The 243,793-nt window shown below is 52.8% G+C and overlaps 21 protein-coding genes and 3 long non-coding RNA genes across 45 annotated transcripts; 14 read left to right on the top strand and 10 right to left on the bottom strand.

The window, feature by feature from the left end:
• Positions 1-1,180: 1,180 nt before the first annotated feature.
• Positions 1,181-3,818, bottom strand: LOC125337051. The gene is made up of 2 exons (XR_007207929.1): positions 3,352-3,818; positions 1,181-2,090 (listed from the first exon to the last, which is right to left on the bottom strand). It is a non-coding gene; the product is annotated as an uncharacterized LOC125337051 (long non-coding RNA).
• Positions 3,819-11,212: 7,394 nt separating this feature from the next.
• Positions 11,213-35,857, top strand: LOC125337170 (EF-hand domain-containing protein D2-like). 6 transcript variants are annotated; one of them, XM_048326547.1, is made up of 28 exons: positions 11,213-11,645; positions 11,851-12,057; positions 13,546-13,810; positions 14,869-14,960; positions 15,205-15,429; positions 15,942-16,065; positions 16,448-16,578; positions 18,024-18,089; positions 18,499-18,591; positions 19,001-19,108; positions 19,518-19,601; positions 19,948-20,100; positions 20,440-20,635; positions 20,963-21,033; positions 21,320-21,457; positions 22,282-22,389; positions 22,585-22,674; positions 22,859-23,084; positions 23,560-23,641; positions 24,035-24,150; positions 24,809-24,968; positions 25,294-25,402; positions 26,657-26,792; positions 27,073-27,200; positions 27,551-27,646; positions 28,250-28,470; positions 28,877-29,042; positions 29,309-29,690. In XM_048326547.1, exons 1-28 carry the CDS (start codon positions 11,550-11,552, stop codon positions 29,390-29,392), a joined length of 3,771 nt encoding a protein of 1,256 aa, XP_048182504.1. In that variant the 5' UTR covers positions 11,213-11,549; the 3' UTR covers positions 29,393-29,690. The 6 variants fall into 6 exon arrangements, with proteins under 6 accessions (XP_048182504.1, XP_048182505.1, XP_048182503.1 ...); XM_048326548.1 differs by lacking the exon at positions 29,309-29,690 and adding an exon at positions 34,318-34,440 and having other exon boundaries at positions 11,573-12,057; XM_048326546.1 differs by having other exon boundaries at positions 11,573-12,057.
• An 89-nt stretch (positions 35,858-35,946) lies between these two features.
• LOC125337087 (chymotrypsin-C-like) lies at positions 35,947-38,109 on the top strand. Of its 2 annotated transcripts, XM_048326392.1 has the most exons (8): positions 35,947-36,600; positions 36,717-36,808; positions 36,886-36,983; positions 37,068-37,193; positions 37,276-37,412; positions 37,499-37,644; positions 37,797-37,949; positions 38,038-38,109. In XM_048326392.1, the coding sequence occupies exons 1-8, from the start codon at positions 36,249-36,251 to the stop codon at positions 38,053-38,055; spliced, it is 1,122 nt and encodes a 373-aa protein (XP_048182349.1). In that variant the 5' UTR covers positions 35,947-36,248; the 3' UTR covers positions 38,056-38,109. The 2 variants fall into 2 exon arrangements, with proteins under 2 accessions (XP_048182349.1, XP_048182348.1); XM_048326391.1 differs by having other exon boundaries at positions 37,797-38,109.
• A 5,889-nt stretch (positions 38,110-43,998) lies between these two features.
• Positions 43,999-47,286, top strand: LOC125337088 (chymotrypsin-C-like). Of its 3 annotated transcripts, XR_007207947.1 has the most exons (9): positions 43,999-44,078; positions 44,195-44,286; positions 44,364-44,461; positions 44,546-44,671; positions 44,796-44,932; positions 45,019-45,164; positions 45,317-45,469; positions 45,558-46,668; positions 47,251-47,286. XR_007207947.1 is itself a non-coding variant. In XM_048326394.1 (8 exons), the coding sequence occupies exons 1-8, from the start codon at positions 44,039-44,041 to the stop codon at positions 45,573-45,575; spliced, it is 810 nt and encodes a 269-aa protein (XP_048182351.1). In that variant the 5' UTR covers positions 43,999-44,038; the 3' UTR covers positions 45,576-47,236. The 3 variants fall into 3 exon arrangements, 2 of the variants coding, with proteins under 2 accessions (XP_048182351.1, XP_048182350.1); XM_048326394.1 differs by lacking the exon at positions 47,251-47,286 and having other exon boundaries at positions 45,558-47,236; XM_048326393.1 differs by lacking the exons at positions 45,558-46,668; positions 47,251-47,286 and having other exon boundaries at positions 45,317-45,551.
• Positions 47,287-48,685: 1,399 nt separating this feature from the next.
• On the bottom strand, positions 48,686-51,494 carry LOC125337089. Its single transcript, XR_007207948.1, has 2 exons — positions 51,383-51,494; positions 48,686-48,713 (listed from the first exon to the last, which is right to left on the bottom strand). It is a non-coding gene; the product is annotated as an uncharacterized LOC125337089 (long non-coding RNA).
• Positions 51,495-54,942: 3,448 nt separating this feature from the next.
• On the bottom strand, positions 54,943-66,918 carry CASP9 (caspase 9). Of its 5 annotated transcripts, none has more exons than XR_007207945.1 (11): positions 66,204-66,918; positions 65,062-65,281; positions 64,616-64,696; positions 63,732-63,763; positions 63,017-63,193; positions 62,245-62,334; positions 61,433-61,580; positions 60,897-61,076; positions 60,609-60,718; positions 59,269-59,413; positions 54,943-55,052 (listed from the first exon to the last, which is right to left on the bottom strand). XR_007207945.1 is itself a non-coding variant. In XM_048326390.1 (10 exons), the coding sequence occupies exons 1-10, from the start codon at positions 66,333-66,335 to the stop codon at positions 59,378-59,380; spliced, it is 1,206 nt and encodes a 401-aa protein (XP_048182347.1). In that variant the 5' UTR covers positions 66,336-66,918; the 3' UTR covers positions 57,830-59,377. The 5 variants fall into 5 exon arrangements, 3 of the variants coding, with proteins under 3 accessions (XP_048182347.1, XP_048182346.1, XP_048182345.1); XR_007207944.1 differs by lacking the exon at positions 54,943-55,052 and adding an exon at positions 57,830-58,004; XM_048326390.1 differs by lacking the exon at positions 54,943-55,052 and having other exon boundaries at positions 57,830-59,413.
• On the top strand, positions 56,457-57,391 carry LOC125336911 (chymotrypsin-C-like). The gene is made up of 5 exons (XM_048326015.1): positions 56,457-56,496; positions 56,613-56,704; positions 56,782-56,879; positions 56,964-57,089; positions 57,172-57,391. The coding sequence occupies exons 1-5, from the start codon at positions 56,457-56,459 to the stop codon at positions 57,380-57,382; spliced, it is 567 nt and encodes a 188-aa protein (XP_048181972.1). The 3' UTR covers positions 57,383-57,391.
• A 2,014-nt stretch (positions 66,919-68,932) lies between the features above and the next one.
• On the top strand, positions 68,933-80,638 carry DNAJC16 (DnaJ heat shock protein family (Hsp40) member C16). The gene is made up of 14 exons (XM_048326125.1): positions 68,933-69,126; positions 70,399-70,465; positions 71,338-71,668; positions 71,915-72,099; positions 73,246-73,350; positions 73,942-74,100; positions 74,455-74,585; positions 74,819-75,002; positions 75,176-75,358; positions 75,579-75,655; positions 75,895-75,975; positions 76,062-76,160; positions 76,601-76,771; positions 77,181-80,638. Exons 1-14 carry the CDS (start codon positions 68,966-68,968, stop codon positions 77,575-77,577), a joined length of 2,331 nt encoding a protein of 776 aa, XP_048182082.1. The 5' UTR covers positions 68,933-68,965; the 3' UTR covers positions 77,578-80,638.
• Positions 80,639-81,029: 391 nt separating this feature from the next.
• Positions 81,030-85,261, bottom strand: AGMAT (agmatinase). The gene is made up of 7 exons (XM_048326126.1): positions 83,637-85,261; positions 83,323-83,525; positions 82,528-82,576; positions 82,205-82,400; positions 81,688-81,867; positions 81,343-81,427; positions 81,030-81,232 (listed from the first exon to the last, which is right to left on the bottom strand). The coding sequence occupies exons 1-7, from the start codon at positions 84,047-84,049 to the stop codon at positions 81,159-81,161; spliced, it is 1,200 nt and encodes a 399-aa protein (XP_048182083.1). The 5' UTR covers positions 84,050-85,261; the 3' UTR covers positions 81,030-81,158.
• Positions 85,262-85,350: 89 nt separating this feature from the next.
• PINK1 (PTEN induced kinase 1) lies at positions 85,351-95,027 on the bottom strand. The gene is made up of 9 exons (XM_048326017.1): positions 94,981-95,027; positions 94,674-94,863; positions 92,394-92,693; positions 91,360-91,463; positions 89,528-89,710; positions 88,994-89,157; positions 87,886-88,013; positions 86,898-87,134; positions 85,351-86,521 (listed from the first exon to the last, which is right to left on the bottom strand). The coding sequence occupies exons 1-9, from the start codon at positions 95,025-95,027 to the stop codon at positions 86,261-86,263; spliced, it is 1,614 nt and encodes a 537-aa protein (XP_048181974.1). The 3' UTR covers positions 85,351-86,260.
• Positions 95,028-97,179: 2,152 nt separating this feature from the next.
• On the bottom strand, positions 97,180-99,877 carry CDA (cytidine deaminase). The gene is made up of 4 exons (XM_048326508.1): positions 99,325-99,877; positions 98,935-99,046; positions 98,616-98,673; positions 97,180-97,931 (listed from the first exon to the last, which is right to left on the bottom strand). Exons 1-4 carry the CDS (start codon positions 99,497-99,499, stop codon positions 97,818-97,820), a joined length of 459 nt encoding a protein of 152 aa, XP_048182465.1. The 5' UTR covers positions 99,500-99,877; the 3' UTR covers positions 97,180-97,817.
• Positions 99,878-101,730: 1,853 nt separating this feature from the next.
• On the top strand, positions 101,731-103,354 carry FAM43B (family with sequence similarity 43 member B). The gene has a single exon (XM_048326507.1). It carries the CDS (start codon positions 102,235-102,237, stop codon positions 103,123-103,125), a length of 891 nt encoding a protein of 296 aa, XP_048182464.1. The 5' UTR covers positions 101,731-102,234; the 3' UTR covers positions 103,126-103,354.
• A 1,217-nt stretch (positions 103,355-104,571) lies between these two features.
• On the top strand, positions 104,572-107,582 carry MUL1 (mitochondrial E3 ubiquitin protein ligase 1). Its single transcript, XM_048326506.1, has 4 exons — positions 104,572-104,723; positions 104,823-104,910; positions 105,430-105,550; positions 106,239-107,582. The coding sequence occupies exons 1-4, from the start codon at positions 104,604-104,606 to the stop codon at positions 106,957-106,959; spliced, it is 1,050 nt and encodes a 349-aa protein (XP_048182463.1). The 5' UTR covers positions 104,572-104,603; the 3' UTR covers positions 106,960-107,582.
• A 2,331-nt stretch (positions 107,583-109,913) lies between these two features.
• CAMK2N1 (calcium/calmodulin dependent protein kinase II inhibitor 1) lies at positions 109,914-112,328 on the top strand. The gene is made up of 2 exons (XM_048326560.1): positions 109,914-110,131; positions 110,955-112,328. Exons 1-2 carry the CDS (start codon positions 109,972-109,974, stop codon positions 111,023-111,025), a joined length of 231 nt encoding a protein of 76 aa, XP_048182517.1. The 5' UTR covers positions 109,914-109,971; the 3' UTR covers positions 111,026-112,328.
• A 10,362-nt stretch (positions 112,329-122,690) lies between these two features.
• VWA5B1 (von Willebrand factor A domain containing 5B1) lies at positions 122,691-152,276 on the bottom strand. Of its 3 annotated transcripts, XM_048326509.1 has the most exons (25): positions 152,047-152,276; positions 150,103-151,898; positions 149,744-149,890; positions 149,527-149,585; positions 144,496-144,666; positions 144,077-144,238; positions 143,497-143,719; positions 143,177-143,319; positions 142,808-142,939; positions 142,420-142,544; positions 139,306-139,482; positions 136,356-136,466; positions 135,700-135,902; positions 133,836-133,950; positions 132,115-132,300; positions 131,687-131,882; positions 130,545-130,732; positions 128,295-128,514; positions 127,796-128,113; positions 127,042-127,179; positions 126,345-126,473; positions 125,801-125,875; positions 125,374-125,443; positions 125,033-125,156; positions 122,691-124,815 (listed from the first exon to the last, which is right to left on the bottom strand). In XM_048326509.1, the coding sequence occupies exons 2-25, from the start codon at positions 150,312-150,314 to the stop codon at positions 124,093-124,095; spliced, it is 4,347 nt and encodes a 1,448-aa protein (XP_048182466.1). In that variant the 5' UTR covers positions 150,315-151,898; positions 152,047-152,276; the 3' UTR covers positions 122,691-124,092. The 3 variants fall into 3 exon arrangements, with proteins under 3 accessions (XP_048182466.1, XP_048182468.1, XP_048182467.1); XM_048326511.1 differs by lacking the exons at positions 149,527-149,585; positions 150,103-151,898; positions 152,047-152,276 and having other exon boundaries at positions 149,744-149,831; XM_048326510.1 differs by lacking the exons at positions 149,527-149,585; positions 149,744-149,890; positions 150,103-151,898; positions 152,047-152,276 and adding an exon at positions 145,544-146,688.
• Positions 152,277-155,204: 2,928 nt separating this feature from the next.
• On the top strand, positions 155,205-166,520 carry LOC125337052 (ATP-dependent RNA helicase DDX19B). 2 transcript variants are annotated; one of them, XM_048326320.1, is made up of 12 exons: positions 155,205-155,317; positions 156,272-156,320; positions 156,692-156,745; positions 157,617-157,752; positions 159,554-159,646; positions 160,234-160,336; positions 160,882-160,996; positions 161,153-161,330; positions 161,719-161,956; positions 163,325-163,487; positions 164,081-164,272; positions 164,689-166,520. In XM_048326320.1, exons 1-12 carry the CDS (start codon positions 155,261-155,263, stop codon positions 164,748-164,750), a joined length of 1,440 nt encoding a protein of 479 aa, XP_048182277.1. In that variant the 5' UTR covers positions 155,205-155,260; the 3' UTR covers positions 164,751-166,520. The 2 variants fall into 2 exon arrangements, with proteins under 2 accessions (XP_048182277.1, XP_048182278.1); XM_048326321.1 differs by lacking the exons at positions 155,205-155,317; positions 156,272-156,320; positions 156,692-156,745 and adding an exon at positions 156,911-157,089.
• On the bottom strand, positions 165,397-172,335 carry UBXN10 (UBX domain protein 10). The gene is made up of 2 exons (XM_048326322.1): positions 172,287-172,335; positions 165,397-169,524 (listed from the first exon to the last, which is right to left on the bottom strand). Exon 2 carries the CDS (start codon positions 169,517-169,519, stop codon positions 168,665-168,667), a length of 855 nt encoding a protein of 284 aa, XP_048182279.1. The 5' UTR covers positions 169,520-169,524; positions 172,287-172,335; the 3' UTR covers positions 165,397-168,664.
• A 4,314-nt stretch (positions 172,336-176,649) lies between these two features.
• Positions 176,650-178,575, top strand: LOC125337231 (phospholipase A2, membrane associated-like). Its single transcript, XM_048326684.1, has 4 exons — positions 176,650-176,742; positions 177,452-177,596; positions 177,829-177,935; positions 178,182-178,575. The coding sequence occupies exons 1-4, from the start codon at positions 176,706-176,708 to the stop codon at positions 178,325-178,327; spliced, it is 435 nt and encodes a 144-aa protein (XP_048182641.1). The 5' UTR covers positions 176,650-176,705; the 3' UTR covers positions 178,328-178,575.
• A 1,638-nt stretch (positions 178,576-180,213) lies between these two features.
• LOC125337230 (basic phospholipase A2 sphenotoxin subunit B-like) lies at positions 180,214-183,906 on the top strand. 4 transcript variants are annotated; one of them, XM_048326682.1, is made up of 9 exons: positions 180,214-180,315; positions 180,726-180,778; positions 181,047-181,191; positions 181,302-181,408; positions 181,489-182,021; positions 182,442-182,498; positions 182,660-182,786; positions 183,212-183,321; positions 183,435-183,906. In XM_048326682.1, the coding sequence occupies exons 2-5, from the start codon at positions 180,739-180,741 to the stop codon at positions 181,611-181,613; spliced, it is 417 nt and encodes a 138-aa protein (XP_048182639.1). In that variant the 5' UTR covers positions 180,214-180,315; positions 180,726-180,738; the 3' UTR covers positions 181,614-182,021; positions 182,442-182,498; positions 182,660-182,786; positions 183,212-183,321; positions 183,435-183,906. The 4 variants fall into 4 exon arrangements, with proteins under 4 accessions (XP_048182639.1, XP_048182637.1, XP_048182638.1 ...); XM_048326680.1 differs by lacking the exons at positions 180,214-180,315; positions 180,726-180,778; positions 181,047-181,191; positions 181,302-181,408 and having other exon boundaries at positions 181,617-182,021; positions 182,366-182,498; positions 183,212-183,906; XM_048326681.1 differs by lacking the exons at positions 180,214-180,315; positions 180,726-180,778; positions 181,047-181,191; positions 181,302-181,408 and having other exon boundaries at positions 181,617-182,021; positions 182,385-182,498; positions 183,212-183,906.
• A 248-nt stretch (positions 183,907-184,154) lies between these two features.
• On the top strand, positions 184,155-187,929 carry LOC125337232 (acidic phospholipase A2 PLA-1-like). Its single transcript, XM_048326685.1, has 4 exons — positions 184,155-186,370; positions 186,517-186,664; positions 186,893-186,999; positions 187,563-187,929. The coding sequence occupies exons 1-4, from the start codon at positions 186,343-186,345 to the stop codon at positions 187,703-187,705; spliced, it is 426 nt and encodes a 141-aa protein (XP_048182642.1). The 5' UTR covers positions 184,155-186,342; the 3' UTR covers positions 187,706-187,929.
• Positions 187,930-190,094: 2,165 nt separating this feature from the next.
• Positions 190,095-199,501, bottom strand: OTUD3 (OTU deubiquitinase 3). The gene is made up of 8 exons (XM_048326677.1): positions 199,293-199,501; positions 198,443-198,591; positions 197,571-197,683; positions 193,913-194,035; positions 193,128-193,253; positions 192,496-192,592; positions 192,074-192,255; positions 190,095-191,742 (listed from the first exon to the last, which is right to left on the bottom strand). The coding sequence occupies exons 1-8, from the start codon at positions 199,463-199,465 to the stop codon at positions 191,569-191,571; spliced, it is 1,137 nt and encodes a 378-aa protein (XP_048182634.1). The 5' UTR covers positions 199,466-199,501; the 3' UTR covers positions 190,095-191,568.
• A 256-nt stretch (positions 199,502-199,757) lies between these two features.
• On the top strand, positions 199,758-243,557 carry TMCO4 (transmembrane and coiled-coil domains 4). Of its 4 annotated transcripts, none has more exons than XM_048326671.1 (14): positions 199,758-200,195; positions 209,594-209,778; positions 210,178-210,352; positions 214,243-214,270; positions 216,132-216,264; positions 219,922-220,019; positions 220,541-220,684; positions 221,178-221,297; positions 222,628-222,792; positions 223,277-223,413; positions 224,884-224,968; positions 228,561-228,678; positions 231,539-231,656; positions 242,848-243,557. In XM_048326671.1, the coding sequence occupies exons 2-14, from the start codon at positions 209,600-209,602 to the stop codon at positions 243,178-243,180; spliced, it is 1,833 nt and encodes a 610-aa protein (XP_048182628.1). In that variant the 5' UTR covers positions 199,758-200,195; positions 209,594-209,599; the 3' UTR covers positions 243,181-243,557. The 4 variants fall into 4 exon arrangements, with proteins under 4 accessions (XP_048182628.1, XP_048182630.1, XP_048182632.1 ...); XM_048326673.1 differs by lacking the exon at positions 199,758-200,195 and adding an exon at positions 204,996-205,043; XM_048326675.1 differs by lacking the exon at positions 199,758-200,195 and adding an exon at positions 206,693-206,855.
• On the bottom strand, positions 201,021-206,618 carry LOC125337233. The gene is made up of 2 exons (XR_007207997.1): positions 205,956-206,618; positions 201,021-202,318 (listed from the first exon to the last, which is right to left on the bottom strand). It is a non-coding gene; the product is annotated as an uncharacterized LOC125337233 (long non-coding RNA).
• On the top strand, positions 202,312-204,920 carry RNF186 (ring finger protein 186). Its single transcript, XM_048326678.1, has one exon. It carries the CDS (start codon positions 203,194-203,196, stop codon positions 204,112-204,114), a length of 921 nt encoding a protein of 306 aa, XP_048182635.1. The 5' UTR covers positions 202,312-203,193; the 3' UTR covers positions 204,115-204,920.
• Positions 243,558-243,793: the final 236 nt, after the last annotated feature.

Below are 243,793 nucleotides of genomic sequence, written 5' to 3' on the forward strand. Positions count from 1 at the left end.
AAATTTGTGCTGCTCAGTGGGGGCACTGTTATGCTATCAGAAGGACCCTATAAATTGGAGCGAATTCTCCCAAATATTTAAAACAGACAACACAGAAAATTATACAGTCATGTTCCTTGTGCTTTTTCCCTTTTAAAACAATGTTAGTCCTTCAAAGGAGCACAAATGTACAGAATAACAGATTTGGGCATAAACGTGGGCAAGTCCTAAACTCCAAAATTACACTAAAACTGTCCTGGGTCAGCACATAAAAGCCTGTACTTGCTTAAAACCTGATTATAGAACTGCACATCTGGGCATTCCAGGGCATTGGATGAGACTTCAGAACCAAGGCCAGGGCAGCTGGAGCAGTCAACAGAATGGATGTAAGGAATCCTCTTCTACACCCTCACAGCCGTCCTGTCAAATGAAATTGGAGTTCACACATTTAATGTTACTTTTCTAACATCAGTTCTGGATTTAGGCACCAGAGTCCTGGGATCAGGGTGCAGTTTTGGAGCACTGACAGTCTTGTAGAACCTGGTGGCTGAGTTGAGGGCCCAAAATATAAGAAATGGAGATAATAATCCAAGAGTAGGAGGGAAAAATTTTAAATCTTTGATACAGGCTTGTGTTCCTTACAGGGGCCTGGGGGGGGCTCAGCCTGGAGCAAAGGAGGCTCAGGGGGGACCTTGTGGCTCTGCACAAGTCCCTGACAGGAGGGGGCAGCCGGGGGAGGGTCGGGCTCTGCTCCCAGGGAACAGGGACAGGAGAGAGGGAACGGCCTCAGGCTGGGCCAGGGGAGGCTCAGGTTGGACACCAGCAGGAATTTCCTCATGGAAAGGGTGCTCAGGCCTTGGCAGGGGCTGCCCAGGGAGGTTTGGAGTGCCCATCCCTGGAGGTGTCCAAGGAAGGCCTGGACGTGGCACTCAGTGCTCTGGGCTGGTGCCAAGGTGGGGATCAGGCACAGCTGGGACTCGATGATCCCTGAGGGCTTTTCCAACTTCAGTGATTCTGGGATTTTGTGACCACAAATTGGTTTAATTTCAGGACATTATTAAATGACACCTTTTATTCAGGGAAGCCCCAGACATGAAACACTTCATATGGGGAAAAAGCAAGTAGGCAAGAAGAGTATCCTAAAACAAAACCCACCCCAAAACCCAGCAATAACGTAAACAAAACAAAAAAAAAACCCAAATTATTCCTAGTTTTTATTTCCTATACAGCATATAAACATGGGCACATCCTTTCTTCACAATCTTGCCACCGAGAAATAACACAACAGGCAGTGCTTTCATTTCAGTGTGATTCCAGCACTGCAGTTTGGAATTCCTTCCTCCTACAGGGAGTTTAAAGAACCTCAGTATACAACCAGGGAAGAACTCCTGTGCTCCTCTACACCCATTGCCTAAATCAACAACAATCAGGAACAGTCTGATTTCTGGCTGTCAGAGTGCTCCTAAACACCAGGAATTTGTCTCAAGTTATTTGTTGCAGTTCTGCTACAAACTCAGAGGTGTCACCTGCAGACAGGGAGAAGGGAAAGGGATCCAACACACTGGGAATGAGGGCTGGGAAAGGGGATAACCCAGTGCTGCTGTTGTGTGTAGGGGAGGCCAAATCACAGGCAGATATTAAGTATTAAATTTTAATTATTAGACAGCAAATATTAGCTATTAAATATTAGCTATTAAATACTAGCTATTAAAAGGCTGCAGGAGATGCTGAGCTTGTTCAAACCCAGGCAAAACAGTGGGAAATGAAACCCAGGGCATTTCCATTCCAGTGCCACCCAGCTCCTGCAGCACTGAACTTCCCAGAGCAGTCACAGCCTCCTTGCTGGCAGATCTGCTCTGCTGGTGGCACCTGATCCAGGTGCTGCAGGACTGCAGGGATGTCCCCACGAGCTGGCAGCTCCAGTTTGGCTGCAGTGGGAGATGGAGCCCAGAAATACTGATTGGTGAAAGTACATGATCTCGCCACAGGAATGCACAAACTTCCCAGCTGGACACATCTTCTGTGGGGTTTTCCATCTTCACTCAGAAGCAGCCAGTGCAGGCAGTGTTGGCACAGATCTCACACAGGTCATCCTCGGCAGCCAGGCCTGTCTGGGAGAAAGGAGGGATTCAGGCAGATGCCAGGAGGGCAGAGCCACCTGTCAGAGCATTTGGACGCTCATTTCCACTCCTGTTTTATTATTTTAAAGTTCCTTGAAGGTACTACTGCTCTAAGTAAAATTAGCTCATGCTAAAACTGGCTTAAGGAATGAAATCAAACCTGAATTCATCGGGATGGGAATATCTGGAGGCAAGAGGACAGGGGAGCATTTCTTCCTAAAGTCCCTTTTAGTGGACAGTAGATAAATGCAATATAATAACATAAAAAGCAAACACTGCAGCAGCAGCAGCCCATGGCAGAGGGATTTTGGACAAGGGGGAATGTCTTAAGCTGAAGGAGGGTAGATTTAGATGGGATATTGGGAGGAAGTTCCTCCCTGTGAGGGTGGTGAGGCCCTGGCACAGGGTGCCCAGAACAGCTCCCAAAAACTGCTTTGAAGTGCATAAAAACTTACACCTACAAAAAGGTGCCAGGCACACGGGAGTTAAAGGTGCTTCAGGCTCAGGTTCCCTGAACCGCAGGGAAACTGTCCCGAGCCTGGCTTTGGGCTGCTCTCCGTGCACACTGTGGCCTCCACACCAGCCATCCTGCGGGACACCAGGGCTTTTGGAGCCCCTCTGGGATGCCAGCCCCAGTGCCAGCGAGCAATGACACTTGTCAGCGCCTGCAGCCCTCACCCCAGTTCGTGTCACTCAGTGGGTGGCTCCTGATGTGGTACCTGGGGACATGGGTCAGGGGTGGCCTCGCCAGTGCTGGGGCAGCAGCTGGACCCGATGGTCTCAAAGGGCTTTTCCAACCCCAGGGATTCTGTGGGACACTCGGGGACTGTCCCAGCTGCACAGACAGGCACTGGAAGAGGATTATATTGCCATGAGCCAGAGCACTTCAGGGCATCATTAAGAGAGTGCAGAGAGCAGGAAAGAAATACCCAGTCACACCTTTTATCCTGCTCTGTGGTTTGCAAGTGGGGCATGAACACCACTTCGTTCTCATCTCGGCAGCCCCAAGGACAGTAACTATTAAGGTGACGCTAAAGATGCCACTTGTCCGACACTCCTGCCCCAGAACCACAGCCCTGTGGCAATCTGAACTATTTGTGTCATTCAGAAGCTGCACGCCCCTAAAACACAAAGTTTCTCACGTGCCTTTTATAGTGCAAGTTGTGTTTCCAGCACATTCCAAGACGGTTTAAACCAGAATGAGGTGACTTGGTGACCGCACAGCATTAGACCAGGCACATCAGGGACTCACCAGACAACATTCACTATGGGCTCGCCATTCCCATCCCTCCATCCGCAGCATCCTCGTTTCCCACACACACCCAGTTCTGCTTCCAGGACTCCCGTTAGGAAATGGATCCCGCTGTGCCCTGGGTGCAGTACCGCCTTTGGCCTGCAGGTGCCACCACCGAGGGGCAGGAGATGGAGCCCCGCCGCTGCTTGTCACCGCCCGCCCTGACCCACCACCCTCCTCCCCACACCGGGAAGCCCCGTGGCGAGGTCGCGCTCCGAGCTGGGGGTCGGGCCCCGGTGGGAAGACGCCTTTATGAGGAGAGAGGTTCTACCGCGGCGACATTTTTGGTCCTTCCCCACAGCGCATGCGCAGCCCGCCGCCATCTTGGGAAGGACAGCTCGACTCGTGCGCCCGGGCCGCCATCTTGAGAGTGGTGCGGCGTCATTTCCTGTACACTGTCACCATCTTGAGTGTGGCGCCGCGAGTTTCCCCCGGCCCGCCATCTTGGGTGTTCTGACACGTGACTTCCTGTCACTGCCGCCATCTTGAGAGTGGAATGACGCCAGTTCCTGGCTCTGCCGCCATCTTGAGTGTGTGGTCACGTGACTTCCCGCAGCCGCAGCCCAATGCCAGCTGGCGACCGCCCCGCTCCTCCGCGGGCTCCCTGCGAGCCTCGCCCGCCACCGCCACCACAGCCGGGACCCGCGCCGGGTGCTCCCACGCTGCTCCCGGGCACCGCGCGTGCGCTAGGGCCGCTGGGAGGCGGCGGGAGGCGGCGGCGGCCCTGGGGCAGGTCACTGCGCCTGCGCACGTTTGTTAGTTGCAGCACCGCATTTTATCTGCGGGTGGGGCCAGCGAGCCGTTCGTGTCACTGCGCATGCGCCAGTCCCTGCGTGCAGTACCGCTCCTGGCCTGCGGGTGGCGCCGCCGAGCCACCGCGCACATGCGCAGTACCCGCGCTCGGCGCCAGGCGGCAGCAGCGCTGCGAGGCCCGGCCGAGCTCGGCGTTGGTGCTCCCGCGGCGCGCAAAACCCTCCCGAGCGCCCCGAGCTGTGGCTGCTGCCTTCGCAGAGGTCATGTTGTCTCCCCTTTTCAGGCCCTTTATTGTTTAATTTATATATACAAAGGTTATATCTGTATTTTCAAACCTTGTATGTCCGTACTTAGGATTTCTTATGCTCTAAGATGCTGCGTGTAAGAGAGTAGACACAGGGTTGTATTTGGAAATCAATTCTTATATTTTTTTTTCTACGTATCTGTAGAGAGATAACAAAAGTTACAGTTTTTGATGTTTTTTGCACACAACACAACACAAGCACACGTAGACACACACGCTGCACACAGACAAAACAAACTGTGTGACCCAGAGACGTAAGGTGAGGACAGGAGCAGAGATGTCATCAGGAGCCCAGCAGGATCAGGGGCCATCTCCTGGTCCCCGCTGTGCACCACCCCCTGCCCAGTGCAACGGCAGGGCGAAGGCGGCCAGGAAGGGTTTATTTCGTCACACACATGAAAAGTTCCTACAGCAAGTCTGTCACGGGACACTGACACTGCCCCTGCCCCCAGGACACCTCCGCAGGAGGAGCAGGAGGAGCCGGAGGAGGAGGAGGAGAAGGAGGAGGAGGAGGAGAAGGAGAGGGAGGAGGAGGAGGAGGAGGAGAAGAAAGAGAAGGAGAAGGAGAAGGAGAAGGAGAAGGAGAAGGAGAAGGAGAAAAGGAGAAGGAGGAGAAGGAGGAGAGGGGGAGGAGGAGAAGGAGAGGGAGGAGGAGGAGGAGGAGGAGAAGAAGGAGAAGGAGAAGGAGAAGGAGAAGGAGAAAAGGAAAAGGAGGAGAAGGAGGAGAGGGGGAGAAGGAGAAGGAGGAGAGGGGGAGGAGGAGAAGGAGAAGGAGGAGAAGGAGGAGAGGGGGAGGAGGAGGAGGAGAAGGAGGAGAGGGGGAGGAGGAGAAGGAGAAGGAGGAGAGGGGGGAGGAGGAGGAGAAGGAGGAGGAAGAGAAGGAGGAGGAGGAGAAGGAAGAGGGCAGCTTGGTGAGAAGGTGCAGTGAGACAGCACAGGGCTGGGAATGGGACAGAGAAAGGCAGAAAAGACCGGGACAAGAAAAAGGAGCGAGGAACAGCGGGGGAGGGGAGGGGAAGGGAGGAGGAGACAGGTAAAGAACCAGAGAATCGTTTAGGTTGGAAAGGAAGTCTTAAGATGATCCGAGTCCAACCATTGACCCAGCACTGCCAAGTCCACCACCAGGCCATGTCACCTGAAGGCAGCACCACCTGCCCCACCTGGGGAATTGTGGCTGGAAGCACAGGAGAGAGAGGACAGGCAGAAAGAGGGAGTGGGAGCAGCACAGGGAAAGGAAAATAAGGCCAGGGTGCCAGGATGGAGATGAAGAAAACAAAATGAATGGGCAGCACAACAGAGAGGGATTAATAATAGGGGCAGGGAACAGGACAGAAAGATACTGCGAGAAATGATGGTACAGAGAGCAGGACAGAGCAACAGAGAATAAAAAGGAATGAGGGATCCTGAGAGAGGCATGGAGGACAGGTAAAAGGACAGAGCAGATAAGGACAGACAGATAAAAGGACAGAGCAACAGGGAAGGAGTGTCAGGAAGGAGGACACTGAGCCAGAAGGAGAACAGGAGGGGCAGTGGGCAGGACACAGTGGTAAACACACGCTGGTTTTATTTCCTTCATCTAGATCATCTTTTACATTTTCAAACCTTTTATTATTTAAATTATATAGAGAAAAGTTGTATTTGTATTTCCAAACCCTACCAATTTATAATGATAATTTCTTATATCCTAAAATCTTGTATATAATAGATATATTTTTATTTTGAAATCGATTTCTATATAAATTAATATTATTTTTATCTATGTACAAAAACGAGAGACTTTACAGTTTTTAATGCCTAGATTAATATGAGCAGAAAATCCATATTTATTTAGGGTCTGATGATGTCCACAGTTACACAAGCGTAGTGACAGGAGTAATGTTAGTATCTATATTTAATACTAGGATACTCTGAGTGCCATATATAACAAACCAAGTGTGTCTCTCAATCTGCTCTTCAAAGAAGACTAACAAGAAGCTTACAACATGCAGCTTGGGATCTGTCTGTAATTAGCATTGAACTCCTACTTAAATTGCAGCTCCTGACTCTAAAAGCCCTGATAAATCACAACCTTAATCGATTGTTCCTCAGGCCAAAATCACTGTGACAACATAATGTCATTCACATTAAAAATTATGTTCTTGCAGATATATAACACGGAACTTTCTCAAATACCAAAATGTATTGAAAATCTGTTTAGTCTGGTTTTATGTCTTCTGTGAATACAGCAAATTACCATCGTGCGCTGGTGCTAAAATATCATTTTAATGTGTCCAGTCTCGAGAGAATATAAATGGGACAAGAACAAATATTTGCAAAGGTCTGGATTCACTTCTGACCTCTTCCAAACAGCTGTCTCTGCTCAACAGCCTCTATTTCACTATTTTGAAGTACTCATGCAAAAGTACATTTTTATTTGTACCTGCAGTTGACTTCCTTCAATAAAATATAAAAAAACCTTGCTTGTAATTCCTCAGAAAAAGGATTTTGTGAAGAACAGCTGTATTAATTTTCGTATGGTAACGTACAGTTCAAGTGGTTACGGAAGAATTTATTTCACACACAGAGATGTTTCTTTGGCACATGCTTTTCCACAGGATGCTTTTTCGATAGTTGTAAATATGTCTGTAATTCAGCACCGAAGAAACTTAGAGGCAACACCTGCGAAATTTTCAGGACACACATGGCTGTTTTCAAGTCTCATCGTTGTAAAACACAAAGCGTCCTACAGCTTCAAAAAGCAACAGATTAAACGTATTCATTCCTTGTCTCTAAAAATGCAGCACCTAAAAACTCTGAGGGTCAATGTGATGATTTGCACTGCAAGCGCTGTTTGCATTCCTTTTTTTTTGGTGTTGAGAGATACAGAAAAAAACAAAAAGGGAGCAGAAGCAGCCCTAGGACATTGGTAAATGCACTGCAGTGCACACAGAGAGCTGTACTGCGACAAGGCAACACAAACCATGCCTCTGCTTCATGGCAAAAAACGTCACACAGCTGCACGTGGGCAGCACCATGGGGCCTCCGCTGGTTTCTTTTAAAATAACAAAGCAAAGAGTTTCACTTAAGATGTTTCTAAGTGTTTTTGTGAGCACAGTGGTTGCAGAATGCCGGAGCACACGAGACGAATGTAGTAAAGCAGTGTCCAGAATAACTGTTTATTTTTAAAAAAGATCAGCACTTCAAACTATGATGACACGTTATTCTTTAATGTGGTCACTGTTAAAAAAAAAAAAAGGAAAAGAAAAAACCAAATGAAACAAACAAAAAAAGCCAAACCAAAACCAAACCAAACAAAACAAAGCAACCCTTATATGAAAATGTTTGCTTTAGACCAAAATGCTGTTGAGTTTCAAAAATCAGTCTTTATTGTAGACTGCACAGATGCAAAAAAATACATTGATACCTAAAAGATGTCTTCTTTTAGGGCAGAAAAGTGTGCTTGAAAATGCAAATATAATTGTGTTTTATTTAACTGGTCCACTTTCTATATTGGCAAAGACCTAAATTATGATTTAAACTCTTCTAAGGAGAGCTTGGCTTTTTTTTCCAAGGCTGCAGTTCATAGTGGCAGAGATGGCATTGGGCAGGAGGTGCACTGAGACAGAATAAACACTGCTGAACTCAGGTGGGTACTTGGAGTATGGCAGACTGTCCCAGGAGTGAAAGGATTTTTTGGGGATTTTTGTTGGCTTGGGGGTTTTGGGGGGGTTGGGTTTTTTTTGTCTGGACAAAAACATCAAAGCAGACCAGCAGTGTGTGGTATCACTGAGACTACAGGGAAGAAAGCAGTGCGAAACCAAGCTGTGCCCATCAGGGTGTGAAGTGTGGTGCCTGGAGCAGTGGACGGATGTTTTTATCTTCCTTGAAGTGCTCAGAGTGGTACCTGATATTCCCAGCTTTGAGAAATTACCTCGGCCCTGCAGTGAAAGAACATTCTGAATTTTGGATAAACTGAGTCGGGATGTGAGAGAAGGTGAAATACACAAAAATGTCGCCAAGGTGCTTGAGGGACTGAAGCATCTGACATGCAAGAGGCTGAGGAGATACCTGAGATGGTTTAGCCCTGGGAAGAGGTGGCATCGTAACCACTGTGCATAAATACCCGATGGGAGAGGGTAAAACATTCAGGGTCACACTGTGCTGGGTGGTGTCCAGTGAAAAAAGAGGGAATAGGCACAAATTAAAATACCACAAATTGCACACAGACATGAGAAAGAACTTTCCCTACCATGAGGATGGTCAAACACTGGAAAAGGCTGCCCACAATGGTGCTGGACTGTCAATCCTTGGAGAGACTCAAAGCATTACTGGGAGGGCCCTGAGCAATCTGCTCAGGTTTGAGCAAGGGGTTGGACTGAGGATCTCCAAAGGTCCCTTCCAACGTCAATGATTCCGTGCTCCAAGTCTGTATTGGCCTCTCTGACATCAAATCCTGGCAGGGAACCTCAGCCCCCACCTTTGAAACAAGTGAAAAGCATGGAACTGTTCTCATTTATTTAGGGCAATTCTTTGTATTTATTTAGGGAGTGCCCACAATGTTGGAAGTAGATGCTGGCTTTAATTCTCTTTTCTTAGTCACCCCCAGAATTCTTGTGAAGCACCTGTAATTTGTTCTGACAGCACCCTCTATTTCAGGAAATAAAGACTCATTACTCTTTGAAAGGAAATCTAGCATAAATATGTTATTGAAAGTTATTGAACTGCCAGTTTCAGTTCATCAGTAATCGTTATGCAGAAGGAATTCACCTCACCCTGTTCCTAAGTGCAGCCTATTTTGTAAGGAACAGAGCTTTGGCAAGGATATCTTTTCCATATCTCCACAGTTTTTCACACAAGGTGATGTAGTAGCTAGTCAAGCAGCTAATTGCACCTTCAGCTTCTTTAGTTTATTTTCCACTTCCTCCCTCTTCTGAAGAGCAAGTTGTTTGCCCACATCTGCAATATTAGCACATTATTTTGTTTCTCCTGCCTCTTTTTCCTATGCATCACAGGCCTGGGAGAAAGATCTCCAGAATACAAGAAATAATTATTTTTTTAATTAACAACAGAAAAGCAAATTCAAAGGCTTTAAAGATGCAGATAATCTCTAATTTCAGACATAACAATGCATTTACTGTCAATTTAAAGCTTCTCCCTACTTACCCTACCTTCTAATTAACAACTCTCCTTGTTTGTCTTAATGTAATTTTTAGGAATGTCGCTGTTACTTGTCTGAAGTCAGAAGCCTTTTTGGAGTTCTATAAATGGAACACATTTTAAATCTTAAATTCATAATTTAATTATGAGAGACATCAAAAACTATCAAATTTTAGTACAGCTACTTGGCTGCTCTTGTCACAGAGAGAGCAGTGTGAGGGGAAGGAAAGGACTGCAAATGATTTGAGGGATGGGACACCTCTACTGTAGGGGAGGATGAGAAAGTTGTGCCTGTTTAGCCTGGAGAAGGCTCCAGAACTTCTCACTGTGGCCTTTCAGTACCTGATGAGGCTATGAGAGAGTTGGAGAAGGGCTTCTTACAAGGGCAGGTAGTGATAGAACACAGGAAATGGCTTTAGGATGGAAGAGGTTTTGTTTCCATTAGATACCAGGAAGAAATCCTTACTGTGATAGTGGTGAGGCACTGGCACAGGTTGCCCAGGGAAGCTGTGACAGAAGAAGCCCTGGGAGTGTCCAAGGCCAGGCTGGACGGGGCTTGGAGCAACCTGGGACAGTGGGAGGTGTCCCTGCCCGTGGCAGGGAGGGAGGGGTTAGAAATAGATGATACTTAAGGTCCCTTCCAACCCAGGGATTCAGGGATTCTCTGAGCCTCTGACTGCTGGGATGGTCAGACCCTGTGCAGGTGCACTACACAGCTGCAGCTGGGGGCAAGCCTCTACTTCTGTATGCGTGCTTATAGTTTGGAAAAGGTACAAGATGGAATATCTGAGATGGGGAGAAGAGAGACAGAAAAGAGAGACAAGAAAGTAAGAGGTAAGAAGAGACAAAAGACAAGAGAGATTAAAAGGGGCAAAGCAAAGAGGAAAGAGAGAAGAAGAAAAGAGAGAGAGGTGAAGAGGAGAGAGGGGGGGACAAAGATGGCCAAGAGAGGGGGAGAGAGATTGAGAGGCACACAGTGGGGGAGAAAGTGAGAGAGAGACAGAGAGACAGGGACAGACCCAGACCCAGACAACACAGAACACAAACAAAAAAGAGCAAATCACACCATAGAAAGAGGGAACAAAAAAAAAATCTTTATTACAACTTCATTGAATTACTTATTTTCAGTTACACTTCCTCAGATACACTTCTGTGCGGCTTAGTCGTTTGAGAGTAAAATTTGACATCAGTTTCAATACAGATTAATACGAGAGCACGGAGTGACAGGACAAGAGGGAATGGCTCCAAACTGGTAGAAGTTGGCAGAGAAGCTCTAATTTGCCAAATGTGCTGCTTCTGCCTCAAACAGAAGCACAACGAAATCTTGCAGGACTGGTGAGGGCAAACTGGGGGGTGTCGGTGGCAAGTGTGGGGTTTTTCCTTTTTATTTTTTTCTGTTGAAAAAGGGTGTGTGACAGCCTAGGACCAAGGGATATTGATGGAGAAGCGCTGATGCGTGACACCACCCACCTGACAGCAACGTTTATCCCCTTGCCTGAGGTTGCAAGACCCATTTGTGTGTGTGCGTAATATTAAATAAAAAATAAGCAAAATGAGGACTAAAGGTTCTTTGGCAGCCCTGGCAGGTGGCAGGGCCCCTGTGAGGTTTGTGATACGCATTCCCACGTGTGTCCCCAGCTGGCACAGGATCGCTGCGGCCACGCCGGCGCGGAGCTGTGTTGTGCTGCCGGGCCAGTTGCTTGGGAAAAGGGGAAGGAAAAAAAAACTAAACAAATCAAAGAGGAAAAACTCACCCAGGCAGGCAGCAGCAGGCTCCAGCATAGCCGAGGTTTCCAAGGCTACTGCAGCCACACTGCCAGCTGGGACAGAGCTGCTTTTGGGGTCATTTTGTACAATTTTAAGTGTTTGAGTTGGTTGAGCTGCTCAGGTTGAGTGTTGGGGGGGAAGCTGCTGACAGAACCTGTTGGTTCGGTGCAAGCCTGGCAAGTGAGGGGGTTGGGCAATGCGAGCTTTCCTAAAGGGCTCGGAGGGATGTTTCCAGCTGAAATCCTACACCACGACCATCGGGAGCCACAGAGGGGCCGACATCGTCCTGCAGGTAGGGCCGAGGCAGCTGAGCATCCTGAAACGAGCCGTGGTTTGGACGGAGGGGAGGGAGGAGGATGTGCTGGAGTCCTCCGCGCTAAGTGCAGAGGTACCAGTTTATGCTGGGATTGACGACCAGAAAAGGGGCTTGGCAAAGCAGGGACAGACCTGGAGCCACCTCCAGCAGCGTTCCCTGCCTGTCCCTTGCCTGCTCCCAGTCCGCAGGTGTGGCAGATCGTCATGCAGCCCTGGAATTCTCCGCCTCAGACAACAGCTTCGTCCTTCAGGACTTCAACTCCCCCCACGGCACCTTTGTCAACAGCTGCCAGGTCCAAAACGCGGCCGTCAGGGTGAGGCCGGGGGACATCCTGAGCTTCGGCACCGCGGGAGCATCCTTCGAGCTGGTGCTGGATGAGGCTGCCCAGGTAGGGTGGGGCTGCCCGGGCAAGGGTGGATGGGGATGTCCGGGGAAGGTGCCCGGGCAAGGGTGGGTGCGTTCTGCTGCCCAGGGAAAGGTGCCCAGGGAAGGATGGATGCTGTGGCCCATGGAAGGATGCCCGGGCAAGGGTGGATGAGGATGTCCAGGGAGAGGTGCCCTGGAAAGGTGGGTGGGTGTTGCTGCCCAGGGAAGGCTCCAGAAGCAGGAACTCGCTCCCGTCTCGTCTGGGAGATCCTGAGGAAAGGTGCCAAAGGCAGGGAGGAGGAAATTAGAAGCTGGAGCTCCCTCTGCTGAAGAAACTCGGGCAGTTCGGTAGGGAAAAGGAAAAGCACGGGACATTAGCATTAGCAGAGGTAGATCTGGGAAATGTCCTTTCCCTCTATTTGCATTTCATGTTTCCTCCTATGCCACTTAGTAAGAGAGAAGCTTCAAATAAAACCTAGGACAGCTGATAAGTCCCAGTAATATTTTTATTATTTTGGCTCTTGAAGAATCCAAGGTGCTGCCTAGATAAAGCTAGATCCTGCTGGAGCGATGAGCAGCTGAATTCCCAAAGGCAGGATGCACACAGAATCGGCTCTGCACAGCGATGCAGAGCCGGTCCACGCGGTGCCTTTTCCTCGCTCTGTGATCCTCCTTTGGAGGAGCAGCTTTGAAGCCTGACCCTGCTGCCTGCAGGGAGGGAAGCACCTCGGCTGTGAAGTGTCTAACAAGGGGAGGGATGGCTCCTCTCGAGTCTCAGAGGAACGTGTTGTACAGAGGAGCAGCACCCGGCTGGGAACCGCATCCTGCCGTGCCCAGACAGGGCCAGTGTGAGGTTTTTGTGCAATCCCGCAGTGAGCCAGCGCCGTGGGCAGCAGCACGAGCAAAAGCAGCAGGGCTGGGATATGCCCCGGGAGAGGGGAAGGTGCTGGACTCACAGGGAGGCTGCGCTGGGGTCTGGGGCTCCGTTAACAGCCGGGTGTGGAAGGATCCACACCCAGATCCGACCCCACGCTGGCAGATGTTTAGTGCAGCCCTTGTAACTGAGACCTGGGTGGTGGCTTATCCCCAGTGTCCTGGAGAGCTCTGCTCGTCCAGAGAACAGCAGGAAGTGCCCGAATTCCCAGTCTGAATGGGAAGGCAGAAGGGCAACGGGAGGCTTTGACTCACTGGAGTGAAGGGGAGAAACGATGGGGCAGGACCTTGTGTGAGCCAGGAGAGCTGTGCAGGGAGCGCTGCTGGACCGTGCGCATGATGGGCAGAATTAGGGCAGTCAGATGGAGAGGGGAAAGCCCAAAAAGCAGCAAACCCCAATATTTTCCTTTTGCTTGAGCAAAGAGTCTGGATGTCCTGATTAATATCTGACCCTTGAGTAACGGAAATGGGAAAGGACTAAAACTGTGCCTGGGTTTTGCACAACATGGTGCACGTGAATCCAGGGCTAAAATCTTTCCTAAAATCTTGCAGATAACATGCTGTTTTCCCACTGTAGATGTCCTGTCCCCCCTTGAAACATCACGTAGGGTGGACAGGGCAGCTCCAGGTGGTTGCTGAGCCCAAACCCACGACTCCTGCATCTCGCCTGCCCTCGCTGCAGTGGCAGCTTCCCTCTGACTCCCCGGGCAGTGGGGCCCCCAGAGCCCCTGGCCAAGTGCCCCATCTGGTGCTGCCGAGGCGGCCTGCAAGTGCCCGGGACAGGAGCACGGCCAGTGCCGCCTCTCTGGACACCTTCAGCAGGACCTCTGCGGTGAGGCCAGGTACTCCATGATGCCAAACCAGCCATTTGTGTCCTGGTGTCTTCACAGAGCAACTCGGTGTTGAGTGGAGTTGATTGGAGCAGAAAAGGGATGAGTGTTGAGCAAGTGGGTGCGAGTCCTTGTCCAGTGGAGCTGATCAAAATCCGTGTGTGGTCCTGGGTGGCGTTCGGGTCAGGGAAGAAATGAGCTGTGACATCCCAGGGGGAATGCTGTTGCCCTTGCAGAGGGACATTTCCTCTTCCTTTTTCCTGGTGTGGGACCCAGAAGGGCCATGACTGATTTATCTGCACCACTGACTCATGTGCCTGTTCCCGACTCCTGTTTGAAGGGGTGTTTTTTCCTCCTTTGAAGTGGCTGCCTTGAGTGAAGGCACTTTAAACTGGATCCATACGTGACACACCTCTGAAAATGAAGTATGTGATAGAGCAGGGCAGAGGTGAGGGTTTGGGGGAGTAGCACAGCTGGAGAACATGACATTTGCCATGAATTTTGTGGTCTGGGGCTCGATGCTGCGGATTTCCTGCTGTGGGGTTGGGTTTTTTGAGCAGTCATAAGCCGCACAAAGTCAACAGTGAGGTGCCGAAGTGCAGAATGGAGGCAGCACCGTGCAGTCCCGGTGCTGAACTGGAAACCACAGCGAGGGCGAAGGGAGGGACACACACAGCCAGGGTAGCACGAACTCCTGTGCTGGGGAACAGCCCAAAGGATCCCCGTGCCCTAAGGGCAGCGAGCAGAGCTGTTCCCATGTGGGAAGACAAAAAAGCTCAGCTTTCTGAGGGGCTGGGCAGTGCTGGAAAATAAGGGCAGCCTCTCTCTGCTGTGTCTCTGCTGCTTGGAGGCTGCTTTGGTTCCCAGAGGTGAATTACTCTCTCTGCTGTGCAGATTGTTTGCACTCTAAGAGTCTTTATTTTGGTTTCTCTGCTGGTTGTGAAGTGAGCTCATGCCCTGAATAGTGGCCACTGCCTTGGAGTAGTTGTGGGACGAGGGAAAAGGATGCTGCAGGGAGCATTTCTGCTGCCTGCAACCACCTCTCATGGTGATAATTTGCTGTCTTCCAGTCTCAACCAGCGTCTCAGGGAATGGTGCAAGCGCTGTGAGAGGACCCCCTTCCCTGGGGACTCACGAGGTGGATCTCCTCCTGCGGGAGAAGGTAATGCTGGGGAGCGAGGGAGGGAGGAATGCCATCCCTGTCCTTGGCAGAGCAGCTGAATCCTGCCAAATGGCTGTGTCCCACCGGGAGTCCCAGCAGGGTGTGGGGACAGTGGGTGGCTGGAGGATGTGGGAAGCTGGGGACAGCAGGACCCTTGCTGATGGCCATGAGATGGTAGCCCTGGGCAGGGGGTCTGGAGTCTCTGTGGCTGCAGACTGGCAGTGGCACCTGAATCTGCCCACAGGGTGAGAAGCTGCTGGAGAAGGAAATGGGTCACCTCTCTGGTTTGGAAACAGAGTCAAAGGGAAAAAATGTGGTGATAAGAGACCTGCAGGAGGAGATCGCAGCCATGGCAAAGAAACTGGCCCAGGCAGCAGTGAGGAATGAGGTTGAGCTGACCCAGAAGCTGCTCACCTTCAACCAAGAGCTGGGAGCCCAAACTGAGGAGATCAAAGCCCTGAGGGAACAGGTACTGGAGGCTTCAATAGGCACTGAGCATGGAAAACACCTCTGGTACAGGTGTGTTTGTAGAGTGACACCCAGGTTTGGGCAGGGGGCATTTGTGTGTCTGCAATCAAGGGAAATGATGGAGGGAGGTTTTTTCCTTCCCACCCTCCCTCCCTCCTTTCTTTCCTTCCTTCCTTCCTTCCTTCCTTCCTTCCTTCCTTCCGAATTCCTTCCGAATTCCTTCCGAATTCCTTCCTTCCGAATTCCTTCCTTCCTTCCGAATTCCTTCCGAATTCCTTCCTTCCGAATTCCTTCCTTCCGAATTCCTTCCTTCCTTCCTCCCTCCCTTCCTTTTCAAATTCCTCTGGCATTAGGATTTCAGCAGGAACAGTCTGAGCACATTTAAGGCGGTATTTGAAGATGTTAAAGAGCAATCCCACCAAACCAGAAGCGCCAGATGTCCCTCTCTGAAGGGGCTGTAGCAGAGTCAGTGAATGATCTGGTCAGGAACACAGGTGAATCTGTGTTTTGCAGATCAATGACCTGCAGAGAGGCTCAAGCCAGGTTTTCAGCCATTCCCTCCGTGAAAGAGACCTGGAGATCGGGAAGCTGCAGAGAGAAAGTGAGAAGTTGAAGAGGAACCAGGCTTTGACTGCAGGTATTGTGTCCCTGGAGCTCTGGGTCAGGGCATGAAGCAGTTTGGGACTGGCTCTGGATAAGGAGCAAGCACTGGCCAAACTGTACAGGTAACGAATTACTCCCAGTGGCTTGTAGAAATCATCAAATCCCAGAATGGTTTGGGTGGGAAGGGACCCTAAAGACCACCTCATTCCACCCCCTGCTCTGGGCAGGGACACCTTCCACTCTCCCAGGCTGCTCCAAGCCCCAGCCTGGCCTTGGTCACTTCCAGGGATCCGGGGGCAGCCACAGCTGCTCTGGGCACCCTGTGCCAGGGCCTGCCCACCCTCACAGGGAAGAATCCCAATATCCCATCTAAATGTCACATCTGGGTGACCTCTGACCAGAGTTGTTTTCCTCAGGTCTGGTGAGCAGCTTGCAAAGGGAACTCCTGCAAAAGGACCAGAAAACCCAGCAGCTCCAGCAAGAGATTGAAAAACTGAAGAAGGAAAACCGAGAAAAGGACAATCAGCTGGCCGTGGTTTCAGCCAAGGTTGGCAGCACTAACAAGGGGCTCCGTAGTTTATGGTCTGACATGGGGATTAAGGTGGGACAGCAGGTGAGAAGGGTTGTGCTTCCCTCTGGTGGGGATGGTAGCAGTTGTATGGCTGGGATATAGTGGTGATGGTCCCATGGCCATGGCCGGGTGTGCCACGATGCCTACGGATCCTTCCCCAGCTGGATCTCCCTCCTTGCTCTGCATCAGGTCCCACGTGCCCTGGATTCCTGTGAGCGCAGTAGTTGTTTGTACACACAAAATATTCCTGCCAAGATCCTCCCGAGGAGCTGTGGAAACCCTGTCACCCCTGTGCCGTGGGGCTCCCTGTGGCCCGGCCTGGATTTTTCCTTAAGGAAAGTGGCATGTGCAGCAGCTTGTTCCTCTGCATGTGCAGCTCCTCCTCAACGGGCAGAGCTGCGCCGGCAGCATGATAAGGGCAGAGGCTCTGTTGGCTGCAGTGTGCCAGGAGAGCACAGGGACTGACAGGGAATCCTAGAATCGATGAGGTTGGAAACTGAATTACCAAAATATGGGTATGGATCTAGTATTGACACCCAAATGAGACGGACGAAGACTCCCTAACAGTTTAGAGTTAGAAAGTGTATGTTTATTCCAGCGCCGGGCAGCTGCGCAGGATAATTCCCTGATACACAGTGCAAACGTACAAGCTAATACAGAGTCTGTTTATCTACAAGAGTTCTGAATATTCAAAATACAGATGCTTATGTATAACATTAACACCTCCCATTCTCCGCTTCGCATGGAAATGAGCTTAAATGTCATTAAGCATGTGTAGTGTGTGCTCTGAATTGAGTCGGTGGTCTCAAAGATGAAGTAAAAGTAGTCTTCCTCGATTTGACCTTTCTGCCTTCCTGGGTTTTGACAATACAGATTACTTTTGGTGACCTTCCAGTTCCTCTTTGCGTGACTGTTGAATAGATTCTCAGATGGGGAGAAAATTGACAATTGTTTACGTTCCCTAAATCTATTTATCAATGTTTCTGTTTCTCATTCTAAGCACAACTAAACCAACATAAAAGTGACAGGTAATCAGTTATTTAGTAATCAGTTACTCACATCTTGAAAACTCATTTCAGGTCCAGCTCTTCTTAACTAACTATTAACCTTTAATTGATTCTAACCAGGCCTAAACTCTATTCTATTTTAACTAAATTCAGCGCAGCTAACCGTCTAACTAAATCTTTGTGTTTCTTTGAAAATTCTGTGTTTCAAAATGACCTCTAAGATCACTGAGTCCAACCATTACCCCAGCACTGCCAAGGCCACCACTAAACCATGTCCCCAAGTGTCTTTTAAATCCCTGCAGGGATGGTGACTCAACCACTGCCCTGGGCAGCCTGTGCCAGTGTCCCATTCACAGCAGGAGCAATGGTATCACTGCCCTGATGGTTATTTTCCTTGGTTGCCATTCCTTCTAGTGCTCAAGAATTAAAGAAGAAACAAAGCGCGAACTCGGAGAGCAGGAACTAATCTCCTGCAGAAAGGTGAGTCGGAAGTCATTTGGGGTAAGCAGTTGGCTGCAGGAGTGCATCAGTGAGGGAATAATTAACTGGGCATTGTAAGGGAGTTGTTTGGAATTCAGCTCCTGTCCTGAAAGGCACATAATGGGCATAAGGACCTGGGGAAGTGTAAAATCTGTTGGATTTGTAATGCTGAGTTACAGTGTGAAGGGGAGGGCGGGGGAGAGGGGGCTTGGGGGGGTTGTGATCAGAAATCAGATTGGAATTCCACTTGTAAGCTGATATAACCACAGTAAACATAGGCTAGAAGAGAATTCCAGGGTAAACAAAGTGAGTTAGATGGGGAGAAAATCTTGCTTATCGGTGGAGGTGATCCAGAGGGGCAATGCCCAGCTGCCCTGGTGAGACCCCCGCCCTCCCCGGGCTCTTGCAGCGCATCGAGGAGCTGGAGCGGGACCTGGAGGGGCTGCAGGGGGAGATCCGGAAGCATGAGAGTGTCCAAAAGCAACTGGCTGAGAAAGCCAAGGTACGCAGCTGGCTGCACGGGACACACAGAGGGGGCAGGTCCCATCATCCCAGAGGGGTGGGGCGAGGACCAGCAATCCCTGGGAGCTCAGGCTGGATGGGCAGGACGTCCAGCTGTCCTGAGCTCTGCCGTGGACCCTGAGGGAAGAAGGAAAATAACTCAGATAGCAGAGTGCCCTGTGTGGGTGTTGGGTGAGGAAGTCAAGGATGGTCAATATCCCAGGGACCAAACCCAGGCAAAATGCCGGGAGGGGTCGATGCTGCAACCCCACTCCCTGCTACAGGATTGCTGCCTGCCTCCTGGTACTCCAAAGCTGGAGCTGTCTGATGGGAACAGTGGATAGTTAGGGTTGAAATGCCCGTGGCAGGGTTTTGGATGTCACTCTGAGATGCCAAAGCTCTCGTTGCAGGCAGAGGAGGAGCTGAAGGCAGCCTGGTCCCAGCAGGCGGGGCAGCTGCGGGAGATGGGGCGCAGGGAGCGCCTGCTGCGATCTGACCTGCAGCGAGCCGGGGAGCAGGTAGGGAATGGCAGGGATGGGAACATCACCACTGGGGCCATGGGCAGCACAGGGATGCGGCTTCCCACGGGGAAGGACATGCTGTGGAAATGGAAACCCAGAGTCCTAAGCACCAAACCCTAGCACGGGACTTACCTTGTCATTGGGTGAAGTATAAAAGGCTTATCCACAGGATTTGTGTGGGCAGCATGGACAACGGAGCAGTTTAATAGGATACAGAAAAGGAATCTGTGATCTTAGTTACGCTGTCTGGGAACCACACAAACCCTCCTCAGTGCCTGCATAATGCTGCCCTGGGCAGGGACAGCCCTTGCAGATAACATCTTGCTAGATATTGATCATCAGTGATCAGCAGAGCAGCTATCAATGATCGGTGATGTTTGTTTCCATGTGCTGATCCCTGCTGCAGCTGGAGACCTTCAAGACCCGAGTGATGCAAGTCTGTTCTCCATCAGCAGCAGGCAGCGCAGGGGAATGTGTGACAGAGCAGCAGGTGAGTTTGGGCATCAGTTCACAGAGATGTTCGATGCCTCCAACACCCAGAGTGGCTCAAGGCGGCCGCGGCAGAGTGGCCGTGGGACGTGCTCCATGTGCAGTGAGGCCAGAGCATCCAAGCTTCTTCAGAGGAGGAGTTGTGCTGTGGCTGTCCCAGGTTAATGACATGAAGGGAACACAGTCCTTTTTGTCTCCCAAAGCTTGGAGGGAGTCAGTCAGACACGCCCAGGAGCCTGATGTGACTGCCAGTGTGCAGCAAGTCTCAGTTGTTGCTCTCTGAGACCATCCTCAGCTGGAAAACAGGATGAGCCTTATCCTCATCTTTCTTCACCCACTTTTTCCAGGTGATAGAGAAGGTCAGGCAGATCTCTGATGAGAACCAGCAAAGTCATGAGAGAGAGAAGAGTCTGCAGAAGGAATTAAGCTCCAGGCTCGCACAGGAGAAGGAGGTGTCTGCAAACATCGAGGTGTTCAAGAACTCCCTGCAGAAGCTCCAGGTCAGCCTTTTAAATACTGAGGACCAAGTGGTAGCTGGGAGATTGTGGCACAGGGTGTTTTGTTGGCCTGAGGATAGGTCAGAGTAAAGATACAATCCTGAAGCAAGGCATCATCCCAAAGTGTTCATGTAGTTGTTCCCAGGAGTTTGTCAGATTCTCCATAAAGTCCATCCCATTCCAGCCCCTGCCATGGGCAGGGACACCTTCCACTGGACCAGGTTGCTCCAAGCCTTGTCCAACCTGGCCTGAGATGTTCAGAGATGTTGTGTCATTTGCCAGTCCCTGAAGGCCACTGGCAGTGGAGACTGGCTTGTTCCCCTCTGGTTCCATTTGTTCCAGGCTTGCCTGAGGACCCCCTGCAGCAGCGCCAGCCTGCGAGGGGAGCTGGGGCAGCTGGAGGTGTTGTGCCTGGATCCCTCTGTCTCAGCCATCAGGGCAGCAGTGGTGGACATGGCACGTGGTCCCCTGTCCTGGCTGGAGGGTGTGGAGCAGCTCCTGGACAGCGCAGGGATGGACCTGAGCACCTCTGGCAAAGGTCTGTGTCCTGCTGGGCATCCCTGCTGGGAATGTGGGATGTCCTAGCAAGCCAGCTGTAGAGGAGAAAGTCCAGCATGAGCCACTCCTTGGGGAGAAAACCACAGAATCATGGAAATTTTTAGGCTGGAAAATACCTCCAAGGTCACTGAGTCCAGCCATTAAGCCAGCACTGTTCCCACATGCCACAGCCTCACACTTTTTGAACACTTCAGGGCTGGTGGCCTGTTCCAGTGCCTGACCATCCTTTTCATGAAGAAGGTTTCCCTGATATCCATAATATGGTGTGTGAGCACCCCACAGAACGAGGCTCCGTTCACTTTTGCAGGGCTGTTGGCTGCTCTCGGGAGCTTGTCAGAAAAGAGTCAGGAGATGGCACAGAGGAATCAGATGTTGCAGGTACAGAAATATTTATGCACATAAACCAGGTGGATTTGGAATCTTTCTCTGGGTAGATATGATGGCAGTCCCAAGCAAGCCAGTGTGGCACCTGGACTGGGGATGTGCAGTAGCTGAGATCCCTGAACCTACAGAGCCCACTGTTGGTGTGTCCATATCCATAATGCAGAAAGGATGGAGAGGAGATCTCTTTTGTGATTTTTTTTGTGAGTTAATGTACACAGGAGGTTTATTTCTTGCCCTGCTGCTAACACACTTCCTTTAATACCTCGGTGTCTCCCTGTAGGAGCAATTAGAGAAGCTCCAGGAGCTGCAGGCAGAGCTGCTGCAGGAGCACACAAAGGAGCTGGAAGCAAAACACGAGCAAGATTTACAGATAAAAATCCAGCAAATTATCCTGGAAAAGGACAAGGAGAGCAAAGAGGTACAGTGACATGGTTGGTGTTTCAGAAAAGGAACGTTATGCAGGAAAGATGGGTGTCTGTAGGAATGCTGGCTAGCAAGAGGAGGAACCTCTAGCTCCAAACTGAGTGCAGTCCCAAGGGCCCAATAGGATCCCAGGTGGACATTGGATATCCTCCAATATGGATCCAGGTGATGTAAACTCCCAAAAGTATCCATGGTGGAACTGGGAAGCACCTGCAGGTGGCATCAGGATGCACGGCTGCCAGTCAGTCACTGGGAGAAGGGAGAGCAGGGAGCGTCGTGATCCATGAGCTCAGGGAAACATTGCCTTGCTTCCTCTCAAGCCTTCTCTCCCTCCCTCCCCATGCTGGACTCCCGCTGGCTCCTTTTTGGCTGGCAAAGGATATCCCTGTGGAGCAGGGGGGCAGCAGTCCCCCTCAGTCCCAGGGAAGCCCAGGCCATTGCACCAGTGGCTCTGGTGTGGGATGCAGTGTCAGTCAGGGTGTGAATGGGTGTTTTGCCGTGTGTGTGTTGGCATCATGGTGGCCTTGTAGGACAGTTTCTAGTCTGCTTCTCTGTCTGGCACCTTGGGAATGGTGGTTTCCTGGTGTTGAGTTTTCCAATGATTCAGGCAAGGAGCAGCCAAGCAGCTCCTACCCAGTCTCTCAGCTGTACTTTCCCCAGGTGCTCCCATCCTCTCTTTCACTGAGTCACCTCGTGTCCTGCCAAGCTTTTCTCCCATCACCTGCCCCTGCTCCAGAGCAATAACCCTCCCTGCTGCTTTCCTCCTTGGAGCTGAGGTCTTTTTTTCCTGAAGTGAATCTGTGGGCTGGTGATTCACAGATTCTGGAAAGCGCTGTCACTGAGGAGAAGGACAAGTGCAAGAAATCTGTGGAAGAAAAACAGAAGAAGATCCAGGAGTTGGAAAGCCAGCTAAGAAGCATGGCTGAAGTGAGTATGGGAGGTGAAGCAGGACAGCTCACTCTTGGAATGAAGAAAAGGGAAGGTGTGCTGTAGTGTGGTGCTCCGGGGGCTCAAATCAGTGGACGAAAGGGTTTTTTCCCCCCTAAATGCACAGAGATGCAGCTCTGCAGAAAGAAAGGTGGATTCCTGGCTAACCTAATTACTGCTAATTTCTTCCCATAGGCAACAGCAAAGAAGGCAGAGGAGCAGGAGCTGACAGAGGGAAAACTGGGAAAAGCTTTGCACGAGCTGAAGGAAATCGCTGCACGAGAGGTACTTGCACTGACCCGTGCAGGTGGAGGATGCAGTGCTGGAGACGAAGACTTCCCCATCCCTGAAACCCTTCCCTTCCCTCCCCTCCCTTCTTCCAACTGCCATCCAGGGGAGAGGATGGCAATGGTGATCCCAAAAGAAACCCCCAGAGCTTCCAACCGAGCTCCCACGTCTTGTTTCCCAGGCGGTGCTACAGCAGCAGGTGCTTCAGCAGGACGAACAGCTCAGGGCTGTCCAGGAGGAAAATGAGCTACGGAGGCAGAAACTGCACGAAGAAGTAGCAGGATATAGGGAGCAAAGCAAGCAGCATTCCCTGACCATCTTGGCTTTAGAGGACAGGCTGCTAGAGGCCGCTGAGCAGCAGAAGATGCTGGAGGAGGAAAAGGCAGCACTTGTGGGAAAAATGGAAGGTAGGTAAGGGTTGTATGGGATGCACCTGATCCAGGAGCTGGCTGGGTTAACGTGGAATGCGTGTGGAGATGGAATGGTGAATTTGCTGCTACAGAAAGCATTGGGAAGATGTTGAATGGAGGACCTGCAGGACAAGCTCTGTGAGGCCCTGCAGAAGGAGTTTCCTTGTTTGGTGGTTTTGGAGACTGTCAACAGAGCTTTGCCTTCAAAAATGGGGAGAAGGACTCTTTGCCCTCTAAAATGAGAAGACTGGGATGCTTTGGGCTGCTCCCAGACAGAAGCAATCCCAAGCAAGGCTGGATGTCAGGAATTGTCCGTTTGGCCTTGGAACTGCGCTCTCAGGGACATGAGTTTCCCAAAGAGACAGTCCTCAGCCCTCAGAGCTGCTGTGAAGGAAATGATTTGTGTAGCAGAAGCAACAAGTGTGTAAGTGTTACAAAGAAGTAATTGGCCTTTTTTTCTTGTGTCCTGTAGGACTTCAGTGTGATGCCCACAGGTCAGCATCGGGAGCTTGGCTGGGGATCTGTCCTGCCATGGAGTCACATGTTTGTCTGAGGTGAGCAGCACTCACTGATGGTGATCAGAGAGGCTTGGAGAAAGGCGGGGACCACTTGGGAGAGCCTAAGGAAGTCCAACGCAACTTGTTCCAAGATCTTTTTAGTCTGGGATAGGACTGGAGTCCCTTTGCTAGGCTGAAGTGATTCTACGGGTGTAGAGCATCAAAGGGATGCCAAATAGCACATGCAGATCTGCCATCCCATCTGGATGGATCCAGGTAAGGGCAAGGGTTGTGGCCAATCCCACACCACAGGGTGACCCCAGGGGACCAAAAGGCAGGTAGAAAAGGAATGTGTGAGCATTAATCAGGAGATGCAGCACAGGCTGTGTGCATGGGCTCCCTGAAATGAGGCTTCCCAATGACTGTGGGATTTGCACTGATCTTTCCCAGGAAACTGCAGGAGGAGCTGACAGTGGCACAGGGCATGCTCCTGGAAAAGAAGGCATTAATCAGCAGGCTCACCAGGGAGCTGTCAGAAACCAAAGCCAGGATGTCAGACATGAGAGGTGGGTGACGTGCACTGTGTGGCTGCCATCGTCCCCGTCCTTCTGCAAGCAGTGACCGTGTAGTGGGCACACACAGATCATGGAAATTGATGTCACCATCCCCAGGCAATGCTTTGTCCTGCTGGGAGCAAAGCAGGCGGTCTGTTCCCTTTGGGAAGGTGAATTTCTCCCCATCCTCGGCTAAGTAGCAGCAGTGACAATGAGAGAGCAGAGTAATCAGGGGGAGAGCATTTAGACAAAACTGAGCTCAGAATCACACTGGTGAACTTCTTGGAGCTGAAGATGTTCCAAGCCAGTGGACTGGGAGAGCCTTGCCTGGGATTCCCCCATGGGCAGGGCTGTGAACATGGGGATAGAGCCCATGAGGAACATGTGGAGTCAAAAGATGCAAGTCAGAAAATGCTGGTGAACTGTCCTCCTTCAATCTGGAGGAAAATTGCCACAGCCAGGAATTCCCCTGGGCTATACCTCCACAAAGAGACCGGGATGTCCTGTTGGCATGGCCCAGGATCTGAGGGCAGCTGTCAAGGGCAGGGCAGGGCTCTGCAGGGACGAGCCCCATTGTTGCTGCCAGCTTCCATGAGGGTCCACCAGCTGCAGATCCCCCAGGACTGGGTGGTGAGTCAGCCAGCATCCCACGAGGCTGTTCTGTGCTTAGGGGAGCTGAGTGAAGAGCAGAAGGTGGAGCTGGAGCACAGCCAGAGGCAGCTGAAACACCGGGAGTGGGAACTGAACCAGCTCAGAGGGAAGCTATCCGAGATGTCCAGCCTTGTGGAGGAGAAGGATCAGGCCCTGAAAGCAGCAGCTGAAGAGTTAAGGTACACCCTGACATCACCCGAGGCTTCGCAGATGCCACTCTGTGTGTCCCCAGCAGCTGATGGTGTTCAGGGTTCTCCCCAGAGCAAAAGGCACGTGTGAGAGTATCCGGATGGAGCTCAGCTCTGAATCCATGACACAGGAACTGAAATGGGGGGGTTTAGTGGAGCTCATGCCAGTGGATGTGTAACTCAGGCACTTGTAACTGAGTGTTCCCACCCACACCGTGGTAGTCATCGCTGGGTGCCCAGGGTGCTGCTCTCCACAAGCTGTTCGGGTTACCTCCATCCATCAGGGGGTCCCACAACATCGTGTCTCTCCACACAGCCAAGCCCAAACCCACTGCCAGGTGCTGAGGGATGCTTCCCAACAAACAGTGGAGAACCCAGAGGATGCTCCCAGGACACCAGTGCAGGCAGCTGAAGCCTCCCAGGGGGTGAGTCCTCATGGAGAGCACCGAGGTGTGGGTTTGCCAGGAGCATGGATGGCACACGGCATTCCTCGGCATCACGGTTAGAGCCAAGCCTGGAGCTGCTCCACGCTGGCCGGAGGGCAGGATGGCCGGGCACCCTTTCCCGACCCAGGGCTGTCTGTGCCGCCCCTGGTCCGGGGTACCCGCAGCCCCCACCAGGCTGTGGCTGGTTAATGAGCTGATGTTTGCACAGCACTTTGGAGCTTCTAAGCGCTGTGTGTGCTAATGGCTTCGTTAATTGCCAATTAGAGGCAATAGCGACATGCAAGCGTTCCCTCCTTTTTCCAACTTGCCAGCCGTGGATGCTGGCTGTGCAGGTAATGCAGAACCAGTTCTAGGGCTGTGTGTGCAGGAGTAGGGGCAGCTTATTGCACAGGACAGGAAGAAACGCTCCTCATTCTCCTGCGCCAAATTCCTGTTTGATTTCCCCGAGGCTGGAAAAGGGAAGAACTCGCAGGTGGTGGCAGCAGCAGATGGAGGGACTGTAGGAATTGTACATTCTGTACAGTGACGGTGGCAGCCAGCAGCGTGCCAGCGAGGCCGGCTGGCTGCGGGGGCCGGCCGGTGACTCACAGCCAGCTGATGAGCGGGTGGGAGGTATTGCCCGTCCTGTTCCACATTCTGGGATGCGGAGGGGAAGATCCAAGTGCTGAGGGTGCCATCTGGGAGCAGGATGGGCAGAGCCGAGGGGTGACAGCAGCCAGACCGAGCTGGGGGCCTGCAGCCGTCATTAGCTGTGCACAGGGCACGCTGATGGGCCCTAGCCCCATCACAGATTTTTGGATGTTTGTCATAATGCAGGGATCTGGATGGGGCTGGGAGAGGGCAGTGCACGTGTAGACAATAAAATGTCCCAGTTCGTGTCGGGACAGAGTCTGTGAAGTGCATTGGTGTCTGTGTGTAGATGGTAAATGCTTTGTGGTCATGCAAAGGACAAGGGAAAAACACCAACATGGCTGTTCAGAGCCGTGCACCATCCCTCTCCCGCCTCTCCAGAGCATTTGCAGGGTTCATATCCTGGCTACTACACAGCAGAACAGGAAAGAGGTCTCTGGCAAGTCTCTTATAGCCCCCCAAATCCATGGAGATGCTCCCCAGGCTTTGTTCTTGGCGTGTGCCAAGTGCCCAGTGTCTGGCAGCGAGGCTGTGTTTACGTTGAGCTTGTGCTGCGCCAGATGCAGACTGGGCAAGAACCAGCCTTCTGCTTGCTTCTTCCAGGAGCCACCATCAGACTTGGCTGAGCTTGGTGCAAAATGCCGAGGCCTCAGGCACGAGGAAACGATCCAGCGCCAAAAAGAAGGTTTGGCCGAGCTCCGGGAGAGAGTAAAGATGCTGGAGAAGAGGCAGTGCTCAGGTGAGCAGGGCTCTCCTAGAATCATGCAATGTTTTGGGTTGGAAAGGACATTAAAGACCATCTTGTTCCACCCCCTGCCATGGGACACCTTCCACTATCCCAGGGTGCTCCAAGCCCTGTCCAGCCAGGCCTTGGACACTTCCAGGGGTGAGGCAGCCACAGCTTCTCTGGGCAACCTGTGCCAGGGCCTCAGCACCCTCAGAGGGAGGCTGGGAAAGCTGTCTAGCCTCCAACTTGTGTGGAGAGTGGAACAGTTTGGCAGCTGCTTGTTTGCCTCCAGGTGCTGTGAAGAGCTATTCAGAGCAACTGGTGGCCAGGATGAAAGACTTAGCAGAGAAAATAGTCCAACAAAGAGGTCTTGAGATGGAACCTGCACCTGTGTTGGGAGAAAAACTGAGGGCCGGCAAGGTAGGGAGGCGGTGCATGGTTTGTAATGCCTGTAGCTTTGTTTGGAAAGTACGCCCTGGAACACGGAGAAATAGGTTTTCAGAGATGCTACGTAAGAAGTCAGGGTGGGAGATGCAGCCTGGTGGATGGCAGGCAGTGCTCCTGCAGAGGGTGGCAGCTCCACCACAACCAGCACGTTGCCTGGTGCTGTTGGAATAGCACCAGGGATGCCACGGGCTGAGTGGGGTGGGAGGCTTGGGACCACAGCGATACTGGGGTGGTTTTCTCATGAGGTAAAAGGGAGGCTCGAGGCCACTTGACCAAGATCCAGGCCCAAAGTGGGCTCCACCGGTCTTTCCCTGTCTGTGCAGGTTCCTGACCATGTTCCTAATGGGGGCTTGTTCAGGATCACCAACAGCACAGCGAGCTTGGAGATGGCTGAGGCAACAGTCTTCGGTGAGAAGATGGTACGCCAGGGATAGATGTGTAAATCATGTCTAGAGTGTGTGTAGATGCCCAGTGTGTGTAGAGTTTAGATGGTTTTTGAACACGTTTCGGAGGTATGTGACATCAGGATGCTGCAGGAATGTTGAGGATGAACGGCTCTCTGGTCCGGTTGAAGACATCCCTGTCCATGGCAGGCGGGTTGGATTAGATGACCTTTAAATTTCCTTTCCAACCTAAACTATTGTATGATTCTACGGCCCAGAGCACACTGTGTGTCTGCCTGGACATCCTGGGACCCCAAAACATGCCATGGTGCATCAGAGAGGCTGGGGAGCAATGGAGGGAGCTGCCAGGGGAGGGGTCCACGGGTAGCACAGCTGGTGGGTTGGGCAAGGAGGTCTCTTACCTCCAAAATGGGTAGGGAAACATCCAGCCAGGAAAACTCATCTTAGAGAAGGAAGCAATCCAATCCCAGTAAGCTGTGCAGCTGGGAATGAAATGCAAACCTACTTTCCTTGGGACACTGTCATCTCCTCAGGAAAGCAGACAGAAAGCAGATGGCTGAGCAGCGTGACGGAATGCAGCAGACCTGGTAAATAATGCATTCCCTCTTCTTCCCACAGTACCTTGATGTAATCGGTGCTCTGGGAAGCCTGATGGAGATGAAGGAGCTGTCAGGAATGCAGCCTCTGCAGCACCTTCCTCAGGAGAAGAGGGCCGAAGTGGGACTGCAGAGACAGAAGGCCCTGGAGCTGTTGTACAAAAAGATCAGGAACCTCCAGATTCGCCTGGAAAGGAAAGAAGAAATGCTGAAAGGTTGTGAGGGAAGTGTGGAGCAGCTCAGGTATGGAAAGGCAAGGTCATGGTTCTGAACAAGACCTGGTCCTTGGATACCAAGTGATGGGGAGCCTGCGGCAAGGAGTGATGCAACACTGCTGGGTCCTGTGTCTGTCTGGGACCAGTCACAGTATGGCCACAGTACAAAAACCAAATGTCAGGAGGAGTGGGGAAAGGTCCTCTCAGTTTTCTGCAGTGGTACCTTCTGCAGCCTCACATGGTTGAGCAGTGTCAGAGACATCCCAGACAGGTTCCCTTGTCTGGGATGGCTAGAGCCTGGGACAGCAGCAGCATTGGCTGGGCAGAGGGACGGTGTCAGTAGGACCAAGGCAGGCATGGGAGAGCCCAGCTGAGGGTCAGGGAGTTGATAAGGGCAAAAGACCAACAGAATCCTCCCCTCCTGTTTTGCACAGGCAGAACCAAGCGTCCCTGCGAAGGTGCCAGGAGGAGATGTCCAACCTGGAAGATGAAGCCCACAGGGTGGCAGAAGAGAAGGCTCTGCTGCGAGAGGCTCTGGAGAGGACACAGCTCCAGCTGGAGCAGGAGAAGAGGCTGCGACGAGCGGCCAAGCGGCGCAAGGTGAGAAGGCAATACCCAACTCCTGCTTTGTCCAACAGCCAGCTCCGTCTGTTGGGAACCATCCACGGAGGGGTCGGTTGGACCATCCCGAGGGGCTGGAGGTTCCGGGCTCCCAGCGCCCAGCCGTGGCAGCATCGCTTGATGAAGTTGGAGGTGGTGCAGGCACCTGTAGCGATGGGTTTGCGCCATATACAAGGGCGAGGGAGAAGAGCAGGCCATGCTGAGCTCTCGTGGTCAGCGCTGTGTCTGATGTCTCTGCTCTGCAGCCTGGAGCCACAAAGCCTCTCTGCTCGGGCAAGCCGAAGGCCAAGGAGCACGTGGCAGATGCTGTCAAATCAGGAAGGTCCTAGGAGAGACACCACGGGGACCTTCACTAGGTGGTGGTCTGCAGTAGAAATAGGCCATCGCTGTGGACTCTGTGGGGGTGGACGTGGCATGAGGTGTGGGTGCATTTTGAGGAGCTCCTGTTTGTGTCCCATAGCTCCTGGGTGCAACTGTACAGTGTAGGACCTTGTTTTCCCACAGTCCATGTCCCATAGAGCGTGGTGGGATTTATGGCAGTGGAAAACGTGGTGAGGATATCGTGCAGCATACACATGTGGGTGTATATTTGTGTGTGTGAATACAGCCCAGTGACCTGTGAAGTCACTTGTGGGGGGTGTGTCCTGTCCTTGCTGAAGTGGCCTTGAGCACATGAGGCTGACATGGCTTGAAAAATCCCTTGAAGCTCTCGTGTCCTCTAGTCCCCATTGTGTCACGAGGGGACTGGAACATAAGGCACGATGTAGTATGGAATTCTGGAATTCTTGGAACCCCGCAGGAATGCTGGACGTGCCACCTGGGAAGGGGGAAGAAGAGAACCTATGTGAGCCACACCAATACAGCAGCAGCATGAGGAGAAGCTGGGGAGATGAGAGCGACGTGCTGGGTTGGGACAGGGTGATGGCACAGGGTCACTTACTGATTCTTGGCATTAGCAAGATTTTGGGGAGCAGCAGTGTTTTGGGGAGGGGGGGTCCCTGCAGGCAACAGGCAGCTCCAGCACATCATCCCTGCAGCCGCTCCGCCTCGGCATCGCTCGGAGCAGCCCGTGTGCCGAGTCCTCTGCAGACCTCTTCAGCCGAGGATAATTTGGATGTGAGCAAAGCCCCACTGGGGATTTTTGGTCTTTATTTTTTAATAGGATCAAAAAGGTCTGGAAGCAGTACGGAGGGCTGCAGCGGGCTGGTGCAGGGCTGCATCATCTCTGGGCATGCGAAGCACCCACGTGTGCACAGTGGCCGATCCCTAATGGCAATAGCAGTGCTGTGGGGCTCTGCTAATTGGTGTGGCTAATTGGTTTTCCTGCTCCCTGTGCCGGGAGAAGCTGGATGCTTCCCCGTCTGAATGCCTGGGTTTACTTTGGGGCAAGGCATGACCTTGTATACCTGTGTAGGTTAAAGATGCTGCCGCCGTGGGCATCCTCTGCAGGTGTATCTGGAGGTGTTGGGCTGCTCCGTGACTCTGTGTCCTCCCCATGCCACATTTGGCAAACTCTGGGTCAGGAATGGATGGAGATGGCAATAGCACAGGTGGCTGTGAGTGCACCAGACTCCCCTTACCCTCCTTCGAGCCTATGGATTAATGAAATCATGGGTTGGTTTGGGTTGAAAGGGACCCTAAAGATGGTCCAGAGGGGATCCCATCAGGCTATGGGACACACTGGTGATGCCGGACCCTAAGGATCATCCCGGGTTGATCCCACCGGGGGATGGATGAGACCTGCCGGCGTTGCCGGTGGAGGGGAGGGGGTCTGAAGGGACGGTGATGCCTGATGGAGGGCGGCGGGGAGGGGACCCCTCCGGTGTCGGTGCGGGAGCCGGGCTGGCGCGGTCGGGCCGGCGGGGCGGTCCGAGGGGACGGCGATGCGCCGACGGGGGCGGGCAGCCAGAGCCCCCCGGGGCGGGCACGGGAGCCGGGGGGCCGCAGCCCGGCCCCGGGGCGGAGCGGGGCGGAGCGGCGCGGCCATCCGGGCACCGCACCATGGCGGCGGCGGCGGAGGAGCCGGAGGGGCGGCGGGGCCGGGGACCGCGGCCGGGACCGGCGCCGGGCAGCCCCGCGGGGCGGGCGGTGGGCGAGGGCTCGCCCGGGGGCGGCGGCCGCCGCGTCTTCAGCCCCGCTGGGGAGTTCCGCGAGTTCTCCCGGCGGCAGCTCCGCGACATGGAACGGCTCTTCCGACAGTGAGTGTGGGGCGCAGGGAGAGGGGGGTCCCCGGGTGGCAGCGCCGGGGCGGACGGGGGACCCCGGGCATCCCGCACCCACGACATCCCGGTTCCTGTACCCCCGGCATCCCGGCTTCTGGCAGGGCAGATGCCTCAGCGCCTGCCGCCCCGTGCCTGGGGGCGGGACCCCCCTATTCCTTGCGAGAGGGACCCCCATGCACCCCAGCCTCTTGCAGGCTGGATCCTCCGGCTCCTTGTCGGAGACTCCCCCGCCCCAGCTGAGTGCAGCAGGGATGTCAGGGCACCTCCAATTCCTTGCAGGAGGGATCCCCCTCCTACCCCTCTCAGGAGGGATGCCAGGGACACTCCTCTCCTCCCAAAACCCCTCACAAGATTGGTGCCGGGGACACCTTCCCCCAGCTCCTTGCAGGAGACGTTCCTGTGCGCCCCTAAATTCTTGCAGAAAGAACCTCCTGTCCCCCATGAGAGGGTACCCTGGTGCTGAGGCCAGAGACAGGGGGCTGAAAGAGGGGACCGGGGACCCCCACATTCCCTCTGCCGCATCACCGAGGGATCCCACACCCCTGCAGCCCCCGGGGCCTTAGAGGCCAGGCTGGCGTGTCCTCAGCATCCCTGCCCTCGCTGCGTGCCACCACGCGTGGCGGAGCGTGACTCGGAGCACGAGCTCGGCCCCCGGCCCCTGGGAACGGGGGGAGCTGGCAGCGAGCCTCCAGCCCTGGAAATTTCCAGGGGGAGCCAGAAATCGGGGTGACTCCAAGCGTGGTCACGCTGGAATGCGCGGGAGTAGCCAGGGGCAAACGGGACAGCCCGGAGCATCCCGCGGCGCGCTGGCTGCTTTGTGCGGGAGGCGTGGAGACAGTGGGACTCCGGAAAGCGCGGAGATGTGGTACAGGCGAAAGAAGGCTTGGCTGCGACATGCCAGTGCCCCTCATCCCGTCCGGCACCGAGGGGCGGATCCGCGTCGGCGTCCTGGGTGGTCTCGCTCGGACACGAGCGGGGGGTGGAGGAAGCGAGGAGCTGGAGGCAGTGACCGCCAAACACGAGGCTGGGGGGCTGCGTAGGGTGCAGGCACACCCTGTCAGCAGCCCTGGCGGTGCATGGAGCCTCCCTGTTCCCCGTGCCTTGCTGGGGGGCTGTCACCCACCGCCAGCACATGGCAGAGAGCCAGGCGCGCAGGTTGCTGCGAGCCGGGCACTGCAGCAGAAGGGAGCCTGCGGCGGGGACAGCGTGCTCGGGGTCCGCGGGGGGACAGTGGCAGGTCCCGGTGCCGGAGGCGATGGGTGGCCGTGCCGTGGGTGCTCCGGGCGCAGATGGCGGGGCGGGTGTCGGCGCCGCGCAGGCGAGGGAGCGGCGTGCGGAGCAGACGTGTTTGCCCTGACAGCTGCGGCGTCTCGCTGCAGCGAAAGGAGCAGCGCCGGGGCTGCGGGCCGCTGGGGAGGTTTGGGAGCCGGGGGGTCTCCCAAGGGAAGGATGCTCTGGAGCAGAGCCCTGCCGCACTGTCCTCGGGATGTGACAATCCAGCGGTAGAGGATAAAGCGATGCGTGGAAGGGTTTTGGGTCTGCACAGGGGAGATGGTGCCCCTTGGGAGATGCAGGATGCTGGCATCCCAAAAAAACAGAGGAGAGAATTGAGAGCAAGGAAGTGCCCTGCATCTGGGGAGGTGGCTTGCATGGGATGAAGTGGGAAAGCCAGGCTGGGCAACTCACCCCTTGCAGGGAAGGTTTGTGTGATGCAGGATGGAGAAGGACTTTGGAGAAGGGCATGGAGTGACAGGACAGGAGGGAAAGTCTTCAAAAGTGACAGAGGGCAGGGTTAGTTTGGAGACTGGGAGGAAGTTCATCCCTGTGAGAGTGGTAAGGCCCTGGCACAGGGTGCACAGAGAATCTGTGGCTGCCTCATCCCTGGAAGTGTTCCAGACCAGGTTGGACAGGGCTTGGAGTAACCTGGGATAGTGGAAGGTGTCTCTGCCGATGGCAGGGGGTGGAACAAGATGGTCTTTAAAGTCTCTTCTAACCCAAACCATTCCATGATTCTATGATCCTGTGCTCCAAGAGGGGTATTGGAGGCAAAAATCATGTGTGGTCCGTGTCCACAGCCCCACTTTGAGGGTGATGGCAGCAGTAGGCAGGGGTGAGCAGGACCATTTTGGGGTCCCTGGCAGATCAGGAAGGTGCTGCTGGAGACACAGAGCAGAGAGCAGCACAGAAGGTACAGATGAGTCACGGACCTGCAGCATGGGGAGCCAGGGCTCTGCGTGGCTGCTGCAGTGACAAGATAGAAAAAAAAAACCTCTGTCACAACGGGTGCAGCATGTAGCTGCCCACCTACAACGTGTGGAGCCGTACAAAGCGTGGCTCCGTGCTGGCTCCCCATGGAGATCCTGCTGTGCCACGCCAGCGTGCCGCCGGCACAGCCCACGGTGCGCTGGCAGTGGGCAGGGGAGCAGGCAGCGGGGTGGCTGCGGGGAAGCTGGAGGGGACTGTGGCACAGCCACAGGCAGGAGTCTGAGGAAGGGCATTCCTGAGAGGTCCGTAGGTAGCATCAGTGAGCAGAGCTGTGCCCAGAGCTCTCAGCCAAGCCCAGGCACCTGGCCAGGGCTGGAGCATGGATGGCACAGGCTCTGGGCAGTGAGGGTGGGTCACCTGGAGGTGTCATAGTGAGGAGGAGGTGGTGACATGGGGAGCAGTGCCTGGTGGGCTTAGCCCCATGGCCTGTTGTCCCATGCCGCAGCCAAGGGGAGCGTGTGCTCAGGCTCCTGGCAGAGAGAGCTGGCAGCAGGCTTGGCAGCATCCTGGCAGCTTCTCCTGCCAAGTGCCACACGGAAACGGGTATGACCCTGGAGAATGCTCCGGGGGGTTGTTAGTGGTTCAGCAGCAGCTTCCCTGTGGTCTGGAAAGCTGCCGGACACCATCAGTGCCCAAGGCCTTGCTGATCCCTCTGCTTCTCAGCCAGTGTGAGAGCACTCAGGGGTCTGCTGCTGCGGGTCAGTGTGGGGGCTGTGTGGGCTCTGCACCCCACGGTGATGTGTCAGGACCGTGCCTCCATCCTGCAGGTACGACGCAGGGAAAGATGGCTTCATTGACCTGATGGAGCTGAAGCTGATGATGGAGAAGCTGGGGGCTCCACAGACACACCTGGGACTGAAGAACATGATTAAGGAGGTGGATGAAGACCTGGACAGCAAGCTCAGCTTTCGAGAGGTGAGGGGTAAGGGGCTAGGAGGCTCCACGCTGGCAGGGAGATGTCCCCAGCCACTGTTGGTGCTGGTGAGAAGGTGGGCAGTGGCTGTGGTGGCTCTAGGGTCTTCAGGGAGCCAATGCAACCATCTCCCCCCGCAGTTCCTGCTGATTTTCCGGAAGGCAGCAGCGGGTGAGCTGCAGGAGGACAGTGGGCTGCACGCCCTGGCCCGGCTCTCCGAGATCGATGTCTCCACAGAGGGAGTGAAAGGTGCCAAGAACTTCTTTGAGGCCAAGGTGAGGCAGCGCTCAGGAGGTTCCACTGCAGGATGGCGATGCACGAGGGCAGTTTGGTGCTGGGTGGGCAGGAGGTGGAGATGTTGGGGTGGGCAGGAGAGCTTGGCAGAGGTCACAGCTGGATATTTCCATGCTCAGGCACAAGCCATCAACGAAGCCAGCAGGTTTGAGGAGGAGATCAAGGCAGAGCAGGAGGAGAAGAAGAAGCAGGCAGAGGAGCTGAAGCAGAGGAAGGCGGCCTTCAAGGAGCTGCAGTCCACCTTCACGCAGTGACGGGGCCAGGCAGGACTGGTCAGCGGTGCCCAGGCTGGCAGTGCTGCCTGTACCACGTGCCAGCCGCGCTGGGAGCGATGCCCGAGCCATGTGCCACCTGGGCTGCCGGCAGGATCCCGGCGTGGGCTCGGCACAGCACCCACCTTGCTGGCACAGCCTGCTCAGCCCCAGCTCCCCCCTCCCCTCTTGCTGTGGTGTCTGTAGGTGTTGTTCGTGCCCCCCACCTCCCCAGCGTGCCCCCCACCCTGTTCCCTGCCCGCAGCTGCACTGGGGGTGGCTGCTGCTGAGTCCCAGGGGAGCCACGTCCAGAATGCCTGTCCCTGGGACACCTGTGCCTGGTTTGTTGTGTGTTGTGAGTGCACTGGGAGGTTTGCAGGGTGGGGGCTTGCCCAGGTGGCTGTGATGGGTGTCGTGGTGGCCATGCTGGCTCGGTGTCTGTTGGTATTGCTATGTGTGACACCAGTGATAAAAGCCATGGCAAGGACCGGGTGCTGGTAGAGGGGCTCTGTGTGTGAGTGTGTGTGTGTGGTGCTGGGGGGTGGGTGCCCACTCACCCACCCCGCTGGCATGGAGCCCCCCAGGAGCTGTGTCTCTCTTTATTTTAGTCAAAGACGTACAGAAAGGCAGCTGCTGGCTCATGGGGCTGTATTATGTTTCTTCATGTTGTGTTCAGCCTGGCAGGATGAGCATGGTGGCCACGAGTGGTTGCCGTTGGTCACTGAGGCTCTCCTGTTTGTGGGTGGCTGTAAAGACCCACATCTGTCCCACAGTGTCCCCCAAGTGGCGGTATAGGGGGTGTGTTATGTTTTTTTTAATTTAATCCCAAATAAATATTATATTTCTTAAGTGCTGGTTGCTGGGGTGCAGTTGTGGGATGGGCATGTCTGTGGCGGGGGCTTGGGTGGGGGGAAGGAATCTGGGGAGTGGGGTGTGACCGTGGGCACCCGGTTGCCACCACAGATGGTGGCACTGAACAGGGATGAGCCGTGGCTCATTGGCGTGGGAAGCAGCAGAGACCTGATCGGAGTGTGGGGGCTCTCCAAAGCCATCGGCAGTGCTGCTGACACCTGCGCCTGTCCCACCCTGTGGCACCCGTGGGGTTTTGGCTGGTCTTGGCCACGTCAAGAGTGAGATAAGGGGACCTTGTGCCTGGGAGTGTGGTGATGTGAGGGGGGCAGTGTCCTGGGGCAGTTGGTGCTCAGGGTTGGGGGCAGCAGAGCTGCCCAGCACCTCACTGATGGCATCGTGGGTGGGGGGCTGCCCACCAGCTCTGCGCCAGGAGGGACCTTGCCCATTTCCAGAGCAGGGCCAGGTGTCCCCGCCATGTCCCAGCACGGTGCCAGCACACAACGGGCAGATGTGGCCGTTCCCAGGTGGGACGCTGAGTGCGATAAGATGGGGCAATGAGGAGCTGAGGAGCCCCTGTGGCCCCAGCGTGGGACAGTCCCCACATGTCAGTGGCAGGCGGGGCCACTCCAAGGTCCCTGGCAGTCCGGACACCATAAGAGGGGTGAGCAGCCCCACCGCAGCACCTTTGGTCAGCACAACCATGCTGGGAGCCGTCTGTCTCGTCGTGCTGCTGGGCTACGGTGGGTGCAGGGGATGGGGAGGGCTCGGGGCAGCGGGGACAAGACCGTGGGGCCTGCCGTGGCCCTGGGCACGGGCACAGGCAGCCTCTGATGTCCCTTTGCCGGGTGCCACACAGCCTACGGATGCGGCCAGCCGGCCGTGCCGCCACAGCTGGGCGCCCGCGTGGTGGGCGGTGAAGACGCCGTAGCCCACAGCTGGCCATGGCAGGTAAGGGGGCACAGGGACGGGCATGGGGACAGGGAGGGGGACATTCCTGCTCTGACCCTGTGCCTCTGCCCTCGCAGATCTCGCTGCAGTACAGCCGCTCTGGGTCTTGGTACCACACTTGTGGCGGGACCCTGATTGCCCCTCAGTGGGTGCTGACGGCTGCCCACTGCATCAGGTGGGTGTTGGGGTGCTGGGGGGGATCTGTGCCATGGAGGTAAGATATCTGTGGGGTCTCTCATACCCTCTCTCTCCCTGGCAGCTCTTCCATGACCTACCGTGTGGTGCTGGGCAAGCAGGACCTGAGTGAGGATGACGAGCCCGGTTCTGTGGCCGTGGGTGTGGAGAAGATGATCGTCCATGAGAAATGGAACTCCTTCCTCATCATGTACGGGATGGGATGTGTCCAAGAGTGGGTGGGGGGCAACAAAGCTGGGGACCACATCCTCATGGTCTGTGTCCCCCTGTAGCAACGACATTGCCCTGATCAAGCTGGCAGAGGAGGTGCAGGAGAGTGACACCATCCGTGCCGCCTGCCTGCCGGACGCTGGCAAGATCCTGCCCAACAACTACCCCTGCTACGTCACCGGCTGGGGACGCATCAGGAGTAAGCCAGGGTCCCCAGGAGGGTGCCCAGGGGGTCCCCAGGAAGGGGGTGTGTGTGCAGGGTGTGAGGTGTGACTGTCCTTGCAGCCAACGGGCCCCTGGCTGACGTCCTGCAGCAGGCTCTGCTGCCCGTGGTGGACTATGAGACCTGCTCCCAGAGGGACTGGTGGGGCAGCAACGTGCGCACCACCATGGTGTGCGCCGGCGGTGACGGCGTCGTCTCTGGATGCAACGTGAGTGTCACCACTGCGGCGTGGTGGGTGTATAAGTGGTGCGGAACCGTGGGCCCTCGGAGGAGAGGGATGGAGCCGTGGTGGTGGAGGCCCAGGAGGGATGAGGGGTGTGCTGGCCCAGGAGCAGTGGTACAGAGCATCTCTCCATGCAGGGCGATTCCGGCGGCCCCCTGAACTGCCAGCGCGACGATGGCATCTGGGAGGTGGAGGGCATCGTCAGCTTCGGCTCCGGCCTGAGCTGCAACATGATCAGGAAGCCGACGGTCTTCACCCGGGTGTCCGCCTACATCGACTGGATCAACGAGGTGGGTGCCCCTTCCTCTGCCCCCACACAGGGGCTGTTCTTGCCCCACTGAGGGCCTTATCATGACCCCCCCCGTGTCTCGTTGGCAGAAAATGAGTGCGAACTGAGGACGCAGCACGTGGAGATACAATTGTTGAGCAAGATAAAAGCGGAAGTGCTGAGCTGGCCTCACTGGTTCTTTTTGGGGGGGATGTGGTGGGGCTGGGGATGCACATGCAGGGCTGGGTCTGGTGATGCCAACGTTCTGCTTGTGTGCTGGGGAAGGTTTCTTTGTTGTGCAGTGGGGTTGGGCAGGGCTCTGGGGAGGTACATCCTGCAAGATGCTTCTGGTCCTCATGCCGTGGCTGAGCCAAGGGGCTCGAGGTTTGATGGGAGAGGGGCTGGGGTCTATCCAGGTTGTTCAGGGGAGCTCCAGGGAACCCAGCTGGCCCTTGGGGACAATCTAGAACACTTGATAGCTCCCAGGATGCTTTAGGGAACCTCACTGGCACCGCCTAGATGAGGGCAGCTGACTTTCAGTGGGGGTCTTGAGGGAACCAGGTTGGATTTGGAGGACTTGAAACTCGAGTCTGACTGGTTTGGGAGAGGTCGGGGTGCCTGCAGGAATTCCGTTGGAGACTGAGCCCTTGCGACCTGTATGGCACTGCCAGCTCCATCTCCAGGACCTGTGACGTGGCCCAGGAGTGGAGCATCATGCCACAGATCTCCTTCTGTGGTGGCTGGAGGAACAAGGTGGGCGGTGGGCAGCTGACAGGACCCCCAGCTGTGGGGTTCCCAGGAGGAGCCAGGGCTGCCCTGGGGGAGACAGGGAAACTTTTCAGGAAGAAGGCAGCGTGTGGGTGGGAGCAGGTGTGAAGGGGCTGGCCAGGAGGTGGGGGTGGATGCTGCACCGTGAACCCCCGAGCAGAACCATCCACCACACCGTCATCCCAGCTGGGATCCTCACGGAGTGAGGAGGAGGAGAAGGAGCAGGAACGGACGGCAGCACCTCAAGCTCGGTGGGGGACGTGATGGACGGTGCCTGGTTTAGGAGCTGTGGTGCCACTGGAGTGCTGAGCAGCACCGTCACCAGCCCAGAGAGCAACACTGGCACCTGCACCGGGCCTGGGAGTGCCAGCACGAGCCCTGGCACTGTGTGAGCCACATGGGGACTCTCCAGGGACCCTCTGGCACTCATCAGCCTGACCAAAGATTTAGCAGGTGAAGAGGGGTACGGGGAGGGAAATGGTTTGGATGGACAGGAAATGTGCTATGGCAAAGGAACTGTAGGGATCACCCCAAAGGCTATTAAAGGCCTGCCAGTCAGATGATGTGTGGAGGTGGCTGCTCTGCACAGCAGGATGGGGCCAGGTGCTCGGGACATTGGCATAGGATTGGCAGCAGGATCTGCTCTCTTGGATGGAGAGTTCCAGGCTGTCCATGGGAAGCTGGGCAATGTGGGGTGCCCCTGTCCCCTCTGCATGTACACACGTCCCATGGGGAGGGTTGTTGGGGCTGGGAGTGCAGAACCCTGGTGTCACAGCCTGTTGTATGTGTGCCTGTGCATTGTGTCCCATCCTCAGAGGGGGTTTGGTGGACACAAGAGCCCTGGGCAAGGCCCCAGAGTGCCACAAGCCCCTGTGCTGGGGCATCAGCCCTGCCCCACCCAGCCAGCCATGGGCACTCCCCTGCAGTGGGTGTCACCCCAACAACCAGTGTCCCCTTGCCCAGGAGGAGGTGGAGAGTTGTGGTCCCTCTGGGTGAAGAACCTTTTTCTAACATCCAGTCTTTCCTTGGACACAGCTCCAGCCGCTCCCCCGGGTGCTGTCCCTGTCACAGAGAGCAGAGATCGGAGCTGCCCTTCGAGAGGAGCTGCAGCCTCCAGTGAGGTCTGATCACAGCCTCCTCCATCTGAACAAACCAAGTGACTTCAGCCTCGACTTTTAATCTCTAAGGCTGCATAGAGTTTAATGCGTATTTGTTATACTTACATGTTAATTGTCAATTATTGTTATATTCTGTTCATACGCTTTATAACTGACACATTAAATCTACAAGTTAACCTAGGGAAGTGTAAGCTTTATTTTTGTTAAATGTGTAACACCTTATATACACTTTATAGGATGTGTCCATTATTAAGTATTTAACAATACGGGAGAATAAGGGGAAGTTTAAAAGAATACAGCAAAACTTTGTGAAGTTCATCACTTTTACTTCCCTGTTGAAATATCAGTACTCATACAATCACTTACATAAAAATTACATCTTAAAAGTGGTCTTTACCCACTCCTGGAAATGAGAGCTCGGGGCACCTGCGAGACATGAACAAACTCCCCTGACACTGAGCAGCATCCTGATGCTGATGGCACAGAGCCATAGGGAAGCACGGCCCTGGCACATGGTGCCAGTCCACATCCCGGGCTCTCCTCAGGGACATCCAGCACTGAAACACAAGGAGGAGGGAGATGAGCAGTGGGGCCCACGGAGTAACCCCAAAAGAGCATTCCCCCTTCTCTCCCTGAGCCCCCACTGTCCTCCAGCTCCGCCACACGCCCCAACACCACACCCGTGCCACTGCAGTGCTCCTGCTCTGCTCTGGCCTCCACCAGGGATGTCCCAGGAAGGGACAAGCCACTGCAGTCCATGTCATGGAAGAAGGAAAAGGACAAGACTGAGCCATCTCTGCACAAAGCCAAGCCCCAGCTCCCGGTTGGGGTCCCTCCCCTGCCGTGTAGCCCTGGGAGAGGGGCCCTGAGGGCACAGACACGGGGTTTCCCTGCCCCTGCTCAGCCTCGTTCCCATTGGTTGGTTTGTGTTCCCTGCGCGGGCAGAAGGACCCTTGGTCCCGTGACTGGAACAGTTCCTCGGCAGAGCTCCGGCCATGCGGCTGGAGAAATAAACATCTCTGAAACAGCTATCAAGAATCTGTCTGTCCATATATATTTCTTTTCCACGGGACTCCTAGTTTGATACATGCATGTTACAGTAATCCCCGCTGTAACAAATGGTGGAGAATTGAGAGCAGAATGATCCCCGATCCCTAAGCGACTGATTCGTGTGAGTAAACCCTAGAAACTTTGGGTGCCTCTTCTTGGTTTTGTTTTGCTATTCCATATCTAAACTATGGAGGAACTGTGGGAAGACTCTTGGCTCTCAGAGCCGCATATGGACATTTATCTTAAAATGATTCTTGAACAACGATTTGTAAATTTTAGCTTGATTCAAGCTCAAAAAGAACTGAAACACTTCCTGGCATGGTTGTTTAAGAATTTTTTCTATGTTTCTTGGGATTTAATTCTTACCAAGGACTTTTGGAACACCATTTGGACACAGTTAATTTTTGAGTCAAACTATATGCTGATGGAAGAATATTTTCATGAATATTATTTAATTACCAAGACTGTTGAGCAATGTCAGCTGTGTCCTGGCGAAGGGAAGCCTGGCGCAGGGACCGTGCGGCCCAGGCCACGTGCACCGAGCGCTCTGCGAGCAGCAGCGAGGCAGTTCCCGCGCGCGGGCGGAGCCACGCGAGCCGCAGTGTCGGTGGCGGAGCGGGGAGCGGCGGGACCCGGCGGTGCCTGCCCGGTCCTGTGCAGCGCGTGGTGGAGCGAGCCCCGTGAACGCCCGACCGAGAGGGGCGGCGCGCGGGCGGCGGCTGGCGGCGGTGGCGGTGGAGCGGAGCCGCACCCAGCCGAGACGCGTGCTGGAGCAGGGCGCGGGGGAGTCGTTGCTCGGGGGCCCAGCCGAGATGTGGGTACAGCGCCTGGCATCGGCAGCGAAGCTGAGAGCAGAGGAGGCGACGCACGGAGAACGGAGCGGCGTGGCCCGGCCTGGCCCGCGCAGCCCCAAATGCGACCCCAGGAAGAGCGCGCAGGCACCAGCAGCTCCAGCAGCCCCAGCAGTCCCGACAATTCCAACACGGGAGCGACCGAAAGAGAGAGCAAAGACACAGCGAGACAGAAAACAGCAGCCACTCGGAAAAAGGAAAAGATCATAGTAGCTAAGATCTTAGGGATAGTAAAATGGTATAATGTTAAGCAAAACTATGATTTTATAACAAGGTGTGACAACCAGCAAGACATATTCGTGCATAGAACTGCTATTAAAAAGAATAACCCTGAAAAATGCATCCCAAGCTTGGGAGATGGAGAGGTGGTGGAATTCAAAATTATACGAGGTAGAAAAGGGTTACAAGCATCGCAGGTCACTGGGCCTGATGGTGTTCCTGTAAAAGGCAGTATATATGCTAAAAATCATAGTCATGTTAGACAATATCTCCATTGTAAACCCCCCCTACAGTCTCCCTTTCCTAATCCCACCTTTCCCTTTTACCCTATGTCCTATTACCCCCAGTGTATTCCCAATCCGCTTTTTCATCCATGGTTTCCCTCACAAAACCATACCTTTGCAAATTGTTTCCCCAAAAATCCCTTTCCAACGCCGAGTGGGGGATGAAAAGGGGGAGGGAAGAAGTTAAACCCTCTCCTGCCTCAGTTTCCCCACAAAGCATGCTCAGAGAGTTCTGTCTCCCTTCTGTCAGCCCTAAGATGTTCCACAGAATCTGTTTGGACATTTAAAGACTCAGGAGGGTGCCTTGTTTTGTTTTGAAACTGTTCTTGTTATGTTTATCCAGTTGTTTTCATTCTCCTTTTATTAAAATAAAACGGGTGGGGTGTTGGGGTCCCTCCCCTGCCATGGAGCCCTGGGAGAGGGGCCCTGAGGGCACAGACACGGGGTTTCCCTGCCCCTGCTCAGCCTCGTTCCCGTTGGTTGGTTTGTGTTCCCTGCGCGGGCAGAAGGACCCTTGATCCCGTGACTGGAACAGTTCCTCGGCAGAGCCCCGGCCGTGCGGCTGGAGAAATAAACATGTCTCTGAAACATCTACCATGAATCTGTCCATATATATTTCTTTTCCTCGGGACTCCTGGTTTGAAATATGCATGTTACAGTAATCCCCGCTGTAACAGCTCCCTGCACCCCCATCCCAGCCAGGGTGCCCACGAGACACCTCAGTCCCAATGCTCCCTTAGTGAGAGAACTGGGGAAATAAACAAGGGGAAGAGTGCAAGGTCACTATTCCTAAAGAAGAATAGGTCAAGGAGAGACGGGATCAGCCTCAGGATCACCCATACACCCAGGTACTCTGTGCAAAAGTAGCCAACACAGGACAGGGCAACCCGGAATCTCACACCACAGGGGGATGGGGAAGGGGCCACATGTGCCACTGAGCTCTTGCAAAACCCTGGGCAGAGGCAAGGCCATTCCAGCCACATCCCGGCTCCTGCTGGACCCTCTTGGGGTGCTTGGGTGGCCCTGGCTCCCTCTGGTAGAAGTAGCCGCACACGTCCAGGTGCTCTTCTCCAGCCACAGACGGGCATTGGCCCCCACCACTGCCCTGGGGCACCCACCACCAGCCAGATACAAAAAAAACCCCTAAAATAAACCTCTGCAGCTTCAAACCATAAACACAACAGTCTAAAATGACAACATAAGGCAAAGCAAAGCCCTCCAAATCCTCACACATGCACCTCATAGTCGTACATGGCACAGCCATACACACCCCCAGGCTCTCCCGAGTACAGAAGGTACCACCGGCATCCAAGATGATGCCACAGCCAAGGCAGCGGCCAGGAACATGCACCCAAACATGCCAAGGATGGGTACACAAGGTGAACAAACACTGACAGGGACTCACCCAGTGATGAGCACTTCAGGAAAGGAAGCACCTTGTCCCTGGGGGAGTGACGGGCTGGGGCAGGGAGGGTCCTGGGGCAGTTGGTGCTCAGGGTTGGGGCCAGCACCTCACTGATGGCATCGTGGGTGGGGGGCTGCCCACCAGCCGTGCCCCAGGAGGTATTCCAAGAGCAGGGCCAGGTGTCCCCGCCATGTCCCAGCACGGTGCCAGCACACAACGGGCAGATGTGGCCGTTCCCAGGTGGGACGCTGAGTGCGATAAGATGGGGCAATGAGGAGCTGAGGAGCCCCTGTGGCCCCAGCGTGGGACAGTCCCCACATGTCAGTGGCAGGCGGGGCCACTCCAAGGTCCCTGGCAGTCCGGATACCATAAGAGGGGTGAGCAGCCCCACCGCAGCACCTTTGGTCAGCACAACCATGCTGGGAGCCGTCTGTCTCGTCGTGCTGCTGGGCTACGGTGGGTGCAGGGGATGGGGAGGGCTCGGGGCAGCGGGGACAAGACCGTGGGGCCTGCCGTGGCCCTGGGCACGGGCACAGGCAGCCTCTGATGTCCCTTTGCCGGGTGCCACACAGCCTACGGATGCGGCCAGCCGGCCGTGCCGCCACAGCTGCGCTCCCGCGTGGTGGGCGGTGAAGACGCCGTAGCACACAGCTGGCCATGGCAGGTAAGGGGGCACAGGGACGGGCATGGGGACAGGGAGGGGGACATTCCTGCTCTGACCCTGTGCCTCTGCCCTCGCAGATCTCGCTGCAGTACAGCCGCTCTGGGTCTTGGTACCACACTTGTGGCGGGACCCTGATTGCCCCTCAGTGGGTGCTGACGGCTGCCCACTGCATCAGGTGGGTGTTGGGGTGCTGGGGGGGATCTGTGCCATGGAGGTAAGATATCTGTGGGGTCTCTCATACCCTCTCTCTCCCTGGCAGCTCTTCCATGACCTACCGTGTGGTGCTGGGCAAGCAGGACCTGAGTGAGGATGACGAGCCCGGTTCTGTGGCCGTGGGTGTGGAGAAGATGATCATCCATGAGAAATGGAACTCCTTCCTCATCATGTACGGGATGGGATGCACCAGGGATGGGTCGTGGGTGGCATGGCCACAAACCCCTGTCCCCATGGCCAGGGACCCTGTTCTCATGGCCAGGGACCACATCCTCATGGTCTGTGTCTCCCTGTAGCAACGACATTGCCCTGATCAAGCTGGCAGAGGAGGTGCAGGAGAGTGACACCATCCGTGCCGCCTGCCTGCCGGACGCTGGCAAGATCCTGCCCAACAACTACCCCTGCTACGTCACCGGCTGGGGACGCATCAGGAGTAAGCCAGGGTCCCCAGGAGGGTGCCCAGGGGGTCCCCAGGAAGGGGGTGTGTGTGCAGGGTGTGAGGTGTGACTGTCCTTGCAGCCAACGGGCCCCTGGCTGACGTCCTGCAGCAGGCTCTGCTGCCCGTGGTGGACTATGAGACCTGCTCCCAGAGGGACTGGTGGGGCAGCAATGTGGACACCACCATGGTGTGCGCCGGCGGTGACGGCGTCGTCTCTGGATGCAACGTGAGTGTCACCACTGCGGCGTGGTGGGTGTATAAGTGGTGCGGAACCGTGGGCCCTCGGAGGAGAGGGATGGAGCCGTGGTGGTGGAGGCCCAGGAGGGATGAGGGGTGTGCTGGCCCAGGAGCAGTGGTACAGAGCATCTCTCCATGCAGGGCGATTCCGGCGGCCCCCTGAACTGCCAGCGTGATGATGGCATCTGGGAGGTGGAGGGCATCGTCAGCTTCGGCTCCGGCCTGAGCTGCAACATGATCAGGAAGCCGACGGTCTTCACCCGGGTGTCCGCCTACATCGACTGGATCAACGAGGTGGGTGCCCCTTCCTCTGCCCCCACACAGGGGCTGTTCTTGCCCCACTGAGGGCCTTATCATGACCCCCCCCGTGTCTCGTTGGCAGAAAATGAGTGCGAACTGAGGACGCAGCACGTGGAGATACAACTGTTGAGCAAGATAAAAGCGGAAGTGCTGAGCTGGCCTCACTGGTTCTTTTTGGGGGGGATGTGGTGGGGCTGGGGATGCACATGCAGGGCTGGGTCTGGTGATGCCAACGTTCTGCTTGTGTGCTGGGGAAGGTTTCTTTGTTGTGCAGTGGGGTTGGGCAGGGCTCTGGGGAGGTACATCCTGCAAGATGCTTCTGGTCCTCATGCCGTGGCTGAGCCAAGGGGCTCGAGGTTTGATGGGAGAGGGGCTGGGGTCTATCCAGGTTGTTCAGGGGAGCTCCAGGGAACCCAGCTGGCCCTTGGGGACAATCTAGAACACTTGATAGCTCCCAGGGTGCTTTAGGGAACCTCACTGGCACCGCCTAGATGAGGGCAGCTGACTTTCAGTGGGGGTCTTGAGGGAACCAGGTTGGATTTGGAGGACTTGAAACTCGAGTCTGACTGGTTTGGGAGAGGTCGGGGTGCCTGCAGGAATTCCGTTGGAGACTGAGCCCTTGCGACCTGTATGGCACTGCCAGCTCCATCTCCAGGACCTGTGACGTGGCCCAGGAGTGGAGCATCATGCCACGGATCTCCTTCTGTGGTGGCTGGAGGAACAAGGTGGGCGGTGGGCAGCTGACAGGACCCCCAGCTGTGGGGTTCCCAGGAGGAGCCAGGGCTGCCCTGGGGGAGACAGGGAAACTTTTCAGGAAGAAGGCAGCGTGTGGGTGGGAGCAGGTGTGAAGGGGCTGGCCAGGAGGTGGGGGTGGATGCTGCACCGTGAACCCCCGAGCAGAACCATCCACCACACCGTCATCCCAGCTGGGATCCTCACGGAGTGAGGAGGAGGAGAAGGAGCAGGAACGGACGGCAGCACCTCAAGCTCGGTGGGGGACGTGATGGACGGTGCCTGGTTTAGGAGCTGTGGTGCCACTGGAGTGCTGAGCAGCACCGTCACCAGCCCAGAGAGCAACACTGGCACCTGCACCGGGCCTGGGAGTGCCAGCACGAGCCCTGGCACTGTGTGAGCCACATGGGGACTCTCCAGGGACCCTCTGGCACTCATCAGCCTGACCAAAGATTTAGCAGGTGAAGAGGGGTACGGGGAGGGAAATGGTTTGGATGGACAGGAAATGTGCTATGGCAAAGGAACTGTAGGGATCACCCCAAAGGCTATTAAAGGCCTGCCAGTCAGATGATGTGTGGAGGTGGCTGCTCTGCACAGCAGGATGGGGCCAGGTGCTCGGGACATTGGCATAGGATTGGCAGCAGGATCTGCTCTCTTGGATGGAGAGTTCCAGGCTGTCCATGGGAAGCTGGGCAATGTGGGGTGCCCCTGTCCCCTCTGCATGTACACACGTCCCATGGGGAGGGTTGTTGGGGCTGGGAGTGCAGAACCCTGGTGTCACAGCCTGTTGTATGTGTGCCTGTGCATTGTGTCCCATCCTCAGAGGGGGTTTGGTGGACACAAGAGCCCTGGGCAAGGCCCCAGAGTGCCACAAGCCCCTGTGCTGGGGCATCAGCCCTGCCCCACCCAGCCAGCCATGGGCACTCCCCTGCAGTGGGTGTCACCCCAACAACCAGTGTCCCCTTGCCCAGGAGGAGGTGGAGAGTTGTGGTCCCTCTGGGTGAAGAACCTTTTTCTAACATCCAGTCTTTCCTTGGACACAGCTCCAGCCGCTCCCCCGGGTGCTGTCCCTGTCACAGAGAGCAGAGATCGGAGCTGCCCCTCGAGAGGAGCTGCAGCCTCCAGTGAGGTCTGATCACAGCCTCCTCCATCTGAACAAACCAAGTGACTTCAGCCTCGACTTTTAATCTCTAAGGCTGCATAGAGTTTAATGCGTATTTGTTATACTTACATGTTAATTGTCAATTATTGTTATATTCTGTTCATACGCTTTATAACTGACACATTAAATCTACAAGTTAACCTAGGGAAGTGTAAGCTTTATTTTTGTTAAATGTGTAACACCTTATATACACTTTATAGGATGTGTCCATTATTAAGTATTTAACAATACGGGAGAATAAGGGGAAGTTTAAAAGAATACAGCAAAACTTTGTGAAGTTCATCACTTTTACTTCCCTGTTGAAATATCAGTACTCATACAATCACTTACATAAAAATTACATCTTAAAAGTGGTCTTTACCCACTCCTGGAAATGAGAGCTCGGGGCACCTGCGAGACATGAACAAACTCCCCTGACACTGAGCAGCATCCTGATGCTGATGGCACAGAGCCATAGGGAAGCACGGCCCTGGCACACGGTGCCAGTCTATTACCGCAGGCCTGGTTCCTACGGTATATCACCGTGTCCCGCAGCTATAGGGAGGAGGAGGAGGAGAAGATCCAGCAGGCAGGAATTGTGCAGCAAGATTGATTTATTTAATTATTTTACAAACTCTTTTATATACTTTTTTCTTCACAGTCTAATTGGACAAAGGACCAGCCACCCCTTGGGGGTGATTGGCCAAAATCCTAAAACATCCATTATCAAAATATTTTCTACTATACCATAAACAAGACTTTCCAAGGTTGCAGGTGGCTTGGTTGTTTACATTCCCTGCTACCTCTTCTGTGAGAGAGAAAAGTCTCTCACGGACTTAGAAAAATAACAAGAAGATCCTCACTAACAGCATTTTTGTACCTACAATTCCCCCTTTTTGTTTTATAAGATAACAACCCTACTATTAATCCTAAATAGAAATCTACATCAGTTATTAATTCTAAATATGTCCTTAAGGCTTTAACTATCTGACTCCATAACAAGAAATTCAAAATTCAGTCTCTGCTTGTGGAAGGACCATCCCAGTCTCTGCTTGTAGAAGGACCATCTGCCTGATGGTTGACATCCTGGTCATCATCAGAAGAGTCATTAGGCTGATGATCTACATTCTGGTCATCATTTGGATGGTTGGTGTTCTGGTCATCATTTGGAGGTTGCCTGTTCTGCCTCTGGTGCCATAGGGCAGGGCGAACGCATTTTGAAGGTAGCCACCGTACTCCAGTATCTGTGGAAACGCAAGCATACCCACGACCCCAAACGATAAGCTCACGCAGGCCTTCCCACTGGTTAGTGAGGAAATTCCGTACCCAGACTTTTGCCCGGGGCAGTTGTATGTCGCCTGCAGACTGCAATGAGAGAAAATGATTCAGAATAACAGGATTATTTGAAGTTTGTGGTACTGTAAGGTGATTAATTGTATACAAAGCTTTTGCTAGTCGGCTCTGTGGGGTTTCTCCATGCATTCCCCTTTTTTGTTTGTCCAAAACACGCTTCAAGGTACCATGAGCGCGTTCGACAATGGCTTGGCCAGTAGGAGAATGTGGGATACCAAAGGTATGGTCTACACCCCATAGGTGTAAGAACTGCCACGTATTCTCCGAGGCGTAGGCAGGACCATTATCGGTTTTCACAGAAGCTGGCACGCCCAGGACTGAGAAAGCCAATTTCCAATGGGCAATGACATCACGGCCCTTCTCTCCAGTGTGAGCAGTAGCCCACACAGCCGAGGAGAAAGTGTCAATAGACACGTGCACATATTTCAGCCGACCAAGTTCTGGGATGTGAGTTACATCCGTTTGCCAAATCTGCAAGGCTTTTAGCCCTCTGGGGTTTACCCCCGCTGGCAAAGGCACAGCGAGTCCGTGACAGTCAGCACAAGCGCTGACAATGTCGCGCGCCTCGGTTGGCGTTATGAAACTGCTTCTGCAGGGTATGTGCACTTTGATGGAAGAAACCGTGCGATGCCTTGGCTTCTGCAATTTTGTCAGGCTGAGGCCCTACCCACGCAGGGTTGGCCAGCATGTCAGCCCTGGCATTGCCTTCTGTTAGAAACCCTGGTAAATTGGTGTGGCTTCGAATGTGCAGAATGTAATACGGATGCACTCGAGCCTGAATTGCAGACCACAAGGTTTGCAACAGCGAAAACAGAGCCGCATTGTTCACCTCCTTCAGAAGTGAACAATCTAAGCGTTGGGTGATATCTGCTACATAAGCAGAGTCAGTAACCAAATTCAAAGGTTCCTGTGAGAATCGCTGAAAAGCCATGGTAACAGCCCTTAATTCAACTAACTGAGCAGAGCCTGACTCGTGTTCCTTCAGCACCTGCCATTCCGATCCCTCCTTCCAGGTAACAATGGCTTTCCCAGTTTTCCCTGAACCATCCGTAAAGACGGTGGGTCCTTGCACCGGCACTCGGCTATTTCTCGGCCGCAAGGAAAGTACGGTCGATTTTGCCAGCTGCAGTAATTTATGGCTGGGCAGATGGTAAGTGATCTGCCCTGAAAAGTTTTGCAGTGCGCTTTGCAAAGGAGCACTATGGATGAGGCTCCACTCAAAGTATTCCTTTGAGATCGGAATGACAATTACTGCAGGATCCGCAGCCATCAGTTGCAAACACCGTTGACGGCATTTGATTATCAGAGAAGCAACCAATTCAAACACTGTGGTCACCGTCCTTTTTGGCTGGTGAGGCAAAAAGACCCATTCTAGGATATGCAAAGGATCAGGCCATTGTGCATTCCACTGGCCAATGATACTTGCAGGATGGAGGTCTGGAATAGTAATGAAAACAGTGATAGCAATGGAGGGATCCACTCGATAAACCTGACGAGCGGAAACAGCCCGTTGGACCTCCTGCAGCGCTTGCCGCGCTTCCGGAGTCAACTCCCGAGGTGAATTCAGACCAGGGTCCCCTTTTAATATATTAAAAAGAGGGGAAAGCTGCTCTGCAGTTAGACCTAAACAAGGTTGTAACCAATTGATGACACCCAACAGCTTTTGAGCATCATTCAAGGTTTTAATCGAATCCGGGAATTGCACCTCTTGGCGTTGGATAATTTGGTCCAAAATTTTCACTCCTAAATATTTCCAAGGAGGATGCTGTTGAACTTTCTCCAGAGCTACCTCTAATCCATAGGCATGCAGAGCAGCGAGCAGCTGAGGCTGTATTCTCAGCAGCTCGTCCCGAGTGGACGCTGCCACCAGGCTATCATCCATGTAGTGGTAGCAGCGTGCATCAGGAAACTGCTTGCGAACTCCGGCTAAAGCTTGGGCGACATACCACTGACAGATAATTGGGCTGTTCCTCATCCCTTGAGGGAGGACCTTCCATTGGTATCTCTTAGCAGGTTCAGCATTGTTAATGGCAGGCACAGTAAAGGCAAGTTTTGGTTTGTCATCAGGATGCAAAGGAATTGTGAAAAAACAATCCTTTAAATCAATGATCAGGATGTCCCACCCCGTAGGAATCATGGTGGGAGAGGGCATGCCAGGCTGCAATGCCCCCATACCTTCCATTACTGCATTAACTTTCCGGAGGTCCTGCAATAACCTCCATTTCCCTGATTTCTTCTTAATTACGAAAACAGGAGTGTTCCAGGGGCTAGTAGAAGGTTCAAGGTGCCCCTGTTGTAACTGTTCCTGAACCAGCTGATGAAGGGCGTCTAACTTCTCTTTTGGTAGGGGCCACTGCGGCTCAAAGACTGGTGTGTTAGTCAACCACCGCAAAGGCAGTGTAGGATGCTGTGCGCCCTTACACACAGTGACCCCTGCTAAAAATTTGTCCCAATCCGTACGCCCCAAGCTGCCAACACATCCCGTCCCCAAAGGTTAAGGGAAGTGGTAGCAACATAAGGCCTGATTGTAGCTGTGTGCCCCTCTGAGTCCTTCACCACCACAGGCCGTTCGCTTAGATAGCTCTGTGTGGATCCTCCTAATCCTGCGATGGCCGATCCCACTGGGGCTAAAGGCCATGAGGGAGGCCACGCAGAGAAGGAGATGATCGTTACATCAGCACCCGTATCAATCAAACCTGGAAGCTGAGTCTGGGGTGGACGGGCGTTCGGCAGGATCAGGGTACATGTCATGTGAGGCCTTTGGTCAGAGATGTCTGCAGTCCAGAAGGCCTGCGGAAGTCCCGTAGATCCACTGCCGTTATCTTCGTGAGTTTGTTGCTCTATCCTGGGGACACAAGACTTAAAAGGCACCAATTTAGCAAGGCAGGTCTTTTCAGGAATAGTTACAGGGGGCTTTTGCGTGGAGACCATAGCGCAAATCTGACCTTTAAAGTCAGCATCAATAACTCCTGAGTGCACTAAGATTCCTTGATGGGCAACATCAGGTTTTCCCACCAGCATCGCACTGGATCCCTGGGCTAAGGGTCCATATGCGTCCAAGGGAACCTTATAAATACCGCTAGAGTCTAAGACGACTGCGGCTGCGGTGTGGACGTCAAACCCGTCTGATCCGTGGGTGCCGTCTGATCCCTGGGTGCCGTCTCTAGGGTGGCTGGGTAGGCCTGTGCCTGTACCTGTGCCACTCTCTGGGGGAGCGACTGCATCGGAGAGCAATTCCCCCTCCTTGCACCCCGGTGGAAGTTTCCCGACAAAGGTTGACCATCGGCATGAGTCCGGGATCTACAGTAGCCCGTGCAATGCCCTGGCCTGCCACACCTCTTGCACTGGGGGATCAGTGTGTTCTCTTTTTGGTTTGGCTTAGGCCGCTTCCGTTTCCGCTTTCCTGTTTTGGTTGCTTTGGTTCACGACCAGAAGATGCGTGAACAGGCTGCAGGAACGCAGCCAAAGCAGACCTTCTCTGGTTCCCAGATCCCACCTTAGCGCAGGCTTCGACCATGTCTGTTACCTCAGGATCCCCTGGTAAGGCATCTATGATTTTTCTGCACTCCTCGTTTGCGTTATCTCTCACTAACTGCCTTAACAACAACTGTCTTAACCCGTCATCTTCAACCTGCTTCTCGAGAGAAGCAGCAACTTTCTCTACAAAAGAAAGGAATGACTCTGATTTCCCTTGAACTATTTCAGTATATCGCTTTCTGGGTGCTGACAACTCTATGGTTTTCAACAGGGCAGCCATGCCGACCTGTTGTGCTTGCTGCAGGATGCTAGAGGACAAGTTACCCTGTAGACTGGGATCAGAGAAGGGACCAGTCCCCATCAAAGCATCCACTCCTGCTGTCTGTCTAGGATCAGCAGCAGGGAGCTGCAAATTTGCTAATGCAGTCTTGTCGGCCAGCTTTCTCCAGGTTGTTTCAAAAACTGTAAATTGTACAGGTTGAAATAGAATTTGACCTAAGTGTCTGATATCAAATGGAGAAAGCAAATCTGTATTTATCACCCTTATTATTTGCATAACCTCAGCAGAACCTAGCCCATATTGTGCCACCTTGGATTGGAGGTCCTGGGCAACTTTCCAAGCAATTACCTCATGCTTGTCATGCTCTCCTGAATCTGGGAGAGCCTTATACACTGGGAAAGCATGGATCTCTTTTGGGGAACCAGTACCATCCTGAACTTCGGGCACAGCCTGCGGATGGAGTGTAACAGCTCCCCGGTTACCCCCTGAATCCTCAGATCTATTTGGCATTCCAAGGATTTCTAATAACCTCCAGTCACCCTCCCCCAATGCTTGCATCTTAAGAGACTCTAGGAAGCGATTATGATGCGTCGGACGCACTGTTACCGTGCAGTCCTGAAAGGTCCAGGGGCGAGACCGGCGCAGCCTTTTTCTTCGCCGCGCGGCTACAGCCGCCTGACGACCTGGGGCCAGAACCTCATCTGCCTCACTGCCTGACGAGGAATCATCAGGCAAAGGCAACTTTGGGGTGCTGGGAGGGAACAGAAATGTACGGGGAGGGGAGGCACTTTGGCTAAGTTCGCCAGAGCCAGAACAGACAGGACAGACTGCAGCTGGCTGCGCGGCAGTTTTTACAGCAGTTTCTTTACGGGAGGCCGTCTCGGCCAGTTCCGACCGAGCCGGTACCGAAGCTGCAGCTGACTCTGAGGCTACGGCCGCGCCCGGCGCCGCGGCCGGCACCACGCTCATCTCCTGCACAGCAGCCGCGTTCGGCGCAGCCGCCGCTTCCGCTGTTGTTTCGCGCTCTCCGGACGTGCTCGGCGCCGCCGTCTCTGCCCGCCGCTCCGCCGCCGCTTCCGGGTTTTCCCGCGGCAGCGCTGTTCCCGGTTTCGCCGCCGGCTGCGCCGTTTCTCGGCTCGGAGCTGCGTCTCCCGCTTCTGGCGGGGGGGCGCGGGCGGCGCGGATGGCACGGCCGGCGCTGGCGCCGCTTGCGGCGCGGGCTCGGGCATTCGCCGCTCTAACAGGCTGAGCAAGTCCTCCATCCTTCGGGATAGGTTTCGCAGCTCTGCCAGAAAGGGCAAATGCTGCATAAAAAGGTCCATGGTTCGGTTCTGCGACTGCGCAGAACAGTCCAGCGCCAGGGAGGGCAGCGGAGCACAGCCAGGCAGTCCCGGGGCGGGCACGCCCGGCGCTACGCCCGCTAAGTTAGATCCAGGTGCATATGGAACCGAACTAGGATGCTCTCTGGGCGTCCAGTTGGCTAAGCCGCTGATCTGCGGCCCTGGATAAGCCGTGGCTGCCGTCCAGCCGAACGGCAAGGCAGGCTGTGCACCCTGCCTCTGCCCTGACCCCCCCGCCTCTGCCGGCGCGGGGTCCCTGGGGGCTGCGGAGTCCTGAGACTGTGCAGGGTGAGCCGGCGCAGGCTCTGCCTGTGGAGCCGGGGGGGTTATTCCGAATCCACCATCACTTGCCCCAGAAGCCCAGTCAGTGGGGCCCCCCTCGGACATTCCTCCGTCACTCATCACCGAGATAGGCGAGCCAGCCCTGCTGTCACAGTCAAGAGCTGTCAGCAGGATAAATAACGACCGCCAGGTTTTGTATAATTCTAACGCTGCCGGCTCCCCAGTCGGGAGCTCGTGTCGGACAGTGCATCCGAGTTCTTGCCATAAGGAAAAGTCCAAGGCACTATCTCTGTCCATGGAAATCCCTTTTAAAGTAGCCCAGTCTAATAATTCCCGAACTGAGTTTTCAGGAATGGAGGTTTGCAATATGCTAAACACACCTTTCCAGACCAGTACGACAGCGTCGTTCTGTGAGCCGCTGTTCGCCATTTCTCAGTTCTGTCGGACCTCCCGGTCCCGGGGGGGGTAAAGGAACAGCGTACCTCTACAGGAATTCGGCTTGGCTCGCAGCATGCAGTACACATCAGAGAGTGCAAATCACGTCGGGCAGCACCAAATATTACCGCAGGCCTGGTTCCTACGGTATATCACCGTGTCCCGCAGCTATAGGGAGGAGGAGGAGGAGAAGATCCAGCAGGCAGGAATTGTGCAGCAAGATTGATTTATTTAATTATTTTACAAACTCTTTTATATACTTTTTTCTTCACAGTCTAATTGGACAAAGGACCAGCCACCCCTTGGGGGTGATTGGCCAAAATCCTAAAACATCCATTATCAAAATATTTTCTACTATACCATAAACAAGACTTTCCAAGGTTGCAGGTGGCTTGGTTGTTTACATTCCCTGCTACCTCTTCTGTGAGAGAGAAAAGTCTCTCACGGACTTAGAAAAATAACAAGAAGATCCTCACTAACAGCATTTTTGTACCTACACCAGTCCACATCCCGGGCTCTCCTCAGGGACATCCAGCACTGAAACACAAGGAGGAGGGAGATGAGCAGTGGGGCCCACGGAGTAACCCCAAAAGAGCATTCCCCCATCTCTCCCTGAGCCCCCACTGTCCTCCAGCTCCGCCACATGCCCCAACACCACACCCGTGCCACTGCAGTGCTCCTGCTCTGCTCTGGCCTCCACCAGGGATGTCCCAGGAAGGGACAAGCCACTGCAGTCCATGTCATGGAAGAAGGAAAAGGACAAGACTGAGCCATCTCTGCACAAAGCCAAGCACCAGCTCCCTGCACCCCCATCCCAGCCAGGGTGCCCACGAGACACCTCAGTCCCAATGCTCCCTTAGTGAGAGAACTGGGGAAATAAACAAGGGGAAGAGTGCAAGGTCACTATTCCTAAAGAAGAATAGGTCAAGGAGAGACGGGATCAGCCTCTGGATCACCCATACACCCAGGTACTCTGTGCAAAAGTAGCCAACACAGGACAGGGCAACCCGGAATCTCACACCACAGGGGGATGGGGAAGGGGCCACATGTGCCACTGAGCTCTTGCAAAACCCTGGGCAGAGGCAAGGCCATTCCAGCCACATCCCGGCTCCTGCTGGACCCTCTTGGGGTGCTTGGGTGGCCCTGGCTCCCTCTGGTAGAAGTAGCCGCACACGTCCAGGTGCTCTTCTCCAGCCACAGACGGGCATTGGCCCCCACCACTGCCCTGGGGCACCCACCACCAGCCAGATACAAAAAAAAACCCTAAAATAAACCTCTGCAGCTTCAAACCATAAACACAACAGTCTAAAATGACAACATAAGGCAAAGCAAAGCCCTCCAAATCCTCACACATGCACCTCATAGTCGTACATGGCACAGCCATACACACCCCCAGGCTCTCCCGAGTACAGAAGGTACCACCGGCATCCAAGATGATGCCACGGCCAAGGCAGCGGCCAGGAACATGCACCCAAACATGCCAAGGATGGGTACACAAGGTGAACAAACACTGACAGGGACTCACCCAGTGATGAGCACTTCAGGAAAGGAAGCACCTTGTCCCTGGGGGAGTGACGGGCTGGGGCAGGGAGGGTCCTGGGGCAGTTGGTGCTCAGGGTTGGGGCCAGCACCTCACTGATGGCATCGTGGGTGGGGGGCTGCCCACCAGCCGTGCCCCAGGAGGTATTCCAAGAGCAGGGCCAGGTGTCCCCGCCATGTCCCAGCACGGTGCCAGCACACAACGGGCAGATGTGGCCGTTCCCAGGTGGGACGCTGAGTGCGATAAGATGGGGCAATGAGGAGCTGAGGAGCCCCTGTGCCCCCAGCGTGGGACAGTCCTCACATGTCAGTGGCAGGCGGGGCCACTCCAAGGTCCCTGGCAGTCCGGACACCATAAGAGGGGTGAGCAGCCCCACCGCAGCACCTTTGGTCAGCACAACCATGCTGGGAGCCGTCTGTCTCATCGTGCTGCTGGGCTACGGTGGGTGCAGGGGATGGGGAGGGCTCGGGGCAGCGGGGACAGGACCGTGGGGCCTGCCGTGGCCCTGGGCACGGGCACAGGCAGCCTCTGATGTCCCTTTGCCGGGTGCCACACAGCCTACGGATGCGGCCAGCCGGCCGTGCCGCCACAGCTGGGCGCCCGTGTGGTGGGCGGTGAAGACGCCGTAGCCCACAGCTGGCCATGGCAGGTAAGGGGGCACAGGGATGGGCATGGGGACAGGGAGGGGGACATTCCTGCTCTGACCCTGTGCCTCTGCCCTCGCAGATCTCGCTGCAGTACAGCCGCTCTGGGTCTTGGTACCACACTTGTGGCGGGACCCTGATTGCCCCTCAGTGGGTGCTGACGGCTGCCCACTGCATCAGGTGGGTGTTGGGGTGCTGGGGGGGATCTGTGCCATGGAGGTAAGATATCTGTGGGGTCTCTCATACCCTCTCTCTCCCTGGCAGCTCTTCCATGACCTACCGTGTGGTGCTGGGCAAGCAGGACCTGAGTGAGGATGACGAGCCCGGTTCTGTGGCCGTGGGTGTGGAGAAGATGATCGTCCATGAGAAATGGAACTCCTTCCTCATCATGTACGGGATGGGATGTGTCCAAGAGTGGGTGGGGGGCAACAAAGCTGGGGACCACATCCTCATGGTCTGTGTCCCCCTGTAGCAACGACATTGCCCTGATCAAGCTGGCAGAGGAGGTGCAGGAGAGTGACACCATCCGTGCCGCCTGCCTGCCGGACGCTGGCAAGATCCTGCCCAACAACTACCCCTGCTACGTCACCGGCTGGGGACGCATCAGGAGTAAGCCAGGGTCCCCAGGAGGGTGCCCAGGGGGTCCCCAGGAAGGGGGTGTGTGTGCAGGGTGTGAGGTGTGACTGTCCTTGCAGCCAATGGGCCCCTGGCTGACGTCCTGCAGCAGGCTCTGCTGCCCGTGGTGGATCACGAGACCTGCTCCAAGTGGGACTGGTGGGGCAGTCTTGTGCACACCACCATGGTGTGCGCCGGCGGTGACGGCGTCGTCTCTGGATGCAATGTGAGTGTCACCACTGCGGCGTGGTACCTGCCCCCCGCCCAGGGTGGGGTTGACACCGGTGCTGGAGCAGTGCAGGGCCACAGGTCCCAGGGGAAGAAGGAGGGGAGGGATGGAGCTGGCGTGGCGGGTGCTGGGTGGGATGTGGGGTTGTCGACGAAGTGCCCAGAAACAATGGCTCAAACTGTCTCTCCACGCAGGGCGATTCCGGCGGCCCCCTGAACTGCCAGCGCGACGATGGCATCTGGGAGGTGGAGGGCATCGTCAGCTTCGGCTCCGGCCTGAGCTGCAACATGATCAAGAAGCCGACGGTCTTCACCCGGGTGTCCGCCTACATCGACTGGATCAACGAGGTGGGTGCCCCTTCCTCTGCCCCCATGCAGGGGGTTGGCCACGCTGCCTCTGCCCTGCCAGGGGTCTCACCATGAGCCTCTCGTGTCTTGTCTTTGGCAGAAAATGAGCGCGAACTGAGGACACAGCATGGAGCACAAGTATTGAGTGTGATAAAGGCAATAGTGCTGAGCTGGTCTCATGTGTTCTTTCAGGGGGATGCCGTGGAGCAGAAACAGGGGGCTGTGTTCTTGTGGTCCTGGGCTTCTGCCTGTGTGCTGGGGAGAGCCCCCACATCGTGCAGTGAGGCTGGGCAGGGTCCTGGGGAGCCCGAGGTGGGCAGAGATCCCACAAGGTGCTCCCAGCTGGGAGAAGAGCCATGGCCATCGCCAAACCAAAGGGTTCAAGGCTTGGTTGGTGGTTTGATGGGAGAGTGGCTGGAATCCAGCCTGGTGGTCCTGGGGGGCTCTAGGGAACTTGGGGGAGGGAGCTATAGGGCCTCTGGCTGACCCCAGGAGGTTTTAGGTGTCTTGGCTGGCCCTGGGATGGATCAGGGGATCTTGCTGGTACTGGGCTACTTGACGGCAGCAGATTTACAGTGGGGGTCTTGAGGGAACTGGGTTGGTCCTGGGGGGTCATCCTGCAGCCCCACCACATTCCCTCCACCACCTGTGCTGCCAGAGTGCTCCCACTCTGCTCTCACCTCTGCCAGGGATGCCCTGGGGAAGGAGCAGCCACTGTAGTCCACATCATGGAAAGAAGGAAAGGGACAAGGCGGAGCCATCTCTGCACAAAGTCACCCCCACCCCAGCCAGGGTGCCCATGGAACACCCCGGTCCCAATGCTCCCTTAGTGAGAGAACTGGGGAAATAAGCAAGGGGAAAAGTGCAGGGTCACCTTTCCCAAAGGAGAACAGATCCAGAGGAGGTGGGATCAGCCCTAGGATCACCTGCACATCCAGGTGCTCTGTACAAAACTGGCCAAGACAGGACAGGGCAACCCAGAACTCCACCCCACAGGGAATGGGGAAGGGGAATGGGGAAGGAGACAACCATGAGCTCTCACAAACCCCTGAGCACAGGCAAGGCCATCACAGCCACACCCCAGCTCCAGCTGGAGCCTCCTTATGGTGCTCCAGGCAGCCCTGGCTCCCTCCTGCAGCACCCTCAAACCACCTGAAATGCTCCCAAAGGAGCATGGAAATACTCAGTGACTGCAGAAGCAGACTGGATATTCCCAGGTTCCCTGGAAATCCCCAAGCACCCCTCAGCACAGACCTACCCTAAGGCCTCTGCACCTCCCAAGGGTAGCTCCAAGGATGCTTTCCCTCCTCAAAATCCAACAGAGATGCTGGATTTCTGACCCACGGCCATCACTGCAGCAGCTCCTCAAGTACTTTACCTCAGCTCTGATATTCCAATGAATCCTCATCAGTTTCCTGCTGGAACTCCATAGGCGGGCACAGCCAGATTAGAAATGACCCAGTAACAGCAGACACGAGTGAAGGTTCCTACTCTTCCCACTTCAGAGGAGCCTTCAGGAGGCACTAAAATGGCAATGAGGAGATGCAACAGACAAGGGAATACAGCTAAAGATTTGCTTTTTAATTGCATTTATTAGAAACACTGACTACAAAACTCATCCCATTTCACTTGAACATCAGATACCATCAATCAGTTACCCGGGAAGCACAGGACACAAACATCATGATCAGCAAAGAAAAACACTCTGAGGCCAAGCGTGGCTGTGTCAGGATAAGGCAGAAGTGCTCTCCTCTGGCTCTGCTCTCCAGGAAAGGGACTTCCCGCTCCATCCACAACATTTCCCATCAGCACAGCACAACCTCCATCTCATCTCTACTCCACGGCAAAGACAGCGCTCGCAGATCACGTTTCTCCAGACAAACATCTGGACACACAGACAAAATCCACGGGGAGCACTGACACCGGGTGGCGGTGGGCACAGATTTCATTCAGCCACAGGAACATCTCCAGCGCTTGGCAGGGGGCTCGGAGCCCACGTGTCAGTCGCATGCGAAGAAGAATTTTTTACGGAGGAAATTGAAACATCCCGGCATCTGCTTGTACCTCCCCTTGGCAGAGACAGCACCTGCCACCTGGGAACAGGAGAGAGGCTGAGGAACAGGGTGCTCTCCCCACCCCTTGAAATCAACAGCTGCCATGCCAAGGCGGCCAAAGAAGCACCACAATGACCGGAAAACAACAACAAGGTGATTCTGTAAGTCCTCTCTCCCTTCACATTGGACTTTTCTCCTATCCATGGAGAACAGAGTAAGTGTCTGGGGCACCTACACTTGTACCCAGCTTTGGCAATATCGAGTCAACAAGGCACACAAAGGAAGACATTGATCAGCCAGACTCGTTCCATAGCCCTGTGCATTGTTCTCCTCCACTCCCAGGACAAGCTTACAGCAGCACCCAAACCCCATCAGCTTGGATAGGACAAGCCATGACATTTTTTAGCAATTTCCTCAGAGGGATTAAAGCCTGTATTGCCAGGACTTCTCCTCACTGGAGGAACCTCCAGTGATTTTTGGCAGATTGAGGCCAGACACTTTCTCTATAATTAAACCTCTCTGCAGGACCTCCAATTAGCCCGTCCCTGAACTCAACGCTCAATATCCTCACTCCTTTTTTGAGTGTAGGCCTCCATGCTCCAACTGATCACGCCCCTGACTATTTCCTTCATCCACAAAAAGCAGGAAAAAAAAGAACATTTACCCTCACTAACATGCCCAGCAGATCTTCTGAATGGGCATATTGCTCCAGCACACTGTCCAGCATTTCCACATACCACGAGCCACTCGACTTCTCCCTCCAGGAGACAAAACCTTCAGAGAAAGAAGGAGAATGTTATGCCAAAACCCACCTGCTGTTCTCATCCCAACGAGTTCCTGCTGCTCCAACAGAGCCATGTTGTCCTGAAGCGCCCCAGATTTTGGCCACAAAGCTCCAACTGTTTTGCTAATTCCCCCATGCCCAGCAAAGGATTTGCACAGGCTGCTTCACCTGGAAAAGTTGAGTAGGAAACCAAGATGTCGCTGGGTGTGGGCAAACAGGCGACGGCATCGGGCTCATCCACGTTATCCGATGGCACCCGAAACGGGGTCGCGTCCGATTCCAAAGAACCCCCAGGAGCTTCCTCTTCAGGCGAATCACAATCCACTACAAAGCCTTGATCTCTTTGTTCTGAAAAAAGCAGCAACAAGACAGCTCCTGACGTTCATCCCACCTAAGCGATTCATGGCTGTACATCCAACGTTAAGAAGAGAGGGGGAAAGAAAAGGACAAAGGCCCTAGAACAAAATAAGGCTCTTTGGCTGTTCGGCTGCACTGGTTGAGTCGAAGTCATTGGCGGTTTATACAAAATTCCTCATTCCGTGAGAAGAGCTGGAGCAGCCTCTCAGCACGTGGGAAGAGAAGAGGCAGCTGGAGTGAGAAGGCAGCTGGAGAGAGGGGCAGGTGACAAACAGAAAGGGAGCCAAAGCCACAGCCTGACCACATCTCCGCAGCCCAACACTACCGGAGCCAACACAAAGATTCACCTCCACCACAGGCCTGGATGAAGAACAGTTTGGGTTTTCCTCTCAAACTCGGGGAATTGGACCCATTGAAATAGTTCACAATCTTTTCTATGGGAATGGGTTTTCCATCCGTTCCGTAAATGCCTCCGGGAAACTGAATATGGCTCGTCTGCAAGAGGAAAATGCAGGACCTAGTGACACGGAAGGCAAGGCCAGTTCTGAGGGAGCCTCTTTCCCATCAGGTGCTTCATGGCCTAAAGGTACCAGAACAAATCCTGGCATTTGTGGGAATCCCTGTGGCCAAGTCAGGGTGAGGGGACACCCAGGAGTCATTTGAAATGCACTAAAACCCAGCAATCCAACTTCTATATCTAACTCATATCCCACTTCCTCCAGCAAAGCAGTTCTTCATCCTCTGGGACAATGGGCACATACCATACACCATTTTCCTAAGAATGCCTCTCCTCATCCTTCAAGAACTGACTTGGAATAAACAAGCTTTGGTGCTAATAGCATCTCACTGTCAGAGCTGGAGAACAGGAAGGACTGAATGACCATAGCATGAGGCTGAGTGTCCTCCCTTCAGTTCAAATTATTAGCCCCAACTTTGAAAATGGGAAACACTTGTCCACTGGCACCACTGGATCAGACTACACCAGAGAGGCTCCTGTTTTCTTTAATCCAGAATAAGGATGTAACTCTTTGAAATGCACTGTGATGGCAGAACAAAGTTTTGACAGACCACTTCCCTCTCACCCTGTGTGAGACCACAGGACAGGGAATTAAGCCCTTCCCACACCTAAGGAACAAAGGGAGAGATGGGACAAACCCACCTGACAGCCATGGGAAAGGATGACCACGATGCAGCAGTCCAAAGCACTGTGGTCCTGCCGTGACAGCTTCTGCAGCTCCAAAACAATTTCCTGTGTGGAAAACATTGCAATGAGAGTTTTTTCAACCATATCTCAGCTACAGGTTACTGCCAGGCCCTGCTCTAATTGTGCTGCCATGTGGAAGGATCTGGTCAATCTCTGCCACAGGATAACATGAGCCCCAAGTACAGCCGGCAAAAGCCATGGCAGAGGGTCAGTATTTCTGTGTCTCTGCCCTTATGTAACACTGGCTGCTTTAATCACACAGATTTCTCACCTCTCTGCACTCCTTACAACACAGCACCATGAACCAAAACACATTTCCACATGATTTATCTGCTGAAATCCGCTGCTGCTGACTGGGAGCTCATGGGTGAGCAGAGAACCACGTTTTACTTTCAGATGATCAAGTTCCCCCAATGCTTCCAGTAACAGCCAAGGATGGCACAGACAGACATCACACAGCTGTCCAAGCTATCCCAAAAACACAGCCTCACCAATTCCCTACAAATCACAACCCAGATTCAACATTCAGGCAGAGGGGTGAAAATGTGCAAGGTCCTCTCTCCTTCTGCAATTGCAGCACAACAATAAGAGGATGCAAGTGGTTCATCGTTTCTCTGGGGGCGGTTTTGGCGTGTTGCCAACACAAGACACATCCCCTAAAGCATTCCCATCGTTTCCAGGGGCTCACCTCTCATCCCTCGTGTCAGCAGGACACAACCAGCCTCACCTGAGCTTTCAGATCCCGCCGCGTCAGGACGGTGAAGCGCAAGGCCTTGAAGCGCCTCTCCAGCTTCTCACAGTCGATGTCGGAGCCTTCTCGGGTCGAGAGACCCGAGTCTCTGGAGAAATTGACGTTATTGAGGATCAGGCAGTGTCCACAGGGATCTGTTTTCATCTCATAAACCTGGCAGGGACACGTCACAATTAAACTCCCTCTTATTCCAAGTGCTTGCTGGCTAATCCAGCAGGATACAATGCCAGTGAGGAATGGGAGTCCTTAAAGTGGCTCATTTCACAGCTTTTTCATTTCTCTACACTTAGGGACGGGTAGGAGCATCCATCCTCCACACACATGTTCTCATCAGCAGCCGGGAACAAAAAACAACCCACTAAACTGGGGAAAACCTTTGTGAGAAACTGGCTGCTGCTTTATCTGTAGCATCTCCCACAGCAAGTTGAAATTTCTGGGAATTTTTTTTAGGCATCATCATTAAACCTCACCACAAGAAGCCAAGAATTTGTGGTATTGCTGCAGTAGTCTTAAGGAGGATCTGGCTAATGACTGACCCACCCCGAGACCTCAGCCCTGTTACAGCCTCGGAGCAATTGCTCGGCTAACACAAAATGAGAACCAGCTCTTCCAGAGATATTTTCTTGAGTCACCTGTGAGGCACAGAGCTTTTGCCTGGTAGGGAACACTTTCAGCCTACTCAAATACTAACCAGGTCACGGCTCCTCTTGTCAACAGCTGAACCTACAACACACAACAGACACAGGATTTAGCTCACCACACTCCACAATGAGACCGCACTCCTAGAGCTCACATCTTTCCCAACACATATTAATTTCCCCTTCCCACCACACTGGTGTAGGAACCCAGAGTGCCGTGAATATTTCTCTGCCTGTTTTTAAGGGTTTTTACCCCCTGAACAACACTGTTTTAACCTCCAACCTTGGAAAAAACTGCCTGCAATCAGACAGGAACTAGAAAATACAATGTTGTGAATTAGGTGATAGACTAGAAAATACAGTGGTGTGAATTAGGTGATAGGCTACTATGTAAGATTGTCACAGGGTGAAAATTTAGAGGTTTTGGGCTTCTCTTTGTAGTAAATAGATAAGAGCAAAAAACATCAAAATGGAGGATTGTTGTTGCTCTCCAAACCTTCTTCTTCTTCTTCTACTACTCCATATTCTGCAGTAAAAGTTGTTTGGGATGATTGGACAAAAAATTCCGCAGTTCCTGGCCATGTTACTGAATAATTGGTAGGAAAGTGAAAATAATATACGTTTTTAGTAACCACTGGTTAACTTATCTTTAAAAGGCTGTGTAAATCTTGATAATGGGACTTTTCTCCAGCATTCTCTGCTCTGCGTTATGCCTGGGTCACGCTAGTGGCTCTGTTTCTCTGATAAGAGTTAATAAATAACTATCCGGCAGCACTGAAACTCCAGGAAGGCCTCAGTTTGTCTCTTGAACTCCTTGCAAGGACTTTAAAACACCCTCTCCCATCAGGAGAGATTTGATTTACAGCACAGTTCAGTGTCAACTGGAAATGAGCTTTTGGCATGCTGTGTCTCTAGAAGAGCCTGGAATGTGGCTTACCCCGGGCTGGCACAGGAGGTATTCGAGGTCTTTCACTCTCAGCTTGGACTGAGATAGACAAATGTTCGTGAGGGGTCACATCTGTAACGACATGGGACAAAACCACAGAGGATGAGTCTGAGCTCAAAAGCTTCCACTGCTGGAGAGCAGGACATACAGACTGCCCCAAGAAGCTGAGGAGGCCCCATCCCTGGCGGTGTTTAAAGCCAGGTTGGACGGGGCTTGGAGTAACCTGGGATAGTGGAAGGTGTCCCTGCCCATGGCAGGGGATGGAATTAGATGAGCTTTAAGGCCCCTTCCAACCCAAACCATTCTGGGATTCCATGATTCTCCCATCAGTCACTTCTACCAGGATAATAAAAATCATGACTTTCCAGACTCTTGCCCACAGCTGCCACCCCCCATGGTGCTGCTTGCCAAAAACACCTCACACACTCAACACTGACTTTTACGCTGTTTTTCTTCCCGCAGCTCCAGCTCCACGGGCCGCAGGTCCGGCAGCTGCGGCAGCACTGGCCGGGATTCGCACTCCTGGATCAGCATCTCAGCGAGGTCACCCTGCCCGGTGTCCCTCAGGATGGAGAGGAAAGCAGGGAAAGCCTGCTTCCCTCGAGTCTCCAGGTCGATGATCAGCTGTCGGGCTTGCTCTCCTCGGCTGCCAGCACTCTGCAGAGGAGAAAAACCCAGAAAAACAAGTGATCATGCAGTGCCTGCGCAGCCCTTCTGACCAATCTGAATGGGGGAATGCGGGATCTGCACCCAGGACATGGACACGGGGTAAACAACAGCAAAACCCAGTGGAAAGAGTCACAGAGACCCTCAGCAGCCACCAGACCCCCAGCCCTGACCTCCCTCCAACAACAACAGTCACCACTGGGACACCCAGCCCACTGCAGGGTCTAGAGGGAAAGGGGGAGAGCGAGCACCCCCAGCCTGGACCCTGGGGACAAACAGGCACCCCATGGCTGTCACCAGTGTGTAAGACGGGGTAAAACACCCCCAGGCCTGGCACCTGTAACCAGGGGGGGAAACGGGAACACCTTAAGGGTGTCACGAGATTGGGATTGGGACACGAACAGAAAGCCCTACACCTGGCACTGCCTGGGGCTGCGGACAAGAAGGGACAAGTGTGGGGGGTTCTCAAACATCTTATCTGCACAAGGACCAACCCCAGGCTTTGCCATCAGAGTGAGGGGACACAGGGCCATCCCTTTGGGCCTGCCACCAGGGCTAAAGGGACATGGAGTTCCCCTATGAGCTTGTCACCAGCGTGAGGGGACCTGGGGTCTCCCTTGGACTTCAGAGGACACAGGACAATCCCTCCTACGTCTGTCACCAGAGTGAGAAGACTTGGGAGGCCACCCCCAGACCCGTCACCGGGGCTCAGGGGATATGGGTTCCCTCTTTGGGCCCAAGAGGACATGGGGGCCTGTCACCAGGGCTCAGGGGACATGGGACGCTTCCTTAGGCCTGTCACCTGGGTTCAGAGGATGCGGGAGCTACCCCGCCACGCCCGTCCCCGGCTCTCAGGGAACACGGACCCTCCCCGGGCCACCCCCGGTGCTCAGTGTCCCGCTCCCTGGCCCACCTGCAGCTCCTCCAGCATGGGCCGGGTGAAGAGCCCGCGCTGCTCCAGCGGGTCCCAGAGCGGCTCCACCCGCAGCGCTGCCACCAGCCGGGCCCGCCCGCGCCGCAGCGCCCGGCGCTGCTGCTCCTCCATGGCCCGGAGCCCTGGGCGCTGCCGGAGCCGCCGCTCAGCCCCGGAACCACCGCCGGTCTCTTCCCGGAGCCGCCGCTCTGCCCCGGAGCCGCTGCCGGTCTCTTCCCGGAGCCGCCGCTCAATCCCCGGAGCCGCTGCCGGTCTGTTCCCGGAGCCGCCGCTCAATCCCCGGAGCCGCTGCCGGTCTCTTCCCGGAGCCGCCGCTCTGCCCCGGAACCACCGCTCGCTGCCCGGAAGCGCCGCCGCCTCAGAGTCTCAGAATCACACAGGGAGCCAGGCTGGAAGAGCCCTGGTGTGGTCCAGAAGGGTCATCCCAGAGCACACGAAACAGGATTCCGTCCTTTTGTGTTTTGGTGTTTTGTTTGTTTGCTTTTAAATACCTCCAGGGATGGGCACTCCACACCCTCTCTGGGCACTGTGTCACCCGCACAGCAAGAAGTTCTTCCTCACGTTCAGATAGAACTTCCTGTGCATCAGTTCCTGCCCGGTGCTCTGGGGCCGCTGCTGGCCCCCGGAGCAGAGCCTGGCCCTGCCCTGAGCCCTCCCTGCAGCCAGGGACACCCAGGGCTGAGGGCCCCTCTCAGCTGGGGCTCCTCTCGAGGCTGAGCAGCCCCAGCTCCCTCAGCCTGTCCTGGGCACGGGGATGCTCCAGGCCCTTCCTCGCCTCCGCTGCCCCGGCTCCAGGAGCTCCCTGGCCCTGCTGTGCTGAGGAGCCCAGGCTGGACACAGCACTCCAGGTGTGTCTCCCAGGGCTGGGCAGAGGGGCAGGGTCGCTCCCTGACCTGCTGCCAATGCTCCTCCCAGTGCACCGCAGGATCCCATTGGCCTCTTGGACCCCAGGACACTCTGCTGGCTCCAGGACAGCTCGTTGGCCACAGGACCCCCAGGTGCTTTTCCGCAGAGCTGCTCCAGCAGGTCACCCCCAGCCTGTGCTGGTACGTGGGGTTGTTCCTCCCCAGGGGCAGGACCTGCATCTGCCCTTGTTGAGCTTCATTAGGTTTCTCTCTGCCCAATTCTCCAGCCTCTCAAAGTCCTGCTGAATGGCAGCACAGCCTTCAAGGTGGATGAGCCACTCCCCCAGGCATGTCACCCAGTCCCCCAAACTTCAGGTGGATCAGCCACTTCCCCAGTTCCATATCATCACCAAACCTGCTGAGGGTACATTCCATAGCTCTGTCCAGGCTGTTGATAAACACGTTGAGTAAGACTGGACCCAGTATTCATCTTTGAGCAAGCCACTGAATGCAGACCTCCAACTGGATCATGGCTCTCTGAGCTCTGCCATCCAGGCAGCCCTTGATCCTCCTCATCACCCATTCGTCCAACCCATATTCCCTAAGCCAACTCTTGTGGGTTTCAGCTGAGCTGGAAATTCAGCACCACGCAGCTTGCTCAACTCCCCCCTTCTCTTCCCCTCCCACCCCAGTGGAATGGGAAGGAGAATCAAGGTAAAACTTGTATGTTGAAAAAAATAACAGTTTAATGATTGAAAATAAAGTAAAATACAGTAGTAATGTAGATTATAACAACAACAATAACAATAACAACAATAATAAAGAGGAAAACAAGTGATGCACGATGCAGTTTGCTCACCACCCACTGACTGATGTCAGACCCCCTTCCTGAACCCAGATCAGCTCCCTCCCAGTAACTCCCCCCAGTTTATACACTGGGCATTCTGTGGTGTGGAATATCCCTCTGGCCAGTTCGGGTCACCTGTCTCATCTGTGCTCCCTCCCAGTTTCCTTTGTGAACCTCCTCACTGTCAGAGCACGAGACAAGCAAAATGTCCTTGACTTTGGATAAACACGACTTAGCAAAAAACCAAAACAGAATCACAGAACGTGCTGAGTTGGAAGGGATCCACAGGGATCGTCGAGTCCAAGTCCCGGTCCTGGACAGGACACCCCAAGAGTCACATCATGTGCCCAAAAGTGTTGTCCAAGTGCTCCTTGAATTCACACAGACTCAGTGCTGTGACCACTGCCCTGAGGAGCCTGTTCAGTGCCTGACCACCCTCTGGAGGAAGAACCTTTTCCTAACATCCAACCTAAACCCCCCGATACAACTTCAGGCCATTCCCTCGGGTCCTGTCACTGTCACCAGGGCAGAGATCAGTGCCTGTCTCTCCTTTTCCCCTCATGAGGAAGTTTTAACTGGGATGAGTCTCCCCTCAGTCTCCTCCAGGCTGAACAGAACAAGTGCCCTCAGCCGCTCCTCTTCCCCTCAAGGCCGTTCACCAACTTCACTGCCCTCCTCTGGACGCTTTCTACCACCTTAATAGCTTTCTTACATTGCGGTGCCCAAACCCACCCTCAGTACCCCGGGTGAGACCGCCCCAGCACAGAGCGGGACAATCCCCTCCCTGGCCCGATGCCCCTCAGGACACGGCTGGCGCTCCCGGCTGCCACCATTCCCATTCCGAACCCAACCCACGGCAGCGCCACAGCTTCTGGGCCGGCACGAACCCTCCGGCAGGGCCTCACCTCCGAGCACCCTCCCGCGGCAGCCCCGCTTTCCCGGAAGGGCTCGGTCTCCATGGGGACGGCGGGCGGGCGCGCCGGAAGCGGCGGCGCTCGGTGCGGGAGGGCGGCCCGTCCGCTCCGTCCGCCCGCGGGCCGCGCCGCGCCATGGAGCCGGGCCGGGCCGGGCGCCTCCTGCTCCTCCTGCTGCTGCCGGCGCTGGGAGCGGCCGCGCTGGGGGAATTCGACCCGTACCGCGTGCTGGGGGTCGGCCGGAGCTCCAGCCAGGCCGACATCAAGAAGGCCTACAAGCGGCTCGCCCGGGAATGGTACGTGCTGCCCTTCCACCCCTCCGCCCGGCCCCGGGAGCGGGTCCCGGCGCCGGTTCGGTGACAGCGGCCGGCCCCGCGGCCGTGGTGGCAGGAGGCGCCTCGCCTGGCTGTGCTTCCTCGCAGGCCGGGAGTCAGCCTGAAACACGTAGATGCTCCGTGCCAGCGATCCGTGCTGTAAAGCCCTCGGGAGTCTGGCTGCGGGGGGGAGAAGTTCGCTCAGAGTCTGCTTACGCGGGGAGAAAGTTCTCCAGAATCAGGCTACAGGGGGAAAAGTTCTCCCACGATCTGGCTGGGGTGGGAGAGTTCTCCCAGAGTCTGCCTATGGGGGGAAGGTTCTCCTGGAATCTGGCTACGGAGGGAAAAGTTCTCCTGGAGTGTGTCTGTAGGGGGAAAATTCTCCCAGAGTCTGGCTACAGGAAAAAAGTTCTTCCGGAGTCTGGTTACAGAGGGAAAAAGTTCTCCCAGAATCAGGCTACAGCGAGAAATGTTCTCCCAGAGTCTGGCTGTGGGGGGAAAAGTTCTGCTGGAGTCTGGCTACAAAGGGAAAAAGTTCTCCCAGAATCAGGCTACAGCGAGAAATGTTCTCCCAGGGTCTGGCTGTGGGGGGAAAAGTTCTGCTGGAGTCTGGCTACAAAGGGAAAAAGTTCTCCCAGAGTCAAGTGACGAGGGGGAAAAGTTCTCTTGGAGTCTGGCTGTGGGGAGAAAAACTTCTACCTGGGAACTTCTAATACACGAGGGTTGAATCTCAGCTTGATACCTCGATGTCCAAGGGCAGTTCAGTCCCTGTGCTGTGGAAGGGAAATGTGTTGGATGCGCAAATGTCACGCCCCTCATGCAGGTGTTGTGTGGCGAGGGGCAGGCTTAAGGCATAGAAATAAAATGAGTAAAATTACCTGGAGCTTTTAGAGCCCACGTTGTTCTGTGTGAGACATCCCCGAGGCCATGGCAGGAGGTGATTTAAGGAAGAACCCGGTAGTTATGTAGGGCAGCAGCCAAGGGAGGCATTGCTGTGAAGCAGACTCGCTCCGTGTCTGGAGCTGGGGATGGGGCAGACAGAGGGACGGGCCCACGGGCACACAGCACACATCCCAGCGCTGCATTTTGGGATGGGGTTTGGGCAGAGACAGCGCGTGCTGGGTATAAATCTGATCTCAGCCTCAGGGATGTCACTGCACGCCCTCACTGCCCATGTCCTCCTCACCTCAAAACAGAGGCCGACAGCTCCCCATGCCCCCCACTGACCCCTTTTCCTCTGGTTCTGCCCCTTAGGCACCCTGACAAAAACAAGGACCCAGGAGCAGAGGACAAATTCATCCAGATCAGCAAGGCCTATGAGGTAACACATGCTTCCTGCAAACTCCTGCTATTGTTAACATTAAGCGATGTTATTTTATACGTGGCTTTTTGCTTTTCCTGTGTGTTTCTGTGTGGGAAAGGAGCTTGGCCCTGTGGAGGTGGACATGACCCACCCAAAAAGTTTGCTCAGCTTTGTTGACAAAGCCACTGGAGTCACCAGCATGGTTTCTGCTGCAAATACTTTGCTATGGGTCTGCCCTGGTTTTGCTAAAAAGCCTCAAGGAGGAAGGAGCGGGTATTCCCCAAGCCCTGCCCAGCTGGGCAGCATCTTGACTGTGTCACACATACATAAAAGCATTTTGGGGTGATGTAAGCAACGTTAATGATCACAGGGCTTTGGTCACTTCAAACTATTCTTAGCAGTAGTTATTTGCCTGTTGTTCTGGAAATTGGTTGCCCCAGTTTGTGGCAGCCAAGCCCATGGAAATCAAAATAAAACCTTATTTCCCTGTTAAAAAATGCAGTTTCTCTGCAGGGCTTTCTGGCTGCTCAGCGAAACTTTTGGCACTTTCTGAACGCTCCAGATTCAAAGAGAGACCAGCAAAAGCCACTCCAGAAAAGATCATTTGTGCTCAGAGCACAGGATGTTTAGACCCAAGGAGCTGTTGGTGACAGAAGAGGGTACAGCAGTCTGGATTTAGGGGCTCCTTTTCTTTGGACTTTGAGGGGTTTTTTACCCTTATTTACCACAGTGACCCTAGAGGGATGTGATGCTTCCTTCTTCCAAAATATTTATCCCTCTGACATGCAGCAAAGGCTGCACGTTCCTTACGTTGTGTACTAAGGGATTACAGTCAGGGCAGTTCCCCCTCATGGTTTCAGGCAATCATTTTTCCATCATTTGCTTTCCAGATTCTCTCCAACGAGGAAAAGAGGGCAAACTTTGATCGCTACGGAGATGCCGGGGAAAGCCAGGGCTTTGCTCAGCAGCATCATCGCCAGTTCCACCGCTTCCATGACGGCTTCTATTTTGATGAGTCCTTCTTCCATTTCCCTTTCAATTCGGAGAAGCGCGACACCTCCGACGAGAAGTATTTGCTCCACTTTTCCCACTACATCAATGAAATCGTGCCGGATAGTTTCAAGAAACCTTACCTCATTAAAATCACCTCAGACTGGTGCTTCAGCTGCATCCACATCGAGCCTGTGTGGAAGGAAGTTGCTCAGGAATTGGAGGCGCTGGGTAAGGATGAGGTTGTTGAGGTTGGGTGTGTGTCTCCCTCGCCCAGTGAGGCTGCAGTGGTTGCCTTCAGGTTTGTGTGACCCAGTTTAAACCCTGTGGATTTCCTCAGGGATTTATGCTAATGGTTTCCCAAACATTCCTAACTCCAAAGTAGGGTGCTGGGCAAAGGAGCAGGTTGTCAGTTTTCCACTGTGCATTTGGCTTGCTGGGGATCTTTCAGGTGAACCCGGTGCTCTCCTTTTCCAGGAGCAGGAATCGGCGTTGTTCACGCGGGGTACGAACGGCGCCTCGCCCATCATCTGGGTGCCCACAGCACTCCGACCCTGCTGGGGCTCATTAACGGGAAAATAACCTTCTTCCACAACGCTGTCGTTCGGGAAAACCTGCGGCAGTTCGTGGAGAACCTTCTGCCAGGGAATCTTGTTGAAAAGGTAGGTTCTAGCAGGGGTGTCAGATGCTGCTTCTCCTCTCTGCCTGGAGATCCCTCTCTCCTTGGCTGTTTTGGTTGCTAATCTGTTTAATTCGGGCTCCAAGCTGATCTGTGTCACAAAGCTCCAAACCCTGGAGCTGTCAGAAGCGTTCCCACCCCACACTTCTCCTTGAAAAGGGCTGATCCTGCTACCACGTGGTCACACCAGTAATTCTAGTGCCAGCTGCCCCCAGCTGTGACACCCACAGCTGGCAGGACTCTACCCAAGCTATCCCTAGGACAGGAACCTGCTGGGTTTCACTTCCCTCCTCCTTTCTCAGCATTTCATCCAGCAGATTAGGGACCACTCACTGCCTCATAGGTCATGTCTGCCAAAACTCACTGACACAGAGTCCAGTTTGTTTTGTCCAGTTTTCTTTCAGACCTTTGAAACTGGAGCTGGCAACATGAGCCCTTTCACAGTCATAAATAAACCTCCTAACTGATAAAATATTCCTGTATTTCAGCCTTCTGGTGATTTTTGGCAGAGTCCTGAAATGCCCACCGCCACTTTCAGTGCAATGGTGCTGGGTCAGCTCCCACAGCACTCTCACCTGCCTGGCCTCTGCTTTTGCCTTGTTCACCTCACCTCACCTCATTTTCCCTTGGGATCTTCACCAGGGGTCACTTTCCCCAACAGGCTCTTGACTCGTCCTCTGGGTATTGGAGTTATTTGACTCCTCTCCCCAAAAACAGGGTCTGTTTCCATTCTACAGTAAATGCAACCATTTATGTCCTTTCTGAGAGGTATTACACCTGAAACAGAGCAGGTTTAATGGAGCTCACAGGTGCCTTTTAACCCTTGGCTTCCCACTTTATGTATAAAGAATATGGTCCCAACAAACAGGAGAAGAACAGTGCCATTGGCATTGACTTGGAATGGCATCGACAGAGGCTGCAATAACTAAGAGGGCTGAGGGAGGTCGAGTGTTGGTTTTAATTCATTCATTAATCAGGAATACCTGGTGGAAAGACCAGCCCACAGTCTACTTCCTTCAACACTGCGACAGCCCTTTCAGGCTCAGTCCTTGTTCAGACACCTCATTGCAGAGCGTTGCCGGTGTCTGACAGCTCAGAGGTTAAAATAACATTCCGGTTCTATCTAAAGATTACAGATAAAAACTACATCCACTTTCTGTCCGACTGGAAGAAGGACAACAAGCCCCACGTGCTGCTGTTCGATCACATGCCAGTTGTGCCCTTGTTATACAAGGTAATGTCACTTCTCTCACTGCGTTTTTGACTTGCTTATAAATCCAGATGTTCCAAAAGAAAACACACCCCTGCTGTGAGCAGAGGTGGACTGATGCCTCCAGACACCACTGACTGGTTCTAGGAGAGGCAGGTGATTTGTGCTGGTTGGAAATGGCACAGCCAGGTGACCACCTTTGTTAGGAGTCTGTTTCTTTGTCCTGACACAGTTACCCTTCATGGGTGTGAAGGTGCAGGTGTGTTTCAGAGGTAGCAGTGACACAGGTGTACAGCCTTTGTTGGGAAAGACAGATGTTTGTGGCGTATCTAATTTGGGTTACTGAAAAGCCCATTTCCTAAGAAGCCCCTGCTACCCTACAACACATCAGGCTGTAAATAAAGCTGTTGATTTGTTGAGGCTCCCGGCACAATGACTAAGAGGACACAGAATGTGGTTCAGTGAGGGAGAGGAAGGGCTTGTACCTCTCACAGCACATCCAATGGCATTCAAACAGCGAGATGTGTTCTTGGAGCAGAGTACACCACAGGCACTCAGGGGAGAAGATGCTCACTCTGTAACATAAACACGTGCTGGGGATTTCCTCCCTCCCAGCTGACGGCCTTTGCCTACCGAGATTACCTGTCCTTTGGGTACGTGTACGTCGGACTCCGAGGCACCGAGGAGTTGTCCAGCCAGTACAACATCAATGTCTACACTCCCACCATGATGATCTTCAAGGAGCACATCGACCGGCCCGCTGATGTTGTGCAGGTATCGCTCAGAGCCCTCTCCAAGAGCTTAGGGAAAATGAGCACGGAGCTTTTCTGACCAAGCTGGCAATGAGAGGTTGGTCAGTGGTGCAGTTTGAAAGAAGAGTGTTTGTTCTCAGCTTAAACTCAGGCTTTGGAGGAGAAGGAGAGCGAGTGTTAGAAAAAGAGAAGCTTGGGGGACTCTAACCTGTTGGGGAGGGGGGACACATGTAACTTCCCAGTCTTGGGGCCTCTGAGCATCTTGGGTGATTGCACGGAGGACCACAAGGGCTGGCAGCCTTCCCCAGGAGCATCCAACAGCTTTCCCCTCCTCTTCCTGCTCAGTTCTGACTTCTGCTCTCTTTGTCCTTGCCAGGCACGAGAAATGAAGAAGCAGCTCATTGATGACTTCCTTTCCCAGAATAAGTTCCTCATGGTGGCCAGACTCACCAACCAGAGGCTGTTCCAGGAGCTGTGTCCTGTGAAGAAGTCTCACCGTCAGCGGAAGTAAGTGACACATCCTCCTCTTTTGTTTCCCAAGGCTCTGGGGCTGCTCCTAGAGTCACTTTTGGTTTGATTCTGAGGGAAAAGAGCAATGACTGCATTGGATCATGCCCAATATCCACACTGTCAGAGAGGTTTCTGGCTCATCAGGATTGTTCTGGCAAGAGGAAAGGGGTTGGTTATTCTCTCTCACCTCCAGACTGGCTCTTAATCCCCCATCTTGTTGTGTCACCCAGGCACTGCGTGGTCTTGCTTACCGGGGAAGGAGAGAAGTTTGCTGAGGCTTATGAGGCCTTTTTGACTTTTGCTGTGGCCAACACAAAAGACACTCTGAGGTTTGTGCACATCTACAGCGATCGGCAGCCGGAATTTGCAGAGGCCTTGCTGATGGATGAGGAGAAGTATCGTGGAAGATCAGCTGTGAGGGTTTCCTTTTATGTTTTTAATCCCTTCTTCTTTTAGCCTGTCATTTAATTGATGCTGTACCTTGATCTGACACCTAATTCTGGGCAGTGGTTTGAAATGAATCATCTGTCTAGAAAATAAAAAAGCCCCTTCCTCTCTGACATCTGCCATGCTCTTGGCTCATCCAGGTGGTCATTCTGGAGAGACGCAATAATGCGGGGAAAATTGCCTACAAAGCCTTGGAGGAGGCCTGGCAGGGCAGCAAAGAGGACAATTTCATCCTCCTGGATCTCCTGGACCAGCTGAGGACAGACCCCGGCCTTCTTTCATGGGAGACCGTCGTGGCAGACCTGAATGATGAGCTCGCTCCTGTAAGTGCACAGCCTTTCCAGATGCCTGACATCTGTGTTACCTTTGTGGACAGTCCCATTAAGGTTGTTCAAAGGCATTATTTATCTTTTAAAATACCAAGGCAAGGCTCTTAGAAGATTTCTTGCTTATGGAAGGACGCTCGTGGCGTGCTCTGAACCTGTTGGGGCTCTTTATAGCAGTTTTGTCATTTGTTTTTTGCTTTTCATTCTTTTCGAGCAGATGTTCCTTGTCCGATGGTTCTACTCCACGCTGGACTACATCTCAGACTGCTGGGACAGTTTGTTTCACAGTAACTGGTACGGACTGGGCATCCATTGTTGGTTTTCACTGCTTCCCTGTCACCTTATTTTAAATCAGATGCAATTTTAGCCTCCTTTTGGACAGCACTCAAAAACTTGATGGTCTTTATGACCCAAGAAACAGGCTGAGTTTCTGGGGAAGGCACGCAGTGTTATCTGAGGTAGGCAGGAACTGAAATTGAGGCAGATAATGTGAACTCCCAGACCTGACTGCTGCTTGCACATCTTCCCCTCAGGCGAGAAATGATGCCACTCCTGTCCTTGCTCTTCTCCGCGCTCTTCATTCTCTTTGGCACCGTTATTGTTCAGGCTTTCAGGTGAGTGCACACCAAAATGCCCTCAGGGATAGCTCCTCAGTCCAACCCAAGGCCTTAAACACACACAAAATCACCTTCTTCTGCAGTGATTCGAGTGATACAAGGGACTCTCCACCCTCGGGGAAAGAAGAAACCGCTGCAAAGATGGAGAAGAACGACGCGAGCTTCAGCAAAGAGAGTAACAGGTTCCCTCTCTAACTTCTCCACAATGTTCTCTGCAGAAGCATTGCTCAGAGAGTACCTGTGCAGGGAGGATTAGTGGCAAGCAGAGAAGTGCTGAAGCTGCACAGACAGAGTGCAGTTGTTGTGTGGGGCAGAACAGGCACAGCAAGGCAGGAGGACCAGTGCACAGCCAGGACCCAGGCAGCAAGGACAGGGGGACACTAATCTGCTTATTAAACAACTCCCACCAAGTTTGCCCAAGACAGCATCCTCAGGGGATGGGTAAAGGTCTGACCCACTCGTTGAGGGAGATGCAAACCAAGCCATTGCACCAGTTACACTGGCTTTGGCTACAGGGCACAGCGATGGCTCGGCGTAACAGGCTGGTGAACACACTCACAGTTTCTCCATCCTCAGTTGCTCCCAGTCCCTTGCTTCCCTTTCACTGGTCTTTTTGTTGCAGCAGGATTCCCAAAAAGGGCTTTGTTGAGGTGACTGAGCTAACGGACATCAACTACACCAGTAACCTGGTGCGCCTGAGGCCGGGGCATATGAACGTCGTCTTGATCCTGTCCAACTCCACCAAAACCCCCCTGCTCCAGAAGTTCGCCCTGGAAGTCTACACGTTCACAGGGTAGGCTGGGCCCTCTCCTGGGTTTCTGTTGCTGTGTTAACCACTTGTATGATGCTGCTCTGCTGACACATGAGGAGCGGGATGAACTCCATTGCCAGGAATGAACGCTTCTGGCGAGCGAAGCGGCCTCTGCCCTCATCAGTGGCAATGAGCTACCAAAAACCGAGAGGCTGTTCCCAGCCAGATTTGGTGATGGTGGCCAGAGGAGTCAGGTGCTGGTGCCACTTTGGCTGTACCTGTGTTTTGACAAATAGAAAGCATGACAGTGCTGCATGCACTGAGCTGAAAAAGGAGCTGCAGGAACACAGCACTGCCCCGACCTTGTTGACAATTCCTTACCTGCCCAGCAGGAATCCAGCCGGGCTCAGGACATGTGCTAATCCCACTGCCTTCTCTGCTCTTCCCCCAGGAGCAGCTCTCTTCACTTCTCCTTCCTCAGCCTGGACAAGCACCGAGAGTGGCTGGAGTATCTGCTGGAGTTTGCGCAGGATGCGGCCCCCATCCCAAACCAGTATGACAAGCATTTCCTCGAGCGTGACTACACGGGCTATGTTCTGGCTCTGAACGGCCACAAGAAGTACTTCTGCCTCTTTAAGCCTCACAGATCAGGGGACGAGGGGGGAACCCTGGGATTGTGCGAGGATTACGATGCTTTACAACACACGGAAGCCAGAGGGAAACCCTCCTGCAGCCCAGGATCTAGATCCATTAAAAACAAATTACACAAATTGTCCTTTTGGATGGAACGCCTTCTAGAGGGTTCCTTACAGAGGTTCTATATCCCCTCGTGGCCAGCGCTAGACTGAGGGATTTTACAGAGGTTCTAAAGGACAAACTTTTTATGAAGATGACAAGGGACAGCTCTTTCCAGGAATACTCAAACAAGCGTGATGAATGGACCTTAGGTTTTAGATGAACTCTCCTGGGGCCGGCACCTAGAACACACCTCCCGCGTCCAGAGCCCAGGAGCGCAGCCAAGTGCACCCATGTGCCCTCCACCGCCCCGCCGTGCGTTTGGACGCCGTGCAACCGAAGAGCCAAGAAGTCTGTTTTGCCCTTCTCGTCCTGCCACATCTGCTTCCCGAGTCGCCCCCGTCCCATCTCTTGTTTTACCTCGGTTGAAGAAAGCCGTGACTTCCCTGGGTCCGGACCAGCCGCGGCCGGTGACGCAGGCCGGGTCACGGTTCTCCCTCCCCGTCCCCGTGTGCTTAGCCCATGGTGCATGGTGTAACTCTGGCAAGACCCTGCAGACCCTCCTCCAGGCCCTGCCCTTCTGAAAGGCCTCCTCTCACCAGGCAGTCGTACTCTCTCAGCTTTCCCCATGGTAAGTGATGCAGAATCCGGTCAGGACCACCTCTCTTGTAGCAAACCTTAGCTGGGACTCCCCCGTGTTGCGGGCTCGTGGGCGATCTGCATGTTTGATGCTCCTCGTGTCATGGTTCCACCTGCAGCTTCACCGGCTGAACCATAACGGGAAGGGAAAGGGCACGGCCGTAAAATACTGTCCAAGTGTTGAGCCATTTAAATGTCACGTTGATTTTTCAGATGCCTTTTCTGCTTCTGTCGATTTTAGACAATGTATCCTAGAGCCATAACTTTACCCGCGTCCTCAGATTGTAGGCGTGAGCTGCTATGAGCCAGTAGAAGTGTAAAAATACGTAGCTGCCAGGGAGTCACTGGGGCTCCTTGCAAACACCCTTCCAGCTGTAGTACAAACCAACCTTCCTTTGTATCGAGGAACCTCATCCTTCAACGATTGTATTCTTGAAATGTTGCCCCAGAAGTGCTGTATCATCAGACCGTTGCGTGCGTGTGAAGCTCCTTTGGTTTAGTCGGGGGATTGAGATGTTGGGTTTCAGCCTCTCACCCGTTTCCTTCTTGCCCCACACCTCCATTTCTCCATGCTCAGGCTGCTCCCGTGGCTTTGCGTTTGTTTGCTTGGGTATTTCTTTTGTCTTTTGGAAGCAGTGGGGGTGTGTGAGGTTAGAACAGCTGCACAGCCCAGGGTTTGGATAATGCTTTGCTGTAGCGGTGCCCCAACGGCCACTTCCAGCACCACAGGGAAAGGGTGGCCCTGGGTAAGGCAGAGGCAGGACAAGCAGCAGCCTCATGGCTGCTGAACGCTCCTCGAGTGACCAAGTGAGGCAGCAGGGCTTCTCTTTGTGCCCAGGACTGAAATCCTGTGAGGTTTGTTCTTCCTTTTTGCTGTTCCGGGGCTGACACTGGCGCCTTCCATGGATCTGGAGCCCCGCAGCACCATCAGACTCCAGCACTGCCAAAGCACAGGGATGGGGGCCAGTGGCCTTCGCCACAGGGCTTGGAACACAGAGCACTCAGCGAGCACATGGTGTTAATGGCAGACTCAGCCCTTGCCACCTTAGTTACCATCTCAGCAGAGCAGCCAGTCAGTAGGAATAACCCCTGAGCTAGCTGCTGATCCCGCACAGAAGCCGGGAATGCTCCAGTCATTGCACTCCCTACATGCTCTAGTTGCTCCCAAAGCCTTGCCTCACCACATTTCCCCATCCTGGGAGCAGCCTGGCATGCTCCAACCCCCGCAGGTACCTCAGACCCCTGTAAAACATGCTTCAAATAAAGGCTGCGATGCTACAAACCGACCAGGTAAACAAACCGTGAGGTTAATTAATTCCAGCCCAGTTGATTCTGGGCTACAGAATGAGGCACTAAAGTAGAGGGAAGGAAGGAAGGTGAGGTCTTCTTCCTGCCCAGGAGCTCCTGTGAAGCTCCTGTGAAGGCGCACAGGCAGCGCTGACAGAGAGCAGAGGGGGAATGAAACACCAGCCTGATGCATCTGGACTTTATTTCCACCTGGCTGGAGCAATCACCACAGCATTCCTGCACTTTTCCCACAGCTTGCCGTGCAGGATGTGGCTGGAATAGGTTTTAGCCCAGCAGAAGGCTCCACATAATGTCTTACACATTTGCAAAAGTAGAAGAATGCTCTCTGTGTCTCTGCTGCCTCTTCAGCTGGGCAGAAACAGGGAGAAAACCCTCGACTCATGATAAAAAGTGCCTATTTATGCTATAGCGAGGGAATTCAGCCCTGCCCTGAGGAAGGGGAGAAGGCTTTATGGCCTTCACATCCCTTGTGTGTGCTGCATGCTGCCAGAATCCTTGGGTTTATTTTCTTTTTAGCACAGGTAGCCTCCCCTTTCAGCTGGAGTTGAGCTGAGGGAGTGCTTGCATCAGTCCACCCATGCCGGCTGCAGCTGGATGGGAGCACAGCTCCTGGATTTTTATGGAAGCTTTTGCCTGGATTGAAGCAAAAGCCAAGCTGCTCTGACCCCTGGGTTAGTTGGCTGTAGTGCCAGCGTGGCACTCCGGGTGTTTTCTGTCTTGAGACCGCGGTCAGAGCTGCTTATCCCAGGATCTGCCCTCTCCCAGCAGCCGTGAGCCGTCACCCCCCATCATTTTCTGAACATTTGCGATTCTGTTCTGTGCGTGGTGGTTCATAATCCAAAGATTGAGGAAATTCGGTCCTAGTGCACTTTCCTAGTGGGATCTGAGCGATGGCACAGTGCTCGCAGCTGAGGCGAAGGGATACAGGCCCCAGAGTGGAGGTTGTTCCCAAACTCCTCCCTGTCTCTGCCCTTCACCCACAGCAAGCAGGAGCCAGGACACGAGCGCAGCCTGACAAGTAGGACTGAAAACTAGGTACCTATTTTGCACTTTTGATACTGGGAGGGGGGGAATTAACTTATTTGGCAAACTTGTCTTTTTTATTTTTGGGTTTTTTTTGTTTGGTTTGGTTTTTGTTTTGTTTTGTTTTTGTATTTGTGAACAGGCACTGATGTCATTTTGTTTTAAGACGATTACGCAACCAAAATAAACTATTTTAATGTGTGACGAGGTGGCTCTGTGTCTCCATGCACAAACTAACCTCGCCTCCATGTCCTCTCAGAAATATCAGGAGCATTAAACTGCTCCTGCCATAGGAAACTCCTGGTTATTCCATCAGCAGGAAATCTAGTCAAGTATGTCCCTACTCTCAGCAGGAGGCCCAGGCCCCCTTCATGCCCTCCTTTCTTCTGCATTCATTGTCCTGCTGCCACATTCTAATGGGACAAACCTTTTATCAGTGACAGTTTTTCCAGAGCCCTGTGAGCCGGGTGAGTCATTCCAGAGGCAAAATGGCATTAGCTATCCCTTTCCCAGACCAACTCCAAAGCTCCAGACCCCAGTTAAATGGGGTGTCTAGCCTGTTCCTTGCACTTGCTCAGTTTAGAAGTACCTTCTCTAGTGGTAAATGGCATTTATTTCGTGCTGCAAAGCCCATGCTGGCTGCAGCCAGCTGAAGGGAAGGGTACATGGAAAGCCTGGCTGAGGACACAGAGTAGCACCGCCCCAGGGCAGGTGGGAACTGCCCTCACAGCGTCTTCACTCCTGGGAGAACACACAGCATCTCAAACAGTAGGTTTGCCCCCAGGAGGGCCGTGTTGCCTAAAAGACAAGACAAAATAAAAGAAAAAAATTTGTGTATATCCAAAGGCTTTCACCCACAGCCGCCTGTGCCAGGCACTTGTCTTGCCCTCAGGCATCTTCAGACTCACCAGAGGCGTCGTACATTGGTGCAACTTCCACAAGGTCACACCCCACTATGTTCAGGCCTCTGCAGCCACGAATAATCTCCAAAGCCTAAGGAAAAATGGATTTGGGATCAAGAAACGCATCTGACCTAGCAGACCCATCAGGGCTCTGCTTTCCCCATACTCCAATAAGGAAACCCAACCTCTACAGAACAAACCATATCAGTTCCACATTTCCCTTCCTCATCACCACAAGGAAACACTTCCTGGCCTCCCTAAACTTCCACGTTGCTGTGCAGGTGAAACGACCTCCTTCAAAGGGAGCAAACCCTTCCCTTCCCCTGGGAAGGACAGCGGTGTCCCCCTCACCTGCGCCGGTGTGAGCCCGGCTATCTCCGGGGTGCCGGTGCCCGGGGCGTACGCGGGGTCCAGCCCATCGATATCGAAGCTGATGTACATTGGCTTGTCCCCCATCTGTGCCCTCACCTCCCTCATCAGTGGCTCCAGGGACTTCATCCAGCACTCCTCAGCCGGGACCACCCGGAAACCCTGCGGGAACACAGAGACACAGGCACCTGCTTAGGGAAAGGGGGGAGATGAGCAGCATCCCCGGCCCTGCTGGGGAATATCTACAGGAACAACCCTCATTCCAAGGCAAAGCTACAGAAGTGTACCTGGAAACACCTTCCACTCCCCACACACACTTTTTTACTCTCCGCTCAGCTGACACTCAGTGAGCCAGGAGTGCTTGTCCAGCAGGACAAGCCACTGGCATGGAACAAGAGGCAGAAAATGCATTAATTTCCCTGCTGAAGCCAAGTAAATATGACTGACGTGGTATTTATGGCAGGGAGAGCACCCAGCGCTCGGCTGCGGATCACTTTACCTGTTCCCGGCAGTACTTGTTGGGATCGGGGTCATAGGAGGAGCCTCGGATGCCGATCTGGACCACGCGGCCGCAGTCCAGCAGCCCTTCCTCCACACAGCGCCGGAACGTGCTCCCGTGGTAGATCTTCTCCCCCAGAGCCGTGTCTCCGGTGTCGGTGTGAGCATCCACGTGCACCAGTGCCACGGGACCGTGCCTGCTCCAGACAGGGTGGCCGTGTTAGTCCTGTCCTGTGCATGGTGGCCCTGCCAACAGCAGGGACAGCGAACCAGGAGCCTTCCTGAGGCTTTCCCAGGTCCTTCATCTCGGGATTAAATACGTACTTTGCTGCCAGGGCCTGCAGGATTGGGTATGTTATGGTGTGATCTCCACCTGCAAGAGGACACAGGGAAGGGGAACACACCACTACAGGAGCAGCTCAGCGCTCATTACTTTTGTTCCCATGTCATTTTTTCCCTCTTTGCATTTATCCTGCACTTATTTATGTAGGGCTTCATTGCGAAAGGAAAATAACACTCCCAGGTGCAGGTTGCTTCCTTTGTCCTCTCTTGGGTCCTCTCTTCTCCTGGCCTTCCTTCTAGGGAGGATCAGATCTGCAGGACTGCCAGCAGGGACAGCCTGTGGAGCAGGACCCTTGATTGGGCTTATAAATAGACATTTGATCAGCTTCTGAGGACACTGTAACTGGTGACTTGCCCCTCGTTACTCCACACACTCACTTCCTTCAGCGATGCCAAGCTGTAACAGCTGCAAACTTGAACGTGCACCCAAATCAGGCCTCGTGCAAAGCCTGGTGCTCGCTCAGCTGAAAGGACACAAGGGACAAAACCTCCTCTTGCTTTGGGTCCTGCTCAACAGGACACCAAAAACACGTCACTGGTTGTATTTACAGACTGACCCATCCTCCTCATTTCTGACCCAAAGCAAGAGGCATCACAGAACATCCTGTTCAGCAGAGAGCCTGTGAATTTACCCACAGTACAGCACAACAGCCCGTGCAGGGGACGGATTCATCGCTCGCCTTCTGCCAAGTCTGGATTGAATGATGGGAGGAGAAGGAGAGGGAGTTTCACGGAGCCAGGACACGGTGGCAGGACAGGGAGAAACAGGCTCCTTACCCAAGGTGAGGGGCACGCAGCCGGAGGCCACGATCCCCTGGTAGGACTCCCGGATGAGGCGGCAGCTGTCGGGCAGGTTGTAGAGGTTCACGTTCACGTCCCCGATGTCGGCCACCCGCAGGGAGTCGAACGGTGCTGCCCCGGTGCTGCCGTTGCACCTCCTCACCATCGCGGACTCGGCGCGGATCTGACGCGGGCCGAACCTGGGCGATGGCGTGGCTGGGAAACGCCGCCAGGCTTCGTTCCCAGCACTCCTCTCCCCACGGGAAGGTGATGGCCAGAGGGAAGCACCAGCTTCCCTGGCTGGCCCTTACCTGGCTCCTGGCCGGTTGGACGTGCCCGTGTCCAGCGGAACGCCGACAAACGCCGCGTCCAGCCCCTCCGCCGATGCCTGCAGGGGAAGCCTCATCATGGAGCAGACCCCCACGGGCCGGGCCACGAGCAGGGCACTGGGGGGCACGTTGAACCGTGAGCTCCAGCGGGTGGGGGCTCTGCTCCCTGGAACCAGGGGCCGGAGGAACGCTGCAAACGCACTGGGTGACGAGCTGGAGGTGGCCAGAGGGGCCGGGGGCCGCAGGCTGTGGTGTGAGGTGGTCACCAGAGTGGTCACCAGAGTGGTCAGAGCTGGCTTGGGAGCGCAGAGCCCAGCTCCCTGGGGCAGCAGCTGGCTGCAGGCAGCCCAGAGCACGGGCCTCATCCTGACCCACTCTCCCACCCTCTGGCCCATAGGGAACGCAGCGAGGGGTGCTGTGGAGCCTGTTCCCAACTCGGGCAGAGCACCAGCCGCCTCTGCCAAGCCTCTCTCTAGGGATCAAAGTGCAGCCGAACACTCCACTGCCCGGGGAAGGGCAGAAATCCAGCCCAGCCTCCACGTTCACCCTCCCAGCCACCCTCTTTCCCAATGGCATAGTCCTGGCAAACACTGGGAACAAACACGGCAGTGAGGGGCAAGAGCCCGGGCAGGGCTTAGCGGGACAGGGCAGGAAGGACGTGCTGGGAGCTGTCCCAGTTTGCTCCCCTCAGGCATTTGCAGGCAGACAGCACGGCAGCATTTGCTGCACTAACACCTTGTACTTTTAACCTGCACTTCACAAAAGCACCCAGAATGCTGAAGAATCATAAAAACGTCTCGTTAGCGGGAGGCAGAAGGGAAAGAAAACAAAAGGAAAGTCTGGCCTCAGCAGAACCATGGGAGGACAAAATGCAAGCACAGGGGAAGCATTAACAGGGATTTAAGGACCAGAGGGACAAGCTGCAGGACAAGCATTTTAGGCCATTTTTGAGGACAGAATTGAAATGGTTTCCAGGGGAAGCAAGTTTCCAACGAGTGGAGTTCTTCAGCACAGATAAAACCTTCGTTGGGCAAGTACAAACACACTTGACATTGAATAGCCCCAGCCCCTAATTCTGCTCCCTACTTGAATAGAGACTGGACCTGGAAGAGAGAGGGAAAGGCAAAGGAATGATGTTCATGGCAGAAAGAGGGCTCAGAGTAGAGATCCACCACACAGCAGCAGCATTTACTCCTCAAAAGGCTCCAGAGAATGTCCAGGGCATGGGACTCACTGCCAGACTCAGGCACACACAAAGCAAAGGCAGCAGAAACACACTGCAAGAACTCAGCAAGAAACAGCAGCACACACTTTGGTTGAGTCAGATCAATGTTACAAAGGTCTTTTTTTGCAACTTTTCCCCTTAAGAGCTCATTTTCCCCGATTCCCCAGGCTCTGTGCTCTTTGCTGCACCAGAACAATGTGGAGAACCCTAAGAGCAGGTTATCCTGTGATGATTAGGGGTATCAGCCACTGTCATCTACCTGGAAACTGCAGGAGCAGCCAGTGACGTACCATGCAGGAGAGTACGAAACATCCCCAAGGCAAGGTCTGTTCCTCCTCCTCGGGGAATTCCACTTGGAATAAAACACCATGTTCCACAGTGAGGACTGGAAAGAGCTGAATTCGCATTTAAGACAGCCCGGAACCAACATTCCACAGCCCAAATTGGATTGAGAGAACCCACACAGCCACAGAGCTTCATCTTCCATTTATTGTGCAACAAACATAAATAACTTTCTCCCCAAGTTCCTCTAAACACAATTATAGCCACGAAATCGAATGATGTTTCACAAACATGGCTGTTGTTATTTAAAGATTGATGTCTCCCATCCTCCCCACCAAAGGATATTATTTCATTGAAGGAAACACAGGCAGGCAAAAGAGCAGAGCATCACACTAAGCTCTTTAAGCAGAGGCTGCTGCCCAGCCTCACTTTGTTTGGAGCATTATCCCTAACTGGAGAGTCTGACTCAGCCTTGGACCCTGGGGCAGCCTCCACCACAGAGCTACAACAGTTAAGAGCAAAGATAAGCGGGATTTGAGGACGATGTGCTTCCACTATCCTGCGTACAACTGCGAGGTTTTTAGTGCTGCTGATGCTCACGTTACCAGGCAGCACCTCACCAGGAAGTTCTCAGGCTGTCATTTCACAGCTCAGAGGAATATGAGTTTCAGACCACCCTGGTTACCCCAAGAACAGATGGCAGGTCCCTTTGTCAGCTTGGATTTCTGTGTGTTGTTTAAATTGTGATGTTTCCATGTAAAATGCAGCCAGACAGTGCCTCCTCCCAGCTACCCCTCTGAAAGGAACCTGCTTCACTCAACACACAACTTACAAACCAACCACGTACCTCTGGACACCTGCAAGGTCCACACACCCTACCCTCCAGAGGGTAAGGAAGCAAGGGCATCTCCTCCAGCAGGGGCAGAAATTAGCAGGGGCGTGGTTAACTCTTGCTAGAGAGAAACTCAAGCTCCTAAACACAGGCCCGCAGCTTGTTCCCTAAAGCACTACAGGACTCCAGACAGACAGAAAGGACGGGTTCCTATGTGCCTTTAGAAAGTGCCATTTATGTGGGATGCTCGTGTTCCAGGTGGTTCCTTCACCCAGAGTGGCTTCTCCAGGCCAGCAACAGGAATATCGCTGCCCAGAGGTCTTCAAACTCAAGGTTTGCCAAGAAGCACATCTTCATTTTGGTTTCTACCTGGCTCTTCTCCGCCAGCCTGTTGGTGAGCAGGGTGGCTGCAGACTGGCAGAGCAGCCAGGCGATCATCTGGTCGGGTTTCAGGGTCCTGGACGCTACAACACTGTCACCCCAGAGGCTCAGGTGCAGCACGTTCGCAGCAACTCTCGCAGACAACCTCTGCAAGAGGAAGGGGAGGGGAGATTAGCTGATCCTGCTGCACTCAGCCACATCACCAGCACAGTGACCCCTGGGCCTCCCCTGAGGCACCACCCTGTGAATTGGAAAGCCCTTTGAGACTATTACTGTACATATATAAAGTTGTGTGCAACCTTCCAATGTGAGGTCCAGTCCTGACAACAAACATCTCCTGAAATCCCTGGAATGATTCAGCACCACTCAGCAAAGTTTTTTTTTTTTTTGGCTTTGATCCTTATGCTGTCCTTTGATCCTGCAGTGAGATCTGGATTAACTCCTGCACCCGCAGCCCTCCACAGCAAAACGATCCACCAGGGATACTCCCAAAGAGGATATCTTGAGGGCAACAGCTTCTTACCTTGTTGGGATCCCTCTGAAGCAGCATCTTTATCACCTGCTTCACCTCGAGGGGCACGTGGTCGGGCAGGCTCGGCAGCTGGTCCTCCTGGTAACTTCTGCTTTCCAGAGTCGAGTGCCCGTGGCCATAGAAAGGATTGGCCAGGCCCAGGATTTCGTAGGCGATCGCTCCAACAGCCCAAGCATCGGCTTTACTGTAGTTGATCACCGTGCCGGGACCAGGTGACGCTGTGATCACCTGCCACGGAGAGGGGGCTACTCAAATAAACAGCTCGAGTGCGGCCTCTGTGCTGGAATTCGATTTTTAATGCTCAAATCAGCATTTTCCCCGTAATAAACTTAAGAGATTGGAACCAAAGGTGGGTTGCATCTGAATCTGTGGTGTAAATATTCCCTATTGCCATGCTCTAAACCTCTGGCACTGCTCAGCCCAGTGGGATGCTGGGAGGAGTTTGGACATTGCACCGAGGCTTTAGCCATTGCCCCTGACCAGCATTCCCAGAGTCCCAAGGGCTGTCTCCTGCTGGAATTATGGAGACAGGAGACCTGCAGATGAACAACCAACACCACAGCAAGGTGCTCCAGGTTCAGCAGACAGTTAAGGGTGTCCTGGCTTTTATCAGGCTTATCATCAGAGAAATAAAAAGGAACTGTAAATAATTTCACAACTGCTTTGAACTTCAGCCAAAAGCCACTGTTGCAACACAAGGACTGCTGCATAAATCCTTAACAGTTATATGGAAATGGGCCTGGATAAAGACTAAAGAGTAAATATGAAGGGGGGAAAGGCTGATTCTGCCTCTTAACATCAACTGATTAGGTTTCACCTGTTAGAGCTCAAGGTGGCTATTCAACACAGCTCAGCACAGACGTTCACCAAGCCTAACTCAAGGTAGGACACAAACCTTCTGTGCCACCAAAACTTCTCGCCTCGACAGCAGGACAAGCAGAAAACCAGCACCACAAAGCACTACTGCAGAGGGATTTACCTCAGGTGCCATGAGGCAGCCATTGCCACCCCGATCCACATAGGAGCTGGTGAAGGGCAGCCTCAGGCCGATGTTTTCATCTGCCAAACAGCAGCCGAAGTCGGTGATGACCAGCCAGGGGCAGCCAGCTGTGAACAACACAGGGTTGCCAGAGTTAGGGTTCAGTTTGGGAGAACCTGGCTGCACCAAACACCGCATCACACCAACACCCAGCTTGGTGTCCTCTGCAAACTGACTGAGGGGGCATCTGGTCCCCTCATCAGGATTGTGGGTAAAGATATTCAGTAGAGAAACCTGGTCTAGTGGGAGGTGTCCCTGCCCATGGCAGGGGGTTGGAATGAGAAGAGTTTTGAGGTCCCTTCCAACCCAGGCCATTCCACAATTTTATGATTCTACATCCTGAGCCCTGGGGAACAGAGAATCCTCTGTATCATCTGCCTCTTGGGCCTGTCTCCAGGAAGGCAGGTGGATTCCAGTGGTCTCTCTGTCTCTCTCCCTGATACTCTTCAACCAAATTCTTCCACTCCTAATTACACAGACCTGCCTGCCTGCTATGGCTTCCTGCCCATTTGAATCTCAATCACACCGAAAAAGAGCTCAGGTAATTAAAATCTCTGCTAGAGGCTGACAGGAGAACATGCTGAAACAGGATGAAAACGCTGCGTTGGTTCCCTTCCCTCCCAGCCCATGTTTCACCAGCCCAGGGTGCAGCACTATTAACCTGGCCACGGGGTGGGATTTTAAGAGGCTCCCTGTGCTCTTTGGCTTGGGAGAGATGACAGAACCAAGAGCCTGAAGCAAAGGCTCCTGCAGCATCCCAAATGTGTTCCCAGATGCTCTGGTCAATGCTGGCTGTGCTCATGCAATCCATCACCTCAGCAATACACTATGTCCATGTTAATGATCCAAAACCTCAGGCACAGACAGGATCAATGAATGACTTACTGCAGTGACAGCAAACACTAAGCTAAAGACTAAAACTGAGATTATTCAAAAGGTTTGATGCTTCTTTCCCCAAACACGCAGCTGGGTGGGACCTCCCCGAATACCTACATGACCAAATCACTTCTGTGAATTTACTGGCATTTATCCTCAGGGATCTACGTACCAGAATCAAATTCAACCAGGATGTTGTCAGACTTGAGGTCTCTGTGTGCTATTCCATGTCGAACAAGATGGTCCACGCCTTCCAAGAGCTGTAGAATCATCACTGTGGAGAGGCGGACATCCGGAGTGTTCTCCCGCAGATACTGGCGCAGTGTGCAGGGGTAACTAGGCAGAACAAGGAAAAAGTGGGAATTAGCATCCTGGAGGCTTATCACTGGCGGTTCAACCTCAGCGTTGGCTCATCTCATTACTGATTCTACTCCATCTCTAGCAGCGTGCTCAGACTAGGGGTGAAGTTCAGGCCTAGAAGGGCAGACAAATGGGGACAAACTCCACATTTCTCATTTTAATTTGGGGTAATTATTAAAAAGAACGGTTTGTCTTCATTGTGCAAGCACAGTTAGAACCTCAAGGACTTGGAACAGGTCCTGGGAGGCATTTCCAAGAGCATACTCTGCTCTTTGGCAGCAGCCCAGGCACAAGCTTTGCAGGGACAGAGTACCCAAGTCACGTTAACCAGCTTCTCTCCACCTACTTCTTCATCACCAAGAAGAGCGTGCGGCTGTGGCCGATCCCTCTGGGGTTCAGGCTCAATGGAAGGACGTCAGGATACTCAGCAAAGGCTCCGGGCAGCAAAGGGACAGAGGATGTGAACGCTCGGATGACCTGGATTATATTTGGATGAGGTTGAAGCGTCTTCCTCCCAAGGACAGGTTTTCTGTGCAGAGGAGAGACACCACAGATCACATCAATCCCTCCGTCGGTTCAGATGGATCACAGACACATTGCTATTATTGCTGGAATTACTTTTCATTATTATGGCCCATCCTCCACACCAAAGGGCTCCCCAGCAGTGAGCAAACACATTTGTTCTGCACTGGAAGCCTCATCAGAGGGAGATTAAAGCTGCACAGGGTGGATTACAGGACTGCACGTTAAGCAAATAGTCAGACACTCACATCCTGGAATCCATTCACTGAGGAAGAACATGGGCAGCAGTTTCATGGCCCATTTCCCAACCAGCATCTCAGCCCGGCGTTTCCCAGGTGGACACAGATCACCCACAGCCCGTGCGGATCCACCGCAGCAACAGGCATCTCCCAGCAGCTTCTCCAGAGCTCAGCATCCACCCCGGTGCTTCCCAGAGCAAACTGAGCCAACCAAGGCCTCACAGGGCCTCTGCTGTAACTGGATTTCCCTACTCACAATGGCCAAACAGGAAATAAGGTGCTTCACCTGCACTACAAACAAAGCTTTGATAAAAACCCTCACACATGACATGCTGCTTTTCATTTTACTCAAGCCCCACTGACCCTTCCATGCTGCTAACAAAGGCAGAGCCACACACAGACTGCTTCTCCATTCAAAAAGAGCTACAGCAGCTCTAGAGAATGACACCCAAATGCAATTACTTTGTTAGAAATATAATAAAGGTCAACTTCACACTGGGAGTATCAATTTAGACCCTCTATTTTATGGCACAGGCAGGAAGCTCTCACTGCCCTGAAAAGCAGGTTACCTATCTGTCGGCAACACAGGTCTCTCATCCCCTGAATGTCAAATATCCCTTTGGCTGGTCTATTGCATTCCCAGCCAGCCACGTAGGGCACAGCACTCATTATTCATTTGTATTGGCAGCCAGGATGGATTTGAAATTTAAATCAGACAATCTGGGCTGTGGACTCCATTGTTTCAAATGGAACAAAAGGATGCATTTCGGAACAAAAAGATAGCTAACTTGAGGTAATTTAAAAGTTTCCATGCGATTTTCCACCTTCATGCTGTTTGCTCACTTCCTACTCAGGTGAAAGAGTGGGAACTGAGTCATTTCTATTTTCCTTCTCACCAGTTTTCCTGCACTAAAACAGTTTCAACCTCCCTGTCCAGCACCCATTTTACACCAATTTTAAGCCAGTTCTCAAACCTCACAGTCAAATTGTATTACAGTGAAATCATTTGATGTTTAAAACACTCAAACTGTTACTGATTGCAGGGGTGCAATTAAAAAGCATCACAATGCAAACTAACATGGTGTTTGAGCAGTGGCTCCTCCAGCCTTTACCTCAGCAAATGCCAACACATTTCACACACAGGGAAGCTAAGACACAGCCACAGCCACCCACCGGACCCTGGCAGGACCCTAAATGCTCCCAAATTATTGGCACACCCTTCCAATTCCCTCTGGAGTTTAGCAATGAGAGTTTAGCAATGCAATTCCCTGCATGCCAACAAATTTAACAATCCCCAGGTTTATCTGCCTTCAGAAGCTGTTCTAGAAAGCTCTGCCCACCTTCTTAGCAGTGCAGATTGGTGCAGAATTAATCAAGGGATGAAATTAGCACCTCGCCATCTCCCTAGCGTCCGTACCTGCGGCCAGAGACAGCTCCGTATTCCCCAGATAATGCAACACCTGTGGCTGGGACGAGCTCTCGGCCCATGGCATCGAGGATGGCTTCACTCGAGGAACCAGCCTGCAGCAACAATCACACCCCACGTTGGTTTCAGCTCCAAAATCACCCAGCCCCAACACAAGCTGAAAGCAGATAATCCTGCTGCTGGCACTGTGTCTGGAGCCGGATCGACTGAGACTAGATTCCAGGACTTCCCTCCCTTGAAAATCAAAGAAGGCAACTTAGAGAGTTCACCAAGGGAGGTGGCAAGGCCTTTATTTGCAGAAAGAAATCTATTTGTCACTTCAAATGCATCCTTGACCGTCAGCAATCCAAGCTACACCTTAACACCCACTTTCAACTTCCACACCCAAGTGGAAGAGCCTGCAGCTAAATGCCAGGGTACTTCTGGAGCCCAAGGGATTCCAGATGTTGGCATTTTGGAAGAGTCTCTTGAAATATTCACTTGTCACATCAATGGGGAAAGTCACATGGATTTTTTTAAACATGGAAGAGCCACACTGAGGGACTGGATCACCAGTCACCCAGGCTGGGAAACACAGGAGCAGATCTTGGACAGTCACCCCACGGCAAGGGGACCCAGCAGGCAGGTTACTGCCCACCCCGAGACCACTGACTCTTCAGGAAGAAAGCTACCTCTGTCCTGACACTGACAGGACACCAATTCCTAAACCACTGGCACCAGTGGCTTTCCCATTCCTACACCTTTCCATCAGAGCCAGCCTCAGAAACCTTTTCTTCCCAAAACATCACCTCCATACCCAACAGCTCCAGCAGCAGCAGCAGCTCTCAGTGCCGATTCCAGAGGATGATGAATGCTAATTACCTTGCTCTGGGACTCTTCACTAACACTCGACGTCTCCAGTGTCACCTACCAACAGCTTTGTTGTGACACACTCATCCTGCACTCCATAATTAGCACTTTCAACACTTCAGTACTAAACATTCCAGCCAGAATTCCCCAGCGGGGATTCAGTGCCGACTCCTTACCGAAATGTTCCACATCATTTTGATAGCTAAGGGAAAAGCCCCTTTCGGTTGGTGTTCCACTACAGGCTCCTCTTCAGCCCCCTGGGAGGCTGAGCCACGGTCCTGCTGCACGGCTGGGAGACGGCTGCTCTCCGCACGATCCCGAGGATTGGGACAGAAGGGAATGGCTGCTTCGTACACGGCGGCACTGCAGCCCTTCCCGATGGGCTGGCCGATGAGATATTCCTCCAGCTTGAAGCCCTGCCAGCGGAATGAGCTCAAGGGATCTTTCTGCGGCTTGTTCTTCCCAACAAACACGGTCTGAAAGGAATACAAACAGGAAAATCCACTCACTTATCCCAAACTTCCCAGCGAAGGAGAACTTGGTGTTTCAGTGGTATTACACGTCCCGGTGGGTTGGTCCAACCTGAAAGTCACAATCAGACTCTAACCATTGGGCTCAAATCACTGTAACCACAGGGAAGATAAGTGGCAGGCCAATATATTTTTGTCTGATACAATCTACCCCTAAGTCAGTCTTTCGTAAAGGTGCCCTTTTTGAGGGAAGAAGAACCAGGAGGGGGAGTAATTTGCTAATCTAGAATATAAATATATTTTGCCCAGGGAAGCTGTGGCTGCCCCATCCCTGAAGTGTCCAAGGCCAGGTTGGACAGGGCTTGGAGCAACCTGGGATAGTGGAAGGTGTCCCTGCACATGGCTGGGGGTGGAAGGAAATGGGCCCTAAAGTCCCTTCCAGCCCAAACCATTCCATAATTCTGTGGTTGTGTAAAGAAAAGTTTAACTGAACACTTCTAAAAACAGATGCATTATTACACTTTTCTCCCCCTCCATGAATAAATCAGGTTAGCAGCATTTAAAAGAAAACCCAGTTAAAAGCAGCAACAGGAAAAACAAAATTTCCTGCCTTTTTGTGGCAGTCGACTGTGAGGGCTGGTTAGTTTGAGGAAGAGTGACTCCATGATGGGAGGGAGCTGGGGGAGGAAATCAAAAGATGTGGGAAAACAACACATAGAAGGCTGTTCTGGAGTTTCATCACAGTTCATGATCCTACAGGTCTGGCGGTGCCCCAGCTGTCACCTGGACTGATATAAACCAGCGGCCTTCTCTGCGAACTGCAGCCCCAAAGCACCAGTGACCACCCTAGGGATGTGTCATGGGACAACGGGACACAGACCCACAGACAGCAAATGGAACTACCCGGCGAGGGCAGAGGAGAGAAGGCATCCTGAGAAACTTCAGGGAATGTGTCTGCTGGTCAGTGGAGCAGGTGACAGCTGGCTCTGAGCACCAAAGGTCTATTTTTACCCAGGAAATATGTTCAGCACCATCCGTCCCATGTGCCCTGCCAGCACGGCCTGGCCCAGCACCACAGGGTCCCCATCTGTCTCAGGCAGAGGGGATGGACCTGGGGATCAACATCAGTGTCCTGGGACATGAGACCCCCATCACCAGGGCCCCAACCCCCTCCCTCTGTAGGGGGACAGAGAGTGAGGATCCCCTAGTACCTGCTTTAGGGTGATGAGGGGCTGCCAAGTGAGAGGCCTCCCCAGGATCCTATTTTTGGGGAGGAAGAGGTGTCTGTGCGGCCGCTCCCAGAAGAGCCCACTTTTGGGGATGTGCTCATTGTGTTCATTGCAGCACCCCCCACCTTCCTTAGGGAGAGATGGAGAGGTGTCTGGGGGGCTCCCCACAGTGTGCCCTTCACAGGGGTTGTCAGGGGGGCTCCCCACAGTAGTGATCCCCGTCCCCTTCATGAGGGGTGTCTGAGGGACTCCATAAACAAGGCTCTCCCCTCCCCTTCACCAAGGGTGGCTGGGGGGCTCCCCACAGCAGCGACCCTCCCCCTTCCCTTAAGAGGAGGCATCTGAGGGGCTCCCCACAGCAAGAATCCCCCTTCCCCTTTATGGATGATGTCTAATGGGTTCTCCAGAGCAATAACCCCCCCCACTACCCTTAATGAGGGGTGTCTGAGGGACTCCCCAAAGCAAGGACCCCCCTTCCCTTCATGGGGGGCGTGTCTAAGTAGCTCCCCACGGCACTGACTCTCTGTGACCTTCATGGGGGGTGGGGGTCAAGGGACGCCTCACATCAAGGACCCCCCTCCCTTTCATGAAGGGTGTCTGGAGGGCTACGCAGAGCAACGACCCCCTGTGCCCTTCTTGGGGGGTGACTGAGGGTCTCCGCCCCAGCAATGCCCCCCCCGCCCCCCGTCACAGAGGGCGCCCCAGGCGCTGCACAAAGGGATCCCCGGGCCCGCGGGTCCCGCGGCCCGCTTCCCACCTGGATGTGGCGACACGCCGCCTCGGCCCGGCGCTGCTCCTCCAGGCGCGGCTCCACCAAGCCCAGCGCCATAGCCAGCGCCAGGCAGACGCCGCCGCGGCCCCGCCGCGCAACGGCCGCCAGCCCGCCCGCCGGGCCGCGCAGGAAGAGGCGGCGGGCGGCCGGCAGCCAGGCCAGCCAGGGCCGCCATGGCGCGGGCGGCGCGGCGGGCGCGGGGCCGGGGCCGGGCGCGGGGCCGGGGCCGGGGCCGGGGCCGGGGCCGGGGCCGGGGCGGGGGGCGGCGCGAGGCGCGCAGGGCGGGCGGCACCGCGGGAAGAGCCGCAGGGCCCGCGCCAGCAGCAGCCGCAGCGCCATGGCCGCCGCCCCAGGGAGAGGGGCGGGGCCGAAGGCGGGGCCGAGGGGAGAGGCCACGCCCCGAAATGGCCCCTGGGGCGGTGAGGCCGCGCCCCCGGGAACGGGAACGGGAACGGGAGGGGACGGAGAGGGTCACGGAGAGAGGGAATGGGGCACGGAGAGAGAGAATGGGTCACGGAGAGAGGGAATGGGGCACGGGGAGGGGGAATGGGGCACGGGGAGGGGGAATGGGGCACGGGGAGGGGGAATGGGGCACGGAGAGGGAATGGGGCACGGAGAGAGGGAATGGGGCACGGGGAGGGAATGGGGCACGGGGAGAGGGAATGGGGCACGGGGAGAGGGAATGGGGCACGGAGAGAGAGAATGGGGCACGGAGAGAGAGAATGGGTCACGGAGAGAGGGAATGGGGCACGGGGAGGGGGAATGGGGCACGGGGAGGGGGAATGGGGCACGGGGAGAGGGAATGGGGCACGGAGAGAGAATGGGGCACGGGGAGAGAGAATGGGGCACGGGGAGAGAGAATGGGGCACGGGGAGGGGGAATGGGGCACGGGGAGGGGGAATGGGGCACGGGGAGAGGGAATGGGGCACGGGGAGAGGGAATGGGGCACGGGGAGGGGGAATGGGGCACGGGGAGAGGGAATGGGGCACGGAGAGAGAATGGGGCACGGGGAGAGAGAATGGGGCACGGGGAGAGAGAATGGGGCACGGAGAGGGGGAATGGGGCACGGGGAGGGGGAATGGGGCACGGGGAGAGGGAATGGGGCACGGGGAGAGGGAATGGGGCACGGGGAGGGGGAATGGGGCACGGGGAGGGGGAATGGGGCACGGGGAGGGGGAATGGGGCACGGAGAGAGAATGGGGCACGGGGAGAGGGAATGGGGCACGGAGAGAGGGAATGGGGCACGGGGAGAGGGAATGGGGCACGGGGAGAGGGAATGGGGCACGGGGAGAGGGCATGTGGCACGGAGAGAGGGCATGTGGCACGGGGAGAGGGAATGGGGCACGGAGAGAGGGAATGGGGCACGGGGAGAGGGAATGGGGCACGGGGAGAGGGAATGGGGCACGGAGAGAGGGCATGTGGCACGGAGAGAGGGCATGTGGCACGGGGAGGGAATGGAGCACGGGGAGGGAATGGGGCACGGAGAGGGGGAATGGGGCACGGGGAGGGGGAATGGGGCACGGGGAGAGGGAATGGGGCACGGAGCTGGGCACAGAGTGAAGTGTGGAAATGGGCCTGGAATGGGGCATGGAGATGGGCAGGGAGCACGACATGGAGCAGGCATGGAATGGGGCATGGAGTGGGGCACTGAATAGGGCATGGAACGGGACATGGAGTGAGGCATGGAATAGGACGTGGAGGGGCATGGAATAGGATATGTAGCAAGGCATGAAGCAGGATATGAAAAGGGACATGGAGTGCAGTATCGAGCAGGGCATGGAGTGGGTCATGGAGCAGAACACAGAACAGGGCACAGGGCAGGGTGCAGCCAAGGTAAAGCCTTGTGCAATGCAGGGCACGGAGGACACAGCTGGGAGCGCCTTGGCATGGAGCACAGCACTGCCCTGGGAACAGCCAGGGCACAGCCCAGTGTGTGGAATCATCAAATCACAGAATTACAGACTGGTTTGGGCTGGAGGGGACCTCAAAACCCATCTTGTTCCACCCCCTGCCATGGACAGGGACACCTTCCACTAGCCCAGGGTGCTCCAAGCCCCGTCCAACCTGGCCTTGGGCACTGCCAGGGATGGGGCAGCCACAGCTGCTCTGGGCACCCTGTGCCAGAATCCCTCCCTCTCCTGCTGCCCATGTGGGGATCAGCCCCACAGCCGAGGCACATCCAGCCTCTCACCCACCAGCATCTCCAAGTCCTTCCCAGCAGGAGTGCTCTCCATTCTCCAGCCAGTATGGATACTGGGGGTTGCCCTGACTCAGGTGCAGCACCCTGCATTCAGCTTTGTTGAACCTCATGAGGTTTCCATGACACATCCAGCACCCCCCAGCCCTGCCTGGGCTGCAGGACAGCCCCAGGACCCCACTCCTTGTGTTTCATCACTTGCTACAGCTGCAGGAGATAAACCAGAACTGCTTTTATCTCACTTGGGCATGGCAGAAATGCTGAACCCAGCAACGTAACGGGAAACATAACGAATTCATTTATCATTGTATTATAAATCAATAGTACAATCAGCAAATGGCATTATCATGGAGGCACAAAACTCTCCAGAAGTCCTCAAAAACTCCTTGTCCTCTTCTTCCCCCCAAATGGAATAAAAGCAAGGAAAACAAGCTGGGGAGAAACGAGCAAAGGACATGCTCCGTGCGATAACCCTCCTGTTCCAGCAATCCACCTAATCTGGATCGGCTCATTAATTACTCCTGGGGCTGACGGTTTTCCTTCTTGCTTTCACTCCTCTTCAGAGCTGAAGGATGCAGCACTTTCCCAAGCAATGATTTCGCATTATTCAGGAGTGGTTTCCGTACCAAGCCGTGCATCAAACCCATCTCCGTCTGCAAACTCCTCCCTTGCCTACAGGGATGTCTGGATGCTTTTTTTACTAATAACAGGGAATTTCTATGATTTGATTTTGCCATTTCCTCGGGGCAATGTGGAGCTGGAGTCTGCGAATCAACACTGAATCAGAAGGTGAGCCAGAGGAACAGGCAACTTAACAGTATAAACACATTTCCCACTGCGTTGTTCCCAAAAAGTTGCTTACAGGCTGAGAAAATTGGGGAAAACCATTGTCCCCTGTGCCTGAGGGCAAAGGCTGGCGGTGGCCACGCTGCTCAGACCTTCTTCAGGTCCTCAGGGCCAAAGGAGAGCGGCAGCAGCTCCTCCAGCCTCTTGACAATGTAGGTGCCATCTGCTTTGGTCAGGTAGACATCCCAGTCTGTGCCGAACTGGAGGAGGAGAAAGAAGAGACGGATGAGGGAGAAGAAGAAGAAGAGAGTAGAACCTGCACTTCTTCCCCAAATTACTCATACAATCCTTTCTTTTCAGGTTCACAGGGAGCATCCCCCTCTATTGCATGTATTTTGGGTTGGCTTATCAGCATTACCTCCACCTCTCCCAGAGGATACTTTGGGCTCAGATCTTGTGTTTTTACGCCACCAGGGTGAGCCCCGGTGCCTCTGAGCCTGCTGAATCTGACACTCGACCTAAGCCCCTCGACCCATTAAATATTAACGACCCAAAAACGGGCTGCGGGAGCTGGGATTCCTGCAGGAGGAGGGAGACAAGAGCCGGACAGCATCTGTGGGAAGCTCAGCTTTTGCAGGAAAACCCCCCTTTTCAGGCTTGCCAGAGCCAGAGTAAGGACTCGAGGGCAAAACTCTGCACCTGGAGGAATAAACTCCCCTGGGGAGGGTGAGCTAATGGATTCCCACTGAACACCCACCCAGGGTGGGAATACTCCTTTCCCAGAAGATAATGCAATCTGAGGAGCCTGGAGCCAGCCATGGGGCTGAGGATGGGGGGTTGCACCCTCCTTGGTACCTCCAAGTGTTTTAGGGCAAGATTCCTGGGGTCAGGGGATGGTGTCTGGGGTCAGGGAAGGAGCCATGGAGCCCCACACGAGCTGTCACCTCTCTCATCACTTGTCTGCAGGCGCCGCAGGGCGTGATGAAGTGGTCCCCCATGTCACTGCCAAAGGAGAAGGGCACAGATCTCAGTCCTGAGGTCAGAGGAGGGGGGAACACCTGCAGAAGACCTTCATGCCCCAATAACTACAGAGGCACAACAGAGTTGCCCCCCAATTCCTCAAAAAATACCATGCAAAAACTTCCTTTCCCTCCCCAAAATCTGGGGCTGCTGCAGCAGAAGCTGCCCCAGAGGAGTACCAGGGGTTCTCCTGCTCGCCCCCCATCCCGTCCCTCACCATTCCAGCTCTCGGAGCATCCTCACCTGGCGATGGCCATGGCCTTGAAGCTGGTGTGCCCCTCGGAGATGGCTTTTTGGATGGCAGTGCGCTCGGCACACACCCCCAGGCTGTAGCAGGCGTTCTCCACGTTGCACCCTGCAGGGAAGACCCCGGAATCAGCCACCCCTAACCCCATCATCTCCTTTCTTCTTAGGGAATTTACAAAGAAAAGCCATTTTCCCTGCTTCCCCTATTTATTTTCCCATCCACTGTGATCTTTGGCTCACTCCAGGATGGCGGCTGCCAAGAGGCAGCGGGGGAGGACACACAACACCAGCACCCCGGGATGACCCTGCTACACCCTCATACATGACCCAAGGCTTGCTGGGGACTCCCCAAAATCCCCGGGGGGGGGTCTCAGGTCCCCATCTTACCCGAGAAGATCTCCCCGCCGGCGGTGAGCAGCGCGGCTCCCACCGGGAAGCGGCTGTAGGGGCAATAGGCGCAGTTTTTGGCCTCCCGGCTGCGGCGCAGCAGGAGCTGGAGATGGTCACCCTGGGACTGGCCCAGGGGGACAGCGGCGACCGGGTGCTGCCCGCCTCCCTCCATTCCTGCGCCCGCCTGCCCTGCCCGCTGACGCCGCGGTTAAATATTTCCTCGCCTGGAAAATAGGCTGGCCAGGACGCCGGGATAACGCCCCAGCACGCAGCCGAGCTCCGGGAAGCATCCCCAGGGGAAGCCCTGGCCCCCAAAGCATCATGCTCAGGGATTCCCACGTCCTCTCCCTGCCAGCTGCCTCATTTTTTCCAATTTCTCCTGTTTTTGTTATTTACTTCCTCCTTTCTCTGTCCCGGCAGAGCATTTTTCCGCTGCCGTCCCGGAGGTTTTTTCCTCGTCAGTTCAAAACTGGTTCTGTGGCTTCACAGGATAATGTCATTAATCATTCCTGGGGCGGAAGGAACAACAGTTCCTGATCAGTGAGATCAAAAGAAATAAATTAATTTGATTGAAAGCATAAAAAATAGTATCTGTATATGTCACATTTTCCCAGGTCTTCTAACTACAGGCAGCAGGAGAAAACTGGCTGAAGACACAGGTGGCTAAAAGCCCAGTTTGAGATGCCCTCATGCTGGAGCCCAAATTCACTTTGGCTGGTGCTTCCATGGAAATCAGCCCACACAAGGTAAAGGGCTCCCAGGAGATCATCAAATTGCTTTTTAATTAAAGATTTCTCTATTTTTCCCCTTGCCCAAGGAGCTTCCTGCCCCATTTTCTAGCTGCAAGGATGGGTATCACGGCCCCCAAGGATATATCACTGGGATTTTTGTCCAGTTTGTTGGATTTGGGGAGGATTTTGACCTTACCTGCTGGTTTTGCCAGCAAATCTTGGTGCTAGGTCGCTGCTGAGAAGCCACAACAGGCTGGGAAGCAGTGTCCAAATTGGCAGTGGCTTCTGATGGGGTTGAAACTCCGGGAGCTGAAACAGAGCATGGGACAGTGAGACCACCACAGGCACCCCAAGAAACCAAAGCTGGGATGCTGAGATGGGTATTGTCCAAGGGATAACTGGGAAACCCACCTACCACACACTGTGTGGGTGCTTGTTCATTCTGCAACCCGATGATGACAGTTCCCTACTTGCCAGGACAGTGAGTGAGAGGAGGGATTGGCAGCCCTGAACCAGCCCACAACCCTCTTATTCAGCTTTCAAATTGCAAATCCATGTTGTTTTCCCCTCTATAAAATGCAGTGCAGAGTCTCCTTTGCCCCCCAAAATCTGGGAGAAAAAAGGAAAACCAGTCCCAGGGCAGCTTGTGGGTGGCACTGTGGGATGAAACCAGTGTAGAGGGACACCCCCCCCACCCCGACCCCAGTAACGTGGGATCTGTAAATAAAGAAGCTTTCTGGGTGGGTTCACACCTGCCCTCTCAATATGAACACCGAGCAAGTAAATACAGTCCTCACCTCAGTCAGTGAGGGCAAGAATAGAAATTGTAAAAGACAGAGGCTGGCATGGATAGAAATCTTCCTCATTAGCACTAATTCCCTAATTGCCATCTCCCCAAAACCATCCTCACACTGGGAGCAAACCACACAGCCCATGTTTGCATCAGAAAAGCTGAAAAACAGACAAATTCATGCATTTTTTATTATTTTGGCTGCAAAAACATATGAGGCTGTCAAGGCCGTGGCAGTGAGAGAGTGGGGCTGGTGCTGTCTGCCTGTGAAGCTGCTATTTTAAGGCTGTATTTGCTTCACTCAAACCGTAGAAAATCTGGGAAGCTGCTGGGAAATGGCTTCCTGTTCCCTGCAACACCCCACTCTGGTTTTCTTCCCCAAATGGACTAAAAGTGGGGGCACATGGTGGTTATTTTACCCCTTTCTCCTTCCCATTTTTCAATCCCAAGGCAAACAGAGCATCCCCAAGCCTGGGGGTCTCCCTGCTTTACATCCAGATGGTTAAGAAAAAAGGGTGGAAATCAGGGTTGGAGCCAAAGGAGCTGAATCCTGAGCAGCCTCAGACTCCACTGCAGGGCTGGAAGCTCACAGTGCTCCCAAAAAATCCTCTCCAAGCTGTGCCATGGGGAAATAACATTCCATTTCTCCTGGAGAGAAGCTGTCCTGGGGCCTTGGCCAGAGATAAAAGCAACAGGTTAAAAACCAGCTCAGCCCAAAAGGAGAGGAGCAGCAAGGAGGTCTCACTGGCTTGGAAATAACAGGGGCAAACGGGAGGTTTGGAGGAAAAAATGCCAGCAAACCTGCAGGATGTGCAAATCCTGGCACACACCCTTGTGCAATGCACTGATTTGCGGGGAAAAAACCCACCTTTTTGTCGTTGTAGTGTCAGAAGCCATCATATGACCCTCCCAAAAATCATCCCTCGCAGGTGGAAAATCAGGGAATTTCCCCTCACGCCGGTGGGTTTTGGGGCTGGAGGTCTGGCTGCTGCAGGGGGGTGGGGGGTTTAATTCCCCCCCCCGGCTTCCCATCCCTGCCGGAGCACGGAGCGAGCGCGCACGGAGCTGGCGGGGGCCGTTCACCGGCGGCTCCCCGCGTGCTCGGGGAGGTGGAGCAGCCCACGGAGAGCCGCGTCCCCGCAGCCGCCGCCGTCGCTCCCGCAGCATCAGGCGCAGGCGGCACCCGGAACGCGGCGGCTCCTCGGCTCCGCATCCTCCGTGGGCAGCCGGATCGGATACGGCGGCCGCCTCCCGCTGCCGGGGTAGGGGCTTCACCCTCTGCGCGGGGGGGTGCGGGGACACCCCCCAAACCGGCTTCGGGGCTTGGGGGGGGGGGCGGGTCCCGCTGCTTGCGAGCGAGGCCGGGATTAGCGGAGCGGAGCCGAGATGCTGCCCTGGCGCCGGAGCAAGTTCGTGCTGGTGGAAAATGAACGTAAGTGCAAAGGCAAGAGCCTGGGGCCGGGGTTGAGCTACGCGGCGCTGCTGGCCGGCTTCCTCCGCTCCTGCCCGGACCTGCTGCCCGAGTGCCCGCTGGAGCGCCTGGGCAGCGTCTTCCGCGGGAAGCGACAGAAAGTGGAGCTCAACAAGGAGGACCCGACGTACACGGTGCGGTACCTGGGCAATGCCGTCACCCTGCACGCCAAGGGCGAGGGCTGCACCGAGGAGGCGGTGGGCAAGATCTGGGCCAAGAGCGAGGCGGGCGCCGGCGGGGCCAAGATGAAGCTGACGCTGGGCCCCCATGGCATCCGCATGACGCCCTGCGAGAAGGGGGCCCGCCGGCCGGGCCACGCGTACCTGCTGCACCGCATCACCTACTGCGCCGCCGACCGCCGGCACCCCAAGGTGTTCGCCTGGGTGTACCGGCACCAGGTGAAGAACAAGGCGGTGGTGCTGCGCTGCCACGCCGTGCTGGTCTCCAAGGCCGACAAGGCGCGCGCCATGGCGCTGCTCCTCTACCAGACCTCGGCCTCCGCCTTCAACGAGTTCAAGCGCCTCAAGAGACAGAGCGATTTCCGCCACGTCCAGCAGCAGCTCCTGGGCGATGCCATCGTGCCCTTGGTGCCCCTTCGCAGGCTGCTCAACGCCAAGTGTCCCTACCGCCCGCCGGCCGAGCGGGCCCGCTGCGCCCCTCGGCTCAGCTCCATCCTGGAGGAGGAGGAGGAGGAGGCCTTCGGCGCCGGGACGCCCCTGGGGGACCCTGAGCGAGCGGCCGTGCTGCGGCTGGCCAGCGACATGAGGGGCTGCAGCCTGCGCGGGCCCCGGCCCGCCGTGTGCTGAGCGCCGGCGGTCACCGCGTTCCGGGCATGAGGTGCCCTCCCTGCGCCCCAGGCCGGTGCTGGACCCTCCTCGAGGATCAATCTGGACAAGACAGCGGCTCCGTTTGCAGGAAGACCCATGGTAGGGGTGGGCTTGCACCCCAGGGACCCCCTCCCCCCGGCCCCGCACATGAACCTGCTCTCGTGCCTCCTCCGCAGCGGCCATAATAATAAAATTCATGTGTGTTTTCTGCGGTGTGACGGCGCCTGTGTCTCGCCCGGACCCCGGCGGACGACAGCGTTGAGCTCGGCACCGAGGCAGTTTGGGGGGCTTATACTGCATTTACCCCCTGAAAGGCGAGCCAAGGAGGGGGGGCTGCGGGGTCCACGGTGCTTTCCTGCGGCACCGAGGGCTGGGGAGAGCTGCTCCGCGTAGTCATGGCAACTTGATTTTTTAGATATAGAGCTGGGGGGGCGGCTGTGCCGCCCACGTCGGGGCAGCTGTGACGGGGTTTCGGCCCCTTGGACCCCACTGGAGAGCAGAACTTGCCTGCACCCCCCCACACACCCCAAAATTAGCACCAAGGGCCTGAAAATCAATAATTTATGAAAATTTGCTATTTTTTTTTCTTCCCCTTTTGCTGCTTTCCCAGAATAAGCAATGGTAAGGAGATGGGGTGGTGGGGGTGGGGGGTCTTGTGTCCCCCCCAGCAGGGTCCTGCCACCCTGCCATGGCCCTGCCACCCTGCCATGGCCCTGCGTGGGGTGGGGGAGAAGGAACCTGCAAAGTGGGGCTGGGGGCTGCGTCCTGAGACTGAGCCCTCGCAGTGGGGAGGCCACGCGGTGCTGCTGCCCCACAGCCCAGTGAGGGGTTAAAACCCCCTCCCCAAGGTGCTATAGGGCTGGGATTTGGGGAGACATCCCCTCCCAGGCTCGGGGGAGCAGGCTTTGATCTGACCACTGCCCCCCAAACTTAGCAGGAGGGTGAAATTTGGGTTGGCCCCCCACCCCCAAAGGGGGGGGGGGGGGGGGAGGGGTGGCACGGGGAATGCTCCTCCCCGCACCTGGGGGCATTAGGATTTGGGGCCAGCTGCCAAGATCCTAAGGGATGGCTGGCACTTGGGCTAATCCCCCTTGAGATACTGGCGAGGCTGGAGTTTGATGTCCTCCCCAAGGACCCCAGGGTGGAGGTGGGGGTGAGAGGTGGGGAGGCTGCGACCTGTCCCGCCCCCCAAACTCCCAGGGATGGGGTTTATCCCCCTAAAGCTCCGTAAGGCTGGGATCTGACCTGCCTCCCCTGACCCGTAACCCTTGTGAGGGGGAATTTTGTGCTCCCCCCGCACCCCAACAAGGCTTTGGGGGGTCCCCGCGCCCCCCGCCCGGCTTTGGCGGACCCGCATCTCGATGGCGGCTCCGCCGCTGCCAGAGCGCTGCTCGTGACGTCATCACCTCGCGCCGGCGCGGCGGGAGGTTGCCGTGGCAACGGCGGGCCCGGCGGCCATGGAGGGCGGCGGGCGGCCCTCGGCCGCACAGGCCGTGCTCTTGGCCGCCAGCACCGCCATCACCGCCCTGCTCTACTCCGTCTACCGGCAGAAGGCCCGCGTGGCCCGCGGGCTCGAGGTGGGTGCGAGGGGTGCGACGGGGGAGTGCACGGGCCCGGCCCCCGGGCCGCGGCCTGGTCGCGCCTGCTGAGCCGCGGCCTCTGTTTGTTCCCCACAGGGCGCGAGGAAGGTCCGGTTGGACGGGGACCTGCGGGCCGTGCTGCTGGAGGCGCCCGGACGCTGCGTGCCCTATGCGGTCATAGAAGGTAGGGTCAGGGCCCACAGCGATACTTCACACGGGGGTCGGGGGCACATCTTCCCCCCCCAGCTGCTCCTCACCGACGGGTTCCATCGCCAGCTCCTCCTTCTGTGCCCGTCAGGTCATATCCCCCCCGCCAAGCAGCCACAGACTCCTGACAGCAGAAAACACGGGCTCTCAGGCTTTTGCCCCCCATCTTAGAATTCCAGAATGGTTTTGGTTGAAAAAGACCGTAAAGCTCATCCTGTTCCACTCCCTGCCACGGACAGGGACACCTTCCACTGTCCCAGGTTGCTCCGAGCCCCATCCAGCCTGGCCTTGGACACTGCCAGGGATCCAGGGGCAGCCACAGCTGCTCTGGGCACCCTGGGCCAGGGCCTGCCCACCCTCACAGGGAAGGATTTCTTCCCAATATCCCATCGACACCTGTCAGTATGAAGCCATTCCCCCTTGTCCTGTCACTCCGGGCCCTTGTCCAAGGTTTGTTTGACGAGCACCTCAGCAGCCCCTTGGATCTCCGTTCCAGGTGTGGTGCGGTCGGTGAAGGAGACCCTGAGCAGTCAGTTTGTGGAGAACTGCAAGGGGGTGGTTCAGAGGCTGACGCTGCAGGAGCACAAGATGGTGTGGAACAGAACCACCCACCTCTGGTACGTGCCTGGTGCCCACCTGGGGTGCCCTTGGGGGGTGGGACACCCTGAAATGGCCTCAGGCATGGCCAGAGTGACCAAGTGCTTCAGAGCTGGATCCCAAAGTAGCCTCCACGGTGACAGCTGCCAAAATGGGGCGTGTTTTAGGGCTTTTAGAGTTCACAGAGGGGCTGGAGGGGAAGAGCATGTTGAGTAACCCAACACAGGCAGATCAGCCCCACCTTGTTACAGAGGTGGCCAGAGGATGGCATTTCCAAAAAAAAAACCTGGTTTTAGAACAGAAATTAATTGGATTTGGGTGATTCCCACACCCAGGGGACCCAAGGAGGGTTCCAGATCTGCTGAAACAGAGCCCAGCGATGCTCTTTGATAAGGATTTGATAACACTTATCAAACTGGGATGTGTGACACATGGTGCTTCTCTTCACGGGGTGATGTGTGACAGCTGGGAATGCCACAGACAGGTGAGGAGGAGTTAGGTGGGCATGAAGGAAGCCCCCACTACTTGTGGAGCACTGAGGTGAGGGTGGAGTGGCCTCGTGCACACCTGGACAGTGCCATGAGGGAAAAGGTGTTGCTCTCCAGACACCCCCATCAAAGAAACTCTGCTTGGGGCACATCCCATCTGGCAGTCCCCAAAACCAGCAGGTCATCCCAGGCTGTGTTCCCCCCCCTTTTCCCTCCCCAGGAACGACTATGAGAAGATCATCCACCAGAGAACCAACACCACCCCCTTCGACCTGGTCCCCGCCGAGGGCGGTGCCAGCGTCACCGTGCGTGTGATGAAGCCTCTGGACGCCGCCGAGCTCAGCCTGGAGACGGTGTACGAGAAATTCCACCCCTCTGTCCAGTCCTTCACGGACGTCATCGGCCACTACATCAGCGGGGAGCGTCCCAAGGGAATCCAGGAGACAGAGCAGATGCTGAAGGTGGGCACGGCCCTGACCGGGGTGGGAGAGCTGGTCCTGGACAACGCCACCATCAAGCTGCAGCCCCCGAAGCAGGGCATGCCCTACTACCTGAGCGCCCTGGATTTCGAGTCCTTGCTGCAGAAACAAGAGTCCAGTGTCCGCTTTTGGAAAATCCTGACCGTCGTTTTTGGCTTTGCCACCTGCGCTGTCCTCTTCTTCCTCCTGCGGAAGCAGTACCGGCACCACCGGGAGAAGCAGCACCTCAGGCAGATGCAGGAGGAATTCCGGCAGGCCCAGGAGCGCCTGACGAACGCCGAGGGCGGTGAGACCCTCAAAAACGCCTGCGTGGTCTGCTTGAGCAGCACCAAATCCTGCGTTTTCCTGGAGTGTGGCCACGTCTGCTCCTGCCACAAGTGCTACCAGGCTCTTCCCGAGCCCAAAAAGTGCCCGATCTGCAGGCAGGGCATCACCAGGGTGGTTCCCTTGTACAACAGTTAAATTTTTTGTGATTCTCGGGGGGGAGATTTTGGATTTAAAGCTGCCACTAGCAAAGGGGTTTTGTCGCCTTGCTGCTTGGGTGATGGATTTTGGGGAAGGGGAGGGAGCTTGAGGGAGCGGGTGCTTCAGCAGGGGGGCAGAACTGAGTCTGAAAAGGTGACTGTGCACCTGATCAGGGCTCACGCTGTGCTCTGCAGGTGTTCATGAGAGAGATGACTCCTTGCAAAGGGTGAGGTGCTCAGGGGGAGACGCAGCTTGAAGCTCTTCTGTTAAGGTTTGGACTCCCAGGGTTTGTGTCATGGTTACAGAGCCTGCAGCCCCTTACCCAGCTGATAAAAACATGGGGAAAACAAAAATAAAATGTATTAAAGGTTCTCAGAGGCTGCAGAATTCCTGTGGTGCTGCCAGCGGGCTGCAAGGCCCAGCGGAGCAGGAGGGGCTGTCAGAGAGCTCATACCGGGGGGTGGGAACACAGGTAATTCTGTGATCCCTCCCGAAATGGGTTTGTCACACCAGAATGTGAGGATGGGGATGTGAGAATGCTGTGGCTGATGGCTGGGCTTGGCTTGGCTTGGCTTGGGATAGAAAAGAGGGTGTGAAGTAATAAAATAGGATGAAAAGTGTGTCTGTGTCGGATTATTCCATGGGAGTGACAAGGTTTGTGCTCCCTGAGGTGGACACGGTGAGCCTGGATCGCCCCGAGCCGTGATGGAGGTTGGCTGAGGGCGGGATCCTGTCCCCCCTGCACTGGACATGACAGTGCTGTCCCCTCATGACACGGGTAGTACCAAACCCCCAAACTGACACAAAAAAGGAGAATTCCCTTCCCTGACACCCCCATTTTGCCATAAATTCCATATGCACCCAAGAGGGTTAATGGACCCAAAGTGCTGCTGCAATTAACATTTGCTAGGGAGGACAATTAGAGAAACATTTCTGGGGGACAAGGGAGCCTCAAGTAGGAGCAGGTGAAAACCCCCGGACTGAGGCAGCCCCTGGGCAGCGGGGAGAGACCCCTGCTCCATCTGGTGCCTGCGGGCAGGCAGAGCTGTTCACATCCCCCAGGCACGTTTAAAAAGAAACATTCCCATCGACTGGCATTTAAAAAGCCCTGAATTCAGCAGAGAAGATGATGGGTTGTTTCCTCATTAAACATTAACCAGAGCGGCTGGGCAGCGTCCGAAGGCTATTCTGGTTGTGAGGCACAAATCCACAGCTGGATTTTGAGGAGGAGCGGGTCCCTGGTTGTCCCAGTGCCGGGAAAGGGCCGCATCCCGCCAGCTGTAGATGGCGGTGGCTGCCTGCAGGGCGAGGCAGCCTGTGGAACAGAATCCCAGAGGGAGCAGCCAGAACACAGCTCAAAAAGCCACACTGCAGCTCGAAAACCCAGAATACAGATTGAAACAACAGAATCCCACCGGCTGGAAGAGATGTCCCTCCTCTCCAGGGCACCGACCACCCCAAAAAGCCTCATCCCCTCACTGGGGACAGCGGGGAGGTCAACCCCCTTCAGACCAGTGCAGGACACGGCCTCGAACCTCAGCATTTTGCCCAGGAATGGAGCATCAGGTGAAGCCTAAAAATACACTTTGGAGGGGCTGTGCTTCCCCATTACCCTTCGCCTCCTGTTTCCAAGCTCTCCCTGTGATATCTTGGGCGTAGCCGCAACCTTATGTAAGGAGCTGACAGCTCGGGGGCGGGCGGGGGTGCAGGGGAGAGGGGCTTGTGCAGCTCTGGGGGCTGAGGATTTCAGCAAACAAGGGGTTTGGAGATGGGAGCAGCCTCGGGACAGCGCAGCCCAGCCCTGTCCTTCCTGTGCCCCCATCCTGCTTGGCCCCAAAATGAGCCAGACTCCGGATTCCAGAGAAATCCTGTAACTCAGCCTTGCACAAAGAGCTGCTTTGCTGCTGTTGCTACTGTCCCCCCTCTCCGCCTTGCAGGAGGTGCACCACGGATGCCTGAGCGCCCCCAGCATAGCTGTGGTCTGTCCCAAAATGTTATCCCCCAACCTTCCCATCACTCACTTCGCCGGGCAATAACCCCAATGACCCACGCTGCTGTTCACAACCCTGCATGGAAAACCCCATGGAAAGCTCACAGTGACCCACAAGTCCTCCTGCAGTGCCCCAGGAAAGGCTTGTGCAGGGACGGGTCCCGGGGCCCCACAGCCAGGCAAACCCAGACTGTGCCCATGTTGCAGCCCCCACAAAGTGCCAGAGGCCCCGAGATGGCTCATTTCTGCTGGGCTCTGTAGGGCACATGTGGGGCTGTGGCCAGTATTCCTGAGAACAGAGCTGGCCTCCCCAGGGGTGTGGAGGGGTTGGTTCCAGACTTTCCAGGAGTGGCTGGGGGGGCTCACTCTGCACTCCCTACACGTGTCTGTGGGGTAGTCTAGGCTTCCCAGATGTGGCTGTGGGGCAGCTCTGGGCTCCCTAAAAGTGCTGTGGGGCCACCTAAGCTCTCAGAGGGTTCTTGTAGGGCAGCTCCGGACTCCCCAGGGACGCGGAGGGGCAGGCTGGGGCATCCTGAGGACGAAGTGGGGCAGCTCCGGGCTCCACAGGGCGTCTTAGGCAGCTCTGGGATCTCCAGGGATGCTGTGGGACAACCCGAGGATGCTCCGGGACAGCTCCGTGCTCCGCGGGGAGCCCGCGGGGCAGGTCCGGGCTCCTTGAGGATGCTCCGCGCTCCCCGGGGACGCTGCGGAGCAAGCGGCGGGGCAGTCCCGGGGATCCCCGGGGTGCGGGATCAGCCCGCTGGGGCGGTGCCGCCGCCGGTGCCGGGGGCCGAGCCGGTCCCGCCCCGCCCCGCCCGGTCCCGCCTCCCGCTCCTCTATCGCCGCCGCCGCCGGAGCCGCCGCCGCAGCCGCGGAGCCGCGAGCAGCGCCGGCCGGGCCGGGATGTGACGGGGCGGCTGCCCCGCGCCCGCTGCGCCGCTGCCCCGGGCCCGCGGGCCCCGCGCCCCGGGAGGCTGTCGGGGGGCGGCGGCGGCGGCGGGTCCCCCCCCGCCGCCCCCATGTCGGAGGGGCCGCCCTACGGCGAGGGGCAGCTGGCGGGGGACGCGGCCGTGGGGCAGCTCCCCTTCCCCGTTCGCCTCCGCGGCGGCGACGGGCTCCTGGCCGGCGGGCAGGGCAAGCGGCCGCCCAAGCTGGGGCAGATCGGCCGCAGCAAGAGAGGTGGGTGCCGGAGGGAGCGGGGCGCACCGGGAGCTGCCCGGGATGCGGGGCACGGCCCCAGGGATGGGGCGGGATGCAGCGGGTATCCCGCGGGGTGTTGGGCATCGTGTACCGGGGACCTTCCCCGGGGATGCAGGACACCGGGAACCGTCCCCAGGGACGGGACACGGTGGCCGGGTTCCCTGAGGGATGTCGGGCATCGCGTCCTGAGGACCTTCTCCGGGAATGCGGGGCACTGGAGACCGTCCCCGAGGACAGGGTATGGAGCACCGGGCTCCCTGAGGGGCGTTCGGCACCGTGCTCCTTGGATCTTCCCCAGGGATGGGGCATCAAGCGCCTTTCGGGGGTGCAGGGCACCGGGAAGCATCCCCGGGGACGGGGCACGATGCACCAGACTCCCTGCAGGATGTCAGGCATCACGTCCCAAGGACTGTCACCAGGGTGTCGGGTAGCCGGGACCTTCCCTGGGGACAGGACACTGTGCCCTGGGCACTTCACCGGGTATAGGGCAGCAGCGACCTTCCCCAGGGACAGGGCATCGTTCCCTGGGGACCATCCGCGGGGCACAGAGGTGAGGGGACCTTCCTGGGGACGTGCCCTTTGCCAGGTTTCCCCAGGGACAGAGCACCAGTGCCGGGGCGTGCGATGCTGGGCACCCTCCCTGGGGACGGGACACGGTGCACCAGGTGCCCTGCGGGGCGCAGCTTTGCCAGCAGCCACACCGGGGATGTGGGACCCCTCCAACCTCCCCCAGGGTGACCTTGGGCGAGGGGAGCACGGCGGCAGGAAATTCACCGCGCTTCTGTTTCTTTCTGCTTTCTAGTGGTTATTGAAGATGATAGAATTGATGATGTGCTGCAAAACCTCTCCGAAAAGGCCCCTCCCGGTGTTTAAAGCCTCCCTGGGGACGCTGGGCTGAAGCCCGGGGTGGGGTCGGTTTACAATGGCACAGGTGATCGGCAAAAAATAACCCCCCAAGACCGCAGCGACCGCCCGAGCGCCGGGAACGCCGTCCGCGCCCGCCCGCAGTCCCACGGCACCGCGGCACGTCCTGCCCTCCGGAGACGCGCGGAGGGGAGGGCGGCGAGCGAGCCAGAGCCCAGCCATGAATTAAAAAATTATAATAAATTAAAATATCTATATATATAATCGGGAAAATGGTCACCTGCTTCAAAACCCCCACCCCGAGGGATGGACGGAGGAGTCCCGCCGCGGCTCTGAATTACTCGGGATCGCTTTTCTCGGGCTGATGAACCTTGTGCCGCACTAGATCGGGGGGTAAGAGGAAAGGGGGCAGCGGGAAATGGGGGCGGGGGGGAACAGCCCCCGGCCAGGGCTGTTCCCAGCGGGCACCTTGTTTACATTATTTAATCTTGCAAAAATGAATCCGTGCACTTGGATGTACCACGCTATCCCCTTCCGTATGAGTTTCTTTTTTTTATGTTGATGTCTTTGGATGTTGGGAAATTATATAAAATAGATATATATATATATATTTAATTTTAGTCACGTTTTAGGGTTCTCGAGGGGGAAAACCAAAACTTTTATAAAGGAAAGGCCTGAAGGAAGAATTGCTGGTTTATTTTTTAAAGCTTGTACTTCTTGGTTGCTGTGAGCAAAGGGACAGATTTTATATGTACGGGGGGTGGGGGGGATGCTCAGCTTTTCTAACTACCATGCAGTCTGTAGTGTGGGTGATCTTGGTTTTTTTTTTTCTTATATTGTGGCAGTTTCCTCTCTTTAATAGACTGTATTAAAATATATATATAAAGAAATTATTTAATGTAATCACAAGAGTGCCAAACACTTGGAGATGCTGGAGGGCAGCGATTCCCTCCCCGAGACGAGCAGCACTCGGAGCTTTCTGCTCTTTCTAGGGCTCGGTCGATCTCTCGTGGGGTTTTCTCTGACTTCTCTTTTCTAATCTTTCTTTTTAACTATTTTGCATGACGTGCATAAAAACAAAAGGGGAAAAAAAAAGGGGGGGGGGGGGGGGAGGGAACAAAAAGCGCCTCTGGCGCCCGGGCTTGGTTCTTGTTTCTGTTTGCAGTTGACTGACAGACCTCAAGGCAGGTTTTTCTTTCCTCCTTTTCTTAAATATTGTGTATGTTGCACTTTTATCCACTACACAGGGCTATTTCTGCGATGTCCGAATAAAAAGGAAAATGAAACAAAACGGAAAAAAAAAAATTATAAATGCGGATCTGCCGTGTTTTCCCGTGGGCTGCCGGGGCCCAGCGCCGTGAGCATCCCTCCCTGTCCACCCAAATAATCCCAAAATAACCAAGGAGAACGCCGCCACTCTCCGGCACGGACCCCTGTTCGTGCTGAATAATTAATTGTCATTAATATTTATTTGTGGGACTTTTTTGCTTGATGGAAAAATGCTTCAGGGGCACAAATTTAATGGGAAAATTCAGTGTTGGGTCCTGAAAGTGGCTGTTGGGGATGGGGAAAAAAAGGTGCCTTCCCCTTCACTGATGGGAAAAACTGTGGAAAATGGGCATTTCCATTCCAGTATTGCCTCCCTTCCCCCAAAAACCCAAATCCTGGTGTTAAAAAAGGCCATTATCCCTTCTGCCCCTGCCACCAAGGGCACGAGCCAACCTTTGTGCCCAGGGAGTAGGAATATAATCACAAATGGGAAACAGGTCCAGGGGTGGGATTTTATTGCGAAGAAAATCATGTGTTGCACTGGAAGCAGGATGCTGCTGAGCTGGGATTTGTACAGGATGACCTGGGGGGCAGATGGATTCGTTTGGGGTGGCACAGGGAGCTGGTACCCCATTTTTGGGGTGTGAAGGCTGCACAACGCTCCCGTCCCCACCACCTTTGCTACTTACTGCTCCATTTTTAACTCACACAGGCTCTCCCACATCCAGGGTAGGATGAGGAGCTTTGCTAAATTGCTCCCTTGAAAAATCCCCAATTATTTTCATTTTTTCCCCAGCGAGTTCAGCTCCGAGGTCGCGCCTGTGTGGGTTGGACTTGGCGCATGCAGTTTTGGCCCCAGGATTTTCTATGCTGCGGGACCTGCTGCACCTCCAAAGCACAAGATGGCCCACAGAAGGCATTTTTTTCCCCCCAAACTAATGTTTTTTGCCCCAGCCAGCATCTGGAGGTGAGCCCAGGGCTTTGGGAAAGCAGATACAGGCAGAAAGGAGCAAAGCATCGCACACGTGCTGAGGAGGCAGTGCCTGGGAGCTCCTTAGACACAAAACCATGGGCTGGGTGCAGCACCAGGTTAATTAAGTTTAGCGAAAAGCCCTTTTTAATGTAAAAAAGCCTGATCTGTGGGTCTGCCAAACCCAATTTCCCACTTCCTTCCATACATCAAAAGACCTCTGAGAGCTTAAACCACCCTGAAACCCAGACCCGTCCGTGGGTGCTCAGAGGATGGGGCCCAGGCACAGCCCTGGGAGTCCCCCCCAAAAACACCTGGATGCCCAGGAGAAGCCGGGAATGAACCAGAGAAAGCCAGAGGGGGAAGGGAGGCTGAAAGAAGAGGAGATTCTGCTAAATTATAAAGCGCTCTTTTATATGCATCTTTCATGCACGGCACATAAATAATGGAGCAGGAGAGCCCGGCGAGCTCGCGTGCGGGAGGATGCGGGATGGAGGGCCGAGGAGAGAGAGATTCACGAGGGGTGGTGGGGAAAGATGCGCCCAAGAGACCAAGGCGGGCATCCCGCACGGCCGGGAGATGATGTTCTGAAGGAGGATTTAAGGATTAAGCTGGCCCCGGGGCAGGAGTTTATTGCATACATTATTTAACAGATGGCCCAACGCAGGCGGCGGCTGCCTACGGTCTCCCCGGTGACCTTGGCTGGGAGATGCCGGAGCTGGGCAGGGAGCCTGGTGCCATCGCCACGCTCCGGTTACAGGGATCAGAGGGAAAAAAAAACCCCACCGAACGAAACCCCGGGAGCCAGCACCCAGCAGCTCCAGAGCCAAATCCCCATGGAAACTGCAAAAATCCCCACCCAGCCCTGCCCATATGGGCTGCTCGTTTTGGCAGGGGTGGGGAAAAAAGGAGGAAAAAATAAAATGTATAGAAAAGAGCCAATTGCAGGTTTATTTACCGGAGGAAACTTGGCACCTTGGGAAGAGAGCAGAGCGGGAGGGATGAGTGAGGTGCAAAGGTCCCAGTGACACCCAGAGAGCTTGTGAAATCCCACTCCCGTGCACAAACACACGCTTTAATCCCATTTTCCCAGGGATTTTGGCGTTGGGAGAAGGTGCTAACACCGTTGTTCCTGCAGCAAAGCCAACCCTGACCGCTTACACCCAGAACCAGGCTGTATTTTTATTCACTTCTAAAGCTGCTCATTTTCCACAGGCTTTGAGGCATCAGCCTATGGGAGTCCCCCGGGATTACACCAGTCCTAGGGGGGGCTCAGAGCAATGGACAACGATTTTGGGGCTGGGTCAGTGTCCCCACCACTCATTCCCACATCACCCAGGCAATAACTCACAGAAAAAAACCCCAACATCGAGGGCAGTGTGTTGCAGCCAGGGCAGAGCGGAGCAGGGGGAGCGGGTGAGTCCCCCAAAGCTCTTCCCAAAAGGACACCCATGGAGCAACTGCCCAAAATAAACATTCTCTTTTTTTTTTTTCCCCTCCTCCATCAAAACTAGGGCATGTTAAACTAGGCCAGCACTCCTCAAGTAATTTATTTATCATGGGGGGGGAGCAAGGAGGGACAGCATGAGCTGCAGGAGGGGATGCTTCATCCTGCCCCCAAATGCCATGGGTTTGGGGAATAAAATGGGTCAGTTCTCCCCTCTTCCCTTGTTGAAAAATCACAATTACTCAGAAGGAAGCAGCTTTAGTGACCTTTGGTGGAGAAGACACAAAAACGGTCATTTTAACGGTATCAAACCCTTTTTGATCCATTCACTCGACTGTTTTCACCGCGTGGGGTTCGTGTTTTGTATTGAGGCATTAGACAGAAAATACGAAAATTTAGAAAAACGAAAAATGGAAAAAGACGTAAAAGCAATTTCACCCTCCTTTAAAACTCAGGTTTTTCCCCTGCTTTTTAACACAGGAATGAGAAAAACCCAGCGGCTGCCCAAAATCTCTCCACCCATCCCTGCCAGGGAATGGGGCTGGCCAAGCGGGAGTGGGGATGCAGCACCATCCTGCTGGATGCTCCCCCATCAGTCATGGCCTTGGAGGTTTTTGAGGGGCTTTACCTTTGCCTTTGGGTCTCCCTGTGGGTAGAGTGTTTTCTGGTGGGATGGACCCCACGTGTTGCTTCTTTGGGGGGCTGCGGGTCCCCCTTCCCTGGGATCTTTGTCCCACAGCCACTAGAGGCCACTGAGGCTCTGTGATCCCGGCTGATTTACTCAGGCAGGACATTTGGACACACATTGGCACCCAAAAATCTAAAACCGGGTGAGAACGATACCTGAAATCCACAGAGGCAGCAAAACTGGGGAAAGGCAGCACAGAGAAGGGCTGTCCCTGAGCTCTGTCGGTGTCTCCAGGGGCATCCCCACCCCGGAACCCCACAGGGAACAGGGGCACTCTTCCCAAATCTGGTCGAGCCGCTCAGCTGCTCAGACTTGTGCTGAGCACCAGCAGGAATTTTGAGTGTCCTGCCCCAAGCTAAACATCTCCAGAGGACAGGGAAATGCTGCCCCTCATGCAGCATCCTTCCTGGGCTCACCAGGAATTTTATGGAGGGGTCAAGAAGACACTCCCATGACGTGGCATTCCTTACCTTGGGAATATTCTGCAAGAAAATCCCTAAATCCCCTGCTGCTGCTGCCTCGGGGAGCCTGGGAGTGGAGCTGCCTGCCTCCCCAGGCTCCTCATTTTCATTTCGCCTGGAGTTAAATTTTTCTAGGATATTCTAAACAGCCGTTCCCACTTAAGAGGGAAACATCAGACATCTTCATTTACACACCGCTCCAGGTGTCAAACTGTTGCATGACAATAACAAGTGGGAGACACCTCACCCAAAAAACGGGAGAAGTTCCAGCCGGAGCCAAATGCAGCAACAGATGCTCAGATAAAACTCAAACCTGAGAACAGCACCAGGCTCTGCAACCCGGCCAAAGCCTTCCCAGAGAAATAATCAGTGTTCGGGGGGTGGGGATTATATTTTTCTGGGAGGTTGGGATGCCTGTGCTGCCCTCACATTTGGGTATTTTCAGACCCTTGGTGGGCAGGTGAGAATGGCCACTGCCTCCTCAGGGCTGCCCCAGTTCCCAGCCCCACTGGCTTCGGAAGAAGATTCCCTGCCACAGATTTTTCCAAGACAATTCCTCCCCTGAGTTTCAGCAGGATGTGCCTGTGATAGCAATTGCCCTGTTAAATTCGTGCTGGTGATGCAATGCCAGGAACACGAAGGAATATGAAGGAAACCAGAGGAATTTGGGCTCCTCTCCATGCTACAGCATCTCCATTATTAATATATATAGTATTACATTATATAATGCTATATAATATTATATAATATATATGGTATTATATAATACATACAATATTATAGATATCATTTTTGCAGAGACAGATGTGACACTCGCACAAGCCCTTTCCTTTGCAGATATCCCACCCTGCTCACCCTTTCCCATGGGAAAAAGGGAGCAAAGTGGCTGCTGGGAACATCTCAGAGTCCCTGGAGCTTTGTGTGCACGGCTCAAAGCATCGGCCCCTTCCCGGGATGAGGGAATAAAAGAAAATAAAGGAAAATAACCAAACCACAAAAATAAATCCCCAAACAGGCCATGTGACACAACACTCCGAAATACCCGGCGGTGAGTCACGGGTGTGGAGATGGGGCTGATCCAGCTCTGACTCAGCCCGGGCAGCCGGTGCAGCCTGTTTGTGTCCCCCCCCCTCCCCCCAACTCCTGTTTCCCATTTTTGCTCCAAACCTGCTCAAATATAAATAAATACTCGGTGACTAAGAGACATGTGGTGGGGCTCAGCCTGCAGCAGCCCCTTCAAGCCCCCCCGAATTCCTGATGGTGCCACAAGGGCTGGACACACCAGTATCCCGCAAAAGCCAGGCCTGGGAACCTTTGAAATATTTAAAATGTTTTTTTAAATATATATTTTTGGAGGGGGAAACACACACACACACAGGAGGTTCTTGCTGATGCCATGGCAAGGAAGCACTTGGGATTTTCCAACCAGCTCTAATTAATTAATATTTTCTCAGCTTAGCATCATTTTAAACATGAAGCACCAATTCCCATCGGTCACGGACAAGGGAAGCCAGCACAGAGCAGAGACCCTGCCCAGGGCAGGGTGAAGCCTCATTCCAGGACACCACACTGGAGGGGCGGTGGGTGCTGGTGGAGCTGGGATGAGACTCAGTTCCCACCTGGGTGCAATCCAGCCCCAGCCCTTCCCAAGCCACAGCATCCTGAAACATCCTCAGAGGGATGGAAAACCACAAGAGATGGCTGATTTTGGAGGAGGCGCCTTAGGAAAGCTGCCCTTGGGTTATTCCCACTGGATCTGGACAAATACACGGGGGTAGAGCACCTTACAGCTGTGTTTAACCCCCCACCGTGTTTAAGCCCCCGGGATTCTCCGAGCAGGGCTGGTGCCGGCCTCACCCAGGTTATTGCACCCTCCCTGCGCCACAGGGTAAGGAAAGGCAAAAGGCGGGATCAGGATGAGACCCTGGCAGCATCCTCAGCATCCATAACCAGTTTCCATAGCAACAGGTTCGGCCCCAGATCGGCAGCGGGTGCTGGGAAGCAGGAATGAGGAGGGAGCTCAGGGGGACCCCACGAGCAGCAAAAAACAGGGTTTGGTGCAGAAAATCACTTCACACCCCAGTGCCTCGGGAGCGAGGGGAGGCTGAGGCCGGGCTCTGGGAGCTGTGACCCAACACAGACCCTCCAGGACAGCCCTTCCAGGGAGACTGGGGAGCTGCCCCCCATCCCATCACCTCTGCCCGGCACAGATCTCATCAACCCATTCCAGGTGTATCAGCATTCCCAGTTTAATTCCCAGCTGGGAAGTCAGGAGCTCTGCTACACCCTCCCCCGGCTCCAGCCAGGAGCAAACAGCCACGAGACCCCAAAGCGTCCATCCTACAGTCCTGAACGCCGGGAAAGCGCACACCTGGGGGATGATCCGGAGGGAGAGCCCGGACAGGGATGCTCCGGGCGTGCGGATGCCGGCGGGCCCCTCGCCCGCACCCCGCGGCCGTGCCCCGCCCGCGGCACTGTTACACAAGGCTCCCGGCACTTGCATAAGCGGCAGCAGCTTCAAGGAGAGAGGAAAAGTGAGCAGCAACCACGGCCCCGAAGCCACGCCTCGGGATGGGATCCGTGGCCTGAGTCCATATCCCACAGGAGTCCCGTGGGATCTGGAGCAGGACATCGTGCAGCCACCCCTAAACGAGGGTGACACAACCCCCCGCAGCAGGACTGACCCCATCCCTTCACCATCCTTGTTGAAGAGATCAAAAATAGCAGGAATTCAACCCTTAACAGCTGGAGAAAGGCTGCCAGAACCCCCAAAGCCAGCGAGCAGCCTGCACACCGGCCTTTGGCTCACCTGCTGCCACTTCCAGACTTGGAACTGGGGTTAGTCCCAGGGGAAGACCATTTTTAAAAGCCTTTTAACCAAGAGGTGCTGGGGAAGCATCCTGCAGGGCTTGGGCTCCCAGGGAGCCTCTGCGGAGTGGGACAGGCAGGTGAGCATCAGCCTCAGCTCCCAGTGCTCATCCCAGGGGCATAAGCATTGCCTTTAACCAGCACCACATCAGCACCCAGGGGTGCCTTTGGCCAGCCCCCGGTAGTTTGGCACAGGGCAGCTCACCCTAAACCACGTTGTTCTTGCCCTAGACCACGTTATTCATGCCTGCTGTGGTGCTTCAGATCTGGCTCAACTTCATGGCTGTCAATGAGCACGTGGCCAGAGAGGGTTGTAAGAACCTGCAACCCCAACCAGGTCACCTTTCCCGAGGGATTTACACCCTTTACAGAGCTCCTTTCCAGGATTTCCAGCTGTGCCTACTGCACTGGGGCTGATGTTTTGACCCCAGCTCCTTCTCACCCCACAAACCCACATTCTCTCACTACCCACACCCTTTGCTTTCCTGCCTTGTGTAAAGAAAGGATTAAAAACCACGACAAAAAGCTGAGAAATCCTCTAATTTAATAAGCAGAGAAGCCCACAGACCTCTAGCTTGGCTTTTTAAACATGAGCAATATCATATCTATGTCTTGAGGAGATTTAATGATTTTAACAATTAAAAGGCACCCCAAAGAGGCAGCACTTAGAGGGAACAAGCACCTGCAGGACTCATGTGCATCCCAGCACAGCACAAACTTCCCATGGCAAAGGTGACTTTACAGGTGGCACAGAAAAAAGAAAACCTGAAAAGGTCATTGCACAAGAGGGGGTGATGCTCCTGATTTAAATAGAACCCCCAAAACCCACACTGCAAAACCACAGGCACACCCAGAGCTGAAGCAAACACCCACCAGTGACTCTTGGGCAGTGACAAATTTCCATCCTCCTTCTTTATATAGGGAATGATTCTATGGGGACAGCAGCCCTGGGCAAAGGCAGAGCACTGGGACAACCAGCTCATGGCAGGGTCAGACACCCCGGGTCTGTGCCCATCCCTCCTCTGAGACACCCCCAGACCTCAGCTTCAGGCCTTATATTGCCTTCAGGATAAACAAACCACAAAATCTCAGTGCAGCTGCCCCGGGAGGGGAAACCACCCAAAAGGACACAAACCTGAGGTGCTTAAAGAACTCCCAGCCCCAAGGTGAGCATCCAACCATCCGATTGCCGCTGAAAGCCATCGTTAAGGTGATTCTCAGCGGAGGGTACGTGTGGGGCCCCCGAAACCCCCCAGAGTCTCTGCTGTGCTGGGGTGAAGCAGAGCTGCGGGAGGCAGCGAGGGCGATGTGTGAAATCGTGGGGCGGCCGGCAGCTATTTCTGCTCCGTGTCAGCACCCACTGACAGCACCACCCTGGGAACACAGCGAAGCTCCAGGCATCATTTTTCCAAGAGAAATCCACCTGTACATAGCTCCACGTTAGCCCCCAGCATTGTGAGGTGTGGAGCTCGCTGGGTCTGGGTGCAAAGCTGGGGGGTTTGGGGTCAAAGCGAGCTGCTGGCACCCTTGGGATCTCCATTGAGGCTCCCGAGATTCCCCCTTATCTGATAGGCAGAAACTTCTACAAATCCCTTCTTCCTTCTGCTCAGGGTCACTCTTTTCTCCCCTTCATTTCTTGGGACTTGGAGCGAAAACCAGGCAAATGCTACTGATTGTGTAACGTTTTGCTCAAAAAGCTTCTTAAGCAGTCACATATTTCTATTGGATTTCCCTTGCCCTTCACTGCTGATTACTGGAGTATTTATATATAAATAGAAGCTGTCTTCCCCATAATCTGCTTGTTTCTCCTAATTAACTCGGGGCTGCTCTCCTTGGGCTGCTCAGCCCTTGGGTTTTGGGGGAGCCAGCACCCAGTGGCACTCAGTGAACCCAAATCTGCCAAATTTCTGCTGAAATTGCTTTTTTAGGTTTGGAGGAAGCAAAACCCTCCTTTCCAAACTTTATGTGCTCAGTATCTGCCCCATCCTCCCAACCCCCAGCTCAGGGAAGGGCTCAAACGTGATTTCTTCATCTTCCTCCCTCCTCACCAAACTTTCCCCTAATTTAAGGAACGTCTCGATTTGATAATTATTTTAATCATTATTACTCATCTTTCCCCTTTCTTCCCCCCCCCCCCCCCCCCCCCCCAAAACTTCATCCTGGGCCTGTCAGTCACTTTAATAGCTGTTTACAACCTATCATCAAGTCTTGCATAACATCCACATGACTTCACTCAGATGCCTCCGACACCCAAAAGCTGCCCCTGAGCTCTATTTCAGGAGTGATGGAGCCCACGGCACCAACCGGCTGCATCCCCCGCCGGCATGCCCGGGGTCCTGGGATGGGGAAAACCAAAGGGGAAAACATGCCCGAAGCAAAACTATTTTGTAGTTAACACAAGACGGCCCCACGCTGCTCCCTGGTTCAGGTGAGGGTTTGTTTGGTGGGCTCAGACCCCCTCCCCAGCATGGCAGGCATATGCTGCATCAATTTGGAGAGATCAGGCGCTAAAAGCACCTGGAGCAGCCCCTGGACCGCAGCCCCTGGATCGCAGCGGCTGCTCCCGGGGGGTTGCGGCTGCAGCGTGGCCTCTGCCCCCCAGTCTCCTCACAGCACTGGGACACGCGCACACCAAACGCGGCAAATTCTGTTAAAAATGTCGTTTTCTAGCAAAGTTCTCCACCCCGCGGCATCGCCCGTCGGCGGCGGGTTGGCGGGGGACGGGGGCAGAGGCGCAATCTGTGCTGGAACGGCTGCCAGCCCTTTTCCTTCGGCAGGCGATGGCTGGGTTGTGGGGCGGGGGGGGGACACGACGGCTCTTTTTTAAGCTCTCCCGTCCTCCCCCTCTCCCTCAGGTTTCATAACCCTTCAAAGCACGAAAAGGCTCCTCCGGTTCCCGGCTAATGAGCCCCTGCGGAGGAGGAGCCGCGGTCCTGGCAGGAGGGAAGTTCGGCAGCAAAATCTCCCCACCGCGGGTGTGACGGGGCAGGGAGGGACACGGAGGGGTCTCTGCGGGGTCCCGCAATAACCCAAATTTGGCCGGTTCTCTCCCCAAAACGCCCCTTGGCACGAGGCTGCCCGGGCTGGGAAATCTCTCCCTCCCCGTGCAGACGCTGCGTGCAAATATTTATTTACACAGCATAAAGGGGGTTATTTATTAAGCCACAGCTGACAACTGTATTCAAACTAATTTCTCTTAATAAGGCACTTGTGGTCACCCCGGCAACAGCACCGGAGCGCCCTTAGGAGACGTCTTAATGGGGTGAAAATCCCTTTGGATGCAAAGAGGGTGCTGAGGGGGCCTCCGGAGATGCTGGGCCTGGAGACATCATCCCCCCTTCTTGGAGACCCTCTCCATCCCCGGAGATGGAGTCCAGAGGGAGGAAACTGGGCCAGAAGTGTCTATTTCTTGTGATAGATGTATATATACAGAGGTCACCAAAAGCAGGAGGGCATCAGAGAGGGTCCTTGCTTGCCAAGGGGAAAATAAGGGATGGCAGAGCTCCTACATTCTGCTTTGGGTTGGAAAACACAATGGCTGCTTTATTAACACCTGTAAGTACAACACTAATTAAGGAAGGTGTGGGATGAAGGCAGGATTTCTGCTTCCTTGCACTGACCAAGGTGACAGGTTAAATTGTCGAGAATAAGAAAGACAGCAGAAGGACGTCTCAGCTCCATCTCTGCCTCAGAGAATAATTAAACCCAATTTCCCCTGGTTTTTAAAATCCCGGATCCATCAGCTTACCAAATGCTGCACTATCCAGGGTTTGCAAAACAAAACTCCCCAAAACCTGAAGGAAGCTCCTTATCCCCTCTGAAACCCAGACCTAAACTCACGCACTAAATTATGATGGGGTTTTTTGGGGGGTATTTTACTGAACAGCCACACAAAGCTCCAGCCAGCCAGGGTGGCCCTGGGGAAACCCACCAAGAACCCACCCCAAAACAAAGGGACTCACACTGGGAAGTAGAGCAGGCTGTGATTTACTGGGACAACAACGCTTCTGCAACAACAGAGAACACGACTGTGCCGAGGCACCCGGCCAGCAAACCTGCAGCACCTGCAGCACCACCGCGCATTGCCACACTGGGGACCCGGAGAGGTGACACCAGAGCAGAGACCAGAGGGATGTTTGTGCTCCTGGGGACTCTGGGGAGGTGGCACCAGATCAAAGACCAGAGGGATACCCACAGTTCTGGGGACCTCCGAGAGGTGACATCAAAGCAGAGACGGGAGGGTCACTCGAGGTTCTGCAGAACCTGGAGAGCTGACACTGAGAGCAGAGACCACAGGGAAGCTCCTGGAGACCTGAGAGAGGTGAAACCAGAGCAGAGACCAGAGGGATGATCCTGGGGACCCCGGAGAGGCAACACTGAGAGACCAGAAGGATGCTCATGGTCCTGGGGACCTTGGAGGGGTGACCCCAGAGCAGAGACCGGAGGGGTGCTCGTGGTCCCCAGCACTGGTTTCCCTCCTGTCTCACCCCCAGACACACAGACACGAGACAGAAGCCTGCTGGGACAGGGCAAGGCTGCTACATGCCAAGGGAGGGAGCGAAAGGCAGCGGGTTCCAGATGGGCTCCACAGGCATGGCAGCCACGCCAGAGACAGTGGCACAACTCCCTCTGTAGGCACTTGATCCTTCAATCCCAGGCACCCTGGCTCTGCCTGTGAAGCTCCAAAGGCACACGTTGGCTGCAAGGGATCTCACCAACTCCTTCTGGGATTGCAGAGGGGCTGAGGGAGCCTAGCACCGTGTGGATGTGGTGGGGTTTGGTCCCAGCCTCCAACCAGCCTGGCTTGTTCATGGCTGGGCTCGATCCTCCTGGCTGTCACAGCAGGGCTGCTCTTCACATGGTCATTCCCAGCCCCCATTCCCTTTGATCCATGAGATGAGCATGCTGTCAGACCTTTGTCTTCTCTGAAAGCCATCTGAGATGGCAGGAGCCAGCCAGGAAAGCCGGGACTCGGGGCTGAGGGGCTGCAGCGGGGGCTTGGCAGTGATTCAGGGCTGGGAAGAGGCATCTAAGCAAGGACAGGGCAAGTGGAGCAGGCCACAAGGTCTGCTCTGGAAACTGGGCTGGGAACCAGAAGAAACCAGGAGCAGAGGGAACTGCTGTAACTGGAAGTGCTGCTCCAGTTGAAAATAAAAAGCATCTACTGCAGGCAGAGCAAGGCTCCCTTCCAGGGCAAAATCACGACTGCTGAGTGCAGGATTTTGCCCAGACTGCTCTGTTTGCAGGGTTTGCTCTAATAAACACACGCATCCCTGCAGCAGAGGAGTTGAGCTCCTTGGAGGCATTTCCTTAAGAATGAATCCCTGTTCCTGTGCCCTCGCTAATCTGCCCAAGCCTCCCTCCTCCTCCTCTCTACACACTGCCTGGGTTGTAGCACAGCAGGTTGAACTCTAGGTTTTCATCCCAGTGACGGAGCAGCACAAAGAGCTGCTGGGCTGCAGCTTTCACCGTGGCCAGGCTGGATCCCTCTGGGAAGTCCTGCCTGCTCAGCCACAGGCTGGCTTTGGCAGCCACCAGCTCCCACTCGATGAAGTAGGAAGCCGAGCTGTGCTCCAGCCAGGCCAGGGCCACGGCCGTGGCCCACAGCATCCCCTCGGGCTCCGTCTGCTGCTGCAGCTCCACGTCGGAGAGCAAAGCCTGGACCTGGGAGCCGTCGGTGTCCCAGCCCCGGCTGCTGTGGGCCTGGCACTCGGCCGGCGAGGAGAAGCGGCGGATGGTGATGGCCGGGGGGGACAGTTCCTGCTCGGCTTTCAGGGCTCTGCAGACGCTCTCGGCCGCGCTGCCCGACAAGTGCCGGAGGCGGCCGGTGTCCTCCAGCACCGCTCCCCGAGCCATGTCTCCAGTGCTGGGACCCTTCCCCTGCCCACTGGGGACCAGGAGCTGCTGGCTGGAGTTCAGGGTTTTGTGCTCTGAGGAGGGACTGTTCCTCCTGGTGCTGTAGGAGCCAGAGGGGCTGAGGGACAGGCGGTGGCAGGCGAAGGGTGATGTCCACTTCAGCTTCTCCATGGGGATGCTGACGGCATCGCAGAAAGCTGAATTCAGGAGAAAGGCACCGCAGGCCAGCTGCAGGGACACCTGCAAGGGATGGCAGGCACAAAGGGAAGCTCTGGCACACCAACCCCTTGTGGGTAGCTCAAGAAAAAGGCATGGATGGATAGAACAGCTCTCCATCTCTGAGCAGGTCACTGGACAGGGTTGTCAGAGACAGCAGGAGGAAGATTCGGGGGGATCCTCCTCTGCTCCCCTGCAGTGACCACGCAACCCCAACAGGACCCGGGGAGGAGCTGCTCACCAGGGGAAGGTAGCCCATGCTCTCATTGTCGCCCTCGGAGCCGGCTTCGCTCCCTCTGCTTGGAGATTTAACCATGAAGCCTTTGGCAGCTCGAAACAGCAGCCTGGTTTTATTAAGGGTCAGCCTGTGAGAGGATGAAAAGGTGTCCGTGACCTCTGTGCTCATCCTGACACCCACCCTCCCCTCCAAAACCATCCCTGCTCCCCAGACACTGGCACTGCGCTTGGTCCCAGCTCTGGCCGCTATCCCTGCAGTCCCTCCTCTCCCCCTGGCTTGTGTTCACATCAGATCCACGCAGGTGAAACGTGCTGAGGTCAGAGGAAGGTCGAGCTGGCTCCTACCTGGCAGCAAAGAGCCTCTCAATGGATTTTTGGGCTTGTGCAGAGGAAGCTGACAGGCTCTGGAGTGGCCCTGGGGAGAAACACAGTGCTGGGGGTAAAACAAGGTGCTACAGGGGAGCAAAAGGGAGCAGAGTCAAGGTCCTGGGACATGAGGTGGTTTGTTTGTCTGCTGAATCTTTGGCAAAACCCTTTCTCTCCCCTTGCCTCATTTTTCCTACATGGATAATAACATTCCCACACTTCTCTGGAAGAGATTTATACCAACAGCCACATAGGCTCCATCCTTTGCACCTCAGAATGAGTCAGGCCCTGTGCTCACAAGCTTAATTTTAGGTCATAATTTTTTTTTAAATTCCCCAAAACTCAGCAGAAGCCCAAACCACGGACTCGATGCAGCTGCACCGAGAGCCAGCAGCTCTTTCCCTACCTTCGGGGACACGGCAGCGCTCCCAGGCAGAGGAGGACGGGGTGCTGGAGGGTGAGGGGCTGCTCTCCTCAGCATCTGCAGCCGAGGAACCACATCAGCAACAGCACCCAGCCAAAACCAGCACCTTCCCTCCCATGGCACGATCGGGTTAATGAGCCTCTTCGGGGCTCTTTTAATTCAGCTGCAGCTCTGACAGTGCCAGACAAGGTCCGATCCAACTTGTCTTCATTAGCAGAGGATTTGGTGACAAGCGAGTGTCTCACATCCCCCCTGCCTCTAATTACACCCGTTTCATCCTTCGTGTTATCCGCAGCACGGCTGTCAATTAACTTCCCAGCATTGTCAGCAGCATGAGCTGTGATTTCAGGGTTTCGGGGGAAACTGGAGCTTTCTCGCCATTTAAGGAGATGAGCCCCAGCCTGACATGTGTCTGGTGAGCACCGTATGCAAAGGGGAAGGCAGAATTTTAAAAGACCACAGAAGATGTCCCAAACCATTGAGATCTCTAACACCAGGAAGGAGATAAAACCCCGAGGAATCTTACTCATGCTGTAAAATCCGTGGTCTCCGTTCTGGCCACACACTGACTGAGAACGTCCAGGGGAACAGCCACGATGCCTTCTGTTTCCTGAGCTCTTCTGTTTCCTCTGGTTGCCTTGCTTGGATGTTGCCCCTTGGCACGAGAGAAGGGAATGGCCAGTGTTAGAGAGGGACTGGCACACGCACGATGGCAACGAAACCACAGAATGAGCTTGGTCAGGAACTGGACTGACAGGACAAGGGGAATGGCTTCAAACTGGAAGAGGGTAGGTTTCCATGGGATATTGAAAAGAAATTCTTTGATTTGAGGGGGGTGAAGCCCTGGCACAGGGTGCCCAGAGAAGCTGTGGCTGCTCCATCCCTGGAAGTGTTCAAGGCCAGGTTGGACGGGGGCTTGGGGCAACCTGGGATAGTGGAAGGTGTCCCTGCCCATGGCAGGGGGTGGAATGGGATGAGCTTTAAGCTTCCAACCCAAAACATTATGTGATTCTATGGTCATCTCTGGGCATCCAGACCTCAGAGGAGACCTTTTCCCTGGCCACAGGAAGAGGTTCTTGCCACCAACTGCTTGGCCGTGGCCTTGGGTATAGGTCTGGTGCCAAACTGGGCTGTGGCTTCATAGGGTTTGCTCTGAGAGAGGTTTCCCAGTGACACCTTCCCTGCCAGGACAAGGTTCCACCCCTGTGCCAGCGCCACGTTACCTGTGTGGGTGTACTGCACCAGGGTGGGCAGGTAGGAGTTGGTGCTCAGGTCCACGGGCACGAATGCCGTGTACTTGCTGATGACGTTACAGGCCTTGCTGGTGTGGACAGCGCTGAGCTGGAACCGTCGCCCGGACCCTGCCACGGGAGGGACAGCAGGGTCAGAGTCTGTGGGCCCCTGGGCTCCCCCACCCCTTGCACCCAGCTCCCAGCCTCACCTCCGTGCTTGGGGATCCATGCCCAGCAGGGGCTGTATCCCTGTATCCCTCTAAACTCTGCTACTCCTGCTCTTATTTTACAAGCCCAGATGCACTTCATGGGGGAGAGGGCTGACACGGCTCAGGGACACGTGTGGCCCAGGGCAGTGATGTGGCTGCTGCTGGAGTTTGATGCCACCTCCCAGCTCCAGGTGACCAATTCCTTAAAAATAACCGTGTTACCTGGTTCATGAAGCAGAGGAGCCAGGGAATCATGGAACATACTGAGTCAGAAGGGACCCTCAAGGACCATCAAGTCCACCTCCTGCTCCTGAGGAGTGGGAAGGAGCATGAGCTCGGGAACGCTCATGTGCAGCAAGGCTGCAGAAGCAGAAGAGCACAAGGCAGCTGAAGGGGGCTGTTATTTGGGAGCTGTGTGAGACATTCCCTAATATTTCACCACCAGCAGCTCTTGTTTTCACCCCAGAGGCTGCTGAGATTGCTGGAAAGCCTTTGCGAGGCTGGACAGGGTCTGCCTGCAGCCAGCTGTGCATTACCATGCTCGATTTCACACTCCCTCTCGGCGAGCTGCTCCAAGTCCTGGATGAGCGACTTGGCTGCCAGGTGGTGGAAGGTCTCACTCCACAGGTCTGTGTCTCCATCCTCCTGGCTCCCCCGCTCCCGGAACAGAGGGCAGATGTCAAAGGTGACTTCCCACTGCACGGGCTCGTTGTTCCTCAGCCCCTTCACCACCGCCTTGCAGAGGGTCCTGGGGGAGTGCAGGGAGCCGCAGGCAGTGCTGATATCCAGGTCCTGGGGCTCCCAGTCAGAGGAGGTCTCTGTCTCAAAGGTGAGGGATGGATGCTGGGCAGACTCTGCAGAGAGGGGAGAGGCAGATCATTAATCACCTCCCCGGGAACTGAATTCCCCACTGCCACCACAAAACCATAATTAATCTTTCCCAGTTTTCACACGGTGGCACGGAGCGCGACGCAATGCCACCAAACCCCAGCACGGACAGGTAAGGCTGGCCACGCCTCCCCCTCTCCCAGTTACCCAGATCCCCGGGGCTCCGGCTGTCCGACGAGGAGCGCAGGCTCGGGATGGCATCGGCTGCTTCCAAGCCCCTTGCCGGGGCTTCCTGCAGCCCGTCCAGCGGTGCCGGGGAGTTGGCGTCATGGCAGGAGGACACGCAGCTGCGCTGGAGCAGGGCTGGGCGCCGGGCGCCTGCACCACGGATCCTGGTGGCAGAGCCATGCCGGGGGGCCGCGAGGGGCTGTGAGCAGAGCAGATGCTTGGGCTGGATCCGGCTGCAGCCAAGGGCACGGACCTGCTCTGTGCCCTCTGATCCTGTTCTACTCTCTGCACAGACCTGCTGTGTGCCCTCTGATCCCGTCTGCTCCCTGCCCGACCCCCGCATGGGATGCAATCACACAGGCCCTTCCCTCTGCCCATCCCCAGCTGGGATCCGTGCCCAGACAAAGCCCTCCGCCAGACCTCAGGATGTCCCCAAGGGACCCTGGCCCCAGGGGCTCCTTCCCCAGACATGCAGAAGGTGAAATATGAGTTTCATCCCTCCAGACATTTTAATGACTTCACTTGGGAACCAAAGAAAAGAAGAGAGACAGAAAGATCAAGGACCAGTTGCTTAGTAACGAAAGGAGAGAGGCGCAGGGGATGGGAGAAAGGAATTTTTATCTTTTTTCTTCTTTTTTTTTTTTATGAGACTGTTTCTCCACTTTCAGGAGACATGAATCCCCCACTTCAGCACCTCTAGTGCCACACAGATGCTCCCCTCTGCAAGGTCTGGGTTTCATCCCTGTCCCCAGGGCTGTGGGAAGATCCATCTAAAACAGACAGATTCTGTATCCCTAGCACAACATCAGCAAAGAACAGAGGTGGTAGAAAGTGGTAGATGGAAGGATACTTGCTCTGGATGACAGACACGGATATGACCTCCACCACCACCTAATTTCTGTTGTTCTGAGACCAGCAAAACTGGGAGCCAAGTGGCTCCAGGAGCGATTTACCAAGCTAATATTGACATATCCTGCCAGACCCTTTCCATTCCAAACCCGCTTCTTCTCCTGCCCGAGCTCTCCTGCTAGCCAGAGGAAGCCAGCTGGGAATGGAGCTGGGGGTTTAAGCTGCCCGTGGCTGGCGCTGACCTTTCCTTCCCAGCACAGCAAGTGTGGAGATGAGCTGAGGGCTTGGCTTCACATCCCCGAAAATGTCAAGCCCTGGCAGCAGGACTGGGAGCTGGGAGAGCTGCTGGGAGCCCTGGCAGCAGGAGGGATAGCAAAACCAGGCTGCATTTAATTAAGAGCAGGATGCATGCTGTTAACCATTTACTGCCCTCCAGGAGGGAGTCAGTTCCACCCCTGCCTGCATGCCGAGGGCAGGAGGATGCTCTGGGGACCTTCCCAATACAGGGAATGTTGCCAGGACCCCTAAAACCTGCTTGTTCTTGGTCATTGATGCTGTTCACCATCCCCAGTGCTGTAGCCTGAGGGTAGAGGTCTCATCCCTCCCTGTGGAGCCCTGGCCCTGCTTCCCCTTTACCCCCTCATCTCCCCTCCCACCCCTCACCCAGTGATCTCTAACCCACAGCAGAGGGGAAATGAAAGTCCCCAACATCCTGCTCCAAGTTTCCATGGGAACATAAGTGCTGCTGGTCCTCCCAGCCCTGCAGATGCTGATTGCAGAGCAGAGCATCCCAGCGATGCCAAGGATGGCAGAGAACTATCCCTATCCTTCCCACGGATCAGTAGAAAAACCTGCCCCAATTCCACCTGCTGCAGGCAGGGGACATAACCCTGTTCAGCAGGTGTATCATCACACAGGTTCACGTCTCATCCCAGGGCTGCATGAGGCTGTGGATCCAGCTTGGAATCTGCTTTGGCACTGAATTCCTTTTCCCTGCCAGGCACAAAAGTGCCACAGTCATGGGGAGAGTTTGAATCCTAAATTGTAGGGAGATAAGAAGGACCAGAGGAGCAGCAAGGGTGAAGCACAGGCCACTGAGGGGAAGAGGAGCAGGGAAAAGCAGGCACCCATGGGGAGGGACTGCTATGGGATATCGTGATGGCACTCTGCTCCCTGCTTGGCTCATTTCCCCAGTGTTTGTGATGTGCTGCAGAGCTACATCTGTTATCTGTATCTATTATCTATATCTATTATCTATATCAATATTTTAGGACTAGTGTGAGTCAGGCCCTTTCCCTCAGGCTCTTATCCACCTGATATTTTCCTGCTTCTCCTTGCTGGCTTCCATCTGCAGGCAAAACCCCTCGGGGGATCACCTACCTGGAAATCCACCTGCCAGGGCTCGGGGCTGACCTGCTGCAGGTCCTGCAGGTGGGTTTTCCGGAGGGGGTTTTTCACCAGGGCTGTGCCAGGATCGCTGGCTGTGGGCACCTTCCTGCGAGGCTCGTGGTCAGAGATTTGGGTGGTGCTGTACGCCCGTCTCCTGGACAGAGCCTTCACGTCCATTCCTGAACGGTGGGAGAGAGAATCGGCTCCACTCCGGAGCAGGATCAGCCAGCACCACCCCCCTCGGCTCATGGTGGGAGGCAGGGAGCCCTCCCCAGGGTCCTGCCAAAGCTCAGGGGGCCACACTCAGCCCTGCAAAGTTTTAAACAAAGCAACAAAACCACAAAAGGAAATAGGAACACTCAAAATTCCTGGGGATATCAAGAGAGCAGGTTGGGAAGGTTTTGTCTGAGGAGTTTTCAGCCAAAAAAAGAGCCTAACTGCATTTCCCCAAACCTCCCTGGAGAAGACAAAGGATTTACTAATGAAATTTAATTAGTGCAGACACGCTCCTGTCAGAGCAAGACTAAAATTTGTCTTGGAAAGACATGATTTCTCATTGCTTTTGACAAGTTTGAGGGGATGCACAGCACAGCTCCGCTTGGAATAAAAGGGAAGAACATCCTGTGAGTAACAGAGGTTTCCCCAGCTCCGGGGTGCAACCAGCTGCTTTATGCCACATGCTGCTGACACAAACACCAGCCAAGCCATGGTGGAGAGGAGTGACTCCCTGGGGACTGGGCTTTGGATCCATTCCCCCCCTCTCAACTGGGAAGTTACTTTGCAGGTACAGGGATGGTCTAGCAGAGCTACCTATTTGCTCACTCCATTCCTCCTACACAGCTTGGGAAGCCTGTAAATAATTATGTGGCCAAAGCTAAAGCAGCTTTGAAAATCTCCAGGGAACCCAGCTCACCAGGGCTTCCCTTGATTTCCTGACAGGTTTGGATAAAACATCCAAACCAAACAGACTTGCTCAAGCCTCAGGAGATCTGTCATCTCTCCTGCAAACTCCCCCAGCTCTTTGCAGCTGAAGACATGTATTTATCAGGCAAAAAAACTGGGGGAGCAGTGACAGGAGCTTGATTAGAGAGACAGGGGCATCACTCCCCCACATGTACAGAGGAAACTCTGACCCGTGTCCGTGTCCGACTCTCCCTCGGGATCTCTGCCCAAGCCCAGGTGGTCGGGGGAGCGCTCGGCGGGGCAGGAGCCCTCCGAGTCTCTGGAGTGGTTCCAGCCCTCCAAGCCTGCTCCCTCCTCCTGGGAGTGAAAGAAAACAGAGCTGCCCGACTCCTGGGAATGCATCATGCTGTACCGCCGCCTCTTGTCCTGGGGGGAAGCACAGAGAGGGAACAGGTCCCACCACCATGTCTGTCCACGGCTCCCAGCCGAGACAGGCTGCACCAGCACCCTTATCCACTATTTCCTCCCAAACTCTTGCCCATCATCTCCCTTAAGGACAGAGTTGGATTGCAGGAGACATCTCCTGACCACGCACAGAGCAGAGACCCTCTGTACACCCCCAACACCCCACCCTCCCGGGACAGCCCCACGGACTCACGGATCTGGGGTTGGAGAGGTACAGGGAGGTGTCGCAGATGACACCGTAGCTGACCAGGCGGTCACCAGGGAACAGGCAGCTGGTGCTGACAGGAGACACCAGGACCTCAGTGCTCTCAGGAAAGACCCACTCCACAGACACATCACTCAGGACCGGCGCCATCGCCTTCTTCAGTGACCTGATCATCTGCAAAGGGCAGGGGGGAGAGGCTCAACACCAGCTGGACACGGGATGAGCCATGGTGCACGTGCCATGTGCCGCAGGGAAGGGGAACATTCCCTCCAACAAACCCATCAGCTGATTCCTGCCCTCTCCTGACAGTCCGCTTCCTCTTAGTCTACTCTGATGCCCATCCCAGCACCCCCATCTCCTTGGCACACTTATACTTGGCAGAGCTGGGTTAATCCTATACGTCTTTTCCAACCTAAATGGCTCCATGATTCCATGATTTTTTCCCAAGAGCAGATAGTGATGGAGCACAGGCTGATCTCACACATGCTGCAAGCCCAGAGCAAGGTGGGAGCTTGTGGCCAGAAGGATCTTGTTCTGATGTGAGGCAGCATCCCCTGCTCCCCTCCAGCACCCAGGAAAAGCTGTCAGCCTTCACTGGTCTGAGACCCAGCCCCTGTCCCAAGCCTGGCACTCACACACTGATATTTTTGGAACAGCTCACTGCTGGCACAAGCCACTGCCAGAGATCAGCAATGCTCTGCCAGTTCCACATGTGGAGAAGACCGATATTCGTGAATACCGCATGGACAAACCTCCCAGGGAGCCATCTACATGAGCTTCCCTGTACACCAAGGGAACTGAACACCGGATTTAGAGGCAGAAGAGCTCAAATATTCCCTATTGTTCCCTGCTTTTTCACAGGCTCGGGAAGACACACCAGGCTGTGTTTTATAAGGCCATTAATTGACGCCTCAGACTGCTGAAGGCATCGAGCTGCACAGCCTGCAAAGCTCTTATTAATAGCTCTTATTAAAAACCTCTCTCTTCGCTGTCTTTGCTTTTAATTTACATCAGAAATGTTGATGCTGTTCTGTCTTAGAGAGGTTTTTGTGTGCTCCAGGTTCCTGCAGAGGGGGAGTTGCCCATCTCCTCCTTGTGAGATCAAGAAGGTAGGAGCTGGCTTTTTGGAGATATTTAGGCGCTAAAGACCCAATTCTCTCTGGGTTTAGTCATGCAGCAGGTGACAGGCTGGGCTCCGTGCATTCACCAGGGGACAGAGGCACCCCTACGCCGGATTTGAAGCACACGGTTTTACTCTTCATGGGGAGAGAGGGAACGGAGAGGCTTTAAAGTCGGCTTAATAAGCAAAGCCATCACAACACATTCCTCCCGCTCCAACCTCGAGTCCTTCTCGCCTGAGCAATGCCAGGGCTGAGCCCGACTTCAAAACTAATTGGCTGCTTTGATGCCGGTCCCTCTGCCCTCGCCGTGTCTGAGGCAGAGCTGCCTTCGAAGGCAGAGCTGCTGCATCGCGGCTATCGCGGCCCCCCAGCCCCAGGCGGAGGGAAGCACACCCTCCCTCTCCCTCCGACGGCCGGACATGGAGATGCTCCTTCATCCCCTCCCGCTCGCCCACCTGCTGCGAGGGGGAGTTGGGAAAGCAGGGCCAGGATGGGGAATGAACCCGCTGGGAGCCGTGGCCTCCCCCTCGCTGAACCAGAGCATCGTTAGAGCCCCACGGGGTGGCCCCTGGGGAATGGGGGCTGTACCTTGGGCTGGAGCCTCTCGCCCTCCGCCAGGAACTCGGAGATGCCCCTGGACACGGCAGCCAGACCCCGGACCAGCCTCCTGCAGGCGTTTGGCCCGATGCCGAAGCTGTAGCACCTGCAAAGGGACAGGGAGAATCAGGATCCAGAGGAAAAACCACCCCCCAGCCCCATGTAGTTCACACACTCCCTCAGGCAGAAACTCCCTCAGGCTTTATCCCACTGCTATGTCCAGAGGAATAAAGCAGCTGCTCTTTTAGGTGGCTGGCAGGAGAGCTGGGAACATCCCAGTGCCTAAAGGGGCTCCAGGAGAGCTGGAGAAGGACTTTGGACATGGTCATGGAGTGGCAAGACAGGGGGAATGACAGGGGCAGGGTTACATGGGATGTTGGGAAGAAATTCTTCCCTGTGAGGGTGGGCAGGCCCTGGCACAGGGTGCCCAGAGCAGCTGTAGCTGCCCCTGGATTTCTGGAAGTGTCCAAGGCCAGGCTGGACGGGGCTTGAAGCAGCCTGGGATGGTGGAAGGAGCCCCTGCCTGTCGCAGGGGGGTGGAATGGGATGGGCTTTAAGGTCCCTTCCAATCCAAACTATCCAGGGGCTCTATGAACCCCCAGCCCCCTCCTCTCAGCAGACCCCAAACCCCTTCCCCGAAGACCAGCCTTCAGCAGTGACACTCAGGGGTTCCCAGCAGGACCTCCAGCCTTCCCCTCCTCTGCAAACGCAAACAACCTGCTTTGCTCTCAATTCATCTCTTTTCCCTGTTGGTTGTGGTCAATAGCACTAAATATCCAGTAATTATCTCTGCTTGCAACGAAAAAAACATTTTCTCAAGGAAGGAGGATCAAGCCAGTTGAGGCTGCTCCCCCGACTCCCAGCTCTGAGAATCAGGATTTGGTTGGGGTTGAAGGCTAGAAGCGGAGCTGGAGCCCAGGCAGGGAGGGCAGTGGTAGGTGGGGATGGATGCACCAGGAAGCCAGGAGGATGGGAATGGGTGGGATACGGCATTTGGGCAGGGCAGTGGATTGCTGAGAAAGCACCTTCAGCAGCAAACTGCATCTGCACAAGGGGCTTTTCTCTTGCGGGTTTTAATCCTCAGCTGGCAGCAAATCCTAAGCCAGCCTCACACCCCTCTTAAATAAGGCTCTGATCTTCTTTTAAGATGGCCATGCCCAGGACTCTCCCTTCCAGGGTCACCCGAGACCACGCTCCAGCTCTGACTGCATTTAACCCTCCCCTACAGCTCCATAAGAGCAGGGGGTGGGATGGTGGGATACCCTCTACACTGGGAAGCAATCAGAGCTCTGTGCAGTTACAGACCCACAGAGCAGCTTCCCTGGTAAGCCCCGAAATCTGACAGATGGAAGAGGAATACATTTTTCTCATGTTTTGTGCCCCTTAAAGAGGCAGAGGAGAAACCAGAACAGCCTGTGATCAGAGCTGGGGAGCCAGGCTGGGAGCTTGTGCACAAATTAGCTGCTTTTTACATTGCTCCCTTTCAGCATATTCAATTCTGCAGAGCCCCATCCTGGAAGCAGCTGGGGCCAGCCCCAGATGTGCTTTAAAAAAAATTTTAAAAAAAGCAAGGAAGATTGTTGGCGTGTCAATCTCTCCTAGCAGGAAGCATCAGCCGAGAGCTGTGAAGTTGTCAGCTCAATTATCCTGCTTTTGATTGTTTAAAAAGCATCTGAACTTCTGGGATCCGTTCCAAACCCTTTGAGGTTCTCCCATGGCTCATAGCAGCAATCTCTCCTGCCTCTGTCTCTGAAGTGGGGATGTCTGTGAGATGGAGCTGTGCTCAAGGAGAGGCACATCCCAGCCTGTGCCAGGTTTCTAGCCCCACAGGGGTGAGCCCGGCTGCCTCCCGTACCTGGTGGAGCAGGAGTGGTCCCGCAGCAGCTCCAGAACCTTCCCGGGGTTGCTGATGGCCCCAGCTGTCAGCAGGAAGAGCAGCCGGGGGTGTCCCCTGTGGATGGGCTGGCGGATGACCCACTTCAGCGGGGATAAGAGGTTGATGCTGCCCATATCAGCCTGGATCCTCCTGATGCTCTGGCAGGCGATGGCCAGGCTCTCCTGCCCAAAGGAGCAGTGGAATCATCAGCACCAGCACCCTCCAAGCACCGAGGAGCACAACAGGAGAGGCTGAGGGAGTTGAGGTTGTTCATCCTGGAGAAGGGAAGGCTCTGGGGAGAACTTAAAGCCACTTGCAGTGCCTAAAGGGGCTCCCAGAGAGCTGGAGAAGGACTTTGGACAAGGGCCTGGAGTGACAGGACAAGGGGGAATAGCCTTAAGCTAAAAAAGGGCAGGTTTAGATTTGGTATTAAAAGGAAATTATTTACTATAAGGGTAGTGAGGCCCTGGCACAGGTTGCCCAGAGAAGCTGTGGCTGTCCCATCCCTATCCCAAGGCCTGGCTGGGCCAGGCTTGGAGCACCTTGGGATAGCGGAAGGTGTCCCCGCCTGTGGCATGTAAGATCCCTCCCCACACAAACCAGTCTGTGATTCTATGGACTGTGGGCTCACCCACCTCACAGTAGGCCTGACTGGCAGGAAAGAGGGTCTTGAAGGTGGATCCAAACCCAATGACGTTGAAGAGACATGCTGGCATCAGGCTCTTGAGAATGACCAACAGGGCATCCTGAGGGGTGGAAAGCAAACAGACATCAGCACACTTGGACTCTCCCTGGCTGCCCCAACTTCACCAGTAAGAGCTCTGCCCAGAGCCATCCCACCTTCATCTGACAACAAACCAACTGCTTCTTTCCCATGACTCCATATGACCCCGCTCTTTTCAAAGTCCCCTGATGTTATTTGGGACCCGAAGCAGTGAGGAGAATGGGGAGTCTTTGGGAAAAAAAAAAAAAGACAACAAAGAGCTGAACAAATTTTTCTGTTTGTTTTTAAAGGATTCAATTTGTGCTGGCAACACAGTGCTGCAGCACAGAGCTGGTGGGTGAGAAGCAGAGTGTGAAATTGAGAAGTGCGACACGCAATGCATCTCAATGCCTAAACTTGCAGAAAATAAACAAACAGCTTAAAGTTACACAAAAGGAAAAGCCTCCCCCATCCCCAATTCTCTTGTATTCATAGCTGCCTTCAATTAAAATAACTGGGAGACGACAGTTTTAAGCTATTTTCTTTACCAGAGGTGGTTATCTAATGTGCCTATTCCTGGGCTTTACATAAGGCAAGAGCAACTTGAATTGTTGCACAGCGATGTTGTGGACAAGTCCAGGACAGAGCTTGTGATCGCAGTAATCGGGCAAGAGCTGCCTAAGGAGCTCTTGAGCTTGTAGGAGCAATTATGTGGCAGGAGAGGAGGCCCATTTAAAGCAAAGTGTTTATGTAAAGCAAAATGTAAAGCAAAGTGTTCAGGAGCAGCTCAGCTCTATTTAAATGCTGATCAAGGCAGACTCCTGCCAGTCTGCCGAGGGCAGCAGAAACCCTAGAGCCAGCCCCTGGAGGAGCTGCCAAGGTCAAATGAGCAAGAACAGCCTCCTTGAGTTGTCCTACCAGTGGCAAAGACCGAGTGACCACAGAGAGACACAGTGAACCCCCTGCCTGGGACTAGCAGGGATGTAGTGCCAGGTCAATCCAGCTCCCAAAGCCTGTAAGACTCAGCAACAACGCAGAGCTGGAGCACTGAAAATCAGTGGGATAATGTACAAGAACAGGGCTGCCCTTTAACAGGCTCTGGAGTACTTGAATCCAAGCTGTTATCTCAAACCTACGAGGATATATTTATACCACTGCTCCCAGATGGCTCCTGGGATGCTGGCTCTTCCAGATCTCAATGCTGACATCCCATCTTGGAACTCATTACAAGGGAAAAAATACAAATTTCCAAATATTTCTCTTAAAGCACTTCCCAAAATGGGCAACTGATGCCTGCTTGCTGTTTCAGCAAGCAGAAAGATTTATTGCTTCTTATGGTAAATATTGATCTTGATCCTGTTGCACTCAATAGCTATATGGCAACTCAATAAGGAGGGACGCTTGCTTCCAGAAAAGTCAATTCCCAGTTATTAGCGTAGTTTTGCCAGTGAGCACCATCACAGCCTGGCTCTTCTCCCTGGCTGCATCAGGGTGGGAAAGGAACTGGCTGCAGGAAATTTAAATCCCTGAATTTTCCACTCCAGCTGCTTTGGATGGGTGCCCTCCTGCTCCACACGGGCCTTTCCATCCCATCCCTGAGGCATCCTGAGGCTGCACAGCTCTGAGCCCTGTCATGCCGTGCATCCAGCCAGCTGAGAATGATGCAGAAGGTTCCACCAAGCAAACCCCACCCAAACCCTCTCAGAATAGCCCCTGCTGCGAGGTCCCTGGTATCTGCGAGTGACAAACAAGGATTGGGACACTCAAAAGAGGGACAGTGGGTTTCTCCCTTGAGGTATCTCCTCCAAAATCCCCTCTATCTCCCTCAAAATATTTTTTCTTGAAGGGGAACAGCCTTTTCCCTGTTTCTACAGCCCTCCTGTGATGGGGTTTCCATTTCAGGACCTCTCAGAGAAGAGCTCTGCTCCTTCAGGTCCCCATCCCCAGGGGACAATCCTGCCTCTACAGAGGCTGCAGACACTGTGGTGCCTAAACCCAGCCATGCTGTGAGTTGGAAAGTGAAAATCCACCCTGGGACAAGATTCCCAGGCTCCTAAAGGTGCTGGGGGAAAGGGGTACAACCCCAGAGATATCCTGTTCCCCTTGGGAACAGCCTCCCTATCCCAGGGGATGTGCTGCAGCCGTCCGCAGGCTCCCCAGCATCCCAATCCTTGCTGCTGAAGGTGTCTGTCCTTCGGCAGTTCCCATGGAAACTGCAGACAGATGGGAAAGGAGATGTGCTAGAAGATGGACAAGCTCAGGAGTGGGTCCGTGGGAACCTCATGAGGTTCAACAGACCAAGTGCAGGGTCCTGCACCGGGGCTGGCACTGGGTGAGAGCCACATCTGACAGGGGAACCTCAGACCCACAAAATATCCTGACAATGCTATTTTTTATCCAGAGGTGTCGGCACAACTCGCATAACCATCCAGCAGGCTGCTGGTGTTCATTTGTGTTTGGAAAAGAGATGTCTCGTGTTTAAATCATTTCTGTGGGTGCACAGAGGTGCCCATCAGCAAAACCTCTCCTAATGCTTGGTCAGCACGTTGCTCCCCTCGGAGCTCCCTGGAGGTTTCCCCCTAGGCAGCCATCACTCAAAGCCCTCCTGGAGACAGGGAGAACTGGAAAAAGGATGCACAAAACATGCCAGCAAGAGAGGGAAAGAAAATAATTTTGCATTTTATGTGCTGATAGGAAGAAGGGGAAGAGAATGGGGGAGAGTCACCTTCATTGCAGGTACCGAACAAGCGCCACGGTTGAGATGACTGAAATACAGCCCATAATTACCCCCCATCCCCTGATAATGAACACTTCTGCTCTCAGCACCCCCAGCGCTCTCTCATTGCCTGTTGACAGGCAGGTGCTTCCCCTCCTGCAGGTACCTTGGCATGGTTGATGTTCACACCGCTCATGCTCTTGCTGCGGTCTACCAGGAAGATAAACTCTCCCTGGGCTTTCTGGAGACCTGGCTGCACAGTCCTCAAGTCAGGGCAGAAGTTGAGCATGATGACGGGGTGGTGGGGGATGTCCTTGTTCAGCCGCTTCCTAATGATTTCCGTCTGAAAGAAAGCAGGAGAGAGCTCATTTTTCTACCCCACTTCAATTCGAGGGGAATCAGAACAGGGGTAAAAATGCAAGTGCAGGGCCTTTTGTGGGCCAGAATCTGCTTGTTCTGGCCTCAGAGGTGACAACACCAGGGTGGGCCAGTGTCCAGGTGTTCTGTTGTGTCCATACCCACAGTATTCTCCACCCCTGGAAGTGTCCAAGGCCAGGTTGGACGGGGCTTGGAGCAGGCTAGGATAGTGAAAGGTGTCCCTACCCATGGCAGGGGGTGGGACAAGATAAGCTTTAAGGTCCTATCCTTCTGCGATTGTATGGAGCAACTGCACACTCAGATAAAAGCCTGGAGAAGAAATCAAGAGACCTGGCTCAACCCAGCACCTTGCAAAACTGATTCTCCAAACATTTCATTAGATCCTTCCCAAAAACCTGGTTCATTAGCACAGCTTAGCATCCCACCGAGGCACACCAGAGGTTTTCTCCATGGTCACTCACTAATGAAGTGTGAGATGCAGCCCTTGATGTGCCGCATTCACCGCTCCAATTCATTCCTGCCACCTCTGATTTGCTGCTTTTTCTGCCCATTTCTTTTATCACATTTCTTTGTGGGGATTGAAAGGCTTTGGAAAGCTGAACCGGCTGCTCTGGCCATGGTTCGATAGGAACCTGCATGATCTGTCTCTGCACTGCACACAGCTCCACTGGCTCTCGATATTTTCTTTCCTTCTATTTCAAGTATTCAATACAAATGGGATAAAATTAAACGGGTAAAAACCTCCTGTGATACGTTTATAAAGTACTGTTATGTGTGTATCAAGCAGTAACAGGTTCACGGCCTCAGCTGCTTTGGAGGGAGCTCCAGGACCCCACATGAGCCCAGCTGTGGCCTTTCATCCCTGGGTCTGAGTGTGGAAACAACTCCACAACAGCAGCTCGATCCTCAGGGGCTTTGTTTGCCGCCTTCTCCTCTTTCTGGCTGCTTTTCTCATTGGTTTCACCGGGAGTAAACCAGACCCCAGATAACTGCGCTTGTTTTCTCCGGCCATGAGTCACATTCCTCAGTCTATGAGCTGATGACCAACCTTTGTTTTCTATAACTCACTAACTCCCTGTGGCTCAACACACACACACGAGCTCTGCTTTCAGATCCTGTGCCTGAGTGCTGCTTCTCTGACCCAGTGAAAAGACAAGTCCCACTCACAGGAACGAGCCAAGCTCCCACTCATCTTCTTGCCTTTCCCTTCCATGGGATGGGGTATAAATTAATCAGCTGCTGAGAAATCAAAGGGCTCTTTCCATTTCCATTTCCCTCCAGCCATATGATATTATTTTGTTCAACAACTTTTCCAGTTTATCACATTCCAGACTAGAGTGTTCCTTATTGCCTCTGTCCAAGGACTGAATCGTGGCCCTGGACCTATCCACAGAACTCCCTGGAATGCTCTTGGGTATCCACGACATAAATTTCCTGTGGGATCAGGATAAGCCCAGATTTTGGGATTTCTCACTGACACTGAAGAGAATTTTACAGGCAAATCTTCAGTAAACAGCCTCAGAGGTGCTGCTAGGGGTCAGCCAGAAAAGAAAACATCTCCTCACCTTCCTTCCGTTCCCCTTCACCCATTATCCAATTACCGTAAGCTAATCAGATTTTGTCGAGGAAAGTTGATTCCAGTGTGCATCCATCCCCACCAACCTGCAGCTGACAGGATCCAAGCCTTTTCCATAACAAACTGAGGGAAGAGAATTGATTATCATTTACTGCTGAAATTTCTGGGCTAATTTAATTTAAGCCGAGAAGTGGTCAGTGTCCTGCTCTGAGCAGCAGCAATTGCAGCCCATCATCTACCCCAGATATTCCAGGCATTTTCTCTGCTCCCTGCAGTTCTTTCCCAGTCCTCCTGGGGCACAGGTGGCTTTCCTGCAGGGAAATGTCTCCAGAATGATCCCCCCCCTTAGATAATTTGACATGCCAAAGAAGCAGAAATAATTAGGGAGCCATCCGAGGCGTAGCGTGGGAGTTTCATCTCATTCCACCTGCCACACGCTGAACACAATTAGAGGAGATGCCTGCGGAGTCCCAGCCCTGAGAGAGAGAGTGAGGGCAAAGGGAAGGAAGGAGAGGAGGCTTGACAAGTCTCTCATGACAGGAGAAATCTTAGCAGCATGAGGAGGCACCCCTGCAGCAGGTCCAGGATGTCTGCCAAGAGGAACCCAGGATCAGACGTGTGGAGAAGGAGTTTAGGGGGAAATGAGCATCCCTGGGCACACAGGAGAGCCCCAGCTGTGTAAAACAGGAGTTGACACCATCAGCCCCGGCCGTGGCCACACAAGCACAACCTGTCCCTTAGGGGAAGACGCCCACCCTGGAAATCCGGAGGGCTCTGAGCTGTCCGCTCCTCTCCGCTGATCCCAAACACACCAAAGTGCTGGGCTGTCACTCATTCCTTCAGAACTGCTGGAAGACGAGGCACAAATCCCAGCGCAGATATTTTTCTCTTTGCTGCTCAGCAGAACAAAGAGAAGTCTCTCCTACCTTGTCTTCAGTTCAGCTCATTATTCCAAGGAAAATCACTTCTTTCTCTCTGACAGCTACCCAGAAACAGTAAACATTTACTGAGCAATTAAAAGAATATTTTATTCTATGTCATTGCAATAATTATAATACCCTTAATGCTATTACAATTCACCTCTCTAATTATGCTACGCTAGACTAGCACTAATTATACACACAATAACCATCTCAGAGCTCCTTCCACTCTCAGTTTATCAGCAGCACTGCCGTATTTTCCCCTCTTCCTCCACACAAGCCCCTCTCCAAGGGAGGATGTTGAAGGTCTCATTGGGACAGTGATGCTGGAAACAAGGAATCATCTTCTAGCTCAGCTCCAGTCCATGGAAAGCCTCAGTTAACACCTGCAGCTTGTGTTTCTCACCTTTCTCTTGGCACTGGGGTCTTTCCTAGTGCCTTTAATGAAATCATTCTTCCCCTTCAGGTGTCGTTCGTACTCTGCAGGGGTCATGTCACCCTCTTCCATTAAGACGTGGGGCATGTGGGGCTCTGGAAATGCAGAGAATTGTGTGAAGAACAGCCGTGGTAACACTTTGGGTCTGGCAGAGATGCAGGCACTCTTGGCTGGGAAAACAGCAGTATCTGTGAGCTTCGGGAGCCCAGAAAACCCTGAGCACGGCCAGGATTACCTCCCAGGAAGCCTAACCTTGACAATATTTGCAAAACCAGTGCTAATCCAGCTGTCTCCAGAGCTACAGATGAGGATCCCAGGAAGGGGCAAGACCAGCAGAGGGGAAGCAGAGCCCACCTACCACTTGGATGGATCAGGATCTCCACGGGTCTGTCGAAGGAGTGTTTGCTGGCCAGCGTGATCACGATGCTCTTGGCGGAGCGAGCTGAGGGGTCGGCGTCTGCTCGGATCTCGTGTGTGGGGCTCTCAACTCCTGCCCGGGGAAACCGAGGTGCCAGCAGGGATTGAGGGTGGGGGAGACCAGGGAGAAGAGATGACAAGGTGGCAGAGGACAGGAGCCCACGTTAGCATCAGCCTGGTACTGGTAAATCCACCCCAGCACAGTTAAGTTGCCAACACAGATTTGCATTGAGGAGGAGGAGTGTGGACATTGCCACATGGGGAGGTGACAAATCAGCCTTGTGCAGCAGGACAGCCCCAGTGCTCCTACCTGCCAGCAAACATGGCCCCCGGATCTCCAGGTGGAAGCTGAACTCGTACTCAAAGGGGTTGGTGGCCTCACTGTCCAGCAGCTGAGCCAGGCAGAACCTGCTCCCTTGCTCCGGGCTCCTCGATCCGCAGAGGTGCTTGTCCCTGCCAGTGAGATAAATCCCAACAAACCCTGTGAACGTGTTCTATCCCCCCAGGAACTGCAGGGCTGCCGGAGGTAAAGCCTGCAGCCACTCTCCAGCCTCCTGCAGCTCCTGCTCAGCCAGCCCTGCATTCCCCAGGATCAGTCCCAGACTGAGCCCACCCCATGGTTTTCCGTACGTTCGGAGCTGGTGGCTGGAAAGGCTGCTGGCATTCTCCAGGCTGGGCTGGGGGACCCTGGGGACGCACACAGCTGGCAGGTGGACCCTCACTGCCCCGCTGGGCAGTGTCTGCAGCTCAGAGGAGGTGCTGATGAAGATGGACACACTTTCCAGGGGAGGAATCATGCCCAGGTTGGCCACAAAAACAATCCTCTCCAGGTCCTCATCCATCATGATCCTTCCTGCACAGAGAGGACCACACCAGGTATTGCAACCATGGAAAATGCTCCTTTCCAGGCCTCCCACAACCCCCAGCCCCGGATCAAACACACAAAGCCACCCCTGCTGCACACATCAGCTTTCTTTGAACAGCCTCAGCTCCTGCATCACTCCTTTGGCTGCCCAGAAGCAGCAGTGCTTTCCAAGATGGGCATGACTGATATTTTTGGCAGGGACGTGAGCACCACAACCCCTCAGCTTCCCAAAAGAAGCCCCCTTGGTGCCACAGCAGACAGCAGCCAGCCACCCCCTGCCACCGCCCTACTCCCCTTCCTCTCCTTTTCTCCCCACATTCCCTAAAACACCCTTAATCCCCTCACCGCTTCCATCACCAGCTCTTCCAGGGGGGAGGCTGCAGCTGTCGAAGTAGGTGTCATCTATCTTGGCTTTGTCTTTGATCTGCACTGTCACCATGCGCCGGCACACGGCCGCCTTGAAGCCCACGACAGTCATGCCCTCGTCCAAGGGGTACACAAAGAGACCTGCCAGCCAGGAGGGGTGTTAGCAACACCCACCACTTCCCCGGCCCCACCAGCCAGGTCCCTCTTGGCACTTCCCAAGTGGGAAAAAAAATCCCACTTGTGGGATTTTTCACACCTAAAAAGTTGGAGACTTGGACACAATACACTTGGTTGTGCTTCCCACCAGCATCTAAAGGTTTAAGGCATGCACAGAAACCCAGCACTGCCATATCCTGGCTCTAAAGTTCCCATTCCAAGCTTCACTCCTTGAAACTTGCCTTCCAAAGCCTGGGGGTCTGGGTTGTGGTAGGTGAGCAGGGCTGTCATCCCAAAGGCATAGCCGCTGACACAGGATGTCACCTCGGACGCGATGAGGGGCAGCCGGGAGAAGGTCACCCGGTTAATCAGCCCTGGCATCTTCCCGGGGGTCTCTGGGTGATGGTAGGGAGCTGGAGAGAGAAAGGTAAGAATGGATGTGGAGCCCTGAGTGCCCGAAATGTTTGCATGCCTCTGCCACCTCATTCTGAAGCCCTGAGGACAGAAAGGTGAGTGACCTGGGACACGACGAGACCTGGGCTTGATGACTGCAGTGATGGGGATGGGGATGGAGCAAGACCCCGGTGGGAAGACACAAGGAAAACCCCTGCCCCAAACCCCCATCGGCACAAGGGAGGAGGTTCAGATCAAACCTCCCTGGCTGGGGGCAGACAGCCCTGGAGGTCCACACTCCCCAGCTCCCACACTGCTGGAGTCTGTACAGAACAGGTTAACATCTTTTTCCGTCCCTCTTTCTCCTCATTATTCTCCAAACCAACAACTTTCTCCAGGATAAGACTATGATCATCAGAGTTTTCCTTTATCCTGGGGAAGGAAGAGCAGGCAGGCAGAGCCAAGCATCCTCCTGCCCTCCCATGCCCTTGCCCATCCTCATCCTCGCTGATTTCGGGGAGGTGCCACTGCTCTGCTGTCCTGCATCTCCAGATCCTTCCTGCACGGGCTGACTCATCCCTTCCTGTGCTCAGCCGACACATTCAGATGCAAAGCGCCTTCTTCTGCCAATTACGTTCCAACTCTTTTCCCTAAGCAGGTTTTCCTCCGTTCCAGCTCCTCTCCCCCAAGCCTCAGGGTTTCAAAGGAGACCTTTCAGGTGGATTTTAGGGCCCCATCCCGCTCCCCCGGGGAACCGGGAGAAGTTGCTAGGCAGCAGTTCTCCCTGGCTGGCTCTGCAATGCTTTATGCAGTGATTTACGAGGCTCAGGAGGAGCCAGCAGCACTGAAATACATCCGTTTCTCATTCCCTACCAGTCCTGCGTTATTAAAACCCACCTTTATATGCAAATGCCACCGAAGACATCAAGGCCACGAGCTCAATGTGCTCGGGCAGGAAAACGGCATTAGGAAAGGAAGAAGGGAGAGCCAGAGAGAGCAAGAAGGGCTGTCCAGGATGGGGGAGAGCAGCCACGGAAACTGAGCAAAGGAAACAGCAGCAAAGATGATGATGGAGGGCAGTAATCCCAAGGCACGCCCCTGAATCCCGGCCAAAAACCTCAGCCATTCCCGATTGAATCCACCTCTCCTTCCACCACAAATGCTGCTCACGCCAGGAGCTGCCCAGGGAGGTCGGGGATGCATCCATGGGGATGCAGCCCCACACAGTCAGGAGATAACTGGGAGCCCTGCCTGAGCCAGGGGAGGCCATCCCACACTGGGATGCTCCCAGCTGTGCCAACAGGGCTTGAGAAGTCAGGAGCTGGCAAGGGTTCACCTGCACAGGGAGAGATAATGAAGGTCCCCTCACTGCGAGATGTGGCTGAGGCCATCAAGGTATCGGGAAGTGATTAAATGCCAGGAGGGGGAGGAAGGAGAGGGAATTATTTTACCTTAGGGAAGAAATAATAATGGGAAGGAGCTCTCTACCAGCTTGGCACAACAGGAATTCATTATGGGACTGCCAGAGGGGTGGATATGGGCTCCAAGAGCATGACTTCAGCTTGGAAGTGGGGACTTAGTGCAGAGCCATGGGTGAGATCCAAGCCCCTCACATCTCCTGCGCCCATGGGAGACTGGGGACATAACTCCCCTGGGAGCCACTCTGCCAGCAGGGCTTTCTGCATCGCCTGGGCCTGGACAAGCACCAAGGGACCCTTAGTGGGACACAGAGCCCCGTGCCATGTCCTGTTTGAGCCAGCCAGGAGAGTTGCACCTCTCCTGTAGCTCCAAGGTGGCTCAGAGGAGCCTGGCACCAGCCCTTACTGCTGTGCCAGCCAAAAAATCGACCCCACAAGGATTGGGAGGGCTCAGAGGGCTCTTCCCGGCAAAAACCCTTTGATAGGGGACGCTGCCAGCAGAGCCATGGGGCTGCTCCACACAGCTCGTGTCACCAACGCCATCAAGTGACTGGAGCATGGAAAGGGAGAGCAGCGGAGAGGCTGGAGTGAGGGAGAGCAGTAGGAAGGCTGGAATGTCTCTCCTGTGCCCCCCAGGAGCTCAGCACCGGCCCCTTGCCTGCTCCCCATCCTGCCTTTGCTGCTCTGGGATGTGCACTCAGTCTCCATTCAGGTCACAGGGCTGGACTCTGAGGATGGGACCTGGCAGGACCCTGCATCCCCAAAAAATTACCAAGCTGCACAGGATATCCCTACACCCACCCAGTCCTCAGCATGTCCCCTCACTGCCACCAAAAGTGTCCTGCCTCCCGCACACAGCAGGCACGGGGCCATCCCATGGACCTGGTCAGGTGCCTCCCGACCTCACACTGCATCTGGCATCCCAGGAAAAAGGGAAACCACTGGTTACTACCTCCAGCCCTCAAAATACACCTGTAATCCCATCAACTAGGAAGCAGCTCAGGGCTGGTGACAGACACTGTCCCTTGGCCAGCCGCGCTCTGGACCTGGCACACCAGGCTGCTACTGGATCAATCTTTATTTTCCCCCTTCCTTTGTAAGTGCTCTTTCCTGACAATCCACTGCTCCTCCTGGCCACGGAGGGGAGGGAGACACGGAAGTGTGATCACCCCACTCCAGGCAATACCCTCGGCCAATTCCTGTGCCCGACTGACGGGGAAGGCGCTGATGCTGCTGCGACGTCCGCGGACGGTCCCCGTGACGCGCAGAGAGCGCAGGGCTGCGAGCCGGAGCACAGGCTCCAGCCCCTCCACAGGGCTGCAGGCGCCTGTCCCAGCACTCCCGAGAGGCTGGGGCTGGATTTTAGGGGATGGGAAAAGGTGTTTATGTGCCTGAAAAAGGGAGGTGGTGCCTGGAGAGCTGCTCAGAGCTTCCTGAGTGTCCATCTGTGTCTCTAGCACTGATGGGCCCTCAAAAATTCTGTCTGAGCACGTGGAGTAAAGACAGGGGCAGAATAATGCTCCTCTGAGGTCTATTTTGGTGCACTGAATAGGAAAACAGAGCAAAACTGTGAGCACACAGCCTGGCTTCCGGCAGGACCCGACTCCCAGGAGTGGGCTGGGGTCCCAGCTGTACCACACCACAGGATCTGTGGCATCTGCAGCCGACAACAGGACAGGGAGAGCCAGACCAGGAGCTGGGATAAAACCCGACCCAGCCCCACCCGGCCCTGCTGCCTGAAGGGCAGATACCAGGGGCAGCCCGGCTGTTTCAGCTCGCCAGGACAGGAAGGCAGCCGCGTGAAGCCCAGCCCTGGTGCCACACCTTGTGTCAGACGCATTTTTGGGCTGCTGAATCGCTGCCCCGCCCTGCTGTAACTCCTGACCGGCCACAAACGGGTTCCCTTGGAGATCTCGCCTCGAGGTCCGAGCTAGACCTGGGGCACATCCCCACTGCTCAGAGGACGCCAGGTTTTCTGCAGCTGGGTAAAATATTCCTTCCACGTCGTCTGTCTCAATCAACACTGACATCCAGTGGCTCGCCGGGATGACGACAGCCGGAGCGCCCTGTGGAGATGTACAGGTGGACAGACCTGGCCAAGGATGCCTGTTGCTCCACAGCCTTCCATCAGCATTCCTGGGCAATCACCACGGGGAAGCAAACTCCCCCCTGCTTGCAAATCCAAGACAGGAGAAGCCTTGCGCTTCCCAAACTTTCAGGGCTCTCAAGTAGAGTCACACTTGGGAATTCTCCCTGGTTTTCAGGGGCAGCAGGGCTCAGGGAGCAGATGTGGGCATGCTGCTGAGGGACCCCTGACTTCACCTACCTGACCCACATCACTGCAGGTCATGACTAAGATGTGCAGGACCCCTCCAGCTGCTTTCTCCCAAAGCACGAGGCTCAAACCTGGCCAGGAAACTGGGATCAACCCCCAGAATATCTCTAGGAAGCAACAGGAGGAAATGGGGTTTGAAAGAGCACACATAGCACTGTCCTACCTGGAAGAGCCATGGATCCACCATGGCAGACCTGTGGGATACTCTCAGGAAAAGCTACAGGAACTGTTCTCCCATCTCCAGCCTCCCCTTGCCTCAAACTGCAAGCGGAGTATCCCACTTGATGGAAAACCAGGAAAACAGCCACTGCAGGCCCCCCAAAGGGTGACAACATGGCCCCCCACTGCCACAGCAGTGACAAGGGCTGCTGGCTTCAAGGGCACGCTGAGGCCTCAGACAGGGAGACTGGGAAAAGATTGGGAAGCAGCTGCTCCTGCCAGAGCCCAGGGGAAGCAACTAGGTCCCCCTCCCCAAGGTGACACAGTGCCAGGCTGGGACGTGACAGCCCTGGCAGACAGATTTTGGGGACTGTCAGCCACACCCCCGGCAGCTCTTGGACCACCAGGCTGGCCCCAGAGTTGGGTCTCAAGGACCTGGATTCATGTCCCAAGTCCCTTCCTAGAGCTGTTAATTACACGTTTCTGACACAGGGGTTAGTTAACCCCCACCTCACCAGGCTCACAGCCCGGGGAAGATCCCTGGGCTGAGCCAGAGAGGGGGTGTTGGCCAGACACCCCTCAGCTGGGCTAAACCTGCAGCCTGCTTCCTGCTTGGGATGCATCTGGATCCAAGGAGACACACAGGGTCCCCAGGAGTAGCACAGCCCTCCTCCATCCACCCCTTTCCTGCCCTGCCCCAGCCACTATGGTGGATTCCAGCCAGGTCTCAATGTTTTGACCCTTACCGGGGGGATCAGCCCCCCTCAACCTGCCAAGGTCACTCCTCCTTCCCCGAACAGTGTGTCCACACACGGGTTATCCCCCCTGGCTGCCCAGGACAGCAACAGCCCGTCACCCCCAGCATCATCCCCATATCCATCCCTGTCCTCTGCCTGCACAGAGACAGACACAGGCACTACGAATGTCTGTACAATTTTTGGGGAGGGATGGGATGTTCCAGGACTCACCATCCAGCTGGGAAAAGGCAAGGCTGGGAAGCAGCAGCTTGCTGAGTGTGGGCTTGTGCCTGCAGAAATATTATGACAGGGATCTCTTCAGTGAGCGGCTTTGTGCTGGGATCGTGCACAGCCTTGGAAAGTGACACACACACACACCCCTCACACCCACCCCTGCAGAGCTAAAAAGGTGCAGGAGCAACTGGAGAGTAGCCACTGCTTTTCTTACCTTTCCTGGGAGAGAGGAGGAAGAGAAGGAAGAAGGGGATGGGGGGGTTGGAGCAACTTCACCCACTCTTCCAGCCCCTCTGCGGCTGGGCTGGGGGGCAGGAGGAATCCCGAAGGCGACAGGCACAGCTGCGGAGCGCTTTTGTCTCTGGAAGACAGGGAGAGAGGGAAATGAGGAGAGAGGGAAAGGGAGGGAGAGAGGGAGAGGAGCAAGCGCCGGGGCTTGGGGTGGGGGAGCGCTGCACCACCAGCCACCTCAGCAACCGGTGGCATCACCCCTCCGGACCCTCCCCAGCGGGCAGCGGGGCGGGGGAAACCGGGGGATCCGGGGGGTCCCTGCGGGGCGAGGAAGGGTCTTACCGAACCGGCTGCAGCAACATGTGCCCCGGCGGGGAGGCTCTGCCCGGAGCCGGGAGGGTGTCTGGCTCCCCTGGGAGGGGGGGCTCCTGGATCCCCAGGGTGGGTCTCTCGCCCCCCACCGCTGTCTCAAAGTGTCCGGAGCTGTCTGGGTGACCATCACCATCATCATCATCACTCAGTGGAGCCATTTGTTTTGCCAAGGAGGTAACCATGACGATCCCCCCGAACACTCTGGCGGTTCCTCCTCCCCTCGCTCCCCTCCTGCGCCCGGGGGCTGCAGGGGAGGGAAAGGGCGAGGGGCGAAGCCCACCCGGGCGGAGGAGATGCCCCCGAGCTGGGCAGGCTGGTGGAAAAAACAGGCTGTGAACTCCCCTTACCCATCCCCACGACTTGTCTCCCCGGGATTTTCCGCAGCAGCTGCCGGGAGGGGAAGAACCCACCGCATTCACCTCTTGTCATCCCCTTCCTCTTTTAAAAGAGGGAAAGCACCCTAAAGCCTCCCAAAATCAGGATGCGTCACCCCTCACTGGCCTCCTCTGCACCCCTAGGCTGGATCTCTCTTCCACCCTTGCTGTTGTCCCCATTCCCATCTCAGCTCAACCACTCTCCCCTCCCCAGGAACACCCAAAGCCCCTCAACCACAGCCCCCATCCATGGGGGTCTAGAAGGACCCTCCCCACGGGAGCAATGATGTCACTGAGGGATGTCCTTGGTGGGATACAGTCCCTGCCCATAGCAACTTAAACCCAGAAAAACAACTTGTAGAAAGGGGAAGCTGAGGCAGCTGGAGCGGCACAGATTTGGACATTATCCCAAAGCAGAGCTGGACAGGGAGCCTGGGTCAGAGCATATAGAGGGTAAGGCTTCTCCTTCTCCCCCTGCTCTCCAAGGACACATCCATGCCGTAGGATTGGGATCACTAGACATGTGGCATCCCCAATGACCCATCTTGTTCCCCAAGAACAATGTGCTTTAGAGGAGATGGCAAGAAACTCCACAAAAAAATGCCTGTTCAAGAATTTTTTCCTAAGCCCAGCCCCCAGGGCTGACTTCAGCCCTGAACCTCCAGAATTTATGGTTCTTGCTAGACAAATAAGTCAGCCGCCGAGAAACCCATGTCCTGTGTTCCCAGCGCCTGTAAATGTTTGTTTACCACTTGTGGCTTCTAGGAAGAAAATAACATATGTCAGGAGAAATCCTGGGATTCAAACCAACAAATGTGGTAGCAGCGGGGTATTTGTTTAGAAGATAAAGCAGCATCTGACACGGTGGATGAGGCAACTGTGAGACCTCAGGAGGACACACACGGAGTTGTTTTGGGGGAATTAATATTTAGTGCTGATGGTGAAGCTGCATCACCACGGGCATCAATGAGGTGTTCAAAAGTGCTGCCCAAAACAGCTCACAGGGGCCTTCAGCTGGTGTTTGTTCCTCCTCATCTTCTCCAGGTTGGCTTTGCCCATGACACCCCACCATCCACAAGGGCCAGCCCCTCCCAGGGAGCAGCAGTGGGGAAGTGGATGGGTATAAATGAGGCAAAACTGAGGAGGGGACAAGCTAAAAATAGCATTTGAGGTCACCTAAGTGCCATCACTAAGCTTGTGGCTTTACCCCCCTGGGGCCAGGCAACAGCAGCACCTCTAACGACCAGAGAGGAGTATTTCCAGTCCTGGTTCACGCCTGGGTGGATTCTGGGACTGGCCAAGCACAGGACAGGCTTTCCAGGCTCATTTTCCGGCTCACTTGAGTGTGCAAGTGCGGTGCTCTTGTGCTGGGAGATTCAGATAGGCTCAAAACTGAAAAAAAGAAAGGAAGAAAACCAATACTGAACCAAATCTCCTGCTGGATGGACAGCAACGGACACTGCCCATGATCTCCATGCGTGCTCTGTATGTAAATGCCATTTTCCTCAGCCTGGAATGCTCTGAAGAAACAAATAATCACCCTTCTGGGAGATCGTGATGACACAGGGCTGGGCAGGGACTGCCTCCTCCTCTTCCTCCTCCTCTTTCTTCTCCTCCTTTTCTTCTTCCTCTTCTTCCTCCTGGCAGCAGGTTTGTGTGTGAGCAAGGAAGACTCTGGCCTGGGTGGTGTGTAAGGACCGCAGATAATTCCAATGAAATTCCATCATCCAACCTCCACCATTGTGAGGTCTCGTTCCAACACAGCCAAAGTCCGCTGGTGAGGTGAATTAAGCATTTATTTAAATTTGTCTGAATACTTACGTTTAAATGAATAAATATGTAATTATATGACAGCAGAGTCTCCAGCGAAATCAAGGACCCTGCACAGAACCCACAGGAAACCCACAGGAGCCCATCCCTGCTCCAGAGACTGAGGAGGAAAGTCCTTCCTCATGGACAGAACAGAGAAACACCCACCACAGTCACACCTCACTGACAGGCTTCACAGCCCTGAAAATCCCAAGGAATTATTGCAGCCAAGGTCAAGGAGCAGAAAGGAGGAATTGGAAGGATCTGCCCCCAGCCAGTGTTACCTGACCACGGTTGTCTTCTGCTCAGTGCCTCTGGTTTCCCCTCTCTAAAATGGGACTAATCCCAATTAAATATGTTTACAGGAGGTGTGTCTGCAAGAAAACACTAATTTGGGAAGCACGAGCCTGTCAGCCTCTGGGACTTCCCACATTCATCTTTATTTTTACCCTAATTAACTAATTAATGTCTCAGACTTGCCTTTGGCTGCCTGCTCTGTTCCCATTGAAAATCTCCTCACATTCAGCTCCCGTGTTCAGCATCCTCCTGTTGCCATGGAAAAAAAAAGCCATGATGTCACTTCCATAAATAAAGCTGCCAGACCCAAAGTTCAGGTGTGGGGCTGGGGAGGGATCCTGACGGATTGGGGGACACGGGGCTGCCACTTCCAAGCAGGAAGCTGAATTAGATGGAAAAGCATCAGATGATAATATTTGATAATGACAGGATTTAGTTTAAAGGAAAAAAACCACCCACAGTTGGTGTGAAGAGCAAAAGTGAAGGGTCCAGCCCTGCCTGGGATACGATTTCTCAGCACAGAAAGAAATAACAGCTCAGATGGAAGTTTTAGGCAATGGGAACAAATTAAGTGTCTCTGTTAAAGGGGAGGGGGAATACTGACACAGGGAAATAATCCTTGGTTTGGGAACTTGTGGCTGATGCCTGCAGGCTTGGCCATTTTACTGGTTCTGCTGCATGGAATAAAAACACAAATTCAGACCCTCGAGAGCTGCTCTTTAAAAGAAGGCTCAAGGAAAGGAATAGCAGCCCAGCAGGGAAATCCCACAGGCTCTTCCCACACTTCTTTCATTTCTACTTCCCCTTTTACTCCTCTTTATTCCAGGACCTTTAAAGAACAGGTTTGATACCAGGCCTAAGCTGGTTCCTGCTCTACAGCAGGAGACAGGACAGAAATGATTCTTCAGCTCCTGCCACTTCTACACCTCCATGACTCATCCTACAACCTTGTTTTCACCTCCATCCCTGTTCCAGACACGGAGCTGCAGTTCCCTCACAAATGTCACAGTGTCTGCGTGATCTTCCCCCAGCCCTGGCTCCCAAAGGGACTCCATTCCATGGGAAACAGGAGCTCCAGCCTCACACCAAACAGGGGGGCAGACCCCACACCAGACAGCACGGCAGGGCCTGACCCCAGCCCCAAGCCAGCCAGGGGGCACAGCCCCAGCCCCACACCATATGGGGGGCCTGACCCCCAGGGAGGCCCAGGTCACACAGGGGACTGAGCCCCACATCCTGTGAGACACAGGCTGACCCCCAGACCCCCACATCATACTGGGGTCCTGATCTCAGCCCCACAGCATTCAGGGTACCAGGGCCCCAACTGCAGGCCCCCTCAACATAGAGGGGACCTGATTGCCCAGCCCCACCCCACAGAGTGCTCACAGCCCCACAGAGCACACAGGGCTCACAGCCCCACACAGGGCTCACAGCCCCACACAGAGCACACAGGGCTCACAGCCTCACCCCCACACAGGGCTCACAGCCCCACCCCACACAGGGCTCACAGCCCCACACAGGGCTCACAGCCCCACACAGGGCTCACAGCCCCACACAGGGCTCACAGAGCACACAGGGCTCACAGCCTCACCCCACACAGGGCTCACAGCCCCACCCCACACAGGGCTCACAGCCCCACACAGGGCTCACAGAGCACACAGGGCTCACAGCCTCACCCCACACAGGGCTCACAGCCTCACCCCACACAGGGCTCACAGCCCCACACAGAGCACACAGGGCTCACAGCCTCACCCCACACAGAGCTCACAGCCTCACCCCACACAGGGCTCACAGCCCCACACAGAGCACACAGGGCTCACAGCCCCACCCCACACAGGGCTCACAGCCCCACACAGAGCACACAGGGCTCACAGCCTCACCCCCACACAGGGCTCACAGCCCCACCCCACACAGGGCTCACAGCCCCACACAGGGCTCACAGCCCCACACAGGGCTCACAGCCCCACACAGGGCTCACAGCCCCACACAGGGCTCACAGAGCACACAGGGCTCACAGCCTCACCCCACACAGGGCTCACAGCCCCACCCCACACAGGGCTCACAGCCCCACACAGGGCTCACAGAGCACACAGGGCTCACAGCCTCACCCCACACAGGGCTCACAGCCTCACCCCACACAGGGCTCACAGCCCCACACAGAGCACACAGGGCTCACAGCCTCACCCCACACAGAGCTCACAGCCTCACCCCACACAGGGCTCACAGCCCCACACAGAGCACACAGGGCTCACAGCCCCACCCCACACAGGGCTCACAGCCCCACACAGAGCACACAGGGCTCACAGCCCCACACAGAGCACACAGGGCTCACAGCCCCACAGAGCATACAGGGCTCACAGCCTCACCCCACACAAGGCTCACGGCCCCACAGAGCACACAGGGCTCACAGCCCCACACAGGGCTCACCCCACACCGTGTCCACCTCCCCCCCACCTCAGACACCCCCCGATCTCACCCCTCAGCCCCCCAATCCCCTCTCTCCGTCGCCCCCGGAACGCGCTGCCCCCGGAACGCCGGTGCGCGGCCGCGGTTCGCGGGTCCGGGCGGTGGCGGGGCGGTGCCGCGGGCGCGCAGGCGCCGCTCCCGCCCGGCGCCATCGCGGCTGCTGCGGCCACCCCGGGCCGGCCATGGCCACCGACTCGTGGGCCCTGGCCGTGGACGAGCAGGAGGCGGCGGCCGAGTCGGTGAGTTCGCGCCGGGGCCCGCGGGGGCTCGGGAGGGCCCGGCCCGGCCCGGCCCGGCCCGGTCCAGTCCAGCGGCGCGGGGTTTCCCGGGCCGCGCGGCCCCCGCCGCCTCCTCACAGAAAACAGCGATCGGGGAAACCCTTTTTCTCCCCGTTTTCTGCCGTGGGGATGGGGAGGGCCCGGGGTATCGGGTTGTCCCTGGGCTTGGGCTCTTCTTTTATAAGCAAAACCCCCATTTAAATTTTTTTTTTTACTTACCATTATTTTTTCAGTTTCTTCGCCTTCATCCATTTTTTGCATATCCAAAGGGCAAAGACGTCCTTGCCGTCCCCCTCACTCTCCATCCAGACACTGCACCGCTTCAGGCACTCACCCAGCCTCAGCTCTGTCTTCCAGCATCCAAAAAAATTCTCTCTTTCTCTCATATTTCTTTAATGAAAAGATGCAACTTTGTGCCTCAAAAGAATTGTTTTCTATTTTTTCTGAGCTGCTCAACCACTGTGCTTGGGCACAGAACCCTTACTGGGCCCCTGGATATGGGGAATACCCTCGGGGTTGCTCTCCCTGTACATCTCAGGTGGTGAAACAAACTCATCCTGGGGTAGCTTGTGCTGGCCAGGACTGTGCGTGGATCCCGTTTCCATCCTGGAATGCTGATTTTCTCCCGTTTTCCATCAGCAGAACTATTAGGGAGTGGAGGCTACAGGACAGAAAACAAGCCCTTCTCTGTGTTGTTCTTACAGCTTATAAAAACTTGTATTTGTGTTAAAACTCTTGCTTAGAAATAGTTGTATTAAAACTCTTGAAATCAAGTTCCTCTTGTGTCTTCATCCGTTCCAGCTGAGCAGGGTTTGTGCAGTACTTTATAAATCCAAAGCTTAGGTTTTCCTGGCTGGAATTAGAATATAGGGAGCCTTTGAATTTCTCTGATCTTGTGTTTTTCCTCATTTCTAGCTGAGCACTTTACACCTGAAGGATGAAAAAACCAAACCAGATGCCAATGGTGAGTTCCAGCTGCTCAGATGGGGTTGGAAAAGTTGGAAAGGGTGGAATGTTCCCCCTGTGGAGTTCAGAGCGCTGCTGACAAAGTAAATTCCTGATAAATCATGAAATTCCAGAAGAGCTGAGACTAAGCAGCAGCACAGACTAAATATTGTGGTGTCTTCAGGGAGCTGTGTGAGCAGAATCCGTTGCTGAGGTAGCTAAACTCCACTTGGAGCCTGGGTTTCCTCTGCACAGCAATGGAGCAGGGCAGTTCTCCTCAGGAAAATGAGCTGTTTTGTAGCTTTTCCCACGATATTCCAAAGTTCTGGGGGTGTGGGCTGTCCCTGAGGCCTGACCTCACCTGTGCCCCCCAAAACTGTTCCAATTCAGGTGCCGTTGTCAAGGCAGATGACAATGTGGAGAAGACGGAGGATGAGGAGAAGGGTAAGTGCTTTCCTGAAAAAAGCTTTGGCAAGGAAATTAATATAATTATTAATTGTGATTATATTGTTTTAATATATGCTTAAAGTAAGTCTGCCTTATGTCTCAGGACCGCTGATCTTGTATCCTGCCCCAAGGACTTAATTGTAAGACATGTCCTTCCTCCATAATACTTTTAAAGGCATTGTGTCCTGTAATAACTTGGGAGACTCCTGGATTAGAGTGGAGAGAAATAAGGGGATAGCAGTATCCTCAAGGCAGGACTGGATACAGGAGCAATTGGATAACCTGGAGCTGGGATTGCTATAGCAACCAACAAGTTGCGTTTATGCAGTGGCTGTTCAGAGGTGGGTAACGGCTCGAAATCTTTCAGAAGGTGGTTTTAGGGAGCAGATCTAGTAGCAAAACCCCAGAGTGCAGCAGTTTAACCTTGTTTGGATCTCCCTTATCCTCAGCCCTTGTGTTTCAGCTCTGGAATCTTTTAAAGTACCATTTATCCTCAAAATTTCCTTGAAAATAAAACCCTAAGAGGTGTGTGCCCACATGTCAGAGTGAGGCTCGAGGCGGCCTTACGCTGTCCCAGGTAGATGCTAAAGCTAAAATAGTCTTAAATAAGCAGAAATCTGGATCTGTTAAAGGCCCCCTTAGAACAGTGCTCATTTGGTTTGTCTTCCTGGGTATTAAAAGGGGGAATCTCTGGGATCTCTTGATGTCTCATCCAGGAAGTTTGGGCTCTTCAAGCCATTACACTCTAATGAAGAATTTCAGTATTTGGAGGGATTTTGTCCCTTTTAACTGGCTCAGGAGTTCAGTGGGAGCGAGACCTGGAGCAGGCTGTGACTGATGGATTTATGTTTTCCACCTCCTTTCCTAGAGGACAGAGCTGCCCAGTCCTTACTGAACAAGCTGATCCGCAGTAACCTGGTTGACACCACAAATCAGGTGGAGGTGCTGCAGAGGGACCCCACATCACCCCTCTACTCCGTCAAGTCTTTCGAGGAGCTGCGCCTGTAAGTGCCTGCTGGGATGAGCCAGAACCTTCTCTGCATGGAGCTGTTAAATCCTGGGATCAGATACATTAAATAGGCTCCCTTATAACTGTATTTTTCAGTTTGTTGTGGGCAGCCTTATTAGTAAACTCTGGAAGAGCAGTTCTACTAAAACTACCAGGGCAGGTGTGAGTTTGGAGCCCATCAGGTAGTTGGAACCTTTCCTCACGTCCTGAAAAATTCCCTGGTTGCATAGGAGACACCACTCAAAAGTACATGGGTTTGTGTTTCAGGTTACTGCCAAGGTGTCATTAATAAATGAGTATCATTTGTATTATTTAAATGCAAGGAGAGTTGGTTTATCTGGGTGCCTGGTGGGGGTTTCCATCTGAAACAACAGCAGTGACAGCACAAAGGGAAAAGCTTATCTTTTCCAGCAATACTGGATTTATGTACTGGAGAGACCAGTCTTTTCTGACTTCTTTCCCACTGGAAACCTTTACCAGTGCAGCTTTCAAGTGATGATAAGTGTATTTAAGGCATGACAGATGGATATATTTTGGAGAGTGTGTCCTGTTGGGACTGTTGTGCTCACATTGATCTCAGGTTTGTTGCTCTACAAGCTCTACAGGGAAATGGGAGCTAAGGAGCATTCTCCCTCTGAAATGTCAGGATGTTTTGCTTTGTTGGTGTTAGTGGTTGAACGTCTACAAAAAGAAGCTGAGGTCCTGCAGTGCCTGTTAGACTAATTCCTGTGTTTCGAAAGGCAAACAATCCCAGGGAGTTAATGACAGGGACAGCCAGCCTAATTGAGTCTTCATTTTGTTATGACTCGGGGTATCCTTGGCAACTGGTGCAGAGTTGGGCTTTGTGTGTCCTTGCTTGGAGCAGCACAAGGTTACGTTTTCAAAGAGCTTTTGTTCCAGCCATCGTTGGAAAGTAATACAGGATTTTTGCAAAAGCCCGTTGTGCTGAATAGGAAGTTACTGCAGTGGGAAATGCAGGCAGGAGACCTGTAACCTGCTTTGAAAGGAGAGCCCTTCTGAGAGCACTCCCAGCCTCCAGGGAGCACTCGGAGGTCATCAGCTGAGAGTTTCCAGCACCATAACCTGGATTTAGGTTGTTCTGGGGTCTCCTTATCTACACAAGTGTCTGCTGAGAGTAGAAAGCTCCCTCAAGAGAAAGCGGTAGATGAGAGTTTGCTGGCCAGCAGTGTCACCATGCAGTTGTGGGTGTGAGGGCTGGCTTGCACCCACGGATCACAAGGTGTAGTCACAGCAAACTGAGCTAATTTACCTGAGCATTTACCTGAGCCAGCTTCGCTCAGTTGTATTACAGAATCCACACGACTTCCTGAAGTCCTTGCAATGATCTCATGATCCCTTCATCCTGTTCCTCACATACTGAGATCACTTTGTCCTGTGTTTGAGTCATCGAGGAGTGATAATTTTGGCACCAAGCTTAGGTATGGCTGAGGAAATGGGATTGGCCTGAAGGACAGGATTAATGCTTTCTGCTCTGGGATTCCTGGATTGTCTGAAAAGCTGCTTTGAACAAGCAGTGCTGGCCTTAGACACAGGCTTTGCCCTCGAGCTGGGACAGGCAGGCTGACTTACTAAATCCAGGGGATTTTCCAAAGCTTCCTGTCCAAATTTCTGCTGTCACTTGTGGTTCCAGATGCTGACCATAGTTGTTTCACAGGTGGGATTGTAGCAGGGACAGCTCTAGGCCATCTTCTCAAGGGTTTTTCTCACATTTTTTTTACACAAATGAAAACTAAATGGACTTTAATAGGTCTCAATATAAAAATTTCTCTTTTCAGGAAACCACAGCTCCTGCAAGGAGTCTATGCCATGGGCTTCAACAGACCATCTAAGATCCAAGAGAATGCCCTGCCCATGATGCTTGCTGAACCGTACGTACACATTCTTCCTACTCCCTACCAGAATAGAAGGATTTGAAAGGTTCAGTGTGCTGCTCCTGAATTTTGGATGGGAGGAGGGTGATGGAGAAACTCTTGGGGTATGTAGAAAGGGTTCCCATGCCACGGTGTTTCTGTGGTTATTAACTGTGTGACAACAGCCCTGGATTCATCCTTTTCCTAGGGCTGGTACTGAACATGCAGTGCTGTGCTGTTTGGGAGGGCATTCCCATTTTCCTCATTAGTTTGGGAAGAAATAATAGGAAATAGCTCAGAAATCCCAGGTTGGTGGGAGTAGCTGAGGTGCTGGTTTTCCTCTCCACAACCCTGAGCTGGAATGTATGCGATACTGAGACACTGGGGAAGACTGAAATGGGAAATACTGAGAGATAACCACAGTTCTGCTTCCAAATCTTCATAATTGAGACACGCTGAAGGGGAGCGTTGGGCAGGAGGTAATTCCTGCCCCATGGAGCATAGCTGGTCAAGTTGGCCATGGATCCAGAGCAGGGGTAAATGTGACAGAATTCAAATGCCACCGTGGTGCTTCACCCTCTGAGCTGTGCCTGCTGTGCCCCCAGCCCGCAGAACCTCATCGCACAGTCGCAGTCCGGTACTGGCAAGACAGCTGCCTTCGTCCTGGCCATGCTCAGCAGGGTTGAGCCTGGGAACAAGTATCCACAGGTAAAGTTTGTGGGATGTGGCTGGTTCGGGGCGTTCCGTGGTGGTGCAGTGCCATCTAGTGAAGAGCCTGAGCTGCTGGGAGGCCTTCAGATGTAAATTCATGGCTTGATGGGGCCATGGCGTTATTTCTTTAAACTCTTTAAAGGGGATTGAGGTTTGGGGGTTTATCAAAATGCCTTCAGTGCAAAAGATGTGGATTGTGCTTAAAGCTTGTTCCTGTCAGTCCTTCCCATGCATCACACAGGATGCCGTTGCTCTGTGAGGAGTTAAATCTTTCTGGGAGGACTTAAATCAGAGAAGTAGTGCAGCCTGAAGGGGGTGGGATAAGTGGGTTTGCGGTGGAAGAGAAGGTAACTGTGACAACAGAGCAGACAATGCCCAGAAAGGACTTTTTAAATCCAATTTCCTCATGGAATGGTTGAGAAACTGTTCAGCCACTTGCCTGTTCATCTTGAAGAAAACTTCAACAAGGATTTTAAAAAGCCGTTATGATAGTGTTGTCCTGGATGTTGATCATCTCACTCATTATCCTTCTGTTTCTCCAGTGTTTGTGCCTTTCCCCAACATACGAGCTGGCACTTCAAACAGGGAAAGTGATTGAACAGATGGGAAACTTCTACCCAGAGCTGAAACTTGCGTACGCTGTCCGAGGCAACAAACGTGAGTAAGGGGAAACATTACAAACAGGAATGAGAGAATGAGACTCCTCAGGTGCACCAGAGCAGCCAGGTGGTGAAATAGCTGGGTCAGAGAGGGCCAGAGCATTTCCCTGCCTGCACAGCCACCCTAGAGCAGCCCTTCCTTCTGTCTCGGCAGTGGAGAGGGGGCAGAAGATCTCGGAGCAGATCGTAATCGGCACACCCGGCACCGTGCTGGACTGGTGTTCCAAACTGAAATTCATCGATCCCAAGAAGATCAAGGTGTTTGTGCTGGATGAGGCGGATGTGATGATCGCGACCCAGGGCCACCAGGACCAGAGCATCCGCATCCAGAGGTACGGACCGGTGCCACAGGGACGGCAGGGCTGCACTCGGGACCTGTGTCCTCACCGATGAAGCAACAAGATTTAAATGACAGATCAGCTCTAGTCCTGGTGGTTAATAGAGGCACAATGTGAGGGGATGACAAGCAGTTTCATTTCCTTACAGGATAAAAATCCTGTCCCAGGAGTAGGGTTTATTCCTTTTTAAGAAGGCAAGTGTGGGTGCCTGTGGTCCATGAGGGAGTGATCCTGGGTGGGTAAGATTGGTATTAGTCTTTCCAGCCACTGAAATAACTGGTTCCAGGGTTATGGTTCTCCTTTGCCCGTAGCATGAATTCCATCAGGATATCAGGAGATGACAGTGTTGTGTGAGAACTCTCCCTATTTCTCTTTCTTTCAGAATGCTTCCCAGGGACTGCCAGATGCTCCTGTTCTCAGCTACTTTTGAGGATTCTGTGTGGAAGTTTGCTCAAAAAGTTGTTCCTGACCCAAACATTATCAAACTGAAGCGCGAGGAGGAGACCCTGGATACCATCAAGCAGTATTACGTTCTGTGCAATAACAGAGATGAGAAGTTCCGGGCCCTCTGTAACATCTACGGCGCCATCACCATCGCCCAGGCCATGATCTTCTGCCATGTGAGTGCTTCCAGGGAACGTCAGTCCTAGTGACCCCCTCTGTGTCTGCTAGTGCCAAAACCAAGCCAGAAAGTAAGAACAAAATTGCCCTTTGTGGCTTCTCTGGCTCCGTCTTGGATTGAAATCCTGAAAGCCATGTTAGCACTGGCTGGTTTGATTCTCTGGGTTTGTCCATCCAGGAGGCAACATTGGACTTTTGTATTCCTGAAAGGTCATTGTTATCCCTGAAGTCCTCTGAAGCAAAGATCAGAGCAATGCACGTTTTTCCAAAACTCTGAACTACTGAAAAAAAGTGGGGTTGGAAAATGGGTGAAAATAGGGCAGAATGAGGGATTGGGAAGTCTTTTGCTTCTGTAGCTGATACAGAGCTGTTCCTGGGACTCCATTTCCCTCAGGTAATTGAGGATACACCTCTGGGATCTCACTGTGAATCACACTGACTTTGTTTTCTTTTTCTGGAAGCCACCATAATAACTTTTAGGGAAAAATCAGTGCTGACAGCACAGAAGAGCCAGGCAAAGTGAGACAGACAGGATGAAAGTGTTTGGAATCTGCTGCAGCAGTTTGCTTTTAGGCTGTGTCAAGACATAATTGGAGCTCAAAAAACTGTATCATAATTGGGAACTGTTTAATGCAAGGCTGTGCAGAGCCTCTGTGGGATTTCACAGCTGCGTTCAGGTCTGACCCTGCCGTTTTCCAAGCTGAGTAGTTGTGGTTTTGTGACAATTTTCAGGAGTTTTCAGTGTACATGTGTAATGTCAGTCTCCAGCAGGGTGAAATCAAAGGAGCAGAGCACGAAGAAAACATGTCCTTTATTAATCAAGGGCTCCTGTGGTGGCAGAGGTGTATTGTCCTCCTTCTGATACAGTTTGTAACGGGGACAAAAACTGAGCAGCCACTGAGCTTCCAGTGGGCCCCCAGAGAGGTTTATTGCTGCTTTCCAGCATTAAAACCCCCTCCCAAATGTGGGGCTGGCTGTGTGTTTATTACCGCAGGCCTGGGCCCTAGGGTATATCACCGTGTCCCACAGCCATAGGGAGGAGGAGGAGAGAACATCCAAAAGGCAGGAATTGTGCAGCAAGATTGATTTATTTAATTATTTTACAAACTCTTTTACAGACTTTTTTCTTCATAGTCTAATTGGACAAAGGATCAGCCACCCCTTGGGGTGATTGGCTAAAATCCTAAAACATCCATTGTCAAAATATTTTTCTACTGTACTATAAACAAGACTTTTCAAGGTTGCAGGTGGCTTGGTTGTTTACATTCCCTGCTACCTCTTCTGTGAGAGAGAAGAGTCTCTCACGGACTTGGAAAATAGCAAGAAAATCCTTGCTAGCAGCACTTTTGTACCTACATGTGTTCCAGACTCGGAAGACAGCGGGGTGGCTGGCGGCAGAGCTGTCCAGGGAGGGCCATCAGGTGGCATTGCTCAGCGGGGAGATGATGGTGGAGCAGAGAGCTGCTGTGATCGAGCGCTTCCGAGAGGGCAAGGAGAAGGTGCTGGTGACCACAAACGTCTGTGCCAGAGGTAGGACACAGCAGACCAGGGCCAGGGAGGGCTGGAAGCAGCACTCCCTAAGATAACACACACCCCTGGCCAGCTCGGAGGGAGAATTCGCCTCCTCAGGGGTTCCACTTGGGAGAAATTGGTGTCCTTACACTGTGTGCCTGTGGGCAAACACAGGATTCCTTGTTGGTTTCCTGCTGCTTGAGATGGACAAGTCCATCCTGTGAGAATCTGGCACCAAGCCTGCCTTGCCCTTGCTGACCTTCAGGGTTTGCAGTGAGCAAGTGCCCAAGTACGGAAAACTGAAAATAGCGAAATCCAGTTCACTGTCCCAGCAGGAATTTGTGGTGTAATTTGACATCCTAGACAGTTAAGACAGGATCCTACTTGGAAAAAACAAGTGGTCTTTAGAGCTTTGCAGAGGAAGAGTGTTTCCAAAATACATAAGTGCCTTTGGCTGTTTCAGTGGGATTCTCTACCAGCTCGACAGGTTTTATTTCCAAGTACCCTGTAGGAATATTGTGGAAAAGCTCCATTTCAGAGTCTGAGGAGGCTGTTCCTACTCTAAAAGGATTTAAGTGAAGTTGTGTAACCCGATGCTTTCTTTTTGTCAGGGATCGATGTAGAGCAGGTCTCTGTTGTTATCAATTTTGACCTTCCTGTGGACAAGGATGGAAATCCAGATAACGAGACCTACCTGCACCGGATCGGCCGCACCGGCCGCTTTGGCAAGCGAGGGCTGGCCATTAACATGGTGGACAGCAAGCACAGCATGAACATTCTCAACAGAATCCAGGAACATTTCAGTACGTACCCTCAGGCTTTCTTCTTTCTCTAAGCTGCTGAATTGCTGCAGAATTGGACTCGGTGGATGCTGAGCAGGTCTGAAGGGTGTTTGTGGAGCCTTAAGCGGGTGGCAGAGGAGCACAGCAGGTGTGTTTGGTGTAGTGTCACTTGGGATTGTGACCTGCTGCCTGTGACAGGAGCAGAATAAATCAGGCTGTGTTTGCTGGCTGCCTGGGTAGTCCTTGGAAGTGGATGTTCCAGGGGTGGGTAACACTGGAGTACCCAGAGGGGCCTTTGCTAAAAGGAAACAGTTTTGTGTTTTTAAAACCTGACTGAACATTCCCTGATAAAGCAGAACTGACGTCCAGCTGGGGAGAGCAGTGTTCCCTTCTCTGCTCAGTGTTACAAAATCTGACTTATTTCTCTTCTTTCCCAGACAAAAAGATAAACAAATTGGATACTGACGACTTGGATGAAATTGAGAAGATAAATAACTGAAATAGCTGCTGGAACTGGTGTGTGCCCTGCTGTGGAAGCTCTCCCACTACAATTGGATCAGCGTTTGGATTGGCACAGCCTCTCGGCTCGTCCCGAAAAGGACTCTTCAAGATATGAGTAGACAAAAATTACCTCATTTTCAAAATTGCAGTTGGACTTCAAATTGTGCAACTATGGGGAGAAAGAGGAAATGTTTACAGAAGCTTTTAACATTTCTTAGTTTAGCCTTAAAATGGGATGATCTTTGGAATTCTGAGAAATACACTTGCCAAAAGAGAGGCAATAGGGAATTATCTAAAATTTTAAAAGAAAAAAAAAACATTCTTGCCTTTAATTGGAATAATGTGCAGCATTAACCTGATCAGTTTCAATTCAACAGCTGAACATATAATGGACATTAGGAAAGGAAAAAAAAAACCAAAAAACAAAAGCCCCAAACAAGGCAGCTGGTTTTTGGCTAAGTACTCAACTTGTACAAATTAGGATGTCATTCTCTTTGGCACTCCCCTGAGCTCTTTAAGACTCATTTCTGGCTTCCTGATGGATTTGCCCTGCTTTTCCTTCCGTAAATTGTCCTGAGGATGTCTCCAGTAGCTCCTCCTCGCAGACACAGGTGCCGTGTTGCTTTTGCTGGGCAGTATTTTCCTTTGTCCTGGATTTGTTGGGATGGCCGCTCTCCGTGACGTGGGTGGTGGTGACACTACAGAAGTTCATCCCAAGTGTTTAACCTGGCTACGGTGTGGGTGGGTGGGGTGGGAGGGGCAGTATGAAAGGAACTGTACTAATGAACTGTCTGATTAAATTCACCTCTGTGAATTAAATTCACCATGTGATTAAATGCACCGTGCTGTGAAGCTCAGCATGGATAATGTACAGAGCTGTTGGGCTTCACCCATCAGATACAGGAATAAAAGAGCAAAAAAAAATAATCATGATAGCCTGGATTGACCAAAAGAATTTACCCTTAAAACACTGAATTTACCTGTTACAGTATGTTTCAGTACCAGAGTTTTGAGTTAAATTGCTCAGCCAAATTGCAGGTGGGAAGTGCTCCATAGTGCAAAATAGGTCATTGGTCCCTGCCCCAGGGTGTTCCATGGAGAAGGAAGGATTCACAACTCCTGGAGAAGGAAGGATGACACCTCCTGTGTGTTGGAACCACTCTGGTGCACACAGCTGGAAGCTGTGGGCTGTTCCCCCAGCCCAGTCTCCAGGAGGAGGCGGCTCCTGAACCAGAACTTAGGGTGCACAGCTCTTTGTTGGGGGGAAATGGGACATGCGTGAGCAGCCATGGGCCTGCTACTCAGTGTGGGAATCATGTCAAAACAAATGTATAAATTGTAAATTTAAACTGAATTGTTTTCTTTGCAATTTTGGCCATCATATTCTGTTCAAAGACAGGAACATGGATCCTTTTACCAAGTAAAAAAAGGCTCATTTAAAATGTACCTAAAATTTTAGGAAATGTGCACCCTTTTATCAATTTGTATAAAGGCTTTAGTGAAGAAAAAAAAAAACAGCTTAAAATTAAACTTTTTGTATTCTGGGGTGTATCTATTTTTATTCTGTTGGAATCCTATTTAAAGTGGCAGGTGAGTGAGTGCTTTCGTGTGGAGTGGAAGACTTGATTTAATCACCTACTTTCCTAGTACAGCTGAATGACCTGGTGACAGCAGAGTATTGGGCTGAATTGTCATGGAAGCTGCTGCTGGTCCTGTGTGCTGTTTCTAATGTACTTTTAATTGGAATTAAAGAACACATACTGAACAATCCCTGTGCTGACTTCTTGCTTGAATACTTTGTTGGTGTTTTTAAAAAGCCTCAGGTAAGGACGTTCCCAGCCAAAAGTCCTGGTAAGTTTTGTATTTATGACCTCCTCATCCTGTAACAGACTGAATTTTAATGCTGAAATTCTTAAAAGATTCCCACAAAGAAGGCCGTTAAATGATGCCACACAATAAATGAGGTCAGATAAATATTGTTCTTCCCCCCTGTGCTTCTTGTTCTGGACTTGGCAGAGTTGCTGCTAAAATCTTCCCAGAACAGTTGTGAAGGGAAGAGGAGGAGAACTGAGGGAGAAAGGAAGTGTTTTCCCTGTGCTGTGCTTGCCTAGATCAAGACTTGATACTTATTGCCCATCTTTGGAGATGCTGTAGGCTTAGTGAGGTGATTAGAACCAAACTCATCCAGCTTTGTCTTAGATATCCAGGAGGAACATCCTCTAGCAGGATAAGTCCACTGGGAGCCAAGTTATTGAATTGTCTGACTGGTGGTCCCCAGCTTGTCTCTGATCCAGAGTGCTTCCGGCTTGGCTCCAATCTTGCATCCAGCACGGGATGCAGATACAAACTCCAGGAAGATGGTGTGGAGGGCAGCTGACCATCCAAAGGCCGATTTGGGCAGCCCCTGAGCATTTGCCATCGAATTAAAGGTTTCTTAAGAGCTGGTGTGATGGATAAACCTCAGCTCATGTAAATCATCTGACGTTCAAGTTTCAGCCTAAAAGGTTTTATTTAACACAGGATGGAAACACTCCGAAATGTAGGAGTAACACAGTACAGACAACAGGCAGAGAAAGGGAATTAACTACCTAACACTGAAGGAACATGGAAAGTGGTCCCTTCTCCAATGAAATACTTTGTGGCTCTGCTGAAGGCATCCATGTGTTTCGATATCTGGGACTGCTGCTGAGCGATTCCCATCACCGGCAGCAGCAGGTACCACTGTTCCATCAGGTACTGCCTTTACAAAGCTGCTGGACCCTCAGTACTGATTTAGCATCAGGTTCCACACGTAGCCAGTGCCAGCATCAGCTTTCTGCTCCTGTGCTGAGTTGGTTTGGCAAGTTACACTGAGCTTCAAAATAAATTGGGTTTGTCTCAAAACACTTAAACTCACTCATCTGTGTGGCAAGTGGTTCATACTTTAAGGAGATTAAAAATTACTGCCTTTGAAATGCCATTAGAAACTAGGAGATACTTCTTGTTTTAGCACCAGCACATTGTGTTTGCCTAAACCTGCCAAGGCACCCAACCAGCCTTTTAATGATGGTTTAGTAAAAGATGGCTTACTCCTTGAACCAGTTCCCATCAAATCCCATTAATACCTTACTTAAAAACTCCCAAAGCAGCACTTGCTTCTCAGACTAACTCGCTTCAGTGTAGAGGTGTTAAATGGAATTATCTGTAACATCCCTTAATGATCCATCTGTTCTTACCTACGGATCACATGAGCCAAATAAGAGAAGGAAAGCTACGGAGAAAATCCTGCTGCTCCTCAAGACAGCCAAAATAATAATTACTTGTTCTTAAAAAGATGATTTAGTCACAGTTAAGAGCTGGACTGAGGTTACCCAGAAAGACCTGAGCCCTCACAGGTATTTTCCGATCACTCTTGCAATTTAATACTTCACAATAACCCATTAATGTGTCATTACTGTTATTTCCAGATGGTTTTGGGGTTTGATCGCCTTTTCAGTCTCTTGAGAAGATGTTTAGGATAATGAGAAGCTAGTGAAGGTGGTCCTGTAGCTAAACCAGTTCTGTTTCTACTTTCCCAAATGGTGCTTCTGCATTCAGAGAAGTGGTACCTTCCCAAAATATAGAAAAGGACAAGGGGAAAGGCCTTGGAAACTTGAATTTTCAAAGAACATTAGCAACTTCAACAAACCAAAAAGGCTGAAGGTTGGTGGTACTGAGGCAGAAATTTGTGATGGCACTTTGACTCCAGCTGCTCTGTATCAATCAGGTTTATGCATCTGAAATACTATTTCAAGACATAGCCATAACTCTGCTTCACAGGGATTTTGTGGGAGATGGAAGATAAAGAAGCAGGCACAAGAAGCATCAGACTCAGTTTTTTGGAAGCAGCAATGCACCCCACTGGGCAGAACAACCCAAGGCATCTCTGTGTGCCTAAAGATCTCCTGCATCATGATGCTCATCCTGCCGGATGCACAGCACGGACTTGTGGAGGATCCCACATTCCTGAAGGGACTTTGTAAGGTCAGAGAAGCTCCTCCGGGGCACCTCCATGGTTTCAACACTGCAGTGTTGGTAGTTGGCCAACAATTTCTGTCCTGCCACAGCAAGGACTGTCTGGAGACTATCAGAGGGTTTGAAGTGGTGCTCAAACCTCTGCCCAGAGGGAGACCGCACAGCGAGCAGCACGTGTGGCTCTTCCAGGCTTGCAGGGGGCATCCAAGGGCTCTCCTGCCTCGCTTGCTGTCCCCACTGCTCGGGGGCACAGTGCATGTGTGAGCTCCCCTCAGTGGGAATGTCACTTCCTGACAATGTGCTGGCAGATCCCTGTTCTCCAGAAAGAGTCTTGATGCCTTCTGGAGCGTCCTCCTGCCCCTCACTCACTTCCAGCCGGTTGGTCCGTTCAGCCAGCGCTTCCACTGCGTCGCTCCCTGTGCCCTTCCGGACAATGGAGGGGAGCACCCGGTACTTGTTCAGGGATGAGGAGGTCTTCAAAGGCACTTGCTGCAGGAGCTTTGGGATTTTCTCAGGAGACACCTGGCTGGGTGGGAACGCCGGTTTTGTGAGTGATGCTCTCCGGCTGTTCACTAATTCCCGAGGAGAGGCTGCCGGCACGTGGCACGGACAGGCTTCCATGCCCTGAGGGTGGCTCATGCTTCGCCTCTGTCCCTTGGCAGATTTGGGCCTGGTGACGTGCATGGTGACAGCGCTGGCCCACGGCAGAGTCGCTGTGCCCAGAGGGAAGCAGAGCTGAGCTGGTGCCGAGTCCAGGAAAGCCGCTGTGGCCATCGCACCTGCGGGCCGGGAGCAGAGGGAAAAGTTACGGGAACTGGCCAGGAAGACTCTAGAAAGTTCAATCTCCCTGTGACTCCCACCTTGTGCTGCGTGTCAGGTCATAATAGAATAAATCTGGGGTATCACGGCGTGGGCACGCAGCAACCCTGTGGTGCAGTAAGGGCTGAGTCACAGAGGGTGGGAGATGTGTTATTTGTAGGGACTGGGTTTGGCAGGAACTGTGGAAAGTTGACCCAGAGCTTTGGGAGGTTGCGCCCTTAGCCACTGAATGTTCTTTCCTTTGATGGAAAGAACAATTCTTTTCTTCTGAAGCTGGAAACTCAGTGCAAACGGGAGATGAGTGAAGCTCCGAGCACAGCTCTGGCCTTTCCACTGTTCCTGCAGTGGCAGATTCAGTTCCCATTGTGGATTTTCGGATAAGACTAACTACACTTCATATTTTAGAGAGATCTCAAGACCACTGAGATTGAAAAACCCTGACTCAATACACAGAAACCTGTTCTGACTCTCCTGTGACCAAAAGCTGCTTAACAGTGAATGATTTACCTGAGGGAATGGCAGGAGCCCTGTCAGGGGGGTTTAGGTTGGATCTCAGGAAAGGCTCTTCCCCCAGAGGGTGCTGGGCACTGCCCAAGCTCCCCAGGGAATGGGCACGGCCCTGAGGCTGCCAGAGCTCCAGGAACATTTGGACAACGCTGCCAGGGATGCCCAGGGTGGGATTGTTGGAGTGTCTGTGCAGGGCCAGGAGCTGGACTGGATGATCCTTGTGGGCCCTTTCCAGCTCAGAATATTCCGTGGTTCTGTGATAGAACCTCCACTGAAGAGGAAGCCACGATCTGCTGCGTGTTCCCCAAAGGAAGCTGCGCTCGGAGCACTCAGCTATGCCAGGACAGGCAGCCCGGCCGTGGGGTCACAACCTCACAACAACACTTTGGAGAAGTGCCACAGGGAACCTCATCTTCTGTTCCTGTGGGTTTCACGGCAGCATTTACTGAGGGGGGGAAAAAAAAGTCACCTTGGATTGCTTGGCATTCTCCAGAAATGACACAGTCACACTCAGCTGCTGTTTGTCACCCCAGCAGCGAGCGGGTTAATGCAAACCTCACCGAGGTCAGCAAAGCCAAGGGCAAAACCTTACAGCCGGGTTGGGCCAATCCCAGGCACACCTGGGTGGAGAAGGGATGAAGAGCAGCTCTGGGAGAACGACCTACAGAGCTGCCTCCAGATCAAGGGTCCCCAGCAAGGGAAGGACATGGAGCTGCTGGAGAGAGTCCAGAGGAGGCACAAGGATGATCAGAGGGATGGAGCAGCTCTGCTGGGAGGAAAGGCTGAGAGAACTGGGATTGTTCAGCCCGGAGAGAGAAGGCTCCAGGATGACCTAACTGTGGCCTTCCAGTACCTGAAGGCAGCTGACAGGAAAGATGGAGAGAGACTTTTTCCAAGGGCTTGGAGTGCCAGGACAAGGGGGAATGGCTTTCCAACGACAGAGGGCAGGGTTAGATGGGATATTGGGAAGGAACCCTGTGAGGTTGGGGAGGCCCTGGCACAGGGTGCCCAGAGCAGCTGTGGATGTCCCTGGATCCCTGGAAGTGTCCAAGGCCAGGCTGGACGGGGCTTGGAGCAGCCTGGGAGAGTGGAAGGAGACCCTGCCCATGGCAGGGGACGGAACAAGATGGGCTTTAGGTTCCCTTCGAACCCAACCCCTTCTGGGGTTCTATTCTAAACCAAACTAACAGAGGGAACAGCCCCTGTGGCGCTTTGCCAGCAATGTGTTTGTTATTTAGCACCTGATTTCTCCTCCAGCTCAGCACGGCCAAGGCAGAGTCCCAGCACACCCTGCCCAGCCCCAGCTGACAGACCTGCCCGTCCCGAGCCTCCAGCGGAGCTGGACAGGGACACTCGCCGAGGTGACCCACCCCAGTTTCCCCGGAGCCTGTGGGAGGGACGGGGGCTGTGCCTTCCCTTTACTGCCGCTAACAAATGAACTCCAAGGCAACAACGCGCTGAGGGAGAACTCCCAAGCACACGGGAGCACCTACAAATATCCCCAGTGACGCTGCCACTTCCAAGAATAAACCCCCAACCAACCAACCAACCTGGCAAAGCCCTGGTGAGACCCTCCGCGAGTGTCTGTACCGCCCCAGCACGGTGTGAGAGAGGAGAGGCTGAAAACACGGGGTCTGCTGAGGGGTGGGATGGGGAACCGCAGCCACGGAGGTGCCCCCAAAACGGTGACCCCAGGGCCTGGGAGGTGGGCACTTCCCACCCCCGACCTACAGCACGGGATCACAGGCTGGGTCAGGCTGGAAGGGACAAGGGCAGCTCATCTGGTGCCACCTCCCTGCTCCAGCAGGGTCAGCCCAGAGCACAGCACACAGGATTCTGCCGATGGGTCCGGAACATCTCCAGTGAGGGACACTCCACACCCTCTCTGGGCAATGCATTCCAGGTGTTTAAAGAAGTTCTTCCTTATGTTCGGGTGGAACTTCCTGGACATCAGTCCCTGCCTGCTGCCCCTTGTCCTGGTGAGGGCTGGCACAGCCCCAGGCAGAGCCCTCAGTGCCACAGCCTGGCCGGGACCACAGCCGGGCCCCACGGTAGCAGCGCAGCCCCGCCGGTAGAGCCCGGCCCTCGAGCGCGGCTGCACAGACCCGGAGCCAGACCCCGGTCCCTCCCCCGGCCCCGGCCCCGGCCCCGTTCCCGGCCCCGTTCCCGTTCCCGACCCCGGCCCCGGTCCCGCACCGGCCCCGCCGGCCCTCACCTGCCCCGCGCCCGCCGCACGACGCCGTTGCCGTGGCGACCGCGGCACTTCCGGGCGCGCGCGACGCCCCGCCCTGCCCCCCGGCGCGCTCGGGAACGGGGACGGGAACGGGAAAGGGAACGGGAACGGGAACGGGAACGGGGACGGGAATGGATGGGAACGGGAACGGGAACGGGAACGGGAACGGGAACGGGAATGGATGGGAACGGGGACGGGAACGGGAACGGGAACGGGAACGGGAACGGGAACGGGAACGGGAACGGGAACGGGAATGGATGGGAACGGGAACGGGGACGGGAACGGGGACGGGAACGGGGACGGGAACGGGAATAGATGAGAACGGGAACGGGAACGGGAACGGGAACGGGAACGGGAATGGATGGGAACGGGAACGGGAACGGGAACGGGAATAGATGGGGACGGGGACGGGAACGGGAACGGATGGGAACGGGACGGGAACGGGAACGGATGGGAACGGGGACAGGGACGGGAACGGGAACGGGAACGGGAATGGATGGGAACGGGGACGGGAACGGGAACGGGAACGGGAATAGATGGGAACGGGGACGGGAACGGGAACGGATGGGAACGGGAACGGGAACGGATGGGAACGGGGAGAGGAACGGGAACGGGAATGGATGGGAACGGGGACGGGAACGGGAACGGGAATAGATGGGAACGGGGACGGGAACGGGAACGGGAATGGATGGGAACGGGAACGGGGATGGAATGGGGACGGGAATGGATGGGAACGGGGATGGGGACGGGGACGGGAATGGGAATGGATGGGAACAAGGACAGGGACGGGAACGGGAATGGGAACGGGAACGGGAATGGATGGGAACGGGGACGGGAACGGGGATGGAATGGGGACGGGGACGGGAATGGATGGGAACGGGAATGGGGACAGGGACGGGAACGGGAACGGGAATGGATGGGAATGGGAACAGGGACGGGAATGGATGGGAACGGGAACGGGAATGGATGGGAACGGGGACAGGGACGGGAACGGGGACGGGAACGGGAATGGATGGGAACGGGGACAGGGACGGGAACAGGAACGGGGACGGGAACGGGAATGGATGGGAATGGGAACAGGGACGGGAATGGATGGGAACGGGAATGGATGGGAACGGGGACGGGGACAGGAACGGGGATGGGAATGCATGGGAACGGGAACGGAGATGGGAATGGATGGGAATGGAGATGGGAGCAGGCAGGAATGGGACAGCCGGGATGTCCCGGGGTGGATCCAGAGATGGATCGAGGGCTGGGAACAGCTGGGATGTCCCGGGGTGGATACAGGGATGGGAACAACCAGGATGTTGCGGGGATGATGGAACCAGGGCTGGGAACAGCTGGGATGTCCCAATGTGGTGCCGGGGGACGTCCCCAGGCTCAGGGACAGCCGTGACCCGCTGTGGGCTCTGCACGGGGCCGTGACACGGCCTCAGGCCTCGGCATGGCACAGGAGCAGCCCCGTGACGTTGGGAAGGTTCCGGGGGCTTCGCCCACCACGAAGGGGGTGGCTCAGGGGGGAGCAGGGGTGGCTCAGGGGAGAGCAGGGGGTGGCTCAGGGGGGAGCAGGGGGTGGCTCAGGGGGGAGCAGGGGGTGGCTCAGGGGCCTCTCCCAAACTCCACCCACGGGTGACTGTGGAACCCGGGGTGTCCCAGCCCTCCCGCAGGAATTCTCATTCCTCCAACCCACCCAAAGCAAAACCACAATGGTGTCACCCTGCTTAAATACCCAAATCTGGGGTTGAACCCCAGCGCTTTGAAACCAAGGCGTTACAGCTCGTCCTGAGCAAAGGCAGCAGGATGGGAGCACAAGACAAGTTTAACCTCCCTGTGACATTATTCAGTGACCGCTGAATAAAACCAGACAAATAAACCCCAAACTCACGAATTGTGATGAAAACACCTTAAAAAATTACACTTCACCCACAAGATCACGCGGGGATCTAAAACAACTCTTGTGGGGGAGTTTGTGCTGGGAAAGCTGCAGCTGGGAGGGAGGGGAAGTCCTCCTGATCCCCCCGACTACAAATGATCCCTGAGTCAGTTTTCTTTCTGGGAACACCCCACAAAACACCGACCTTCCCATCTCTCCCCGTTAATCCCTTTCTAAACCCACTCCTACTTCAAGCTAACAGATGCCCATCGAAGGCAGCAAGAAACAAGCAATAAATATCCACCATAAACTTGGGGTCCCCACCCTGCGGGGTGGGAGGATCAAGGCGAACCTGCGCACTGAAAATAAATAAAATAATTAGGGAAATAGCTTCCTATCAGCTCACCGCAGGCCAGGATGTGTAGCAACGCTGCTGGGAAAACGGGCGCGTTGCAGATCAAAGCACACGGGGTATTTACACCTCAATAGGGCCCTGAACAAACAGATGGGTGGGCGATACTCGGCTCTGCTTGCTCCGTAGGAAGGCTGAAAAGTTCCACGTTTCCAGTGGGATAATAACTTCCACAGGTGGTTTTTAAGTCCTCGAGTTTGTGGGTTAGTTAAAGACAGAGTTCAGCTTTGTGTGGGTGCTCCCCTGAGATCCTCCACAGAGAGGGAGGGCCTAAAATGAGAGGATTCAGTTAAAACCATGTGTGGATTCCAAATCCATGTGATCCCAGCCCTCTGCTCTCCTTTTACATCTCTGGATAATGCTTTTCACACAGATTTGTCCAAACTCTACAGCAAAGTCCCAGATTTTCCCTCCAAATCCAAGGGCCTGCAACACCAAAGCAGGAGCAGCACAGATGATGACTACCACAGTGGGGAAAACCTTCTGCAATGGAAGCATTTTGTGGAGGAGGTGGGAAAGGGGTTGATTAATTAATTATTAGGGATGCCATGGTTTTAAAAGTCAGGTGGGGAAAGCAGGGGCTGGGGTTGTCATTGTGGCATTTTGGAGTGGTTTCTTGTGCAGATGGTGAGTGGGGAGGCAGGTGAGAGGTTGCTGCCCATCCTTAACAGGCTTGGATGGGGATTTATTCCACTTGCAGCAGGAAATAAAAGGTTAGAAGGAAGGAAAACCCAGGGACAGACAGAGAGCTCTGCCACCTTGGAGGACAGCCAAGAGGTTGAAATCCCTTCCATGTCAGCTTTGGTGGCCCTTGGGAATTTCAGCAAAGGTTTCTCTTCTTGACTCCAGAGCAGTCATTTCAGTCATTTCTTCACAATTCCCAACCCGAATTCCCTTCCCCAGGAGTGTGGTAATCCCTGAGGGTGGGGCCCTGCATATCACCCGATACCTGCACTTGTGTCTGTGTTTGCTCTTGGCCCCACTGTTTCAAGGGAAAACAGCAGCTTTTGTTCCTTATCTCCTCTGGTTTTCTGCCTCCCCCGTGTCTCCGTATCATGTTTGGCTTATGGTAATTAAATAAACTGTATTCCCAAAGCATTCCAAGTCGGGTTTCCATGGCTTTTCCAGCCTTTGCTGCTGGTGGTTTAATTTCACAGACCCCTTGCCCCCTGGGCAGACAGGAAAACCTGAGGGCAGGACAGGAAAACCTGAGGGCAGGACAGGAAAACTGCAGACCCAGGAACTGCAATCCTGGTGTTCACTCTCTCCCTTGCAATTTGGCAAGGCCAGATTTGGATGCAGCCATGGATTTGGGGAGGCAGTGGCAAGGAAGGAGCCAAGTGAAATCATCTTTGAGGCTTCAGGGAGTGAGTTGGCTAAACCAAGGCAACACTGAGCCCAAAGTGCTGCCTCTACACCTGGAACAAGGATTGAACGGCCTCTGAGGTGCCATCCTGGATGTAAATCCATCCCATCTCTCCAGCTACCAAATCCCATGGATTTTAAAACCATGGCCAAGGCCTTGACTGGCCTCACACAGGGATGGAGACAGCCTCGTGCCCAGGGATGAGCGAGACGATGGAGGGAGTGTTGGTGCTCACTGCTGTGGGAAAACTTGTGGGTTTTGGGCAAGAGAAGGATGGGAATCTGCTCCCTGTTCCAGGAAAGCCCAGCTCGGAACGACGCACGCCGTCAGCACAGATAGAGGAGGGGGTGGGCCTCGCAGACATATAAACCCACCCCACTGAGCCGGCGGCGTTGGAGCTGCAGGTCCGGGTGGGGTAAGGAGAGGGGATTTCACTGCCCTGGTGCTCAGCAGGCAGCTCAGGGCACGGGGGAAGGGCTGCAGGTCCTGAGCTGCTCCACCAGCCCCAGGCAGGATGAGCCACCATGTCCCTGCCAGGCGCCACATCCCAAAACTGGGATAAAGAACCGTCGGGATTCACTCGGTGATGCCTTACAACGCTGTGTATCCACAGTGACACAACTGCGCCTGAGGCATTGCCCGGGTGCGCCCAGATGGGTCCTTGCCCCTCATGGGGGCACTGGAGGAGCCTCTGTCCTGCCCCTGGTTCATCGCCCGTCCTTGTTGTTCCCTCTCCAGGGCAGCCACAGGATGAGGAATCTCCTCCTTGCCGTGCTCCTGGCTTGTGGTAAGTGCCCTGCTGTCCCTGGCCAGGCCGGGATCCATGTACAAACCCCGAGTCTTTGTGAACAATTCAGGTTTTTTTAAATCTGGCAGTTTCTCTCTAGTGCTTTGTGTAGAACTGCTGCAGTCCTGGAGGGCTTTGTGATGGGGAGGCTTTGGGATGCTGAGATCCGTATTTATTTTGGGAGGCCCTGGAGCCTGTTGTCACCTTTCCTGCCTGTGCCAAGCCCATGGCTGATCCTGGTGATGGGGGATTGCAGTTTGCAGCATGGCAGAGCCAGTCCAGAGGGCAAAATATCTCGTGCCAGACCAAATCAAGAGGCTGTAACAGCCAGACTGTAAAAGCCATTCTCCCTGTGAGGGTGGCCCTGGCACAGGCTGACCAGAGCAGCTGTGGCTGCCCCAGTCCCGGCAGTGTCCAAGGCCAGGTTGGACGGGGCTTGGAGCAGCCTGGGGTGGTGGAAGGTGTCCCTGCCCATGGCAGGGGGTGGAACAAGATGGGCTTTGAGGTTCCTTCCAACCCAAACCATTCCATGATTCTGTGATTCCATAATTCTAGAGGAGGGGGATAAAGCTTCTCATGGTTCAAGCCCTGAAAGTGCACATATCCAGCAATGCCAGATCAGCTTAAAGCCCCTGCCGGTGCGAGGTGCAGGGAATGCCACCGGGCTCCCCGCTCTGCTCCGGCACGAGCCCATCCTGTGTCCCCGCAGGGCTGCTCCCGGCTGGCACCAGCGTCCTGGAGCTGGAGCGGATGATCAGGGTGGCCACGGGGAAGAGCGCCCTGCTGTCCTACAGCTGGTACGGCTGTTTCTGCGGCATCGGGGGCACCGGGACCCCCGTGGATCCCACTGACCGGTGAGTACCCAGAACAGCGTCACCGCTCCCAGCCTGGGGTCCCTAAAAGCCCCTCACTGGCAGCCTCCCAGCCCTGGGTGGGGTTTGCACCGTTCCCCGGCCAAGTCCCGCTGCTGCCTTGCCGCCTCCTCCTCCTCCTGGTCGCCTTAAATTCGAGGCTGGACTTCCCTCTGCCCTCCAGGTGTGGCGAGGGAGGGTTTGGGGGCCGAGGTTTGACGTGGGGTCCCCGCAGGTGCTGCCAAGCCCACGACTGCTGCTACAGGAGGCTGAGGGAGGGCAAGTGCAGCCCCCTGATCACCCCGTACAGCTTCTCCTCCACCGACGGGCACGTCACCTGCAGTGAGTACTGAGCGGGGAGTGCGGAGCAGCACTGCTCCCCGAGACACCCCATCCCCGGAGCAGGGCACACAAGAGAGCATCCCCTGCATGAATCCAGCCCCATTCCCGGCCGCCTGGGATAATTGAATGGGCATTGAGGATGTGGGCAGGTTGGGGAGGGCAAGCACGGGGACGCGCTGCTCTTTCCCCTTCCCCCGGTGTCTCCGGCCGGGAAAGCCGCCGCAGGGCTCCGTGTTCCCCCCGCAGGTGATGAGCAGAGCTGGTGCGAGAGAGAGACCTGCCTGTGTGACACCGCGGTGGCCTCGTGCTTCGCGAGCACCCTGCATTCCTACAACAATTCCTACCGCTTCTACTTCAAGCTCAAATGCCAAGGAAGCAAGCTGCAGTGCTGAGGAGGGGGAATCGGCACAGAGAGTCCCAGATTTTGGCTGGTTTTTACCCCAGCGAGAAAGGCCTGGGTTGGGGGCTGAGAAAAGGCAGAGCCCCCGAGGCCCCCTGCGAGGTGCTGCTCAGGGTGAGAAGGGCACACACACCATGGATGGAGACCCACCAGTTCCTGGAAAGACACACCAGCTTCCTCTTTTTTGTCCCTTCTTCCTCTCTTGATTTCATTTCCCTGCAAAGATAATAAAGAGATACAATAAAAGGGATGCAAACTGGTTCTGCGTGGTGTTTTCCTGTAAGGGCTGCTGAGATTGAGGCACTGCAACTGTGGCTGCCGAATTTGGGGAGCACTTCTGCATCCCACAGCTCAGCCACAACATCTGCCTGACACCCCAGTATTTCCATGGTCCCCACAGGGCTGTAATTCACAGATCTGTCCCAATGTGAAGCACTAAGTTTGGGGAGCAGGTTGCCCAGAGCAGCTGTGGCTGCCCCTGGGTCCCTGGAAGTGTCCAAGGCCAGGCTGGACGGGGCTTGGAGCAGCTGGGACAGTGGAAGGTGTCCCTGCCCATGGCAGGGGGGTGGGTCTAAGGTCCCTCCCAATCCAAACCAATCTGGGATTCTGGGATTCTATGAATTTCTAATTCCTAGCTCAGAAGGCACATCCAAACAGCTTTGTGAGGAACACTAACAAAACAGTCCCGGAAATACAATGAGAGGCTTCACATCACGATGGTTTTTAAGTTGTATATTATTTTTATGTTCCTCTGGTCCAGAGTCAGGACAGCCTGAAGCACAGCTCAGCACAGGGAGAAGCTCACAGGAGTATCCCCAGTATCTTCTGGGATGTTTGGTCTCTGGCACATGAGGATTTTACTCGGAACGACAGAACTGCTCTTTTATATCTATTTCCTGCTATAAACCATTCCATACACGGCATTTCATAGAAACACATTTTCTAATGCAAACACACTAAAAGCAGGAAAACAGCGTGAGTACATAAACGGATTGCAAGTGATTAATGAGGCAGTAATTAGCCCGAGGAGCATTAACGAGCTGTGGGCAATTCAGATAAGCACAAAGCAAGGGACAAAGCAGAGCTGGAATCAGGGCTTGGCTGAAAACTTTGTCAGTGGAGGACAACAAAAAACTATTTTTCCAACACATAAGACAAAAGACACAGACAGATCACCTTCCTTCCTGAACATCCCTCCCAAACCAAACCAGTCTGGGACTCCATGACTCTTGGACATAAGGGCTAAAGAGTAATCATCCACAGAGGAAGGAAGATTTCAAAGCCTTGACCACTTAGATGAGGCAAATGCTAATTCAGGAGGGCAGTTGATGATTGAATGGTTTCTGCTGAAGGGCGGAATGAGGGGGCGGAAAAACCACAAGGATAGAAATAAAGGGAAGCTGCACTTTCTCACCTCGGAACATTCATTTTGCTTCTCTGCTTTTTCATGGTGAGCGAGGGTGTAACCATCCAGTGTCTGCCCAGCCTCGTGTCTCTTGGAACTGCACGTTTAGAGATGCTTTCAGTGTTGCCCATAAACTTTTCCCAGAGAACTGATAAATCTCCCTGAACCACCTTACATCCCCTTGAAAGCCCCAAACCTGCTTTGTCCATGCCCAGCCTGAACCAGGGCTGCTCTTTTCCCCCCTGATGCGGCTCCTTGGTGCTGAGAAGGGCAGAGGAGAAGGCCCTTGGGCATCTCTGGCTGAGGCAGAGGGTGTTTGCTTCCTCCTTGGGCTGGAAGTGACGCTGCTTTTCCACCTCATCCCACGTAGCAGCCACCCCGTGCGTGGGGTACGGAGCCGGGGCGTTGGGGGATTTCTGACATTCCTCGAAAGGGGAAGGATGGCACCTTCCCCTTCACAGGAAAGCCCAGTCAGCGAGATTTGGGTCAAAGGAGCCCCAGGCAGATGGGAGCAAACTATATAAAGCAATCCCACTTGGTTGCAGGGCACTGCAAGCCAGCAGGGCTTTCCCAAGGTAAGTGGGGATGCAGGATCGGATGGAGGATTGCTTTTCCTTCTTTTCCTCCTCTAACCAGAAGCTGCGCTGCAAATGGGGGGTGAGTGCCATGCTGGGAAAGCAGGATTGAAGGAGATGCTGCCTGAGATGCCAGCCCAGAAGAAGAGCAGTGGGTGCAGCCCTCGAGGGCTGATCATCCCTCCAATTTTTCTGCCTTTCCCCTGATTTTTGCTTTTTTCCACCCCTCCACCATCTGATTCCCATCACTTCCCATCCCTGACTCTTTGTGCTGAAACAATGGGTGCATCCCTATGCCCCTCACCTCTCCTAGTCCCTGGAGAGAGGGAGCATCCCTGCTCCTGGATGAGGAGGGAAAGAAAGAAGGTGGTGGTTGGTATCACAGGGAATGGTTTGGTTTCCTCCCCCAGAGCTGTCAGAAGAATGAACTCTCTCCTTGGCCTCGCTGCGCTGTTTGCTTGGGGTAAGTGTGCTCTCTCAGTCCCAAGGTTCTCTGTGCAGTTACATTCATTGAAATTAGGACCAGGCTGGTGATTTCTTCACCTTTCCCCACCACCAGCTCTCCCAGATGTGCAACAACTCTCCTGCACCAAGCTGGGAACAAATTTCCTCTCCGTTGCATTATGATTTCTAAGACATCACCACCTAGGTGCCAATTTGGGGGCTGAAGAGATGGAGCTGCTGCTGGGGGGGCAGGGACTCAGCGTGATCTCCCTGATTTCCCCCTCCAGGCTTGTCCCCAGCCCACGGGAGCCTCTTGCAGCTGCACCAGATGATCTCGGAGGCGACAGGGAAAAACGCTCTTCTGCATTACGGCTTCTACGGCTGCTACTGCGGCCTGGGGGGCAAGGGGCACCCCAAGGATGCCACAGACAGGTGAGAATCCACTTAAAAGCCCCCTGGCTGGACACGTTCTTGAATATTTTTCAGTTTGTGGGGTGAGGGGGAGAAAATTCCATCCCCTAAAGCTTCAATCTCCTGTGCAGATGCTGCCAGCTGCACGATACTTGCTACCAAAACCTCCTGAACTACCACTGCCATGCCAAGACACGGCTCTACCGCTACAGCTGGCACCATGACAGGCTCTCCTGCAGTGAGTAGGGCCCTGGAAAAGGGGGTGTCACCCCCCCCCCCCAAAGCCAGAGCTGCCCCTGAGCTCCCCTCGTCCCGCAGGAAAGGGCTCCCGGTGCTCCTACTTGTCCTGTGAATGCGACCGCAGCCTGGCGCTGTGCCTGAGGAGAAACGTCAGGAGCTACAGGAAACTCTACCAGTTCTACCCCAACAAGCTGTGCTGGTGATGGGAGCTGGGATGCGGGGCCGGAGCATGCGCGGGTCCGCGCTGGGATCGCCCTTCATCCCTGCCTGTGTTGACCACACCAGAGCTGCTGTAAATTAAATCAACGCGGAAATAAACAATGTTCTTGTTCAACGTCCTCGCTCCTCTGAGAGCTGCTGCTGGGCAGGGAGAGAAATCCCCGTAAATAATCAACATCTTCCCAAAACTTTCCAAGAACTCCGTCTCGGCCCCTGCGTCACTCGAGGCTGCAGCCCACGGGGAGAGGGGGCTGGCCGGGGGGGAAGGGGCGTAGCATTCCGTGGGTTTGGGACAGACGAGTCATTTTGGAGCTTCCAGTCGGAGCTCGCGGGCTGGACACGGAGGGCCAGCTCTCCCCGGGAGGACAGACTGGCAGCGAGGAAGATCCCTGGTGAGCAACTCCCCCCCCCTCACGCCGCTGCTGTGGAAAGGAAAATACGGGGGGAATGTCGGGAGGAGGCAGCGGGAACGGCCCGTGCCTGCAGGAAAAATGTAATCGCTTCCCAATGAAAGCACAGCTGGGAGGCTGCAGCCGGGGGGAGAGCGGCACTGGGTGCCAAAAGCGGTGGGACAGGAGGTGAGAAGTGCGGGAGTGGTGGGACGGGAGGTGGGGGATGCTCAGGTGGGGGGGCAGCTTCAGAAACCACCTGCTCTCGGCCAAGAGGCACCAACACAGATGTGAGGGGGCACAGTTGCTCTCCTCCCTCCCAATTTTGGGGGTTGATCCTATTTCAGAGGAAGCTTCTCACGACAGCTCCTGTCAAACTGGCCACGCTGCTCGGCTGAGCCTGTGCCCTGTTTCTCCTCCCAGGCCCAGGTGAGAGGAAGATGAAGGTCCTGCTAGCACTGACAATGCTGTTTGCCTGCAGTAAGTGCATCCCCGACCCACAGACGGGAGCCAGGCTCATCCCCAAACTCCTGTCCACCCCTCAGGGAGACTCCCAGCAAGGCCTCCTTCCCTCCCCAGTGCCCCAGGCCTCATTTCTGCATATAACTTACAAAAAAATCACATTTTTCCGGTCACTCTAGGTGTGTTCACAGCTCATGGGAAGCACCCACGCACGTTCACACCGGGACTCGAGGGAAGCACCGTAGGAAACCTGACTGCCCACGGATGCTACTCGGGATGGGGCACCTCGAGGGCTTCAATGGACCGGTACAGGCAACACTGCCCCGGAGGGCTAACGCTGGTCCCGGGATAACCCCGGGGCTCTGCAGCCCCTCCCCGAAGCTTTGCAAAATGCAGCCCAGGTGCTTGGCAGCAGCAGGAAAGAATCAGGTTTTCGGGAAGTAGGGAAAGTGAGGCAGTGGTCACCCCTAATTCCATCCCGGAGTCAGTAGGGTGGTGCCAGTGACAACTGGGATGGCACCAGCGGAGAGGGACGGTCCCGAAGCCAGGACGCTGGGCAGGGATTGCACGGGGAAGCAGAGGCTTGGCGTGGGAACGGGCTGGAAAGAGCAGCTTCGGGGCGACCCAGAGCAGGTGGATGCAGAGCTGGCGGCTCGCAGAGCCTGTGTCAGGTGGGGCAGAAGCGGCCGGTGCCACATTCCCGGCGAGTCCAGGCTCTCCTTCTCCCGCAGGTGCTGCCTGCTCCGAGCCTGCTGCTATGCCAGGCTGGCAGCGCGGCGGTGCCGCGTGGGACCCGTGCAGCCGCCCCTCGCTGCGGCCCGGGCGGGGCTCCCCACCTGCAGTGAGTGCTCCCCCCACGGCTCGGGATGCCCCTTTCCGCACCATCCCCTCTCTCGCGGCGCCCTGTCCCGGGGCGCTCGGGGAAGGTCTCAGGTGCGCTGTCGGTCCCCGCAGGGTCGGGGACGTGGTGCCAGCGCGGCGCCTGCAGGTGCGAGCGGGCGGCGTGGCTGTGCCGGGCTCGGCTCCGCCGGGCTCAGCTCCGCCGCCGCGCCAGGTGCCGGGGCCGGGCCGGGCGCTGCTGAAGCAAAACCTCCCTTCGCAAAGCCGCCTCCGGGCTGAGCCGCGAAGGGACGGCGCCGGCAGCGCTTCCCAGCCCTGGCGAGCCTCCTCCTCGGGCCTTCTTGGCTTCGAGGCGAGGACAACAACCCTCCGGTGAAGCCGCGTCACGGGATCCGAGGAGGGGGAGCAGCGCTGACGTGGTGTCCCAGCACAGCAAAACAAGGGAGGGGCGGACACCTGCCCCTCGTCCCGGTGAGGGGCGAGATGGGAAGCGTCTCCCCTCGGCTGCCTGTCCGCTCCCTCCGCTTCCTGCTTCACAGCAAATTCCCTCCTGTTGCTCCGAAATAAAACCAGAGAGCCCAAAGCACCGGTTCGCAGCGTGCCGTGACTCAGCTGAGCCCAGCGACCACCCATCACGTCTCAGATGGGTTTCTGGTTGAAGTACCCAGCGAAAATGACACCTGAGGGGTGACACAACCCCTGAACTGCCCCAACTTAGCTCTTAACCTTCAGGCTCTGAAATTTTCCCTTTTTTTTCTGAGGGACGGAGAAGTGGAGGCTGGTGGAAGGGCTGGGGGGCAGGCACGATGGCGGGGGAGGGCCGGGCTTGGATTTCCATGATCCTTGTGGGTCCCTTCCAGCTCGGGATGTTCTGTGATCCCCTAAATCTCTGCTGTGACAGGGTGGCCGGGAGTTTGCCTCACACCCGGTGCTGAGCAAAACAGAGTTCTCACCAGAAAAGAATGTTTTGGCCCAATTCTGCAACAGCCCTGAGCACATCCCTTAGGAAAAGGCCGCTCAGGCAGTGGCTGCTTCCCCCCCTTCGGCATCCCCAGCTTTTGTGCCCCGGGGTGTTGACTCCAGCAGGTCTCAGTGCTCCAAACTCTCCTAGGGGGGCTCAGCAATGAAATAAAGCCACAGAAACAGCAGCAAAACACTATTTCCCCAGGGGCTGATGCCCAGTTGGAGTACTCTCCCCTGGATTGCCCCATAGCTAAAATCAAGGGCACCAGGAAACAGCCCTTAAATCAGCAATCTTCTGCCAGCTGTCACCCAGGAATCAGGCCCTACCACCCTCCCCCTCCTCCAGCCGTGGGGGATCCTGGGGGACATGAGGAAGGAGCTCTTTGCCCAGCAGCTGATGTTTGCAGGACATAAATCAAGGATCAAATCCTTGCCGAGAGGATATCCCAGACAGATTGCAGGCCGGGATTAACTGAATCACACTCTCCCTTTGTAAATTCTGGGTGAATTTTAACCATCCATGAATTTTACTGCTTGGACATCCGGCTGTACAAATCCATTCACACAGAGCTCCAAGTGCTGATGCTTTGGCTCAGATACTGCACCCCCTCAGAGCATTGCAATAAGCTGGGCTGCAAAAGTTGTGGTTTTCATACTGTGAAACAAAATCCACATCTCCCCAGGAGGCATTTGGCTTGGGGGGGCTTATTTCCCATTTGAAGGAGGGATCCTGCAAACCTGCAACACGTAGAGGGGCTGGGATGGAGAGGCTTTCACTGGAGCTCAGCCAACTTGGTGCACAAGAATATCCCTTATTCCCCTGCGATAAAACTGGTTGTGGACTTGGAAAATCCTGAATGATGGCAAATGGCAAATCCTGGTTTAGCCAATTAACTCAACACCATCCCAGGGGACTACTTAAATTAGCCCAGAGAGCTGATGAGGCAAAGGGCCCATGCCAGAGGGGGGAAGAGATTTTGCTGAGCCAAGTTCCCTTTTCTCAGCATCTCTCTGATTCTCACACAAGTCACATCCTTGTTCCCTGCCTCAGTTTCCCTACCAGCCCCGGGGGGGATTTCCTCCCCTGCCTCAGTGCCTGCCCATGCTGGGGTTCCCCAAAAAGCAGCACAGAGCACCTGCAATCTCTGCCAGAAGGAATCTGCTAAATCGTTGTTCAGTACCACCGATTTGAGATTCTCACGACACAAGCAGCCTCTTTTTTCCCCGCCTTCCATCATACACCACTTGCGTTTTTTCTGCCCTGCCACTTGCCTTATTTTGCTTCTAAATAAAGGTGAACCACACACCTCATGCCACGAGGTTTTTGAGAGCAAAACTCAGTGCCCAGCACATACGGGGAGAGGGATGGAGCATCCCCAAATGCAGGGGGCATCTGGGCACTGAGAAAGAGCTGGGCAGAGGCCATGTATGGTGGTTTTCTTGATAGTGGGGGGAATTCCCAGCCATTCTGGGGATTGTGGGATCTTCCTCCACTCCCCAGGCTGCATCTCACCCACTCTGGTAAGTCGAGAGTGGAGGATGCTTTGCACTGGCTGCATTTTCTCCCTGCCCAGGTAAGTCAAGATGGAAACAGTAAGACACAGAACGGTGTTTTCTAGCCAAGACATCAAAAAACTCTCATTCAGCAAGAAAGTGGATCATGGAATCACAGACCCCTCGACAGTCTCATTCCACCCCCTGCCATGGGAAGGGACACCTTGCACTAAGGGGTTCCTGTTCTCCCTCAAGTTCTCCCATTTTGCTCAGGGAAGCTCCGGGAATGCTGAGACACCCAGAGCCATGCACAGACTCGACCCCAGGCTGCCCCACGTATCCAAAACCTCCCTGACAAGAGCTTCACTATGTGAGGCATCCCACAGCCAGGGCCCCCAGCAATGCCAGCAGACCTGCACAGCAGCTGGACCGGTATGGGGAGGATTGTCAATATTTGCCCACTTTGGCCTCTCCAGAGGAGGGGCCCCACTGAGGGTGCACAGCCATAAAAGGTGTAACCAGCAGCACCTCGGGCTCACCAAACCCCGGAGCTGCCACCGCCAGAATGAAGCTCCTCTCGCTGCTCCTCTTCTGTGAGTATCCCCTGCCAGCTTCCACCCCGGGGCAGCTCCCAGGTCCTGTGCATAGGCAGATGGGGAGGGTGAAATGCTCATTTCTGCTGTGGAAAGGTGGGATGGGAGGTTGCTTTTCCCAGTGCTCCTAACCCCCCCATCTCCAGTCCTAGGACTGGCCCTTGTCAGCTGCAACTTGTTCCAGTTTGGAATGATGATTAAGAAAAAGACTGGGAAATCGCCGCTGGCCTACAACAGATACGGCTGCTACTGTGGCTGGGGGGGATCCAAACAGCCCCTGGATGCCACCGACAGGTAAGCTGGGGCCTGGGGAAGGCAGAGCAGGTGCCCCCTCACCTCCCTGGGTACAGCGAGGGGAATCCTGTTCCTGCTCCTGGGAATGGAAGTAGCAAAGAGAAAATTGCTGCTTGTCCTCAAAGCCTCTTTAGAAGCGGTTTAGCAGCAGCAAAGATGCACGTCCTTGATGTTCTATTGCATTGTCCCAACTGTCGCCTGCCCTGACCTCGGCTCTCGTGTCCCTAGGTGCTGCCACGCCCACGACTGCTGCTACAAGAGATTGGCATCCTCCCACTGCAACGCCAAAATTACCACCTACAAGTACTCCTTCCAAAACAACCAAATAACCTGCGGTAAGAGTGAGGCGGGGGCAGAGCTCTGAGCAGGGGGGCAGAGCTCTGAGCACGGGGGCAGAGCCACCCACACTCTCAGGGAGCTTGGCTTCCAAGATCCCCTTTAGACCATCCTAGCCTGGAAACCACACACAGTGAAGTGGGTGGAAATACAGGAAAAGTGCCAGGAATAAGGCAAAAAATTATTTGCTGGATTATGGTGAAGTTTAGAGCTTGGAGACTTCCCTGAGGAGGGGCCTTGTCCTTCCTGAGAGGCCAAATACGGAGGGTTTGAGGTGACCCTCCCAGCCTGGATGGGGACCAGGCACAGCTGCCGTGAGTCCCCCAGAGCAAACTCATTGTTCCATGGACCAAAGCAAAGCACATCCCAGCGATCCAGGAAAATACCCACAGACACATCAGAGAGAAAGCGAATTAAGCCTTCCCTCCAGGGCCAGGTAGCTCCACACCGCAGAGGTGAGACCACCTGAGACACCCCAAACTCAACAGTGGAGACAGTCCAAAAAACTCCCCCTGACCCTCACAGCCTTTGCCTGCCTCCATCCCCCCCAATTTTCTTCCAGGAGCTGGGAATTCGTGCCAAAAGAGCAGCTGTGCTTGTGACAAGGCAGCGGTGGACTGCTTCCACAGGGTAGCCAACACCTACCGCAAATCCTACGACAATTACCCCCAATCCAAGTGCAAGGGCCGAACACCCTCCTGCTGAACACACCCTCCAGGCCGGGCCTCCAAACCTGACAGAAACCATCGGAATTGGGGCTGTTCTGCCTTCCCTGTGGCCAGGTAGGACAAGGCGCAGCCCTGCGGCACCGAAAAGGTGTCCAGCACCTTTCCTCAGAGCCTTGGCACAGGGAAAAACTGCTCCCCGTGGTTAAATAACTCATAAAAATGAGGCAGACCCTGCAAATAAAGATACATTTTTAAAAGAAATTTGTGAATTGTGATCAGTGTTGTGTTTTGGGAATCAGTGGTGGAAGGGGTAGGTAACAGCACAGAGCTTGAGGGCTGATTTTTTGAAGAAAATATTCTTTCCTGCACATGGTTTTTCTTAAAAAATGACCAGAAGTGACATTTTAGCAGCCAACCACAAAGTCTTAAGAGCTCCAGAGAAAAAAAATGACCACAGAAACAGGAAGTGGCTGCTGCACCCCAACCCCAAAGCAGGCTCCAAGCCCAGCTTCCCTCCAGGAGCTCAGCCCCATCCCACTCCTAATGACTGTTTAAGCAATTAATACTCACTGAAGGCATGGGGGAGTCCAATGGAGGGGGCTCAGAGGTTTGGGTGGCTCTTTCTTGCAGACAGACATCTCAGGCTGCAGCTCCCTGCAGCCACCTGGTCCCACACCACAGCTGCACATGATCCCAAATCAGCCCTAATTACCTCTAACAAGCCAGGGCTGGCTGTACCACAGCCCTGGGCCTCGATGGGGGCACCTCCAACTGTAACTCTGCCTCTGGAGATGCGTTCTGCCTAAAATAAAGGAATTTTAAGGGTAATTTCTTTGAGTTCCACCTCAGTGCTCCTGCCTGACTCTGTTAAGTGTACAAGCAACACCCCTAGAGTAAATGTGGTGTTTTTGTAACTCCAAACCACTCATTTCTTCTCATTGTCTACAGTCACTGAAGGATTCTAGAAGCTGAGACAGAGCCAATGCTGTCCTCTAAGGCTGGTGCCTGCACCCAGGAAGCTCCAACACCAGCACAAACCATCTACCTCTCGTCCAACACTGGATTATGGATCGTTCTTCAGGCCTGATTTCCCTTCCTGTCTGCAGGTCCCAAAGCTCTGTGGCCATGGAGACCACGGGTGATGTGGCAAAGCTGTGAGATAAACCAGAAGGCAGCTCCCAAGGAGGAACAAGGGACAGGAGACACGGAGCAGCACGGGCAGAAAACCCTTCCCATATGCAGACATGCTTATGGAGGGCAGTCAGAACCTGCCTAAATGCTTAAAACTTTCAGTTCAACTGAACTCCTGACCTGCAGGGGCAGGATTTGGGAAAATAAGTCCAGGGAAGATGATGGTGGGAGATAAGATGCAGGGAAAGTGGCTTTCTACACCCTCCTGCTGCGTATTCGCCCTTGAGAGGCTCACAGTGAACCCTGCTGCAGCAACAGCCAAAACACCCTCAAATTTGTCAGCCAGCAGCTAATAACAAACAGTCATCCTCCTCAAATCCCAAGGCAATATCCAGTGCTTATTGTCCATCCTCAGCCCGTGGATTACAGAGCACTCAGCTCCAGCAAGGAGTAAACACACACTATGAATCATGGTGCTGTTCTGCTCTTGTTCCTCGCCTCCCTTCCTCCTCCCAGGGAAATCCACAACCTGTTTACAAAGCAAATTCACTGCATAAATTGAGTTCTGTGAAGAATGTTGCACAAAGATTCCCCAGGAAAAAAAAAATATACATTGGGAAGGTGGAAATTTCAACAGGAGAAACCTGAAACAGACAAAATCAATTTTAACATCTTTGGATACAGACTGGCTGTGCAGGCACAAAGCCTTCTTGGCAAGATAAAGATCTTGTCAAGATTTCTGAGCCCAGCACATCAACAGTTTATTTTAATCTTATTACACTTGGAAATTAAAGCATTTTCAGCCCCAGATTTGGTTCCAGGTATCAGAGGCCACGAGCTGCTGGCCAGTCTCTCCCTCTGCTGTTTGTGCTGCTGTTGCAGACCCCCCCCCTTTCATCCTGGACACGATGGGGTGAGGTTTGAGTTCCCTCCTGAGCCTCCAAAACAACTCCCTTCACAGCTCTCAGGCTCCAGGCAACAACGAACCTCTTATCAGCTCTGGCTCCAGAGGACAAAAACCCAATTCATTAAGATCAAACCTCTTATTCACAGTACACAACTGCAAATTCTTATCTCTTCAAACCTGCAGAACACACCTGCTTTTCAGGCCAAAATACAGGCCAGGCCAGGACACAGGTGACACGGTCACCTGCACTGCCTTGCCAAACCTGCTGTCACAGCTCATCACCCCCTGAAGGAAGTTGCACTTTCTCCCCACTAAGCTGTGACTCACCTCTCTTTCCACTACTGCAAAAACGACTGTCTCAGAGAAACAGGAATTCCTACACCACCAGTTCTTCCAGGAGAGCCCCTTTCTTTTTATTCTTCAAGTAACAGCAGCAGAGCACACCAAGTACCAGATCAGTTCTTGGCAGTTCAGTAAAAAAAAAACAAAACATTTCTATTTCCATGCTGATTCATGAACTTCAAAGCACAGACAGAAATTTTTCAAATGCAACACTCCTTACTTTCAGAAGATCCCTTTCACTTCTGCCCTGGCTGATGAGGTGTCTCCTGTGTGTAAGTGCACATGTGCTTTCTTCAAGGTTAGTGCTTGTTACAAGCCCAAAAACCTGAGTGGAGCTGAAACACCGTGAGCCATAAATCAGAGGCTGAGTCCCACAGTCCTTTCACCTCGATCCAAATTCTCAGTCCTACAGTGGAAAATATCCCAGGAGTCAAGCTGTACATCCTACTTGGTGACCTCACCAAAATGGCATTTAAGATGAAAAAAAAATCCTACCCTGGAAAAAAAGCTTGATTTATGAGGTGAAATAGGCAGGTTTCCCAGGGATCACTGCTGCTTGGAAGCTTGTTCCCAGGACTCCTGGTCCTTTGGCCGCACTAATTTCATTTGGAGACTAACACCTATCAAGCTCCTGGCTTGGACTAAAGCCCTGGAGTAGCCCAAAACCTCTGGAACGTGGCAAAGGGGACAAGATTCCAGGTGTCCAAGTAACAACACTCACCAGGAATCTCATGCCCGTTCCTGTCACATTTTACCAGATCAGAAGAACTGGCTCTGCAGTCTCATGAGTCCACTAGGATTGTTGTTGCAGGTGGGTTTTTTTTCCCCCTACAGGTCTCAGGAGCTGATCCCAAACCTCATGGATGCAGCAATCCCAATCTCCCTCCATGTATTAATCACTTCTGAGCCAGCCCAGTGCAAAGCTAGCAGTTCTAGTGAGATTAAAACTTGTCACCGCACTCCTGCATGGCAAAGAGAAGAGGAATGTCATGTTTGAGACAGTGCTGCCTGACACACTTTGCTTTGGAAAGGATTCTGGGACTCTGTTCCCTTACTTTGTTTGAATTTAAATAGAAAAAGACCCACCAGGGATATTCCTGAGTTGAGATTTGTTAAGCTTTCCCTGACAGCAAGGTAAAATAAAGCTCCTCCAAGCATAATCAAATTTAAAAAAAAAAAAAAAAAAAAAACCACACACACAAACAAAAAAATCCAGGCACATCAAGAGATGTCAAACAAATCTGACACCTTTGTGTGAAGAAAAGGTTCTCAACTTCATCTAACTCCAAGATTATAGGCCCAAGTCTCTACTTCCTGCTAAGTTCAAACTCTTCTCACCACAGGCTGATGCAGAATCAGTGAGCAATTGTCCTCCCCACAAGCAAAGGAACAGGAAGTTCTCTCGTGCTTGGAAATCCTGGCAGAGACAGATTTTAAGATAACAATGGGTGCCTGGAAATTCTCCTGGGGGGAATTTTGTCTTCATCAGTTTTATTGACTTTTCTCAGCAGAGCACTGAGTCATATGTTTAGGGCTGCCATGGCCTTCACCAGGGTGACGTGGTTGCCCGGGTCTGTCTCTGTCCTGTTGTCTGCACTGTCCCTCTTGGTGGCCAGGACCTTCTGCCGGTGCCTCTCCTCCTGCCGCTTCTTCTTCTCCAGCCGCTGCTGCTCCTTCCTTTGTTTCTTGGCTCCCTGAAAGGGAAGGATGGAAACACAAAGTTCAAACCACACGTGTTCTGCTCAGCTGGGGAAAAGTAATAAAGGAGACAAGCAGATACCAAGGCAGCTGCCAGAGGACATTGCTAAGTATTTATCAGGACTTTATTCCGAGTTGTTTTGGGAACAGTGCCACATGTCACCAGGAAATGTTTGTGGCAGAGAAGTCACAGCTGCAGCAGTGACAAAATGCAGTGAGCAGAAGCTGGTTTTAACTGAAAGGAGAAGAGAGTTGCTGAGTAAGCAATGCTAGGGCATCCCCCAATCACTGAAGGGCGCTCACGTTGCTGCCAAACCCCTCACACACCTTTGGGTTTCTGCTGGCTCGGTTCTCTTCCCTGGATCCAGCCCGTCCCTTGTCGTTTTTTGGTTCACCTTGATGCAAGCTCTGATTTCCGAAGATTCTTGAACCACTTCCGTTCTCCTCCCACAGTGCTCTGCTGCAGGATTTCTGCTCGCTGCCCGGGGGCTCCTGCTGCTCCTCGGTACCTACCAACAGCAGAGGTTTTCCTCAGACACGCTCTACCCAGGAGCTGCTGCACTGTCAGCCAGTTCCTTCTCCCAGAAGTCCTGGGGTTTTTTGGAAGCTGGATTGAAGCTGCCCTCACTACCAACCTTCCTGAGCGCAGAAGGCTGAAGTGGCAGCACACAAACCCCACCTGCCCCGTTTCTGTCCCCAACACCAACATCACAGCCACCCGAAGCCCCAGGTGACAAACTGTGACTCACCTATTCCTTCCCCTTCCTTCATTTGCAAGATGGCAAATATTGCAGATTCCACGTTGTAGTCCTCCACTTCCAGAACGTGGCTCACTAAATCAATGTCCTGTCCACAAGAGGGGAAGGAGAACACTGAGGAAGTTCAAATCTCTGACCTACATTCACTTAACAACACCTGCACCACTGAGAGGGGGCTGCTGCTTTTATGATCACTCAATTGGTCTGTGCTTCACTTCTGAAAAGGTGAGGGGGAAAACCTTAAATTCCTGAAGATATCAGGAAAAAGGAATATGCTGTTTGCCCTTTCTGTTCTAGGCACCTGCACAGTGCCAAGAGTCACAGATTATCCAGTTATCTGGGATCTTCAATAGCCCCAAAGGATTTCAGAACTTACAGGATTTGTTTCCAATTGAATTTTATGAGAGCTGCATGACAAACCTTCCAAAATTATTAGGCATCCACAGAAAGGAGGTATTTCACCTGCATTTAAGGGTTGATTCTAGGATGAGATGCACCCCGATTGATGGCCGTGGTTCTCAAGTTTCTCCAAGACGAGTGTTTTTTAGAATTTTTTCCCAGGACTACTTTCATGTATCAAGGAGGTTTCAACATTAAGCACAGAAAGGCTCCTCGATACCTACTGAACACCCAGTTGCACTGCACACTTTTTGTACAGCATCTTCCACCTCCACTTCAGTCTCATCTTCGGAGTCGCCCTTCTGTGACTTCACTTCCTCTGCCTTGTTTGAATCGTTCTTGCAAAGCATCTGAAGAAGAGCAAAGCCCAGCAGAGCACACAAGCAGGCAACCCAAAAAAATCTGATATCCTAATAAAAGTAATTATCATTGCACACTTTTCTTGGGAACATCCCCTGTCAAACCATCTTGGAAACTGTGTAACTTCCACCATCACTGAGAGTTTCCCACATCTCCTGCACTGCTGAACAAACTCCAGTGTACCACAGCATCATGAATCACAATAAACAAGCTTTTAAATGGATTCTTTTTATACAATACCACACCTCAGCTGTGTGCAGAGGACCTCTCGCACAGCACAATTACTCCTCAACATCAAAAAGGGAGATATGAAGAGGACAGCTGCATCCAGCTGTTGCATTTCCAGCTCTTTCCTCCCTTCCCTTTGTTTTTCCATTTGAGGTGCACAATTACGTCATTTAGATGAGATTGCTCCCAGACAGCCCACATCACAGCATCAGCTTTGGATTCATTTCCAGCCCAGACGCTGAAATCCTTCCCCTCCCAGGAGAGCCGGCAGCATGAGCTACAACGACCTCAGGGCTTTGCTATCCCAGCATGACACAGAGACCCAGCTCTTCCCTCCATCCCAAAGGAGAATGGAAATCAACTGGCAGCATTCATCAGCTCTGTCTGTCACCCACAGCTGGCTCATTCCACCAAAACCAACCTCCATCCGAAGATAGGCCGGGGCTTCCGAGTCGTCACTGATCCTCCTGACGCTGTCGTAGTGCTCCCCGTACCGGTAGGCGATGTGCAGCTCCCGCGCGTCGCTCCTGTCCGTGCCCCGAATCTCAATAAAAGAAGCAAACAGCAAATCAGGATTTGGAATCCACTTCAGCACCAGGTTTATCAAAGTATTCATTTTTTGCAGCGATGGCAAACGCTGTGGAGGAAGCGAGTACGTGGCTGCCGGAGCATTTGAAACAGGAAGAGAAGAAGGAAAGCCAGATGTAAAATATTGGGCAGTTACATCAGAACAAACAAAACGTGGGATGAAAATATTTCTGTGGAAAGCTCAGGACTATTTCCTAAACTTTCCACAGGAGCTATCAGTTTTCTGATCATCTTCCCAGAACCAACTTCAGCAACAGCTCCCAGGGAAGGTACCATGTCATTGTACCCTCAAACATGAGGGAAGAGATGCCATTCAAGTGACAGCAACAGTGGAAACAGCCACTCAGAGGAAATTCTGATCTGCAGCTGGGACAAGATGCTGTTTTAACAGCATTCCAGGTGGCTGTGTTTTGTTTTTAAAAGAAAGCCAATCCATGAAAATGTACTAACTCGTTCAGGAGCACTGTTAACAACCAAATGTTCCTTTGCTTTGTCAGCCCCAAGTTACAGCAGTTTCCACAGAAAATTCCTGCTCTATTATCTGTACTGATGCGAGAATCGTTACTGCCCTGATTATCAGTGTCTCAAACTATTAGATAAGAGCTACACCATTCCAGCTCCTGCCAGGAATGCAGAAAATCCCACTGCACTTGCAGACCAGCTTGGCCTGACCTGCCAGCCTGAGTTCAAAGACCCAACAGCTCTCCTGGAGCAGACATCAGTAAGCAAAGGACCAGAACTCCTTGCTTTAGGGCTCCAGAATTTCCCAACCCTTTTACGTCTGTGAATTGCCTTATCTCAGCTCCAAGACCACACACCGAGTCACCCTTCAGCTGTGTCTGCGGTCTGTGCTGCACTAATGACTTCAGGTTTTCCAACAAATAACTCTCCATTCATCTATTTCACCTTCAGGTTCCAACTCAGCACTTGGTTATACTTAACTCCTGCTTTTTATCCTACTGAATTATTCAAATGCTGAAACTTGGTCAGATTAGTCTCAAAGATTTATCTTCTGCCAGAGCTTGCATAGGTATCTAACAAATCCCAAAGCTCTTGAAAGATTATTCTGAAAATTAGCCAATTTAGCTCTCATTAGAGAAGCCTCTTTTCACTCTGGAGTGGGCCCAGAGGAGGCCACCAAATTGATTTAGAGGGATGGAGCAGCTCTCCTATGATGAAAGACTGAGAGAATTGGGGTTGTTCAGCCTGGAGAAGAGAAGGCTCCAGGAAGACCTAATTGTGACCTTCCAGTGCCTGAAGGAGCCGACGGGAGAGGTGGAGAGAGACTGTGGACAAGGGCCTGGAGTGCCAGCACAAGGGGGAATGGCTTCCCAATGACAGAGGGCAGGGTTAGATGGGATATTGGGAAGGAATTGTTCCCTGTGAGGGTGGGCAGGCCCTGGCACAGGGTGCCCAGAGCGGCTGTGGCTGCCCCTGGATCCCTGGCAGTGCCCAAGGCCAGGCTGGACAGGGCTTGGAGCACCCTGGGCTAGTGGAAGGTGTCCCTGCCATAGCAGGGGTGGCACTGGATGGGCTTTAAGGTCCCTCCCAACCCTAACCCACCTGGGATTCTCTGATTCTATGAACACACTGAAACTGGTAAGTAAATGAGAGCTGCAGATTAAAAACAGAGGGGAAAAAAGCCAACCTGTTATCCAAAAAGCCAATAAAATAACCTACAAATCTCAGCTAACCTGAGTCTATGGTTGGACTCCATGATCTTAAAGGTCTTTTCCAACCTTACCAATTCTAGGATTTACAGTCACTATCAAAAAAGTTAAGGGGTGTTCAAAACCCTAAAAATTCCATGCAGAGATGTCCACCTGCAAGGAGCTTCTCATGATGTTACAACTACTCACAGTTCTCTTTACTCACACCATTCTCAAGGGCCTGAGACAACCCTCCACTAACAACACTGCTCGGGCAAGACAGAGCCTCATCACAAACTCCGTACTGACATCCTAAAATGGTCAGTGAGAGGAGATTAAAGAACCAAGGTTTTCAGGAGGACATCAAAATCCCAGTAAATTATAACACTGAGGAACAACACATGAAAACCACCCCTGTGACCTCCCCTGCAGGGTCACTGCCCCTGCACAGGTGCTTCACCCACCTGTCCCACTGGCCATGGCTGCCTATAAAGGAGAGTTTAAACTTGTCTGAGTTCAGGAATCCACTTGACGCTGTTTTAAATGTATTAAGACGTCACTGACAGCTTTCAGCCGGTGTTTTATCTTTATTGCCCTGTTTAATCTATATACTTCATTGGTTTTGTCTGTAAATAGGGGCCAGAAACAATCCTGGCTGGAATACAGGTTCTCACCTGCTCAGTGACCAGGAGACTGAGCATGGACCTGTTCCAGTGTGGACTTGCCACAGAAAAACAACAAAAAAGAGAAAATGAGGGACCTGATGGATTACTTGTTTCAGTGTCTCTCTGTCAGAGGAAACCACAGCACACAGTCCTTTCCAGGAACCATTTTAAGGTTTTAACACTTCTTTTAAAACCTCATTTCTCCATCTGTCAGAAATCCTGGCATTCCACATCCCAAGCAGAATTGATGGAGCTTCGCTTCCACACAGTGCATGCCCTGCTATACCTTCATTTCCATCTTCCTGAACCTTATTGTACAGATTTCCTTAAGCCTAGCTCAAATTCCAGGGGGCTGATCCCCAGAGGGCTGTGCAGTCCTTCAGAAGGCCTCGCCAGGCTGGAGAGATGGGCAGGGAAGAACTGTCTGAAGCTCAACAAGGGCAGATGCAGGTCCTGCCCCTGGGGAGGAACAACCCCACGTACCAGCACAGGCTGGGGGTGACCTGCTGGAGCAGCTCTGCGGAGAAGCACCTGGGGGTCCTGTGGCCAACGAGCTGTCCTGGAGCCAGCAGAGTGTCCTGGGGTCCAAGAGGCCAATGGGATCCTGCGGTGCACTGGGAGGAGCATTGGCAGCAGGTCAGGGAGCGACCCTGCCCCTCTGCCCAGCCCTGGGAGACACACCTGGAGTGCTGTGTCCAGCCTGGGCTCCTCAGCACAGCAGGGCCAGGGAGCTCCTGGAGCCAGGGCAGCGGAGGCGAGGAAGGGCCTGGAGCATCCCCGTGCCCAGGACAGGCTGAGTAGCTCAAGGCTGCTCAGCCTCGAGAGCAGGGAGACAGGACCAGATGATCCACCTGACCCATTCTGGGATTCCTACCAGAAAACTCACCTCACATGCAGTCTGATCTTCAGGAGACAGAGCATGGCACTGAAGCTCACAGCTTCAAACCCAACTAAAACACACTGCTCTGCCCCCACACACCCATCTTTCATGCATTTGCTGTTTTCTTTCCTCCTAGCCAAAATCTGGAGTGCTCCCCCTCTTCAAAACCAAGCACAGCTCTGCACTATGCCCAGCTCATTGCAGTGACTGCTCTTTTTTAATAAATCAGGATTTTTCCACACTATTTATATCCACCAGGTAAAAATTAGGCCAAAATGCAGAAGCTTTGTTTCTCACCTGCCACAGCGGAGCGTTGAGCTGATGAATAACCACATTCATCTGATTGTTCCTTGCAAAGGCCACGATAGCATCGTTGCCAGCAAAAGTACCAGGCTTGGCCAAATTGGCAACTAAAGGAAAAAACATTCACAAGAGTTGAAAGCTGATTTCTGACACTTCCAGAAGCAGTGGAGGGATAAGGAGGGGTTAGATTTCAACACGAGCCCAAGAAATTCTGGAAGGGAAATCCCACCTGTGAAACAGTGCTGAGGCAAGAATTTGGCAGCAACAGAATTTAATACATTTAAATGACCACAGAGATCTCTAAAAAGGGCACTACACTCTTAGACTAAGCAAGGCCACTGGCTTTGTTAGCTCAGAAGGAGGAGTGCCACATACTAAGTGACCAAACCACCTTCATGCATTATCTGCACGGTGCCTGGCACATCAAAGGCTGTATTCACCTCTGCTTTGGATCTTCCCCTGGGTTCTCAGTAGGAAATACTGAGTTCCAAGGAGAAAGAAACCCAAAGAAATCAGCCACTCACCAAAACAGCCAAATACCCACCAGTATTCAAGGAGAACTAGACAATTTTTCTTAAGTTCCTTTTAAAACACCTAATTTTTACTCCTTGCCTTTTTGGTCTCTCTTTCCTTCTCCAAGTTCCTCCTAAATTTAAATAATTTCCAGGACAAATTCAATGCGGATTAAACAGCTCGCCTTTCCACAGCATCACAACAGCGGTAAGTGTAAAATCCTTGCTTCTAAAAACTAGGGAGGAGCCCTCAGGTAGTTCTGGCATGAGGAACTGGTTCGTAAGGAGCTGCTCTGAGGAGATGCAACCCCACGGCACAAGGACGCCTCCCAGGATGTCCCACGGAGCCCATACCATGCTTGTCAAAGGGCACATCATCCTCCACGAAGGGCTCGAAGTCCCCGCGCTGCCTCACCATGTACTCCACCGTCTCTTGGCGGTGCCGCAGGTGGTTCCGGGAGTGCCCCTCCAGCTGGTCCCCCAGGGCCCGGAACAAGCAGTTGCTGCCGAGAGGGAAATGATGAGTGAGTGTGTCTGAGGCAGCAGAAGGAATACGGGGTCAAAGGGAAAGGGCTGCGCTCGTTCTGCCCAGTTTAGCAAGGGTATGGATGCAAAGGAGCACTCATTCCCCGTGCTTCGAATGGCTGCTGCTGCGGGAACGGCTGCGTTTGAGCGATCGTGTCATGGTACAACTGCTGCGCCAAAGTGTCTTACACCGACACCAGACAAGTGACATAAAGCAACAAAAGACAAGCCAATGACCCACCGAGCCACTTCTCAGCAGAAGCGTTTACTACCCTTTCACCTTATGGAAAAGAAGGGGGTGAAAGTGTTCCATAAGAACATTTATGGACCTTCCTATGCTCTGTTCAGCCGGACAGTGCAGCCCTCGGCCCCCCGGGCACCAGGGCTGGGACTGGCCGAGCCGTCAGGCCCTACAGAACCGCAGAGAACAGCAGAGATCCCCGAGTGGTACAGCGGGGAAATCCTCGCCCCTGCGGAGCACTGGGCCCACTGAACCGGGAGGGGAAAATCCTCGGCTCCCGGGACACGGGCTCCCCATCCCCGGGAGCGATGAAAGCCCTCGGCCGCGGGGACACGGGCTCCCATCACCCGGGGAGGAGGAAGCCCTCAGCCTTCAGGGCTGGATGCCCGGGGAATCGCCGGCCGCGGGGTTGCTGGGGACACCCGTCGCGGCGCTCACCCATCTCCCGGCACCTCCCGCAGCTTGAGGCCGAGAGCCCGGAGCTGCCCGGCGAGGCCGCCGCTGTCGCCTGAAGCGGGGCCCGGGGCCGGTCCGGTGGGGGGATGCCGGGGCCGCCGACCCTTCCTGGCGCCGGCAGCGGGCCGGGCCTTGGCCGCCTGCTTGCGGGACATCCCCGCCGGGCGCCGCGCCTGCCGCACCGGGAGCGGATCACGTGACCGCGGCACCGGGAGCGGATCACGTGACCGAAACACCGGGAGCGGATCACATGATCGAGACACCGCGCGGCTCACGTGACCGCGGCACCGTGGGAGAGATCACGTGACCGAGACACCGGAGCGGATCACGTGAGCGCCTGCCCGCCCGGGGGACCCTCGAGGAGGAGGAGGAGGAGGAGGAGGAAGAAGAGGAAGGGGAGAGGGAACAGAGGGGTCCGGGGGGGAAACTGAGGATGGGGATCGAAAGGGGGAGGGGAAGGAAGGGAAGGACAGCGCAACTAAGCGCCGGGAGTGGCGTGTCCGCGGAGAAACGGTGGAGAGGCTGCGGAAAGCAGCGCCACAAATCACTAATGTCCCAAAAGCTGCCGGATTCTGGCTAATTGGCCTCTGCTGTTAATTGCGCTCCCCCGCCCAGGAGCATTTCCCTGCTGCCCAGCACAGCTCCCGGCCCTCACCGTGACGGCCCGCTCTGACCCCACGGGTGGGCGCTTTCTCTGCCGCTCTACACTAGGACACGCCACTCCGACCGTGTCTGCTCAACCCCAGCTCACCGCTGCGAAATGAACTCCCAGCAAATCGGGGAGGTGAGCAGATGCACTACCCGCGAGGTGGCACCAGGAGAACAGGGCTGAGAGCAGCGGTGGGGCAGGAGCGGAGCTGAGACAGCAACGATTAATTAAATGTGGTAAGTGTAATAAACTGAACCTCCGCGTCTTGCTTCCTCTAGCACTGAGGGAGACTCCTCACAGGATGCTGGAGAAGGGGCAGGCACAGCAAGATGGGTGATTTGTCTGGAGCAGGGCTCTTGGGGAGGATTGCCTGCCATCCTCGTGCTCTTCGGCTCTTCCACGTGTCCCACAGCAAGGAGTTCAAAGGAGTCACGCAGCAAGCACCCACCAAGGCATCGCCATGCCCGTGACTCTGGCTTTCTCTGCTGGTATCGTGGCAGAAGGGCCCGATGCTGTCACAACTGCTGCACATCGGCCAAGTCCGGAGGAGGCCAAGATGATCGGAGGGATGGAGCACCTCTCCCGTGAGGAAAGGCTGGGAGAATTGGGGTTGTTCCATTTGGAGAAAAGAAGGCTCCAGGGGGACCTAATTGCAGCTTTTCAGTACCTTATGGGAGCTGACAAGAAAGATGGAGAGAGACTATTTACAAGGGCCTGGAGTGCCAGGACAAGGGGCAATGGCTTCCTACTGCCAGCGGGCAGGGTTAGACGGGATATTGGGAGGAAATTCTTCCCTGTGAGGGCGGTGACGCCCTGGCACAGCTTGCCCAGAGCAGCTGTGGCTGCCCCTGGGTCCCTGGAAGTGTCCAAGGCCAGGCTGGACGGGGCCTTGGAGTAGCTGGGACAGTGGAAGGTGTCCCTGCCCATGGCAGGGGGTGGGTCTAAGGTCCCTCCCAACCCAAACCAATCTGGGATTCTATGAATTTCTAATTCCTAGTTCAGAAGGCACATCCAGACAACAAAACATTCCCGGGAATACAATGAGAGGCTTCACATCACGATGGTTTTTAAGTTGTATATTATTTTTATGTTCCTCTGGTCCAGAGTCAGGACAGCCTGAAGCACAGCTCAGCACAGGGAGAAGCTCACAGGAGTATCCCCAGTATCTTCTGGGATGTTTGGTCTCTGGCACGTGAGGATTTTACTTGGAACGACAGAACTGCTCTTTTATATCTATTTCCTGCTATAAACCATTCCATACACGGCATTTCATAGAAACACATTTTCTAATGCAAACACACTAAAAGCAGGAAAACAGCGTGAGTACATAAACGGATTGCAAGTGATTAATGAGGCAGTAATTAGCCCGAGGAGCATTAACGAGCTGTGGGCAATTCAGATAAGCACACGGCACATGCCAGCCAGGGAGCATCACTCGTGACACCAGAGACAAAGCGGAGCCTTCCAGCACAAAAGACAAAAGACACAGAGAAGTCACCCCTACCCACTGCCAAAACACAGAGCAGACAGACATGGAGCACAGATTCATCCCAACTAGTTTAAACTTTTCATGTTTAGGCATGTAGTTGTCCCTCTTGGTGTCTGTTCCAACTTCCAATATGCAACACATGCAAGGTGTTTTTATATTCTTCTAATAATTAAGAATCAAGAAACTTTAAGACATTTCCATTTTGGACATGGGAACTGACACAGCAAATTTGAAGCTTCTAAACTATTCTAATAGTGGCAAGTCTGTTTTCCACTTTCCCAGATCTTTTTAACAGCATGAACTTGCTGACAAAGAGTCATGTGAAATGCAAAAGAAAATTCTCTTTTGAAAGATGAGTCTTGCCATTCACCAGCCTACTTCCAGACATTCTTGCACTTTGATACCAACTTATGCAACTGAGAGATACCCAGGCTCCTAAAATTTGGGGTCATCCAAAAGTCCATCAAGCACCACTACATGCCACATCAGCAGAAACACAGCAGTGCTCAGGCACTTTGACGAAGTTTGCTTGTGACAAACCTATTTCTCAGCAAGGAAGAACAAGCTCTTCTCACCCCATTCCCCCCTCCAGCGAGTTCATGAGATTAGAGCCTTCCTGAACTCCTCGCCCTCCTCAGCTGCAGTTGTTTCATTTCTTTCTGCTGCTCCTCTCTGGGAGGGAGGGGTTGGGACATGGGGCGCAGATGGTTTGAGCATTCAGGTGCACTTGAGGCTACCAGCATCGTGCTGTGTGGCTTCTGCTGGTAACACTGACCTCATCTGGCTTTTTGGGATTAGTGATCCTTCCCTTCCTTCTTTCATTCCTTCCTTCTATAAGATTCTTGCTGAGAAACCATCTGTATTTTACTCCTCAAATTAAAAAGGCAGAAAGAAATTAGAGACTGAGGGATTTTGTTCAGGCATTTTTTTCAGACAAGATGAATATTCACAAAACCACTCAGGAAGGGCATTTCCGAGTGCATGAGGTGTTTGGTGAACGCTACAGGAAAGAAGATGGTCCCACCATCTAGGACACTAGTCTTGGTTTCCAGATCTTTCTCATGGACTCTGTGAGACTCTGTGTGAGCCTCAGTCATGCTTCAGTTTGTGCTAGAAGCCTTCTGATGACTAAAACAGGATAAAAGAGTTATCACAGGATAAAAAAAGAGATACCCTGGGATAAAAGAGTTAATAACAATTGGGCATTCAACAGTCAAATTAATAATTTCAATCTCATTCTTCTCTTGGTGCTGTAGGGTAGTTATTTCTAAACCAAGAGCAAACTTCCTACCCAGAGAGTTCAAAACTGGTGATACTTATGCTTTAATCAAAGCACTGCATTCAGCACACCAATGTTAGTAACAGGTAATTTCCCCAAGCCTGTCACTGTCCAGCAAAGCACAGTGTTTAGAGAACAATGAAACTGCTTTCAACTAAGAGAGTTCTAATTTAATAATAACGGTAGTGTCTGGCTGTCAGAGCAGTCTGTTAATGCCATGGAGTCTGCTTCCGGACAGGAATTGCTCACTGATATGATCAGTGGTTGTAAACTGTCTTGGCTGGGAAGTCAATCATTAACTCAGGTCCCCGTGTCATAAAAACATCGTATTGTAAGAGCATGACTCGCTTAAGGCTCTCACTAATCAATCAGGCATACAGCAGGAATACAGCAACACATAAAAGGAGCCAGAGACTCGGGAAATCCTTCAGCTAAGGGGAGACAAGCTGCACCGAGGTTTATCTCCATGGAGAAATCCACTGACAAGCCAAACAAGGAAAACGGATCGCCGGCTCCTGGAGTGCTGCAGGCTGAGGCAGACAGTCCTGCGCCCGCGGCGGGAGGTGCTGCAGAAATGAGCAGAGCAGGATCCGTAACACGAAACACAAAACGTGAGAAGAGAGTGGGATTCTCTGAAGAGTGTACTGAAGAAATGGAGAGACCTTCAGGAACAGAGAGAGACAGCCTTGCTGCCTTTAAGCCAGCAGTTTTGGAAAGACACTCTCCGAACTCAAAGCCACTTGCTGTGCTAACGAACACAAACTCTCCCGAAATGAGCAGGTTGGAACTGAACCACCAGTGCTCAGACACAGCCACCATGGATATGGACTGCATGATCTGCTTCAACAAGTACAGCATCTACAGAGTCCCAAAACTCCTGGACTGCCAGCATGCCTTCTGCGCCGTCTGCCTCAAGCTGATCCTCAGGAAACAGGAGAACACCTGGATAATCACCTGCCCCCTTTGCAGAAAGCCCACCTTCGTGTCAGGAGGGCTCATCCGTACACTCCAGAATAAAGAAGACATCCTGGAGCACTTGGAGAGCCTTGATTCAAACCCTGAGGTGCACACCTATACCATAGGGCTGGACAGCAATAGCTGGACTCAGAGCAGCCGAGACATTTTAATCACAGAGGAAAACAGCCCAGGAGACACCAGCCTGGCTGTGCAGAGACTCGTGCTGCTCCTGCTGCTCGGGGTGATCCTTGCCATGCTCATCCTCCCTTTTATGTACTCAGGGAAGGTGAAATGGGTAATTTGTCTCCTGCTTACTTTGGGGTTGGTCATGTCTATGGTGCTTTGCTGCACTCCTAAATTCCACTGCAGGTGCAAGAAGGACTCCCCCACCTCCTATGACAAGGACATCCACGTTGTTACTGTTGCCTGAAACAATTAACCTGTCTGTCCCGGAGATAAGGACTGGGCCAGCGTGCACGCTGGGGACACCAGTGAGTTGTGGACTTAAAAACAATCTCTCACAGAATAAATTCCACAGTTGGCTGAGCTGGCTCAATGCCAATGCACAGTGTTGTTAAATCTCATTACTGCAAACAAAATGAACTATTTATATGTTGATATTTATATGTTTTCCACACAATTTTTATCCCAGACTAGTAATTGTGTTGGTTTGCTTTTGCCATTTTATTCGTGTCTGTGTCCTCTCCTGATCAGCCCTGGCGGATGTTATCTGGAACACCCTGGAGGTGATGTCCTGGAAAACCCCACAGTTGCTGTTTCCCACTCTCTGAACACATGGGCACTTTTCCTTGGGACGGTGTGGGAAATAAAGCTGCTAAATCTGGGAGTTGGAAGAGAGCAGTTTTAACCCAGATGATCACCTTAATCCCTTGCAGGGATGGGAAAGGGACTGGGAAAAGGGGATGTCAGTTTTGAAGTTACACACAAAATTGGAGAGGAGAAGGCAGAATCAACATTCCTAATCTTGAGTCTGTGGCTTGCAAAGAGCAAGGCTCAAAAAACTCATGACCCTCCAAATTCCCCACATTGTTTAGCATAGAAATAGTTCCTCTCACCTGAATTCCTTTATCTGGCTACCTGCACCACCTCTCTTCTTGCCCCCTTTACATTGCCCTTGGAGATGCTCACAGAGGTAAACAGAAATCCATCGAGTGCTGCACCACACCACGTGATATTTTTAAATGGAATGTCTCCATTAAATTTAAATAATATTGATTGCTCATTGACTTCTTTGTTTCAATTCCTCATGGACAATTAATGTCAAAACAATTCCCATTTTCCTTATTCACAGGAATTGCAGCTCAGAAAGTGTATTAGGGAGTCTGCAGAGCTGAGTTGGTGAGTAAAGCAAAGCAGTAATTTGTTGGCATGTTCCTTCATTTAAAAAAATACTTTGTTGCTAAGAACATACCCTGAAACCCAACTAAAATTAAATTGAGGCAAAAAAAATAGATTTCTGTAGTTACACTGCATGTTTAAGAGTGTCAAGGATCTCAGGAGACCTTGGATCAGGTAAATATTTGTGTTTGATAAGAATGGAAACTGATGTCCTGCAGTTGCTCAGTATATAAATATACAGAGTGTCTCACAGCAGATAAAACAGATTAGACTAAGAGGGTAGGAGCTCTTGTGCTCCTCAAGTCCTGGAAAACACAGGTTTGTTTTCTGCCAGGACAGGAGCTTTCAGGGCAAATAAATCCTTTGGGTTTTCTCATCTCTTTGGACAGCAACGGACTTACTGCAGAATACATATGACATTTGCTAACAGCCAACCAGAAAAAAGCTTTCCAGCTGGGAAAAAGGTAGTTTTAAACCCACATACTATATTTTCCCAAATATAAAGACTGGACCAGATATTTAGTTGCACTGAAAATAGTTTCAGAAACCCTAGGCAAGTATTTCAGCTCATAGACGGGTGAGTCTGTGAATTCTTGTCGAGTTCTCTTCACCAACACCAGTGGGTGACTGGTACTGTAAAGGTTTTTAACAAGTATTGGCCTGAACAGATCACTCAGAAGGGTTCCTGCCAGCCCATGTGTGTTTTCAGCACACGGGTGTGAAGAAATTAAAACAGAATGAACATAATCAGTAAAATCTGTTATTATGTTTCATCCTGCCCTTACAAAAGAGTTGTTTTATTACAGCACTTTCTACAGAGCCAAAAAAAAGGCCAACAGGAAAGGGCAGCATACAGAAGTGTGTTTTCCAGGGAGAGACTGGCCCTCTGAAAGAATCCCTATGGATCCATACAGTTATGGAGCAGCACCTTCCAAGTTCTCCTTCAGCAGTTCCACTGATATGTTTTTCAGCCTGAGAGCCACTATCGCGCAGGTGATTCAGAGTTCACAGATGCTGGTGGCTGTCATGAGGCTCTGGAACCTGGTATCTCTTGAACAGATTCCTGTCTGATAAGGTAAGGCTCAATAACCATGCAAGACTTTGAAGCAGCAATTAAATTTACAGAGAAAAGGCTAATGGGATTATATACCTATTCCAAAATGTAAAGGATTTGCTTGTACTCAGGTTAATTCATCCCGGTCATTTTGTTAAGAAAGTTTCAGCTCTGAAGTCCTGCGTCCTGCTTACCTTACCTGGCTAGCTCCTGATTTTGGATAGTGACTGGTTAATACACTGTGGCCTGAGAGAGAGGGAATTATAATGAGAAATGGGCCTAGGCAGCATGACCTCATCCCTCACCATCCCCTCATCCCTCGCCATCCCCTCAGCACTCTCCATGATCCCGGGGTCAGCTCGGCTGGTTGGAGCACGGTGCTGACAACACCAAGATCGTGGGTTTGATCCCCTTATGGGCCATTCACATAAGGAGCTGGATTTGATAATCCCTGTGGGACCCTTCCAATTCAGAATATTCTCTGATCCCCTCAGCTCTCACCATCCCTTCGGCCCCCTCAAGTTCCCTCGGCCCTCATCATCCCCTCGGCCCCCTCAAATCCCCTCAGTCCCCTCCATCCCCTCAGCCCAGCCCAGTTCCCACCCTCCCGACGTACTTGGCTGCGCCGATGGCGCAGTGCCGGCGGCAAGGCCGGGCCGGGCAGGAAGGGGCGGGTGCCGGCGGCGGCAGTCGGTGCTTGGTTCCCGGTTCGCGGTGCTCGGTTCCCGGTTCGCGGTGCTCGGCCGGGCCGGCGGCAGGTCGGGGCCGGGCCGGGGGGTGGGAGACGGCTGGGCGGGGGCAGCGTCGCGGGCTGAGGGGCGAGCGGGCGGGACCCTCCCCTCAGGCCGCTCCCTTGCTCTGGGCGCTGCTTCCTCCCCTCAGCGTGGCTAGAAGCGCCGCTTTCCGTGAATAAGTGCCTGTGCTGGATCAGCAGAGACTTCAGACGTGAAAAACTTGTGGTAAAAGCGCACACGGGCAGCTGTGACGGTGTGACACCTCACAGCTTCCTCAGCTGAGGTGATGCCTTCATGCTTCTTAATGTGCTCTTCCCTGTCCGCAGCTTTGCCCACTTTCCTGTTGAGGACGTCTCAGCCGCTGCTGTGCAAACCTTAAGATTAACTGAATTAAACACGCTCACTTTTCCAACTACTTAAGCTTTGGGCTTCTCCATGGCCCTGTCCCCTCACGCTCTGATCCCTGTGGCCCATCCATATCGCATTCATGTGTATTTGCATTGAGACAGCACTGAACTAACAGCATTCTGTGTTCATAGCTCATATCTACGAATTAAAAGCAGAGGCTGTGGTGCTCCCAGCACCTCTGGAGCCATGTGCAGGTCCCCAAAAAATCTCTTCTGCCCAAATATTTCCTCAGTCACAGTGTTGTGTGTGATGCGTAACCACAGTCGGGCTGTGCTGTCCCTGCTGTGCCTTACACAGGACTTTTTGGCCAGCCCCATCTGAATAAATACCTACAACCGCTTCTCTGAAGTTAATGAGATGCCTTATTAACTTGTGGGGGTTGTGGAGATGATGGTTTGGTCGCTTTTGTCATAGTTTAGGACAAACATGATGCTGCCATGCCTCTGTTTCCTCTTTCAGCTGCAGGGAACACGTGTATCGTACAGCTTTAGATCCCCAAGGGAATTATCTTTCTGCTTTCCAAACAGGATTGTGTGAGCTGCTGTATAAAATACATCATCTCTCAAGAAAACAAAGGGCTTTGTGTGAAAAATGAGAACTGGAAGTGATAAAAAATTCTCTTTTAAGTGACAGTTCAGATTATGGCAGTGCTGTTGATGCTGAACCACACTGTTCAAGGCAGAGATGAGAATTCCATTGCCACAAGACTTAAAAACTTTTGGAATAAATAACTTTTGGAATATGTTTTTAACTCTCAATTCCCGCGTCTTGGATTTGCAGCAAAACTTCTTGGCCCAAATTTTCTTCAGTGAATCACTCGTTGCCCTTTTTTTACGCTGCATGTCTGAAAATCCCAAGCCCATTTTTTCCTATGTGTTTATCAGGGAAAAGATACCTTTGTAGAGGCAAGTACATTGATCTGAGCATCTTCAGAGCAAAGTCTTCCAGAAACTTTCTATGGGTATTTTAGCTGCTCAGCACTCTGAATTATTTGTTGCATGCCAGGCACCACTGTGGTGTTGCTCCATTATTGCTCCATATTTTATGTTATTAGGAAATTAGGATAAACAGTTGTATTGCTCATTGATCTTTTTTAGCTGTTTCACTTTTCATATTAGCCCAAGTTAAGAAATCAACAAATCTATCAGGGAAGGGGGTTTTATTTTCAGTGCTGTCTCCCATAATGTGTCCAGAGGTGAGCAGACATGACAAATAATAGTAAAATTACTGAAACTTTAGCATTAGATTATTCCTGGGAAAATTGGTCTGGAAGTTTGGATATTTAGGGTTTCTGAGTGGGAAGGCAGGACAAGACACCTTTCCTGGAGGACCATGACAGATGGCATGCAGATAATAAAATCGCTTTAAAAAGAGTGGCTTCTATTGCACTTCTTTATTTTAGGGCTCTAAAACTATCCATAAATGGTATCTGCATCACCTAGGAGTCACTTGGAGTGTCGTGGGCTCCTAATTCCTATTTAGCCAGGATGTGGAAGAAAGGAAACATTTTAATTTGAACTATAACATAAAATGGGTGATTTGGGCCCCTTAGAAACCAAATGAATCTTAAGGAAAAGAGCAGAAATTCCAGGTGATGGAAGTGAGCTCTGGGGCAGGTTGTTACCCAGGTTGAATTTGAAATGAGCCGTTGTCACCTCTGCCTGAGGTCTCAGTTTGCTGCTGGCACCGTCATGGGAGCAGCTGGAAGCCCTTCACTTGGAAGTGTGCACATCTACACTCTAAAAAGTAATATCTTGGCCCAGCTCAAGATCCATGTGGCGTGGGGATCTTATTTTTAGGGAAAAAGCAGTGGCAGGTTGTGTAGAGGAGGAATATTACAAGCAAAGCACAGCAATGACCATGGGGCACATCTAAGTCCTTCTCAGAGGCTGCAGCTGGACTCAGTTTCCCTAATGCCATCAGCAAAACAAACAGGAGCAACTTGGGCTGAGGATGAGAGAGGAAAAATATTTCCCAGGCATCCGTACTGGTACCTGCACCAGGTGCAGAGCTTTTATTTTCATGTTATTTTTGCAGTAAATGTGGGACTGGATGGAGCCCAGTCCTTTTGCATCTTGACTTCTCCTTTTGCAGGTTGAAAGATTTATTGTCAGCTAATTTCGTGCAAAACTTCTGAGAATTGGTGAACTGTTCATCTGTGTCCTGGTCCTGTGTCTTCTTTGGTCACACCAGTGTGTTGGGGGCAATAGACAAGCTGGACCTGGCCACACTTGACTTAATTCCAGCAGCAAGTGTGGCAGTAAAAACAAAGACAATTTGTCTCCTCACTTCCTGGTTTCCAACTGTTTGCTGTTGGTTTTTTTTCTGCTGCTTTTTCCTCCTTGAACTTGCAGGTGAAAATGGCTGTGGAAGAGAAGTGGAAAGGCTGGGCTTCGGAGCAGCGCAAGGAGGCTGAACATGGCGGGGAGAAGGAGCCGTGTGTGCTCCTGGGCCGGCAGCTGGGTGAACCGGGGAGATTCGCGTACGCGGCACTTTGTGGCATATCCCTCGCCTGGCTGTTCCCTGAAAACGAGCAAAGGTACAAGTGGAGCGAGGGCTGGCCAGGGCAGGTGGATTTTGGATGGTGGCTCAGCCAGAGCTGGTATCAGACTCTGTGTGGGGTCTTCTGAAGCTGGGGGAGTGGAAGATCCTTTCTCTCTTGCACCTGTAAGACTTTTACAATTCAGCACAAAACACATCCATTAACAGTGCAGACATCAAAGCATGTTCTGAAGCAAGGTCTAGCCCCATTCAGATTGTTTCCTTGTTTATTTAGCCAGTTGGTTTAGCAATTCGCCTTCTGCTGACTCCTGATGCTTTGATTTTTGTGTGAACCGATGTTTGAAACCAAGGACTGCTCAAAGCTTCCAAAAATACCCAGTTGTGGAGCCTTGCAACACCCAGTTGTGAAACCTTAACTGCTTCTGTTGCCTTACAGCTCTTTCAGGACAGAATTCATCAAGGGCTTTGTGAAGTGGCTGGACCTGCCTGATGCTGTCTTAGCTGCCATGACAGCCTTTGCTGATGGCTTAGGAGGGGAGGGCACAGAAACTTTCACTGACATTTTGCTGAAGGATCCCATCTTGAAAGAAAATCCACTTCTCATTACCCAGGTAAGTCCATGTGCTCCCCTCATCCTTGTTTGCTTTGCAAAAGAGGTTTGTCGTGTCTGTTTGCAGCTGAAGTGCTGTTTGTGCAGTCAGGGAAATAAAATCAATATTTCTGATAGGCATCTATTTATAAGCAGCTGTGGGGGGACAGGCAGTCTATCCATAAAGAGCTCATGGAAATGATGAACACGAGGCAAGGCCACTGTCTGCTGAGTTGTGACTTTGATGGTTTCGCTCTACAGAACAGAGAACTGACAAAGTTTTTACTTTGTGTTACTGCAATGGTTTTCATTCATACACGTGTTGTACAGATTTTAGTGACACTCTGAACACAATAGACTTGATTTTCACTTGTTTAAAAGCCCCTTCACTGTATGTGTAATACAAACCACCTCCACATACATGCTCCAAGGAGCACAATTTCCAAAGTCATTTTCCCAGAGTAAGCTTTGACCAGAAGGAAATTATTGTGGCTTTATTTTCTTTCACTGAGAAAGTAAAACTGGGACTGCTCCATAATGTTCTGCTGTAAAAGCTGATGGAAAGGTAAAAGAGGTGAAGCATTTTGGCAGCATTTGGTTTTTCTGGGGAAGATCTCTGCTCATCCAACTTCCTGTTACGCTGTTTTGGGTGAAGAGGGCATTAGGCTGCTGCTGGTGCCACACAGAACATGGGCACTGTCACCCTGTGCTGTATCACCCTGTGCCAGACACCCTGCATGCAGCCAGTGCTCTGTATTGATTGATTAAGGGTTATCACACACTCACCTTGAGCAATGGCCCAGCAGAGCAACAGATGTGAGAACTTGGCTGTGTAAGGGGAGATAAGAGAGCAGTGAACTTCTTTGGTCACCATGACCAGCTCCCATTTCCTCAGCCACCTTCTTCTGTCTCCTGTCAGTCCATGAACTGCCTCAGAGGATCTGCTCCAAACCTCTGAATGTTCCAATGCCCAAGGTCCTACAACACTACAAGGACAGCAACAGAGATCTTAAGCTTAATTAATAATTTAGAGAAGATCTTCTAAAATAAAAGTGGCTCTTGGATGCTATTTCCTCAAATTCAATACGTCCGCACTCGTTCTTTCTGCCTTGTTGTGCTTCCTGCATTGTTTCCCTCAGTCTCTCTGCCTCAGGGTAGATTCTCTACATTGAGGCAGGTTTTCCTGCATTGCTGCTGAGTTTATTAAAGGTGAAATTTAGCTTGTGCTTGCTCCGAGCTCACGCTGCATAAGGGCTCCCTGTGCTTTTACAAAAGTGGCTCTGGATCAGCGGGAGCACACAGGATTTTGCTCTGACCCAGGAAACGGAGGATATGCCCTGGATTTGGGTGGAATACAGAAACCATGGACAACTTTGATCAGTTGAAAGCAAAGATGAGGAATAACTAGCAGTCTAATGCTACCGCATCAATCCCTTGCACAGTCATCTGCATGGGCAAGGTGATTGATTTTGTCTGAGAAAGGACAGAATGAAAGACTTTAGTAGAGCAAGGCAGCAGAGGTGTGTCTGGAAAAAACCACTGGTGTTGGGGAAACATGGGTGATAAGCTGAGGTCAGGTTTTTCCTTCTTACCTGAAAATAAACAAGCTACAGGGCAAAGCTTTATGATTTATTGATCTTTTGCTTTGTGGTGCTTGTGCTCCTTTGTATTCAGTTGCAGCTGACGCAATATTTACTATTTATTAAGTATCTGCTTTTATTGCTTGCCTTGTTCTGTGGCAGGGCCTTGCTGGCGCTAATGCTGCATTTTTGAAGGCCCTTCATCTCAAAGGAGCTGAAGGCATGATCCATGAAGTCAGGAGATTAGATGTGAGCTCACCATTAATTCAATGAACATGTGAGGATTATGGATTGTTAGCTTTGTGTTCATTGCAGATGACTAACACAGGCAGATGGTGGTAACTGAATCCTTTAAAGACAGTAGTCATAGCAGACTGTGGGTGTGGTATGGGAAGGCAATGCAATAAAAGAAGTGTAGAAGTGGTGATAGGTGATAAAACACAGAAAATGTTTATTATGAATATGTTTTTTGCTCTCAGCATACTTAGAATGCCCATTTTCCAGTGGTTTCCTACACACATTCACTGCAATGTGGATTTGGAGCTATCTGTTGTTAAGGAAATGGGTTTTGAACTTGCATCAACTCAGAAAAAGCTTGGAAAAGATTCCCTTCCTTTGTAGGGCTTCTCAATCATATGGGTGGTTGTTTTGTCATAGAGTTTTCAGGGAGATTCAAAACACTGACTTCAAAATAAGGCTGCAGTATAACAACCGCTGCTTAGGGAGAAAAACAAACCAGTTGTGAACTAATCTAGTCACTGCTGGTTGAATTCCAGCTGCCTGCATGTGCAGTATGTGCACAGCCTAAACTGGAGAATTTGGGAGTGCTAACTGGCACGGATGCCATAAAAACAGTTGTTCCAGTTTATCACCTGCTTACCTACGTGCATCTGTGACTTTTGAAATGCACGTATGTACTTACTTAGGCCGGATTTATTTGGGGTGGTTTGATACAAGGTGCCACAGGTGATGTTGGGCAGATGGGACAGGACCTGAGTCATATCCCCAGCTCCCTGAGCCTCACTCAGTTTATTGTCCACAAACCATCACCCTGTTCCAGAGGCTGCTTACGTCAGTCCGGGGAAAATTGTGGCAACGAGGTCACAAGCTTCACCTTATTCTAGACTGGAGGCCGTTTGCTTGGTCAGCTTTTTGCTCAAGGCTCCCAGCCCTGCACCCTCTGCTGGGCTTTGACTCCTCTGTGCCAACCCTTCCCCCAGAACTGTACCCAGAGAGGCGGTGATGGTACCAACGTAGCTGATCCCTGGGCACTCCCAGTAGTCAGGCTTTGGGGAACCAGTTACATTCCTCCCTCTGGACTGGTGTCTCCAATTCCCACATCCCACCAGTCAGCCTGGGGAACAGTCTGCAGTTTGTCCCTCTTCTGGTTGGTTCAGGATGGTTTGTTCTCCATTCTGCACTTCTCATGTGTAGAACTCTCAGATTAGAGACGTTTTTATGATGCAAATTGTGCTTGGGAGCTTACAGGACTAATAATCATAAACTCTTTGGCAGCCTCCTACATCTTTGGCTGCATTTTTTGTGTTCCCAGAGGGCTGAAAGGATTCCCTGTAAAATTCAGCTGTGCTGTATTTGCGTGTAGGAGAGAGAAGCAGCTCAACTGAGCTGGTGCTTAATGTAGTCACATAAAGAGCTTAGAATTTGTCCAGTGGCAATAAAAGAGGAGAACACAGTTGTAAAAACACTGGCCTCTTTTTCATGGATTTATCCATAGAAACCATCTATTTAATTGATTTGTTTTTCCGTTGTTTTTATGGTAAAGAGCCAACACAGAAGTCAAGTCCCTCAATCTTGACAGATGGCCATAAATTCTGAGTTTTCTAACTCGCTTAATCCAAAAGAACTTCATGCCAGTTCAGCCTTACTGCCTAGAGCTGTGAATTCCCAGAATGCCAAGGAAAATAGGGGTCATTAGAGGAACATTTAAACCTGTTAGTGATGTTGCATATGTGAGTAGGTATGACTGTGTGGGGAGCAGAAGGCATTGGAGTGGGAGGATTAGAGCCCTGTTCCTCCAAACTTTGAAGTCTGGTGTAAGATCAGGACAAACAAAATAACAAAAAATGTGGGATGCCTCAGCATATACCAAGCGTTGCCTACTTCTGTCCAGCCCTTTGGACTGGCCTCTGGAGAATTTCGGACTGGTTTTGCTCTGTGCTGCCTCACTGAATTGTGGCTTTCTGCTTCCCACTTATGAACTGAGCTGCTGCAGTAATTAAATCAGTCTGATGGGTTTTTATGCCTCCATTTTGATCCCTCCAGACCTACATCATCAGTTTTAAATTGAATATTCTTTTTTTTTCCCCTTTAGGACCTCTTATCCTTCTCTCTTCGAGATGGTAAGTTTACTTAGCATTTGTTCTTTGTAAAAATAATGTAGTTGAGTTTACATCTGATACTTTAAAGTGCTCAAAAAGGTACTATCCTGTTTCATCTCAGCTTCCTCTCTGGCAAAAGCAGCACACTCCTTCCCTGCATCCCCTTCAAGAAAAACAACTCTTATATTAGGAATGGTTAATAATACCCACTGAAAACTGAACAGCTCTTCACCCCGTACCTTCACACACCGTGCATTGGCAAGCAGGTGTAAATGGTGGTGGAGTGGGGTGGTTTTTCTCCAGTGTTTCCAGGGAAGCAGGTGACCTCTTCCCTTAGGAAGGCAGTAAAGCTGTTAGGAAAATCTCAGCCTAAAAAAATTTCTGCTGGTTGCCTAAAAAAAAAAAAGAAAAAAAATATTCAGGGTATAAATTCCAGAGTGTCCTGTGAAGCCCATTATAAATAAATGTGATTTTTCTCATCTATTATATTACACATAAAACAATTCTCTGGTTTGCAATCCATTACATGGATTAATCTGATAAAATTAATGAAATAAAGACTGTCTACTGAACAGAATGTCCATTTCTAAAAGAAGCCTGGATTCTATCACTACTTGCATTTTTTGAATCTCTGTGTTTTAACATGTTCTCCCAGGAAAGAACTCACTGCTTGCTGATTAGCCTGTTGCACTGCAGAACAAAACAAGTTTTGTTCTTGCTTTATTTTTAATGGAAAATTGACAAGTCAGTTATTGCAAAACCTCTTATTTTGCGAAGCTGGAATTCAGAAGAAATATCTTTCCAAGCCTCGCTGCCTTCCCGCCAGGCTGGTGAGGAAAGAGCCCAGCAGTGTCAGCAGACAGGAAACAAGAAGGGGGCTCGTTACACACCTGCCTGGACTTGCAGGACGTGCCACATTTCGGGAAGGAGTGCAGATAAATCCCGTCCTCATTTCTCAACTAAGCACAACCCTGATGAACAGTGTCATCAAAGGCACGGAATTAGTTTGGTATCTTGGTAATTATGGTAATAAATAAACAAACTTAATAGATTGCCCAATGCCATATTTGATCTACGTGCAACAGGTATCACAAACACTCTTTGTATCTGGGTCTTGCTGGTATCTTCACCCACCCTGAGAAAAGCAATTGGGTTTTCATCCCAGAGTGCACCAAGAACCATTTATAAAAGCCAAACATCAGGAAGCTGATGAGAGAAACACATTAAAAAGCAAGAGTTGGCACAAATAATTTAAAATCTATTACATTTAAGATGTCTTTTCTTCAAGAACACCTGCTTATAAGCCCAGGAGTAGTCAGTTCTGCTGTCTGGTGTTGTCTGAGTGCACTGTCCACTCTTGCATCTCCAGTAGGGAGTATAAAAGCAAACATTAGTTTGTGGTGCTGCTGGGGGAGCTGGTGTGTAGCTTTACACTCCCGAGTGCCTCTTGTTGCCACCAAGATAAGTTGAAGATAAGGCTTTTGCATGGAGCTGCATTTTTACAAAATGCCACCTCCTGCACTGGTGCAGTCGAGGTGGGCTGTGCCCACCCACATAGACATGTTTGATATTTCCAGTTAGCAGTGGTCCTGCTGCAGCATTTCTCTGTTGAAAAGTTGCCAGCAGGCCTCTATTCACAGTGAATGGAGACCAAAGGATCTGAGATCCTTTTCCTGCCACAGAGGCATTACCTGATGAGGTGGCTCTATTCGCAGGGAAGAAGGATTTTCCATTTATCAGTCTCTTCTCATGTTCCTGGAAGAAAAAGAGGGCCTGGGAGAAGGAGCTGCTCTGTGACATGTTCCTTGAGTGCTGTGCCCCTTAACCAAATTGTGTGATCAGACTGATTAGACTGATTTCCTGGGCTTTTCTCTCTTTCAAGGATACTATGATGCTCGAGCCAGGGTATTGATCTGTCATGTCAGCCAGCTGCTGAGAATCCCCTTGGAAGATCTGGAAGTTCTGGAGGAATCTCTGCTTGAGAGCCTGAAGGAACAAAAAGAGGAAGAGTCAGAGTAAGAACATTTGGGTTGACTATGGGATCAAAAAACACTGCCAGTGCTCAAAAGCTTAGCAGTAATTACTTGTGCCTAAGTCCAGTCTCTGATTATTCCCCACATGGCTCTTACTGTAGTCATTTATGGCTTGATTAGGGTTGCAGAGCCCTGACAGCACTGACAAGCAGAAAAGCTCAGCATTCTTAAAATCAGAGCTGAGACCTGGCCTTGCACACTGGTAAAGGCTGTTCTGCACTGAGCTGCCTCTGTTCCTCTTCCCAGTTGCCTCTCAGAGATTGTAGATTTTACATAAACACAACACAAAGATCTTGTTGTCTCTTGGCCCAGTCTCCTTCAGATAGAACTGCCTCTTGCAGAATCAAGTTCCTACAGATAATCAGGGTTGGATCCTCAGCTGTTTGTTGTCTATGGATCTGTCCATCTTTAAGAGACAGCTGGATAACTCCTATTGAAGGGAGATTTCTGAGAGCAACAGGCTAAATCTTCAGATATGTACAGACCTGGCTCCTAATTCTGTTATTAATACAGGATTAATCCTTGGAATCTGTAAGAAATGTAGTATCTTCATATTCTTCTCATCGGGCGCAGGAATTGTGTGATGGTTTAGTGATATTTAATGCAGTAAACATGTCTGTAGTGGACTTTCAAGGGAAATATTTTCATCTGTCAGCTCAGCAAATGAGTTGTGAGATTACCCTGAATGCTAATAAAGGCTTTAATCAACACCCATGCCATGGTTCAGCTCAGATGTTGCCATGGGGTCTAGCATGTGATGGGTATCTTCTAGTTACAGCTAATTATTCAAATAATGCTTAACTTTATAGCCCACTGTAAAAAGGAAAAGTCAGAATAATCTCAAAGATCATGGACTGCCAAATGTTTGGCGTGCAGGAGCAAGGGTTGGTATTGATGGGGATTGTTTTGCTGTGGTTTGTGGAAACAAACTCAGTGCTGGGCCTTTAAGCTGTGTCTGATAACAGCGAAAGAACAGCACAGCTTTCAAACCCTGCTGCCGAGCCAGTGGGGTTCCTGTGTGTCTGCTGTGGAAGGAGCCAGGGATTCCTACCTTGTCCTTTGCCCAAATCGCAGCTGTGGGAGTAAATGTCTATTAGATAAAAGGAAAAAGAAAAATCCTTGTGGAGGGAGGAGCCCAAGACCGCAGTGTGAACACATTGTTGTTGCTGTGCTAAAACAAGGCTGAGATTTGTGGGGAATCCATGACCCTGTCTTTGGTTTGAAGTCAGGAGTCGATGGGGAAAGGAAGCAAAATATAAACCCATCACCACCTTGACCTCAGATTTTGGGGCTGGGAACACCAGCATGTGCTTGGGATGCTTCCAGCTTTGACCAGCAATAGGTTTTGGAACAGAAACAACTGTGGCAGCTCCTGTACAGGTGTTTTTACTGATATTTGTTAAAAGGAGGTTTTGCTCCTGCCTTTGCTGCTGTGGATGGTGTGTTGGATTGAGGCCCAGAATCTGCAAGTTTAAATGTACAATCCTCTATAGAATTACGCTCCAACCACTTAGATCCATGTTACTTGTACCAAACCTGTTCTGACCTGCAGGTGTGTGAACCTTTCTTCTGTACACGGTTCTGTAAGAAACTGGAAAACATCACAACATTTGCTTGCTAATGTGCACTCCTGCCACTTTTCCTTATTGGAAAATGACCTGAAATTCCCCATAACAATCTCTCTGAACATAATTTGTGGTTCAGGCAAGAAGTTGCTCATACAGTGAGGGTAGAGAAATACCAGAGGCAGCAGTTAATTACCACAGTGGATAAAAGCAGTCTGGTAATCCAGTGATAATGATAATGGAGGAGCCATTAGGAAGCAGCTGCTGGCAGCTCCAGAAGGGAAGCAGTGACAGGCAAAACTCCTCCTTTTATTTACTGCATTGGCAGGCAGGATTTAGCTGCCACTCTCTTTCTCCCCACATAACTCAAGCTGCTCATTATTCCAACAGACTCCAGGTTACACAAGTTCCAGCTCTCTTGTCATTATTCTCAGACACAGTGCAGTGACTGTAAAAGCTGATGAACCTCATGTAGAACAGAAATTGCTGGGTATTGCCAGCTTAGGTATGAACAGCCCGGCTGCAGCACTTGTGTAAAGAGCTCCAGGAGCAATTTTATCCAAAGCCAAGCATTCAGATTGGTGACTAAGGCACAAAGTAGAGCATTTTGAAAGGATGAGAGGAAACGGCCTCAAGCTGCGCCAGGGGAGCTTCAGGTTAAGTCAGGAGGAGTTTCCTCATGGAAAGGGCTGTCAGGCATTGGAAGGGGCTTCCCAGGGAGGTAGTGGAGTGCCCATCCCTGGAGGTGCTCAAAGAACAACTGGACATGGCACTCAGTGCTCTGGGCTGGGTTACAAAGTAGGGATTGGGCACAGGTTGGACTCGATGGTCCTGGAGATCTTTTCCAACGTCGATGATTCCGTGATTCTCTGTTAGCCAAACACCACTTTGTCCGTGGGGCTGTAGAAAGTGACTGTGGTTGTGCAGAAACTGGAGAGGTGGTGTTCTCTGCAGACACCACGTTTGCAGCTGCCTAAGGTAATGAGCAATGGTTTCTTGGAGGGTCTCTGTGGAGACAGAATCTCTGTGACGTGCAGGTCCGTGGGAGTTCTGCCAGTGAGTGCAGTGACTCAGGGATTTCACCCACTGAGCTCCATTCTCCTCCTGCTGCGCCTCACAAAGCTGCATATTGTTTGGGACTCGTGTAAAATTGTCTTAATCAAAATTACAGTGTGCTTAGGGGGTTCCAGGAAGGATTAGGCAATTATAAGGATAATGAAAATCCAAAATTAGGCTAGGATTAACAGGGAAAACATCCAAGTTTGGAAGCAAGATAAATTGTCATGTTTCAAGGCCTGGATTAACTGTGTAAACAGGCCAGAAGGAACCTTCATTTGGAAACAACTTACTCCAGTATCCTCTGTTTGTCCCACTTTCCTCTGAAATTGAAGCACTTCTTGTAAGAGAAAAAGCAAAGACACTAAAGAGAAGTCAAAAGTAGTAGCTAATAAGTGGTATTTGTTCCTTTTAGGTTTGTTTACCTCTTTCTGATAAGCTTGTTAAAATACAGCTTAAATGCACACAGACAAATGAACTGATGATTGTGTTTAATTCCTATTATATTATTATATTGTGATGTGCAATTAGAAAGGAGCTTGAAGTAAACACTGATGCTGGAAAATAGTTTAATTGCATCTCTGTTTGTTAGCACAAATTACCCCTAGTCCCTTTTATTTCAAACATTTTTCCCTGTTTCTCCTTAGCTTTCTTGTGGCTTTTTAGGACACTTAGGCAGCATATAGTTAATGAAATGCTTTTGACTTTTTGTTTCTTTTTTTTTTTTTACAAGCTTCAGCCCTATTAGGAAGGGTTTTCTGAGTAAGTAATATCTGTTGGCTTTTGTCAGCAATTAAATCGTTTCAATTTAAATATGTGGTCCATTTAATCCATTCAATTTAAATCTCTAAATCCATGCTCATAAATCTCAGTGTGCTGTCACAGTCCACACCTGCATGTTCCTTTTTACTGTTCCTGGGAGGGAAATTACACCGAGGAGAATAAAAGCAGATTCTGATGCAGCAGTGTTATCCACCAGGCTTTTCCCTTAGTTTTCGTACTTCTGGTCCCCCCACAGAACTGCGGAAGTCTCAAGAAAAAAGAAGGAAAGAAGGAAAAAGCTGAAGAGATACCTGCTGATCGGTCTGGCAACTGTTGGGGGTGGAACAGTGATTGGTGAGGCTGCCCTTGGCATTTTGGGGACACAGCACCAGGGATAGAGAGGGATCTGACTCCAAGAAAAGTATTTTCAGCCCCATAAAAATAAACATGAAAGAATTAGCTGGAAAAGTTATTCCAGTGTAGCTTCACTAGCTGGGGGAAGCATTAAACTGAGGTTGTCAGCCTTACAAATGTTTTCTCCTTCTTTGCTCTCGTGTTACAAGAGGATCAGATCTTCAACTCTGAAATCGAAAGTGTGAGATTAGATCAATGTTTCCTGAGCAAATAGAGCACAGCTCACCCCAGATCACCACACAACGTTCCTTTGACTTTGAAATGATTCTTCATTTTTACTGAAGTCAGGCAAAGGATTTGGGCAGAGATTCAGGGCCTGGGGAGGGTCTCAGGAAGTCCCTTTATTGGACATGCAAAAAGCTCTTCCAGCAGGAGTATCAGCACTCTCCCAGCACAGGGAAATGCCTGCCTGGGGTTTCTAAGGGGTAATAGTTCGGTGATATCTCTTGTTGCATCTTCAGGTCTGACAGGAGGCCTGGCTGCCCCTCTGGTTGCTGCGGGAGCTGCCACGATCATCGGGAGTGCTGGAGCAGCTGCTTTAGGATCAACTGCTGGGATTGCTGTCATGGCATCCCTTTTTGGAGCAGCAGGAGCTGGTCTTACTGGTAAGAGAGTGACCACACCATTCTCAGGCACCGAGGTACAGGATCATGTCTGCAAAAGCACAGTTAGTGACCCCACTGAGCTCTCTGCAGAGCAAGGGAAGCAATTGGAGGTGTAATCTGTGAGATTTTTATGTCACTGCTGATTAAGGTACTCTGTAGCCCCTGGTGACCAAACAGGGAAAGAATATTTGGTGTGTGGTTAATGAAGGACATGCAAACTTGCTGCTTTGGGTTAGAAAGATGCTGCCATGGAGAAAAGCAGCTGTTACAGCAAAAATCCCCCTGGGCTAGATTCCCTCAGATCAAACAAATTCAGAAGGATCATGTTGGCTCCTTACCAAGCTGTAAGTAATGCATGGACTGACTGAGGGTTTTGAAAAGAAAAAAAAACCCTCTCCAGGTTACCCAAATAATTCCTTAACGAACTCTGTTAGCAGAATGTGTCCTTTCTGTGCCGTCTCTGAGCTGTGTGTTTCTTCCTGGCTGTGTGTAGGATACAAGATGAAGAAACGTGTGGGAGCCATAGAAGAGTTTGAATTCCTCCCACTTACTGAAGGGAAGCAGCTCTACATCACCATAGCAATCACTGGATGGCTGTGCACTGGCAAATATGGTAAGAACATGATGAGGAAACAGAGGGGACCTCAGAGAGCCATGGCCGTGTCCCACTTCAGGCTGTGTCCCACTTCAGGCTGTGTTTGTGCTCACAAAGCAGCATGTCTGCCCCACATTTCCATGGCATGGTGACTGAACCATGTCAGTTGTCACCATAAGACTTTGCAGCCCAATCTGCAATCCCAGGCAAACAGAGGCAAAGAAGAGGGCATTAAGTTGGTAGTGATAGCAGGACTGGGAGCAGCCGCAGCAGGATTGTTTCTGTTAGGAACTGTTGGAAGGTTTTGCCAGAAAAGGTCTGTTTGGGAGATGATTGCCAGCACTAGTACAAAATGTCTCCGAGACCTTATGTTTATCCTCCAGGAATTAACAGAAAACAGTGTGGTTTTGCTCTCTCTGTATCTGCCAGCTAATGAGGTTTATTGGCAAGAAAGTTCTGTCAAGTCAATCCTGTTAAGCACAGCACTCTGGAGGTGACTTACAGGGGAAACCTTGAAAGGTCTGTAGTGCTTTATTTTCCAGTGTAGCTTGTCATATAAAATATGTCACCTGTCTGCTGATGTGCAACCTGACTGAACAGCTGCCAGTTCATTGAGAAGCACCATAATTAACTCTGGATATCATTAACACAGAAGGATGTCTCACCCTGTCGCTTGCCAGGCTGCAGTTTGCTGTCACAGGGAAGTTCCTTTCACTTTGCAGTGCTGGGCTTTGGCTTCTCTCTTCATCTGCTTGCCAGAGGTCCAAATCCTCAGGGCTGGAGGGCTCCCAGGCACGGTTAGAGAGGCAAGTGTGTCCCTCCAGGAACCTTTTTGTGTCTGTTTGCCCTTAAAAGGGAGTTAACAGATGACACACATTCTTCTTCCATAACTAGCAATCTGCTAGGATGTTTTAAAGAGCAAAACTAGGGTTGTCATCCATTTTCCTCCTTACAGCAGTGTCTGTAGTGTGTGTACACACTCCTTCAGACAGAGGAACTGAGGACAGGAATTTTATGCAATTTGCCACTTTGTGATTTTGGAGTTGCCGGTAGCTGCCAATCCATGTGTCCCCAGATATGACAGTCCACTGTGGGAATCTTGTGTCACTTCGATCAGCAGCTGCCTCAACCTGCCTGCATTGTTTGGGGAAGGAACAGTGTGGGAAGGCTTTCAATAAATTAAGATGACAATTCTGCTCTGCCCTTCAGTGTTGATCTGTCATTAATAGCATTGCCAGAATATTCCAGTGTCCTGCAGGTTCTATTCCGATCCTCTCTTGGGCTCCTCTTGCCAAAAATCAGCCATTGTGTTCTCCAGACATGAATTCCATCTTTGCACCTTTCCCAGGGAGCTTCACAGCCCCGTGGAGCAGCATGTTGCACTCAAGTGAGCAGTACTGCCTGGCCTGGGAATCCAAGTACTTGATGGAGCTTGGCAATGCCTTGGATTCCCTGCTGAATGGTTTTGTGAACATGATGGCTCAAGAAGCCCTAAAATTCACTGTCTTGTCAGGTAAGAAACTAAATTGTATCACATCTGATGAGTGGCTCTTGGGCAGTTTCACTGTTAGAGGATCTTTCCTAAAGAAGGAATGTTTTGGAGGAGGCAGTGCTGGCACTGCCCAGCAGAAGTGACCTGAGAAGTGACCTCTACCACACCTGTAATTTAGCTGTGCTTTCCTGGACTTTCCTGCTGAGCTGCTGTGTCATTGCATCATTCTGTTAAAGTTACAGCTGGAAACACCTTCCTTCACGTGTGACTGTTCATTTCTCCATGTTATCACACCATTTACTGCTGTACAGAAACACACAGGTTACACTCACCCCCCCCATGCCAGAACATCAGATTCTTTCTTATCTTTAGTCCAGCAAAGCATTTCTCAGCACAGCTATTGGGAAAGAAGAGCTGGAAATGACAAAAGCTGCTAGGCTTAGCTTTTAACTTCAGTGAACTCTCTTGATTTTGGTGTTTTCTAAGAAACCTCTGTGTGTTGCAGGGATTGTGACAGCCTTGACTTGGCCAGCATCGCTCCTGACTGTTGCCAGTGTCATTGACAACCCCTGGGGAGTGTGTCTGCATCGCTCTGCTGAAGTGGGCAAACACCTTGCACATATCCTGCTCAGCCGACAGCAGGTGACCAGCCAGAATTATCCAGGAATTACGGCTGGGAGGGAATTGGCCCAGGGGGTGAAGGTTGATAGTCATGCTGGTTACATGGCATCTTTCATGGGAGACAAAAATTAATAAAACAAAAACTCAGTGCTGCATGAAGGTGACCAGCAGATATCTGGCTCACTGGGGAAAAGGAGGAAGTCCCAAGTGGATCAGAGAAATCCACTTGAGATTTGTTCCATTTAACCTAAAGCTTTTCTAAATGAGGAAGACAAGATCCAGGACATACATGATCAGTGGCTTAACCATGTCACAGCCAGGCCCACTCACCTAGTGGAAGTCAGAGAGCAGGAAGTGAGGTTGGGTGAAAAGGAAAGGAGAATACAGAGTTTTAAAAATATTTATTGATCATTAAGAGGCACCAGCAAAACAATGTGAGAGAAAAGTGGGTGGCAGCCAACGCCCAGTGAGCCGTGGCTTTGCCTGCAGAGAAGGGGAATGGGCTGCTGTCTGACAGAAGTGACGGAAGTCTCTCTGAAAAGGCTTGAAAAAAGACATTTCTGCCCCTCAAGAGCCTGCCATCATTTGCTGGCCCAGCACTGGTTTTTGCTGGCCACATGTTTGTCTCACACCAGTCACTGTTGATTATAGAGGAGCCCAAGGGGAGCCATGGCCCCAGAGCTGTGTGTCCCAGCAAGGTGGAACAGCAGAGGAGGAACAAACTTGATTTCTCATGAGAATCCAATCCTAGGAAGCTCAATAAACTTTATTTCATATAAGCCCTTTGTTTTGCTCGGGGGCATTTGTTCCTGCCTGTTAAGCATTTGCTGTTGTGAAAACACACATTCCAGTGTGCTGGAGAATCTAAAACTAGTTAATGTGATGTCTGGGGTGTCCATCACACACCTGCTCCCTGCATATTACAAACACCATTTTTCATTGATGTTAGGATTAGGTTCCCTTTGATCTTACAGAAAATCTTATTAGGCTATTCAAAATAAAAGCTTAGAGCTTAAAAGCCCCATCATTTTTTATAACCATCGCATGGTGCTGCTGTCACTCAGCCTGAAATCAGGACGTGGTCAGTATTTTTGTGTTACAGCTTCTTCTTCTGTTTATTGAAACATTTCTAGGAAAATTTTGTTCCTTGAAGAAGGTTTTCATTTGGAATTTCAAACCAGTGACAGCATCTGTTTTGGTTCTGTTTGAAACATCTGCTTTGTTGTAACTGCTGGTCATGAGATTTTTTTCGGTTGATTTTCTGAAGATCAAAACATACAAAATACTTGGATATGTAGAATTCTCCATATTGAACTGGGCATGACTCTGAGGAGACCTGATCCCTTTGAAACCAACCAAATCACTCCAGTATTTCAAAGGTGATGCACAAGCAGGTGCTCTGTGTCTCAGGCTCTTGGGGATCCCAAGCCCAGTCTCTCTTTCCAGAGAAAACACCATTTGATGGCATTTTTTCCTTTCCTTCTTTCTCAGGGCCAGAGACCTGTCACACTGATTGGCTTCAGCCTGGGTGCCAGAGTCATTTACTTCTGCCTGCAGGAAATGGCTCAAGAAAAAGGTAAAATTCACCTTCTAACCTTTTTTCTTTTATTTTCCTTACTCCTGATGGAGAAATTTTTCTTCCAAGAGGAAGAACACAGCTTGGCTCTTTTAGGATAGGACAAAAACAAACAAAAAAGAGGTTTAAATGCCTTTGGAGTCAAATTCTGCTGTCATTTCCCCCAGTCGAGCAGATGAAATCCACTGTCTTCACTTGAGGGGTTCCAGTGGGTCACTTTGGTCTGTAAACAACAAGGTGACATCTGTGATCAGTCTGGAGCTGCCCACACACTGCCTGATCCCAGCAGAGGGATTTGCCTTTCTTGGGAGCTCTCTGCAGCTCTCGTATCTGATTCCCTGAGTCCTGCCTTCCATTTAAGTCACTGAAATGCCACTGTCATCTGCTATTTTCATGGTAATTTTCCCCCAAAGTCAAGTATAAAACCATCTGTCAATTTATTACCCATTGTGGTTCTGTTTATTAATAGATTCTATTTTTAATTTAGGAAAAAAAGAAGAGTAAAATCATTATGATCAGTTGATGGAAATTGTATCTTGGAGTTGAGTCAGCAGTGACTGTGTGCAGCCTGCCTTCCCCCCACGTAGCAATTTAACTCATTAACCATTTAGCTTCACAATAAATCATGAATAGGGAATTTTATAAGGGAAATGTCCAGTAAAGTCCAAGTAGGTGGGTCAAGTGAGGATGGAGAAGGTCAGCACTGACAGCTGTGTGCCAGAACTTCACTTCTGGTTTAAAATGGAAGTCCTCAAATACAGGAATTCTGTTCTCAAAATAAATCTAATCAAATCCAGAATGAGCCTAACGGAGTTACACTGGTGCCAGCACCCAGATCCTAATCTGGCCCTAGATCTACACTTTTTGTGTCCTGAGGATGCCAAGGGCTGAGGTATTTCCAGGCTTTTATTTCAGCCTGCAGACTCTGGAATAACACGAGCCCATAGCTTAGGAAGGAAATCCTTAGGGGTCTGGAAGTTGGCTGCCACTCCAAAGAAATCCAAGTATCATGGTGATGTATCAGAGCAGCTCCCACCATACACTGATTTTTCAGTTCCTTAATTGAGTTCTGAAAGCTGAGCTGTTTGTGAGATGAAAAGCAGCATGTTTAGCACAGATTGCCAAGGCGTTCTTCACAGGCACATTCCAGAGCAAGCCACAGAAGGAATGGAGCTGGGACCTGGGACAGCTGAGACTGATTTGGGTTTGGACTTGGATGTCTCACACGAAAGGATCACACGGCCCTGTCATGCAGGGCTCTGTATCCAGATGGCAGTGGCATTTCTGAGGACAAATAGCAGATGATGGATTGGCCAGTGAAACACCACGGCAGGGACTCAGACTCTGTTCAAATGCTTCTCTGCAAAGCAATGCAATAACCTTTGGATATTTCATCACAGATGACTTTGGGAGCCAGAGCTCAGCAGGTTTCCAGAAAATGACATTATGGCAGAAGCTGGAGTAAATGAGCCATCAGAGACACGTTACTGCGTGGGAAGATCATTGCTCTGATTTCTTCATCGTGATTCCCATGCATTTTAATAAATAATTAGCAATTTAGAAAACGAATGCAAATTGAGAATGGCTGTTACCACCAGAGCCTGAACCTTGAAACCCAGCTGTGTGTGACAGGAGTGAGGTGTCACACACTGGGTGTTTGGTACTGATCACAGCTCCTGTGACCAGTACCCCCGCTGGGCTGGGATCCCTGCTGTGCTCAGGTGTTGGGAGTGCTGCTGCCAGCTCTGCCCTGGAACATCTGTACACAGCCAGAGCTGAGTTCCAGCCCTCTTCTCTGTCCAGTCAGGACTAACGTGCTGAGGTACCTTCCCTTTCCCAGTGAGTTGCATCCCAAAGGCACAGCAAGGCCCAGCTCCCAGGATTGGTTATGGTCTCTGGAACAGCTTCTTCCTTCCACACCTTTTCTGAGAAATCATCTTAATCAGGTTTTAATTTTGGCCTGGCATTCTCATTCTGTTCCCACCTGCTTGGACTTGATTGGAAACTTTCCTTTATAAAACTCCTTATTCATTAGCCACTCTCTGTGAGGTTAAATGGTTAATGAATTAATTTTTTTCCACTGCTTTTGCAGACTTTATTGTTCTTCATAATCTAAAAGATTTACAAACTGTGAAATACATTTCATTTATCTCGAGCCTCAGCTGCTCTGCAGGCCAGTGATCTGTTCCCAGGTTTCTATCCTGTCAACATTCAAAGAAAATGAGCATTTTGCAGCCAAGGCTAAACATTTTTTTTTGTTGTTCTGAGCAAGCAATAATCTGGACAAAGGACTGGAGAAACAAAAGCTTCCAACACCTTGCCTAAAAATTCAGGATCCTGATGAATTAGCTGTTTGTTTATTCGGTTGGCTTACACCATGGCCGTGGAATTTAGAACCTTGGTTGGAACGAGCTTTCCCGTTAGTAAGGCTCTGGGTTTCCTTTTGATTGCCCATGATTAAGGGAACAGGGCTTTATTGCTCACAGATTAGACTCACAAAACTGAATTGCTCTTTGCTCTCTTTGATTGGTGAAAAATTTGCTCTGCAATAAGAAATAATTCCAGGAGAGCTCATTTGGATTTGTCAGGCACCGGGATTTTCACCATGGAGAAGGATCCAGGCACTGCAGGCAGCTCCAATCCTTTACTGCTTTCAGGGAAAGGAAGCTAAGTGATTTACATTTGAAAAGTCTACCCAGGCAGCACCTCTCCCTCAAATGTTGGGTTTAGCTCAGGTCTGGGGAGCCTGGTCTCCCACAGGTGCAGGGCATGGATTTGGAATGTTATGCTCATGAGTCTTCCATTTAACTCTCTTTACAAAGATTTATGGAAGATGCTGATATATTGTTCAGCAGTTTAGGAGAAGTAGCAGAGCTGCCCAATATTTCTCATTCCATCATTATTTCTCCTGAAATTGCCCAGCTGCAGCTCTCTGATAAGTGAGGAAGATTTATTATGCTTAAAAGTCAACATTGCTGTTCAGCAAATCAGGCCCTGGGCATTCAGGTTACAGCAGAAGGAAATCAGTCTGATAGATCTTCACTGTGCATTGGCAAGTGCCTCTGTTGTTGCTACTTCCAAATCAATATTAACAATTTGGGATTTTCTCTTGCATGTTCAGGTCATGTTTTTCATAGAATCAGCTGTGGGAAGGGTTCCTCATGCTTCACATATCACAACATTTGCTCACTCTGTGGGATCTCAGACCCTTTCACCTGTTTCAAAGCTCTGTGCTCACATCAGTGAGCCTGCAGAAACCTTTCCAGAGGTTTCCAAGCTTTTCCAGAGGTTTGCTGCTTGAACAGTGTCTTCCTGGGCAGAGGCCAGGCCATTTCTCCCTCCTGCCATCAGCCTGGTCCTTTGCACTGTCTGAGGATCTTGATTTTTCACATTTACTAGCTCCAGGTGATCTGTGGACACTTCACATGTATACAAAGTTGTATTTATGATCCTCCTTTCCAGTGTTCCTGTCTTTCAAATTGAAGCCACTGAAACAATGGTTTTTCTGTAGCACACAACTGAACACACTTCATGTAAGAATATCTTCTGATCCATCTTGTAAATCTGAGCTGTTCTGCTTTCACCTTAACAGACTCACAAGGGATCATTGAAGATGTCATCTTACTGGGAGCTCCAGTGGAAGGAGAAGCCAAGCACTGGAAAGCTCTCACCAGAGTGGTGTCGGGCAGGATCATAAACGGCTACTGCAGGTCAGTGTGTGCTCAGTGCCCGGCCTCCTTAGCCTGGGAATGGTTTGGGCTATTTACCCCTTTCAAGCACCTTGTGAGTGCTGGTGAGGACGTTGATTCAGCAGTGCCAGAGCCTCATCCCTCCAGGCCTCTCCCTCAGATCCACTGGAGATAACAGCTTCAGGAGACACTTGAAGGCTGTTTGACCCAGCTCTTGGCTCTTTGTGACACTGGAAGCCCAAGCAGGTCCTGTTCATAGAGGGATCCTAAAGCTGGGTCAGTGTGTTTGTGTGTGTAATCTGGTATGTTCTAAAGCCCCTTTAAATCTCAGCTTTATGTGAAGGACTATAAATACAGCAGTTAAGTTTGCTGACTTAAAGAATGGGAATTAGAATCTATAAAAGCTTTAAGATACAGTTCACTTGCGGCTGCTTATAGGGAACAAGATGTGAAAATCACAATGGAAGGGAAGGAGCTCAAGCAAATTGAAGGTTTTTATATCTGGACTGGGTTTCTGGTCAAGATAGTCCACATGAACAAGATATGTAACTTACAGGGGAAGAATAGCTGGAATAGCTGTAGCAAATTTAGTAAGGATGTGAAAGAATACAAAGATTGCCTTCAAAACAAATACCAGACTTTTAAAACCACATTTAAAAACATTTCAGAAATAAAAGCAGACAACTGTTGTGCAGAGTTGTGGGAGCTGCTGGGTGAGAAGAGGGAGGTTCAGAGGTCTGAAACAGCTGAAGCAATCTCAGAAAAGCTATTAAGTATTCAAGTGACAGCTTCAAACCTAGTGACTATGTCTTGGAAGATAATTGTGGCAGGAATACTGCTTACCAGCACAATTAGATAAGGGGAAATTAAAACCAAGGAATGAAGCAGGGAAGACTAAGAGCATGGGGAAATAAATTGAGAAATAACCAGGCAAGAAGATTAGCGAAGAACCTGCAAGTCAAGACAGTTTATAAAGCTGTGAGCCCTCGGGTCAAGGGCAGCTGAAAATGCTGCTGGCGTTTTCCATGCACACATCCATATGGATGCCTACACACGTACGTGGAAGGTGGGGAAGTATTGTCTTACTGTGCTTCTAGCAGAGTGTTCTAACTCAGAAAGAGGAATTAAATCAATGATTTAAAAGTATTCAAGGTTAAAACAACAAATTATCGATCCCATCTCTCAGCTAGGCTGGAAATTGTTGCTTTTGTCCTCTTTGGATCCCAGGATTTTCAGGGATGTTGGATGTAAACACCACTTGCAGTGTTTCTTCATGTGGCATAAGGAAAAGCTGCCTCCCTGGGAGTGCTCTGACTTCCTCCAAGAAGCCATAAATGATAGAAATCATTGCATATAACTGAGTTTACCCAGAAAATATTGTTCCTCCCTGTGTTCTACAAAACTAAATTTCACTGTAAGAAGCTCAGTGTATCCATTTCCTAGAACACACACACACACACAAAAGATCTTGTTACAGTTTCTAAGCCTGCCTGGCCGTTGGAATAAAATACAGTATGTGTGTGTCACATGTAATAGGGGCTATTCAGGTAACATGAGGGGCAGCTAGAGGAGGGAATTGAGAGATATGGGTAATTTCTGTGAGGATTGAGGTATGGGAGAAAGATTATACAAACATTGTGTAGTAAGGCCTCACCTGATTATGATTTCTCTGGTCTCTCGCTTGTACAAAGGGTGGCCTCGTTCTGTCACTTCAGGAGTAACTCTATTTAGGTTGGATGAATTACACTGGATAGAATTCCTGTAAGATCAGATTTGAGCCCAGCTGTTGAGCTTCAGTCCTTGTTCTTCTTTGGTTTTGGAATAAAGGGACAGGGCGAGTGAGAGCCCCGTCAGCTGTCGGAGCTGTCCCCTCCCACTTAACAGAGGGGTTACAAATTCCCAGGGGGAAACCTCACCCAAATCAGTTGGACTGGCTCAGCTTTTGAAAGAACCCACGCCTGAGCAACGTGGATGTGTTGTAAAGGTTTTACTTACAACTCCTAGTGTGGATTATTTGGGAATAGCCAGGAATGGGCACCTGTGCAGGAGCATTTCACCTGCTGCCATCACAGAGCACAAATCCCACTCATGTCCCACTTCAGTCTGCTCTATAGAGCACTGTGGCATTTCAGTGCCCAGATTTTATGCTGTTGCTCAGCACAGAAGAGTTTTGTGTTTCCTTCTCTCCTCATGCCATGGTCTACCCTGAAACTGTCACAGTGACTTATGGCACTGCTTTAGAGTGGGAGCAAACTCTTCCTAGTTCTGTCACTGAAGCCATGTATTTCTACAGTACCTATAAATCAGGAGCACTCCCAGGAGCTTCACAGTCAATATTTATGTCACAACATCAGTGTTGTAGGTCTCATCACCTTTACAGCTTTATGGGCTGGAGAACCTATCAGTACATGGAAAAGATGAAATACGTCAATATGCAATCCCTAAGCAAACATAGAAATAAACAGAAGGGTCAGATTTTTAAACTCCCTGCAGGTAAAGAGACTACACCCATGGATCAGCATTCAGTTCAGGCTTACACCCCTGTGTCCCAGGAACCTGCCCTGAATCCAGCAAGTGATTGCTGGTGTGATTCCTACATCACACAGACCTGCAGCAGGTCTTGCTCCAGACATCACTGGGCTTCCCAGCCCTTCCACTCTCCTCATGGTCTGAGTAGTAATGCACTGGAAGTGTTCAGGTCAGGTTGGATGGGGCTTGGTGCAACCTGGTCTAGTGGAAGGTGCCCCTGCCCATGGCAGTGGGTGGAACAGGATGAGCTTTAAGGTCCCTTCTAACCCAAACTCTTCTGGAATGGAATTCTTTGATTCCACATTGCATTGGCTGGGCAACAGGATTTATTCCCACTCTTCTCTGCTTCTAGGGGGGACTGGCTGCTGAGCTTTGTTTACAGAACTTCCTCTGTCCAGCTCAATGTTGCAGGCCTCCAGCCAGTCGACCTGGATGACAGGAGGATGGTGAACATGGACCTTTCCTCTGTGGTAAGTTCTCATATTCTCATTTTTTCTCCATCATCCTTTGCCTGCAGCACTGTAACACCACACTCACCGTGCAGGGGAAGCTGGGGACTGAAGAGAGCCCCTCCAGGTACACTGTCCCTCTTTCCTGTCTTTGAGGGAACTCTTACCCACACTTCCCTCTGGGTTTTGTTGGCCCAGCTAGCACTCAGCATTGAGCAAAACAATGAGAATCTACCTCTCCTGTTGGATATGTTTGGGGGTTTTGGTTCCAACATATCTCATACTGGAGATAGAAAATGCTGTACTCCTCAAGAAGGGCCTTGCTGTCACAGAGTCATAGAATGGTGTGGGCTGGAAAAAGCCTGGTCCCAGCCCCTGTGAGTGTGGATCCGGGGGAGGTGGGATCAGCAGCTGGAAAACGTGGATCTCAAACACGCGCCTGCACAGCAGGTGCAAGCCACTATCTTATCTTGGTGGAGCCTTCCACACTGCTCAGGTTCATCCAGGGACAGGCTCCTGGTCCTTGTACCTTGGTCCCTGGGGCTGCAGGAGCCGGAACTGGTTTGGAATTACAGAAGCTCTGTGATAGCAGCAATTGGTTTGCCAGGTCTTGCTGCCTTTTTGGAGTGTGTGTCTCCAGGAAACAGGGAGAGAGTATCACTGGTATATCTGGGAAACATTCAGCTTCCTCAAAGCTATCTGGTGTCATTAGTGATAAGCCACTGTTGGAACATCTGGCAATACATCTAAGCAATGTTCAACTCAATTATCTTAAACTCATCACCGGGTTGCTGTCTCTTCCACAGAAGAAAAAGCAGAACTTATTTGTGTATCTATATCCAGGGCAATCTTGGACGTGCCATCATGTTTTTTCCATATCTTAATGTTTTAATTCATTGTTTACTCTCTGCAAACTGGAAGATGCTCAGCACAAAGCTCAGGATATTTCCATGGTCAGTGTTCCTGCCGTGACTCTTCTTCCCAAATGTCCCCACAACCTGGCAGGGACTGTCAGTGTTGCTCTGGAGCTAAAGGCACTTTGAAGAGCTTTCAGATTTTTTGGAGCACCAGCTTGCTGAGCCTATAAATACCCAACTGTTCTCAGCTCATTTCATTCATGATAACTGAGCTCTGCACAGCCCTTGGCAACACACGCAGGACTTGGTGCTGAGCGGAGAGAACAGACACTTAGAGGAACAAAACAGGGGCTTCCCAGGAGGAGGGGGTTTAGTGGAGGCTTTTAAACATGGTCCATGCATCTTTGCATCTCTCTGGGCTGTCAGCATTTCCACACACTCCCACATCCATTTTCTCACCGTCCCCAGAGCTGCCAGTACTCATTTGCTCTCTGACATCTGTTGCTGGCATGAAAATGGCCCAAGATGCCAGGTGGTGGCACTGGGGTGACATTTCCTGTCAGTCAGTCCATGTCACCCCTGTCTTTCTGGGTTCTCTTCAGAGACCCTCCTTTTAATGACCCTCTGCTTCCTGAAGCATGAAACCCCCCAGAGCCCTGCACACTTTACCCTGCCTGGATCACAGCAGCTTCTCCATTCCCCTCAGAGGAGCAGGATTTCCATTTCAGCTGAGTGAGTAATGTCTGCAGAGCTGCTCTCTGCTCATCTCCCAGAGCTGTGTGTCTGCATCCCGGCTGCCTGGTGCCAGCAGTCAGTCCCAGTGCTGCTCTCCTTCAGAAGGAATTGACACTTCCTTCATCTCACTGCAAAGCTTTGGGGGGGAAAAATGTATATTAAGTAGGTGTCATTGCCTTGATCCATTTTCCAGACCATGGGAGGAAATACAGTGCATTCTGGGGAACATCTTAGAAGTAAAAGGAGCAAGGATGGCAAAGGAAATATCCAGGGGCAATATTTTTTAAAGTGGCAAGAAAGCAAAGATGGATTTTGCTGCAAGTACAGTGCAGTAGCATAACAGAAAAATACACATTGATATTTAGAGGTATGTAGAGATACAGGTGTTTATGGAGACCAGCTGCATCCCTGCACATGCCCTTGTTGGAGGTCCCTGTGAGTGTCCTGCCAGGAGAAGGACAAGCTGTGATAGAAGAATAAAGGGTAGCTGATGCAAAAGTGCTTGGCAGGAAAATATTACAAGGGCAGCATCAGTATTTTTGGCATCTGCCAGTCCATCCATAATGAAAACTGGACTGGATCCAGACAGTTTGGTTCTCTCTGCTGTGGTAGCTCCAGAATCCTCAAATGAGTGGAGGATTAGGAGCCCTCAGTATAAACAGGAATTCACCTCTGAGGCCTCCATCTCATGTCTCTCTTGATTAGTGTGGTTTTTATCTGACTGTCAGTAAAAAAGCAGAGAGAAAAATGTCCTCCCACTCAGCAAACACAGTTATAAAATCCTTCCTCATGGTTACAATGGGGCTGATTTATTCCGTGGATTTATTTGACAGCACCTGTTAGAGACCAAGGAAGTCGTGGAGCTGCAGGGGATTATCCTGATTGCTGTTTGTTCCCAGGGGAGTTTGTTCAGTGCAATCTGAATTAACATTTGAATATTGCACAATTGCTCAAGGAGCACCTTCAGGGAGGCTCAGGAGTCAGCAACAAGTCAGGAATGGGCAGTTTCACAGCAGCAGAAATCAGGGGTGAACTTGCAGCTTTAGAGGCAGTGGGAATGCGTGGCTGGAAGTCTGGTGGAGAGCAGGGATGGATCATAGAATCATGGAACTGGTGAGGGGGGAAAGCTCTCAAGAGACCACTGAGGCCAGTCATTCCCCCAGCACTGCCAAGGCCACCACTAACCCATGCCCCCAAGTGCCACATCCACACGGCTTTTAAATCCCTCCAAGGATGGAAATTCCATCCTTGCCCTGTGCCAGGGCTGAACAGCCCTTTCCATGGAGAAATTTTCCCTAATATCCAATCTAAATGTCCTCTGGCACAGACTGAGGCTATTTCCTCTTGTCCTCTCACTTGTCACTGGGAGAGGAGACCAACCCCCACCTGGATCCCCCCTCCTGTCAGCTCTCAGAAAAGGGACCAAAATTCCCATTATGAGGGGAGACAGATTCAAGGCAGCCAGGTACATCAATACCATAAGCAGATGGAAAGTCTGAATTTTGTGAAATCCAACTGACTTGGCACTTCTGTGAGTCAGGCTTTTTTCCTCCAAACACATTAAATTGTGTTTTTTCCCCACTGTATTCCAAAGACTTGCAGCAAAGAATTAATTGTGGTTACAAAATGCAGATTCATTAAGAGCCCTGGGGAGTTGGAAAGGCAAAAAAAGGTTGCCGGTGTGTCATTACTCCGTTGTTTCTCTTGTTCCCAGTGAGCAGCGTCACCTCCCCAAGGGCAGGATCAGAGGAACAAGAGCTTGGAGCAGAACTCGGCTTCAGGCAGCAGCCTGGAGGAGCTGGGAGAGCCCCTCTCCCATCAGGGGGACATGCAGGGCTTTGTAGAAACAATTCCATCTGTCTGTGAGGCTGGGAGGTTACAGGGATGGCTTCCACACCCCTGGAATCATCAGTGGCTTCATCTTCTGTGCTCCTTCTTGCTGTTGATTTGGGAGCTCCAAGAATCCCACGTTAAATACATATTCAGTATGTTTTTCCCTTTGGGACACAAGCAGAGGGTGGTGGCAGTGTCACTGTGTTAGAACAGAGGAAGAAAGTGAAAAAGCTTCTCCAAACAGAAAGTGCAAATGAGGCCGTTAATAACTTGCAGTTTGTTTTTGCTCTGTGGCTGACAAACCTCAAAGGCCAATGTCCCTCCTCGCTCCAGCACACACGGATTGCTCGAGCTGGATGTGCTTTGTGGGAGCCTGGGGATGCTCAGCTGCTTCTAAAGGCAGAGAGAGAACCATTTTACAGGACTCACATTTCACAAGGCTGGTGCCCAAATTCCCACATGCCCTGCTCTGGGAACCAGGAGAGTGCCACAACTTCCTGCAGATTTACAGGAGGGATTTTCCTGTTTCCCTGTGGTGCCTGGAACACATGTGCATCCTTCCACAGGGGATTCCCACGTTACCTGCTGGAGTGTGTACGGTGTCCACAACCCCCAGCTACCCTGGGCAGGGCTGAATTCCTGGGACTGCAGCTTCTCCTTCAGAAGAGCTGAGGGGACCAAGTGCCATGTTTGAGGGACTCCCGGGTGGTTCCTATTTCCATCAAACGCAGTCCAGCAGAGGAAATTCACTATTCCTTTGCAGAATGGGCAAAGTTGTGATGCCATCACGTCTTTCTCCTGTGGAACAACTGGCATCACAAATCACCTTCAATAGATTTTCTCTTCCCCCTCAGAGCACTTTGCATGTGGAAATGGAGCAGTTCCTGCAGGTGCAGGCGCTGCACCCCCTGTCCTTTCCTGGTTTGCAGTGAGCGGGTCTGTAGCTGTTGGCTTTGCAGGCAGCTTTCCCCGTCCCAGCCCTTCCTGGAGCAAAGCAGGGCAAGTTTTCCCAAAGTACTGTTCAGCTGAGTTCTGCAGGAATACCCACACAGAGCCCAGGCAGGTGAGTTAAGGATAGAAAATTCAGCTTTTAATTTCCTGTCTTCTGCTGGAAAACGAACGCTGATTCTGTATCATTTTTCTGCTCCCTTTGAGCTCCCTTTCTGACCTCCTCAGCTAACATGGAAACAAAATCCCAGCGCAACAGCCAATTAAAAGTGTTAATCAAGGGGAAGGCTGACTTTGCTGACACCTTGGGCATGTCATGTGTTTGAGATGCTGCAATGAGAGCAGCTGAATTATTGATAGGAGCTGAATGTCACTGAAATACTACGAAGGTGTCGCTGCCCCGGTGACACTGGGGGACGGGAAGGGCTTAAACCTGCTGCAAATCCCAGTGTGGTGGATTTGTAGGATATCACATTGCTGAGGAGAGATGTTGCACTACTCCACAGCTCTTGGAATTTCCCAAATGCCCAAGACTTCTGTCCAGACACATTATTGCCATCAGCTCATGAGGGATGAGTCAGAACAGGTTGTTGTCCCCAAAAGCAGCAAAAACTCTTTTAGTTAACCTCAGGTGACCTTGTTTTGTGAGGTTGGGCTGAGAACCTGGTTTGAAAACAGCAGAGATGGTAATGTTTGAGCTGCCAAATCTTGTGTATTCCTGGAGCAAGATCAGGAGAGGAAGGGTGACAATCCCTTTGGGTGTTACAGGAGTCACCCTCTGCTTCAGGCTGGTCCTGTTACATCCTTCTGGTTATGGACACTGAACCTCATCTCAATGTTCTCATGTGGAATCCTGAGAAATTTTCCATAATCCTGGTGTGATGAGTATGTCCAGTATTTTGGGTCACGAGTGGCCTGCTGTGGTTCCTGGTGTCAGACACCTGGGTCCCCTAAGCCCTTTCTAGGATCATTCCAATTCCATGGATCAATCCAGTCTTTATTTTTGGGATCTCTTGTCCTCCATGGTTCAAGACATTATGTTCAAATTATTCCTCAGTGATAATTATACGCACAGTTTATGCTGGGTCTTTTAAAACACTCTTTAAACCATCAAATTTAAATAATTTCTACTTGGATTAGCACTAAAAAACTGAGTATTTAATTATAGCCACCTTATAAACGAGTGGTGGTCATTGGGGAGAGCATCAACAAAAAATACTCAACAGCAGCTCCACAAACAGTTGAAAAATTAATGGAAGAGCTGTTTCCTTCAGTGGGATGGCTTGGAGGGCTTTACCTGGGAACAGAGGGACGTTTGTGAAGGCATATTTCCCTTGAAACTCTTTCAAGGACTCTTTTATTAATTCAGAATATTAATTCCTAATTCTGTGCTGCCTGTTGTCACTGATGTACAGCTGCTCTCCATCTTGTCCCTTAGACCTCCAGAACTTGATTCCTCTATTTGCTTCCTGTGTTTCCTTGTTATATTCTGTATTTTACTCCTCTCTGTCATTCTCTTGGAACTGCTGGAGGTAAATTGAGAGTAAAGCTGGCAGGGATTTTCAGCAGTGGATGAATCCAGCAGAAGCCAGTGATTACTCAGAATTTTCAACACTGATCACAAAACATACCAAAGTTTGATGGAAAAAACTCTTGGAAAAAGCTCTTGCCTTGGTGTGGAATTGCCTGAGGGTGTCTGAGGGGAACACCCCTCAATTACCACCCCAGAGGTGACAATGAGGATCAATCTGTTGTGGCTGAAAGATGATCGCAGGAAAAAATTATAGTCTGGCTCAAAAAATATCACTGCAATGAAAGGAGAACTTTTACCAGTCAAGTGAGTTTTAAAAAGAGAAGAAAAATAAGAATTGAGTGCCTTATTCTGTCCACAAGGACTGTGATTGTGCGAAGGGACAATGTCAAAGCAAAGCCTCTGAGCCTCAGCAGAATCAGTCTTTATTCCCTCAGTTGTCAGAGCAGAAATAGAAACATTAAAGAGGAATAATGCAAATGGCATTGTCAGGATTTCCAAAATAAATTCAGCTCTATCAGTTCTTCCTCAAATATATTTTTATTGGTTTCTCCAGGACTGCTGGTGCCCAGGGTGCACCATTGCTGCAGGTGCCAAATTCAATTGGTGAATTGAATCCATTTCTTAATACATCCGTTTAAATTGCAGCTTCTGAATTAGTGGATGTATTCACTGTCCTCACTTTGAGAAGACATTGTTTCCTGACAATCCAAACAGAAGAATTTTATTCCTATTCTAGCTGCATTCAGCCACAGCCTGTGTCAAGGTCTGTTGAATGTTTTTGGGTTCCTGCTCTGGAATCTGCTCTGCCTCTGGATTTTCCAGCTCCTCTGCCCAGGCAGCATCACGGCTTTGCCATGAGCTGTCGGAAAACTGTGGGAAACAGCCAGGACATTTTCTGCCAGGCTGAGAGTTGGGATTGTTCATCCTGGAGGAGAGAAGGCTCCAGGGAGAGCTCAGAGCCCCTTCCAAGGCTTAAAGGGGCTCCAAGAGAGCTGGAGAGGGACTAGGTACAAGGGCCTGGAGGGACAGAACACAGGGAATGGCTTCCCAGTGCCAGAGGGCAGGGCTGGATGGGATATTGGCAAGAAATTGTTTCCTGTGAGGGTGGGGAGGCCCTGGCACAGGGTGCCCAGAGCAGCTGGGGCTGCCCCTGGATCCCTGGCAGTGTCCAAGGCCAGGCTGGACGGGGCTTGGAGCACCCTGGGACAGTGGAAGGTGCCCCTGCCATGGCGGGGTGGAATGGGATGGACTTTAAGGTCCTTTCCAACCCAAACCATCCTGGGATTCTGTGGGTGCCCTCTGTCAGGCAGGATGTATCCAGACTCGGAATTAAGGCTTACACTGACATGTGGGAATATCTGTGACCAGAGGAGCCTGCCAGCTTGGCAGAGCTGACTGGATTTTGAGGGATAACCTGGCAGAGCTTGGGAGCCCTGCAATCCATCAGCCTGTGCCACCATTTGGGCTGTGTGGGTTCAGAGGCAGCACCCAGAATGGAAGAGTTTTTTGGAAAGCAGCAGTGACATTTGAGCTTCTTCCCATCTGCACCCACAGCTCCCGGAACTGGCAGTTCAGCTCAGAGCAGGGCTGGACTCCAGTGCTTTTCCTGGACAACACATTCACTGCAGCTTTGGGAAAGGGAGAGTAAACAATACCGATACCCAGAGGGGCTGAGCTGGCTCTGCAGTTGGGTTTCACTCTGTGTGTGACACCCAGGGCAGGTGAGGGCTCCTGAAGGTGAGCTGTGATTATCCACTGAGCTCCAGAACTGCAGCTCGCTCCAGGAACTCCTTCACCCCCCATAAAATACCATCTTCTATGAAAACAGACAGTATTTGCCAAAAGGGAATCCTAAAGAATCCCCTCCAAGGTTGTTGCTGCTCCTGCTGAAGTAACCGACCTCTGCAGACATGTTTGAACTTGAGGGGATCTTTTGCTGCGGAATGAAGTTGCTCTTTGGGCGTGATGGGCTCAGAACACAGTGGAATTCTCAGGTGTATGAGTGACCTGTGCATTCTCCACCACACTGCTTGCCTCCACAGTGGTTCCCTGTGAATCCGTAGGGTGTTTGGTGAGGGGGAGCAGGAGGAAGGCACAGCTGAGCTGCCGTGTCCTCCACCTGCCCGCAGGGAGCAGAGGGGGGAGGGACGCTCAGCTGAGCTCTGGCAGCTCCGCAGCCCTGCAGAGCATTTGGAGCCATGAGCACTCCTGTGTTGGCTGCTCGGGATGGGTGGAGGAGCTTTTATTGAAGGACACTGGACAGGATCTGAAGGTTTTTGGCTCTGGAGTGAGCACTGAAGTGTTATCTGGCGGTGTCGAGCCTGTCCCTGTGACGTCCGTGTTGTAGCGGCAGTGTTGTGACATCGGTGTTGTGACGGAGTCGTGTCTGTGCCCGAGTCTGTGGCAGAGACAGGATTGTGTGGAATGTCTCCCTTCTCCCGGCCCTTCCTCTGCCCTCCCCTGGGCAGCACCCCCTCCGTGACACGCTGTGCTCCTGTGGGTCAAACCAGAGAGAAGCCGGGACTCTTAATCTTCTGTATCCAACAGAAACACTTCCCTGGCAGTTTAATCCTCACAACTGATTGTGCTCAGTGACATTTTTGATACTTTTGGGTGGATTTGGACTTGAAAACCTTTCCAAACGTGCTGAGCTGACTGGGTGATAGATCCCCCTGGGCAAAGCCATCAGTTTGTCTTCCAGAGATCCCCTGGTGCAGCATTGGAGTCCTGGGCAGCAGCAGTGCCAGAGGCAGCTGGCTCGTGGTTCCAGTGAGTCAAAGCAACCATAAACTCAAATATGGCTGGGAGAAGTCACCTAAACAATCCCAATAAACCCACCCCACTGCTTTCCTTACAGCAAGCAGAAATGTGTTTGCTCTGGTGCCGAGGACACTCTTCCTTTTGTCCTGAAATCTCCCTTGCACTTTGTTCTGACAAGTATTAAATTAGTTCTTTATTTCCCTTTAAAGTTTTTATTGGCTATGTTGTAGATGTCCCCCTCCCATCACCTACCCAGCAGAGGAATTCAGCCTTTCAGACTGAAGACGAAAGCAGGCTATAGGGAGCTGGAATTGCTGGATTTTCCCACCAGGATGCCTTTAAACTGGCAAGGAAGTTTGTTTGCTGCTCTTTTCCTGGTGGCTCAGTGCAGCAGAGAAGAGTCGTCCCTCCTCTTACACTTCTCAGGGATTGCACTGGTCCAGCTTCATGGAATCCTCTCCTGGACAGGAGGGAGTTTCGATGGAAGAGATTCAGAGCTGCAGAGCTGCAGTAGGGACAGACTCTCCTGAGGTCCCAGCTTCTCTTTCAGCCGCATGAGCTCCTCAGAATGGCTCATACCCAGCATCTCTCAGGGATCGTGGTGCTCAGGGAAGAGGAATTCCCTGTTGTTTTAGTGGAAGCTGCTGGATGCTGAAGAGTAATGAAAATCAGTCCTTAGGGTGGCAAAGGAAATTAGTTCTCTCTGACTAATGACTCAGTAACAACAGGCTGAGAATTCCCCAGCCAGGGCAGGCAGATGATGTGACTGGAGAGGTTCTGAATGCAGCAAACCAAGAGCCTTCAGCCCCTCCTCCCAGTAACTCCAGTACCTTCCTGTCTCTCCCCACCCTGCCCAAGGCCGTGCTCATTCCTTCCTCCAGCCCCCCTGACTGAGCAGTGAAAGGGTTGTACTTTTCCAGAGGACAATGTCCACAGCTCCCAGTCCTTTTGTAGTTATTTTAATTAACTAATCTCTTCAAAACATCCAGAGCCCGTTGAGCCATCTGGACGGATTCAAGTCATATCTTTGTATTCCTGATGTGCTGAGTAAATCCTTCAGTTTGCTCCAAACCCTCAGTACAGCCAAATGTCCCCCTCCAAAGCTTCACACAAACAGCTCGGGGGGTTGGATTTGTGGTGAAAAGGTTGTCTTTAGCTTTGGGAGAGGTGTGCTGGGAACGCTGGTGCTGGCACAGCCATGAATCCCGCAGTGGTTTGGGCTGGGAGGGACCTTAAAGCCCATCCAGTGCCACCCCCTGCCCTGGGCAGGGACACTTTCCACTGTTCTAGGTTGCTCCAAGCCCCATCCAACCTGGCCTTGGACACTGCCAGGGATGGGGCAGCTGAAGGATTGCTCTGGCACCAGGCAGGAGCGAGCAGGAGATGAGCAGAGGGTCCAAGGCTGGTGTCTTTACAGAGCTCTGTGAAGTGCTCTCACCATCATCATCCCTTCCTGGAGGAGTCACCCCTGTGTCTGGGAAGCAGGAAACCTGGGACTGAGGTTATGGGTATTCTCTGCTGCGGAAATCCCCTAATTACTAGCAAGGCTTGGGAAAATAAAAGGCCAAGACAGCTCTCTGGCTCGGTCAGGAAGATTTAAACTGCTAAAAATTGGATTTACCAGAAATGCAAAATATCTGGGGATGCTGTTGGTACATCAAGCGCTCGGGATACCTGGAATGGGGAAGGAGTTTCAGCCACATGGCCTTTAGCATCAAGAACAATCACCTGCAAAGGAGATTTCCTCTCCTCCTGTGCCCTGATTGGAAGGGAACTTTCCAACATCCATCTCAGAAGGGGTTATCTTATCATGGAATTCATCTTATGATAAACCTGTCTGCGTTTTTACACTTACTGTTGACCTTTATTTCGTTTATAAACCCGTAACTCCTGGGCTCCCAGTTTTATACAGGGCAGGATGGATCAGTGCAGCTTCCAGCCAAGAACCTCGGCTTGGTGGCTGTGTGAGGTTTAATGACTGCATCCTAATTTAAATAAGATAATCCTGGCTTTTACAAGGCAGCTGAGGCACCTGGACGGCACCTTTAGCAAGAGCAGGCAGCTGAACTAAGAGAGCTCCCCTCCTTCCTGGGTGTCCCCCCCCCAGGGCAGAGCTCCTCCTCTGACCCTCCTGGCACCCAGGATTTGGGGGGTGGAACTCAGCCAGGTCCAGGCTTATAAGTATCTCAGAGGAAAAGTCATCCAGCACCAGTGTGTGCCCCAAACGCTGCAGCCACTTCAGGCTGGTCAGTGGACACCTGCACTTATCCTGGTGGAATCACCACCCCTGGAAGTGCTCAAAAAACATGTGAATGTGGCACTTGGGGACATGGGTTAGCGGTGGTCTCAGCATGATGGACTTGATGATCATAAACATCTTTTCCAACCTTAACGATTCCACGATTCTGTGATTTTTTCCGACCTCATTCTTTCCATCTGTCAGAGCCAAACCCAAGTCTCTCAGCAGTGGTAGCTGTTGGGATGAAGGACTTGGCTGAGCTGGATCCCTGTGGGTTCCCCACTCACAGGATTCTGTTCCCTGCAGGTAAATGGGCACCTGGACTACATGAAGCAGATGGACACGATCCTAAAAGCCGTGGGCATTAAAACCAAGGAATGCCAGCCAGAAGAGAAGGGCAGTGGAAGTCTTTTTTCCCCTCAAGCCAAGAAATCCCAGCAGGCAGCCGGCAGCGAGGCTCGGGGAGAGGAAAACACCGGGAAAGAGGAGGATGAGGCTGGGGGTGAGGCCGTCCCAGCCGGCTGCGCTCACGGACAGGATTCCTCCAGCTCTGCCCTGGGAGAGCCCTCGCTGCCCTGCCCGCACTGCTCACACAGCACGGACAGCAAGGGCCAGGCAGTGGGCAAAGGAGCAAATTAGGACAGAGCTGCTCAGCCAGCACAAAACCCGCTGTCACAGCACATCCGTGGCACTGGGATTCCCAGAGGATGGAGCTGGCGGAGCTGCAGCTGCAGTTTGCAGCCCCTCCGGAGAAAAGCGTGGCACTGGCGTGGCACTGGCGTGGCACTGGATCAAAGCGTTTGGAGCAGCCGCCCCCAGGCGAGAGAGAGCTGATTCCTGCCTGAGTCTGCACTGCTCCTCAGGAATCCGAGGCAGATGCCATCCAAATCCTCGCAGGAAGCAGCTGCACGCCTCGGCACCGTGTCCCTGCTGTGACTGGGGGAAGCAGGTGGCGCTGAGGGGATTTTAAGCAGAGGGGTTCGTTACTAGGAAATTAAAAACATTTTTCCACTGGAGATGAGTTTGGCTTGAGGATCTCAGGTGTGTTCCAGGCTCTGCCTGCCCCTCTCCAGACGGATCCGCATCCGGTCTCCGGCTCTGCTGACCGGGATGGGAAAGGCTCAGGCTGCCAGGCTTCCTTTCCCCACCTGCTGCAGGTTTGCTGCCAGGGCTTGGGCACTTTCCCATCTCCAAGACTTCCCCTGTCTCCAGGCTGGGGTTGGTGGGTGTTGGAGGCCCCATTCCTGTTAGA

Source organism: Corvus hawaiiensis, chromosome 22 (genome assembly GCF_020740725.1).
Source record: "Corvus hawaiiensis isolate bCorHaw1 chromosome 22, bCorHaw1.pri.cur, whole genome shotgun sequence".
NCBI classification, from domain to species: Eukaryota; Metazoa; Chordata; class Aves; order Passeriformes; family Corvidae; genus Corvus; species Corvus hawaiiensis.

What these genes read in the sequence shown, in the direction of transcription:
- LOC125337232 (XM_048326685.1), top strand. Translation starts at nt 186,343, where the DNA reads ATGAAGCTCCTCTCGCTGCTCCTCTTCT. An exon ending in CCTCTCGCTGCTCCTCTTCT is followed by an intron (nt 186,371 to 186,516) that starts GTGAGTATCCCC and finishes CCCCATCTCCAG; the next exon opens with TCCTAGGACTGGCCCTTGTC. An exon ending in AAACAACCAAATAACCTGCG is followed by an intron (nt 187,000 to 187,562) that starts GTAAGAGTGAGG and finishes ATTTTCTTCCAG; the next exon opens with GAGCTGGGAATTCGTGCCAA.
- LOC125337231 (XM_048326684.1), top strand. Translation starts at nt 176,706, where the DNA reads ATGAGGAATCTCCTCCTTGCCGTGCTCCTGGCTTGTG. An exon ending in CCCGTGGATCCCACTGACCG is followed by an intron (nt 177,597 to 177,828) that starts GTGAGTACCCAG and finishes GGGTCCCCGCAG; the next exon opens with GTGCTGCCAAGCCCACGACT. An exon ending in CGACGGGCACGTCACCTGCA is followed by an intron (nt 177,936 to 178,181) that starts GTGAGTACTGAG and finishes TTCCCCCCGCAG; the next exon opens with GTGATGAGCAGAGCTGGTGC.
- FAM43B (XM_048326507.1), top strand. Translation starts at nt 102,235, where the DNA reads ATGCTGCCCTGGCGCCGGAGCAAGTTCGTGCTGGTGGAAAATGAACGT.
- LOC125336911 (XM_048326015.1), top strand. Translation starts at nt 56,457, where the DNA reads ATGCTGGGAGCCGTCTGTCTCATCGTGCTGCTGGGCTACG. An exon ending in CCCACAGCTGGCCATGGCAG is followed by an intron (nt 56,705 to 56,781) that starts GTAAGGGGGCAC and finishes CTGCCCTCGCAG; the next exon opens with ATCTCGCTGCAGTACAGCCG. An exon ending in TGGAACTCCTTCCTCATCAT is followed by an intron (nt 57,090 to 57,171) that starts GTACGGGATGGG and finishes GTCCCCCTGTAG; the next exon opens with CAACGACATTGCCCTGATCA.
- OTUD3 (XM_048326677.1), bottom strand. Translation starts at nt 199,465, where the DNA reads ATGTCCCGCAAGCAGGCGGCCAAGGCCCGGCCCGCTGCCGGCGCCAGG. An exon ending in CGGGAGGTGCCGGGAGATGG is followed by an intron (nt 198,592 to 199,292) that starts GTGAGCGCCGCG and finishes CCCTCTCGGCAG; the next exon opens with CAACTGCTTGTTCCGGGCCC. An exon ending in GAGCCAGCAGAAACCCAAAG is followed by an intron (nt 191,743 to 192,073) that starts GTGTGTGAGGGG and finishes CTTCCCTTTCAG; the next exon opens with GGAGCCAAGAAACAAAGGAA.
- LOC125337088 (XM_048326393.1), top strand. Translation starts at nt 44,039, where the DNA reads ATGCTGGGAGCCGTCTGTCTCGTCGTGCTGCTGGGCTACG. An exon ending in TGGAACTCCTTCCTCATCAT is followed by an intron (nt 44,672 to 44,795) that starts GTACGGGATGGG and finishes GTCTCCCTGTAG; the next exon opens with CAACGACATTGCCCTGATCA. An exon ending in CGGCTGGGGACGCATCAGGA is followed by an intron (nt 44,933 to 45,018) that starts GTAAGCCAGGGT and finishes CTGTCCTTGCAG; the next exon opens with CCAACGGGCCCCTGGCTGAC.
- VWA5B1 (XM_048326509.1), bottom strand. Translation starts at nt 150,314, where the DNA reads ATGGTTACCTCCTTGGCAAAACAAATGGCTCCACTGAGTGATGATGAT. An exon ending in AGACCCCCAGGCTTTGGAAG is followed by an intron (nt 144,239 to 144,495) that starts GCAAGTTTCAAG and finishes CCTGGCTGGCAG; the next exon opens with GTCTCTTTGTGTACCCCTTG. An exon ending in ACCTCTCCAACCCCAGATCC is followed by an intron (nt 131,883 to 132,114) that starts GTGAGTCCGTGG and finishes GCTTCCCCCCAG; the next exon opens with GACAAGAGGCGGCGGTACAG.
- CASP9 (XM_048326388.1), bottom strand. Translation starts at nt 66,335, where the DNA reads ATGGAGGAGCAGCAGCGCCGGGCGCTGCGGCGCGGGCGGGCCCGGCTG. An exon ending in ACAAGAGGAGCCGTGACCTG is followed by an intron (nt 63,194 to 63,731) that starts GTTAGTATTTGA and finishes TGTCCCTGCCAG; the next exon opens with GTTTATGAGATGAAAACAGA. An exon ending in CATCCAGGCCTGTGGTGGAG is followed by an intron (nt 61,077 to 61,432) that starts GTGAATCTTTGT and finishes TGCTTTTTTCAG; the next exon opens with AACAAAGAGATCAAGGCTTT.
- LOC125337087 (XM_048326391.1), top strand. Translation starts at nt 36,249, where the DNA reads ATGGCATCGTGGGTGGGGGGCTGCCCACCAGCTCTGCGCCAGGAGGGA. An exon ending in ACGGCTGCCCACTGCATCAG is followed by an intron (nt 36,984 to 37,067) that starts GTGGGTGTTGGG and finishes TCTCCCTGGCAG; the next exon opens with CTCTTCCATGACCTACCGTG. An exon ending in GCGTCGTCTCTGGATGCAAC is followed by an intron (nt 37,645 to 37,796) that starts GTGAGTGTCACC and finishes CTCTCCATGCAG; the next exon opens with GGCGATTCCGGCGGCCCCCT.
- LOC125337170 (XM_048326546.1), top strand. Translation starts at nt 11,752, where the DNA reads ATGCTGGGATTGACGACCAGAAAAGGGGCTTGGCAAAGCAGGGACAGA. An exon ending in ATCTCCTCCTGCGGGAGAAG is followed by an intron (nt 14,961 to 15,204) that starts GTAATGCTGGGG and finishes ATCTGCCCACAG; the next exon opens with GGTGAGAAGCTGCTGGAGAA. An exon ending in GAACCAGGCTTTGACTGCAG is followed by an intron (nt 16,066 to 16,447) that starts GTATTGTGTCCC and finishes TGTTTTCCTCAG; the next exon opens with GTCTGGTGAGCAGCTTGCAA.
- UBXN10 (XM_048326322.1), bottom strand. Translation starts at nt 169,519, where the DNA reads ATGGCCACAGCGGCTTTCCTGGACTCGGCACCAGCTCAGCTCTGCTTC.
- CDA (XM_048326508.1), bottom strand. Translation starts at nt 99,499, where the DNA reads ATGGAGGGAGGCGGGCAGCACCCGGTCGCCGCTGTCCCCCTGGGCCAG. An exon ending in CGGCGGGGAGATCTTCTCGG is followed by an intron (nt 99,047 to 99,324) that starts GTAAGATGGGGA and finishes TCTTCCCTGCAG; the next exon opens with GGTGCAACGTGGAGAACGCC. An exon ending in GCAGACAAGTGATGAGAGAG is followed by an intron (nt 97,932 to 98,615) that starts GTGACAGCTCGT and finishes CTCCTCCTCCAG; the next exon opens with TTCGGCACAGACTGGGATGT.
- LOC125337230 (XM_048326680.1), top strand. Translation starts at nt 182,459, where the DNA reads ATGAAGGTCCTGCTAGCACTGACAATGCTGTTTGCCTGCA. An exon ending in GACAATGCTGTTTGCCTGCA is followed by an intron (nt 182,499 to 182,659) that starts GTAAGTGCATCC and finishes CGGTCACTCTAG; the next exon opens with GTGTGTTCACAGCTCATGGG. An exon ending in TCGAGGGCTTCAATGGACCG is followed by an intron (nt 182,787 to 183,211) that starts GTACAGGCAACA and finishes CTTCTCCCGCAG; the next exon opens with GTGCTGCCTGCTCCGAGCCT.
- CAMK2N1 (XM_048326560.1), top strand. Translation starts at nt 109,972, where the DNA reads ATGTCGGAGGGGCCGCCCTACGGCGAGGGGCAGCTGGCGGGGGACGCG. An exon ending in GATCGGCCGCAGCAAGAGAG is followed by an intron (nt 110,132 to 110,954) that starts GTGGGTGCCGGA and finishes TCTGCTTTCTAG; the next exon opens with TGGTTATTGAAGATGATAGA.
- DNAJC16 (XM_048326125.1), top strand. Translation starts at nt 68,966, where the DNA reads ATGGAGCCGGGCCGGGCCGGGCGCCTCCTGCTCCTCCTGCTGCTGCCG. An exon ending in TCAGGAATTGGAGGCGCTGG is followed by an intron (nt 71,669 to 71,914) that starts GTAAGGATGAGG and finishes CTCCTTTTCCAG; the next exon opens with GAGCAGGAATCGGCGTTGTT. An exon ending in TTGTGCCCTTGTTATACAAG is followed by an intron (nt 73,351 to 73,941) that starts GTAATGTCACTT and finishes CCTCCCTCCCAG; the next exon opens with CTGACGGCCTTTGCCTACCG.
- RNF186 (XM_048326678.1), top strand. Translation starts at nt 203,194, where the DNA reads ATGGAGAAATCCACTGACAAGCCAAACAAGGAAAACGGATCGCCGGCT.
- LOC125337052 (XM_048326320.1), top strand. Translation starts at nt 155,261, where the DNA reads ATGGCCACCGACTCGTGGGCCCTGGCCGTGGACGAGCAGGAGGCGGCG. An exon ending in CTGGGAACAAGTATCCACAG is followed by an intron (nt 160,337 to 160,881) that starts GTAAAGTTTGTG and finishes CTGTTTCTCCAG; the next exon opens with TGTTTGTGCCTTTCCCCAAC. An exon ending in AGGCCATGATCTTCTGCCAT is followed by an intron (nt 161,957 to 163,324) that starts GTGAGTGCTTCC and finishes CATGTGTTCCAG; the next exon opens with ACTCGGAAGACAGCGGGGTG.
- AGMAT (XM_048326126.1), bottom strand. Translation starts at nt 84,049, where the DNA reads ATGGGCCAGAGGGTGGGAGAGTGGGTCAGGATGAGGCCCGTGCTCTGG. An exon ending in CTGCAGGCCCTGGCAGCAAA is followed by an intron (nt 82,401 to 82,527) that starts GTACGTATTTAA and finishes TGTCTGGAGCAG; the next exon opens with GCACGGTCCCGTGGCACTGG. An exon ending in ACCAATGTACGACGCCTCTG is followed by an intron (nt 81,233 to 81,342) that starts GTGAGTCTGAAG and finishes CTTGTCTTTTAG; the next exon opens with GCAACACGGCCCTCCTGGGG.
- TMCO4 (XM_048326671.1), top strand. Translation starts at nt 209,600, where the DNA reads ATGGCTGTGGAAGAGAAGTGGAAAGGCTGGGCTTCGGAGCAGCGCAAG. An exon ending in ATCCACTTCTCATTACCCAG is followed by an intron (nt 210,353 to 214,242) that starts GTAAGTCCATGT and finishes TTTCCCCTTTAG; the next exon opens with GACCTCTTATCCTTCTCTCT. An exon ending in AGCAGGAGCTGGTCTTACTG is followed by an intron (nt 220,685 to 221,177) that starts GTAAGAGAGTGA and finishes GGCTGTGTGTAG; the next exon opens with GATACAAGATGAAGAAACGT.
- PINK1 (XM_048326017.1), bottom strand. Translation starts at nt 95,027, where the DNA reads ATGGCGCTGCGGCTGCTGCTGGCGCGGGCCCTGCGGCTCTTCCCGCG. An exon ending in AAATGATGTGGAACATTTCG is followed by an intron (nt 91,464 to 92,393) that starts GTAAGGAGTCGG and finishes TTGTTGCTGCAG; the next exon opens with GCTGGTTCCTCGAGTGAAGC. An exon ending in GCTGCCTCATGGCACCTGAG is followed by an intron (nt 87,135 to 87,885) that starts GTAAATCCCTCT and finishes TCTCCGTGGCAG; the next exon opens with GTGATCACAGCGTCACCTGG.
- MUL1 (XM_048326506.1), top strand. Translation starts at nt 104,604, where the DNA reads ATGGAGGGCGGCGGGCGGCCCTCGGCCGCACAGGCCGTGCTCTTGGCC. An exon ending in GCGTGGCCCGCGGGCTCGAG is followed by an intron (nt 104,724 to 104,822) that starts GTGGGTGCGAGG and finishes TGTTCCCCACAG; the next exon opens with GGCGCGAGGAAGGTCCGGTT. An exon ending in GCCCTATGCGGTCATAGAAG is followed by an intron (nt 104,911 to 105,429) that starts GTAGGGTCAGGG and finishes TCTCCGTTCCAG; the next exon opens with GTGTGGTGCGGTCGGTGAAG.